This window comes from Vicugna pacos, chromosome 13 (assembly GCF_048564905.1).
Source record: "Vicugna pacos chromosome 13, VicPac4, whole genome shotgun sequence".
Taxonomy (NCBI): Eukaryota; Metazoa; Chordata; class Mammalia; order Artiodactyla; family Camelidae; genus Vicugna; species Vicugna pacos.
The window spans coordinates 16,262,301-16,526,533 of NC_132999.1; the positions used below are offsets into that span (position 1 = coordinate 16,262,301).

At 37.4% G+C, this 264,233-nt stretch overlaps 2 protein-coding genes, 2 long non-coding RNA genes and 1 other non-coding gene across 15 annotated transcripts; all 5 read left to right on the top strand.

Moving 5' to 3' along the window:
• The first annotated feature begins 70,195 nt into the window (after positions 1-70,195).
• On the top strand, positions 70,196-106,632 carry DEPDC1 (DEP domain containing 1). Of its 6 annotated transcripts, XM_072974214.1 has the most exons (14): positions 70,196-70,344; positions 72,126-72,391; positions 75,122-75,278; positions 75,697-75,815; positions 76,239-76,369; positions 77,772-77,819; positions 80,285-80,425; positions 81,778-82,629; positions 83,059-83,231; positions 84,772-84,948; positions 86,080-86,265; positions 95,105-95,133; positions 97,034-97,152; positions 106,545-106,629. In XM_072974214.1, exons 1-14 carry the CDS (start codon positions 70,297-70,299, stop codon positions 106,580-106,582), a joined length of 2,484 nt encoding a protein of 827 aa, XP_072830315.1. In that variant the 5' UTR covers positions 70,196-70,296; the 3' UTR covers positions 106,583-106,629. The 6 variants fall into 6 exon arrangements, with proteins under 6 accessions (XP_072830315.1, XP_072830316.1, XP_072830318.1 ...); XM_072974215.1 differs by lacking the exon at positions 97,034-97,152 and having other exon boundaries at positions 95,034-95,133; positions 106,545-106,632; XM_072974217.1 differs by lacking the exon at positions 106,545-106,629 and having other exon boundaries at positions 95,034-95,133; positions 97,034-97,135.
• Positions 106,545-136,792, top strand: RPE65 (retinoid isomerohydrolase RPE65). 5 transcript variants are annotated; one of them, XR_012079028.1, is made up of 15 exons: positions 106,545-106,642; positions 114,875-114,957; positions 116,684-116,834; positions 118,333-118,440; positions 118,544-118,685; positions 121,927-122,074; positions 123,264-123,345; positions 123,583-123,715; positions 123,827-123,966; positions 124,620-124,749; positions 130,941-131,055; positions 131,153-131,247; positions 131,358-131,469; positions 132,597-132,801; positions 136,502-136,792. XR_012079028.1 is itself a non-coding variant. In XM_006205347.4 (15 exons), exons 2-15 carry the CDS (start codon positions 113,763-113,765, stop codon positions 132,746-132,748), a joined length of 1,602 nt encoding a protein of 533 aa, XP_006205409.1. In that variant the 5' UTR covers positions 110,766-110,781; positions 113,727-113,762; the 3' UTR covers positions 132,749-133,228. The 5 variants fall into 5 exon arrangements, 4 of the variants coding, with proteins under 4 accessions (XP_072830320.1, XP_072830323.1, XP_072830321.1 ...); XM_006205347.4 differs by lacking the exons at positions 106,545-106,642; positions 136,502-136,792 and adding exons at positions 110,766-110,781; positions 113,727-113,773 and having other exon boundaries at positions 132,597-133,228; XM_072974219.1 differs by lacking the exon at positions 136,502-136,792 and having other exon boundaries at positions 132,597-133,228.
• On the top strand, positions 106,674-106,809 carry LOC116282833 (small nucleolar RNA SNORA21). Its single transcript, XR_004192387.1, has one exon. It is a non-coding gene; the product is annotated as a small nucleolar RNA SNORA21 (small nucleolar RNA).
• A 4,293-nt stretch (positions 136,793-141,085) lies between the features above and the next one.
• On the top strand, positions 141,086-236,989 carry LOC140700881 (uncharacterized). Of its 2 annotated transcripts, XR_012079615.1 has the most exons (6): positions 141,086-141,214; positions 141,387-141,509; positions 172,944-173,048; positions 234,437-234,644; positions 236,185-236,406; positions 236,929-236,989. It is a non-coding gene; the product is annotated as an uncharacterized lncRNA (long non-coding RNA). The 2 variants fall into 2 exon arrangements; XR_012079616.1 differs by lacking the exons at positions 234,437-234,644; positions 236,185-236,406; positions 236,929-236,989 and adding an exon at positions 200,162-200,298.
• A 16,931-nt stretch (positions 236,990-253,920) lies between these two features.
• Positions 253,921-263,147, top strand: LOC140700882 (uncharacterized). The gene is made up of 3 exons (XR_012079617.1): positions 253,921-253,995; positions 255,319-255,421; positions 263,072-263,147. It is a non-coding gene; the product is annotated as an uncharacterized lncRNA (long non-coding RNA).
• Positions 263,148-264,233: the final 1,086 nt, after the last annotated feature.

The window sequence follows — 264,233 nt, forward strand, 5'->3', positions numbered from 1 at the left end:
AAAAATAAAATTATCATAAGAGATTACTGTGAATATTTATATCCCAACAAACTGGACAACTTACAAGACATGGATAAATCCTAAAAACACATAACCTACCAAGGTTGAATTACAAAGAAATAGAAAATTTCCACAGGCCAATAATAAGTGTGAGTAAGGAGGCTGAATCAGCAGTTAAAAACCTCTAAATAAATAAAAGCCCAGGACCTGATGGCTTCCCTAGTGTATTTTACCAAACTTTTAAAGAATTAATGTGAATACATCTCAAACTCTTTCAAAAAATTGAAAAGGAGATACTACTCACAAATTCATTTTACAAGGCCAGCATTACCTTGACACCAAAGCCAAATAAAGACATGACAAGAAAAGAAAGCTGCAGGCCGATGTCCATGATGAATAGAGATGTAAAAATTCTCAACAAAATACAAGCAAACTGAATTCAACAACACATTGAAAGGATCATACACCACAATCAAGTGGGATTTATCCCTGGGATTCAAGGAGGGTTCAACATATGCCAATTAATAGATGTGATACACTGTATTAACAGAATAAAGTATAAAAATCATGATCCTCTCAATAGATACCAAAAGCATTTGACAAAATTCAACATCCATTTGTGATATAAACTCTCAAAAACTTGGTATAGAAGGAATGGGCCTATACATAGGAAAGCCCACACTTGACAAGCCCAAAGTTAACACCATACTCAATGGTAAAGAGCTGAAAGCTTTTCCTCTAAGATTAGGAACAAGACAAGAGTCCCCACTCTTACCAGCTAGATTCAACATAATCAAACCAAAGCAATTAGGCAAGAAAAAGAAATTTTAAATTCAAACTAAAAAGGAAGAAATAAAATTGTCTTTCTTTGCAGGTGATATGATCTTAGACATTGGTACTCCATGTCTTCTTCTGCCCTTAGACACTGGTACTCCTGGTTCTCAGGCCTTCAGACTCAGACTGAATTACACCAACAATTTTGCTGGTTTTCCACCTTGCAGACAGCAGACTGTGGGACTTAGACTCCATAATACCAGAAGTCAATTCCTATAATTAATTTACATGTAGGATTTTAACAGTTCATTTCAACTATAAAAGTCTAAGAAGTAGGAATCTATGTCTTGGCTAGGACTTGAGAACTTTGTGTATATGCATAACGTCATGATAATCAGCTGGTCCTTAACGCTGGTCTAGAGGAATAGATGATTCAATTCCCTTAAGACTCTGTGTTAATATCAGATTAAGTGGAAGTTCTCAATACTTGATAAATCATAAAATGTTACAAAATGTTTCTTCCCCTTTCTCCTTCTACCTCATCTCTTTTTTTACTAACATTAATTTATGAAAAAAAATTTTATATTTTCATAAAATATAAAATTCATTTATAACATCTACAATTAAATAGGTTCTATGTTAAGCAGCAGTAATACAGAGATGAAAAATTCAGTCCCCTCCCTTATAGAGTTCGCTATTTAATGGCAGGAGACAAAGAACTGCAGTATAGTGTAAAGAATGGTACCAGTCTAGGGAAGAGAGGGGCAGAAAAAGACAGGAAACTTTCTGAAGGAAATGTGACTTACTTCACTTAGCATAATACCCTCCGAGTCCATCCATGTTGTTGCAAATGGCAACTGAAACTTGAAAGATGAATAGAAGTTTGGAGTGTATGTACATAGAGGGTGGTAGGTTTATGTGGCTGGAGGGAAAAGATCATAAGCATTGTGTACCATCACTGAGAGAAGCACTATCAAAATTGATAATGATCCACTGTGTTCCTATCGCTACTTGCAGGTTTACAAAGCACTTCCTTCTTGTCTATAGACATCAAGAAAAATAGAGGTGGGGGTGACTACAGCTCAGTGGTAGAGTGCATATTTAGCATGCACAAAGTCCTGAGTTCAATCCTCAGCACCTCCATTAAAATAAATAAATAAATACACAAACCTAATCCCCCTCTCCCCCAACAACAACAACAACAACAACAACAACAAAAACAGAAAAGATGTAACAGAATCTCAGTCTCCAAATCCACAACCAGCTCTACCTGCTGGCTTCAGCCACTTCAGCAGTGTTCTTGGAAATAAAGATCATGCAGAAATATGCATCTTAGAAATACAGATCATACAGATCTGACAAATACACAGTGTTTACTAAAAACCAGGGTGATGGCCCCAGATCAAAGGGTATTTTCCTAACCTAGAGAACTGGACTAAGCACAAAAACTGCTTTGGTGTAGACCAGTGGTTTTCACTGTGTGCACTGGGGCCTCAGTGTTTTCAAGAGAAGCCATAGAGTGGGACACTAGGTAAGCAGATGCTGAAGGCTCCACCCCCTTGATATTACTCAACATTTTATTGGTTTATGTATTGGAATTTTGTCCATGACTTTTTTGAAAAGTGTTCTGCTGCTTTGAAAAAAAAATGTATAACCATTGTTCCACTGCCCTCTATATTGATTGCCTCTGTTTTTTTAACTGAATTTTTAAAAATGTTTATTGAGGTATAACTGATGTACAATATTACACAAGTCACAAGAATACAATATAATGATTCACAATTTTTTTAATTTATACTGTATTTATACCCATTATAAAATATTGGCTACATTCCCTGTATTGTACAATATATGCTTGTAGCTTATTTAGTTTATAATAATAGTTTGGACTTCTTAATCTCCTACTCTTGTATTGACCCCACTCCTCACAGGTAACTACTAGTTTGTTCTCTGTATCTGTGAGTGTGTTTCTTTTTTGTTATATTCACTATTTTATTTTATTTTTTCAAATCCATATATGTGACATCATACAGTATTTGTCTGACTTACTTCACTTAGCATAATACCCTCCAAGTCCATCTATGTTGCTGCAAATGGCAAAATTCCATTCTTTTATGGCAGACTAGTATTCCATTGTATATATATATACCACATTTTCTTTAGTCATTCATCTGTTGATAGACACTTAGGTTGCTTCTATATCTTGGTTATTATAAGTAATTCTGCTATAAACATTGGGGTGAATGTATCTTTTCAAATTGGTGTTTTCTTTATATATTTTCTTTTTTTTAGTTGAAGTACCATTAGTTACAATATATCAGTTTCTTGTTTACAGAACAATGTCCCAGTCATGCATATACATACATACATTCATTTTCGTTGTTTTTTTTTTTCAAATTGGTGTTCTCATTTTTTTCAGATATATACCCAGGAATGGAATTGCTGGGTCATATGGTAGTTCTGTTTTCAAATTTTTGAAAAATGACCATACTGTTTTCCACAGTGGCTGCACCAATTTACATTCCCACCAACAGTGTATATGGGTTCCCTTTTCTCCACATTCTCACCAGCATTTGTTATTTGTGTCCTTTTTGATAACAGCCATTTTGACAGATGTGAGGTGACAATCTTATCATGGTTTTGATTTGCATCTCTCTGATGATTAGCAATGTTTAGCATCTTTTCGTGTGCCTGTTGGCCATATGTGTATCTTCTTTGGAAAAATGTCTATTCAGGCCTTCCAATCATTTTTAATAGGGTTTTGGGATTTTTTTTTTTGATATTGAGTTGTATAAGCTATTTATATACTTTGGATATTAATGCATTACTGGTCACATCATTTGCAAATATTTTCTCCCATTCAGTAGGTTCTCTCTTTATCTTGCCAGTGATTTCTTTTGCTCTGCGAAAGCTTTTAAGTCTAATAGGTCCCGTTTGTTTATTTTTGCTTTTATTTCTTTTGCCTTAGGAAACAGATCCAAAAATGTTGCTACAATTTATGTCAAAGAGTGTTCTGCCTGTGTTCTCTTCCAGGAGTTTTATGTTTCAGGACTTACATTTATGTCTTCAATCCATTAAGAGTTTATTTTTGTGTATGGTATGAGGAAATGTTCTAATTTCATTCTTTTACATGTAGCTGTCCAGTTTTCCCAGGATCACTTATTGAAGAGACTATCTTTTCTCTATTGTATATTCCTGCCTCAAAAGATGTTTTCAATTCATACTTGTTCTCTCTTCTTTTTCTCTCCTCTCCTCCTCTTTCTCTCTCCCTCTCTCTCTCCCCCTTCATTTTTCAGCTCATCTTTCTCCTCTGTTGACCTTTTCTCAGGCAAACTCTCTCCATATGTCAACAAATACAGTCCTTAGCATCTGTGATTTTAGAAGCAGAGGGACTTTCTGTTAGTAACTCTATCAGAAACAGATTCCAGTTACCCTTGCCTAAGGCACGTGTCCATCCATGGACCATTTATGGGAGAAGAAGTCTATTGGCCATTCTAGATCCCCTGGACCCACTTTCAACTCCCTCTCCCCACCACCAGCCTTATCCCAAAGAAGACAAAGTCCCTGCCCCTGCAATTATCAACCAGAATTACATGACCTGGTGTTGAGGCAGTTCCTAGAAAGAAGCAAATAAAAATAAGCAACAGATGTAAGAATTAGCATTGTTGAATTGTCTCCCTCCCCTTTTTAATCCTCTTACAGTCCTTTATTTTATCGCAAAATTAAAGCCTGATCTAAGTTACTGCACTTCTCCTCTAGGTGTCTGATATTCTCTCTCCAAAGCTTAAGCAGTAGTTTTTATTCTCATACCTAATTCTGAGCCTTTTATCGGCTGATTGTGTCGTCCCTTTGCCAGGAAGCAAACGACCTGAAGATGCAAAGTGTCCTCGGTCAAATCCTTTTTAAAATTTCTCACTTCATCTTTCAGTTTGCAATAAATCTATTTTTTTTTACTTAATTCAGCCAAGAGAATACATGCCTGACATAGTGTGAACGCTAATATTTCTGTTTCTTGTTTCTGCTAAATTCCACCATTCCTTTACAATTAAACACATTCTAGTTTCCTTGACATACATAACCATAATCATCATTTCCCATTCTGTTAATCCTAGCACTGAAATATGATTGATTGATCAAATGACTGATAGATGATGGATAGATGGATGATAAATGGGAGATGATACATGGACAGATGGACAGATAAATAGTTAAAAAGAACTGAACAGAACTGAAGTAATCCTACCTACCAATAGTTGTCAATTTAAAACTAAACCAGGGGTAAACCTGACCAGGCTCAAAAGCAGCACATTCCCACTCTCTAGAAATAGCCACCAAGATCTACTCCCAGTGCTGGACACTCTGCCTTTAGCTAATAATGTTCTTTGAAGCTCTTTGAGCAGTATTTCCCTGAATGAGAAAATGGAGAAAGGACTCCCTGTTCCTTCCGAAGTGGATTGTGGTTCCTCAGGCGATATTATTGCATAAGTCTCCTGAGTGAGCCAAAATAATCCCTCTTCCTATCAATGTCACGTCTCATTCATTACAGGCACTAATCAAAATCATCTCTCAAATCAGGAGGTTTTTTTTTTTTCTCTCCACATAGAATATTACTCACCAGAAACTGCTCTAAGTTTTAACATCCCTAAATGAACTTGCTTTGCAAAATTCAGTTCCTGATACATATGATAACTTTCTTCTGATAAACCATGCAAATGACAGTCATATATATCTGACAGGCGAGACCAGGCTCAGTCTCGTTATATCCTCCCATAAATACAGAAGGACAAGAGAGGCATCCTTCTTCTCAACCATATCATCTCTCTCCTAAACCACCCCCTCAGTGTCACCATCTCTGCCCTAATTTATTTGACTTTTCAAGAGCCGAGATATACAAACCAATAAGAGATACCATATGGGAATCACAGAAAACAAAGTCCAACAGAAATCCAAAAAGAAAATGATTAAAGTGAACATATCACCCAGAAAAGGGATCCCTTCAGAAAGTACACCAAGGGACATCTGAGGAAGAATATTTGACCCAGTTATGAAAAGGTTTTTTTCAGCAAAATCCACTGAGCAATATAGAGTAATTCCCTTACCCATCTTTGCTTTTCTATATGCACAAACAAAAACCACTCTATTTAAAGCCCAACATATAATAATAATAAATACATCGTATAGAGACCCACAGTAATGAGGTAGAAAGTTTGATTATTTAATTAAAAGAAATTACTTTATGCTTTTTGCTAAATAAAAGAATTATTTTTATCAGTAATATGGTCACCAGCGTTCTTGAAAAAGTGAATTTTGGAGAGATAGAGTGCCATGTTCAAAGAATGAGTAATGCTCAAGAAACAGTACAGAATGGAGATCAAATGGGTATGTTCAATCAGATCTTGTTTCAAATCTCAGCTTCAAGTGCAGAATCCTGGGTAAATTACTTAATCTCTTTGAGCCTCAATTTTCACTCCAGTTAAACATACTTCCCTCTTAAGGTTCTAGGGAGAACAAACTAGAAATCTGACACAGACCACCCAATAGATACTAGATGATAAATGGTAGACCATTATTATTAAGTCTGTTGTGGTTGAAGAACTAGAGAGTGGTAACTCTTTCTTTTCTCCCTAGACCTAGTAAATAATCTCAAGTGTTAGGATGAATCACTAGTGATTACTGTAGAATCCACTATCTAAACAAAAATTCAAGTTTAGCCAGGCAAGAGTTTACTCAAGCCAATTCTACTCTGAATTTTTATGTGATAATATTTCACAGTTGTGCTATAACATAGTTACCCAGGTCCTATCAATTAATAACTCTTCAATTTCTCGGCCTCCAATCTGAAGTATTTCAATAAAATGCATCTTCTTATACCTCTAAGTGTCAGCATTGTCTCTTGTCTAGGTTATAAAATGACAGCAATAAACAGATAATTGTTTTTGAGTCACTCTAGCATTATACCGTCTTAGTATATCAGCACTGAAACCAAAAACATGCTTGATCTTAAAATTTCTTCTCCAGAAAAATAATTAGAGCATCCAATTACTAAGAAATAATCAATGATCTTGCAAAGAAAACACTCAGATATTTTACATCCTTTCATTTTCTGCCTTTCAAGTTAAGAAAACATAAAAATAAAAGGAAATAATAAATCTGTGTGACATAGTACTCACTAAAGATACTGAGAATATGCTCTCAAGTGTAAGGAAGAAAAACTGAATCAGAGCCAGAAGAGTTAAGATTAAATTTCACCTTCACCACTCATCAGCTTCAACCACTTAAAATAAGCTCTCTAAACTTCAGTTTTCTCATCTGTAAAATGAGAATAACAATATATACTTCACAGAGAAATGTAAAAATTAAATTTAAATGCCAGCTCCAATGTTTTCATGTAGTGGGTTCTAAAAAAAAATGAAAAATGTAGAAAATTCCTAAATACTCCTGAACTTACATCTCTTGCCCTAGTCTTAAGAAAGAAAATTAAATCGTTAATCAGGGCATTCCCTAGTAGAGTACTAGTTTTCCAACATTTTCAGCCATTTTTTTAAGCAAAACTTCATGTAGAAGCATGAAATGTTGTATGTTAAAGTATGGTCAGAAGCAGAACTGATTCTTTCAACCACCCACCCATCCATCCATTCATTCACCTTCTAAATATCATTGGTGTCAAGTACTGTGCTAGACATTGGGAATACAAGCAATAAGATACGATTCCTGCTTTCAAGGAAACTGGCATAAAATCATGTCTAACGTCTTCTGGATGAATCTTAGATGCTGGCTGGCTCAAAGTGGAGGATCCTGGACAGATACACAGAAACTAAGGTCAGAAATAGGGGTGTATGAAATGGAGCGTTTGCTGCACATCCAGCATGATATAACCCAAAGTCAGCATCTTAAATGAAACTGCTGAGAAGTAAGGAACAAGTCCGAAACTCAGGTGCACAAGGACAGGTGGAGAACAAGAAGTAATTCCAATAGGAAGCCTGGACACAAGCCAAACAACACAAGGTAAGGAGTCAAAGGCAGACAATGGAGAGATCTCTCATGGGTTATCATTTACTGGAGAGGGGTTATAACTCAGGGGACATGAGTGCTGAAGGGTTGGTAGGAAGAAGTAATAAATGACTTAAAGCTAGTTTGAGGGAGGAGGTTATGGAAATACAGAAAAACACATTCAATAAAATAATATGTGAAATTTTAGAAGCAGTAAAGCACTCCATCCTAGGTGAAACACTACTGATTTACAGTGCATTTAAAGGAAGGAACTGTATGAGTAAAATGGTTCAGATATTATTTTACTCTAGGATTTTGAAAGGGGCTATGGAAAAGAGAGGAAGTACATTCTGAGCAACTATAGAAAAGCCATTCCCAGAGTTTTCGCTATGACTTCTTGGTCTCTTCTGAGATCCAAACAAATAAATCTAACTGTAACCTGAATAGTTAATCTTGGCTGCCCACTTGAACTTTAAACACAGTTGACTAAAACTGATTCTGTTCTATTTCCCTCATTCTATAATCCATATCCTTTTTTATTGGCATCTCCATCTTAGCCACCAAGAAAGAAGACTGGAAATCATCTAAGATACTAACTCTCTCTCTCTAGTACCTCCATATCAATTTAGTTACTAAATATTCTTCATTACACTCTATTTACTTATAAAGGGTTTTTTTTAAAACTGGCCAATAGTGTAGTTCCCTACCTAAAATTCTTGAATGGATCTCAGTAGAAAGTAGAGTAGACTTTCTCAAGGCACACAGAATCAAGAATAGTCCTATGGACAGGGCTTGAGTAGGTGGGGAGGAGTGCCTTAGGAAGAGAAGTTTGAAAAACAGTTTTATCAAAATATCTGTTAATGATCACAAGCAACATTGGCATACTAAAGTCTGAGAAATCTTTCAGTAAAGAAAGTTATTTTAAATCTGTGTGAACAGTGTTCCTTAGTTTTTTTTCTTTGACCACTTAAAATCTCTTAATTTTCCATAGAGTTAGTGTTGTATAAAATATATTTCAGTGAATGTTGGACTATAAAATGAAAATGCCTGTAAAGCCACTCATCAGAGGTTTTCAACTTTATCTGCTACCATGTATTTATCAATTAATCAATTCAGGCAATATTTTTTGAACAGCTACAATGTAAATGTGCTGAAGATACAGTGGTAAGCAAATAGACATGGTTCCTGTCTTCAAGTGTTTACTTTTAGTTTCCAAAAATTAACAAGTTTTTATTTCTCCAAGCCTTTACACATAGTGTGCATATTACCTGGAATGCCCTTTCCCCATCTTCACTTGACAGATTTACTAGTTCTTCAGCTACTTACACCCTAAATTATTAGCTCCTTGATCATAGAGTATCTCATTCATTTTTATTGTTCAGTGCTTAGCACTGTACCTAACACATAGTCCTACTCAATAAACATGTATTAATAAATAAATAAATGACTTAATATATTAAAATTGCTTATTTTAATATCTTGAGAAATTACATTTTAAAATTAAAACATACATTTTTGTAATAGTGACTTCAAGTGTAAAATTATTTATTTATTACTGTAAGGAGATGCTTTTAAGTATTTCTTTTTAAATTTTATCTTCTGACCCCTAATCATAGTTGTTTGGCATAAATTATAGGTACACCTGTCATGTTCATAATTGTACATGGAGTACTAATTTGCAAGAGTTTTAAAAATTTATGTTACATGAAAATTGAAGCAAAATAGCAATTAAAAACTGAAGTTAAATTTTAAATGATCTAATCTTAGAAAAACACAAATATACAGTAAAATTGTTTTGTCTTATCATTAACATATACTAAGTATCACAAATGTTCACCTTTTGGTATTTCATATGCTTAATGAAGCTAATTGGAACCAATATGGTTTGCTGATGGGTTGAGAAGACAGAGATAAATTCTTTTTTTTTGTATTAACAACAGTGACTATGCTAATTTTTACAGACAATATTTGGCCAGAAAGTTACCTAATCTATTACAGTCAACAAGTGGATCATTTTTGGTGAATGGAGCCAAAAGAATAGAGAAAATGTATAGAGACTTATTTATAATATTTATATACCAATGAAGATAAAGAAAAAGACATGGTATAAACGAGGAGAAATAAATTTGAAGATAAGAGGCTAGAGACTGACAAAAGACTAGCAACTGTAGAAGCTATGGATATGTGGGGGTCATTGTAACAGCCTATCTAATTTTGCATATAAATTTTTCCATAATACAGTTTAAAAGGAAGAAGTGAGGGAAGGAAGGAGGGATGTTAGGAAGAAAAGAGGAGAGTAGGGAAGGAAAGAGAAAGGAAGGAGCAAAAACGAGGAACAGTTTAATGAAAAAGGAGAAAAAGAAAACAAACATAAAAGAAGAAAAATATCTTCTAACTAAGCTTACTTCACCTTGGAAACATTTGGCTGGCCCATGATTCAGTACACTTGATCATTTGGGTCCTTTTTAGAACATATTATGGTTAGTATTTACTGAACACTTCTTGTTTGTATGCTGGAGCTTTACATGTATCATCATACTTAGTCTTTGCAAGAACCCCATGAAATTAGTACTATTACTACTCACGTTGATAGATGAGAAACTGAAAGTTGGAGATAAGTGACTTGCCCAAGGTCTTACAGTTGATAAGTGACAGTGTTGAATTTAAAGCCAGAAATGTCTGATTACATGGGCAGAATTATCACATGCTGCTATATGTCATACATGGAGTTTATCTACACACCCAGCTCTGGCTTGAATTTTGATTTAGGTTGATCCAAGGCTGTCATGGTAAAGTGTTGTTAAATAACTCAGGTGTCTGGAGCCAGACTATAAGTTAAAATATACTTCATAAGAGGAGGCATTTTAATTTCAAATTAAAACCCATTTATATAAATTATAATATAAATTTAATGGGCCCAAGAGAATATCTTCAAATGGTATTATATTTAAAACCTTATTGATGCCTGTTGCAGATATTCTAAGAAACAAGTTTGTTTGTTTGTTTTTAAATACATAGCAACTACAAATTTCAGTTCAAAACTGAAATGTGCCAGCAATAGAGTATTACTGCTGTATAACTGGTCTTCAATTATACATTGGGCCCCCATTTTATCATGTGTGGACACCAATTTTCTCAGATAATTTGAGGTCTCCCCACCCTATCCCTAAGGCTGCATCTACATTCACGGCATTTCTGTAGCATGGCAGCATAGGAAGGGATGAGAGAAGAAGTGTGTCATCTTTGAATGCCATCAAAAATGCACAGTGGCATCCCATGAGACATTCCTGCCTAGTCTTCAGTCATCAGCACACTGGATTTGCAGTTCTCCTCATAACAAGCTCACAAAGCTTCTCCAGGTCCTGTTTTCTTTCTCTCAGTGGCTTCCCTGCCCTTCTCCAAAGTTTCTTCACTCCTCTGGAGCATTAAGAAACTCAAAGGGGCCAGCTAAAGCTCTCCTGTTAAACCACCAAACACCTAGTTCAACTACTGTGCCCATATGAGCTACATATGGGCATTATGAGATTTTGTTATCTCCTGGCATTGTACCCAGAGATAATGGCTCTCCTGTCTACCTGTTATACCAGCCCAATCTTAGATCTTAGACCAGGCTCAGCTGAGGAGGGCACAAGGCCACTTCACAGAGACCCACCAACATCTAAGCTCTATTGTGCCACTTAATAGAAGAAAACTTTCCTAGTCTTCAGAGGGAGAAATACTGGTTCTCATTGATAATATATTCTTCCATATGTGCTGGAGCCTAAATTTTAGACAAGTGTTTGATTCACTATTATTTTTACTTTGCTTTGTTTGTCCTTTCCAAAGTAGAGAAAGCAGAATTCCTTAGCCATTTGGGTGGGATAAAGGCCTGTTGAATAAAAAAAAAAACCCATGAGGGAAAAACTTTGATATCTCAAAATATTGCCTGCCACACAAGGAAAAAATATGCTTTGCTTTGTATATAAAATATAAAGTTATCCAAAACTTAAAAGTACATGATATTCTTTAATCTAGGCTCTTTCTGTAGATGATACAAAGGAACTATAGAACAAAACAAACTAGAATTCAATAACATATGCTTAATGATGGAGGCAATATACATGGTGTCATGATATACTAACTCACTCTGCTGCTATTCCTATTGTCCTAGTCAATTATGGGGAAAGTTGCATATGCACACATGCACATTGCATGTATTAAATATTTTAATTATTAAATGTCTGATATGTTCCAAGTACTTTGCAAGGCAATAGCAATATAAAAATAAATAATAAAGAGACTTCTAGCTTCTACTCTGTGATATAGAGAATTGAAGAGAGCATTTCTTCCATCATTATAATAAAAAAAAGTATTAACTTCAAGTCTATCACTTTTTTCTAATCCAAAAGAGAGAAGCTTTCAGAACAAACAACTGACCCAAAATCTGGACATACAGGCACCTATAGGAAGAGAGGAAATGTGAGCAGTCACTTAACTGGGGTAAATGCAACCAGACACCAGTAAAAATAGTTTACCTAGAATAACTGATAAGTAAATGAAAGCTCTGTGTGAAACTAGGGAACAGTGTGAGGCCCACAGAAATGGTAGAAATTAAAGGAGTCGATACTCTCTTCTGGGCTCTTTCTTTATGAATACCATGGAGCATTCACAGAGTAGATCAGAAAGATCCCAAAGAAGTTTTCATTGTGGTTCAGATACCAGGGAGAGCAAAAGCAGTCATGCTGAAGAGGCAAGAACTTCTACACAGACTCCTCTCTCCTATCTCACTTATAGAACAAAAACTTAGTCTTTGAGGAGTAGGACAGCAAACATTGCGAGCCTCGGGACAGTGGTAAAAACTATTGCACCTGGATGGGTCAGAGGGAGAAAAAAATCTGCTGTTAAAGAATGGGCAGTAGAACTGAGAAGTTCACACCTCCAAGAACCAAGGACACATTGCCTGTGTGAGAATGAGAGGCTCAATTCAAATAGAAAATACTTCTTACAGCTAAGCTAACAAGCTTTCAGTAACCACTGAATAATTCTGGGAGAAAGACAGGAGAGAAAGAAGTGTAGGAAAAGAAACCCTTTCTGAGGCACAACATAAAGGGACAATCTACAGCTTAAGGTCTAGCAGATATCACTTCGGTAAGTCCACTCTACATACAAAGAAGTCATTAGAGGATCTGAAGCCCGTTGTGCCATGTAGGTAACCAGACACACCAAACCTCAAACCCAAGCCAATCTCTTATTATATTAACTCAAATTTGAAAACCAAAGGCCTGAGGAAAAAGATGACATGTCCATTTCCAGGCATAAATACTACTTACCTCAATCTCTACTATCAATTACATAAGACGTTTGGATTTTAACCAAAAAAAGAAAAGAAAGAAAAAAGAAAAAAAGAGAGAGAGATACAAAAAGGCAAGAAAAAACACTACCAAAAGACAAAACAATCATCAGTATCAGATCCAGATATAATACAGGTATTGAAATTAGCTAAGATAATGTTAAAGGTTCTAAAGGTTGAGAAAATACAAAATCATATAGGAAATTTCAGAAGAGAGATGAAGGCTACAAGAAAGAATCAAAGGAAATACTTGAAATGAATACAGATGAAGACTATCTTTGATCAGTTTAACAGTTTAACTCAACATAGATGAAGAAAGAATAAGTGAATTTGAAGCTTGGTCAACAGAAGTTAGCCATACTGAAATACAGAGAGAAAAATAAGCATAGGGGGAAAAAATCCAGAGCTGAGCAGCCAAGAGATGCTGAACAATATGAAATAGTCTAACATAAAACTAATTAGAATCCCAGGAGAAGAAAGACTGGAGAGACAGAGTAGGGCAGAAAAAAAAATTGAAGAAATAATGTCCAAGAATTGTCCAAAATTAATGACAGATACCAACCACAGATTCAAGAAGCTCAGAATGCCAAGCAGAATAAAAACCACAACAACAAAAAATAGGTATATCATATTCAAACTGCTGAAAACTAAGACATAGAGAAAATCTTTCTCTGCTAAAGAATTTTAAATGCATTTTCTGTACTTAGGGATATACATTTCTGGGTTGTTTCATTTGAGGAAATTTCATCAGAGAGATTACACACAGAGGAACAAGGCTAAACATAGAAAACTTGGCATCAGAAGCCAAGCGAGCCAGAACACATAAAAAATGACATCATAAGGCTCTGAAAATAAGCTGTCGATACAGAATTCTATATCAAACAAAAAATCTTTTTAAAAAACTGGGGAACTCATCCCCAGAAGACTACTTTACAAGAAATGTTAAAGGAAGTTCTCCAGGCAGAATGATTATGGTATCACACTGAACATGGGATCCATCTAAAGAAAGTAAGTATAGAACACTGATAATACAATAATGGTAAAGTATTTTCTTACTTCTTTTTGCTCTTAAAAATATGTGACTGTTCAAAGCAAAAAATCATTGCAATGTAAAATTTTGTGTTTTTAGCATATGCAAAAGTAAAGTGTATGGAAGGGACACATCAAGTGTTATAATATTATTTGAAAGTAATGTCAAGGGAAAAGATGGCAGGCAGACTGTGACAAATGAATCCATCTATATTACAGATAACTCTTATAACTACAAAGAGAATAGGAAAAAAGATGCTGAACTAAATAACTTTGGGAAACAGCTTTTTTGCAAGATACTGTAAGGGTAAAGGCAAAAGAAAGTAACTACACTCAAACACTATCCTTTCGTGGTAAATTTGTATTTCACAAGGGTGTTACTAGTTCTCAAAGTATTTTATATGTGTACTAGAGTTGAACATATAAGCAAATACATTATATGTAATGGAAGCCACGTTTCTCATTGTGAACTAAAAACACTGAAAATAAGAAATGATAGAAAGTTAAAATTAATGCTGTGGGCAGGACTGAAGTGAGAACTATCAATATGGAATCACAGTTTAAATTACATACACACGTATAGATATATAAATATAGAAATATGCAGATTTTATCACATATTAACCAGTATAAAAGAGTCAACCTGAAAGAGCTTTCAATGACCAAATTTGGAACCATTTGAAAAATACATAATGAGAATATTGGATTATAACTCAATGAATAAAAACTCCATTAGTCCATACTGATGTATAAGTAAATAACTAAATAAATGGTAGATAAAGACCAACTGCTCCTTATAGAACAATACTAATTTTAAAATGTTAGAGGAATGAACGAATAGGAAATCACCATGAGAAAACCATAATATTCGTTTTGTACTCAGGAAAGACCCACTGTTAGCTAAATTAGTGGGCAAAGTTTAAGAGAAACAGGATATCCACATAGTTTTAACATTTCTCCCTCACAATATTTAGAAATTACAAATGGAAAGATAGTAATATTTGAAGAATCCCGACAGACAGCACTTAACAAAGGAAAACATCACAGTTAATACATTTCAACACTGTGAAAGCCCTATTATAATGCACTGAGAACGACATATTACTTCTGTGGTATCCTTCCCATTAATGTATAACCCCAACTTAATCATGAGAAAACATCAGACAAACCCAAATTGATAGACATTCTGCAAAATAACTGGCTACTACCTTTCAAATGTGTCAAGGTCATGAGACAAAGAAAGACTGAAGAACTCTCAATACTGAAGGAATAGGTAAACGTGAAAACTATCTACTGGATTGGACGCTGGATGAAAAAAGGAACATAAGAGAAATGATTGATGAAATCCAAATGAATTACGTACTTAATAATATTTTTACCAAGATTAAATTTTTAGTTTTGATAAATGTTCTATGGTTATATAAGATTTTAATATAAGGGGAAGGTGAGTGAAATTGCAACTCTTCTATAAGTCAAAATATATCTCAAATTTTAAAAGGTGAAAAGATACATTATTTATTAGTCTCATCTCAATGAACTCACAGTCTATCGGGAAAGAAAACACACAAAACAATATCATACTGTAATAGATGTAAATAGAGATACAAGGTGTGATGAAAACCAAGGACTAACTACAGAGCAGATGAAAGACTCTTTAGGAGAAAGCATTGAGCCTCATAAAATGCTGCTGATAGGAAAAGGAAGCTAGAATTTCCATAAAAAAAATTTTTTTTAATGTATGAAAGCTATAAAGTGTCCCAGAAACTACAAATGGCTTGATATAGTTGAAACAAAGGTGAGGTGGTAAAACTAGAAATACAAGTAAACATTAGATCTGAAGGAATGTGATATTCTATTCTAGATAATTATGAGTGACAAAAAGACTTTATCTCAGGACATGACAGAGGCAGTTATGTGTTTCAGAAACATTATTTTGATAGTATTGTGGAGAATAAAATAAAGAATACGAAGGGTTTACTTACTAGCTCGATGTTTATTCTTCCAATTTAACTTTTATCTAGAGTGATATATTAATGCAACCTGTAATACCAATTTCATAGACTCTTAGTAATAGGAATACTTGACACTTTCAAATGCCAATATATTAGTAATCCTCACCCTTCAAATGAAATGACCCAGAAATGCCTACTCTCACTAAGGAAAAAGCATTTAAAATTCAAACACTATGCCTACTTAACACATCAAAAATATTCTTTATACTTCCTTTGAGAACACAAATAATAATTTAGCTAACACTATTATTTGTGTTGGCAATAATATTTATTGAACATCCACTGTGTGCCAAGCACTATTATAGGTGTTGAAGATTTAATATTTAAAAAAAGATACAGACCAAAAAAAAAACATCCCATTCCTTATGGAGTTCATGTTCTAGGAATGAGTAGTGAGACAGAAAAAATGACGAAGTAAATTATATATTTATATTATACTGGAAGATGAGAGCTATAGGGGAAAATAAAGCAGAATAAAGGTGATGAGGAATGCTGGAAAAGGAGGAGGATGTGCAATTTTAAACAGAGTGGTTGGTTAGTTCTTATTTAAAAAGTGATATTTTATGGACAACCCTTGCAAATACCTGAGGGAAGAGCTTTCTTAGTATATGGAAAAGCTATGACAAACGCTCTGAAAAAGAGTGTGCCTAGAATATTCAAGTAAGAGTGAGGAGTTCAATGTGGCTAAGCTGAGGGAGCAATATAATTATGGAGAGGTAGCATGCGGGCAAGGTCTTACAGGGCTTGGCTGGCTATTATAAGAAGTTTGGCTTTTATTCTGAATAAGAGGAGGTCTACTGGAGAATTATGAGCAGAGAAATGACAGTATTTGGCTTATGTTTTAAAAAGAATAACCTTGCTTCCATATTGCAAATAGCCCAAATAGAGGGAGATAGCAAGGACAGAACCATAAAAATCAAACAGGAGGCAATTACAGTAATTTAGGAAAGAGATTATAATGACTTGTGCCACAATGAGAGAACTGGTTAGATTCTGGATATATTTTGAAGATAGAGTCATCAGAATTTCCAGATAAATTGGACATGGAATATGAGAGAAGGCAAAGATGACCCTAAGGTTTTGACCTAAGTAACTAGAAAGACAGAAAGGCAAAGATGACCCTAAGGTTTTGACCTAAGTAACTAGAAAGACAGATGTTAACTAAGATGAAGACAACTGTAGATGGAACACATCTAAAATGGAGATAATAGGTCCCATTTTGAACATGCTGAAATCAAACATAATGACTATTTTTACTATTAGACATCCAAGTATACATCTCATCAGCAACTGGATTTATAATTCTAGGGGTCTGAGATGATGTCTGGTCTAGAAATATGAGCTGGAGAGATATCACTATAGAGTATCTGAACCATGCATCTGAATGTATTCATGGAGGGGAAAAGACTTAAGTGTGGATCAGGTATTGGCACACTTTTCCTAAAAAAGGCCATATAGTAAATAATGTAGGTGTTGAGGGACATTTGGTTTGTCACAACTACTCACCTCTATCTATGCAGCTCAAAAGTAGTCACAGACAAGATATAAACAAAAGAGCATGACTGTGTTCCCCCCAAAAATTGTATTTACCAAAACAGGCACAGGTTGGATTTGGGTCATGAGCCTCAGTTTGCCAATTGCTGACATAGATAAACAAGAAAGAAGGATCAAAGACTGAGCTCTAGGACACAACAACTTTAAAAAGTCAAGGAGGAAGAGAACAAGGATCTGGCACAGGAAACTGAAAAGAAGTAATGAGAAAAGGTAAGCTCAAGACTTGTCAAAATGGGACAACACCGTATTTTTATGTTAACAGGAATGACCCAATAAAGAGGAGGAAATCATTGCTACAGAAGAAGGAGAAGAGGATTACTGAGAACACGTCCTTCTTATTTAAGAAGAAATAATGGAATCTAGCCCACAAATAGAGATGTCATCCTTAAATAAAAGCAAGAAGGTTCATCCATAATAACAGGCAATAGGCAAAGTATATGAGTAAAGAAAAGGCGGCAGGTAGTTGGATATGATAGTGGGAAATTGTGAAAGCCATGCTCTGAAAGTTAACACCTGAGAGTTAAGAATGTTGAAGAAGGTTTGCACATTTGAAAAAAGAGAAGAAGGTATGAGATGGTTAACCAAGGAAGTGGAATAGGTTAATATCCAAAAAGTATCATGCTTGACAGGCAGAATTAAAGGTCAATATAATAAATTTCAAGTGAAAGCAGTCAGCCAGGCTCTTGATTTTATTCTTGTCTTATTCATCTACAAAGGGGCAAACAAAGCTATGTTAAATTTAACCTGTACCCAAGTTTCATAAAAGCATATGGCATAAAGAAGAGCTAATACTTAGCTTTCTCAAACTACTCCAAAAAATTGAAGAGAAAGGAACACTCTCAAATTCTTTCTGTGAGGGTACCATTAACCTGATACCAAAACCAGACAGACATTACCAAAAAAAAAAAAAAAGAAAGAAAGAAAGAAAATTACAGGCCAAAATCTCTAGTAAATATAGAAATCCTCAACAAAATATTAGTACTTTGAATCCAACAATATATGAAGAGAATCATACACCATGATCAAGTGGGGTTTATTCCAGGAAGGCAAAGATGGTTCAATATTGTCAAATCAATCAATGTGATACACCACATTAAAAAAAGGAAAGAAGGACAAAAATCACATGATCATCTCAAAAGACACAGAAATACATCTTACAAAATTTAACATCCACTCATGACAAAAATTCTAATCAAAGTTGGTATAGAGGGAACATACCTCAACATAAATAAAGGCCATTTATGACAAAACCCACAGCTAACATCATACTCAATGTTGAAAAGCTAAAAGATATTCTTCCAATATCAGGAGCATGACAAGGACACCCAGTCTCACCACTTCTATTTAACACAGTATTGGGCATCCTAGCTATACAATTAGCCAAGAAAAAGAAATAAAAAGTATAAGATTGTAAGGGGGAAAGTAAAATTGTCACTATTTGCAGATGATATGATACTATATATTGAAAACCCCGAAGTCTCCACCAAAAAGCTGTAAGGACTAGTAAATGAATTCAGTAAAGTTGCAAGATACTAGATTAACATAAAGAAATCTGTTGCTTTTCTGTATGTTAATAATAAACTATCAGAAAGAGAAATTAAGGAAACAATTATATTTATAATCACATCAAAAAGAATAAAATACCTAGTAATAAACTTAATGAAGAAGATGAAAAATTCATACTCTGAAAACTACAAAATATTGATGAAGGAATTTGAAAATGATACAAATAAATAGAAAGATATATCATGTTCTCGGACTAGAAGAATTAATATTGTTAAAATGCCCATACTACTCAAAGCAACTACAGATTTAATGCAATCCTTATCAAAATATCCAGGACATTTTTCATAGAACTAGAACAAAGAATCCTCAGACTTATATGGAATCACAAAAGACTCAGAATTGTCAAAGCAATCTTGAAAAAAAAAAGAATAAAGCTAGAGACATCATGCTCTCCGACTTCAGGCTATACTACAAAGCTATAGTAATCAAAACAGAATGGTACTGGCACAAACACAGATACATAGATCAATGGAACAAAATAGAGACCCCAGAAATAAACCCACACATATAAGGTCAATTAATTTATAATAAAGGAGGCAACAATATACAATGGAAAAAAGACAGTCTCTTCAATCAGTGGTGCTGGGAAAAGTGGACAGCTACATGTAAAAGAATGAGATTAGAACATTTCCTCATACCATACACAAAAATAAACTCTAAATGGATTAAAGACATAAATGTAAGTCCTGAAACATAAAACTCCTAGAAGAGAACATAGGCAGAACACTCTTTGACATAAACTGTAGCAACATTTTTGGATCTGTTTCTTAAGGCAAAAGAAATAAAAGCAAAAATAAACAAATGGGACCTATTAGACTTAAAAGCTTTTGCAGAGCAAAGGAAACCACTGACAAAATGAAAAGACAACCTACTAAAAGGGAGAAAATATTTGCAAATGATGTGACCAGTAATGCATTAATATCCAAAATATATAAACAGCTTATATAACTCAATACCCAAAAACTAAAAACCCAATTAAAAATGGGTAGAACTAAATAGGCGTTTTTCCAAAGAAGATATACATATGGCCAACAGGCATATCAAAAGATGCTCAACATGGCTAATCATCAGAGAGATGCAAATCAAAACCACAATAAGATATTACCTCACACCTGTTAAAATGGCTACCAAAAAGTCTACAAATAACAAATGTTATTTGTTATTTGTAAATGTTATTTGGCAACAATGTGGAGAAAAGGGAACCCTAGTATACTGTGGTAGGATTGTAAATTGGTGCAGTCACCATGGAAAACAGTATGGAGATTACTAAAAAAACTAAAAGCAGAACTACCATATGACCCAGCAATTCCACTGCTGCACCGATATCCAAAAAAATAAAAATATTAATTCAAAAATATACATGCACCCCAATGTTCATAGCAGCATTATTTACAATAGTCAAGATATGGAAGCAGCCTAAATGCCCATCAACAGATGAATGGATAAAGAAGATGTGGTATGTATATGCAATGGAATATTACTCAACCATAAAAATAACAAAATTCTGCCATTTGCGACAACATGGATGAATCTAGCGGGTATTATGATCATTGAAAAGTCAAAGACAAATATTCTATGTTAGCACTTATATGTAGAATCTAAAATATGAAACAAATGAATATACATAATAAAAAAGAGACTCAGAGATGCAGAGAACAAAAGTGGTTACAAGTGAGGAGAAGGAGGGGGGAGAGGTGAGATATGGGTGTGAGATTAAGAGACACAAACTACTATGCATAAAAGAAATAAGCAGGCAGAAGGGTATAGCTCAGTGGTAGAGTGCACACTCAGCATGTATGAGGCCCTGGGTTCAATCCCTAGTACCTCCATTAAAATAAACAAATAGACCTAATTACCAATCCCCCCAAAAAAAGAAAGGTTAAAGAAAAATATAGCTTTAATGTTCTGAAGTGAAATAAAATGAAATAAACACTTTTTTAAAATTTTTACTAAAAAAGAAATAAGCAACAAGGATATATTGTACAGCACAGGGAAATATAGCCATTATTTCATAATAACTTTAAATGGAGTATAATCTATACATATATTGAATCACTATTTTGTACACCTGAAACTAATATAATAATGTAAATCAACTATACTGCAATTAAAATAGAAAAATGTGTACGGCAGAGTAAGAAAAAGGCAAGAGAAATAACTATGTGCTGGGGAATGACTAATGAATGATGTCATTTCCTTTTTTACTCAGGAAAGACATCATGAAAGGGTGAAGAACAGTGGATTAGGTGATAGGATCAAAGTAGTGAAGGTCCCAGTCGGGCTGAAAGATTGTCAAATTTGGTGAATTAGATGGAATAACCCAGAAAAAGATGAGGTATTTATCAGAGAGTAGGATGCATGAAACTGTGATAATGGGGGTCTACAGTTGCAATCAATGATAAGGTTACTGCCTATTTAGTTAAGTCCCAGACCTTATTTCAGGGCACCTGATACATATCCACCCATTTAAATGACATAAAATACTGATGACCTACTTAATATCAACAAGTGTGATAAACCATTACAACCATAAGTATGTAGTAATTATTGACTTTTATTCTCTGGCAATCCATAGAATTTTCTTCAGAAGCAGATCATCACATTTCCTTCTCTTTTAAACTTGCATAGGTAAGGACACCTTTCTAGGGGATTTCTGCGTAGTTATAAAGAAAACATTAATCACTTTACAGCTTGTGTAGAATTATCTGTCTGATCTTTAAGGCAGATGATGTTATCAAAGTTGATACTTATCATTTACAAACAATGAAGGCAAATTCTGCAGCAACAGTACATTGGCTACATAGTGATTAAATGAATCATCTTCCCTAAAGAAGAAACATGTCATAAAACTTAGAGGAAAATACCAAATTCAGCAAAAATAGCTGAAGAGGTTTAGTATGCATATATAAAATTAATGAGTTAACCCTCTTAGAATGTACTGAAGTTTTTCTCTACACCAACCAAACTTCAGAACAAAGTTTACTTCTCAGTAGTGTCTGGTTGGGGCTCAATAATCATTAACTGAATGTGTAAAAAGAAAGTGAGACTGTTCTCTCTTGGAAACCAGTGACCATATCCAATATTTAGTTTTTTCATTTTCCTTATGCTATAAAATCTGTGAGTCAAGTCTTGCTTTTTCCTTCACCTGGGACTATACTTACACAAGTTACTCCCAACATGCATTAGGTAACAGCCTAGGTTCATAAATACAATACTGACAAAACTGTTCTATTTATAGTCCTTTGGCTTCAAAAAGCATTTCCCCTCTCATTAATTTGTTTCCTTTTGGTCCCAATCCTCACTCTTTATACGATGATGTGTAAAAGGGACAAATCTTCCCCTGCTTTGCTCATGCTCAGAAGGAAGCTGAGAGCCTGGAAAGCTATAGTTCAAATACCAGGATGATGCTAGCCAAGTCCTGGCAAGAGAATGATTGAACATTCTCAGATTAATTTCATGGTTATTTGTCCCATCCCAGAATCACATCAAGCACAGGCCTTCAAGTTGAAATTGTATCACTCTGTCCTTGCTGCCCAGGTAAGGGCAGTGAAAAGTGAGCATATTTCCTATTCTCTAATGATAAATAATGACTTTTCCCTTCACAACCGGGATGTATTTTACAGCATCATCAGAGAAGTCTAATTACCAAACAAAATGATAAGATATATCAGGACACAAGGAGCTTAGATTAAACTCACAAGAAATAGGCATTTGCATCTTAGCCATCCTTCAGTGTCACTGCAGTAATAGAAAAGTGGCAAGCAGAAGGTGCATAATGAGTATTCCATTAAATATCATTTGGGTTGTAAATAACTTAAAATTTTAAACTACCCAGTAAGAGATTGTAATGGAAGGATGCAAACATGTCCAGCTGCTAAAGGAGAACTGACAAGCAGATCTGGAGAGAAAAATAATGGACATTTAGCATGAACTGGGTCAAAACAAAACAAAACAAAACAAAACTGTTGTGGGACCACAGAGGCAGGAAATGAAGCATTCATTTTTAGGAAACTCACAGGACAAATGTGGCTTTTACAAATTTTGATCTCTAATTATCCAAGTGGACTAATATTATGCTTTTGCAGAAGGGTCATTCTCATAATCACATTTTTTTACACCAATAATCCCTTAGTCATAAGTGTGGTTTTCAGATTTAGAGATTTTCCTGGCTGTGAGTTTACTCCTTGTTTTATGTTGCATGACTCATTGAACGGGGTACTGAATCAAGATTTTGACTCTAGATTCTTATTTATTGAGCTTGGCCTAGCCATTCCAGTACCAATAAAAGAGAAACAGCAATAATAGCTTGTTGTGGGCAGTGGTCAAAAAAAAAAAAAGGCTGAAAAAGAAGAAGGTTGAAAACATGGAGTACAGAATGGGATTTTACATTCACTGAGTCACTGAGCCCCTACCCAAAAATCGGGTACCATCTGAGTACTTAGCAGTTACCTATATAGCCTGACTTTATTCGACAACAAACCATCCTGAAATGAGGAAAATGAAGTTTAGAAAAGTTAAGTAACTTGCCAGAAGTCACACAGTAGGAAAGAGGTAGAACCCAAATTTAAATCTATGTAAACTCACAGGCTTTATTATTTTCATTATCTTATATAGTCTTATTTGTCTTTGAAAACCATTACAGATCATAATAAAATTGAAAAAGTTATAGGCAGATTCCAGTTGGATTTTGTATACCCAGTACCTCTGAAAATGCCTGGCAAATAGTATACACTCAATTAATATTTGTTACAGGAAGGAAGGGATGGAGGGAGAGGGATGAAGGGGCAGAGGAAGAGAGTCATCCTGCCACTCAACATTAAACTATTTTAGTAAAATCACAAGTATAAACAGTTAAAGGTAATTTTAAGGGATAACGTAAATATAAATATGAACTGAGCATATAAGCTAAAGATTTTATTTAACTCATCAAATGAGGGAACAAATAAGATGTTATAAATGTTCAAAAGGGAACTGAAAGAACCAGATAGGTAGACCACAAAGAACGCTGAAATGAATTTACCCAACAGATGCAAAACTGGTTAATGCCCACAGAGCAATAATCAACTGCATCTCCAGGGGGACACAATTTTCAATTCTATGGACAAGAATCATTTACTATTTGTATCATGCAACTTTTATAGAGTTGTAAAATAGCTAAAAGACAATGAAAGGCAGAGAAAACTCAGAACGTATATAAGACAGGAGACCCCAAAATCTGTTTTGTCCATTTTAGTCTTTCACGATTTTTCCTGAAAAACTATATATACACACATATATATAGTTATATAGTTATATATACACACAGAGTGAACGAAAAATACTGCAAACCGCATCAGTAAACAAAGAATGCTGAAGCCATCAAGTCATCAGCGGGCTGCTGCCACCCCCCCATTGAAGACAAGCCTGCAGCCCAGCCTCTGCAGCCACTCACAGTGGTGCACTCTGAGTGGACTCAGAATAAGAAAGGGCAGGATACTGGCCCTAGATAGCTAGGTGCTCCTCAGAGGAATGGATTCAGTGAGCCCAAATGTTTGCTTCCTCCCATACATAGAAAAGCGCTAAATTATTTAACTTGAGATGCCTGGTTTTCTTTAGTTAACAAGTAATCTTTTAATGTTCCAACTACCTGGTCTTTGCTGTAAAGCTCCTATATATCCTAGCTTCTCCCCTACCTCTTCAGAGGAGTCCCTCAGAGCGATCTGAGAGGCTATCATCCCTGGCTTGACATCCCCGGGTTCGAGCCCTCAGAAATGTCCGCCAAATAAAACATAACTCTCAACTTTTAGGCTGTGCATTTATTTCAGTCGACAATATGTATACATACATATATATGTATATATCTAGAGAGACAGAGAGATGAAGAGAGAGAGAAGATACAAACGAAATCTCAGTTGTACAAAGTACCTCACAAGTTTGTCTCAATCAAAGGATAATAACATCTTGTTGATCATTACCATTAACTTTTTAGAAATCGTTGGCTATCTGCAAAAAAAAAAAAAGGCTTAAAGATATTGTATAAATTTCTTTGCAAGGATGGAACAGTTTCAATGTACCATAAAATGGAATATTTTCTCTAACAATTTGAACTTACAGAATTCAAGCAGCAAAGAATTCTAATACCAAAGCCAGAACCAGAACTCTTCCAGCTGTCATTGCTGGACAGCCATGGTCTCACTGTCACCTTGTGCTTGCTTTTACCATTACCAAATTGACCTAATAGACAGTTCATGTCTGCCTCCAGGTTTGTTGGTTGGAGCCTGCCATTCTTAACTTGTTTGTTTGTTTGTTTTCCCAGATTGATCTATCTTCTTTTTTTCTTACCATCTCTCTCCCTTTCTTCCTGCAGAGTTTACATGCTATACAGGTCTATATTTCTAAAACCAGAACTCAGTACAAACATATGAATCACACAGAAATGTGTTTTATAAGTGACTTTTCAGGAATGTACATCATCCATAGGTTTAATTATACCTGTGCCATTATCTTAGAACCTTATGTTAATGTCTAAGATTTAGAACAACTGAATTCTTAAAGTTCATTGTCGCTGGCTTACAGGTTGTTTCCATAGAGTTTCCCTTGTAGATGGTGCATTAATCTCCCTGTTCATAAATATTTCCTGTCCATCAGTGAATACTATATACTGTATGTGGTACATTACTTCATTCAAAACTACCCAGCAATTTATTGTCTAAGAATGATTAACAAACATCAGAAAATATCTACCCTGAGTTCAGGAAATATTTGATAGAGTGAGGACCTGGTTAAATATGAAAAGGCATTCACCTACTTTGTGTGAATGCTTGTGGTATGGTTCGTTTAGTCCTCACTCTTACTTGAGATGTCAGAATTGTGTAGCTGGTGGAGTATCTCAGGATGGTGAAAAGAACTTCTGTTCATCTGTAGCTTACTACTTACTTTAGAAACAGGCAAATCATGGCCAGCACATGTCAGCACAAGACTGAAAGTTATATACGAGTGGCAATTTAGGGGCTGTTATAGCAGCTGCCAGAGTGCTGCTCATCTAGGATTTTGCTATGACAGTTTTGAAAAGACACTACCAAACTTCATGCCTGGAACTACATTAGGCTATTGGCAGTGAAGGGATTATTCTGTCCTAGAAAATAATAGGTGCACAATACAAAGATACTTTTCTCTCTATCTCACCACAGTGCTCTCCTCAGCACAACAAAAGACTCCAGCTTTATTGAAGTGTGTCCAGATCTTTGGAAGAAAGATACTTCAAGTGTTTTAACAATGCATAGTAAATGAAAACTATGGCCCTTTGAATAATTGAAAACTTGGATAATAAAGAATAACGGTTACTGTAATATTATTTTGATTATCATACAATTTATATCCAGAATATATACAAAAGGATTTAAGATGCCTCAAAAGTCATTTAGCTAGCATAGGGCTGAATATAAATGTGATATAGTCTTCCTTTGATGAATCTATTTAGAAGAAAGAGTCATAAACTAACTAGATAAAATACTAAGGGAAAGCAGAGAAGGAAGAGAATAATTTTGCTCAGAGATAATCCTGGAGGACTTCACACAATTAATCTGAATCTTGAAGGATGAAGCCAAAGATAAAGAGGAAGAAAGGCTTTTCCAGATGTCTCCAAGTGAAGAGTATATTGAGGGAATTACAAGTAGTTAGTTGAATCAAGAACCAAGGGTATCTGATGGCAGAAGGAAGAGCTGGATTTGGAATGCCCCAAATCCAAAGAGCATTATTATTGAAGGGCATTAAATTCTATCTTACTTATCTTATACCTAAGCTATTAGTAATAGAGAGATACCAAGATTAGAAAACAGGAGAGTATCTAAAAGTCATGGTAAGAAAGATTTCAGGAAGGAAGTGGATAGTGGTACCAAAGGCTACAGAGTGATCATAGGGGGAACTGCTGTATTTTACTGCTCAACATCTAAAGTGCTTTTTTAATTTTGGGGAAAATCCTACTTTATGTGAAGGGTAAAGTGCTATGTCTTCACTAGAGAAGGTGAAGATCAGCCAGGGTATACTGAGACAAATGACCCAGGTTCAGACAACTGGATATTGCATCCAGGACTTTCAGTCTCAAGTGAGGATGTAAATGTATAGTGACAGCTCAGAATTTATACTCAGTGGCTGCAGAAGTGTCCAGTGTTCTCAAGCATTTAAGTGAAGTATGGTGTGGCCATGTTACTCAGTTTCCTTTGTTTCTTGTACAGTACCTAGCCCTCATTCTCTAGCATTCCTGTTGATTGCGTGAGCTACCCAAAATCCTTCTCATGACTTTCTTTTTGGTTTATCTCAGCGTGAGACAATACCTAAGACTGCAAGTAGACTTTGGTTCTGATAACTGGAAAAGCATTCGTTTCCTTACTGGTAGCAGTTTCAGTAGTGTGATGAGGAAGCAGCCGAACTCAACTGGAGTAAGGATTTAATAGTAAGTGAGGGCAATGGATGCCCACATATAGACCACTTTTTCAAGTAAACTGGCACTGAATGAAGAAAGGTAAATAGGAAAAACTGGAATTAAAGAAAGTCCCTTTGCCCCTCTTTTTCCCCCAATATAAAGGATTAAGAGCCTTCATATACTGAATGACACTCTGGTTAGAAAGATACAGATTTTAGAGGAGAGGCAATATTTGATTATGTAAAATCCCAAAGGAAGAGTTGGAGAATTAATGGGTAGAAGGCACTTGAGGAAAAGTTAGTCTTTAAAAAGTGGGAAGGATAGCTGAAGATAAAGAAAATTTAGTAGTTCAGTGAGAAGGACTTTGAGAGTTTTCACACCTGATAGCATCTACTTTATCTGTGAAGAACTGAGATAAAAGAGAAAGTGCATGTATCTCAATTAAGAAAGATGGTAAAAGATTACGATAATTTAAGACCATGAAAAGATAATTACTTACGGAGGGTGTGAAGAAAATGTTTGTTAAATATCACTCAGATTGAAAAATCAACATGTGATACCAATCAAAAACATTTTACAAATGACTCAGCCATATTCTTTACAAAGCCATTTCTTAGGAAAATCTATGACCATAAATATTGAGCCAATCTAGTGAAGATATTTTTGCAGGAAGCTAAGATGGTGCAGTCTAAGTATAGAGACTTCTGGTCATCTAACTTTCTAAAAGATAGAACTTAAAATGAATAGATTAATGAATCATGTATAATGCATCATAATATTTTCTCTTCTCAAAATGTCTTCAATCTCACCACCCAGAAAATTCCTATCCATTCTTCAAAAGTCAGTGCAAGTGTGACCGTCTCCCTGTAGAGCCTTTCTCCATTCATAAGACAATATTCATCCCTTTTTCTCTAGTATCTTTGCGGCACTGTATTCAAGAAATAATTGTAATAATTATCACATGATAGATCATTACTAAGTCTATCTTCCATGACATAGTCTGAACGCCCTGGAGATAGGAATGTTATTTTTTAATGGAACCCCAATATCTACAACAGCACCCAACACATAGTAGGAGCTTGATAGGTGCCATTTGAGTGGGTTAATGGGTAGATGAAATTACATTAAATACCATTTACATTAGTCAGGTGATTAATAGGATCTGACTAGTTCAAGGCTATACCGTATGATAAGAATTTAGAGCCCAGATTCTCTGCACCTTGCAAAAGAAAGATCCATACTGGCCCAGTGGTTTTGTTCTTTGAAGTTTTGAAAGGTGCAATAGAGTATATTCCTTTAGTTCTGATTAAGGATATTAAAATGCTACAGTTTAAGTAAAGAATCTTATAATTGTGACTCTAACATCTTGGACAATAACTTTATATACCATGCAGAAACAGTACATATTCAACTCTTGCTATAATGACTCTTGCCTTATATTGTAAATAGACTTCCATACAATAGCAGATCTGAATTTCAGAATAGGAGGAGCTTGACAGAAACACTCTAATGGGATGAGTTCATGTATGTGTGGTAAGCAGAGGACAAGTTCTAAGAGACTTGCCTGAAGCTGTGCCCACATTCTAAGCATACTGCTTTTATGCAGTTTTGTATGTTTAATGCAGGGTGGTTTAAGGAAGATATTAAAAATTGGGGAGATTATTGCTACATCCCCATCCCAGTGGTAAAAATAAACTGTTACCCTTTGGGGATCATTACTTCTTCCATAATTAAGATCTTGATTATACTGATATGCTAATATACCTAAGTGCATCTCATCTTTATGGACAATTATTTATTTTATCTTAAATCTTTTAGAACAAAAGGAAGAGTATGGAAAAGTATAAAAACATACTGACAAAAATATGCTCTCCCTATGACTGATACACACAACAAAGAGCTGGGTTGGGAATATTTCCATGTGTATCAGTAGCACCTTGTGCTTCTTTATATCCTACTTAATTAGAATTGCCTATTTACTTGTTAGCTTCTCCCACTAGGTTATAAGCATCTTGAGAAAGAAACTATGACTTATTTACCTTCATCTCCTTCATGCCTAATACAATCCTTGACATTTAGTAAGCATTAGATAAATTTTTGAGTGAACACACATATATAAGGTAGATGCCCTTCATCAAGTAAAAAAAGGTCAACATTGATTTTTTTTGAAGAATATGTGCATTATGTGAAATGTACTTGGCCTTAATTTGAAGACTAAACTAATCATTATCTAACCCTGTATTCTCACGTTACTATTCCATTTTTTCACCCTTTACATCTTAATCAGTGTCTGCCATATGTAATCAAAATACAAAGAAATTGAAATGTTTTTTCCTTCCCTCTCTTGATCAAAATGCTACATAGTAATAGAAAAATCATTACAAATAGCATGCATTTGAAAAATATTATGACTCATATTTAATTTCTAGATTTAGAACATCACAATTTATACTTATAAACCCTATGTAGTTGTCATGAATAGGTGGCTTCAGGACCCAAATAATAATTTGAGGTCAAGGTCAGAAACATCACCCTCTGAAATTACAACCAACAAGAATGAACACAAAATGTAAGTGACGAGCCATATGCCAAAGTGGTATATCCCATGAGGTGCTGATTCATCTCTACCTGGCACACAGTGATGCTCAGGGAGCTGATACTATGAAAGCACTAAAATGGTATGGCATGGGCTATGACCACTGTACACGCTATGCCAGGTGAACTTCTCATGGGAACTGTAATAAAGAAGCACTCAGGTTTATATTTCATCTCTTCTGAGATCACTTAGTGTGCTAGGTTTCCAAAGAGCATAATCAGCCCCTGGCTGAACTGATAAGAGGACATTTCAAAAACCTACAAAGCTGAGGAACGCATTCAGGACCCACAGTGACCCACTGCCATCCAGACTCCTGTAAACTCAGTCTAAATCTTTCCACAAACCTATTTCTTACCATCTTACCTTCAGTAGGTTAAAGAGTCACTGGATTTCTGGGTGAAGACAAAAGTGTCCCCTGAGAAAATAGCCAAGGCCCTGCTGAGACATGTGTGAGACACCACCATACACACCACCACCCCACTTGGCAAAGTGACAAAGGAACTGATTTCCTCCACTAGACTTGCTTATTGTAAGATTTAATGTTAATGGAAACTGTACTTCTGAGAACAGGGCAACCAAAAACCTTAACTGAGTATTTCAGTAAATTCATGATAGTCATGGGGAAAAAAAATAATTTCTGACATGTTAAACCCAGATCTCTGAGTACAAAATGTAGCTTGTTACACTTCTTCAATATTTTTTTTGATCTGTGGACAGACTGTGATTGACTACAGTATGCAGCAATCACATTTCATAATTTTATCCTATGACTCATTCTCTCAACAAGATGGTTGCCTCCAGACAAATGAAATGATTTTGAATTCAAACAAACAGAAGCTTCACAGCTTCCAAGCAACACCACAGTATGCTGAGCATAAAGCAAACAAGTTCCTTTTCTAGGAGTCCTCAAACGAATGGAGGTTGCCTTTGAAAGGGCATGCTTAGAGGTACTGGAGAAATTGCATGGCCATCTGTTCCGGACGATGCAGAAGAAATTACTGCATGCAGACAGAGGGTCACACTACACAACTTCTGAGCTGGCTTCTAATCCTAAATCTGCCAAAAAATATTATGTAGATTACAATCAATATAAGTGCCATTTAAAATTTCTCTTCTTCAAGATAAATATCCACATCAACTTAGAAGGAAACCAATTATATTGGTCAACCCAATTAAAAGGGGCAGAAAATTGAAAGTGCCTCAAACAAGATTCCCTTAAGAAGAGAGATGATGAAAATGTTCTTGACATGCAAAGATCTGTTTCCTAAAGAAGAAATGGCAGTTCTCCTCAGGAAACACTGGCATTGATGTTTCCTGCTCTTTAAAAATAACATAAACGTGTAGGAGTCTTTTTTCTTTATGAAACTAATGTTTTATTGTTAGGTCTCCTTGGAGAAATATAATTTTTTACAATTTTAACTGGCATCTGAAATATATTTTTGTGGCTTAACAAGAGAAGCAACACTACCATCATGTGGCAAAAGACATTAAATTTATGTTTTAAAAAAGGAAAAGTTCCAGTCAGAGATGAAATTTAAATCTACAAACAAAAGTTCTAACCAAATGAATATTCATTCTTGTATCATTTGCATAGTATTCCTGTCTTTCATTAAATAATTTGCAACTTATCCAACTTCATGTAATTAAGGCAAAATTTATATGAAAAAGGAAATGTGATTCTCATTTAAGTTAGAATGTTAATAGTGGCTTCCTGTTTCCTGGTGCATTGTCAGTTAAACAAAAGAAAAAATTTGAAAGTCCAGAAGAGCATCACTGATTTTACAGCAACAATGAATGCAGTCATAGATATATAAAGAACTCTAGAAAGATAAGCAAAGAACAAAAGCTAGATTTTTAAATATTACTTTATATTTTAGATATTTTCACATGAATTATCCTAGTTGATCCTAACGACAACCCTCTGATGTCATTAATATCCTCATTTTACCCTTGAGGAAATTAAGATCCAAAAATAATTTACTCCCAATTAGTTCACTCAGCCTGAAGATGAGATCAGCTCACCTGTTACTTTGTCAAGATTCTCATGACAAACTAAGGAAAAACTGGCCCTTTTCTTCTGCAATCCTGCTAATACTTTGCACTAATTTCTTATAGCTCTTACCGTGTTGTATTGTGATCATGTACTTTCTCCCTCAATTGGAAGTCGGAACTTGATGATATTTATTCAGTAAACATTATCAAAACTTTATCCACTCAGAACAAATGCCCTGGAGTGGCATTTCAAATACAGCCTTCTCTGTATCTGTGGTTCTCAAAGCCTGGATCCAGCAGCAGCAGCATCACCTGGGGGAATTGGTTAGCTATGTAAATATTGGCTCCCCATTGGGACCTATTAAGTCAGATAATGTGGGGATGGGGCCAAGCAATCTGTTTTAAAAAGCCCTTAGGTGATTCTGATGCACCTTCAAGCTCGAGAGCCGCTTTCTGCCCAGATCACCAAGATGGTTACAGCTGTGTGCAGCGCGGAGCCACCTGCAGAATGGAGGCTCATTCCACCACCTGCTAGGAGCACAGACAGCTGACCTCTCTCAGCCTAGTCTTCTGAGAGCACCGCCTACAGATTGTGTCCCCTCACCCAAGGTCACACTTGAAATCACCTCTTCCAGAAAGCCTTCCTTAAAAAATACGTTCTTCTCCATGTGGGTTGAGGGTCTGTGCTGTGTGCTCCTCCAGCACTTGCTTACTTCATCACCGCGCTGTGCCTAGCACATAAATGGCACTTGGCAATAAAGAATTACTTAGTGAATGTTACCTGTCATAATATATTTAAGCTGTCTATTGAAGTGTCTGTTAATGATCTTCCTGTCTGGGTTGTAAGATCCTTGAAGGCAGGGACATACTTCATTTATTCGCTAATGTCCAGTTCCTGGCACTATCTGACTGATCAGTGCTGCGTAAATACTTACTTAATAAACTTAATTAATAAACATTCTACTTTCTGTAGATCCAAAGATAAATAAAACATGAACCTATCAATGAGGGGCTTATACTCTAGCTGAAAAAAGAAGTATGTGAATAGGTAGACCATGGTGCCACTTGCTATGTGTTATAAAAGAGCCATGAACACACTGCTTTGCACCAGACATAATCCTATCTCCTTTCCATTTATCTCAACCCTGCTTGTCTTTCACAGCTCAACCAAAGAAAAGTCTCTCCCTGCCCTGAATTCCTACAGTGGGTGCTTTCTGCTTCACACACTTGGCCCAGACAACATGTGTATTGTTTAGCAATGTTTAATGTATATGCCCTGCTTACCAATAGAAAATACAAATTTAGGTCCGGAAAAAAAACTTGTATCTCCAGTGCCTATCCCAACAACTCAACAATTGTCACACAGTTTTCAATTTAGTAAACATTGTTTATGGAGAGAAGGAAGAAGTCACCCTGCCTCGGGTAGGGTTCTCTGTGAAGCATTCTGAACAGAGATTTGCATACAGAAGAACAACTGAGGAGTGTTGGCTCTGAAACACCTATCACAGGGCAATGCTGCTGCAGCACGGGACTCAGCACATCCTAAAAGGTGTTGTGGAGCCAGCACAGCCCATCAGTGTGGCTCCACACTGAAATCTGAGACCTGATGTCCCTCAACTACTGGATGCAGGCTGTCCCCACAAAGGGGCGTAACCTTGGGCAAGCAACTCCTTTCTGCAAAGGGTAATTCCTAGAGAGGGACTGACTGGGAACCATCATCAGACAGTACTCAAAACAGCTGGGGGAAGGAGAGTTTTATCCAGCAGAGATGACCTGGGCAGTGCACCACTGCATCTCTACAGTACTAATCAGCTTTTACTTGTGGAACTAATTACATATGTGGAGAGACATATTCTCTGTTATTTGTACTTTGCTTACACTTGATGTACTGAAGCCGTATCTCCACTAAACAAATTTCGAAAACCAATTTATCTCAATAATTTAAATAGTAACCACATATTTTACTCAATAAATTCCTTTAAGAAATGTAATCTGCTCTTATGGCTGAGTCTCCAATTACTTTCCTTTAAACAACAAACACTCACAGATTCAAAGATCACAAGCTGAGCTTTGCATGGTATGCTTAGCTTGATCTAAAACAACAGAAAAGATATAAATTCTTTATTATCTCATATCTTACATTTATTGCTTTCTTTATACTGAAAGTTTCTTAAGACTTCTGAATTACTGTCATTTCTTCGTAAAAATCCAGGTTGCAGAATCTGGTTGGGACATATGACCTGGGACTATGTATAAATAATTCAATTATGCCACAGGTCATTAGATCGAGGCCATTTCTTATGTGGAGACTTAACTGTCACAAGGTGAATTTTTTAAGTTTCTGTCATTTGGTTTTAATTTTTGAAATTTGATGTGTTTCTCAACATGACGTGTTCTTTTAATTTTGCATAGCTTATAGTTATTAAAGTCACAGTTACTATGCTACTTAGTCTCCTTTTGTTTTATGATCTTTAATTCCTTCAGCCCTATCTTCCAGTCCTCTATAATGGACTCTTTGGGGCCATTATTCAATTTATTTAACTCATCCATTTTATTTTTAATATAAAATATCTAATTCTCCATTTAAAGAAGTTTTTCTGGACTTTTTCAAATATGACTGATAATTTTTATAGTTTCTTATTATTGTAAGTTCAAAAATATTTGTTTTATTTGTATTTGAAGAATATTTGGGAAGATGTATATAAGTCTAGAATCATAATATTCCAGAATTGTATGTTATGGTGAAATCTGTGGCCAGCTTGATATATTTTGTCCTTGAATAACTTAATCTCTTTGCTTGTATGCACAAAATATTTTGTCTTCATATCACTGGCATATATTAAATGTGAAAGAAAATATAAAAGACTTTTTCCTTCATTAAAATTTTGTAAGATAATTGAATATTGTAAGCAAAAATTATATCGACATCTTATAGGGATTATGACCCATGTAGAAGTAAAATATATAACAAAAACCTATGACAAAAAAAGGATAGGAGGGGAAATGGAAATATACTGTTGTAAAAGTTTTTACACTATGAAATGGTCTAATATTAATTAAAGGAGAACTGTGATAAGTTAAAGAAGCATATTTTAAACTCTAGAACAGCTAAAAAAAGTATAGCTAATAAGGTTCTAATGAAGACAAAATGGAATATTTATTAAAATACACAATTAAAGACAGAAAATGAGGGAAAAGGGCAAATAGCAGATACCATAAGAAGGAAATAAAAAGCAGACAGCAGACTTAAATCCAAATATACTAAAAATTACACTAAATACAAAGAGTCTAAAACATGACAATGCATCCCTAGAATGCAGAGATTAACAGAGTGATCCTAATATGGATTTTTCTGCGACAATTTCTCTTGGGATATGGTATGACCTTTTTAAATAATTGATTCAAATCTTTTCATTTTAAAACATTTCTTGAAGTTTATTCTTCAATCTTTTCAGTTCTGTTCTTCAGTCAAAATAATTATGGGTAATTGGAATCTCCTTTGTCTCTCTTTCATGACTATAAGTTTTTCTCCATCCTGTATTATTTTCCTATGGCTGTTGTAATAAATCATCACAAACTTAGTAGTTTAAAACAAAACATACTATTCTCTTACAGTTCAAGAGGTTAGATTTCTGAAGAGGGTTTCACTGAGTCAAAATCAAGGTGTGGGTATGGTTGTGGTCCCACTGGAAGTTTTGGAGACAACTTGTTTTCTTGTCTTTTCCAGCTTCTAGATCTACATTCTTTGCATTCTTTGGGCCATAGCACCTTCTTCTGTCTTGAAAGTCAACAATGTATCTTTAAATCTATCTCTGCCTTGTCATTATATCATCTTCTTTTCTGTCTCTGTAGTCAAATCTCTCTCTGTCTTCTTCTCATAAGGACACTTGTGATTATATTTAGGGACCATCAAGATAATTTCCTCATCTCAAGATCCTTCATCACATTTGCAAAGTCACTTTTGTCATATAGGGAATATTCACAGGTGCCAGGGATTAGGATATGGATATCTTTGGGGCTGTCATTCAATTTACCACAAATCCTTTTAAATTACTTGTTCATTTCCAATTCATTGGTCTTGCTTCTCCCACTTTTACCGTGTTTTCAACAGTTAATATTCTCTTTTGTTATAATTCATATGTGATCTTCATTTCAGGGATCATTTTATATTTCTCATTGATTTCTTCTTAAGATCTGAGTTCATGGATTTTTTAAAATTGTTATATAATATTTGAAACCTTTAAGAAACAAGATGATTATTTTTAAATATGTCTGAAAACTTTTCCTCATCCTATCAAAAGTAGGAGTCTATTTCCATTCCTTTGAAATGTGGGTTACATTTCTTGATTCATTTATACAAACAGAATATGACAGAAAAAATAATATATGGCTTTTGAGGCTAGGTCATAAAAAGGATTGTTGCTTTTGCCTTGTGGTCTTTGAATCACTCAGCATGAGGGAAGCCAAGCACCATGCTGTGAGGATATTCAAGCAGCCTGTGAGGAAGCTCACATGAGGAGAAACTAAGGCCTCCCACCAACAACCAGCACCCATTTTCCAGCCATTTGAGGGTGTTACCTTGAAAGCAGATTTTCTAGCCCCATTTAAGCCTTTCAAAAGCTTCTGCAGAAGCTTAAATAAGCTTCCCACTCCTCTTATTTAAAAGGGATTGCTGATATTTCCCTTTAGGTTGTGATATCAATTTTGGAAAACAGTAACCTGTTGATTTTTTTTTCCTTTTTTTAATTTCCTTGCTCTCCAAAAGCCCAGCTTTTAGACCTGTTATATGAGACATGCACTAAGGAATATGTTAGTTTTTCATATTTTTAAGATTCTTAAAGTTTTATCAAAGTATTAAGGCAAAGCATTAAAAGTAGCAATCCTGAATCACTACATTCCCTAGTTTCCATTTGCCCCATCCATTTACCAACTACTAACCATTTATTCACAGACCTGTGCTTTCTCATTATTTCACTGACTTCTGCTGAAGGCCATTATAAAGAACAGTAAGTGGAGAAACACTGTTGGAATTCTTTTAAAGTTGCTCTCAATTTGATTTTCTATTATGCTACTTATGGCTCTTAACCCCAAAGTCCTTTAATGATAGATTTACCTTAGGATTCAAGGCAGGGAAAGAAATATGGTTTTATGGTGAACCCGTATAAAATTTCTTACTAGTAAATGAGAATTTCCTGGTTCAGAGTTTATAACAATGGGATCAATGTGCATATATTTAGTGTCAATATTACATTTGTTCCAAGGAGAAAGGAAAGCTTAGTGGTAGCTATAATAGGGAAAAAATGATGGAAGAATTGAGTCTTCACAGGAGAAAAAATAATAAAAGATTCCTTCTAACTAAAATTGTTTTCCAAGCAGACCGACCTAAATGTCCATCAACAGATGACTGGATAAAGAACATGTGATGTATATGTGTGTATACACAATGGAATATTATTCAGCTATTAAAAAGAACAAAATAATACCATTTGCAGTAAATGAATCTAGATTATCATATTAAGTGAAGTAAATCAGACAGAGAAAGACAAATATCATATGATATCACTTACATATGAAATTTTTAAAAATAATACAAATCTTATTTACAAAACAAAAATAGGCTCACAGACATAGAAAATAAACTATGGTCACCAAAGGGGAAAGGGCAGGGGAGGGATAAATTGAGAGTTGGGGATTAACAGATACATATTATTATATATATAAAATGGATAAACAACAAGGACCTACTATATAGCACAGGGAACTATGTTCAATTTCTTGTAATCTCATATAATGGAAAAGCAGCTGAAAAAAAAATATATATATACGTATATGTATAACTGCATCACTTTGCTGTATACCTGAAACTAACATTGTAAATCAACTACATTTCAATAAAAAACAAAATTAAAATAATTAATTAATTGATTTGTTTTCCAGAAAAATGTTACTAACAATAATGTATGCCCTTTCTCAACACTTTTTGTTGTAAGGACAATATGAAACTTTAGTTTCAAATCTATGTATCATATTCTTGATCTTCCTACTCACTTTGAGATTCTCAAATAAGAATGCACAACAGTAGTCCTAGCATTTAAGTCTTTAAGTCTTTTCACTTCATGTCTTTTAATCTTGTAGCCTATTTTGGAAGAGAGAGGCTGGAAGGAGAAAAGAAAATAGGTATTACAAAGATGTGCACAAGCCAAACTCAGAAGAACCAGTGTCTTAGGGGTTGATAATACTTCCATGTTACAAACAGCCATTTTATGTTAGTAAACATACAAAAATACCTTTTTACTATTGAACTGTCTTTTAATTTATATTTTTCTACTTTTATATACTTTGTAAGTTCTATAAACATAAACAGTACATATTTTATACATTTTATTTCAGTTCCACTTAGGTAACATTACAAGGCAGATCATTTTTAAGTCTACCTTATGAATCTATGAATATATTTTTCCTTTCCCCTAAAATACTGATTTTGGTCATTGTTTTTCTCTCTTTACCCTGGCTGCTAAAATCTCAAAAGAGCTACGTTTTGTGATCAATTGCTATTCCATCACCAACAGTTCTCTATACAGTTTTCTTCTTACTTCCTTATTTATGTCTTTGTCTTTGGTAAATTGTTTTGACCTCATCATATTTGTTTTGTATAAGATTCCTAAAATGAATTTTACACAAAGTAAAAGTCATCAATAAAGTGTATACTAAAGTCCTAGGCAAAAATGCTAGCCTCTATTTCCGTAACAATACTGTCAAATTTAACTTTCTGAGATGATGGAAATGTTCTATATGGTAGCCACTGTCCAACATGGTAGTCACTAGCTACAAATGGCTACTGAGCACTTGAAGTATGACTGGTGTGACTGAGGAATGAAATTTTTTCTTTCTTCTTTTTTTTTTGTTTTTGTTTTAGGAACTGAGTTTTTAATTGTACATTACTTTTAATTTAAATTTAAATCACCATACATATCCAGTAGCTACAATACTGAACTGCACAGTTATAACTTATATTTATGTATTTCTTCCATAAGATGTAAACTTTATGTGGAATATTATATATTTTACATAATCAAGCACATCAAGGCAACTTCAAAATAGTTTAAATAAATGGACTGAGTGTTTACCACCTCCCACCCAAATTCATATGTTGAAATCCTAGCTACCAATATGATGATGGTATTAGGAAGTGGGACCTTTGACAGAAGATTAGGTAATGACAGTTGAGCACTCATGAATGGGTTTAGTGACCTTATAATAAAAGACCCTAGAAAGCTCTCTTGTCCTTCTGCTATATGAGGACACAGCAAAAAAGAATGTCTATCAATCAAGAAGCAGACTCTTACCAAACACTGAATCTGCCAATTCCTTGATCTTGAATTTTCCAGCTTACAGAACTGTGAGACATTCTTGTTTCAGCCACTCAGTTTATGGTAATCTTTTAATGCAGCCTAAACAGACGAAGACACCCTTGTTTCTGTGAAAGACCACTAAACCATGGAAGATGTTTAAATTATTTCTACACCTAATGCAAATTAATACACCACTATGAGTTCTTCATCTTTAAAGTCCAGATATAATGTGATAGTTCTATATCTCACAAAAGTATGTTTCAAGTTGATACAATATTTTATTACTGTGTTGGAGCTTAGGAGAAGAGAAGTAATGTTCAGATGGTAACATTTTTACTGTGTTATGACCTCTCTTTTATGGTTTGAATAATGAGTTATTTAATTCCCATAATATTAAACAACTAAAATAAAATTTTTGGAGATGGCTAAATTAAATGGTTTAATGGCATAATGTTTAGAGTTAGGCAATTGAATAAAACTGTAGGGAGCATCTGTAATCAAGCTAGATTTAAGTAAAACATCTGATGCATATTTATGGAATAATAGCCTTGATGATAAACTAATTTGAGAAAAGCCAGTCCAACTGTATATTCACTAGAAAGAAGGAAAATACTCTCCCTAAAACATAAAACAACACACAAGAGGCTATGTAGTAAAATATACATTAGATTAAGGGTACATATAATTAATTTCAAAAGCAGTCTTAGCTCCATCAGTAAGCAAGTTCATTTCAGTTCCTTCCTTTGTTTACTAGTGCTTCAGAAAAATAAAGAGGAACAATAGTGCCACATTTTGTCTTGTATATTTCATAAACACGTTGTAATTATAAGTATACTGATATGGATCAGGGAACAAGGTATACCGAACATTTCAGGCAATGCATTATTTCAATTTATTAGGACAAGAACTTCAGAACTTTTCAAAGCATACATATTGCAAAAGAACAGTATGTTATCATTAACAATAGTTATTTCTAAGCAGTCCCAACTTCTTTGTACTTACTGACTTTAACATGTACCTGTAAAATTCTTTTAACACCTTAGTGAATCCCTAAGATGTTTTTAGAATGCAGTTTTTAAAATGTTTACAAATCCATGGTGAAGTGTACAATATTCCTCACTCTGTTCTACAGAAGATTACAATGTGATGTATCACAAAGAAGATGGGCTTTATGTGCCACACAAACCTGAGTTTGAAACTCAATAAATAATTTACCTCTTCACTTCTGTTTTCTCATTTATAGACTGGTATTATAAAACCTACCAGTATAGTTTACAAAATTAATTGGAAAACATACTTATTTAGCATCTGGGATGACATAGATGCTTAAAAATATCTTCTTTATTATTAATTCCAAAGTCATTTATCAACTTGTTCTCCCTTACTTCCATTCTGTGCATGTTTCACCCTCTTTATGTACCACAATCTGATCATATGATTCAATCACAAAAGATTGAAAATTCACAAAAAGTTTGAGGAGAATATTCAGTCACCTTCAAGTTCCTTTTAGGATTATAATCATGGCTTGGAAAACTACAGCTCATGGGCCAAACTCAACCTGCAGTCAGTTCTGTATGGCCCATGAGCTAAGTTACAAAGTAGGAGGAGAAAGAGGACAAGGAGCAAAAGAAAAGGAGGAGGAAGAAGACGAAGAAAATGGGAAGCAGGAGGAGAATATGTGACAGACTATATATGGCCCATAACGCTTAAAATACTTACTCTCTGGCCCTTCAATGAAAAATCTGTCAACTTCTTGACTATATCCCAAAGCTTTTATGATTGAAGGCCTCTTCTTATTGTGTACTATTGTGTAGTTACAGTATAATTAGCTGTAAGAAAATAATAAATAAAAACCTAGACTTGGAAATAATGATTCTTATTAACAATAAAGAAACCAAAGGAAGATTAAAGGTACAACAAATCTGTGATTATTTTTAGATATTAGTAAAAATAATTTAGTTACCTAGAGTCTGAGTTAAAATTAAATTTATTTGAAATGTTGCTTAAATTACTGGAGGGCTTCCAGTTTTGCAACCAAAAAGGCTCAATGTATCATACATTATTTGAAATTACGGTAGTGAGAGTTAAAGATGCTTAATTAAAATGACTGCACTGTAATATTAGTAGCTATTTATTGAGCTGTTATTTCAGAGCTTTGGAGGAAATACAATTTATATTTTAAGCAGGCAATAAAAACTCCAGCATGAAAGTCAAATTTCCATCTACCTTTTCTCCAGCAGAAATTTAACTTTCTTGCCAAACCTAGTTTATTTTCATATATCCAGGCATATGGAAATGAGCAAAAAACTTAGTGAAAGTACGAAAGAATCAAACTGTGGGCAAGAAATTTAATAAAAATTAGAAATGTAACCCATTAATATTAGTGGTCTTCAATATTGAGTCCTGATGTTCACTGTGATAATGTGAGTCCCTGTCCTGACTGACTCATCTCACACAAGTGTGAGTCCTCTTCAGCCCTGTTTGTTCCATATGATTCTGTCAGCATGGCCGAAATGCATCCAAATTGAATCAATCAAGTCTTTCTCCTAAAACTGGGTTTCTTGATTCATTAATCAATCTCTATTAACCCCTTGAGCTCTTGTGGAGCTAAAGAAGGGTCACTTTTCAGTCATATGTAGAGAGAACAACAAAAAAAAACTCTAAACAAGGAAAAAGTCAGAAGATTCACAGAATAAATCCAGGGCAGACCACGTCAGCCTGTATCTAGAAAGAGTCTATGGCCCGATGGCTTGTGTTTCTGTTTCCCATACTTCATAAGGCCCAGAGGACCTAACTCTTCCCCAGTTGTGTGAAATACTATGGATCCATATGTATTACATATAAATTTGCTCTATAACACTAATCCCTAGAGTTTCTAATTAGTAGGCCTATGAATCTGTATATCTAAAATGTTTACAGGTGATTCTGACATACGGAAAGGAAACCACACTTTGAGAATTACCACTTTAAGGTCCTACATACAAAAGTCTTGGGTTGGAGTGATGGGATGGGGTGACTGAGTTATGGGATAGAGTGGCTACATACATAGGTCAGCAAACTGGGGAAAAGAAACTAGGGTCTTCAGTCATAGATGATATCCCTGTGCTATCAAATTGTCCAATCACCCCAGAACCCTTTTACAGACTAGTGTTTCTACCTGCTCTGTGATAACCTTAGACTTAAGGAACTATTAGTAAGTATCTCAAGCCAGGACTTCTAGTGCCACAATATACTTAGCCTAATGGAAGAACCATCACTTCCAAAAACTATGGGTATGAAGTGAAGATGCTAGTTCCTACTATTCCCAACAACCTCTATCATCTGTGACACCTAAACTCAAGGACTCTAACACTGTCTCTCCCATGGTGGAATACTTCCATTGGAATCCTTCTGTTACAAAACAATCAATTTGCATCACATTGATGAGCCTAGGTTTCCAAAAACAAAGGTTCTGTTTGATATACTGTAAAGGCAAGAGGCTAAGTTTCTAGAGGAGGAAGGAAAAGTCTCTGAATGTAGAATGCAGACAGTTAGCTTTAGGCAGGTAGTAGAGGAGAAATATAATAAATTTGTACAGAGAAGCTTCATAAACTACAGGTCTTGAAAGTGTTTCCTCTAAGATCAGGAACAAGACAAGAATTCCCACTCTCACCACTTTAATTCAACGTAGTTTTGGGAGTTCTTGCCACAGCAATCAGAGAAGAAAAAGAAATAAAAGCAATTAAATTGAAAACAAAGAAATAAACTGTTACTATTTGCATAAGACATGATATTATATATAGAAAATCCTAAAAACCACCAAAAAATAGAATTAATAAATTCAGTAAAGTTGCAGGATACAAAATTAAGATAAAAAATCTGTTGCATTTCTATACACAAATTATATATACACACACACACACACACACACACACACATATCAGAGAAATTAAGGAAACAATCCCATTTACCATTGTATCAAAAACAATAAAATACCTAGGAATAAACCTACCAGAGGTAAAGGATCTGTATTTGGAAAAATATAAGACATTGATAAAAGAAACTGAAGATGACACAAACAGATGGAAAGCTATATACCATGTTCACAGATTGAAAGAATTAATATTGTTAAAGTAACCATGCTACCCAAGACAATCTACAGATTCAATGCAATATCTATCAAAATACTAGTGGCATTTTTCACAGAACTGGAACAAATAATTTTAAAATGTGAATGGAAACACAAAAGACCCTGGACAGCCAAAACCATCTTGAGAAAGAAAAACAGAGCAGAAAGTATCATGATTCTTGAATGCAGACTGTACTATAAAACTATAGTAATTAAAACAGCATGGTATTAGTCCAAAACCAGACATATAGATAAGTGGAAGAGCATATAGTGCACAGAAATAAACTCACATGCTTAAGATCAATTACTCTATGACAAGGGAGACAAGAATATACAATGGAGAAAAGATAGTATCTTCAACAAGTGGTGCTGGGAAAACTGGACAGCTACACATAAAATAATGAAATTAGGACATTCTCTAAAACCATATACAAAAATAAACTCAAAATGGATTAAAGACCTAAATATAAGACCAGATATTCTAAAACTCCTAGAGGAAAACAGAGGCAGAATACTCTTTGACATAAATTGCAGAAAAAAATTTTTGGATCCTTCTCCTAAAGTAAAGGAAATAAAAGCACAAGTGAACAAATGGGACCTAATTAAATTTAAAAGTTTTTGCACAGCAAAGGAAGACATCAACAAAATGAAGAGTTAACCTACTAAATGGGAGAAAATATTTGCAAATGATATGTCAGCTGAAAAAAAAAAAAGCACAACCTAAAAGTTGAGAGGTATTTTTTATTTGACAGACTTCCTGATGATTCGAGCCCAGGACACAGCATCTCAAATCGCTCTAAGAGATTTTTTTTCCAAAGTGGCAAGGTAGAAGCCAGGGTATATGAGTTTTTGCAACAAAGATCAGGTAGTCAGAACATCAAAAGATTCCTGTTAAAGAAAAGCTGATATCTCAACTTAAGGAATTTAGCAGTTTTCTATGTATGGGAAGATGCAAAATCTGGGCTCATTGAAATCATTCCTTTGATATGCATCTAGCTATCTAGGGGGCCAGAATCCTGTTCTTTCCCATTTTGAATACCCTCAGGGTGCACCATTGGGGGTGGGGGCAGAGGCTTGGCTGCCTGCTTGTCTCCATCCTGAGTTCCCCCCAGCTTACCATCAGGGGTGGTGATAGTGGTTGATGACTTGATGGCTGCAGCATCCTTTGTTTACTGATATGGTAGGCAATATTTCTGATTCACAGATATGACTAAATAAGGGATTAATTTCCAACATATATAAACAGCTCATACAATTCAACATCAGGAAAAAAAATCCAGACAAACCAAACAATCCAATTTAAAAATGGGCAGAAGAAATGAATAGACATTTTTTCAAAGAGGAAAGGCAGATGGCCAACAGGTACATGAAAAGATGCTCAACATCATTAATTGTCAGGGAAATGCAAATCAAAACCACAATAAGCTATTACCTCACACCTCTCAGAATGACTATTAACAAAAAGAACACAAATAACAAATATTAGCGAGGATGTGGAGAAAAGTGAACCCTTGCATACTGTTGATAGGAATGTAAATTGGTGCAGCCATTGTGGAAAACAGCATGGAAGTTTCCAAAACAGAACTACCATATGACCCAGCAATTCCACTCCTGGGTATATATACTCCGACCCCCCCAAAAAACATTAACTTGAAAAGACACACATACCTCAATATTCATAGCAGCATTATTTACAATTGCCAAGATATGGAAGCAACCTAAGTGTCCATCAACAAATGAACACAGATGTGGTATTTATATACAATGGAATACTACTCAGCCATAAAAAGAACAAAATTTTGCCATTTGCAGCAACATAGATGGACCTGGAGGGCACTATGCTAAGTGAAATAAGTCAGACAGAGAAAGACAAGTACTGTATGATAGCACCTATATGTGGAATCTAAAAAATACAACAAACTAGTGAATATAACAAAAAAGAAGCAGACTCAGACATAGAGAAAACAATGGTTACCAGTGGTGAGGGGAGACACTGCAGGGATGGGGGAGTGGGAGGTACAAACTACTGGGTATAAGATAGGCTACACGGATGTATTGTACAACACGAGGGAAACAGCCAGTATTTTGTAATAAATGTAAGTGGAAAGTAACCTTTAAAAATTGTATTAAATTTTTAAAATAAAATAAATTATTTCCATTTCAAAATGAAAAAAATAAATAAATAAGTAAAGTATAGGGTCTTTCTCTTAGTCTTAAAGAGAAAATCTACCCACAGTTCCTTAAAGTGAGAACTTCAGAATATCAGGTTACCTTCGTATCAAAACCAATTCCTGAAGATGTTCACTCATTCAACAAATACTTGCTGAGCACACACACTTCACACATATATACCTCAGCAGAGGGTCTAGGCTTTAGGGGGCCTTAATCTTATAAAATATGAGAGAAAAGGGGCCCCTTTAGGAAAAATAATATAAAATTATAAATACAAAACCATCTAGGGAAGTACTTATTTGGAATAATAAAATAAATCAAAACAAATTACAAATTTTATTAAGTTGTACTAAAAATTCAGAAAATTGCATATTTCTATCAATTAACTTCTTTTACTAAATTAACTTTCAGCTTCACAATTTGTCATTAATAACAAGGCGTAAAATTTTTGGATTCTTGTCATATTTGAGAAAATCTCTATCAAGGAGATTGTTCTGACTAGGTTTAATGAGTATCCATTTCTCTGCCTACATTTTACTCTTCTGATACTTGGAAGAATTTTCCGCAAATTAGCTTCTGGCTCTGAACATTTCTAAATTTGTTCTCTCCCCACATACTTAAATGTTGAGGCTGAAGGACAAATTCATGTTATAAACAACTGCCTATGATGCACTGTTATATCTCAACCCTGATTAAGTCAACACAGAGGGCTAAAGTAATATTCTGAGAAAAATCTCTGCATCAACATAGCTAGCAATGATTACTTCTATTTGTGTTTTTAACAAAGATATGTAGTGATTTGTTCATATCAAGTCATCAAGCAAATATAAGTCAAGATGGCTAATGGTTTATCTCTCAGGTAAATCTACTTAGAAACCCAGTAACACTCCCAAAATTTGTAAGGAATTATAAAACATGTCATTCAGTACTTTACATCAAATTTTATTAATATTTATATGAAAGACTGAATCTAGATTTAAATTTTATCTTGGATACTTTGCTTGGAAATTAGGTTTCAAAAAGGAAAATTTTAAAGCTAGGAAAATAATCTGGCATTTTAAAGTGAGTATAAAACTCTTACAAAATCACTTAAGTGCAAAGGGGACCATTTCAATGTGATTTGGAAAAGAATGAACAAAAATTAAAATATTTCTTGAATTGTCCTTTTAATAATTCTGAGTAGATGTGAGATCATTTCATAGTCATTATATTACAGCAGAAGTCTCTGTAGAAATACAGTAAAGTTTTAAATTTATTCCCACAGTTCTCATTAAGTAATTATTTAACTAATAAATAGAAAGTGAAACCAATGCATAAATGTATTGCAATCCACACAATAAACATAATGGTATCAAAGGGACCAATTTAGGAACTTTAGGTGTTATAAAGTATTAAGATGACATTAGCAATTTCCCTGGGTGCCTAATTCCAGGATTGTGTCCTCTCTATCTATAGTGTGCCATAGAGTTTAGGATCAGGTTTTCTATTAATTATGTTTGGCTTTTCATTCATTCAACAAATATTTATTAAATCCTATTATTTTGCAGATGCTATGTTAAACACTAGAGATAAAAAATCAGAAGAGGAGAATAAGGGTCCCAGATCTCTGGTACTGACAATTTTTAGTCAAGTATAACAGTGCTCCATATGAGATTTCGTCCTGTTTTCTAGGAATTGCAGCAAAGACTCAAAATTATACACAAAACATGCAAAGTTCCTGCATTCTAAGCTCAGAGATCACTAGCAGTCAGGATGAGACATTTATCTTCAAGGCCTAATAAGAGGCAAGAATCCAAGAATCTTCTCTTCCATACCCAATGCTCATCATCTCCAACAGTCAAAGAGCATAGAAGACTGATGATAGGAAAGTGAACTGCCTTTTCAGAAACAATGTCCAAGATGAAAGTCTATTTTCTTCCTTTCTCAACACAGGTCTATGGGAATGCTTCTCCTTCCAAAATCCACTGGAAATGGAGAGCTTTATGAGAATCACTTACCCAATAGTAGGATTTCTACCACAAAAGGAGAAAAGCATTTTGTCCCCCAGTTGTACACTGGGTAATCAGCAGACTCACTAATCTGCCCCTGGGTCACCATGAGCTGGGGGAAGAGAAAGAAGATGAGGCTAAAAGAGAGAGATGCAGTGAAACTGCACCTACTGTTAGGGTTAAGGCAAGTGAAGATTCCAGAAGGTAGTTGGGTTTGAGCTATCTTGAAAGAAGTTCTCCCAAGGGAACCTCAGCAGTTGTGGGACAAGTCAGGGGCTAGGGGTGCAGGGAGTGGAAAACACCAAGTCAGAGCTGGATCTCCCATACCTGGGAATTAGCATGAAATCTGAACAGGGACCTCCTGTGTACCATGACAGAAATGACCAATGTGAGCCAGATACCTCTCATCAGTTCACAAGTAACTGTTCTTACTCCTAGTTTGTTAAGAGGAGGTTTGCCTTTCTCCTCTCCTTCCTCTCCACCAGAACCTAACAGAGAAGCTAGCTTCTAGAAAGAGGCAGATGGGGAAACTGCTCCAAACTGCTGAAGACACAGATGGTCCTAGCTATGCTTTGAGGAGAAGAGAAAGCTTTGAATAGAGTTTAAAACAGAAGTCTTAAAATATACAAGACTGAATGTTGAATTTTGAAATGAGACTGTTCTAATAACTGAAAAGCACCTGGACTATTAAAAAGTCTATTCACAATTCCATTATGCAAAGTGAAAGGGCTTGCTCTCCCCAGCCTTTGGCCCAAGTCTTGAGCAAAGCTATCAGCAACAAAAACAGGTTTAAGCAGACGTTTTGTTGAAAGCCTGAATCCCCGACAAGATATCTGAACTGAAGGTACAGAGTTGGAACCTCTCAGCACTTTAAAACAATAGCACCAATAAATAATACTAACAAAAATATATTATTAACAATAACATTTATTGCCTTCTTACTACCTGCCAGGCACCATACTGAAAGTTCTACATGAGCTATATAATTTAATCCTTAGGATATCCTAATGTATCTAAGGTACATTTTTGTGCCTATTTTATATAGAAGAAAAATGAAAATTTAGGGGATTTATGGAACTTGCCCCAGTTCCCCAACTGGTAACAACAGAAAACGTATCTAAAGAAAAATAATTCTGACTCCAGCGTCCACTTGCTTAAATGAATTTATTAAACTGCCTTCTAAACATTTTTAACAGTGTGAAAGTAGATGTTATCATTTAGAGACATATGACATAAGAAGGAAAGAGAACTCCGAAATCCTTTAAAAAGCTAGAAAAATGAATAAAAATAAGAGGTTAATTTAGATATTCTGTAAAATGAGGACAGTGAGATAATTACAGAAATATGGAAGTTTTTCTCCCCCTCCCAACCAGTGTTGAAAGCCAATTTTGAATAGAGAGCATGCATTTATAACAGCACTGATTTTGCTGGTGGTTGACATGTCTTCACAGGTAAAATGCTTGTTTTGTTTAAGAAATGACACTTCATCTACCAGTTCCATTATCTATTTCTTGATAGCAGCACAGAATAAAGCATATGATTAATAACTTGTTATATATGTATACCTATATGGAAAAGCTACAACTCATGGATGAGTATATATACCATTTTCTTAGAAGTATATTTCATGGATCACATTCTTTTAACATAATTCATTTCATGGGTTACAGAAAATCCTATATTTCCAGTAAAATGCAAGAAACTGAACTAAGACTGTCAAGGTCCATTTCATAGGTAAACATCCAAAGCTACTGCATTCATGATCCCTCTTGTCTTATATAGTCATACCTCATTTCATTGGCATTGCTCAGGAATGTGGTACATAACATAAATCAATCTTCCAGATAGCTGAAACTTACTGTGGTACAAACTGACTCTATTTTTATGAAACTGATAGAAACCTTCTAAAATATATACTTCCAGTCCTTCTTACAGAAGGCATATTATATAAAATTTATCCTTTTCTTGACGGCCTAGAATTATCCTTATCCACATCAGTGTTTGTGCTGAACTATATATAATATGGCAGTGCCCTGAGGAGCTATCCAAGTAGTTTTCCTTTAGACGAAGACCACTTTGGAGTTGGGATATTTATTTTGAATAAAACAAAGCACAACAAATAACACCATGAGCCCTGGATCCAGTATGGATTAAAATCGTGGGTCTCCCATTTAAGAGTTGGGTTACTCTTTAGGTAAGTTAATAACTACTTCTGAGCCTTAGATTTTGTATTAGCAAAATAGAGGTAAAATAAGAGCTAATGCTGAATTTGTACTAAGTGCTGGCCACTGTGCTATGGTCTTAACTCTACACTGAGAAGCAGTATAGTGCAGGCATTAAAAACACAGATTATAGCTCTGTGACCTTCAGCAAATTACTTAACCTCTCTATGCCTTAGTTTCCTCATTGGTAAAAATGAGACCATAAAAATACCTTCTTTATGGAGTTACTGTGAAAGTTAATGTATTCAAAATACTGAGAGGAATGCCTGGATCCTAGTAAACATTGAGTAAGTGAGGGTGATGATGATGATTGAATCCTCAGAGCAATCCTAAGAGTTACTGAAGTCCTTATTTTGGAGATGAGGAAACAAAGATTTGGAGACTTTTTTTGACTTGACAAAGTCACATCACTAGTAAGGAAGTGCTGGTGCCAGACACAAGGGTGTAACCACTAAACAGCCACCGTGTGCACACGCACCCACCCATGCTGTTCACATCACTGGTGGTGACCTAGGAATTATGCAGGGCACAATCTGCACAGCAACGTGAAGCAGCCTTACCACCAAGGCTAACACTCTATTTCATGCAGCATTTTTTGAAAATCAAATATGAAGGCAGCCAACATAATTTCTTGCACACACCTTTTCAATAAATGATAAGTGCTTGTAACCTCTCCAAGCTTCAGTTTCTTTTAGCTCTTTCAGCTGCATCCAATCTAGTACACTCTGAACCTAAAGAGAAGTGAGATAACTTGTCAATTCAGTATTTAATTCTATGCCACTTGCTGGCCTGAAAAACATACTCTTACTTCCTACTAGGAAAGGTTCATGAACTTTTGGACAGATATTTTCTTCTGGGTGTTGCAAGCAGTTTCTAAAATGGTCCCCAATGATTCTCACCCCTTGCCATTTATGCCTTTGTATAATCTCTTTCCCTTGAGTATAGGCTCAACCTAGAGACTTGCTTCTAACAGAGTAGGATTCCAATTCAAATTGACTCCAATTCAAAAGTGATGAATGTCACTTCTGAGATTAAATTATAAAAACTATGACTCCTATGTTGCTTGCACCCCCTCTCTTGTTCTTTCTTTCGCTTACTCTGATGAAGCCAGTTGGCATGCTATGGGCTGCCCTACAGAGAGGCCCACCCAGCGAGAAACTGATGACGGCCTCCAGACAATTGCAGCAAAGAATTAAAGTCCTCAGTCTAACACTTCACAAGGAACTGAATCCTGCCAACCACCACCTGAGTGTGCCTGGAAACAGACCCACCCTGATAAGCTTCGTGACAACTTCAGCCCAATTTTTATTCCAGCCTTGTTAGGGACCCTGACTGAAAGGACCACTAAGCCAGCTCCTGACCCACAGAAACTTCCAGGTTGTTTTAAGCCATTTAGTTCTGGGATAATTTGTTATATAACAATAGAAAAGTAGTATAAATCCCTGACAAAACTTGCCACATGGTATTGTCATTATCTGACTCCTTTTTTGCCTTTGATTAAATGAACTCTTCAGTACAGATTATAACACAGACACAAATCTGCATCTATGGCCTCCTTCAAGAAAGAACTAACTCACTTTCTTTAAGAAACTTTTTCTAATTCCAACTTCATCACCACTAGAGTTTTTCTGTCCTTCTTGTGTGGTTTATTTTATAACATGCTTATTTAGAGTTATAATAATTTTCACTCAAGTTAAAGGTATAGAAGTAGAAAAAGTTTTACGGTATGTATCAAAGTGAAGTTTCACCTTCCCATTAGTACCAAACCAAACTAAATGAGTGCCCACAAGTAATGCGTTGGCCTCTCCAATAACCTGATTAAATGTTTTACAACTAGGAAATTCCACAACACCATCCCTTACCACCAGCATCAACTGGCCAACACTTTCAGAATCATATTTTTCAGGATGCACAATAGCATATTTTCTAGAAAGTTGGAATTTTCTTATGGGGAACCAAAACGTCCTGGTTTCAGGAAAAATCCCTGCAAGAGACAAAGCTTCATGAGAAGGAAGGAAGGAAGGAAGGAAAGGAAGAAAGAAAAGGAAGAAAGGAAAAAGAGAGAGAGGGAGAAAGAAAGAAAGAAAGAAAGAAAGAAAGAAAGAAAGAAAGAAAGAAAGAAAGAAAGAGAGAGAGAGAGAGAGAGAGAGAGAGAAAGAAAGAAAGAAAGAAAGAAAGAAAGAAAGAAAGAAAGAAAGAAAGAAAGAAAGAAAGAAAGAAAGAAAGAAAGAGGAAGAAAGGAAGAAAGAAAGAAAAAGGAATGGAAAGAAATGTCCCCACTCTGGCCATAAGAAGCCCAGGTCTCTATTCAACTTTACTTAACACCTGATTAGAGCTGGGCCACGGTACAGCCTTCCAAACATACAAGTCTACCCCGCCTGGAACTCCAGGCCACCTGTTAGTACTTCATGCTGGACACTTCTGAATGTCATCCCCAGATACCCAGTGAGGTAAACTTTGCCGGTGAGAGAGCCAACATCAACAAGCATTTTTCATCTGCTGCTGTGGCAGGAGCTCCTGTCACTACCATTTTCTCCAAAACTCTTCTCTCTGTATCTGGGGAGTTCCTCTATATCAGGCACAGGTAAAATGAATTACAAGCATTTCCCAGCTTAAGTAAAACTTAGTTGACTGTGATATGTCATCTCTACTCTTTCTTATGGTTTTAATCTCACTTCATTGTCCCAGATTCACTTTTCCCTGCCTTTTGGTGACTGGTGTAGTGGGGGTAAAGGTGAAGATGAGACGTTGATATATAGCTCACCTTCTCCACGAAGGACCCTAACTCAACAAACAATACAGAGATGCTAAATCACTAGGTTGTTGGTAATGCAGTCCTTCAACCATAATAGCGCTGTATCTTTGAGTTACTTCTCTGGCATGAAGGCCTCTGCCAGTGCTTTCCAAGTCATCAACCTTCCAGTGTAGGCACTCTTATCCCAGGGTACACCAGTCATCTCTCATGATTATTGCAGCTTCTACAGAGTATAATATTCAAGACTCTCAAAAACTGTGTCTTTCACAAGGCACAAAGCTACTCCTAGAGAAAACAGCTCATTCCAACTAAGTTTAAGTCTCTTTCACGTGCACCTACAGCACACTGTGCATGCCCTTATTAAAGTACCTGTCATGGCACTCTATTGAAGTTATTCCAGTTTTCCCACTTGAAGACAAGTACCAGATCTTAGCATTCTTTTTTAGGGCTATACATCTGTCTTTTGAATTGAACTAAGTGAGAGCAATGTTCTGGGAAATTGTAAATCTCTGGGTTATCCTTGCTATATTTCATATGATCAAGATAGAAAATGCTCCTAAAAGCTTTGTAATGAAAATTTTAAGCAATTTTCAAACAGAAAACATGCTCTAGGATACTAAATTTATAAATGTAAAAATCATTTCTTATTCTTTAGTTTTGTCATCATTAAGATTTTCAAAAATGTGTAATTTTCTTAGTATCAGTGTATATTTAGATTCTAATTCTTTGGCTTAACTCAGTGTTGCTTGCAACTACCATAACAAGATTCTCTCACCAAAATAGAAAAATCTAATATTTCCCATTTATAAAACAAGTATGATAGTAGTACAAAATTGAATTATAAAAGATTGTGAGCGCTTGGATAAGCAGTGATTAGGAAGCAGAAATGTATCAGATTTTCTATATTAATTATGATTTAAAAAGATAATAAAGTTTTGAGACTAAGTGAGTAATTGTATAACAGACTAGAAATTGCTTTAAGTGAAAAGCTAGTCATCTCGGTTTTTTTAGTCTATTAATCATAGAGTACTCTTACTTATTGCTTTATATTAATAGAAGGTATCGCAGCAATAAAAACAACATAAATTCAGCTCTGTGTAGTGATTCCCGACAGCCCCTTGATTTCAGAGTAGACAGACCTCCTCAGATTATAATGGTCTAAAAAACTGGCCATGCTTATAGGGACCAAGTGTTATCCAAGTGTATTTCTCCCTCCAACACTGCTCCAAACCACCCACCCAACCACAAATAAACATAAAGAACCTCTAGAGGTACAACTTCTATTTTATTTCACATAAGAGTTAAACCTAGCTCTCTCTGAAGAGACAAAGCTCAGTATTGCAGCATGCCATGTTCCCTGACTCGGCCCACAACATTCACTGAATAGCCATAGAATGTCGGCCAACTCCTTCATTGAGTCTGAAGTCCAAAAAGCATATCCCAACATTCAAGCTCATTGCATCCTTAAGACTGTGTCCATTCAAGCATGGTCTAAGTAACATCGGTTACTCTCCTCTAAGCACTCCTCTTAGTATAAGCCCATCGACTTACACATTTTGTAATAACCAGGTTCTCTACCAGAGTATCTAGGTCCCCATATGTTCTCACTCTCCCAGAAATCTGGAGTTCACCTGCAAATACCCTAGAAATAAATCATCTTGACCTCTCAAGACCCTCTTGTCCATGAGGACAGAAACATTCATTGCCACCATTATCTTCAAGTCATGCTCTTTTTCTCCTGAAAGCTCTAGACTCTACAATCTATTTGCCTTTCATTTTATTCAGTCATCCATCATGTCCAGCCAAACAAGATTATTTGTTTTTCTCTTACATGCTGTAGGAAAATATTGAGAAACTAACTTGAAGGAATAAACTCAGAAATGAAACTTCCAGTGATAACAGAAGAAAAGAAAGCAAAAGATATCTGAGAACAAACTACTAGAAACATTAAATTAGCATATCTTATACTCAAAAGCCATGTGATTTTTCTAGAAAACTGAGGATAAAGTGACTCTAACAAAAATAGCATGGACATTCCACAAGGACATTTCACAATTGAAATTTCTTACCTATTATCATAAGAGATAAAAAAAAATAGAAGAGCTCCAGAAATAAAACTGGAAGACAAGCAAATAGATACATGAATCCACTGTAGATGAGAAAACAGTAAAGAAAAGCTGCTGACAGATTCCAAAAAGAAGCATTATAATAAGTTTGGTTTATGAGGATGTATACATATAGAATTATTTATTAGTAATTGGTAATTATTCATAATAACATTTCTTTATATCAATCACTGTTTTTACTCATTCGTATCTGATCAGGATTGTACATTAATTAGGTTCATGGCATCATATGGAGTAGAGAAAAAGTATATAAACTTTTCTGGGCACTCATTCTTTAGAAGATACAAAAGAACATTGAATTGGAATAATAAAGCATCACTATATGCAGGCTGCAGGTGTCAGGAGATCTTGTGCAGAGTTACTCACAAGTCAGAGCTTCAATCATCTCTTAACTTGGCTGATTTATTCTTGGGCTTGAGTATTATCCTAGGCCTTCTTTGAGGTAGATGTTCCTCTTATGCAGCCCTATAAAATCTTATACTTCTCCTATTGCAATACCTATTAAACTTTATATTATTGGCTTGTATTTCCTGCTAGATTTTAAGTAACTCTGAGTGAAACTATGTTTTATTAACTAATATAGCAATATCTAGCAAAGTCCCAGAACACAGTAGGCAGTCAATAAATATTTACTGAAGCAATGTATGAAAGCTTTGATAGGAATGATTACTTACCAGAGAGTCAAGAATATGTAGTCTAAAAAACAATTTTGTCATTTCCTGACAGGTACTCCTGGAGAATCTTAAGAAAGGGTTAATGTTAACATCAAGGCTATGATTAATGGTGCTAGGAAATGAACACCTATTAGAAGCTTAAGCTTCTAGGAAGTAGGCATCCAATCTGATTATATTCTCACAATGGTGACAGGAGAAGGCAGATAAACTAGACACATTCCTGCCCTAGTCTGATTCTTAGAGTCCAGTAGTTCATCTTACAGTGTTCATGACACCATGTTTCCTATATTTAGAATTCCTTGTAATGACTAAAGTCCAATAAGACAAAAGTCTCTGATGTACAGTTAAGATGGAATAATATTAAATGTTCATGAGCTTTAAAGTACCAACTACAGCACAATTCCCTTACAATTGCTTGTAACTGCAAGTTATATTTTTTGTAAAGGAACAACCCAGAAATACATTAGAGTTTTGATACATATAAACACTTCATCCTCCTCCCATCCTTTATAGTTAACATGTGTTCTGAGTACTGGTTTTCTAGTTACAAATACATTCATTTGATATAACATTAAAGAATGATCCTTACTCCTATGCTCACTTATACAAGAATTTCTTTTATTTTTCAAGTTATAAGGATGACTCTATTATTTTAAGAAAAAGCGAAGCAAGTATAGTAACAAACAAAATGTCATTTATTGCATCTTAAATTTTTAAAGAACAGATCCTATTGAAATGGTTGGGACTATTTGATTGATAGGATATTTTGTACTATGGAGGTTGGTTTTACACAGTTTAACATTTTACTCTTTCTTCAGAAATACTTTCTTCAGAAATTCCATTTTAAATTATTAGAACACATTAAGATCTACAAACAACAATGTGCACTTTAACAGTATTCAGACAGAAGAGACACATAAAACATAATTTTTTAAAAAATCAATAATATATTAAACCTGTAACAAATACTCTGTGGAGTAAACAATAATGTGAAGAATATTATTTCCTTCAAAATAACAAAGGTCAATTAGTTTAATATCTAGAAGACTTTTACAAGAGAGGAATTAAATTTCCCCTAATAAAAGAAAACAGATTATTTCCAAAAAATATTTCATTGAAAATTCCTAAATTGAGAAGCTATGATAACCTCTCATCCATTATTAACCAACCAATTATTTATTAATGATTCACAACAGCACCAAATGCAGCTATAAAACCTGCACAGAATAGGGCAGCTATTTGAGAATTCTAGACTTAAACTGTAGCAAGCAGATTGGGAAAGAAAAAACAGAAATCAAAGTACCACTAAACTGGCAGTGACTTTTAATTTTTATTTTACATTGGCATCCCCTGACCTGGACTCAATTTAGCCTGAAATTCAGAAATAGAATTTGGTCAAGAACAGAGAGAGTGCCAAGAGAATTCCTGCAGTTCTAGCTCACAGAGCAAGAAAGGGATCCCCTAACACCAGAGAGGGAGCAAGAGCTTCATTTCCTTCCTTCCTTCTCCATTCATTCATGCCCCAGCCCCATGCAATCCAATGGTGGCACAGTGACCACACGGTGGCAATGGGAGGTATGGAAACCCAGAACTCTAAGTGAGGGGAACTATCATCTTCTGTAGATAAGCTGTGGTCCAAAGAGGGTAAGGCAACTCCTCCCCACCCACCTCTGTCTTCCTGCTGCTTTGCACCAAATGTGGATAGAGTTGGAGAAGTAAAGACAGACACATTTCTGGCCAGAGGACCAAAAAGGGGAACCCCAGGAAACAGGTAAGCACAGGAAATATTGTAGATTAGGGATTGTGGGAAAGTGACACCATAAATTTTTATGAACTCTGATGCTTAATCCCAGCTGCATATGTGTGTATTTGACCTTAAACGTCACACCAACAACTCTGAGAAATGAATTAGGACTTACACCACTGCCCAGATAGTGGTGCACACACAAAAAGGATCCTTTGCACTATAAAAGTTTTGAAAACAGCACGACATTGAAACCACAACATGCAGAAAGCTGGTTCTAATTTGGAGTCTGCATCCAACTTGGCCAATTATCAGCTAGAACAAAATACCAATATTTTTCATAAGATTTAAACAAGACTCAGAGTCTCATAACATAATATTCAAAATGTCCAGGATATAATGCAAAATTACTTGGTATATGATTAACCAGAAGACTCTCAACTCATACAGCGAAAAAAAAAAATCAAGAAATGCCCATGCTGAAATGGCAGATTTTATAATTATCTGACAAATGCTTAAAGCAGCGATTATAAAAAATATTCCAAAAAGTAAGGTCAAATAATCTTGAAATAAATGGAATGGTAGAAAATCTGGAAATAAAACAGGATTTATAAAGAACTACCACATGGAAATTTTAGAACTAAAACTAAAATAACAAACTTAAAAACTTACTGAATGGGTTCCATAGCAGAAAGGAAATGACAAAGGGGAGATTAGTGAATTTGAAGATAGAACAATAGAGATTATATAATCTGAAAAACAGGCAGGAAAATAATTTAAAAAACTAAATGGATTGCTTCTCAGCCTTTTGGCTAAGATCAAGTATTCTTATCAGTTTGAAAAATTAAATAGAAACTCTCCCAGACTTCAGACAATACTATAGAGCTACCATCATCAAGACAGCATGGTTTTGGTACAAAAACAGACATATAGACCAATGGAACAGAATAGAGAGCCCAGAAATGAACCCACAAACATTTGGTCAACTAATCTTTGACAAAGGAGGCAAGAATACGCAACGGAATAAAGACAGTCTCTTCAGCAAATGGTGTTGGGAAAGCTGGACAGCAGCATGTAAAGCAATGAAGCTAGAGCACTCCCTTACACTATACACAAAAATCAACTCAAAATGGATCAAAGACTTAAACATAAGACAAGATACAATAAACCTCCTAGAAGGAAATACAGGCAAAACAGTATCTGACATACATCTCAGAAATGTTCTCCTAGAGCAGTCTACTCAAGCAATAGAAATAAAAGCAAGAATAAACAAATGGGACCTAATGAAACTTACAAGCTTCTGCACAGCAAAGGAAACCATACGTAAAACAAAACGACAGCCTACAGAATGGGAGAAAATTTTTGCAAGTGAAACTGACAAAGGCTTGATCTCCAAAATATATAAGCAGCTCATACAACTTAATAAGAAACAACCAAACAACCCAATCCAAAAATGGGCAAAAGACGTAAATAAGCAATTCTCCAAGGAAGACATACAAATGATTAATAGGCACATGAAAAAATGCTCAATATCACTAATTATCAGAGAAATGCAAATCAAAACTACAATGAGGTATCACCTCACACCAGTCAGAATGGCCGTCATTCAAAAATCCACAAATGACAAATGCTGGAGAGGCTGTGGAGAAAGGGGAACCCTCCTACACTGCTGGTGGAAGTGCAGCTTGGTGCAGCCACTGTGGAAAACAGTGTGGAGATTCCTCAAAAGACTAGGAATAGACTTACCATATGACCCAGGAATACCGCTCCTGGGCATATATCCAGAAGGAACCCTACTTCAGGATGACACCTGCACCCCAATGTTCATAGCAGCACTATTTCTAATAGCCAAGACATGGAGACAGCCTAAATGTCCATCAACAAATGACTGGATAAAGAAGTGGTATATTTATACAATGGAATACTACTCAGCCATAAAGATCGACAACATAATGCCATTTGCAGCAACATGGATGTTCCTGGAGAATGTCATTCTAAGTGAAGTAAGCCAGAAAGATCACTCATATGTGGAATCTAAAAAAAAAAACACACACACACACAAACAAAGCATAAATACAAAACAGAAATAGACTCACAGACATAGAATACAAACTTGTGGTTGTCAAGGGGGCGGAGGGTGGGAAGGGATAGACTAGGATTTCAAAACTGTAGAATAGATAAACAAGATTATATTATATAGCACAGGAAAATATATACAAGATCTTATGGTAGCTCATGGAGAAAAAAAGGTGACAATGAATATATATATGTTCATGTATAACTGAAAAATTGTGGTCTAAACTGGAATTTGATACAACATTGTAAAATGATTATAAATCAATAAAAAATGTTAAAAAAAGAAAAGAAAAGAAAAGAAAAGAAAAATCAAATAGAAACTCAGGAGCCTGTGATACAAATTACAAAAGGTCTAATATTTGTATCATCTGAGTCCCAGAATCGAGAAAGAGTATGTAATAAAGCATATACATGTATATGTGAATATATATATTTGAAGAAATAATGATTGAAAACTACCCAAATGTGGAGAGAAATGCATAAACCTAAAGTTCAAGAAATTCAGTGAACCCAAACAGCATAAACACAGACAAATTCATACCTAGACGCATCACAATCAAACTCCTGAAAATAATAGACAAAAAAATACCATGAAAGCTACCAGACAAAAATAATGCAATACCTATAGGGAAATATTCATTCAAATGAACAGCTGTCTCTTGGAAGCCAGAAGGAAATGGAACAACATTTACAAAATGCTGAAAGAAAATAATTTTTAACCCAGAATTCCACATCCAGAAAAAAAATATATTTTAGAGATGTATGTAAAATAGAGATTTTCTCAGATAAAGACAAATAAACCAAGAAAATTTCTTGCTAGCATATTTGTTTCAAAAGAATTGTTAAAGGAACTTCTTCAGACAGGAGAGAAATAATACCCAAAAGATGCCTGCCCCACTGAGAATGAAAAACAGGAAACAGAAATGGTAAATATCTGGGTAAATATAATAGACTCTTCTTATTCTCTACAGTTCTTTAAAAATATGTTTGATATCTGAAAGCAAGAACTACAACACTCAATGAGTTTCAAATGTATATAGATATAACAATAAGATAATTACAATATAAGGGGAGATAATAAAAAGTATACAGTGGAAAAGTAACTGGGTACTTATGAAGTATAAACTATAGGAAGACAAAATTAAAGGTAAAGATTCCAATTGCTTGTGACTCTCTACAGGACAGTAATTTCAAAAAGCAAGATTAATCAGGAATAGATTGGGGGATGATGTAATATGAAAACCTCACACAGCATATAGCATCCTCACGATCTGGACCCATGCTGACCTCTCTAGCTTCATCTCACTCTTCATTTCCTTGCTCTATATGCCCTAGTCATATAAAAATTACTTGTAATTCCCCAAATATTGCATACTTACATACCTCTATGACTCTGTATAAGCTACTCCTTCTCATGAGACTTCCTTCTTTCCTTTCTTCAACTAACTCCAATTTATTTGCTAACATTAGCTCAAGTGTTTCCTTCTTGCACAGGCCTTCCCCAAGATAGGTTTCATGGCTTTCCTATGCATTCCACATAGTTTATTATGGTAGTCATGGTACTTAGGGAAAGTATACTATCTGATTATTAAGTTAGGCATTTAATGCCCAATACAAGAATGTCAAACAATAGGAAAAAAATCTCTTACAGATACAAAATAAAAATTTTACATGGAGTAAACATTTATATACTCCTTCACTTCTCCCAGATTGATTTATGTTCTTCTAGTTTTTTTGATATATATGCATGTGTATGTATTTATAATTCCAGAGACAAACTGAGTAACGCTATATGAATTGTTTCACAACTTCCTTTTCACTAATATGCCCTGGAGATCTAGCCCTGTCAGTACACACATATCTACTCCACAGCATGAATATGGCACATTCATATAACCAATTGCCCTTCTGATAAAAATTTAATTTACTTTGAATTTTTACACTGTTTAAAGAATGCTCAAGTGAACATCTTTGTGCATAAAAAATCATGTACATTTGTGAAGCTACATTTTTAAAGTCAAATTTCTAAGTCATAATGCATGCAGTTTCAATTTTGCTTGAATTCTGCTACACTTTGTCCCAAAAATTCATGCCAGTAATTTACTCAACAAATATTTATTGAACACCTACTGTAAGCCAGGCACTATCACAAAAGGCACCAAGAATTTAGCAGCAGACAAAAACATTTGAAATCCCTTCTCTCATGGAGTTCACATTCTAGTGGATTAAAGCATATGATATACAAATAAACACATAGTATGTTGCTGCTGATGAGATATAAGAAAAATAAACCAGGATAAGGGGACAAAGAGGGGTAGGATTTATGATCATTCCAAAATAGCATCCTTTTACCATGCTCTGCCTCACATGCAATATTATCAATCATCTAATGTGCAAAAGCTAAAATATACTTAATTATCAATTCTCTCATTATTAGTGAATGCATATCTTTCATATGTTAACAGACAATGCAACTGAAATTTTACCTGATTATTTCACTCAAGAGATCATAAGCTCCTTGCAACCAGTAACTTTATTTTTTACCCCTGGATCCTAGTCTAGAACCAGGCATAAAGTCAGCTTAATGAATGAAAATGTAAGCAGTAATTTGTATATAAACATATTTGAAATGTATATAATGTTAATCATATGTCATTAAATGCCTATATATATGTTTATTGTCAATTATACACACATTGATCTTAATATTTGGTTTAAAATTGCTAACAAATGCTATTAAATTAGTAATATAACAAAATTACAAAGCAGTAAAAATACTTTGGAAAATAACGAGTCCTTGTAAATACATAACAAGAATAACTGGAAAATAAATGAACAAGGATATAGATCAAGATGATGGAATACAAGGATGTGGAGCTTACTTCCTCCCACAAATACAGCAAAAATATATCTGCATGTGAAACAATTCTCACAGAATACCTACTGAATGCTGGCAGGTCTCATACAATCAAAGTTGCAAGAAAGATCAACACATGATGGGGTAGGATGAAAGAAGAGAAAAGGAATCCAGATGGGACCTGTGCCCCTAGGGGAGCTGTGAAAGAGGAAAGGCTCCCTCACCCTGGGAACCCTCTTGACTGGCTGGGAGATTAGCCAGGACAGACAGGGACGTCAAAGGCTCAGAGTGCAGCAGTCAGCTTGCAGCATGCAGAACAGAAAGAGACCAGCACAGGCGGTCCTGGCCACCTTGCTACACTGCCAATCCAAGGCAAGCATCTGCTGGTGTGGTTAGGTGGGTAGGAGGCTGGGTGCTGAAACTCAGACTTCAGCAAGACTCGGGGAGAGGATTGGGGTTGGCTACGTGGAGGCACTGTAGGTACTGGAGTGTGATCAGGGCTGCAACCTGGGTGTGCTCAGGACAGGTCCAACATAGAAGCCCCATTGTTAGCACATACGCAAAGGGAGGGACAGAGCCCTGCCACAGCAGCCTCATTCTCCACAGGCTCACAGCAGCCACGGTTCTGCCTGTAAGAGCTCTGAGAGCTAGCAAGCTCCAGCAGGTTGACCACACGTGGAGGCGGGGCTGAAATATGAGCCAATACCCAGGGGCCACACAACGTCAGAAGTAGGGCTGAAATATGAGTATGTCCTGGTGGCTTTGTAACTTTAGTGGATTTACACTGCCATCAGCTTTGTAAGCTCAGCGCCTGAGAGACATCCAAGCAGATTACTGGTGTTACCATGGCTGGGATGAATTTTTGAAGCAGGCTCTGCAAAGTTTGCTGCTGAAAGCTTTGCAGGCGAGGCTCGGGTCTGGGTTGATTCTTTAGCTCCCCTCGTAGGTCCAGGTATAGAACTACTGCAGGTCCCGGTACCTGACTTCAGTGGATCTGCGGTGGTGGATTTTTGAGCACAGCACGTGAGGAACATCCAGGCTGACTGCATGCAATTCCCATGGCTGAGGCAGGGCTGAGGGAAATGCCAACAATGGTGTACTCAGTGAGCACGCACATGGGTGATAGGCAAGGCCTCAGCGTGTACTTCCCTGCGGACAACTCCTGCAGAAGAATACTCAGTGGCTCCTCTCCCAGCAGGAACACTCCAGCCCCACTTACCTTACACTACTGCTAAGCATCGGATCTGGGGACTTCTACTCAAACAACTGGGGAGCAAATCCTGCCCCAACAGGGCTGTGACAACCATAGAGCAAAAAAGGAGGCCCCACTCAACATCCAATGCAGGCTCTGGTCACAACGCAAATCTCAGCCCTTGCCAAGGGGATAACACAAACACACAAGGAGAAAAGACATGGCAGGCATTCATACTACAAACAGCCCTTGCACCAAAAATATTTCACTCATGTAGGCGACACAAGGATGCTCCCACATACAAACAGCCCTTCAAGACCATAGTAGATAACTATCTCTTCTAAATACATAGAGTCAGAGAAATAAAGGTAAAATGAAGCAGAGGAACCACTCCTGATTAAAAGAACAAGAGACATCCCCTGAACAAACAATGAAACAGACCTCTCCAGTCTACCAGATCCTGAGTTTAAAAAGGAATTAATAAAAATACTGAAGGAATTTTTTTAAAGGCTATCAATAGAAATGAAGATCACTGTAAAAAGGAATGAGAAAGTGTAAAGAGGAGCCAATCAAAATTAGAAAACTCATTTGCCGAGATGAGAGGTGAACTAAAGGCAATAAATAGCAAACTAAATAATACAGAAGAACAAGAAAGTGATCTGGAAGACAGTAATCTGATTAAACAAAATTCTGATTAGGTAGTATACCTTAAATACACTTATATATTTTTTAATCTCAATTTCAATTTTACACACACAAATATGACACTTAAGATACAGGTTTCACAGAGATTAGTTTAAATTCTAAAATGCAGCATTTCCATTTGAAAGCTATTAGTACTAGTTTTTAAGAAAATGTTCAATTCCTAATCTCTGAAGACTTCTAAAATCTGTTATGGTTTAGAAGAAATCAAGCCTAAATCAGTACACTTAGTGCTGCTAAACAGAAAACTCCAAGGACAGCCCACTGAAGAGCTAATATGCAATTATGTGAAAGCATTCACATAAACCTCAGGAAGAAAGGTGGAAAAGGATTCACACAACCTTTTTACTGTGTTCTCCTCTACATGAATGTGGTGTTTCAGAATCATCGTTCATATTTTTATTATTATGGCTATTGTTAACAATTTGCAAATTCCTGCTTTTCTTTACAGTTTCCATTAATTCTCAGCTAAAAAGCTTTCCCTGTCTCCCCTGAACAGGCTTGCATCCTTCTTTCTCCTATGCTCTGAAACTCTTTGAATACATCTCCATTATCACCATTCAATTCTTGTATTTTAATTGCTTATTTGCATGATCATTTCAGAAGTAGGTTTTTATCTCCTTGAGAAAGACATTCTATCATTCTGCAAAGTAACTCTCATAAAACCGCAGTTATGATGCTGCTCAAGGCTGGGTATCCTAAGCCTTGACTAGGGCTGGAAGATCCACTCTATGGTAGCTCACTCAGTCAGTGCTGGTTGTTAAACCTTCAAAGACTTTGGTTCCCCTCCACAGGGACCTCTCTAAATGATTGCCTGAATGGCCCCAGGATATAGCAGCCAACTTCCCCCAGAGCAAAAGATCCAAGAGATAGCAAGACAGGAGCAGGAATTTCTTTTATGAGCTACTGTCAATATTCACATTGTCATTTCTGCAGTATCCTATTGGTTGCACAGTCCTGCTTGGTTTGTGATGGGGTAACACAAGGACATAAATACCAGGAAGCATTAATCAGTAGGGGCTGTCTTGGAAGCTGGCTAATGCAATCTTGCATAGGAAAAGAAAATCAGATAATTGAATTCTTCAAAGTCTTTTCAACTCCTAATGTTTCTTTCCTGTAAATTATTCTGTCACACACAGACATGACACAGAAAAATATGGGCTACAGCAACCTAACTACAGGTCCCATCATCCTCCTTCTCCTCCCAAGCATCAGTAGACTTGGATAGTGTGTTTGAGACCATGAGCTTTACTAGAAACTTTGGACAAATAAGTTAGGGATTTCCATCTACTGTGTACTAGGCAGGAAATTAAAGGTCTCAGGAAGTAAAACTCCCCAAGAAAGACAAAACATTATAGGTCACAGAAATAGCTGAGTTGTCAAACATATGAGAAGTTCCTCAGGAAGACCAGCACCTAATCGTGAGCAATCCTGATCATCTCCCCAGTGTAGTTATATGGCTTCTGCGCTATCTAGATAGAGCTCCGTAACATACTGGAATGATATAAAATCTTACTAAGGAGTTAAATGGCATCCTCCCTAAGAAATACAAACATCATTATACTCTTGAAAAATTCTGTTTTATTGGAGATCTTTATGAGGCCTTCCCCAGACACACCTCTCCCCACCCCCAACACCCATGTCCTCTGCCTGTCTCCTGTTTATAAAATAGCTGTAGTATCCCAGGAATTCCCTGAGTCACATAAGCCTGGCTCAAGAATTAATGATTGAAAGAATGGAACATGCAGCGACAAAAATATCAGTTGGGACAGGGGAACTCATAACAATTTAAATAGTAAATCAACCATATGTCAGTCACAGAATCTTTAGTTCCTCCCTGAAGGACACAGATAACAGTATCTGAAGCACATTCCTGAGTTGTTTTACAGATACTTAAACCCCAACCAAATGGAAGAAGTTAACTACTTGCTGACCACAAGTACATGGCTCCCAGGACAGCTGGAGCCTGAGGACTGATGATGTTAACCCCTCTGACACCACCCTGTTACCTCATCATCAACTAGAGAACTGAACACAAGCTGATTATGCACCCTGAACTCCCCTCCCTCACTTTGCCTTTATTTTTTAATTATTTCCAATTGTTTTAATTTATTTATTTTTGGTGGGGAAAGTAATTAGGTTTGTTTGTTTGTTTTTAATGGAGGTACTGGTGATTGAACACAGGACCTCCTACATGCTAAGCATGCACTCTACCGCTGAGCTATACTCCCCACACCACCTTACCTTAAACATGCTTCCCTGAAACCATTAGACGGTTTGGGATTTTTGAGCATTATCTGCCCACACTCCTTGTTTGGTGCCTACAATAAATGCTGCACTCTCCTTCACCACAATCCAGTGTCAAGTAGATTGATGTTGCTATGGGCAGGCAAGTTTGGCTTGGTGACATTTACGTGGTGACAAAGACCTAAACAAACTAAAAAAAAATGTATACACACACACACACACACATAGAATCATGTGATCAAATTCTAAAGATGTAAGCTAGTCTCAGAAAGACTAAAATTATACTCTCTAGCTCTCATTTCTGTTTCATTTTTGGCATCAGTGCATCTTACCAGACCAGAAGTCTCCATTCAGTTGTAATTAAAGCCACCATTGGCTCCTGCCTCATATCTTCTCAGTTTAGTCACCAGAAAGAGAAGGCTCTTCCCTCTTGACTCAGTTTGAAAAAAATCTCATAGGACTCTGCTTAACTCAGCTTGGTCATGTACCACCTTACTGAGTTAGGGAAGCAGAATGCTACGACCCAGGTGGACATAGGGCTCATTCCTGAGAGCAAGGAAGATGGAAGAGTCCATTCAGAATGCATGCTATAGTGGGAGAAGTAGTGCTCCACATGACAAAGTATAATATTCCCAAAAGAAATGAGAGTCAACTACCAGACAAAACAATGAATAAATGTCAACTATACTTCCAACAATAAACTATAACACCTGTCTGCATACCTGAGGGACTGGGAAACAAATCACTGAAAGTAAAAAGTAATTTTAAAATATTTGCATGGAGTTATCCAGACTTTACTGAACCTCATCTCAGTGACTGATGGTAAATTTTTTAAAAGTCTCTTATAAGAATATATTAATTAAGGAAAATTGATGCACACAATGAAAAAATCAGCAGTCCAAAGAAGAGGGTCATTTTGAGCACTTTATAGTGAGTTATGATAAGAGAATAAATGAAACTGGATCAGTGAATTTGAAGCTCATTTGGAAGAATTCTCTCAGAACTTAAAAGAAAAAAATAATAAAGTGAAAATTATAGAAGGAAGGACATTAGAAAAAACAAGATCGCTCCAGGAAATAAAACAATCAATAATACTAGTTTCAGAAGCAGGGAGGAAAGCAGGCTGGAACAATGTAAAAGAAACAGAGAAAATTTTCTCAGACCAGACCAAGTATTTGTCAAGATTCATGAAATCAAACTCATAGTAAACACAACATGGTGGAATGGCTAAACTTCAAGAATAAATAAATCTTACAAACATGCAGAAAGATTTTATGAAAAGTTTCCCAGGAAGGAAAGATAATAGGATTTTATCACCCTTACACAAGCTTTCTTTTTAGTGACAAAGAAAAAACTCATCCTTTCACCAAATATTTATTAAATTCCTATCATGTGCTGTTTAGCAGCTGGAGATAGAGCAGTGAACAAACTAGACGTAGTCTCTGACAGGGAACCTACATTCTAGTGGGAAAAAAATTAAACTGCATGGGCAGGGTGGAGAAAGCTTGCCAAGACAGATAATCTCTATCTAGGTAGTAAAAAAAATTTTCATCATATTTTACAAAAAAAAAAGTTTCATCATATTTTATGTTTCATCATGTTTAAGAGGTGTTACATTCATCTCACTTTGTGATATTCATTCTGTCAATCAGAATTAGGTTCAGCTCTAAGAGTAACTTAAGAGGCCCTTAGTTCTTTCACATGTAAGTCCACAGGTAGACAGTCTGGGCATTCTAGCAGCTCAGCTTTATGAAATCTTTAGAGATTCAGGCTCCTCCATCCCTAAGAATGTACCCTGAACCACCCTGCCATCCATGCCCCTGCTCCCCTCCACACACACAAATATCCTACCCCAAAACTGGGGAATTCAAGGAATCTTCATTTTAACAGGTATCCCAGGTAATCCTAATGCAGGTGGTTTATAACCCACCTGAGAAATCCTGATGTAGGAGAAAGAGGAAAACGATGATTAAGTTACTGCTAAAAACTTGATAATGAGAAAAATAAAATTACTTCCAAGAATCAAACTATGAAATCAATGTATGGTTGCTAAGAGCAGGAATATGCAAAGTTACCTTAAAGAAAGCCAAACCACACACATTGGACAAAACCCTGACTTTTAGATATTTTCTTATCTAAAGAAATGTTCATCATGAAGATGGAGTCTTGAAGGTCTTCGCAAGATGTAACACCTACACCTTGTTGCAAGCCTTTTCAGAACTCCTCCAACCATTCTCTTATGAAAAATCTAGATCTACTTTTTATTACCCTTTAAAATGTTTCAAATGACCCTTTATAATTTAAATTAATTTCGTGCCATTAATAGTATCCCCTGTCAAGTTGTCATAGAAACACAGGTAACATTAGGCTGTGACTACTCATACCAAAGGCTGTATAGGAGATAATTTTCAACAAGGGAGCTGCGCAAAAATGCAAAATAAAATTTGGCTTCCACATTCTCATCTCCATTTCATTCTGAAGGGAAATAGGAACCAAAAGAGAAAAGAAAACTCTAGAAAAATGTGTCATAAAACCAGATTAAAAAATGGTTAACACTATTTCGTAACGTCTATCACTGTACTTCCTTTCCTTAACACAAGTGCAACACTGAGCTGATTATTCCTGTCTACCAAGCACTTTCTAAAAATTCCTATCCACTGGTCCCATTCAGAAAATATATGTACCTCAAACGAAATTATCCTAAATTCAACAGGTAAGGTAAACTCTGCACACCACTTTACCACTCATCCCCAGAAAATTTTCTCTTAAACCTCTCCTGTTTTTACTAAGGCCTATCCTTTCAAACTACTGTTTAATTTCCAAATTAATTCTTCCACAGCCTCAAATCTCTCAGGTAACCTTTCAGTCTCTAAACTAAAGGACTCCTAAGCATCAAATTATTTCAGACTGATGATAGAGTGTTTTAATAAATAAATAACAAATAAGTAAAGTATGAAGACTGAGCTCTGCCAACAGGATCTGAGATTTGGGGTAAGTCCTTCAGCGCTGGGAACTTAGATTTTTCTTTAATGCAGATTTCTAAAAATCCCTCAAATGAACAGTTGGGATAACCAGGATTCTAGCTTAACAGGGTAGCAGATTTTCTTAAGGGAAGCAATTTGAAAACTTTTTCATAACCTGGCCCAACCCCTTGCTGTATTTAGGCAAATCTACTTATGCTCCATTTTACTGCCGAATTTGGGGGGGTGGGGTTTAACCCACATTTTAGCACTGGGGAGAATGGAATTATGGCCCCTGCTAAAATATACTAAGGTAAACAAGACTGCAACATATACTCAGGAAGCTTTTTAGAAGCAAAACCAGAGGTTTGCCAGGTGAAACCTCCGCCCCAGGGGTTGTTTTACATGCTAGCCACTGCTGGAGAAGAGGCTTGGGTTTGTTTTTTCTTTTCAAATTTCAAATTCTTATAAGCCAAAGTCTGGGCTCCAAACAATCCAGTAGGACTGAACCGCCTCACCCGTTCTATGTGTGGGAACATGACTCCTCCTCGCCAGCGACCGCAAGAGGGAGAAGCAGCTTCAGGGAAGCCAGGTGGAGCCAGGAGGCAGTCTCACTAGCCGGGGGACGGTGCCAGCCACCGCGGGCCGCGCCACTGCTGGGAGAGTCTGCACCGCGCTCGCGCCCGCCGCGGCGAGGGCCGGGCGGCGTCACGTGACCAGACGGCGCAGCCAATCAGCGCAGCCCTCTGCGGTATTCAAATCCGCCGCGGGGCCGACGGTTGTGTTGAGCTACGCCGCCGCGGCCTCGGACTGACTGTCGCCTTTCGCCGCCATGCCCGGCACCCGGCGCTGACGGGTCTTCTGGCCGGGTGGGAGGAATGGAGAATCGGGGTGTGCCTCCCGGGCCTTATCGGGCCACCAGGCTGGTAAGACAGCGCGGAACGCCGAGACTGGGCAGCCGAGGTGATGGCCGCCACGACTTTTACGTGAGAACGTTCGCAGTTCTCCCTCGGGTGGAGGGACGGGTCCCAGAGCCGCTCGGTTCGCGGAAAAAGAGGGTGAGGGGATTTAACCCGTATCGCCGACCTTTGGGGAACTCGCCTGCCCCCCTCCTTTGAGAGTCTGTCCCCCTCTTTTGCTCCGGGGGCCCGCTTCATAGGCGACTCCTGAAACTTCGTATAATATTCCGAGTTTAGGCTTTCCCTACACCTGCCCGCATCAGGAGTCGAGAAGAATTTTGAATGAGTTCTTGGGCTTTAGGGTCAAACTGGGGGCAAGCCCGACTGTGACAGGGTCGCTTTGCCGGTCCTGTAGAATGTAAGACTGGATGTTCGGACTGAATACCACCAAGTAACAGCTGACTGTTTCATAACTAAACCCAGAATGTCTTAAGTACCCATCAGGAGCCACTCTTGGTGGTCACTTGGGTTGTACTTGTATATGGTGTCTTGTGCATTTGGATTTTCAATTTAAGAGGATACTATGCCACTGGTTATATGATATTAGGAGCATCATTCAGTGAGCCTCAGTTTACACACTAGTAAAACAGGGCTCATAAAACATGCCCAGTCTAAGAGATTTCCCAGGATATATACACTGTGAAAGTGCATAGTAGTCTGTAGAATAGGAATCAATTTATTCTCCAAATTGCAGCTCAATATAAATTTCTTGAATAAATATATCAAATGTGGAAGTGTGGGAAGAAAAGAATACAATTTTCAGCCCTTAAATTTTGCGTTATAATATTGGGGCCACGTAGGTTAGGTAAGTGGTAGCATAGCTAGTAGCAGCATGGCTGGGATTACAAATCAGATTCCCTGACCTCTCATGTAGGATTTTTCCATTAAAAAGTGATATGTTTATTCTGCACCAACACCATCTCCATGTTCCACTCTTTGACCTGCCATGAAACTTAAAGTTTGGGTAATTTGAAGACAGTAAACGGAAAATGTATCTCTTTAAAGTGTAGATATGTCACGGTGTCATAAAACAAACAATAGACTTAGAACTTAATTTACCCCATCTGTTCTATATTCACTAGTGATATATTCCCTTAAGAGAATACCCTTATAGTAAACATGTAAGCTTTTATAATACTAAAGATAATTTACCAATAAAACTACACCTGCCGTGAGTTGTTCAGCCTGCCTAGTTAACTAGTGCAGGTTCTAAAGTCAGTCCAACTTGAGTTTGAATGCCTGGATTTATCACTTAGCTGTGTGTCTTTGGTCAGATTATTAAATTTCTCTGTGCTTCGTATTCTTTATCTGAAAATGGGATAGTAATGTTACCTATTCACAGAATTGGGAGGATTAAATTAAAATAATGTAAAGCGTAGTGTCTGACACAAGTGCAACTAGCATATTATTAATATTGAGATTTTTTTAAAAAGCAAGAATAAATGCCTTCTTTATTGAGGACTAAAGGTAATTTCATTGCCGTTCGCCAATATTCCTAGGTTTCCTAAATAAGCCAACCAGCCACTGAAGTGCTTTTAGTACAAAACTATTAGATAAAAATATTACAACACTAGAATTTATAAAAAGAAATCAGTATGAAATATAAAATTTTCTCTAGCACAAATAAAACAAGTGATTTTTTCATGAATTTTAATTATTTAATAAGATGTGAATGAGAGAATTTGTCTAATTTGCTTCAAATCAGTAAGATTTCCTTTTTTTATATATAATTTTCTTTTCTTTTGCAGTGGAATGAAGTTACCACATCTTTCAGAGCAGGAATGCCTCTAAGAAAACACAGGCAACACTTCAAAAAATATGGCAATTGTTTTACAGCAGGAGAAGCAGTGGACTGGCTTTATGACCTATTAAGAAATAATAGCAATTTTGGTCCTGAAGTTACAAGGCAACAGACTATCCAGCTACTGAGAAAATTCCTTAAGAATCATGTAATTGAAGATATCAAAGGCAAATGGGGATCAGAAAATCTTGATGACAACAGCCAGCTATTCAGGTACTAAACAAAGAAATAACTATAAAACTGAATTACTTAACAATGAAGTTTAACTTCACTTCTATTATACCTTTATTAAAACAGCAGCTTCTTCAGGAAAAATAATATTTTCTATAGAAAACTTAATTGCTCTTAGTCTAATGAAAGCTATTTAGAAGTTAGTTAAAGATAATCGCTGCACAATTCAAACTTTTTAAATGTTAGATTGTATATATAATAAAATAGGGAGTTGGGAGGAAAGAATGAGATATTATTACTTCTGCATATTGTGAAAGCTCTATAACATGTCAAAGACAGATCATTATTAATCTTTAGTGTCATGGATTTAAGAATTACAAGACAAGTTCTCAAAGGTTCTTACCTTAAGGTAACATATAATCTATATAATCTAAGAATACATGTGATGAGATAAGTAATAGCAGACTTTATGTAGTAACTAACAAAAGAAATATACCACATGTTAAAAAGAATATTTATTAAGCATTTATCATGTGCCAGAAGCCCTGCTTTATGTTTTACATGTTTTATTTATTTAATCCCTAGAATAGCTAAGCATGGTAGATGTTAATTCCTTTTTACAGGTGAGGAAGCTGAGACCAGGCTTCAACAAATCTTGTTCCCTCAGTCTGAAATATGTTGTAACTTGAAACACTACACATTTATCAGTCTAGTAAATATAGTTTATGTCAGCTCTGTTGTAGCTGCTTTGGGGCCTTTCTGACTCCCTTAGGCCAGCAAATTGCTTTTTCACTTATGTACCCAAAGTTCTTGGTTATATATCCCTTAAATTAGGTCTTTAGGTTCTAATACCCAAGCTTTTTTACTCTACAAAATTAATACTTTTCAAATGAAATGTCATAGAGATTGATTCCTGCCTTTATATCAAAGATGATTTATGTCATACAAGTAAACTGCAATAACAAATATGTGAATAGCTTATTTTGTGTAACACTGTACAGATCTTTCATCTCTCATCTAGTCATCAGTCACCTTTTGAGTTCCTTTGCTGCCGCTCATCCCTTAGTTCTTACTGTCTTCAAGGCCCTAGGTTTGTCTACACTTCACCTCTGTCCCTGGGCAATCTTGTATCACATCATGTCTTCACTTACTTATGACTTTCAAACCTCTAACTCAAATATCTCTCCTGAGTGTTTAGGCCCACTTTTTGCCTGTTAGACAGGCACTTCAAATATAGCATATGGAAAGTCTCTATCATCTTTTAACCTGAATTTTGACATTTTATATCCATATCTGAATGAATGGCACTATCTTCCCTGTAGTTGTTTTCATTTTTCCCCTTCTTTCCTTTAAATATGATATAGTTATCAAACCCATGTCTATTTACAGGCTCAGTATTCTCTGATCTATCTACTTATCTCTCCACTATGAATATTCTTTTTGTTAGACCATTACTCTCCCTTACCTGGAATTCTATATAACTCTCCATTTCTAGTGTTTTACAGTTGTAACAAAACTATGAAGTGCTTAAAAATAAAGTTTACCAAAAATATGTAAGACGTTACTGGAGAAAATTATAAAATTGTATTGAGACTAATAAGTGGAGAAGGATATTCTGTTAATGAATGAGAAGACTTAGTGTCATAAATAAGTCACTTCCCAAATTGGTGTATAAATTCAGTGCATTTTCATTCAAAACCCTAAATAATTTTTTATAGACTTTAACAGCAGATTCTGAAGTTCATTTGGAAAAGTAAAGGTCCAAGTCAATGGGCTTAATTTAATTTAAATTAAGACAATATTTATATATGGGAACTTGGTATAAGTTATATATAGATTAAATACCTAAATATAAAAATAGAACTTATGAGTGACCATAGGAAGATATTTTTAGGACAGTGGAATAGAAGAAACTTCTGAGAACACTTGAAACTTATGCATTATTTTTTTTATTGACATATAGTTTATTTACAATATTGCGTTAGTTCTGGCATACAACAGAGTGATTTGGTTTTATTTATATATATATTCATTTAAAATTATTTTCCATTACAGGTTATTGCAAGATATTGAATATAGTTCTTTCTGCTATACAGTAAATCCTTGTTGTTATGCATAAATTTAAAGTCTGTTTAAAGGACTATAGAGATACTGTTTATGTATATTTAGTAAAAGTACAAAAATATGAACAATAAGGAAATTAACTATCGGTTAATGATTTCAATTAGGAAGAGAGAAAGAAACTAGAATTAGCAAACAATTTCCTTCATTTAAAAAAAAAGATACTGAAATTTTGTTGATGGTTATATACGTGAATGTTGTTTTATATTGTTTTCTGTACTTTTTTTTAATCTTTGTAATATTTTATATTAAATTGAAGAGTGGAAAACCAAAAGAAGCAACAGAGACCAAGTTCTGGAAACTGCGCAATCACAAGTAAAGGGCAGAAAATACATACAATTTAGTTAGCACATGAAAGAAATTTAGAAAATGAAACACTCTAGAACCAATTTGTAAGTGATACCTCTCCAACAGAATTGATCCTAGCAATAACCCTAAATTATCCAGAAATAAAGTTAAAATATATACAGTATATTGAAAAAGAAGCAGGAAACTATTAAAATTTTTTAAAGGCTTAATAGGAAAATCAATTTATGTAGAATCTTTCATTTCTTGATAATATACATACAGTTTTTTAGGTGATTTTTGAGATAAATGAGCAGTATAAGTTTATGATCTCATATTATTTATTGCATATTATTCTTAAACCAGATTTCCTGCAAATTCTCCACTTAAAACTCTTCCACGAAGACATCCAGAATTGAGAAAAAACAGCATAGAGAACTTTTCCAAAGATAAAGATAGTATTTTTAAATTACGAAACTTATCTCGTAGAACTCCTAAAAAGCATGGATTACATTTCTCTCAGGTAAAACATCATTTCCATTTCTACTAATCACTTGTTTAATTACCATGTTGTTAATAATAGAATCAATAAATGATTCTTAATATTTGAAGCCAATACTAGAAATCTCTTAACCTACATTATGTTCTAAAAATGTATGTGTAGATTTGTTTGGAACTCATAGAAACAATAATAAAAACGGTAGTGAGACATACTTGAAATAGCATTTGTGTAATTTAAGCATGTTTTGTTTTAAGTTAATTTGAGGGTGGTGGGGGCAGCTGAAAAACAAAACTATTACTATAAATTACATTTTTTCAAGTGACACATACCTTCACAAGGGACAGATACTAATTGAATTACTAAATACAGAAAGTGTTATCAGTTCAGTATTTCCTTAATTTGAGCATAGCATATTAAACCAAAGTAATTCTTTTTTCAGGAAAATACAGAGAAAACTAACTGTGAAATAATCAATGAAGATCAAGAAAACTCAGTTGATAATAGAGAAATAAGCCAGAAAGATGTTGAAGAAGTTTGGAGATATGTTATCTTGATCTAGTAAGCTAAAACTAAATTATAACCAATTTACTGAGGTGTTTAAAATGTTAATATTTTCATTAAGATATGTAAGTGAAAACAAACAGATTAATTCTCAAAGCTTAGAATTTAACCTGTACATGTGTTTCTTAAATACTATTGCTATAGTTCTAGTACAACAGAAGTAGAATGTTTTCAGTATGATTTGATTTTAATTTGAATCAGAATTATAGCTATTATTTGGGGTCTATATTGGAATCCTTCTAAGCCTATTAAGATAAATATATTTTAAAGTGAATAATAAGTATAAGTCTTAGAAGTTTGACTTAAGAAAAAAACAAAATATTCTGAAAGCTTTGTTTTCCAGTTGTATTTTTTCATGTTTATATTCTATTCCACTTATTTTATGGAGGAAAAAAAGTTTATATTCTTTCTTCTATTTAGCCTGCAAACCATTTTAGGTGTTCAATCCCTTGAAGAAGTCATAAATCCCCAACAAGTAATTCCTCAATATATAATGTACAACATGACCAATACAAGTAAACATGGAGTAGTTATACTGCAAGACAAATCAGGTTGGTATCAGTAAAAGAAGTTGTAATCATTTTAAACTTGCTTACAAAGATTGCAGCTATTATGAGGATAAAGAGAGACCAAAATGTAGAAAATGAAATCCTTTAATTGAAAGAGTATCAGGGAGACTGTTGTTTTATCAGAGGTGCTTTAGTAATCATGGTGGAATAATTTTTAAATGAATATTACTCATTATTTTAGCTCGTAAGGTGGATTCATGCATGATTTTTGTTAATGGCAGGGTTTGCATACCAAAGGGTATGCAAATATAATTAAAACTATTGATTACCCACAGTTTATTGAGGGCCTACAATGTGCCAGGCGTTGTGCTAAAGATTTAGTGATGAGCAAGAGAGAAATGATCCATGCCTTCCTGGAGCTTACATGAGAAGTTATATTCAGATTTAAATATGTCAAGACGTATATACAAAATCAAAGTAACATGCAGTAAAATAAGGCCAAACTCTCAAGAACAGAACTCTAAGGAGCACTGGCTATTGTGTATATGTTTATATAATGCATTGATTTCACATATAAGATAGGAAAATCAGGGAAATAATTCAAGCTAGTTGCATTAGGAAGCTTATATTACAGGAAATGTATCAAAAAATTTACTCAGTGTTGGCTTTTTTTTTTATACAATCAATTAATATCTATAAAATTAACTGGTGTGCCGTATTTGAGTTTCTTTTTGTGGGCAGAAACTTTGAGGTTTTAATCATTGAAACAAAAAAGTAAATGTCAAAACTTAAGAGCTATGTTGTTCATGTATGTAGGTTTGGACAACGCCATCTTTTATTACCTAAAATAATTTAAGTATATGCTTTCACCCAAATTTTCTATTCTTTATAACCATTAACTTTTCAAATCAAATATATGTGTGGTTTTGTGTTTGTGTCAAAAACTGCTGCATTTATTTAACATATGTTCCTTAGTGGCAATTGAAGGATTTTAAGCAAGCCTCACTGTGAAAGCACCCTGGTATTCAAATACAGCTTGTTTTAAGCATAGGGCTCACTCACATCAGTAATATTCAAATAGCATACCTATAGTCACACCAGAAATGAGGATACAGAAAAGATGGTGGTAGTGAATAAATATGAGTGTTCATTTATTTTTGAATCCCCCCCTACAAATAATTAATCCTTGATTTGGTGTAGCTAATTATTTTATGTATCATGGCAAGAATCAAACTGAGTATCTTTATAACTAACTTTTTAAACTTGTATTTTAAGATACTGTCTTGGCCCTATGTCTTGTTAAACGTAATAATTTTTAATCCTGGTGGTACACATACGTATATATATATACACATGTATGTATAATTATATCATAAGTGAAGTTTTAAATATACAGTCATAAAAATTTTATGATTTACCAAAGAATATTAATTTTTTTGTGTAGATGACCTTCCTCACTGGGTATTATCTGCCATGAAGTGCCTAGCAAATTGTAAGTTAAATGAACTGTATATGTGTGTTTTATATTGATAGTATTTAACAAGAACCAAGGAAATTTTTTAATAATTAATAAAAAACTGATAAAATTAAATTTTATTATTTCTCTTGATGTTTAAATGAAGACCTAGTAGAACAGATTACATTTCTTTGCATGTGGAGTGTGTTACAGAGCCCTTAACTTTTTATATATAGATAGTGATTTTATAATCCAAGCCCATCATTTATGGCTCAGTTCTCATAAATCGTAAAAATCCTAGGCTAGAGGATCTCAAAGGATTTTTAGGTATAATCAACATCAGTTGCCTCAATGAGGCCCAGAGAGATCAAATATCACCTTGTAAGTAGAGCGCCTTGTAAGTGGAAAATTTCAAACAGAAATGAAGTCTCTTAAAACCTACTTGAGGCCCCTTGCCATTGTACACAACTTCAACATTCAGGTGCTTCATGACGTGCTTCTACTTCATAAGATATATTAATGGGATTTTTTATGTTTATGAAAACAAATGATCTGTCACTAATCAGATAATTTTTTAGCATTTCATTCTTCAAGCTTTTTCCATAGTCATCAGTAATAATTAATTTTTGTAATTTAGGACACCAATTCCAATACAAACCCTGATAGCTCTCAAAATCAGTTTTTCAAATGTGCAAAGGTATGTGCTTGTAAATAATCAAAAGTTAAATTGTATTTTAATAATTTTGTTACAAAAGTATTTTTCTAGTTCTTGTAAAGTTAGTATTTTATTAATATTTAGGATAAGTATATATTCCCTTGTTGTCCACTGGGTGTCAATATGACAAAATAACAGAATAGCAATATTTACTATAATGTTAGTTATAGAAAATTTGTATCAAATTGAAGTAAAGATCCTGATTAGAAGCGTAAGATTTTTGAGTTTTTCTTTCTTACCTTCCCTCTACCTAACTGCTCTTCTCTCTCAAAACTGGGCTCATGATTAGCAACTCAGATAGTGTGCTTCCAGGAATTTCTCTGCTGCCCTATGTTTAGGGATTTGTTTTTTTTCTTCCCAGTCCATGTTATGCATAAATGATCCTGAAGATCTAACTTACAGATTCCAATTTTACAGATACGTCTAGCCATAGGCATTGTTAATTAAGACTTTTCTTTAACTCATATTTTATTTAATCCCCCACAGTAATCCTGATGTGTAGTACTCAATGATCAGTATACGATTCCCAATTTTTTTTCTTGAAAAGAAAACTAACTTAGACTGTTTTCTAATACGTAAGGAGCTATGTATTCAAACCAAGAGTCTCTAACTGCAAATTCTATATTAATTCCAGTAAAGTATTTTCTGTCTTAGAAAACTTTTAATGATTATCAAATGTTATTTTGTGCATATTATGAATATTTGTTATATCCTCAGAAAAAAAGTCTTTTTATTTTCTTCCACATAAAACCCTTATTAGCCTTTAAGCTATCATGTGTGTGTGTGTGTGTGTGTGTGTGTGTGTGTGTGTGTGTGTGTGTGTTAATTTGGAAGATCGCATAATGACTCTGAGTGCATATCACGATCACTTAGACTCACCAAAGATTTTTATTCAGTTGATTCAATATGTTAGGAATCTTTTTTTTTAATCATAACTCAGGAGATTCTTGTAGTAAAAATGCCCAGATCAATATTTGGTAACTACTACATTAGTGAACAAGAAGCAAACATATTTAGATCAGTTATTCCTAGCTCCACCTCCATACATTCTGGTCTATATAGAGGAGATTATATGTTTAATAGGTTAACTGAATGATTCTGATTATGTAATCCGTGGACCACACTTTAAATGCTGTTGGGCTTCAAGGTCCTGGGCCTTACTCTTAATTTACACTGCTCTAAGTCCTAATTCTAGCTTTACCTCCAACAGCTCTTTCATCTTGAGCAAGTTACTCTGAGCTTCAGTTTCCTCATCTATAACATGAGATCAAAACTTATTTCTGAGGAAAATACTAGTGATTTGGCATGATTATTTCAATGATGTTAAGCTAATAGAATAGCAGTATAAAGATATTATTTAAACTTATTCATAGTATGCTTCATGTCAGGCAAAATTTAATCATGAAAATATAAATTTACAAAGAACAATTTGGAAGAATTATTTGCACTGTCCAGATATTCTTTGCTTTGTAAAATGAATTGTGGTAAAATCCCATTAAAACTTCCCTGATGCTTTTAAAATGTATTTTGAATTTTACTTTATATACAACTTCTCAGGCATATAAATATTAAAGTGAAACAAAATGTTAATTGCTTACAGAGATTTCTAGTGAAAAGATAATGAGAAGGAATGAGATGTACACAACCCTTTAAATTTTTGAATTGTGATAGAATTTGTTAAACATAGCTCCTTCATGAAAGAAATACAGGTTTTGTGCTTTCTATAAGTATGTTTAAAAATTGTATGTAAGATAATTCTGCCTTTTTTTTTTGGCCTTCTACTTAGGGCCAAGAAGTAATGATATGAATAATCCAACATATGTTGGATTTGAACGAGATGTATTCAGAACAATTGCAGATTATTTCCTGGATCTCCCTGAACCTCTACTTACCTTTGAATATTATGAATTGTTTGTGAACATTTTGGGTATGTATAGATTTTTACTTGTTTAAATTAATTTTATTAGTTTCCAAGTCCTCCGTAATTTAAAAGATCTAAAAGTATAGCTAAATACGAAGGTGGCAGGCTATAAATTATTTTAAAAATCAGGAATATTGTGGTTGCTTTTATGTTGTTTTCCAGTAATTCAAATATGCCATTCCAAAAAATAATAATAATAATAATGCAAATATATCATCCTGACATCGGTTCTCCACTCAAATCGGGTGTCTTACAATTCAGTTCATTTCTGATGCTAATTACCCAAAATTAACCCAGACCCCACAATTTAAGGACCACGTCTTTCAACTCGGATACTAACTACCCAGTGCTAACTTAGATCCCACAGATTAAGGGCTCAGTTCCACAAGACTGCCCTCACTTCAGAAACCAGTTGCCAATGGAGTCCTTAGGTTTACTCACATTTCTGCCTGTCTGACTTCTAAATCAGAGATTCCCACAACCCCCCTCAGGTTTAGTAATTCACTACAGTGACTCCCAGAACTCTAGAAAGTGCCTTACTTAATGATTACCGGTTAATTATAAAGGATGCAAGTCAGAAACAGCCAAACGGAAGAGATATATAGGGCACGGAATGGGGGTAAGGGTTGTACAGAGCTTCTGTGTTCTCCCCAGGAATGTCACGCTGTCCATATATTCACCAATCGGTAAGCTCCCATAGCTGTGTTGTTTCAGAGTTTTAATTGAAGTTTTATTACACAGACATGGTTGATTAACTCATTAGTCGTTGTTTATTAAGTTCATCTCCACTGCCATCACCACTAACCACCCGGTTACCCCTTCCAGAGAGGTCTTAGGTAGGGCAAAAAGTTCCAGCCTTCTAATCAAGGCCTTCCCTAAACTGCTTCATTAACATCAACTCAGACATGCTCAAGTAGGCTCATTATTAATAACAAAAGACTTCTATCACTCTGGAAATTCTAAGGGTTTGAGGAGCTCTATACCAGGTACTGGAGACAAAGAGCATATATATATTTTGTTATACTACTGTTGCCTTATAATTAAAAGCTTTCTAGTATTTTTAGACTGAGGGCAGATTTTTTTAATGTATTTGACTATCCATTTACTTAGATTGTTGACATAAATTTTAAAGTTATTTATATCATAAATTGAAAAAACCTCTAGTCAGTCTTGCACTTTGTAACTGAATGTTGCATGTGTCCTATTTAAGTGACTTCTGAATTAAGCAGCTGCTGTTTGTACTGTACTAACAATATATACTATAGTGATGCTTTTTTTTTAACTTTACTGTTGTTTTTGTTTTATTTTTGTCCACTGTCATACAGTTGCATCTTAATTTTTGTTTCATTTTCTGGTAGTTGTTTGTGGCTACGTCACAGTTTCAGATAGACCCAGTGGGATATATAAAATCCAGGATGATCCACAGTCTTCAAAAATCCTTCACTTAAACAGTCTGAATTCCTTCAAATCAACTGAGTGTCTTCTTCTCAGTCTGCTTCATAAAGACAAAAACAAAGAAGAATCAGATACTACTGAGAGACTGCAGATAAGTGATCAAGGATTTCAAGAAAAATATGCTAAGAAAATGCAGCTAGTTAATTTAAAAAACAGAAGAGCCAGTGCTAATGACATAATGGGAGGAAGCTGTCATAATTTAATGGGCTTAAGTAGTATGCGTGTTCTATCCTCTAACATCAAACCAAGGTGCTATTCGATAGAAGGAATTGTAGATTTACCAGGGAGTTCAAGTAAAGAGGTCTCCAGTGTCTTCCATCAATCTGTTCTGAACATAGAAGGACAAAATAATAAACAATTTTTAGAGTCTAAGACCAAACAGGAATCTCTAATGAATCTTCATTCAGAGGAAAGTATTCAAAAGCCACTCTGTGTTGGTTTTAAGAGAACATCTACTTTGACCGTTCAAGACCAAGAGGAATTATATAATGGGAAATGCAAGTCAAAACAGCTTTGTAGATCTCAGAGTTTGCTTTTAAGAAGTAGTACAAGAAGGAATAGTTATATTAATATGCCAGTGGCCGAAATTATCATGAAACCAAATCTTGGACAAGGCAGCACAAGTGTACAAACAGCTATGGAAGGTGAACTCGGAGAGTCTAGTGCCACAGTCAATAAAAGACTCTGCAAAAGTACAGTAGAACTTTCAGAAAATTCTTTACCTCCAACTTCTTCTGTGTTGACTGGCACACAAAGTAAGGTTGATGCTTTCAATGCATGTGATATTAACTTTTAGTGTTTACTAACCCTGTTTTGCTTACCTGGCTTTTCTTCTCTGAAATTGCTTAGTTTTTTTTCCTCCAAAAGGAAAGTTTCTTATTATAAAAAGTTTGTCATAGCATAACCAAGATTTATTCTACTTACCTAAAGCACTTATTTTCTTTGCCTTCAATTGCACTTATTCTGAGTCACTTTATTTAATAAGTGAAGGATTTTAATGCTCAAATGGATTATGAAGAAAATAATGAGAATCTTACCATGTTTTTGAGGAATGTGGTAATTTCTAGGAATAGTTAAATGAAATATTAAAATATTTTGCCTTCTTTATATAATTGTATATGCTGGTAGTATGAAAGCAACTAGTGTCATTGATGATTTTTTGGGGGGGTAACTTTGCCTTCTAGGTTTGCTGCAACCTCATTTAGAGAGGGTTGCCATCGATGCACTACAGTTATGTTGTTTGTTACTTCCCCCACCAAATCGTAGAAAGCTTCAACTTTTAATGCGCATGATTACCCGAATGAGTCAAAATGTTGATATGCCCCAACTTCATGATGCAATGGGTACAAGATCACTGGTAAGTTGAGTTCTTGAGGAAAGAATAAGCCCTGGTTCATAAACCAAAAAAAAAAAAAAAGAAAGAAAGAAAGAAATCCAAACCTTCTAAGTACTACTTGAGTGATATCACGATCATGAAATCCTGGATTCTTGAGTTTAAAAATCTCTTAATACTTTTAACCTTTCCTAGTAGCAGAATTTTGGTGCATTAATCCTTTGTGCCCAGTCTATTATAGTTCACAGTTTAGTCTTCATTTTGTTTGAGGACTGTGCCTCTTCACTCATCCTATATCAATTCATACTGATTGACTCAGGCCATATTATATTGCCTTATGCCAATTCTGTTTGATAGGGGAAGGAAGAGATGGAGCCACTGTTAAAAGCTTAAGGGCACTATAATTCTGTGAAACAGGATTAATGGGAAATTCATGTATAGTAAATCAAAGTGTTTCAGCAATTGTGGGAGTGGGAAAGTTGTATTTAATGAGTTACGTGAATTAAGATAGGTTGTCATTTGGGCAAGAACTTGGGAGAAGCTACTGTGAAGCAGTCATAGGCTGTATATGAAGATGAGGGTATATACACTGATATGCAGACATTGATTGGAAATGAACTCTTGAAACGATACTTCTAATCTCTAATATCTCCCTCCCTGTTTCTGTCTCTATCTGTGGGTCTCCCTCTTCCTGTTAAGAACTGCCACTTTCTCAGAGCACAGCTTCAGTTTACAAGATGTTCTTATAGCAAGGAATCTGGAGCTAAGTTCCATTCTTTCACTCTTTATGAATAGTTTTATCATGGCAGACCTAATGTAAAGAGGAAGAGTTATTCCTGAGTAATTGTGGCGCCATTAAAAAGCATAGGGAAGTTTGTAAGAGAAGATACTGAGAAAGCTCCTAGCTAGAAAGCTAGGAAATATTTTGGTTTTACACTTTTTGAGTTTGAGGATATAACAGCCAAGTGAAATTTATCCAACAGAATATTGGAAACATGAACCTGGTAGAAAGAAGGGCATAAGGTGTATTTTTTGGAGAGGTGGTAGTTGAAGCTATTAGAATAAATGAGCTCTACAAAACTGAGGAAAAAAGGAGTAAAAAAAACTGAAGCCTGAACATGTAAGAAGATAGGAAAACCTGCATGTAGGAATAAAACCAAAAATCTTTCAATTTAGTAAATATGTTCATCATCTATTATGTGCAAAATATTTAAAATAAAATTTTGATATTATTTTAGAATGAGGTGTGTAGTTGGGGTGTGTGCTTGTATGTGCAAGCATGCATGCGTGTGTCTTATGGACATGAATGAAAGTAAATTAGTTTTGAAACAAAATTTATCACAGGATTTGAAGATCTTTGTGATGGAATTGAAAAATACATATATCTAATTGTTATTAAACTTCATTCCCAATCGATTTCTGCATATAAGTGTCCTCATTTTTAAGCTGAAGTCTGCTTATCACTTTATCTCGATATTTCAGCATGATACTACCTAGGAATGACTGATATTCTAATTTATATAAAACTTCAAATTTTTTAATTCACATCTTTAAATGTTTCTAGATGATACACACTTTTTCTCGGTGTGTGTTATGCTGTTCAGAAGAAGTAGATCTTGATGAGCTTCTTGCTTCAAGATTAGTTTCTTTCTTAATGGATCATCATCAGGAAATTCTTCAAGTACCCTCTTACTTACAGACTGCAGTGGAGAAACATCTTGACTACTTAAGGAAGGGCCATGTATGTATTGTATATCTTACTGTGCATTAATTGGTTGCAAGTGGCAAACTTATCTCAAAGTAGCCTAATCAGAAAGGGAAATTTTATCAGCTCACATAAATAACCTCTAAAAGTCAGGAATGTAGACTGAATTTGGAGACTCAAATAGTAATAGGACTCTGTTTTCATCCCTCCATCTCTTATCTCCATTTGGATCCTATATTTGACAAATGGCTCCTTCATGTGATGGGGAATATGGCTGATTAAAGCTCTTGAGTCCTAGGCTTACATTTATAATGCAAAGGAGAGAAAAGCCATTCTTCCACCTCCAATTTGAAAAGTTCTTGATATGGACTCAGGTTGGCCCAATCTTAACTTAAATGCACATCCTTTGGTTGGTTGAAGGGGAGTCAGTTGAAGAGAGAGGCCATACTGAGTGGGCTACATCGATTAGAGGAGAATCTGTTCTTCAAAAAAGGTAAGGATACTGGAAGTGAATGGGAAGGAACTGTTAGAAGAAGAGAAGGAATCTAAGCAGCCAAAAAACAATAGATGTCTACTATATTCAGTCTTTGACTGTTCAGCACATGTATTCATGTTTCTTCCCATACATACCATTCTCATATTGCCACGACTTACCATAATTATAATTATCCCCACAATTTCTTTCTCTTATCAACAGATGTTATGGTCTCTACTCTTGCTCTTACATCTCAAAAGCAAGGTGAACACTTTAACTTTTCTGTCTCAGAACATCGATGTTTTAAGATGAATTAAAATATCACTTTCATTGTTATTGTTTTATAGTTAAAAGAATTAAAGTTATGGTTAATGGTAATGATGATAACTATTTACTTTTGTATGCTAAACACTTTGTATACATTATCTCATGTACATCCCCATTTTATAGTTGAAGAGACTGACCAAGACAAGTTTAAATAACTTGCTGATGGTTATAAATCTGGTAGGTTGTAGAGCTGGGATTTAGACCCTACTGACTTACTGCTACTTTGCTGCATAATACAGTTTTCTTAAAGTGTTGAATGGTTGGTGGCAAAATAATAGGTACTAAGTCCTATCAAAGAACACTTTACCAAATAGGAACATGATCAGAATTAATAGATTTGACTATTATAATTTTGTTCACTACAGATTAAAAGTCCTGGAGATGGACTGATTGCTCCTTTGCCAACATATTCATACTGTAAGCAAATTAGTACTCAGGAGTTTGATGAACAAAAAGTTTCTACCTCTCAAGCTGCAATTGCAGAACTTTTAGAGAATATTGTTAAAAACAAGAGTTTGCCTCTAAAGGATAAAAGGAGAAAACTAAAACAGGTAAGAGAATGAGCAAGTTCTCAATTGTAAATATTTTCTAATATGCTGTTGCTAATTGTTATTTAGTACCATTTCAAATCTAATTTCTCATTTTAAGATTTTGGATTTTGAATATCATATATGTAGGCTGTGTATGACTACCTGCCTGGTTTTACTCTCTTGAAATTTTAATAATAACAGATACTTTGTATGATTATAGCATGCATTAACCTGGAGAAACAGTTACAAAATTTGGATTGTAATACGTAGCTTTTAGTGACTCATTATTACCATTTAGAATTTTTAGCTCTACAGCAAAACCCTGTAGCCACATGATTCTGGCAAATCCAATTCCATGTCTGAGACAAAGAAATATGAAATATACTCGATCCTTGTGACCCTCATAGGCTTTATCAGTGAAAATGAAGAACATCTGGGATCTAAGAAATATTACAGTGTACCTTTCATATGTGAGAAGGCAGAGGAAGTAGCAAGGATAAAGTGAAAGGATACTCCTCTCTGTGATACATCTTTGAGAAAGGCACTGAATCCTTATAAAATGTTGACCACTGGCTTCAGCTAAGAAAATAATGTTAAATACGCTCTAATTCCTCACCTCATTTTTAAGTTTCAGAAGGAATATCCCTTGATATATCAGAAAAGATTTCCAACCTCTGAGAGTGAAGCAGCACTTTTTGGTGACAAACCTACAATCAAGCAACCAATGCTAATTTTAAGAAAACCAAAGTTTCGTAGTTTAAGATACTAATTGAATTGAAAATTATGTAATACTTGTGAAACTCTGGTAAATCAAGCCATATCTAAGAATCCAGCTACTAAAAAGGAAGTCTATTTATTAACAAGGTTTTTCTAAATAAAACACATTATTGTAAGGAGGTGCCAAAATAGTTTTTATCAATGTGAAACTGCTAAACTTGTGAATCTCAACTGAAAGCAAATAGGAATAGTTTTTAAGCAGATATCTTAACCAGAAATAAGTTTTTTTTTCTATATGACTGTCTGGAAAAGCTATCATTTTCTTTGCTAAAATTTTATTTACTTGAATTTTGAAAATTGACATGTGCTTATCAAGATTAAGCTGCAATTCTGTTTTTAAAAGAAAATAACTTATTGGCACATGTGCTTATGGGTATTAACCTAAAGAACTAGTTGTTTAGGATTACTTTTGTTTCTAAGTTTAAGACTGTGAACAATATTTGAAAAAACTCTCACCTGCTAAATGTTGCACTCTTTTGTATATTCTTTTCCTGCTTTTGATCTATTTATATATGTATGTGTTTTTTAAATATATATATATATATATATTATTGGGTTTTGGTTTGCCTTAAACATTTATCCCAACTGCTTCAGTCTTTCATTCTTTTCAGTGAATATGTTATGCATTCTCATGCTCATGAATCTACTAAAAGATGGAGTTGTGAAAGAAATATAATGCAATCATGTATTCATTCAAAAGATTTATTTAGCAACTACTATGTACCTTTCATTCTTCAAGATATGGAGAAACAATGATGAATAAAATAGAAAATCTCTTCCCTAAAGTATTTATTTTTTCATCAAGGGAGATATACCTGTCAGATACCTACAATAACAGTACACACCCTGAAATCAAGTTATGAGGATTCCTTCAGCTGAAGACTAGCCTTTTTTGATTATGGAACAGTTCTCTAAACTAGTGTTTTTCAAATTGTTGCATGTTAGAATCACCTGAAGAGCTTCAAAATAATACATACTCAGGCCCTACCTTATACCAGTTAAATCAAAACTTTAAGGGCTGGCATATAGGCATCAGTATTTTTTAAACTTTCTAGGTGATTCCAATATTTAGCTGACTTTAAGAATGAGTGCCCTAAATACTGCCTGTAAATAAAATGTCAAGCTGGTGGCATAATGACTTTTTATTTCATTGGAAGAAAATGAAAATATAAATGCCTTTCATTTTTTTTTTTTTACATTTTTTATTGATTCATAATCATTTTACAGTGTTGTGTCAAATTCCAGTGTTCAGCACAATTTTTCAGTCATTCATGGACATATACACACTCATTGTCACATTTTTTTCTCTGTGATTTATCATAACATTTTGTGTATATTTCCCTGTGCTATACAGTGTAATCTTGTTTATCTATTCTACAATTTTGAAATCCCAGTCTATCCCTTCCCACCCTCTACCCCCCCACCCCGGTAACCACAAGTCTGTACTCTCTGTCCATGAGTCTATTTCTGTCCTGTATTTATGCTTTGTTTTTGTTTTTTAGATTCCACATATGAGCGATCTCATATGGTATTTTTCTTTCTCTTTCTGGCTTACTTCACTTAGAATGACATTCTCTAGGAGCATCCATGTTGCTGCAAATGGCGTTATGTTGTCGGTTTTTATGGCTGAGTAGTATTCCATTGTATAAATATACCACATCTTCTTTATCCAGTCACCTGTTGATGGACATTAAGGTTGTTTCCATGTTTTGGCGCCTTTCATCTTAATACAAGGTTCTCCAAGCTTCTGCATGACCAACTTGGTACAAACTTGAAGCAGTTTTTCTTCCCAATTTTACTGAAAATTGTTAAATACCTGTTTCTGCATGTAAAGATATACATAACACATGAGATGTAATACTTATTGTTCAATGACTGTTTTGATTTCTCAGTGTAATGTCATACTATAAAATGACAAGATTCCATTTGAAATTAATACTTTTATTGAAAAAATTTGGACAGAAAATGATAACTATACCTTTTGCCCAGAAACCTTAACTATAAATATCTTGGACTGAATTAGAATTATTTTCAAGGTGTTTGTATACCTAAACTTTTCCTGTTTAAAGGTATGTAATAAAGTGAATTTTATTGCATATTGAGATAAAAATTATTGTGGGTTTTATAACAATTTAATTTTGGTTTTGTATTTATTGATTGATACTAAACATATAGATATTATATAGACATAGTAAACTTTCATCTTCATTAATGTGCATGCAATTGAGATTACGAAATACATGGTTTATCACTTTGATAATGTGGATTCTGAAGCCAGATTTGAATCCTACTGTGCTATTTACTCTGTAACCTCAGACAGGTTATTTGACTTCACTAAGTCTTAGTTTTCTTATCTGTATGATAAAGATTTTAATATTACCTGTCTTAAGAGTGTTGTGAGTTTAGCACAGTATCTAGCATAAAATGAGTACTCTAAATATTAGCAATTATTACTAGAAACACCTAAAATTATAGCATTAAAAGAGATCTTATCAAAAATATAGTCCCCTCAATTGCTTTGGGCAGAAAGGAACCAAAACAAAATTGTGAACAATTGGTGAGTCTTATTAAACTATTTTTTTAGTTATGAAACAAAAGTTTTGATTGTACCTACTGGTTGAAAATATTTGGTTTAGTATAAAAGGAAAATTTGATGAGGAAAGAAAGCATGAATATCTTCAGAGGCAGTATCCTTGAGTATGTGAAAGTATATGGGACTCATTACACAAATAGAGGGCTTAGCCTTTGTGTAGATCATGGACAGATTCCATTCTATCAGAAAAAAAGGCAGTCTTTAATTTCAAGTATTGTTGGGTTCATTTGATGTTGAGGGCTTATAGAAAGTCTCTTCTAATTGTTTTTACTTTCTCAGAAAATCAAAGTCAACACTGAGAGTAAAGTGTGGTGGGGAAGATGTTGCACATTTGAAGAGAGAGGGTGTGAAATAATCTAGCAAACCAATGTAAATGTATAGGAAATTGTAATTCTGGTCTCAGAAGTTATTGCCACCAACTATCCCCAAAAGCTTCTGTTAACTATTGTCATTTAATGGTCCACTCTCCTCATATACTGTCTATTTATCTAGCACTAAGTAGTGGAAAGCACAAGGAATTTGCTATTGACTAGCTTTTTGTCCTTGGAAAACTTAATGATTTCCCTCATCTATAAAATGTGAATAACAATATCTATCTAACGGAGTGGTTATTGTAATCAAGAAAGGCAGTATATTTAAATCTTTAACTTAGCAAACCCAAGTTCAGTTTCTAAGTTCTTTCTTATATTGAGTTTGACAAGATCTCTGCTGGTTAAAACTTCCCTTCCAAATGTCTCTCCTCAAATCTCACAATATATTTTCTATTCTGTGAGTGGTTATGTCTTTTTTTACCTCGTGTTTGGTGGAATTAAAGTTGGTTCCAGAATTTTATATCCTGGCAGTCTGTGTACCTCTCCAACAGATATACCACCCTTTGACTTTGAAGATAAAGAGCACGTATGTATATGTGTATGCGTATGGTGGTATTATTGAAATGAAACATTTGTAGGAGAGAAATGAAGGATGGCTGGTTTTAATATTGAACTCTAAAAGTCGGTTCATTGGAATAAACTTAACAGCTCTAAATACAATAAAGTACAGCAACTAAGAATCCTTTATTAACTCAGAATTAGCTTTGTGTTAACTAAGAATCTTATTTTCTAAGAACTGGGAAAAAATATACAGAATAGCTGTTTTTATCTCTCCTGAAAATTTCTCAGAATGTATACACAATGTATAAGATATTTGAAAATAGTATAGACTTTTGCTCATTATAAAAACAATTTTTGTTTCAAAGCCTAGCCTCGCATACCTTAGTTGGTCTCTGAATTACCCTTCCATAAGCAACTAGAAGACCAAAGTATATGAAATGACTATTTTTAGACATTGGACTACAGGTAATATAAGACTTATTCCTGAGAAAAGGAAGACAAAGGAGGTAAGCCTTATGATTTTCCTCGGGTTACTGCCTGCAGGCAGTTGCCAGGCCACAGTGCAGGGAGAGGGAACCAAAATAAAACCTAGTGTCTCATTGCATTAAGGAGCTAGAGATCAGAGTTCAGGATGACTGAGGGAGCTGCAAAAACAAAACAAGAGATGAAAAAAACCTTCTGAGATCTGCAGAGTGGTCTAGAGGTTCTGTTGAGTATTAATTGGCATGGAGAGTGGTGAAGGAAGTCGGCTGAGTATTGAAAAACAAGACCAAGGAAAGAATAGACTGGAAAGCAGTATACCAAACAATCCTTACACCTCACAGATCTGGGAATAGTTAATGTTCTCATCAGCTAAAATATAGTGAGGACTAATACCCGCGGCATGGGTAGCGTCTTCTGAAGAGCTGTGCTTCAGTAGTGGGCCAAATTAGCCCCAGAAAAAATCTGCTATAGATTAACCCTAATAAATCTTAAAAACAAGCCTCAAAATGTTCACATTGCTCTTCAGGTAACGTCCTGTGTGCCAGAACAACAACAACAACAAAAAAATTTCAGAATTTTGAAGAAATACAACAAAATCCAGTATTCAACAGTGTAAAAATCACAATGTCCAACATTCAAGCAAAAATAACCGGACATGCAAAGAAACAAAAAAAATATTCATAACCGGGGGGAATGCAATCAATAGAAATATACCCAGAAATGGCAGAGATGATGAAATTAACAGACACTTTAACAGAGTTATGTTAAACATAAATATATTCTGGGTTATATGTAAAATGAGGAATATGGTGATAGAAATGGAAAATATAAAAAAAGATTAAAATAGAAATTCTAGAGATTAAAAATACAATACTCAGAATGAAAAATACATGGAATGAAATTAAGAGCAAATTAGACAGCAGAAAAAAAATTGATGAAAACAGCAATATTAACTACCCGAAATAAAGTATAAAGGAAACAAAACTAAAAAAAAAAAAAAAAGAGCAGAATCTCAGTGAGCTGTGTGAAAATAGGAAACTGAGTAACATATGCAATATGAACCTAGCAACAAAAGAAGAAAAAGGGAGGCAGAAAAGCTATTGGCCCAAAATAATGTCTGAATGTTTTCTAAATGTGACAAAGATCAGGAACTCAAACTCTTTAACTCCTACTAAAAGAAACATGAACTTACACCAAGGCACATACAATCAAGTTGCTGAAAACTAATTATAAAGAGGGAAATCTTAAAAGCATTCAGAAAAAACAAAATTTGTACAGAGGAAAAGTAAGAATGATAGACTTCTTTTTAAAAAACTTCCAACCAGAAGACAAGAGAGATTATTTTAGATTTTGGCAGGAACTATCAGTACTCCACCAACCACTAGTGATAGTCCCCACATTAGAAGCCAGCCATTGGTGGTGCAGATCCAAAATTCTATTCTAGTCAGCTTCCTAGGACTAGTCTTAGTTCTGTCTTAGGTTATGTTTGCCATAAAACTGTGACAAATGTTTATGTGTTACTGAGTCGTACACTTGGGAACAACTTGTAAGAAAATGAAATTGAGATGAGGCAAAAGAAAAAGGTGAACTGCAATGCAATCACACACAGGCCTCAGCTGATCCAGAGCAGGGCTCTGGACCTGGGATGGGGCTTCAGAATTATCCCAAATTGGAAGGGGCTGGGCCTTTGTAACCTTCAGATAAACCAGTCATTGAATATGGGTTGATTCAGGAGGAAGTGGAACCTTGAGTGAGGCAATTCCCTTCAGCCAAGCACCGTTCCTAAAGAGGAGTGCAGCCAATATGTCTGACGGCTGGGGAATGAATGAATCAGCACTGAGTGGAGATTGTGGAGAACACCTCACACTCACTGCAAGGGAACCCTAGCATTAAAGCAGACAAACTAAGAAAAGGGTTTGTGTTAATACGAGAGAGGCTATGAGAACTCATGTTTTGGGTTATTTTTTACTTTATTATTTACTGATTTATTAAAAAGTAATGTCTTTATCATAAATGATTTGGAAATGAAAAAGTTTGTCACCTATAACCACATACATCAACCACATACAACCCTATGAAATCGTGGAGTATTCTGTTTCCAAAACTGTCTCTTAACAACTCAGAAGAAAATAGCTCTCTTTTTATCTTCTAAAGCTTATGTAATTGGTTAGGATGAAAGATTAGGAACAATTTTTCTTAAAAGTTCATGACGGTAAAAGTATAGTGAAAAGACCTGCATTCTTGCTCAGTATGTACAATGTCTTAGACTTTAGTTTTTGTGGATTTTCATCAGCTTTCTGATTTATAACTTGGAAATTCTAAAGACAGCATCCATATTTAGATTTTAGAGGTTTTGACCTGTCTCCTTACACTTAAGTGATCTTAGGTGAGCACTTTATGTTCAAGCAAAGAGTCCAAATTTCTTTCTCTCCCTCAGCTTAATATTCACATGTCCCCTCCACTCAGATTTATATTCCACATGTTATTAGGCTGGAGTGCTGTTAAACATTGCATCCCTTGTTCATTAGGCAGAAAATTAAGTTTCAACATCAAATCATAAATTCGAAGGAATTACACAATTTAAAAATCACTCAGCTGTTGGTTGAAATTTAACTTTAGGAGTAAGTGAATATAATTGCTTACTTATTTTTTAAGAAACCTATTAGTAAGTTAGGTTTCAATGATTTGTGGGCAGCAGTGCCATCTGCAGGTCTCCTCTGATGCAGCTCTTTTTAGTCTGGTGTTTTCTTAAAAGACACTTGACCCTTCTGAATATGGTTTATGATGTCTAGTACAAAATGGTATTAATCACAGATTTAAGAAGGGTGCAAGGGTGAACTTATAGGTACAGATCCTCATTAGGGATCTTTTAACCACTCAGGTAATATCAACTCTCATATCCATGTTTCTAATTCAAATGTTAAACAGAATGTGTAGGATCTAGAATATATATGGAATGAATATAGATATTAGAATCATGCAGAACTGGATTCTAATTGTGTCTGTATTGCTTATCAGTTATGTGACATTAAAAAAATTTAACTTCTCTGAGATGCAGTTTTTGTATTTATAAAATGGGGATAATACTTCCTTCATATTATCTTTGAGAACTCAAAACATAAAATATATGAAGTACCTAGCATAGAATGTGCATACATTATGCCCCCAACTGATAATAGTTCCCTTTTTCTTTTCCTTAAAATTAAAACAAAAATCTCAGGACCATTTGTTGTCTTTGTGCCCAGTGCATTTAAGAGTTATAAAATATATCATTACCTTTTTTGGAGAAAATGGGATTTGAAGAACTGTCTTCCTAGGATACTTATTATCCATTTATGTTGTATGCCTTTCCATTTGTATGTCTTTTAAAATGTAAATATATATATATATGTATATATATATATGTAATTAATTGCATAGAATATTTCTGCAAGGTATTTATAAGAAACTGATAAATGGTGATTGCTGAATTTGGGGGATATGGAGGAGTCTTATTTTCTTCATGTTTATATCCTTGGAACTGTTTTAATTTCTGTCATGTACAACATTACTTTTTTCAAAATGAAACACTAATAAATCTAAACATTTGGAAAAGGAAAATATATGAGATTATCCTTATATAAAAAGTGAATGATAATGTCCTCTCCTCACCTCAACCCTCAAAAATCTTTGCTTCTAGATGAAACGAGACAGAAAGAGAAGGCTTAACTGAACAGTTTAGATTTGGGATAAATTTTCTCTGAAATCACAGTATATACTTTCAAAGGAATTTGAATATAATTTTCTTCAAAATTGCTAAGAATAGAATACATTGCCTAAGATCTATGCTCTCAGGAAGCAGAGGCTGATATTCAGCTGCTGGCTCTATGTAGTCAACTATGATTGTCATGGCCATTCATGGGCTTGCCCAGAGTGACACAATATCTGATCATGTGACATGCATGTTTCCAGCTGAGGTTGAACAAGGTGAGGCTCTGCCTTCTTTCAGCTCTCATGCTGTAAACAGTTATCCTTTTCACAGGCTATATAGTGCCATGTTTTTCTCATTTTTGTGTTTTTTGTAGGTGATTTCACTCTTTAAAATCAACCCCAAGCATAGTTTTGAAGTGCTGCCTTTTGTTCCTAACTACAACAGGGTCGTGATGGAGCAAATTCATGTGTTAGGTAAGCTTCTTTCAGGCATAAGTTATAGTGCTGTTGGCTGTAAGTTAAATGCTAATGAATCAACAATACACATTAAATAATGTGTCTTTAAACAGAAACATACATAAGACAAGGTTATAGATTGATCAGTTGATAAAAACATGACCAAAGGCTCAAAGGAACCTAACCTTGTAATCCCCCTAGGAGCAGAGGTTCAGGATTTACTATTTCAGTGTTCATGGTTTATAGAAACATCACTGCAAATAATGAGAGTCAATTGTATTGCCATATGTTTACAAAACAGTGAAGGAGGTATCATCACTGATTTTTATTCCCTATACATTTCTGCATTTTCCAAATTTATACTCATGAACATACACTAATTTTATTACAAGGAATAAAATTTTTCAAAATATAACATTATTAGAGATAGTGTGGTATGAGTAAAACACATTGATTTAGTGGTCAAATGTAGATTTGAGTTACTACTCTGCCATGTAATAGTTAAGTAATTTTGGGAAAGTTGTTTTAATTTTTCACAGCATATTTCCCCATCTATAGAACAAATATAATATTATTAACTTGGGAAGTTACTCTAAGGATTAGAAACAATGTATCTAAATTGTCTAGCTCAATATCTGGTACACAATAGAACTGAAAAAAAGTAACTATTAATACTAACTCTCCTAGGACTAAATCACAGAAGCAAGCCTCAAAGGCTGCAAGTCTTTAGAAAATCATGATTTTCACCCTAGTTGTTATCACCATTCACAAGCACAAATTTCATAGATTCAGTGCCTCAGCTTCTCTATACTAATTTTCAACTATTTTTTGAGTATCCACAATGTACAGGAACTCTTCTAGTGGTAGATACAACAGACAAGGTCTCTGCCTTCTGATGTGTTAAATCTTGTGATTTAGGCTTTTGTAGAAGAACTATAGTGACTGACCCCCACTTATATATCCCACTGAATACCCATATGTCAGGGCTGGATAATTAACCCTAAAATACAGCATATTTTGGAAAGTGCTTCCTTTATGAATCAAGTCCATCAGATATTTGCTTAGGTACAGCCCCAGATTTTTACTCCTAAACTGTTGAATATGTGCAGCATCACAGTGCTTGATTTTCCTTCTAACAATTACTCTCCAAAGCTTGTTCCCTTCTTATGAGAGTTCATAATATATCTCCTTTCTCTCTCTACCAGTCTGGGGAGATTAAAGCAGAACATTTACACTAGGTTAGTTGAGATGATCAGTAGGATCTGACTATTACACAAATTTAGAAAAGTTCTAAAATGGAAGCTCTATTTTAAAAAGCAGTTTTGAGAATAACTGAATCCACATCTCAGTTAAATTTAATAAGGATGATTTAACTTGGGCATAATTCATAAAAAAAGTTATGCTTCTAAAAATAAACTACACAAATGAGAGTTCTAATTGGCTTCCCATACACAGAGGGGTGGCAGTGTATTTCTGTGTCTCTTTTCCCCAGTCATGATCTGTTAGCTGTGTTGTCCTTTTCCTTAGTATAAGGTGCTTGAAATATCATTACCTGTGTTCCCATGTGTTGTCCAAGAAGCTGACAAAATCCCTCTGTGTGTGGCCCAGTGTCCCACTGTGTCCATTACTAGTACAGCTTAGCTGACCTCACCCATGTGCTGCTGCTCTTCTGCATTTTTCTATTTAATCTTGTCTTTGCTTTTATGTTGCATTCAGCTTTTCTCTCCTGCCTGCTGCGATGTCCTCTCTGAATCTTTCCTTCTGCTTCAGCTCTCAGCCTTGTTGGAGAGACTGTTTACCTTTGGGAAATAATTTTATTTTGCCACCAGAAAAACCAACCCCCTCCCCAAGTGCTTCTTTTCTAACACACTCTGGACCTTGAGAACAGGAAACAGTAAGTAGTTTTTCTTCATTCCAGAACATCCTGGGCCATAGCTACACAGCAGGGATCAAAGCAGGCACACATCAAAAGCACCCCAACCGAGAGGAGCAGCCCTGAAGCCGCAGTGCCTCTGGCTCTTGTTATCATCACTGCCTGTGAGTCATATATATCTCATCTCATCTCTGCCCTGTCTGCTATTCCTTTTCTAGGCACAGCAGAGAAAGCTGCTTTTTAACAAACTTTCTTAACTCATGATAAAAACTCCTTCAATTTTTCCCTCCTTCCTTTCTCTCATAATTACTATAGTTAATTTCAGTGATGAAATTATTCATCTGACATTTCTTAAGCCCCCATTGTGTGCCACGTACCATGCTGAGTGATGAAGCTAGAGAAATGAATCATATACTCCCTACTCTCAAGGAGTTTTCAACTAATGGAGCAAGATAACCAACACAAACAGTTCTAATATAGTGTGATCAAGTCCATAGTAGAGGCAGGTAAAGGGTCTTTGGAAAATAAATGGAAGGGGCACCATTTCTTAGGTAAAGTGATGCCGTAGATGAGTATTTTGTCAGACAGAAGGTTCAGGGATGTAGGGACAGGGTATGGGAGGGTTAGGGTAGTGTAGACAGGAACAGATCACGAGGGTGCAAAATAGCAGATGTGTTCTTGAGGGAGGGGTAGTAGAAGCAGATCAGGATTGCTGAGCTGTGTATTTGAGGCCGGGAGTTACTGGAGATACTGCTGGGAAGAACATCGTAAAAATTTATCCGACATGTATTCGAGAAGTTGGACTTTATCTTACAAAGAATTAACTTTACTAAAATGTAACTTCCTTGTGTTAAATTGAATAACAGACCCCCAGATAAAAGTCCTAATGCCATAATCTGTGATTATAATACCTCATATTATAAAAAAAAATACTTTGCAAATGTGATTGAAATAAGAATCTTGAGATAGAGAGATTATCCTGGATTATCTGTGTAGTCCCAATATAATCACAAGAACCCTTGTAAAAGAAAGATAAGATCAAAAACAGAGATGTGAAGATGGAAGCAGAAGACAGAGAAGATGCTGTGCTGCTGTCTTCAAGATACAGGAAAAAGCCACAAGCCAATGAATATTAATGGCATCTAAATGCTGGAAAAATCAAAGAAACAGATTCTCTCCTAGAAACTTAAGAGGGAAAGTGACTCTATGAAACCAGTTTAGACTTCTGACCTTCAGAAACATGAGATAATAAATGTGTGTTGTTTTAGTCACTAACTGTGATAATGAACAGCAGGAAATTAATATACTCCTTGAGAGCAAGGAGTTTGGGGTTTATTGCTGCTCTGTCTTGTATGGTACCAGAATACACCACCAAAAAATATCCTCCTTTGGGATATGGGTTATTTTCAGCTAAAGGCCAGTAGAACCAGAACACCTAGCAAAAGCTTCAAAATTAGGGCACAAAGTTCCCTTTTGTAAAGGAAATTTACATTTATGAGGAAATTTTCCATTTATAAAGATGTCTCCTTTTCCTGTACCAGGAAGAGAACTCTTAACAACACATCAATGGAGAAGGCACCCCCCCCCAAAAAAAAAAAAAGAAAGAAAAGAAACTGGTTAACAAACCTTATTAAGCAACCCTTGTTTATCATACTTTTTCTGGCCACCTTCCCATAACTAACTACTCTCCTCAGAAGCCCTTTACCCCTTTACCTCACCTAAGATGATATAAAAACTCAAGTGCTAACCACGTTCTGGGTTGCTCATCTTTGAGTGCTCTCATGTGTACATGCACAGTGCACATGTTGATAAGCTTCTCTTTGTTTTTCATTTGTTAATCTGTCTTTGGCCAGTCTAATTATCAGGGCCCCAGCTCAGGAACTTAAAATGGCTAGAGGAAGAGAGTTTTTTTTCCTCCCCTGGACTTGTAGCAGTGAGAATGAACTAGCTGAGGTACCCTACTTGCTCTGGAGAATTTAGCTGAAATGCAGGACCTCTGACAAAGCTGGCTGAGGTAAAAGTTCTTACCAAAGGCAGCCTCTCAGATTCCTGTCTGCAGAGTTCAATCATATGAGGGTGGTAAAAGTCCCTTCGTCTTATCTTTTCCAAATTTAGATTAACAGGAGAAAAACATTCGTAGACATTTGTTGTTTGGATTGCAACTTTTGTGAACTTGGTTCTGAGGACTCACTAATTATTGATCTTTTCCCTCCCAGGGACAGCGATTGCTTTCTTGTTTGTCTAATCCTGTATCCTGAGAGTTTCGCTTTTCTCCCATCAGTGCACGCAGGTTGTCAGGCCTGCATGTGCAGGCAACCAGCAGTCAGGGAGATGGGGTGGGGGCCATGAACATGTGGATGACAAGACAGAAATGTAGATTACACCCCATTTGCAGCCAGTGTCTTGCTGACCTTTGCCAAAGAGCTGTTTATTTGTCTAAGTCTTTCTTGCTTTTGGCTACCTTTGAAAGTGAATCTGGATCATGAGAGCTGCTTCTTTTGCACCTTCTTTGGGGAAGAAGGGAAAAAAAACAGAAGCTATTGTTTTTGGTTTTGAATCACAATTGGAATAGTATATCCTTGTTTAAAAAAATAATCTCCAAGACCTAGAACAGTATCTGGAACATGGAAGGTGCTCAGTAAATATTTACAGAGGGGGTGAAATAAAGAGGACTCACAATCAGGTACCCCACAGAGAGAACTGAGGCATTGTGAATTTTCACCCTTGGCTGTATCATTAGTATATAAAATATGCTTTTTTGCTTGACCACCTTACCTTGATCTAATGTGCTTTTCCAACAAAACTCAAGATCATATGCCAAGACATAACTGAAAACATAGGACAAATAGGACTCATCTTTCTGCAGAATCAGTTTGTCATGAAATTTTGGAAGAGAAAAATACATGTTTATATAAACAAGTTATACTATGTACATGAATATTTTAGAAACTTCAAGGAAATTTGGTCCTCCAGGTCAGTAGCCTCTGGTTATACCTAAAACTCCAACAGGGTGAGTTCACTCTCATCCAACATTGAGACTATTTGAGTGGAGAGAATTTAGGAGGTACATGTCTACTGGTAATGATGCATAACACCCTAGTCATGCAGAGCTACTCTCCTAAGCTGTCCATGGTTGCATTCTCTTCTCTCTCATAAAAAGTTTCTGAGCACTTTCCTTTACTTTGCTTCCAAAATCCATATGCATTTGCCCTCATTCTTTTTTATTACTCTATCACTTTGCAAATCTAGCTTTACAGTTACTTATATGACCTTTTACAAATAACTAAACTTCTTTGAGTCTCAGTTTCTTGATCTGTAAACTAAGGAGTTTCTACCAAGAAATCTTTAAAGTCTATGCCAAGTTAAAAGCTCTATGACATGTGGAATCTAAAAAACAAAAACAAACAAACAAACAAAAACAAAGCATAAATACAGGACAGAAATAGACTCATGGACAGAGAATACAGACTTGTGGTTACCGGGGTGGGGGGCGGGGTAGAGGGTGGGAAGGGATAGACTGGGGTTTCAAAATTGTAGAACAGATAAACAAGATTACACTGTATAGCACAGGGAAATATACACAAAATGTTATGATAAATCACAGAGAAAAAAATGTGACAATGAGTGTGTATATGTCCATGAATGAAAAATTGTGCTGAACACTGGAATTTGACACAACACTGTAAAATGATTATGAATCAATAAAAAATGTAAAAAAAACAAACAAACAAAAACAAACAAACAAAAAAAACTCTATGACAATAGGTTATGTAGTATTAGCCAGCTGCTAGTAAGCTTAGAGTAGCAAATAAACAAATATTTGTCACTTGATATCTGTCCCTCATCTTTAATTACAAGCTATCAAGTAGCTATTTTTGCATTAAACAACCACCTTCAAAATCTAAAAACTTCAAATGACAACCATTTATTTAGCTCACAATTCTGTAGTTCAACAATTTTAGCAGGGCTCAGAAGGATAATTTTTCTGATCTTTCCTGCTCTAGAATGACCTCAGCTGAGATGACTTGTCTCCATTTTACTCAGTCTCTCACCTTCCAGCAGGCTAGCCTGGGCTTTTTCCCATGGCAGAGTCGAAGTCCCCAGACACAGAGTAGAATTGCACAATGACTCTAGAGGATTAGACCTGGAACTGATACCCATTCCCTTTACTGTGTCCTGTTGGTCTAAGGAACAGACTAGCCCAGATTCAAGGAGTTGGGAAATAGACCTGCGGGGGGCCACTCATGACCTGAGGACTGCCGAGCACAGAGACTGGGCCTAAACTCCCAAAGTGCAGGGCGTCAGGCTCTGAGGTTGATCTAACAAAGACAATCTCTGTCCCGCCACCCCTTTGAGGAATGCGCCAGGTGTGTTTGGAGCCAGAGGAACATCCTGAGTTACTAATACACAAGTCACACAAGTTAGTGATATTAGTAACAATCACCTGAGTTACCAATACACAAGTCACACAAGTTAGTGATATTAGTAACAATCACCTGAGTTACCTATACACAAGTCACGATGTTAGCCTAGAGGAACAATAACCTTAATTAATGATTTTAGCTCTTGGGGAACGGTTAGTCTTGATTGATGAGAACTATAAACAATAATGATGTACGTAACAATACACAAGTTAATGATTTTAGTACACATTGTTAATATATCATAAAAACAATACCGTTGCCTACGTGCAGGAATGCATGAAGTAATGGGTTAAAATCATATAAATTAACTGCTGGAAATAAACCCGAGGTCCACTCTTGGCTTAGCGTCTTGCGGGCTAGAGTGAGACCCTCTCAACCCCACCTTCTAGTCTTGTCTTTCTTTTCTCAGTCCTGCAGCACAGGTTCCTGGACCTGATCGATTGTCGGCTGGCACCGACATAGACCCCCATCTCTTGATAGGAGAAGTTGCAGAGACACATTGCAGAGGGCATGGAAAAGGGAGAACATAATTTGGGGCCACCATTGTCCTCAGTTCCACCTAGTTCAATGATTCTTTTCTTTCTCACCCCAGCATCATAACTTCTTCTTCTGAAGTGACAATAATAATAATAATTATTCACATTTATTAAGCACTTGTTGCCAGGCACTATTCTGAGCACTTCACACAAGTAATTCATTTTCTCCTCACAAAAACTTGTTGGGGTAGTTATAATTATTATTGATATATTACAATGAGAAAACAGAGGCACAAGGGGGTAAACTAATTTACCAGATCCTTTCCACCAGGAAAAAAAAGTTCTCAGAGGATAAGCCATGTGCTATTGATAAGAATTAAGCCAGAATTGAACAGCTCTCCAGGTCATCTGAGGGATAAACCCATCCCGTAGCCTCCTGTCATGTCAAAAATTACTCCTTTTCCACACGATTCAAAGGCTAAAGCACTCAAGAGAATGAAGTTGTCCCACCATTGTCAAAGAGATACTGTGTATGTATACAGTCTCAGACAATGATTTTAAAAAGGTAAATTTTAAAATCATCTTTAATGAGAAGAATTCTTCTATATAAATTTTCTTCATATCCCTATGGAATCTATTTTGTTTTAATCCCAGCAATCTGTATCAAGTGTCAGTGATGCCAGACACGGGGGATTTCAAGAACCACAGGAACTTTTAATTAAACATAACAAACTAAATTCCAACTAATTAGATAAGTCTGGAGAAATCATCAACTAGGTAATTCTAGAGCATCAGACATTGCCTCAGAGCTGCTAATGTCACTCGACCTCAACTTTTAAGCACACTCTAACCAGTAACACCAAGGTCCAGCTAATCTTTTCCAGTAAATCCAAGTTTGGATTTGGGGGAGGGAGAAAGAGGGCACTCCATGTCACTTCCTTTCCTTTTCACCTCTTCTCTTCCAAGAACCTCTGAGAGGGTACAGTGGTTGGTTGAAGTAGCTTTCACCCATTCCAGAGTAGAGAAATTCATTTAAGGCCCTTCAGAGAAGACATGGTGCCTCTGTTTCTTCTTCTACTCTATTTCAAATGTTAGCTTTACTGATTCTTTCAAATCTATGATCTGCTAGTTACAAGTATCACAGCCATAATAATCTAAGACAGATCTTTGGAATGTAACAGTTAAAATGTCGTTTCAGTGCAGTTGGACTCTCTAAATCCAGTTGTTGAGAGAAATTCCTAATTAAATAAAACATCTCTAATCAATGAAAGCAAAAAGTAATACATTAGGCACTCAAAAATGTGTCCTCATGCAAAAAAATAAATAAAACGGGAATTTGACTCAACAGTAGATAGTTCAGAAAAAATCGAAAGTGTTCATTCAGAAGTATGAACATTATAGATCAAAGTGATTTTTAAGACCAAGATCTTCTGATTGCCTCAACTGCACATAACCTGGGCAGATATGATTAACTTAGCTAAAGAAAGATTATGAGAGATTTATGTGGAAAAAAATTACTAGCAAATCTGATTGGATGTGAATTTCTGCATTTACAATTAATGCCAGGAAAAGACACTGTAGCAGTTTCATGGAATATCTCACCCCTCTAGTGCACATTTTTGTGCCATTATCAGCAGTTGCAAACTAATTGACAAAGCTTGCATGGTAAGCTATTAGAATCTACTAATCTGCTTTTTTTCCCCACTCAGCCTTTTTTTATATATTTATGCAAGATAAGCAGAGTCTGGAAATAAATAATTCAACAAATCTGATTTGGGCATCTTCAGTGGATTCTTTTCTGATATTTCACCTTTTCATAATTATATTTGATGTCTTATCAAATGTTTGGCTGAATTTTTAATTATAAAATATCATTAAAACCCTATAACTTATGCACAATTTTACCATGTTCTCTTTGTGCATTGGCTTTTTTCTTCTTTTCCCCTGTGTACCCTTGTACTGTTCTTCTAATTACATGGAAGGATCTTCTGAGAAGCAAGTTAAGTTTGACAGAGGTTTTCAATCTGATATCTCATTTTACAAACTTGATTGGAATTCAGGGTATTGAAATAGGCTTGAATAGCTTGGCCTGAGCTAAAGCCTTATGTTCGACAGATATTGTGAAAACTAATCTGCTTGCCCATTTTCTACAGTGGCCATTTGATTAGAAAATATCTGCTTTGTTGAAGAAGCAGCTTTAGAAGAAATCCTTTGAGAAATGAAAGTTCTCTTCATAAACCATAATAATAGTATCCTCATCAGATACAGATATTATCTTCAAAAGTGGGGTCATCTATTCCTTTTTTCCAGCTATGTTCCCAGAGTCATTTTGCTGTTAGTGAATTAGCCTTGAGAAGGATGAGATGTTGGTCATTCATCCCTTCATTCATTTCTAGGCATTGTTCTAGATCCTAGAGACACATACAAAAATCCTGCTGCCATGGACATGGGCCACAACGAACTGCTGCTTTTTTTTTTTTTTTTTTTTTTTTTTTTGCGCTTTACATTGAAGATCACAGAGCTGCCTTTGTCATATTGTGAAGTAAGTAGGGTAGTGAGTAGTACTCAAGCGAATACACAATTAGCTTCTTATTTCTTTGAATTTGTGGAATACTACTGCTCATTTGTTTAAATTTGAAGACAAAAAACCTTGAAGTTGTCATAGATTAGTATTAAAAATTTAGAAAACATAAACTGAGCGCTTAACCTATTGTTGTTGTTACAAACCAACCTCAGTTGGGCTTGAGAACAAATGCATTGGCCATTGGAGTGATAGGTGTCAGGGCAGTGGGTAGATGGCCCATTTATTCAAAATAACTCCCTTGACAATCAACCCTAAATGGTGCAACAGAAAATTTGCACCATTCATTTAGTCACTCACTAATACTAATACTAATGTTATACACTCTGCATTGTACTAGATGATGGGGATAAAAGACTGAATAAGGAACCCCACTCCTAATACAGAAAAGCTCACAGACTGGTTAGTGAAAGAGATTAATAAATTGCCAATTATAATGGAACAGGTGCTATAACAGAGGATGTATAAAGCTATGAGGTAACACATATCGTATATTGTATATTTTGGGGATTACATTGTCTATCCTAATTAAATAAAACATCTCAATGAATGCAAAAATAATATATGAAGTACTCAAAAACTTGATCTCACACAAACTGGGATGAAGTTTGATGAAAAAAAGGACTTTGTCTTTTTATTCATGTATTTATGCATGTATATGCATAGTGTATGACTCTATATCTTATAAGTCTTAACAGCAGTCTTTCTTAATTTTCATGCCTCCTGCATTACCCAACTTCCAATATCAACATGTTCTCCCTACTAACTTCAGGCATGAAACACCACAATTTCATTTTCCCATTTCCAAAGATGCACACGAAGCTCCCCTACCCTGTTTTTTATGAAGCTCAGGCAGTTCTCTGGAATTTATTTCAATAAAAAATATTTATCAGTTGATGAGTTTTAGTTTCCAACCAAAATTAATCATAAGGACCAGATTAGCCCTCTTGTCTGAATAATAGTAATAATTATTATTATTATTAATTATTATTATTATTATTTCAGTGTTCAAGATAGTGGATATCATCCAATTAAAAAAGCAATGATCACTAGACAAGGTGAGCCATCCAGATGCACCAACTTAATGCTATGAAAGAATTCTAGGCTGTGATGCCCAGAAAGTGAATCTAGATAGAGCCTGGAAGACTCCAAGTTGAAGAGATGGAGTTGAGAATTGAAGAAAACAAGGTGACTAGAGTTCATAGGAAGGAGTCCTATAGAGGGAGAAATCTACAGAGAGAATTCTGAAGCTCTGCAGAGTATCCCCTTGAGTGTTCAGCTGAAAGACTTATTAGTGCTTCTGTGTGAGATTACCCAAGGCCAAGAGAATCACCTAAATGGATTAGAGGTAATAGTGCTGATCACCCATGCAGAGCTGAGAACAATACCTATACCCACCACCTAGACTAGGAAATCTCATGATTCGTGGAGAATTTGGTAGAGTACTCAGAAGAATCTTAACACAGTATTGGACAGTAAAACTGTATAGCACAGTTTTGGGGAAAACTGGTCTTACACTGAGCACAGCTTCAATCCAACCACTCAAATCTTAAAACACAAAACTCAGAAGACGAAACTGTTTCCAGAAACACTGAGTCCCAGAATAAAGCTCAGTAATATTTAAAGAAATACAAATAAACCTAGCAACCAATGAAGTAAAATTTAAAATGTCTGGCATTCAACCAACAACTACCAGGCATGCAAAGACACAGCTAAATATAACCCAAAATTATGAGAAAAATTCATCAACACTGACCCAGAACTGAGACAATATGTTAAAATTAACAGATAGATATATTAGAACATACAGAAAATTAAGCAGAGATATGGGAGATGTGAAAAGGACCCAAATAGAAATACTGGAGATGAAAATTACAATGTCTGATGTGAAAAATACACTAGATGGGATTAACAAAAGGATTTAATTCAAAAGAAGGCAGAAAAAGAAAAGGGGAAACAAAGAACAGAAGAAATGAACAAAAGACAACAAAATGATAGACTCAAATATAACCACATCAATATTTAAATTAAATGTAAATTGGCCTTTTTTTTTTTGTCCCTTTCCGGTGTTCAAGATGGTCAAAGTGAAGACATGGTGGGTCCCCCAGTGTGAAATTCTGGATAGCCCTTGGTCTTCCAGTTGGAGCCATGATCAGCCTTGCTGGCAATACAGGTGAGACCTTCAGCTACACCCTGCCAAACTCCCCCTTTTAAAAGCGCTCAGTGGGCCTTTTGCTAATGACCCACTGAACCATCAAGAAAGGGCAGAGTGAAAACACTGCTTTGAGGTGAAGTGGCAGCATGTTGTGTTGTTTTGCTTCAGTTGGTGATGAGACAAGGTGGAAAAAAGTGTAAATGGTCTACCAAATACTATGTGATATCACTTATATGTGGATCTAAAAAATGGTATAAATGAACCTACATACAAAACAGAAACACACTTACAGACATAGAAAACAAATTTATGGTGACCAAAGAGGAGAGGGAGAGGAGGGACAAATCAGAGGAGTATGTGCAATTACAGATACAAACTACTGTACATAAAATAGATAAGCAACAAGGATTTACTGTATAGCACAGGGAATTGTACCCAATCCAACAAGCAGAAGTTCATGTTAATAAAACAATACCATTTACAATAGCATGAAATACTTAATAATCACTTAGTAAGTGCTGGACTTTACAACACAATGACAAGTAAACAGGGACTGTTCTCAAGAAACTAAGTGGGGAAACAAACATAAAAACAAATAACACACTAATAAGTAAAGGAATAAAATGTGGAAATTCAGTCAATTATCACTAACAACTTTCTCTTGTTAGGAAACTTGTTCTCCCATTTTCTGAGAATGACCCATAAGCAATCCAGTAATTCCATAAACTGGATCAGCATAACCAGAATTCCTAATGCTATTAGAACAGCTCTTTTTCTTATATTCATGTGCCTGAAGTTAAGAGGATAAGTCTCCCTACTCCACATTTGAGGTTCTTTTGTCTGTTAAACCAGTACTCTGGCCCAGAGATGGGGGAAAATGTCTATTTTAAAAGATTTCATCATTTCATTTTAAAAGATGCCCCCCCTTTTTTTTTTCACATTTGTACCAACTGGCAGAACCTGAGAACTTAAAAGTGTACTGAGGCCTTCAAAAGCTGAGGCACCATAATCCAATGCAGCTGGCCCAGAATCCTCTTTTGTGTGCCTTTTTTTTTCCCCTTGTGAATCAAGAGCTGATTAATTAAAATGAGTATAATCAAGATTTTAAGTAAAATATTTCAAATTCTTTAGAAGAAACAAATCCAAATCCTTAAGCACTATTTTATAAATATAATTTAAAAATTATCTTTGTGTTCAGTTCACTAAGGCAATTCTTCTAGTGGCCTCTGTTAGCTTGGTTGAACAAGCAAGTCTTATTGAGTTCTTATGTTGATGCCCTGAGCTAATGATGCATAAGTAGGCTGCTGCCACACTCTGACTTTTTAAGATATCAGATATCAAAATACACCACACTCAACCAGAGACCACAAACAATTTAAATTATTACTCACACAGGCATATGCAAAGCAAGGTGTGAGTGAGCTGCAGGACCCTCCAGCAAGAGGGCATGATGGCTGAAGGACAGAGCAAGGCAGAGTATGCATGGTCAGGAGGATATATGTATATCCCTCCTTTCCTATGACCTTTTTGAGTGACTCCAGGACAGACTAAGTTCTGGTGGGAGTGGGGAGGAAAGAGGGGCGGGGTGGGTTGCCTTGGATGTGATTTATGGGGATGCAGCAGAAGTGAGAGCAGAGCTTTTGCTAGTCTGTTGGTTCTAACCCTCGGGGAGCAGCTGGGTGGCTGCCAGTTTCCATCCTGACAGGGGTTGAATGATTTAGCCAAATACCATTGTGCCAGAGTGATTTGATTCTATCTCTACAATAAGCAAGAAGTGCACCATCTAAAGTGGAAGACAGACATGCTAACAAAGGAAACAACATAATGTGATATATACAAAAATAGACTTATATGTGAGTTTCAGAAAAATACAAGAGAGCATCCTGTCTGAGGCATCACAGGAAAGCAATGCTGTATCAGGGTTGTGATGGAAACTGGGAATTTACCAGATGGATGTTCCAAGCAAAGGCCCTAGATTGTGTGAAGTAAAGGAAGCATGAAACAATATACAGTTGATGAGAAGCAATGAACAGTTCAGTGCTGCTCAAGCACAAATGGAAGGGGAGAGTGGCAGATACTGACACTGCAAAGCAGGCAGGGGTCAGGTGTGGAGGATCTTATAACTGTGCTAATGTGCTTGGACTTTATCCAGTAGTAATGCAGACCTCTTGAGTATAGAAGGGACATGGTCTGATTTTCCTTTAAGAGTAATTATTCTGACAGTATGATTAGGGAATGGTTGAAGACAGATTAGGGGCAAGTCAGCTGAGAAGCTTCCAGGAGCATCTTTCAACAAGGATCACTACAATACCATTAAGCATATAGTGAAATCAAGAAAAAATTTACCAAAACTTCCGTACGTGGATAAGTAATACTTAATGAGAACACAGACCTTGGAATCAGACTGCTTTGGTTCGAATCCTGCTTGTACTGAGAAAGTTCCTTTGGAGTGAGGAGGATCAGGGGTGCTACAGGAGGGGAGAAGAAGGATGGACCAGTAAGCCCCATGGAGGGACATCTTACAGCACCTCAGATTTCATTGGAAACTCTTGATATACCCATTCCCACTCAGCTATTCCTCCTTCAGTCTTAAGGAGTAGTGTAATACCATTCTGTTTCTTAACCTAAAACCTAGAAATCCTGCTTGATTCTCCCACGTGCCAGTCTGCCAAAATGGCCCCAATTCTTCTTCTTTTTTAATACGTAAGACTTTTGCCATGTGACACTGTGGTTTTCACTAATGACCAGAAAGGCAGAGGTTATTTCACACACCTTGAAGTATGGACTGGACTCATGACTTGGACGGATCTAATGCAAGATGGAGGAAGTGACAGTGTGCTTGTTCTGAGCCTAGGCCTTAAGCAGAATTTCATGTTTCTACTCACTCTCTTTCATCTCTGCTATTACCAGAAGAATATGTCCATGTCACCCTACAGGAGAGGAGACAAACGTAGTAAAACTAGGTTATCCTACTCATCCCAGCTAAGACCTAGATCAGCTGACAGCCAGGCAAAGTCCAGTTATGAGATCAAGTCCAGCCAATATCAGCAGATCTACCTAGCCAACCACCCCAGACTCTTAATGTTGACACTGAAGTTTGATGTTCTATTTTTATCCTGCAATATTAGCAATAAATAAATGATATGCCCTATTACCCCATTTTTTTATATCCCAGATGTATCAATTATATCACATAAGTCCTGTAATTCTACCTATAAAACAGATCACAAATCCATCCACTTTTTTCCATCTGCATTGTTCCACTCTAGTTTAAGATCCATCATCACCTCATCTGAACTACGACTATATCTGCTTCCACTCCAGACACTTACAATCCATTCTTTAACTATCAGAGTGATCTTTTTCCCCCAAAACATAAATCAGATCACCATAGTCATGCCCCTGCTCAAAACCCTTTAATATCTTCTCATTGCTCTCAGAATACAATCCAGAGTCCTCACCATGACCTCCAAGCCCTGCGTGGTCTGTCTAATACCAGAATGAAAAAGTAACTTTTATTACACTCTCAAAAATCGTTTCTTCAAAGAAATGTATAATCAATTCCTATTTAGAAATCTCTGCTTGAAGAAAGTTGTTTTACCCTTTCAATTCATGGAATATTGTTTTAGTAAATGTATCAAAATGAAACAGTTTCTTTGGCAGACACTGAAATTGAACATGAAGATCTGATTTTACCAAATAACAGAAAACTAAGGTGGAGAATATGAAAGAAAAAGTAACAGTACATTGGAGGTCCAATGCTTCACATTGAAATGACAGAAGGATAGAATTAGACCTAAAAAAGAAATCTATGTTTGGGGTTTAGGAGCCAAGAGGTCAAAATGATGCTTTGAAAAGGATATAACCCAGCTGTTTTCTAATTTCACACTGACCAGAAAACAGGGGAAATGAATGACCCCTGAGGTAGGAGGTTATTAGCTGGAAAATTAGACATGAAATCCAACTCCCTGAGAGTGAGTATTGGTATTACTTAATATTTTCACAGAGTACTTTTAGCTAAAAAATACTTTTACCTATTTTCCCTGTTTTACAGCTGAAGAACTTGCGGTCCACTGAAATTCAGTGCATAGTAATTGATTTTCATCCTGACTTTAATCACACTTGCTAATTTGACGACTCACACGATCCATGAATCTGTAAGCCTTCCCTGAATGAATTGCCATTATTTGTATTTTTAAAACAAATAGCCCTCAAGCAATTGGCTTTTAGGATTGAAACTGCCTGAAAAGTAAAGGCTGTCAAAGATGCAAAACAAAATGTGAAAAATAAAATCAATTCCTGTTTTTAATAATGTGGCTACAGTCCCAGAATACCAAAGACAGCACAGAGATACCTAAGAAAGGCGTTTAGTACAGTCAGGGGCACCAGTAAGATTGGTTTTCATCTTCCAGGAAGTGATCTTCAATATAAAACACTGTTCATCAATGTTCTATTACTCAGCTAATGTAGTGTGGTAGTGTAGTGTAGTGTGGTGTTCTGGCACCTGGCTGCCACAAAGCCTTCTCCTTTGACTCCTTGTAATGGGAGGTGAATATGAAGAACGGCGAGGTCCTGGTACTCCTGGAATTTCTGTTCAGTGGACTGCCAGTGTACAACTGTCACAATGTGGATCATGGCTCTACTCAAAGAGAAGAGACTCTTCTGAGAAAATGAAGTCCAGCAGAAATGGTGCAGGAGACAGAAGGTCTATCTAATCTAAATGCCTCCCAAACTGCCTACTCTCATTCTGCTCCCTTCAGCAGGGAGGGAGCACTCTTCCCTTCATTCTTTATCTTTCTCCACACCCTGCCTATCCGCTGGATTCCAGCTCATTCCACTATCCTATGAAGCCTTCAAACTATTACAACCCCCTGTGATCTCTTTCTTTAATAAATAAATCAAAATCAGAATTCATTCTCTCTGCATTGCTGAAATTTCACACACACACTTATACACACACACACAGTGTTCACTATCTCAATGAATTGTTCAAGCCATAAGCCTACTGTCATCTTTTTTCTGCCTTTTATGTCCCCACACATTCAATCAACCACAAAGTTTGATCAGTCCTCCTCTGAAATATCTCTTGAATCTGATTGTTTATATCCAACCCCAACCCATCCTCTTGTATCAACTATCTTCACTTGTTTGGTCTCTTTCTAATTTATCTTGCCCAAAACTCCCATTCTAACATATTATCCACAATGTAATCAAAGTGATCTTAGTAAAAGGCAAGTCAGATAGTGTCACTCATCTGGGTGAAATATTTCAGTGATTCCCTCAGTTCTCATGGGTTTCGGTTTCTTTACATAGTTCACAAGGCCCTGCAAAATCTGGTCTATTATTATCTCTAGCTTCATCTCTTGCCATTTCTCCAAATCATGTTCACTTCCTGAATTTTGTAAATTCCTCCAGGCTGTGTCTGAACGCTGTTCTCCCTGCCCTTTGACTGACTAACATTTACATATTCTTTCTATCTCAGCTCAGACATATCCTCCATATACCAATGTAGATGTTCATTTTATGTGATACCACACTATCCTATATTACCATCATTTTCTAGAGATAGAGCTCTTCTTTGCAAAGAGTGAAAACATCTCTAGTTTATCAAAGCAGCGCACAAATATTCTGAATATTAAGTAGTTAACAGAATCTCTGGGATGACTAAAGAATGAGGTTTGGAGACCACCAGGCCAGTGATAATGCTCCAGACACTACTATAGAATGGCTCCACTGGAGACACTATGATTGCTTTGGATGAATGGAGATACTGATGCTGGGCACTGGATGCTACCACGATGACCTCTGCCCCTGCCTTTGGAGCCCAGGTGGAGCCCAGGTCACATACCTGCATCCTCACTGCAAGGCAGGCTGGGAAACTAGGCTGCTGTCATCTCTCTCTCGGGGAGTATTCAGATTAACAGTTGTAACAGTTATATTATCAGATTAATGTTGAAGATGTTGAGGGTGAGTAGTTACAACCACTTACTAAATTTTATATAATTATTGATACCAATTATTTTTTAATTGAGATGTTGGTTTACAATATTGTTTAAGTCTCAGGTATACAAATAGAGATTCATTGTTTTTGAAGGTTGTACTCCATTTATAGTTATTATAAAATATTGACCATTTTTCTGTGCTGTGCAATATATGCTTATAGCTTATTTATTTTATAAATAATAGTTCATCTCCTACCCCTGTCTTGCCCCTCCTCCCTTAGTGGTTATCACTTATTAAATTTTAAATGGTTTAATGAGTTTCTCAAAAAGTGTTAAAGCTGTCAGCTGGTATAGTATGTATCTTGTCTGTGTGCAGGGATTCCTCTGGATGGTACCATGTCTGTGCTGACAAACAGCTGAAGCTTAGTAAAGGAGTAAGGAAATATGAGTGAAATAGTGTTGTTTGCTCTCTAAGTGCAGTAAGCATACCAATGAACAAGGAAGGTGAGGTGGAGAGCATAGCAACAAGCAGAGATATGAACAGGGTTTCACTGCAGCAAATCAAAAAGACATTGCTGACGTCCTCTGCCTGGTTGGAATCGGGCCCTGAATGGAGTCAGTAAGGTGACCAGAGAGGGTTAGAGTTACCGCAGTTTGCTTCCATAACACTCCATACATCTCCAGCCATAGCACTTACAAAATTCCATTGAGTAGCTTGTTTCTTGTTACTCTTGCACAGTTGCAAGAGATGTGAAATAGATTTTTTTTAAATGAATAAGTGAATGAGGGTGAAGATGAAGACACAGAGGTGGCAGAGCGAAGTGGGCACCAGAGAATGGTGCCAGGTTCCGGTGGGGTGACCCGGATCAGCTCAGGCCTGATGCTAGCCACTCCCACACAGCTCCTTTCTTTCTAATCCACTTCTCATTCTCTTTGGGAAAGATTGAGGTCTCTGGAAAACAGCCAAAAAGCAATTAAGGGAACGGCCAGCCTGAATTAATGCTCAAGCATCAGGAGGATCTGAGCGCTGAAAGCCACTTCTGTTCCCCTCTCTCAGCTGAGGAGGGTGGGAAAGGGTTCCCAAAGCCGTAACTCCTTTTAGGGGGATTTAGAAGGCATATAAAGGCCCCTGGCTGAGGACTCGCTTCCTCATTCTGCAGTTGGTGCCAGAATTCTCAATCCTCCACTGAGAGAAAATGTCCATCCAGTAAGTATCTCTGGGAGATTTTTTTAAAATGCTTTAGTGGGTTAATGGTAAATGGGCTATTTCAAGAGCTCCTGAAGAGGATTGGTGACCTATTTATGGTCTTGGTGGGGGGAGTTTCTTTCTATTTATATATTGAAGCAAATATCCAAAATTCAGGTCTGAATTACACTGGAATTTGGGTGGGTTGGAATGGGACTTGGAAGCAGTAGTGAGCATATGGGTGTCAATGAGGCAGACCTGGGTTCCACTCCTTGCCCAGCCATTTCCTAGCTGTGTGATTTTGGGTAAATTACTTAACTTTTTGAAGTCTAGGCTTTTCCATATATAGAATGAGTAGTACTTATCCCATTGTGGTGTTGAGAAATTTAAGTGAACGAATAGCATGTGAAGTTCTTTTTATGGTATGTGGCAGATAGTAAGTGCTTAATAAAAGATAACTATCATAATTAGGCAGTCTGGTCAGAGCTCTCATTCTAAGAAGTTATAAAATGGAGCCAAAATTAGGAGGCAGGAAATAAGCAAAAATATGAAAACTGAATCTCCTGGTCTGATTATTTTTAAAAAGTACTATAGCTCTTGGAAATTGGTGATGAAATGAGATGATAGAAAGAGGTGATGGTACAATGTGGTTGAATAACAAAGGATGAGGTACTGACCCAAAACGCTGTGGTCTCCCAACTCATAGGAGGGAGAGGAATGAGACTGTTTTGGAGGTGAGCAAATGAACTATGCAGTAAGCTGAGAGTAGGGACAGGGCAGAATTATCTGTGGGAAGGAGACAGGAAGAGAAATGGTAACAGTGGGGTTCATTAACTTGTCTTCAGAAATATGGGAAAATTGTAGAGGGCAAGTCCACTGTGACATTAAAAGGGGAGGTTATTTTCCCTGTAATCAAAGGAGGAGCACTGACCTGGGCCCCCTTGCCAACCTGATAAATTTCCACCCCCTCCCCCAAACACTGCGTGCTCCCAGCCTGGACTAGACTGGCAGTGTGTTCATGCATTAAGCAGAGAGCACCTTTTCTCCTGGAGCTCTGCCTCTGTCTCTGTGGAGTTCCCGAGATTCCACGTGGCCTTCTTCCTCATTATTCCACCATTTTAGAGTCGAGCATCCTGCTGGTGGTTATAAGAAACTGTTCGAAACTGTGGAGGAACTGTCCTCGCCGCTCACAGCTCATGTTACAGGTTGGTCTCACCTACCTTGAAGCCATCCTCTTTTTTGTTGCAATCTCTCTTCTCTGTCTCTTTATTCATTGGCATCTCTCAGCACAGCCTCCACCTGAGGGCTACAGGTAGAAGAACCTGGAGATTTGGGCTTTTTATATCAAGATCCCATTTCCTCTTTTCTTTATTTCTCTAATATAGGAAAATGCTACCTAACTGGAATTCCTGGACAGCTCGAACTATACCTTTGTCATTTTTAAATGACAAATGTCAGTCCTAGCTCAGTGCCTGGCACATAGTAAAAAACGTCCTATAAATGTCTGTTCCATCAGTTTCAGCATAAATGAGGGCCTGGTAACAAGCATCTGGGAATATGACAGTAAAGAGTGGTAGGTTTCATGCTCATTATATTAGAAGTTTTGGTTCTGGAGTTAGGCAGATGTAGGTGCTAACTGCAGCTCTATTAATTTACTATCTGTTGACTCTTTCAACAAATTACTTAAACGTTCTGAGCTTCAATTTGCTTATCTACCATAAGCCAAATTATACCTCATAGGGATGTTGTGAAGATGAAATGAGATAATGTAAATAGAAAGATTTACCCAGTATTTGACACAAAGTGTTCAATAGATGGTTGTTATTGTTGCTACCATTATCATTATCCAAAGTCACCATATAATTCATACAGCATCCTTGTTTGGACATGGTGTTATGGGAAGGACCAAAAGGCCAGGCAGGTCTCCTTCCTCCCAGTTGCCTCTTGTGCAGAATAGGAGGGGTGAGCCAAATGCTCTTTCTCAACTGTATTCTGATGCTAACAATCTAGGTTCTAGCAATCAAATTAATGGTGTGCCTTTTAGTTAAGCCATGCCTCCTTTTCAAGTTTTTATCAGAAATATAAATCCTTATCAAGTAGGCTACTGAAATGAGCTGTTTCAAATAATACATTTGTTTAAAAGGATGCCAAGGATTAAGGAAACACTGCCAAACACTGCATTTTTTGAAGGATAAAAAGGTACAAACCTAACTGCTTAGACTGAAAGGCCTTAAGGCTTTCTTGTATACCCTCATTTTGCGGATGAGGACACTGAGGCCCAGAGATGGCACATGGAAAATTCTGTACCAGAATTCAGGCCTCTGATACCCAGCCCTTTGCACTGTGCTCCAGTAGGTTGACCTTCATCTGGACAATAGCCCATACTCTGAAAGGAATATAGCTTGAGATTTAAAAATAAATGAAGAAACAAACAAACAAACAAAAACCAACAGTGTTCTTCTTGTTCCATTTAAATGGTTTGTTCTGTAGATACATATTTTTAGTATCTTGATCCCTGCTTCTAGTTCATCCCTCCTACCCTTCACTCCATCAAAATATATTAAGAAATTTCAATTTTCTCTTAAAAGTTAGATGGTAAAAAGGCAGATGTATTGGTCTCTGGAGGAATCTGCTAGATGGAAAATCCCATTCCCCTCGGGAGGCTTTTCCCTGTCCTCTTACAACCCTTTATCCAGACCCTGAGGTGTTGCCACATTTCCCACCATTTGGTTTCCTAATGAAAGGAGAGTCAGTCAGCAGGCATTTCCTAAGAGCTACCCTGCATGAGAGCTGGGAATAGAAATCACTGCCAGCTTTATAAAGAATAGGCTGCCCAATTGGGCTGCTAATATAATCACAGCTCTTTACCAGGGGTGAGCCAGCCAAGAGCAGGGGTAAGAAGCAAGGTTCTGTGTCTTGCCTTCATCACAGGCAGGATCCCCCTCTGGCTCACCGGCAGTCTCCTTCGATGTGGGCCAGGACTCTTTGAAGTTGGATCTGAGCCATTTTACCACCTGTTTGATGGGCAAGCCCTCCTGCACAAGTTTGACTTTAAAGAAGGACACGTCACATACCACAGAAGGTAAAGAACACTAGGTCCCACTCCCCCTCCTAGGGGTGGGGCCTAGCCTAGCTCCTCCCTCCATGTGCTTTTCAACCTCCTGAACCCAAGAGGAGACTCTACACTCCCCTCCTCTCAGAATCCTTCTGGGCCAGTGAGCCTGCATGGACGACTTGGAGCTGAATTATGTGATAAAAAAGCTAATAACTAGGACTTTGAGGTCTGACATGCCTGGTTTCAAATCCTATATCCTCTAGACACCATTTGCCTAGGTGAGTGAACTTTGGCAAGATGTTAATCTCTAATTCTTGGTTTTGTCATCTATAAAATGAGATAAATAATAGAATTTCCTTCAGGGTTCATTATAAGGATTAAAAGAGAACATGAGGACACAGTGCCTAGCACATAGGAAGCATTTAGTAATAATAATAGTTATTTTTATTATTATTAGACTATGGCTGTCTTGATTCCTTTCCTTTTTTATAATCAGAAAGGCCAATGGAAAGGAGGGAAAGGTGTCACAAAGAGGGCAAGACCAAATATGTCATCATAATACAAGAAAGAGATGTTTTCTAAAACCAGGGGATTGTTGCTAAAAGGCTTGAACTCCATTAGAAAGCTTCATTAACACTGCAATAAACACTGCAGTTTGTCTTATGCCTTAATATTAGAGCCTGTTACTGGCTTTGTTGATCACCACAGATTTCAGGCATTCTGAAGAAACATCAAAAGGAAAACTAAATGGAGACTTGAAGTAGTCAGGATAAGTTGGACTGTAATAAAAGAGAAACAGATCAAGTCAAGCAAAAATTTCACTATGAAAGCATATTTTGGAAGTCAGACAAAGCCTTTATATGCCTTCTAAAGACTTTGGTACTTTTTCCTCTTCATGAAAGTGCAAAATCAGATTTTAATTGGCTCTCCACGTGAGAAATCCTAGGCAACATACGCCATCTAGTCTGGGATATGGCTCAGGAGGTCTCCCTATGCAAGAGACCGGATTCAAAAATACCTTTCTTTAAAAGTAGCAAAATAAATTTTTAAATGGAAGAAAACTCAGTAGGGACATAAGGGAGATTGAAAGAAATATAACTCAGCACACCATGTTCTGTATTTCCCTGCTCAGTGTAGGTTGATGAGTTTTGGCTATAGGAAATCTGAAGTCAAATCTGGACTACCCATGGGGCTTCACGGTGTGATATGGAAAATGCATGTTTTCCAGCTCTGGCAAACTTGAGTCCTAACCCAGCTCAGCCACAAAAGCCAATTACTTAATTTCTCTGAGCCTTGATTTCCTCATCTGTTACTGTGAATTTTATAAGACATAAATTTAAGGTTATGGCACATTATCTCTTTCTTCCTTGGTCATCCCAAGAAAGTGACCTGATTCTTCATTCTTCATGTTATGGATTTATGATTCCAACTTGATAAGGGCACATGGAATGACCGTTCTAAACTCCACATGTACTGCATTCATTGTCCCTGTCTATGACTCTGTCCCATGTCTAATGTCCTTCAGGTTCATCCGCACTGATGCTTATGTACGAGCAATGACTGAGAAAAGGATCGTCATAACAGAATTTGGCACCTGTGCTTTCCCAGACCCCTGCAAGAATATATTTTCCAGGTTACTGAAACCCAACTGCATGTTATTAAAGACATTTTACATTAGCCCCTTTCCTCTCATGGCTTGAAAGTTACTGGACTGAAAAATCCATTTGCTTCTGCAGGTTTTTTTCTTACTTTCGAGGAGTGGAGGTTACTGACAATGCCCTTGTTAATATCTACCCAGTGGGGGAAGATTACTATGCCTGCACAGAGACCAACTTCATTACAAAGATTAATCCTGAGACCTTGGAGACAATTAAGCAGGTAGGACACAGTGCTCAGAGGATATCGCTTAGGAATTTAGAATTTAGAATTAAGTCAACTGTGCGATTTGGTTAGAAGAATATGAGAGCCAGGTAGATTAGGTTGCAAATCCCTGCTATGTCGTCAGCTCCTAGCTGTGTGACATAGGGCAAACTTTGTTTCTCCATCTGTGAAATTTTAAACGTTTATTATATGGAGTGGAGGAAAACTATATAAAATGCCTGACATATTTATTTGTGACACAAATATTTATTGAGTCTTTTTCACGTACCAGAACTTATGCTAGATGCAAGAGATATGTCAATGAGTAAGTCAACATGGTCCCTGCCTTCATGGTTTTCATTAGCTAGCACGGAACTGGCACGGACTGAGTGCTCAAAAAGTTGTAGCTGTTAATATTGAAAACCCTACTACTCATGGTTCCAGGCAAGTATATTGCACCAATTTGCCCCTACTTATAGACACTTCTTATTAAAATCAAAGCTATATTTTAAAGGAAAAGATGTAGAGAAAAATATAAGCAAATTCAGAAAGTGACAAATTTTGCTGAGAACTTTAGTCTCAATGCAGCATTCAGTAAAATAGATCTATATTATATTATTAAATAAAACTATTTGCAAGGTATTATTCTTATCTTCAGGAAGCTTAATATCTAGATGGAGAAACCAAACAAATACATTACTTAACAAATACAAATACAGGCAAATTCATAAGACACAATGTAATGAAAATCTACAAAAGTACAAAGAACGATTACTACTGGCAGTATTGGGAGATGTGAAGTGGGACAGATCAAGGAAGGTCTAAAAGGCTTGAATTTGAGTTAGAAGTTAAAGGGAAAACACAACTTCATTGAATTTAGAGAAAGAACATTTCAGACAGAAGGAGTACCAGGATCAAATGTATAGAGGTGGAAAAATGGATGATAAAGCGTAATTTATTTGGCTAGGTTTGTAGTATTCCTCAATGAAGGTGCATGCCAAGTCAAGGGGAATAGTGAGACACAGGGCAGGGCGAAACTAAAAGTTTGCATAATGAGCATAAATTTGGAATAAGTTGTTTATCTGGTGGGAAGCCACTGAAAGTTTTTGTTCTGAGTAGGAGTGTAAGTAGAACTGTACTTTAGGATATTTAATCTGGAAGACATATTTAAACTATATTAGAGGACAGAAGAGACAAGGGGTAGCTAGGAGACCAGGTGGAATTGAAGACCAGAACTAGAAATTCAGTGTAGTAAAAATAGAAAGGAAAAGCAGACCCAACATCGAGTCTCAGCATCACAAGCTGATTTATAATTCCCAGCAGACTATTTACTAGCTTAACATACCTTCAGTGGTTCTTTCTTGGTTTTGATGCATGTTTGTAATCACACATGACTGTGTGTGTAGATCATTTAGAGAAGTATTGAAGATGAGTTTCTAAACCATCCATTTCACTTTGATAGTGAATCAGATTGCCATGGTAGTTTAACTAGAAGTGTGAAGTTCATGGTATGGTGCCAGAATAGATTTTATTTGGGGTCGGTTTCCATTGTGAGCACCATTATACCCTGACTTTGTGTAAAAATGTTATTTTAAAATTTTGAGATTTCATTTGTTTACTATTACTGAAATAGCCTCCTAACAAGTGCCTTTGCTTCCAGCCTGGTTCCCTTAAATACAGCTTCCTTAATTCAGTAGAAACAATATTTTTTCCTAAAGTACAGGTATAAATATGTTACTCCATCTAGTGCACCTATAGTTTCCAAGATAAAGTTAAAGCACAGACCTCTGTGGCTGGACTATTTTTATTTCCTTCCACTGTGTGTGCCTTTCACTGCAGCTACTCTGAATGACTGGTGATCCCCAAGCGGTATTCATTGTTTCACAATTCTATGCCTTTGCATTAGGGTCTCCACCCCCTGGAACACACTGCCATCCTTCTCCATCTGGCTAGCTTTTACTTGTCTTTCAAGCATATGTTGGAGTTATCGCCTTTGGGAAGGCCTGCCTAATCTAATCTGGGCTAGATGGCCTTTCTTTACAGATATTGTTTTGCACTGACTGCATTGTATACCAGCTTATTGGTCTAATGCAGTGCTATCAAATCGATATTTCTATAATGATGGAAATATTCTGTATCTGCTTTGTCCAAGTGCTGTTCAGCACTTGAGATGTAGCTAACATGACTGAGGAACTGAACTTGAAGTTCTCTCTAATTATAATTAACTTATATTTAAATTGCTCCATGTGACTACCATATTGGACAGCACAAATCTGGACTAAAGTTCTTGAAAGCCAGGACCATCTCTGTTTTCCCAGTCCCTGGCACAGCACCTGGCAGATAGAAGCTCAAAGAGTACTTGATGAATGATTGAATTAATCAATGTCTTGCCTATTATTTAAATGAGGGTGCTAAAAATTCCCTGTGTTTTAAAACAAATTCTCCTAATCAAATAGAAAGAATTTTGGTTAGACAGATATATACTCCACCAATTATTCATTCAATAAATCTTTATTGAACAGGTTCTAGGTAGAAATTCTAGTGCTCTGCATCCTTAGATGAGTCACTTGACCTCTCTGATACTTCAAGTTCTCCTTGATCCTTAATCTGAGGGGTTTGCACTAGATTTGTGCATTTGAATTTTTATGAGAATCCAGATTGAATTAAAGTACTGAATCTTCTCTTCAAAAGTTTCCATTAATCCCAGGAAGTTTATGGTTACTGTGAAGTCTATTTAAGATAACACTTTCTATACTAGATGAATGCTGAAGTTCCTTTCAGTTCTAAATTCATACTATATATAAGACACTGAATTTGATATTTATCTTGTCCCATATAAAATTGCCATCTTTATAAAATGAAAATTATTGACTATTAGTATACATTCAACGTAATTCAGTAAGGGAAATGTAAAGAAGTCTCAAGATTCAGATTCATCACTTTTTGAAGACAACCTGCATGTACAAAAGGAAAGTAACCAACCAGAGCAGTGTATGGTATACATCCATTGAAGAGTACAGTCAGGGAGAACTTGAAGATTTCAGAGGCATAAGGGTCAGCATAGGGGTCAGAGGCGAGCTCTGCACCAAAGATGGGATTTCAACAAACTTGAAAGTGGGTAGGACCCAGAGAGATGGAAAGAAAAAGAAAGTGCCCTTAGGATGAGGGTGCACATGGAAAGATGAGGTCAGACCTAGGGACCAAGGGTGTGATAACAGTCTTTCTCTTAACATGGATGACATCTGCTCTCTTTCCATAGGTTGATCTTTGCAACTATGTGTCGGTCAATGGAGCCACTGCTCACCCCCACATTGAAAATGATGGAACTGTTTATAACATTGGTAATTGCTTTGGGAAAAATTTTTCAATTGCCTACAATATTGTAAAGATCCCTCCACTACAAGCAGGTCAGTTTACCACTTTGACTCTTCTTAAAACAAGTATCTATAATGTGAGAAAGTTACTAGAAATACAGGATGTCAGATCAGAAATATCCAGATAGCACTATATGGACAGTTAAATTACTCTCAGATTTTAGGACAACTGCCCTCACCTTTAGCCTACCAGGGAACCAATGCCCAAGGGCAACTTAGAAGGAAATGACAACTTGAAAATACAGAAAGCAATTGGCCATGTTCTAGTCTGCAATGTTTCAAAGATGTAGTGTATATGTGGCTTTGATCATATAAGATTTAGATTCAAATCCAGCAAATATTTATTGAGCATTTATCCATATGCCAGGCAAAATTAAGATTTTCAACAAATATATGCGTATGTATAATAGCATATATAAACATATATGAGTGTACTATATTTTGTGTATATCTAATTCCCAAAACTACAAACAAAATCTATTAAAGAATATTAAAACAGAAGCGAGTACTCTAGAATTCTCCATTCATCCTCCATTGATTGCCAGAAATTTGATAATGATCTTGATAATAGCAATATTTGAATATATGTGGATTTTTGTTTAGTATTGCTTAGTATAATTCTCAAAGTATAGTCTCTGGACCAGCAGCATCACCTGGGAACCTGTTAGAAATACAAATCTTGAGCTCCACCTGAGGTCGAATGAATGAATCATTTTGGGGGTGGGCCCACCATCAGCATTTTCAGAAGCTCTTGATGTTGTTTGATGCACACTAAAGTTTGAAGACGCTGCCTTAGTAGTAAATAAACTCTAATGTGCTTAAGAAATATTGTACAGGGCTATTGACATAAACCCACAAACACTATACTTTATAGGGAACTTAAGAGATTGTAAAAGGCATTCTGACCATTCTAAAATTTTGCCTTATTCCCCTGACTTAGAACCCACCTCCAGTTCTAAGACATGACTTCACTGTACTCTGCCCACCACACACTATTGGAGTACACTTTTCCAAATCTGCTGCTATTTGGATTTTCCTGGGTGATTGCAGCTCCACGTGAAATTTCTCTAAGAAATGTCAGTGACTGAGAAAATGGAAATAAACTCTTTAAAAAAAAAATCAAGATCTGAAAGTGTATTTCTTTGCTTGCATAAGCTGTTCTAAATGCTTTGTATTAAAAAAAGAGGCTGTTCCACAGCCTTTTAAAACCACTTTATTTCAGACAAGGAAGATCCAATAAGCAAGTCAGAGATCGTTGTACAATTCCCCTGCAGTGACCGATTCAAGCCATCTTACGTCCATAGGTAACTTGAAGGCCTGCTATGAATCTTCAGGAAAACTCAAGTTTAAAGATCTGCTTTGCCTACCTTGATACCAATCCTGATCATGACACTTTCTTGCAGAAACCTAAATTTAAATGTAATTAATTTCATGTAGGCACTGTTGATTCATATAACTGAGCATACCTCATGTGTACATATTTCTCTGTGGTTTGAGAATCAGCCCTTCTCATTCACAAGTTTATTTCTGTTTCTGAACAGTTTTGGTTTGACTCCCAACTACATTGTTTTTGTGGAGACACCAGTCAAAATTAACCTGTTCAAATTCCTCTCTTCATGGAGTCTTTGGGGAGCCAACTACATGGATTGTTTTGAGTCCAATGAAACCATGGGGGTAAGTCATACATTTTTTTTTTTGGTCAGGTTTCTGGTTCTGAAGATGTGTTTCATCATGCACACTCTTTTCCCTTTTAAATGCATCCAAATATTCTCCTCATTTTTCAAGGTTTGGCTTCATATTGCTGACAAAAAAAGAAAAAAATATCTCAATAATAAGTACAGGACCTCTCCTTTCAACCTCTTCCATCACATCAATACCTATGAAGATAATGAGTTCCTGATTGTGGATCTCTGTTGCTGGAAAGGGTAAGAAAGAACATTGGATAAATGTTACATCTCAAGTTGCTCCTGGAAAACGGGTTTGTTAAGAGATGCTGCCCTCAATACTTAATATGAATTACATCTAAAAAAGCAAGAAGTATGCTTAAGTCGCAAAATATAACTGGAAAAGCAGTAGGGAGTTTAGATAATCAGAAACACTCACAAACTGAACATCAAACCATGGCTAATGATAGAAAACTGATCAAGTCCATGAACCAGACCTGAAAATAAAAGGTCTGTGACTTGATGAATGAATTGAAACTTAACTTCAACTCAAACTTGACAAGATCCCTTGGAGGGACTTGAAGTCCACCCACTCTGGGTTTGGGAAAAAGAGGCATGCTTTCTTCAGAACAGCAAGTCACTAAGAAGACAATATCCCCTAAAGACACAGACAGAATAGTGGTGGGGAATCAGAACAGAAAGTATCAAAGGCAGCTGTTGTATAAACATATCCATGAGGCAGGATTCTTTTCTCTACCCAGCATAGGCAGGAAAAGTGTCTCCAATATACCTCCGTTATTAGTTTCTGGGTTAGCCACTAGAGAACAGGCAAGCACTTGTGCTTTTAAAAGGCATGAATCATGTCTCTAAGAGTATTTGTAATTGTCCTCATGTTTGACCTCTTATTTTTGCAGATTTGAATTTGTTTATAATTACTTATATTTAGCCAATTTACGTGAGAACTGGGAAGAGGTGAAAAAAAATGCCAGAAAAGCTCCCCAACCTGAAGTTAGGAGATACGTACTTCCGTTGAATATTGACAAGGTAACTGCCCTCTACAGAGATTTCAGATATAATCGGAATGTTTAATCTCTCTCAGGAGTTTTTCTCCTGCTGTATGTTTATTCATAAAGTCTTGAAATTTCACAGCTGGAAGGAACTTTAAAAATTAACTAATTCAACTCCCTTCATTTTACAAATGAAGAAACTGCAGCTCAGAAGAGTGACATGACTTAGCAATATCCAACTGTGCAGAGCCAGAATGAAAGCCAGGTTTTGTCTCTAAATCTGCTGTTCTTTTATTTACAAAATCTTTCTAAAATATGCTTTCTCAGATAACACAGACTACTGATTCTTGGGATCCTTATCAATAATATAAATAATTAATTTAAATAGCTTGAAAGTATAGAGAACTGGAGAATCAGAAAGTGCCCTTGTAGGGAAATCAGTCCATTATTCTGGTTTCTACTAAGTCTGAAAATATCACTAGAAGATAAACATTATCAACAGTCTTCTACAATCATCTCTTTATTTCTACTTTTTCTTCCCTCCATTCAGTGAGTGTCTTTTTAGAATACCAGAGTAATATCAGGAGTTTTTAGTGTGATAAAAATGCCAGTCAAAATTTTAAAAATAATAATTTTTATAGTGGATACATGAACATACATTCTTATTTATGTATATATGAGATATATATATATACACACAAAAGTAGTTGAGGCAACTACATGGAATGTAAAACATTGTACCCAAGGCTTAGATTAGATATAGTGGAAAATAAACCCAATTTAGAACTAGACACTACTGCTCTTAAGCAAGCTTGTAAACTCTAGAATGAGAAAGGAGAAGATCGACATGGGGCATTATAATTAGGTAAATGAGCTTCTACAAAGGCAGGGAGGAGTTAAAAAAGCAAAACTTACTATGGAAATGTAAAGTAATTGCTGAGGCTAGTACATTAGGAGCATATGGGGGATGGGCATTGGGCAGAGGGACTGGAAACATAGGTTAGAATGATATTGTATGGGGCTTTATAAGCCTTTGGAGGTTATGTAAATAATAGGGCACCACTGAAGTATTTTAAGTGTGTATAGGGGGTGGGGTATGTGTGATATGATTGGATCTGAATTTCAGAAAGTTCACTCTGGGATCACGGAGGATAATTTGAAAAGTGAGGAGTCTAGAAGTTAGACGCTGTACCAGAGGACTAATGCAATAGGGCAAGTAAAAGAAGATTAATCTGAATTAAGAAAGTAGAAACAGAGGGATAAAGGAAGGCATAAAGTTGAGAAATATTTAGGAGGTAGAATCAGCAGGAGCTGGTGTCTAACTGCATGTGAAGGGGTAATGGAGAGGAAGGATTTCTGAACTACCTCCAGATTTCTGCCTTGAGTGGTTGAGTGGGTGATGGTACAATTAATTGCGTTTGAAACAGGAGTAGAAGGCGTTAGTTTTCAGGAAAAGGAGTAAGATTTATTGTATACATGTTGAGTTTAAGGTACCCACTGGTCATTTCAGCAGAAATGTTCAATAGGCAGCTAGTATACATGGATCTGGAGCTCTAAAGGGAAATTGTGGTGAGCGATCGGTGGTCTGGATATCTTAAACCCCCTTACTTTCCCCTTAGGGAGCATATCTCTGGTGTGTAGTTGAATGCCCATAAAATACCAAATGGATGAGTCAGTTGATTTTAGTAAACTCTTGTTTTACTAGTAATGGTTAAATCACAGTCATCTTTAAATTACAGAAATAAAATAAGATCATTTAATTCACATATCCCTTGCCTCCCTCTCCCCACATTCCAGAAAGGAGAAAAAGGAAGGTTTCTTTTAAAGTATAGTCATCACTGCCTGAAGAAAGACTACCCAGTTATAGAATGCAGAACTTCAGTGATGATGGAGAATGTCGAATGTTACCCTAGACTGTGTCTTCTGTTTCTTCCAATGGTTATTAATTAACCACTATAACATGGCATCATACTAGTTGCTTCAGTGGGTACATCAATAGAATGAAAGTCATTACCTAGTGTGGTAGGGAGAAGGAAGGAGATTCAGTGATGATAACGCATGTCAGCATGAGTACTGTGAGGGGGATATAAATTGCTTTGGCTATTAAGAGAATGGGACAGTCATACTTGTTTGGAGAGATTTATGTAACACAGTCATTTGCAATATTTTGGCAGAAGGAATGGAATTGAAGCAGATCAATGGAAGACAATAGGACTAGTTTAAGGAAAGATAGAGAAGTGGGGAAGGCCAGAAAAACAGAGGAAACTGATTACAATCCAACCGATTAGACTAAGGAATAAATGGGGGGAAAGGCTTTAAAAGAAAATAGGTAGGTAAACTTTAAAGGCTTTCAGACCAAGCTAAGAGGTTTGTACTCTATTTGGCAGGTGATGGGAAGACAGTTAAGGTTTCTGAACAGAAGAAAACCATATTCAGAGCTAGTGGAATGGGTATCAAGTGTACTGACTCTTACAGTTGTCTCTACTACTAAATGTCTGTCTTCTCTGAGCAAGTCACTCAGTGAGCAGGTTACTCTAAAATCCAGTTGCCTGCTCTGAAACCTGAATAAATTGAACTAAATAATAACTAAGGCCATTTACAGCTTTGATTTTCTAAAATAAGGCTGTGTTGTATGTAAGTAGTATTGGAAGCGAGGAAAGGAGGGAGCTAGGGACCTGGGTAGGTAACTATTAAAATCACTCAGGTGAGAGAAAAATGTAGTGGTAGTAGGAACAGAAAGACAAAAAGTTCCTACAGGTGGAATAAACAGATCTTGTATGTTATTTTATGTATATGCAGATATATCAATAGGATAGACTCTCAGAAGTGAGATTGCTGGGTCAGGGGAGAAATGGATCTGTTTAAAAAAATAGTGAGGAGTGAGAGTGAAAAGGGGGAACTAGTTTGTGAAGGAAAGCGAAGATAATGTTACAGATTTCTTACATTAAAAACCTAATTTAATAATAGATAAAATATAAGACAGAACAGGGTAAAATCATTACAGTTACAGTCACATTGGTAACATGTTCGACATCGACATTTGAATGTATTGCATGCATATACAATACATATGTATCCATACACACGGCATCTCACAAAAAGCCATTCCTTTCTTTGCTCCTCGCCTCCTCCCATCCCTTCCCAATCCTGCAAATCGTTCATGATTTCCTCTAACTTCATAGTACGTCACCAGAAAAATTCCCTCTACCCTCTGCTCAGAATGTTCCCTGCACCTTCTTTCTTTTACCAAAATCTGACACTTTCTCAAGGACACTGGTCTCTTTGGCAACAATTTCCAGGCAGTTTCTCCTCCTACAGCCCTTGTACTGCTGGGCCTCGGGGGTGGGGCAGGTATCCTTTTTGTTCCACTTTGTTGCTTCCAGACCATTGTTTCTTCCACCCACCCTTAAAATCTTCCAATTTTAAGTCTCATTTCAGCTAATTATATAGCCAAGTGGTATGTATACATATACACACCCCTCATTACCGTTGTCACCTACTAATCACCCTCCGTCTCCCTTCTGACTCAATACCACACTCCCCTGATCTGCTCCTGACTCTTAGCAATTTCAGTGTATACATCCTAGGTGATTCTTCCAACAGCCTGGTCTCTCAGTTCCTTGACCTTTTCCACTGATTCTGTCTTCCATTCTATCCCAGCCACTCACTCCCCCACCCAGTCACACAACTGACCTTGCTAGTACCCTTGGCTGTGCTTCTACTATAACCTTAGTTTCATACATGACATGTTCTGACTACTACCACTTACCTTTCCAGATCACCTACCCTATTGCAGTTCCCCCCAGGAACCTCCAATCTATTGAACCTACTGCCTTCTCACCACCCCTCACTCTCTTGAAGATTTACCATCCCTCCTGATTCAATTAAAGTTTCATGATCAATCATTGTAATCACCCCCTTGAATAGGTCCTCATTTCTCTTTTGTCTTTCTTTCTTTGTAGAACTCATTTGTCAAAATCACAATCCTAATTAAGTTCAACTCTCCACACACTACATGCTTGTACCTCTAAGGCTGAAATTAAGTGCTAAAAACACACAATTGTGTTAACTGGCCCACTTTTAAATTCATGACCACCAACCTCTTTGCTGCATTTCCCAGCTTCATTTTCCTAATTAAATATTTCACACCCTCTTCTCTTTAAACTTCTAACACCTCCCACCTACACATTTATACTCAGCTGATGGCTCTGCTTCCTATTTCACTGAAACAAATGAAAGAAATCAGAAAAGAATGTAGACTCCTGTGACCACATCTACCCACCCACCAGCATCTGTACTCATACTGAATGACCCATCATCCTATTCATAACTAGTCTTTCCTGTTGTCCCTCACCCACTCAAGGGACAGTTCTCCCCCTCTCTCATATGCAGTTCTCTCCCACTGCCTCATATATTGTCACTCTCCTCCCATTTTCATTAGATCACTCATATCATGCTATTGGTTTACCCTCTTATAAAATCCTTCTCTTGACTCCTCTTGCCCCACCAGCTATTATTCCCTCAGTCCTCTCTTGGAGACCCCTTAATGTTGGAGGGCACCAGAACTCAGCCCTTTGTTCTAGCTTCTATTTGTTCATTCACTCCTTTTGTAAAAACTCTTGCTTTAAAGCAGCCTTCACTTACATTTCCAACTTTCCTCCCAACTCAAGGTTCTTATATGCCACTGTCAATGCCATGTCTGTATTTTGATGTTCAATAGACATCTCAAGCTTATTAAAACAAAACCTAAATTTTTCCTGTTCCTCTACCAAAAAAAATGTACCCCACCTGCAGTAACCCCTGTCTTTGTTGTGACAACTCCAACTTCTAGTTGTTCAGCCCAAACACCTAAGACTCCTCTCCTAATATCTTGCCTCTTCCCCATCCCATATCCTGTCTATCCGGAAATTCTCTTGGCTTTACCTTCCACTTCTCGCCGACTTCAATGCTTCTAGCCTAGTCTGAACCATTGTTTTCTTTTGACTGGACTACGACGAGACCAACTGGTTTCCCTGATTTCATTCTCGCATCTCCCCTACTCCCAGAGATGATCTCAACAAAGCAGTCAGAGTGATTCTTTTAAAAATAGATCATAACATTCCACTCCTCTGCTCAGAACCCTCCAATGGTTTCCCATCTCTCACCCACAGAAAAAAAAAACAAGTCTTCACCATGACCTGTAAGGCTCTCTGCAATCTGTCCTCCTCTCTTGCTCTTCTCCCTGGTGCTCAGTCAGTGCAGCCCACTGGTCTCTTTAATGCTCTTTGGGCACCTTTGGCATACTCCTACCTCAGGCCATTACAGTTTGTTCTCTCTGCTCAAGTGCTCTTCCCCAGATATCTGCATTGCTAGCTTCCTCATCTCCTACAAGTTTTATCCCATATGTCACCTTTTCAATGAGGCCCACCCTGACCACCTACTAAAATGATTACTCACCTATCCTTCACTTCTTAACCCCCCTACTCTGCTTTATTTTTTCTCTCCACATTCATGATGCACCAAACACTTTGTCTATTAATTTTATGTATTGTTTTTCTCCCCAAACTAGAATGTAAACTTCGTGAGGACAGGAACTCTGTTCTCTGAAATATCCCAAATGCCTAGAATAGAGTCTAGCACAAAACAGTACTCAAATATTTGATGCAGGTATTACTAAATGAATATGTTCTTTGAAAGAGCTCATGATATCCATTCCTTTCATAAAATAATCTGAAAAATCACATGGGGGCAGTATGGATGACAAGCGGTCTTATAAAATGTTTGGTCCAGTAGTTTTTTCTTTTTTTTTTTTTTTTGACAATGTAACTTTATGATTTTTTTTCAAATAACATCAAAATGTATCCTAGCTATAAAGGAGATCGACACTGTATGGATCCCTAGAGGCTGAAGTCCTTGTTGTTCTGCAGAAAAATACTGTTTTTCTCCAGAGCCCCATCCTCAGAACCCAAAATTTTCTTTGAGGACAGTCTCATTTCACAGGTGAGAAGACTGAGGGCCCAAGACGTTATATGATTTCCCGGTGATACACAGCCAGCAACTGACATGGACACGGATGGCTTTCCCAGTCATGTTCCTGGGCTCATCCTTCTAGAGTTTTCTGCACTACTTATCCCTACATGTTGACTTAGGAAGTGAAGAACTCAGGAGACAAAACTTGGGAAGACAGAATTTATGGCTGCTTGATTTTTCTTCCCTGCTCACTGAGGTTTCTGTTACCCTCTTTCTTAGGCTGACACAGGCAAGAATTTAGTCACACTCCCCAACACAACTGCCACTGCAATTCTATGCAGTGATGAGACCATCTGGCTGGAACCTGAGGTTCTCTTTTCAGGGCCTCGCCAAGGTGAGATGCTTTAGGAAAAACCTCACGTGACAGAGAACAAAATGTTCCATTCAACGAGATTAACTAAGTTTTCCTAAGCATGTGCTCTGTTTTGTAGCATTTGAATTTCCTCAAATCAATTACCAGAAGTATGGTGGGAAACCTTACACATATGCATATGGACTTGGCTTGAATCACTTTGTTCCAGACAGGGTAATTAATCCATCTTCCTAATATTCAAATAGTACTTTAAGTCATATGCTAGTCAAGTAAAGGATATTGACTGACTGATTGATTGATTGACTTTTCTTTCTTACAAGCAGCTCTGTAAGCTGAATGTCAAAACTAAAGAAACTTGGGTGTGGCAAGAGCCTGATTCATACCCCTCAGAACCTATCTTTGTTTCTCACCCAGATGCCCTGGAAGAAGATGATGGTAATGAAAGTAATAGATGTGTCTGAACACTCTCTTTCTATTGGAGTTCATATAATTAGTTCACTAAAGAGTTATGTTGATTAATCCCTAAAGTTTAGAAATAATGCTTTATACTATTCAGTGGGACAGCACTAAAGAATTTAAACTTATTTGAAAGTAAGTTTTACCTTGTGGCCAAGTTTCATTGATTAATATTGAAAAAATGCTGAAGCACCGTCTGGTGCCATGATGAAACATCGATGTCTGCTATAGATGAGGGAGAAGGGGAGGAAGAAGGAGCAGCATGAATTCTAAGGTTTTGCCTTTCCTGCCCTGGATACAGTTCTGCAAGGGAATAGAGTTCTAAGGAGGGAAATTGAGTATTCTAACAGATCCAAGAGAATGAGAAGGAGGCTTTGTGGTTCTGGCTTTGGTTTTCTCTTTCAGTAAGCTGGGGCTAGAAAAGGATCCAGAGCAACAGCAACTCAGTTATAAAGCATCAGTCTTAGTGAACTATTGATTAGCTGGGACAAGGAGGTGGGTCATACTCTCTGGGAGTGAAATATGCAAAACCACAGAGAAATGAATAAAATAAAGAATGGCAGGCCCATTTTATGCCAGTGATTTTACACTTACAGCCCATCCAGTCAAAACTGCAAGAGTTGTTATTTTGTTTGAAGGAAGTAAGCTAGGTCTTGGCAATTATAGAAATAGTATACCTTACTATTTCCAAAGTATTTTAATATATATTTTCACTTGATTGTCACAAAATTTTTTTGCAGTAGGTAGAGTAAACATTAAATCTTATGATACAGCTAGAAAGATCCAGTCATTCAGTAAGAATTTAATGAATACTTACTATGTTCTAATCATTATCGTAGGCTATTGGGATACAACAGTGGGCAAGACAGATATGGTCACTTCCTTCTTAGAGCTTGCAGTCTAGGGGACATGAAGAGTTTAAAACACCCTTTCAGGGTGGTCACATAGCTAGGTGGTGGAAGAGTCAGAACAAGATATCAAGTCATATGGTTCCCTTTATTTGTCAATGTAACACTTCTTGTATTATTTCAATGACAATCTATTTCTCTGGACTTTTTCTTTCTTTCTTTTTTTTTTTTCTTTATTTATCAACTTCTGCTTAACAGGTGTAGTTCTGAGTGTGGTGGTGAGCCCTGGGGCAGGACAAAAGCCCGCTTATCTCCTGATTCTGAATGCCAAGGACCTGAGTGAAGTTGCCAGGGCTGAAGTGGAGATTAACATCCCTGTCACCTTTCATGGACTATTCAAAAAATCCTGAGCACATTCTAGTGTGATATGTTTCTGGTGACAAAGCCCAGAAAAACAAGTCAGGTCTGCAATCAAATTCTGTTCAGTTTTAGCCTGCTAATATGTAAGGGTTTTAACTTGCAGATGCACACAATTTTATAGTGTTTTACAGAAAGCACAGAGTTGAGTAAGCAATTCCTTAAAAAAAAAAAAGTACATATTTAGATAATCTTACTTCATGAGACAGGCAGATCATAACAAAAAAACTCTATATATTTACAATCAAATAGAAAATGATGTGGATTTATTAAACTTTTTTATTCCTATTATAAAACTCTATTTTAGATACCTATCTGCTCCAGTTATTTTTTAACATTTAAAAGCCAAAGTCCTCTACACCTGATATTTATGTGGCTTTGCTGAGTCAATGCAGTATCTTACGAAAAGGCTTAATTACTAAATGTCAAACCAAATTTTTTTCTCAAGCCAGGGACTATCACCTAAGACTAATCTTGTAGTTCTGTGCATATATATATATATATATATATATATATATATATATATATGCAATTGTTCCAAGATTCTAAAGTTTTATGAACTTTAACATTTCCATTTAATCTAAGCAATTGCTACTGTTTTTTATTTTACAATGAGGAAACCTATCTCTAATCCACTGAGAGCTCTCAACCAACTAACATCTCAGAAATTAAGTTACCTATTAAAAGCTTACATAATATCAAAGCAATTACATATAGTAGTGACTGTAATTTTTTGAAAAATTGAGCATAAAATACTTACAAATATAGTTTCTACTGAAAATCAGATTATTGGATAATAATGTAGGGGGGTTATGCTTTGCTGTTTCTTCTGTTTAATTATATTTAAGAACTGTGTAATCACCTGACTGAAGAGAAAGAGAAAGTGAAAAAAGAAAAAACATTGTCATTAATATTCAGATAATAATATATTTTAAGCACTTTTGTTTTTAAAATTTTTCTCGTCAAGCTACATATTGATATTGCCATAAAATGAAGATTGACAAAAGTTTTTACTCTATATCTTACTCCTGGTATCTATTTTATGCTCAAAAGTATTACATATCATTGTATTTAAGATGCTCAGCATTGTGTTTGACTAAGTAAAAATAGCTTGAAAGAACAGACTGACTAGGGTAGTTGATACATTTGATTTCTTTAGATAAAATGTAAACTCATTTTTTAAAATTATAAATACTCATTAAGACATACTTTTCAAGGAAAATATAAAATAATAGAAAAGTGGAAATTATAAAGTAAAATCATACAGAGCTCATCTAAGCTTAGCTACTGTTCTTTTCCATCATGTTCTCCCCCGTGGATTTTTAACATTATTGTTGTTTCTTTGTGGCTAATTTCTAGATAGAACTAGATATTCTAAAAAGAAAAAAGAAAAATGCCAGAAAATAACATGGAACATGTGACTATAGTTAAACGTCAGTCTGTTGTTTTTTGTCTCTAGACATCGCACATGAACATAATTTCACAAAGAAGGCTATTTATACATTTCTTTTTAAAACGCAGAAAATAAATTACTGAATAATTGCTAAATTTTACACTTATTTAAGTCTTGAAATTTAAGAGAATTCCTAAAACTTTTACTTCCTACACTTGCCAATCACTCCCTGCCTCCTTCCCATTAATTTTTCATAAGCAAGTCTGGCAATTCAGTGTGTCTGGTTCTCCTGCTGTTGCAGGATCCCATTTTGAGCCCTGTGCTCTGTGAAGACCACCACAATGTTAAGAAGGGAGAGAGGCAGATCTGACTAAAATAGCATTCTGTCAACACCATTCCACCAAAATTGGAACTGTCTATATAATCATTGCTATTATTATACCAAGAAAGCTTAGGAGCTGCTTTTCAAGAGCAAAGATGGAATATGAGCTTTAAAAATTTAAATTAGAATAAGAGGGATTTAAGTCAAGCAAGAAGGATTAACTTGGAAATTCAGATTGAAAAAATTAAAGAACTTGGTTTCTAAGAAACAGAGTTATCATTTGGGGGATCTAGAAAATCATGTCCCATCTATAAACAAATAAGTCTACTTTAAGAGAAATTTTCTATTGAATAAAGACAAATAAACCTATTAATAAGTAGTTATTTTTAAAATAAGTTGTTTGGAGTCAACTTTTTTTCCATTTGGGGAAACATGTTCATCATATCTAAGGAGAAAGGATAATAAAACCTTTGACAATTAATTAATAACTAATAACTGACTCACGCAGGCAATCCAGACAGAGTCTCTGTACTATGGTATAAACCAGAAAAGATCAACAGACAGCAAAGGCAGCTCCTTTATGAGAATTCTGTAGCAATATTATTCCATCATTTCACAGTCTGCCTGAAGAATAAAATTCAGTGCTTTCTTCTGTAAACCTGATAAGAATGATCAGTGTTTAGGTTTACAGAGAAAAAAATCCCCTAAGGACTTCCCCAAGGAACACCAGATCTGGTACAGTTCAGTCTCAATGGCAGAACAAGCCCTGAAAGACAGGAAGAAAGAAAACTTACATTCTTTGAGTGCCTTCTACTTTTACAGAAGAGTAGAAGTTACTCATAATACTATACCCGTCTTGATACCATCTCCACCATTTTAGAGATGAAGAAAGAGAGGTCAAAGTTACTTTTCTAATGAGGAGCAAAACTGAAATCTAAACCCATCAGTTCCTCCACTAAAAATTTGATTTCTGATACTTTCTAAAATATTTCTACTGATTTAAAACTTACTTCAAATACAACCATTATCATACTACTTAGTCATCAAGTCTGGGTGCAAATAAAATCTTTGACTGTTCAGTAACTCTTACTATTGATTGGTGGACTAAATGCTCCTTGAATAATGGTGACCAAATATATATTATTCAAGGGATTCCACTAATTGGCCTCTAAAGAACTCTACAATGATTAGATTCAATGATCCTATTTTGCAGTTAAGGAAAGTGAAGCTCGATAAAGTTAAAAAACTTGGTCAACTTTCCACACAGAATGGGGATCTGATTCCAAATGCCATCTATATCTGTTGGGCATTGTGAACTACTACCTTGAGGTAATTCACAATTTCAACATTAGATCATTACATTCTTTTTGATGGCATCCTAAAAGACTAATTTTTCATTGGTTGCTGTGAAAATAAAAGTACTATACAAAAAATTAACGTGGAACACAAAATGATAATGGCTGTGTCCAATCTAATTCCAAAGTTTGAGAAGTCCTGAAGTGTCCAAAATGTACTAGACTATTAGAACAAAGATATATATTTTGTCACTTGGACTTAACTATGTAATAAACAGAAGTGCTATGTATTTCGTTTGTAGTGTCATAAAAAATTACTCAGACACTAAAGGCTTTGTGAACCAAGGAAGTTAGGGAACCTCTGTTCAAGACTCTCATTTTGAACTTAGTAGGTCAAAGCTCTAACGTCATAAGACCTAATCTGGAGGCCTGTGGTTCAAATAATTTCATAAATTCATCTTCAAAACAAATAATTTTATATCAGTTTTTATATTAAAGTTACATTAAACAGCTTTACTTATTTAAGAAAAAGGAAAAAGAAGAAAGATGAAAGAATCATATCCAGTATTTCTGTGATTAGTCTGTGGGCATTTCTTGTTCTAATATATTCATAATATTATACTAGATGTATGATTAAATTTGTTTAAGAAGCTAGCAGCAAAAATGTCAGAACTCACTATTTCTCATCTTTCTTTAACTTGGATTCATCCATATACATATATTCATCTCCTTCCAGAAGGTGAACAAAGGGGTATCTCCCATCTACAAGAGCAACCTTTGCATTGGGCCATAGGAATAAGAATTCAGGATCAGAGGATCTACCAGACTGAAAGAAGAAGCATTGTTAACTGTTAGGGAATTACATGAATGGTGCATTTTTAATGGAATTATTACTGATCAAGTAATCCAATAAGCAAAAAATATACATTATGGCTGAAAGAGAATTGAATATATTTTTAAAAGCCTAGATGTGATGGCTAAGCTGATGTGAAATGTAGAAGAGACCTAAACATTCTTTATAATTGTGGCTGGTTGTGAGTTATTATTTCTATGATGTAATAGGAAATAGTACTAGGCTTGATTTCGAATGGTTCAAGGGAGATGTTAAGTACCCAACATAGTGCTTGGCACATAGTACCTATCCAACAAATGGTAACAAATATTTTTAATTTTGGATTTCAACAAACTCAAGAGCTTTCTTTGCTACATGATTTGTCTTTAACATTAAGGTGTTTTATGATATGGGAGAGAGTATAAAACAAATCTCAATCTTATAAGAGGATAGAACCTTTTTTTAGAGAAGCATATCATGAGATGTATTCCAAAAGCAAACTAGAATTCTGATAAGCATTCAGTGCTTTTTAAATTGAGATGTAAATTGTAATCACCAGGGCAACCACTAAGAAAATAACTTAAAAATATAATATTAAAATATACACTAGAAAATGTTTAACAAAAAAGAACACAACAGTGAAAAAAACAAAAAAGGCAAAAGTTATAAAGAAAAAATAACAAAATGTCACACAAAAGTCATCTCTAATCAGCAACTACTTTAAATATAAATAGATTAAACACTCCAATCATAAGGCAGAGAATAGTAGGGTGTATTATTTTTTAACGATCTAATTACATTGTGTCTACAAGCAACATCCTTTGGATTCAAAGTTACAAATAGGTTTAAAAAAAAAGTATACTATGCAAAAAGTAACCAAAAGAGAACTGGAATGGCCTTACTAATATTGGATGAAATACCTTTAAGATAAAAATTTTTATTAGAGACAAAGACATTTTATAATGATAAAAGGATAAACTCATAACACATAAGGGAATACTCTAAACAGTTCTATTCCAACAAATTAGATAAGCTGGATGGAATGTACAAATTCTTAAAAAGATAATAACAACAAAAACTGACTCAAAACAAATAGAAAATCAAATATACCAATAAGAAGTAAAGGGGTGAATTAGTAATTTCAAAACTTTCTGAAAGAAATATCCAGGCCCAGATGGCTTTACTGGTAAATTGTATCAAATATTTAAATAATAATTTATACTAATTCTTTGAAGACTTTTTTTAAATTTGGACATGGGGGGAGTATTTCCCAACTTATTCTATGAAGCCAATATTATCCTGATAACAATATCAGAGAAAAACATCACAAGAAATGTCACTTACGAATTTACATGAAAAATCCTCAATAAAATACTAACAATCTAAATTCAACAATACATAAAGAGGACTTTACACCATGACCAAGTGGGATTTCTCCTAGGAATTCAAGATTGGCTTAATATTCAAAAATCAATCACCATGTTAATAGAATAGCAGACAAAGCCACATGATCATCTCAGTAGATGCAGACAAAGCATTTGAAAACATTAAATAATCATTCACTTAAAAAAAATAATTTCAAATAGAAGGGAATTTTTTCCCCTGACAAAACATACTTATGAAAAACCCACAGTTAACATACTTTATGATGAAAGATTGAATTTTCTCCCCCAAGATCAGAAATAGAATGTCTGCTCTCCCTACTACTATTTAACATTGTACCAGAGGTTGTAGACACAGTAATTAGGCAAGGAAAAGAAATAAAATGCATATATGATTGGAAAAGAAGAGTAAAACTATTTACAGAGGACATGATTTGCATGTAGAAGATTCTAAGGAATCCACTAAAAAAAAAAAAACCTAGTAGAACTAATAAACAATTTCAGCAAAGTTGCAAGATACAAGACTATACATATTTTTTTTTTAAAATTGACTTTGTGTTGCATACTTTGACCAGCTAAATAATTTAAACCTTCTAGATAGTAGCTACAAATAGTCTTGTTGGTTATCTGAAGGAATGATACTCTGAAATACGGGTGAGAGAAGTCTTTATTCACACAAAGTGTCAGTGCGCTAGAATGTGGAGGAACTGTTTCTCCATATGTGGATGGTGGTAGGAAGACTAGGGCAGGCTCTCCTCTAGCAGGTGGTGAAGAGTTAGTTTTGGAGACAGACTTGGGTTTGAATCCTGGCTCTGCCATTTCTGATCTAATTCTGATGCCCCATTGGTAGAAAGGGGCCAAAGAAAGTACCTGTTTCACATGTTTACTGTGAGGGTGAAATGAGAGAAAGCATGTAAAGTGTTAGGAGCAGTATCTGAAAGTAGAGGAATACCAGATAAATGTTGTTTGTCATAATGAGTGTTTACGGGGGTGTAGTTTTGGGGGGGTTATATCAGATTTTCTTTCAAGCTGCAGAAAGGGTTTTAAAGTCAGATGGATCTGGGCCAGAATCCACATTCTTCCCTATATTACCTTTGTGAACTTTGATAGTTTAATAACTACTTTCTTCTATAAAATGGGAATAACAATAGTAAATACCTTGTTTCCTTCTCTAGAAAGTAAGTACCTTAAAGCAAAAGGCCATGTCTTCTTATTTTTCATGTCATTCTTGACATAATGCTGGACCTAAGTTCTCAATTAACAGTATTTACTCACTGATATACTTACTCAGAGCCTCAAAGAATGCGAGCGCAGGATCTGCATTCAAGGAGCCTTGCATGGCACAGTTTGGGACACATAGTAGATGCTTAGTAAAGAGCTTGCTAAGTTTTAAGATGTAATTAATTGTCATGATATGCATGGTGTATTATACATGGTATATGGCAAGGTAGCTAATGTTCCTGATTTGATAATTTGCTTCTTTGTTTGTTTTTTTAATGAGTAAATCAAAGTTCAGAAAATATTAGTAACTTGCCCAAATGTATTCGTCCAGTAAGTAGAGGAAGAAACATCAGAAATCAAACCTGACTTCAAAATCCATCACTTCCTACTATTCTTCATTGCATCTAAGTTAAGCAAGATAAAAGACAAAAACACAACCCAGTTAAAAGGGTATTTGAGGAAACTGAAATAGGCTTATGTTAACGTCTATATGTACTGCTACGTATTCACTGCTCTTCAAAGTAAATTAGCCAGCAAAGTGTAAAGGAGTAAGTATCAGAAGCCCTGAGTTCTAGCCCTGTTTTGCTTTTCATAAGCTGTGTAATCTGAAGCAAATCACTCACACAAAATGCTCTAAACTGGTTTGTCCCCAGAGTTGCAAAAATTAGATCTCCCTAATCAGCCCTGCAAGATTGTTATAAAATGTGTGAGACGAAACATATATATTTGTGTGTGTATATAAACATCTTTGGTAAATCTAGGAGATGGATTCAAGAGTAAGGCACTGATTCACATAATGTAACTCAGTTTTGAGATCAATTAGCAGTGAAGTTTAAAAAAAATAAGCAAAGCCAAATCACAAAGAAGAAGTCAAGTCACTTTCACTCTTGTTATTGAAAGCAGCTTTCTGTCCTCCACACAGGTTGCTTGGGAAACCCCTGTAAGTGGATTACAAATCCCTTGAATGCCAGCTCTGCTCACGACTAACACACACACACTACACTTCACATTTTTTCCCTAACAGACTTATTTCACAAAATGTGCCTAGGAGTGATCCCAAAGGGGTTTTGAACAGAGAATCAAAAGTTTGAGGGATCCTGCTGGAAAAAGGAAGACGAACCAGGCCATACAGTTATTTCAAGTTCACCCTTTTTTCTGTAATCAAAAGGGAAGGCTGTTTAACTGCAGGAACAGTGGTCACGAGGAAACACCATTCCTAAAACATGACCAACAGAAAAAATTCATTGTGCATCCACAGAACAAAAGGTCCTCCACTAAAGTAGTTGTTTGGAAGCCATCATTGGAAATAAAAGCTCTTCAACATGCCCGGATCACTCACCGTTTGACAAGAGTTTTTGATTCTCAAAAAACTCTGTGAAGTCGGCAAGGCATATATTCTTTGTTTATTCAGTACTTTCACTAAGCTAACATTTACTGAGCAACCACTGTGTTTTCAGTGCTGTCTAGACCAGTGATGGTGGAAATGGTCTATGCTGTATTGTCCGATGCTATAATCACTGCCACAAATGGCTGTGGAGCACTTTAAATGTGGCCAGCATTGTTACCGACCCTCCCGAGTCAGGCCCCAACCAGAGTCCTCCTACCGCATGTCATCTGAGCCCAAGTTCAGTTCAGAAGCAAAAGGTTTTATTCTTTGATCAGAGAATGGAGAGGCGGGAGCTCACGCTCTAGAGTACCTGCTCTCTGCGTCACACGGTGGGCGGGGCTGCTTTACAGGGACCTCCTCAGCCGGGAGGGGGCGGAGTTCTCGCTGGGCGGGCCTCCAGGCCGCAGAGCCAGGAGGCGGGGCTTCCCCACGAGCGGCCGCCGCCGCCATTTTGACTTGCAGTGGCCTGCGCAGTCCACTGGAGTGAGGCTTCAGGCGCGGCCCTTTGGTACCGGGAACGCCGGTCTGAAGGGCGAGGGACAAGGCCTCTCTGCACGCGGCCGTCTATGAGCAAGTGAGACCAGACTGAGCACAAAGGAGAAGAAAACGTCGGACTTTATTACCCAGGTTCTGTTTTTAATTCCTGGGAATTGTTAATGGGCTTTGCGGGCGACAGAGTGACTGAGGAGCTGAATTTTTAATTGTCTTTTTTTAAGCAAAGAAACCCAGTCTCGAAAGTGAATTAGCTGCTTTCACCAGTATCTCCTCTTCCCTTTCTTCTCTCCCCTTTCTTCTCCAGGATCAAAGCAAAGCCCTGAAGTCAGTCTCTCTGCCTGAGCCTTGCCCTGACTTTCGTAAGTGCCCACGTGGATGGCCAGCTTATTCTAACCAGCTGAGAGAACTCCCCCTTCACACTCGCAAGGTGAGTCGGCCTGCCCCCGATGCATGTCTAGTTTCCGTATTCTGGTTACACCTTGACTGGCTTATCTCATCACCTGCCAAGCTCAGTATTTACAATGTGCTGCTCCATACTGTGAAGAAATTTATAATAAACCTAGACAGGTGAGGCACGAATCTCCTGGAGCCAGCAAATCAGATTTCCCTGAAAAAAAGCATCCTAGGATGAGAGAAAGAGAAATACGCTAAACGAAGAAACTATGTAACAGGGTTTTTAAGTATGTTATAGGATTTTAAAGATGAGTGAAGAAAAAAGAAAAAAGGAAAAAGAAGGATTTCTTATTCAGGTCTTTCCTAATTCTTTTAAGGGTACAGAACAGATACACAGTATAAATACACTGAGCATTTATCATCTGCCAGGCTCTATTCTAAGTGCCTTACTATATCATTTAATCCTTCCCCAATACCTGTTTCACAGATGAGAACGCTGGGGCACAAAGAGGTTATGTGACTTGCCTAAGGTCTTACTTCTTGTTAGGAGCAAAGCTGACTTGGTCCCAGACAGTCTGGATTCAGAGTCTTCACTCTCAACCATCAGCTGTGTTGCTCCTCAGTATTGAGCTACTCCTGCCACTCTATTAATTCTACCCCTACCCGTATTTCTACTACCACTACTACTACTACTACTGCTATTACTACTACTACAACCACAATTACTACACAGTTAACACAGTATCTGAGGCCAGGTTGTCCAGGGTTAAAGTCCAGCTTCAACACTCACTAGTACTGACTTTGCAGGTTACTTAACTATTTTGCACCTTGGTCTCATCCATAAAATGAGGGTGATTATGGTCCTACTTCATGACATTATTCTGAATTTTAAATAAAGGAATGTATATATGTATATATAAAACATTTAGAACAGGTCCTGGTACATAATATAAAGCACAACATATGGTAATGTTAACATCTCAGCTTAGTTGGGGCAATTCATACAGTCATCTGAAAGTTTGTTTGCAGTTAATTTTAAGGACATTTGTTTCAATTATTTCTTAGAAAACCTGCTCAGGAAGAACTATTAATTCTTGTTCAGTCTCTGGTGTCACTCCAGAATAACAAAACTAATGAAACATTTAGATAATAAACTGGATTTATTAAACCAGTTGTTCTCACACCTCTCTAGAAACTCAAAATTCATGGTGTGCCCAGCACACTTAAACATACCCAGTAGATATTCATTAAATGTCTGTAATGATGATACATGATCAGTATAATTTGTCTCTTAATTACCATGAAATTTTTTAACTCAAGCACTAAACAATGAGCTTCCCCTGGAGAAAATGAATTTGCCTGATATAAGCAAAGTATTTTTAAAGCAACTAGCACAGCCTTCAGTACAGCCTAATTTTTTTCTTTGAGCTGTTGAAGATTTGGGTACTGAAACAAGTTTTTTACTTGAGAATCCTCTCAGCCACTGGGAATGGGACTAATAATTCACACTATATCACTCCTTCTGATGGAACTTAAAGTTCTGCTTCATCCATAACGCTGCTTAGTTCCCTCAAGTTGTTGATAGAAATAGGATCTAGAAGAACTAAATCTAGGTTGCAGTTGAAAAGATTAGCCTTGGCAAGAAGGAAGAATGCTTTGTCCTCTTGTGGCTTAGCTCTACAAGAAAAATCTGTTTCTGCAAAGTAAGCCTTACCCTACCAGAGGAGCAAAGTCCAATGCAAGTGTTGTTCCCCCATTACTTTGGGTTTTCTGTGTATATGTATATATTTTATTGATGTATACTCAGTTTACAGTGTGTCAATATCTAGTGTACAGCATAATACTTCAGTCAAACATGAACATACATATACTTGTTTTCACATTCTTTTTCACCATAAGTTACTACGAGATATTACTATAAGATAACTATATTCAGTAGTTGCCACTGCTATAGTTTTAAATTTACGTGAGACTTTAATTAATGCTTCTCTCTTCCACTTCTGAGTTCATCTGGCATATAGTAGGTACTGAATGATTATTTTCTGAATAAATTAGTGAATGAATGAACGAATAGTTTAAAAAATGACTGTATGCATTCATTCATGTTCATTCAACAAGTATGTGTTAGTCACTCCAAAGGATACAAGCCTTGGTACAGCATTAAGCTAATGACCAGACCCTTCATTTTCTTGCTTGATCAAATAATAGCAATTCTCTGCCTGCTAGAACTTTTGGCACCTACATAGTCAACAACAATAATAATAGCTATCATTTTTTGTCATATGGCAGACAGTTTACATGAATACTTGGTTAAATTCTTACAATAACCCTATGAAATAAATTTTATCAATGTACTCATTTTATAGATTAAAAAAACCAACCTAGAGAGTAAATAACTTACTAAAGGTCAAGTGGCTATGAGTGGTGAAAAAGGATTCAAGATCAGGATCATTGAATTCCAGAGGTCTTTCTGTTTCCTAAGAAGTTGCCCCTATTTGACAATCCTTTCAGAACTTCTTAATTCAAATATCTCTTTCCTGCAATTACTCCTAAGCCTCCATAGGCTCCTGGGACTAGACAGTGACAGATTCTCAGACCTTTTCTAACATTGTATTTTGCATGGGTATTTAAAATATACTAACAAATATATATATTTGACGATAAAAATCACATTTCCACAGGGGTCATCAAATCCCATGAAGTTGGCATAAACTTGAAAATGCATCAGACTTACAATTCAAAGTAGTCTCTAGTTTATTAATCAAGTACAAAAATTTGTTTATATCATATCTTTATAAAAAGGATATTCATTCCCTATCACTAAGCTTTAACGTCTCTTGCTATATTTTATTAATTCATCTAAATACATGACATAAATGCACCATAATTTTTAGTAGAAATGATTAATCTCTTGTACAAGCAGTCCATTTAGAAACAAATTTACTTTTTTTCCCTTCCCAATTTAACATCCAGATGAGACTCAAAATCTTGAGGGGCTAGTCCACTGAGGTCTTCTGGGTTATATAAAGAATCATCATATTCCACAGGCTCTTCAGGTAGACAGTCATAATTTAACATGAGAAAAATATTTTTAACCTGGTTGTAGACTTCCTCTTCAGTAGATGCAAAATAGTCAACACTACCACTGACTCTAAATGGAAACAAATTAGGATATAAACAAGAAAAATTCAAAGCATAAAATTATAGATAAAAATTTAAGCCCATACATTAGTAAACAATTATATTGTTACATATCCAGTGTATATTTTGTACACAGTTTCCATCAAGAAAAAATCCTACCTGGTCTTGGCATTAGAAATAATGATATTCCTCTTGAACAACTGGACTGTTTTCACCTATGTGACTTATAAAATTGATTGGAATTCCTTTTGCTGCTGGTTGCTAGAAAGATTAGAATCAGTTTATGTCCCAGTGACTAGAACTATTTAAGATGTGGTATGTGATTTTTTTTATAGCCTCATCACTAGTTCTCTTTTATGTCCCTACTCTACCTCTGCCATCTTAATTTTCATTTACTTTTAATTTTAATTACTCTTAGTACTTCAAATAACTTAGTAAATTGCCTTAAAATACTTAAAGTATTAATTTATTTCTTCCTTTCCAATCCTTGTGTTTTTTCTTGCCTTAATACACTGGCCACAACCAGCAGTATAAGGCTGAAGTGATGATAAGGAGCATTGTTGTCTTATTCACAGTCTCAGAGGGGTGGCTTTCAACAGGTTTTTTTTTTTTGTCTGTTTTGTAAATACCTCTTAACAGATTAAGGATGTTTCCTTCTATTTCAGATTATTATGAATGGATATCAACTATTAAAATGATTCTTTGTCTATCAACATATGTTGTGTTAATGTGATAAATAAAATTGATGTTCTAAATTTGCATTATTAGAAATAGACCAAAGTTAGTTTTATTTTATTATTCTTTTTATAAATTCCTGGATTTGGTGTCCCAGTGTTTTATTTAGCGTTTTTGTATCTAGGTTTATGAAAAAAGATTGGCCTGAGATTTCTTTTTTTAAGTTCTCATCAGGTTTAATTATCAAGGTTAGAGAGGCATCACAAAAAAGTTGATAAGTGTTCTTTTTGCCCCTATTTTCTAGAAAAGCTTGTGTAAGATGCATGATTTCTTTCTTTATTTTGAAAAACTCATTGGTAATGCTGTTTGAACTTGATGTTTTCTCTATGGGAAGCTGCTTAACTATACATTAAATTTCTTTAGCAGTTATATGATTCCTCAATTTTGTATTTCTTCTTCTGTCACTTTTGGTAGGTTTTATTTTCCTAGAAATTTGTCCATTTCATTTAAATTTTCAAATATCCTGATATAAATTTGTTCATAATGCACTTTTACGGTTCTTTGTACTGTCCCCTTTTTCATTCCTTCTCACTTTTTATAATTTCTCACTTTTATCTTCATAATGTTCATCTGATACTTAACAGTTTTATTAGTCTTTTCAAAGAGACAATTTCTCATTTTCTTTTATTAAATGCTTGTTTTCTATTTCAATGTTTTCTGCTTTTATTACTTATTTTCTTTCTCCTGCTTATTATGTTTTTAATTTGTTGGGGTTTTTTTTTTTTTAAACATTTTAGGATGACGGAATGACCGCTTAGATCATTGGTCTGTTCTTTGCGTCATTTCAGTCTTTTGGATTTTGTTTGAGAAACTTAGGGTCACATGCCTAAACTAGGGTGAGCCCCTAGTTAGGGTCACTGCATAATGCTCAGCATGAATTGGTCAGAAGAACTGATCCTTCTTTATAATGCTCAAATTATAATTACTGTCTCCATGAAACTAGCCTGCAGTTTACCTGTGGTTTGAATAGTATCTTTTGAGAACATCTAATCTGTTTTCATCTCTTTTCCTACCTAGAATGCAAAATGGCTCCTCTAGCTCTTCAACAGAGATATCTTCTTTTGTAGCAGCTTTTATTAAAGCTGGCCCAGCTAGGAACATAGACCCAATTTTGTTTACAATTATACACTCATCAGATTAGGTTGGAAATGTAGGCAGCTCCTGCTACACAAGGACCACACATCACTGCTACCAAAACTGAATGAGAGAAGCAAACAAAAGATGTTATTTTTCAGGCCTTAAGATTATATTGTTATATTTATATTCTATGCCAATGTCTGAAAAATTCATCTTATGAATCAATAAAATAAAGCTTTTAAGAACATGATAATACCCTATGCTGGTGAGGGTGTAGTGTAATTGGTCCCCTCATGCATTTCTGGTAGAATTGTAAATAAGTATACCTTCAGTAAAATAAATTGATACCATGTATCAGGTGAGAGTATAAATTGGTATAAACCTTCTAGAAACAATTTGTAAAAATGTACCAAAATTTTTAAAATTGATAACCCTTTTATTCAATAATTTCACTGCTAAGTAGTCTAGTCTTTACAAAATGTATCAAATTACTTTATTATAGTGAGATATTAGGAATCACCTAAATTTCTGATAAAGGAAAAATGATTGAGCAAATAACAATACACCTATGAAATTTAATATCATTTAGCCAGTGTTAATGACTATGGAGATAACAGCTACTTAGGAAAGTGCAGATAATACTGAGGTAACTGAGGTAAACCTACAAGTTACAAAGATCACATGCATATCCTAATTATAATTATGTAACATATATATGAAGAGCATTCTAGAAAAGAATGTATCAGAAAAATAATAATTTTTATCAGTATTATAGGGTGATTTTCCTTTTCTTTGAATTTTGATTTTTTTCGAAATCACTATAATAATTTTATAGTGAAAACATACATATGTTTTCAAAGGAAAGACAAATTCAAATATTTAAAATGATTTTTAAGTAGCAGTTTTATAAATAAACCCTAATATGTTACGTAAATAATTTATTAAATATGTATTTTTAAAAATCCTACATAATTAAAAATTGTGCAGTTACCTGTGGGATTTTCATTGAAGGCATTATGCTATGTTCTATGTATCATTCTACCTCCTGCTTTTCATTTGAAAAGATGCCTGCCTGGGATGAGAATCAAACAGATATAAATTAACAAGTTCCATAGAAGGCTTCAATTAAGACTTTAAAAATAAGAATCAGTTTCTATTAAAACATTTATAAGTTAAAATAAACTATTAACCATACATTATACATCTTTATATTTTCTGCTCAGCATTCTAAAACTATAAGCTGTAAAAATTTACTCTAAATTTTAAAATATTAAAATACTTTCAAAATATTATTAACAGTTTTCAGAAAATGGAAACAGCCCTATAAGTGTAAGGAAAATTGACTAAGTACTTGCACTTTTTCCTTTGTTTAAAAATATTTTTAAAAATATGTCTCCTAAAACAAAAGAAATAAAAGCCAAAATAAACAAATGGAACCTAATTAAAGTTGAAACCTTTTGGCACAAGAAAGAAAATTATCGCCAAAAAAAAAAAAGGTCAACCTATGGAATGGGAGATTTGTAGATGATATGACCAATGAGAGGTTAATATCCAACATATATAAATATCTCATACAACTCAACATCAAAAAGAAAAAAAAAAACCCACCTGATTTAAAAAATGGGCAGAAGAATTGAATAGACATTTTCCCAAAAAGGAGACACAAATGGCCAACAGGTACGTGAAAAGATGCTCAACATCACTAATTATTAAGGAAATGCAAATCAAAACCACCATGAGTTATCACCTCACAATTCTCAGGAAGGCAAAAAGAACACAAATAACAAATGTTGGTTAGGATGTAGAGAAAAGGGAACCCTTGTATGCTGTTAGTGGGAATGTAAATTGGTGCAGTCACTGTGGAAAATAGTGACTGTCAAAGAACTAAAAATGGAGCTACCATATGACCTAGCAATTTCACTTCTGGATATTTAAACCCCATTGTGTTTCAAAAACACTAATTTGAAAAGATACATTCACTCCAATGTTCATAGCAGCATTATTTTCAATAACCAAAATATGGAAGCAAACTAAATTTCCATCAACAGATGAATGGATAAGAAAGCGGTGATACACACACACACACATACATACACACACACAATGGAATACTACTCAACCATAAAAAGAATGAAATGTTGCTATTTGCAGCAATGTGGATGGACTTGGAGGGCATTATGCTAAGTGAAGTAAGTCAGACAGAAAAAGACAAATACTGTGTGATATCACAAATACAACAAACTAATGAATATAACCAAAAAAAGCAGGCACACAGATATAGAGAACAAACTGGTGATTATCAGTGGGGCAGAGGGAAAGGGGAGGCACAATATAGGGGTAGGAGGGTAAAAGGTACAGACTATCAGGTATAAAATAAGCTACAAAGATATATTGTACAACACAGGGAATACAGCCAGTATTTTATAAAAACTATAAATGGAGTATAACCTTCAAAAATTGTGAATCACTATATTGCACACCTGTAATTTATATTGTACGGAACAACCATACTTCAATTGTAAAAATCACCAAAAAATAATTTTAGAATTAAAGTGTACAGATATGCATTTTTAAACAACTGTGATGGAAACTCCTAGTAAATTAAGAATCAATGGAAGCATCCTTAATAAAAATCATCTATTCCAAACTAAAAGCATATATTTATTTAACTCTTAAACTACAGAAGCATTTTATTAAAATCAAGACAGAAATACTATTGCCTTTAGTAGGTAATATTGTCTAGCTGTGTTGGGAAATACAATAAAATAGAAAAAAGAAATAAACAGCATCAAATATTACAAAGTAAACAAATCTTAATCTCTATATTCAGGTAACATGATGGTCTACCTAGAATATTCAAGAAAATCAACTGAAAATTTTAGAACAAATACAACAATTTGTGGTACATATTGAGAAAAACATCTTTTTCTTGCACACATGCAAAGTTCATTTTTAAAATCCAATGAAAAATTATCCCATTAAAGCAAATTTTATAAAATAGCTCAGAATAAAGTTAAAAGGAAAAATCCAACACCTCTCTTAAGTCAACTCTAGAATTTTATGAAAGACATAAAATAAGAACTGAGTAATGAGAGAAGTATACTACATCCTGGATAGGAAGACTTGAGAAAGAGATGCCCAAGTTCACCTGGGAGAAGAGATGTCAAAGAATAACCTAAAATTGCAGAAGAGAGTAAAAGGAAGAAGGAGGAGAAGAAGGAAGGAAGGAAAGGAAAGGAAGAAAAGAAGGAGTGAAGGGAGTAAGAGAAGGGAGAGCAAGGCAGGGGAGAGAAGAGGAGGTGGAGAGGAAGAGGAGATGGAGCAGGAAGAAGGGGAAAAGTTCAGGGCGGAGGAAGGTGAAGAAGAAGAGAGCCTGTCCAATCAGGTATCAAAACACAACAAATCCATAGTAATTAAAACAGTGTAGTATTAAATTATTGATAGATGAATCAGAGAAGCTGAATGGATGGTCCAGAAATAGACACGTGCATATAAGATAGGCTAATATAAGATAAAAGTGGTATTTCGAATCAGTGGGACATTTTCCTGTTTTTTTGAGAAAAAAAAGGATATCAGATTTCTACCAGCCATAATTCCCAAAAATGAATTCCAGATGGATTAAAGATCACAAAGAAAAGGAAAACTTATTTGTACAATATTGGAATGGGAGTTTTCCTACATTTGACAAACTCTGTAAGTCAAACAACAACCAAAAAAAAAAGACAAAGATTTGAGTAAATAAAAATAAAATACACTTCCATAGGAGAAAAACACTATATAAGAGTTAAAATACAAACAATAATGTGGTAGAAAATATTATTAGAATATAACAAATCAGCAGTTAATAGCCCAAATACATACATTAAAAAATCACCTATGAATTGATGAATAGCAAACAAAATGAGCTAATAGATAAATGGGCAAAAATATAAACATATTATAGTATTAAAAAAGGAATGTGTCTAATAAACATATGGAGAAAATTTTCAATATCAGTAATAATTTTTAAATTATAATTAATATACTTAATTTACTTTAAAGTTTTACTTAACAGTTTAGAAAATAAAAGAACTAATAATGTCCAGTGTTGGTAAAGATAGGAAGAAGTTGGACTCTTCTTTAGATAGGGGTGTATATTTGTACAATGTTTTGAAGGACAATCTTTCACTATCTAGTAAAATTTATCTTTCCTTTTTGATTATTGACTTTCTATACATGGGAAATCTCGTGTAACCACCACAAAGATTAAGCCATGGTAACTCCTGTCATTGAAGATTAGTTTGGCCTAATCTTGAATTTCATGTAAAGGCAGTCATACAGCTAGTATTCTTTTGTGTCTGGTTTTTTTCAATAGCATGTGTGACATTCATCCACATAGATGAGTATATCAGTGCTTCAAATTCTTTGTCAATTTCCTATTGATAAATATTTAGATTATTTCTCGTTGAGGCCTGTTAGGAATAAAGCCATGAGAACATTGTTACATGTGTCTTTTGGTGGGCATATATACTCATCTCTCTTGGAATTAATGAGGCATAGAATATCTTTAGCTTTAATAGATATTTCCAAACAGTTTTCCAAAGTGCTGTATCAACTCATACTCCCATGAACAAAGTATGGTTCCAGTTGCATCATACACTTCCTAACATTGGTTATTCTTAGTCTTTTTGATTTTAGCCATTGTCATGGGGGTGTATCGTCTTGTATCTTCAAGTATCTTCTTGTGGCTTTACTTTTCATTTCCCAGATGGATAATAATATTAAGCACCTTTTCATATGCATGTTGGTCATTTGAATATCTCCTTTTGTGAAGCACTTTTTTCTTATACAATCTGAAATGTAAATACTCCTTCTAGGAGTTATTCTACAAAAATATTCAACCTATTTCTGCAAGAAATATGTATATTGGAGCATTGCTTATAATAACAAAACACTGAAAACAACCCACATGTTTTGTTTAGGAGATATGAGAAACTAGGCAGCTATCTGTATAATGAAGCAAATCTATGAAAAGCAGGTTGAACACTTTTCTTTCCCTAGGGGATACACAGAGCACAGCCAGAGACTTTTCATACTTTGTTGAGGTCTACACTTTCCTATACATGTATATGACAAGCTCAAAAGAAGACAATAATACCTTTCCTATCAATCTCACTGGTTTTTTTAACAATCTGGCCACTGCGAGACCCTCCACCTTCATTGTCCATCACTTCCCCTTGCTCTCTCTGATCTAGCTACAGTGGACTACTCTTAGATTGTCAGACATAATTCTTTTGTACCTACAGGTCTTTCCACCTACATTTTCATCTACCTGTTAAACTCATTTCTGCTCCCTATACCATGTCCTCATCTCCACCCAGCTAATTCCTATCCACCTTTCAATTTTAGCTAAAGTATCACTTCTTCAGGAAGGATGTCTCTGATTCCTAGACTAAGCTAGATATCCTAGTACATGATCCCACAGCTGACTTAATTGAAATACTTAACATATTTATAATTAGTTAATTAATTTATGTCTTCCCTACCAAAATATGGGCTCCATATGCCAACTTTATTCCTCATTATATCCCCAGCCCCCAGAATAATGCCTACCCTAAATCAGGTACTCAGAGAATATTTGTTGAACTAAATTGAACTGATTGTAAGAATTCCAAATATTACTACATTATCATTAGTTACCACACATGAGCTCAATGATATTACTGAAGAAAAAAGATCCCACAGTTAGAGAAATTAATCCCTTTAGTTAATTTCATAGCTAGGAATTAGCATAGCTGAGAGAGAATATCATCAATATTCCAGAGATCAGAGATTAAAAACCTCCTGTCATGAGTAAAGACCATCAATGTTGTCCAATGATAATAACTGATACAAACTTACAAAGAAATCCAATGACTTAACTCATGATTTTGATTGTCACCTATAGTGGCAAGAATGCTCCTCCATTCTTGATACATAATTGCAAGGTGGTTCTTGATTGCAGTGTCTTGTGCTCAGAGTTGTTCCTTCATCATAGTTGGGTATAGTGATACATCTTTCACTGTTACATCATTTGCTATTAACATACACCAGACCCACATATCTTTCCAATTCCTTTAGGATAATATATAATTAATTGGATCTTAAAACAAGAAAAATGTCTGTGTTTATCCACGAATGCTGTCATCTATTCTTTCCCTCTACATTCACTCTCAAAATAATGTAAAGTTGGCTTGGGCGTTAACACCTGCAGGAAGGCTTCTGAGCTAACAGTGATTTTTTTAGGCAGCCTGAATTCAGTTCTTTCTAGCCCACTCTCAGGGTTTAAGTTAAGCATACCTTTACATTATACTCTTAAAAAAAAGACAGACAATTTGTTGGATGTGTGGTAGATGTGTGGTAAAAATTAGCAAGAAATTCTCCCTAGCCCATTATCCACGCCCTTTTTGCAAAGCAGCTGTGCAATTTCCCCTGTTGAGGTGGAGTATTTCTTGACCCTCTTAACCTTGGCTTAGTCATGTGACTTCCTGTGACCAATAGGATTTTAGTAAACACAATGCAACCAGAGGCCTGAAAAGTGCTTGTGTTTGGGGGCTTGCTCTCTCTCGAGTAAGACTACTCAGACCAAATTGCCAACATACAGAGGAGTAAGCAAATAAATAATTATTGTTTTAAGCCAACCAAACTTGGGATGGTTTGCTGCACAACAAAAGCTAACTGATAAGGATTATGAAATAAGAAGAAACAAACAGACTCAGCTGCATGTAACCCTGTTTTCCACCCCAGTCCTGGCCCTGGGGTGGAATGATCCATAGGTCTGAGGGTATGATTCCCCTCAGAGTAGTGGTACAGTGTTCTTAGAAGCCCAAAGCACAATGGCTTAGTTGTTTGTGTGCATCTTTCCAAGCACAGCAGGAGCAAGAAAAGCAGGGTTGGTTCACAAGCATTAACACCAAGGCAAAGACATTTCTTTGGTGATAACCATCTCTCCAGTGATCTTATATCAGAAGGTGGGGAGAAGGACTATTTTTCATTAACCAATGAAGAGTAACAGAATATGCCACCTCAAAATATGCCATTGTGGCTTATTATTTTGAGCTGTAGTTACTTGCAGAATAACAAATACAGGAAGAGGCTTTCTTTGAACTCCTCCTATCTGCCTAAAGATAGATCCTCCAAAAGGAACAAGGTCCTTATTCAAACGCTCCTCCCAGGGGATCTCATCAACCAGGGAAGATGGACTCTGATCACAGGAGGGAGCCCAGAAGTTGACACCACACCCAGACAAACTTTGTCACAAACTATCATACCTCCTAGTTACTCTTCTGAGGATCCTTTCATCTTTCCTCAGGATTGTTTATTCTCCCCTAGGAGGCCTATATCTCCCTGCCCCTTTCCCTATTAAGACGATACTTAAGTTTGAATTCTAAGCCTCCTCAAGGAGCTACTCATTTTTCCTGGGTGTCTCCCATGTATACATGAGGTAAACATGCTAATAAATTTGTTTGCTTTTTTTTCTTGTTAATTTGTCTTTTATCATAGGAGTCTAAGCCAAGAATTCAGAAAGTTAGAGGGAAAATTATATTTCATCCCTTACTCTGACTAAAGGAACAACATTTGGCAGCATTCAATTAAAATATTCTTCTGATTGGCTTATATTGACTAGAAAAATAAGGCCATCTCTAAATCAGAAATTATTGGAAGGCAAAATACATTTTGTTAGGTATTCAGCAGCATATTTTTGCTTCTGTTTTAAGGAGGAAAAGTCCACACTAATATTAAGTAGGAATATCTATTATACATGCTTTCAATTTTTGTTCCCTGTCCCAGTACTCTTTCTGAGAATGATTCCCTCCAGCACCTGAGCTGGGTGACGCTCCTCCCTGCCCTCATAGCACTCTGCTTCCCATGGTCTTTACCCTTACGACAATGCTTCACTGCCCTGCCCCACCCGTACAAGACACTGCTGTGGATAGGGATAAAAGCCGATTTATTCTTGGTATCAGATTCCTCAGCACTTAGCACAATGCTGTAAGAGGCACACAGTATGTATCTGTTGAATAGAAACGAATCTGAGAATAACAAAACAGCAAAGGCCCAGAGAAACAGCCCGTGTTTCAGATTACTGATTTGCAGATTGCTATTGCTTGGAATTACGGTCATTTTGCAATGAACTCAATGTCACATGGTCAACTAGCTTCAGTTATTTTTAAGACATAGTTTTTAATCCTCCTTGCCTTGCTGCTTAGTCCAAGAATGAGTCTGCGACCCCAAACCCAAGAAACCAGCACAGAGTATCCCCATGGCCAGAGTGATAGGACACAGATGACCTTATCAGAACCGAGTTCAAGACCCTTTTGGAAAAGACTCACCCTCTCTCCCTGGTGTGAACAAAGAGGCATGTAGCCTTTCTTGCTGAGGGCAGCCATCTAGCAACCGTGAAGATAAATGGTCTGAGAATAAAGAAGAAGATGAGGGTCAAGACAATTGCAGAGAAATATAACCAGGTCCTTGATCAAACTGTGTTTGGTATCTATTATTACTCATGGAAATTTTAGTTTTGTTAGCTAAATATTCCCTTTATCATTAAAAGCACATTAGGGTATATTTTCTATTTGTTGCAACCAAAATGATCCTAATGAATACAAACTCTTCAAAATCAAAATATTTGGCTATAGCCTCTCTTCTGAGATATTTTGAGTATCTCACGCTTCACTCCTTCATAAAGTGTCCTCAAACAACTTCAGGAGAGAGTATTATCTTTACCCAGTGACTTGAGAGTGTCTCTTGTTTATGCCCTTTGTTTGTTGTGCATTGTTTTGTAATCTCTACTGTATTGTTATATAGGAAGATCATTCTTCTCTCCTTACTTTGTGTATTGCATTCTCAATAACACTATAAATTCATTGAGCCTGTTGACCATCTTTGTATCTCCTACAACATTTTGCAGTCAGTAGACTTCTGATTACATTCAATTAAAGATTAAACCTATGGTGTTGACGGGGATGTCAAAGCCAACCTATTGAGAATGTGTTTATGACAATATACCTCCAAGCACTTTTAAGTGCTTGAACTAAGAACTTCACCTAATGCCACATTTGACATGAAACACCTTTCCATGTTCTAAAACAGAACAGAGTACTAAAGGTTTACTGAGAACTGAATTTCACAGAACACCATATATGTGTTACTGAACTAGGCAGTTTCTCCTTGCCTCAGAGACATAGCCCTTGTCCACTCTCATAATCTGATGTATCACTACTCATATTTTAGGATTAAGTTTCCCTGAAGGTTAAGGTAGATGCCCTTATTATAAATTATCATTGCATTCTACACATTCCCTTCTTTGAATCTATTATGTTTACCGTTACATAAATATCAATGTTTAAACCCAACTATTCCGCTACACTGTAGCATCCACTAGAAAAAGGGCCAGAGCCATTTTACTTTCTCTGCATTAATATTGACTAGAACACAGCTGGCAGATCCTCTATAAATATCTGTAGAATGAATTAACAGTTTGGGAGACAGTTGCAGGCTAAGTATGGTCCCTCCATCAAGAAACTACCCCCCTGATCTCTGCCATCTTTGGTAACTGGCCAAAATGCAAGGCTCTGTAATCCACCATTCCTTTATATTGCTGTCCTTTCTATGCTATCCTCTGCTTCTTCCTTACCTCCGATTCTTCTTTCCATACCTGTCCTACTTCTCAGTGCTCTACAAAGCTCCTGTTGTTCATTGAAACTATCTTTTTTTTTAATCCCCAACCTAATCATAGACTGGTTCTTCACTTTCTTAGTCTTACCAGAAACCTGAATCCCCCATGGGAACTCGTCTTCTGCTAAGTAGTCTCAAGGCTGCCTATTTTCTGAAACTCCAAGTACCACAGAGTCCAGGTTCTTCCATATTCTGTTGTGCATTGTTACTTTCCCATACTCAGGCTAAATCACTTACCATTTGATTTTTGATATTTTTGATATTTGTTTTGATACCTATACCAGTCTCTACCCTGAATTATTGCTGTCGTCTACAGACATCCTAGCTGCTCTCCTTCCTTCACTGAGCTCTTTGACTGTTAGTCCAGGTTCCCTTTTATTTAACTTCTGTCTCCTTTATGGATAATTTCAAGGTTCACTTATAAAATTAATCCACAAAGCCAAATGGCAATGTTGGGGACCATCTCAACACAAATAATCTTAACTGACCCTCTAGTCAAGTGAACCATCTCTTCACTCATGTATGCAAATGCTACTGGACACCTCCACTTGGATGTCCATATGTTCATTCAACAAGTGTTCATTTAGCTTTAGATGCTGGGGACGGTGCAGTGATAAACAACATATGTAAAGTCCCTGCCCTTGACAAGCTTATGTTCTAGTGGGAGAAACCACTAACCAACAAGAAAGTAAAGGCTTGCTTCTCTTCCCAGTGAAATAAGAATTGGGGTGAGAGTCATCTCACCAGTGAAGATGCTCGCCTTCTAGGCAGTGTCATAGGGTAAGTCATGGCTTGCCAAGGGTGATAGCTCTAGAAAGTTTTCATCATCCAGGGGTAACCTGAGTTGCTCATGCACTAACAGCTTATAATTAGTGCCCTTGTGTCTCAAATGTCCTTTTTCTCTCTTTGTCTGGATGCTGTCAGTAATTCTGAGCTTTAAAAAAAAGGATGCATGAGAACTAGTAAGAAGTTTTTAAATTCCATTGATACATTATACATCAATATATTATACATTAATTCATTCCATTAATTTGTAGGTACAGATGATTTTTTTGGTTGACTGTGGTTTTTCACATTTTTCATTTTAATGGTGGAGTGCTTATATTTCCAGGATTATTTTTCTTTGTACCTCACACTTCAAGGCTCTAGAATACCCCAACTACTTGTAATTCCCTATACAGTGCATAATGTTTCTTTCAAACCTCCAAAGCTTTGTGGATCTTGTTTCCTTTGATTGGACGGCCATTTCCACCCATTCTAAGCCTAAGTAACCCCTGCTGTTTTGGCAAGACTTAGTTCAGCACCATTCTCTCCAGAAATACTTAGGAATCCTTCTTCTGTGCACTCATAAACATTTTCACATTGTATTAAAATTACATGTGTTTCATCTGCAAGACTGCATGCATTCATTCACTCCTTGAAAAAATTTTGTATCTAGTACTGGACGGCCATTTGTTCAACAAATATGTATAAATTGCCTACTACGAACCAGGCACTTGTTCTCAGTGTTCAAAGTACGATAGTGGACGATAAATGGCCTGCCATCGTGAGGGTGGTATTGTTGTGTAACATTCAGATAATGATTAAGTGCTGTGAAGTGGGGTAAGGGCAGGTCAATGATGGGAGTGGGTGGGCTGTAATAGGTAGGGTGGTCAGAAAAGGTCCTTTCGAGAAGATGGCACTTGAGAAGAGATGTCAGTGAAGCAAAAGAAATGTCAGGGAAGAAATCTTACTGGCAGAGAGAAGAGCGCTTTCCCAGTTCCTGAGGCAGGAAGCAATTGCTGTTTTGTAAAGGCAGCAAGAAGAACGCTGTAGGTGAACAGGGGTGAGCAAGGCAGGAAGTGGTAAAGATGAGCCTGCACAGGCAGTAGCCAGACTGTGTTGGACTTCGTAGGAGTTTGTATTTTATTAGCAAGATGGAGACTCACTGGAGGTTTTGCCAAGGATAGTAATTTGATTTCATGTTTTTAAAATATTATTCTGGTAGCCGTGTAGAGAACAGACAAAAGGGGAGCAAACAAAAAAGCTGAGTGACTAGACATGACACCTAGTACTAGGGATGCAATGATGGGCAAGAAAGAGACTTACAAAAATGCACACAGGAGAGTGCACAAGAACAGAGACCCCAGCAGTTCCACGTGGGTTTGGACCTTGGCTCCTCCATCTTATGCTGTGTGACCTTGGGCAATTTATTTAATGTCTCTGTGCTTCAGTTTCTTTGCATATATAAAAATAGGGATAATGATAGTAATAAGTACATATCTCAGGGTTGCTGTAAAGAGTAAATTAGTTAATACATGTTTAGTGCTTCGACCCAGCACCCAGTACAAAAGCCAGATGGCACTGGAACTGACCACTTATAAAAGCTGCAATGAGTGTTAGTGCAAGGGGCTAGGGAAGCTCATAGGGAGAGTTCCCACCTAATCTTGGATAGTCAGCACAGTGATTGGGCACATAGCAGCTGCACAAATAAATATGTATTGTGGTCAAATTATATGGTCTTTCATTTTCAGATAGGTCTTTTGGGTATCCATTTTAATTCCATACAATGCTATTACTGGTGCACAGTCATTAATCTCTGTTTATTTGTTACAGAAGTCATCTTAACTTTTAAGTATTTTCAATTAGTATTTCCTCTTAGGATCTTATTAATTCATTTAAGTCTAGTTATTCTTCTAAGAAAAAAGTTACTCCTTGATAATAGATATTGAGAAATACACAATGGCCCTACAGATTACAGAGTTAGAACCTGCACCAATGGTTATCTAAATGTACCCCCACCTTTGGCCTGAAAGCATCATTGCCTTCTCTAATTTATTAGCAATGAGTCATTACAGCACAAGAGTAGCTTACAGATTACAGATGGGAATAAACTGAACTAAAGAAAATGGCCTTGTAAGAAAATGTAGTGAATGACTCTTGTGTAATTACTAAAGTACTACCACCACTGGAGGGCCCAGTGTTGTTCCTTGAGTGCAGTGTGTTCTTCGGAAGAAAGACCTCTAAGCCTCGTGACTCCCAAGGACAAGCACACAAAGGAGATGAATCACTTTCCAGTTTTCATCAGTGAATCATGGTTGAGATCACCACTACTTAATTTGAGCTTTTCAAATGTATGAGTCACCACACAAGTCTCTGCATTCTAAATTAGAATGAGAACAGATTTCGTGATGTTCAGTCAAGTAGCTCTTAAGGGGTCTTTCTTCCTGGAACCAGGGCAGTTTGCCTGCACTGGAGGAATGGGTGCAGTACATCTTACGTATTCCAAACAGCCAGTGCAGGCCTAAATACACTATCCCAGCAGCTCTCTGGTAAGGGGCTCAAAGGAGTCACCTCCTGAATTTAGAGGAAAGGGAGAAGTCTGCCAAGGGTGTAGGTGGCACATGTAATAGCTCTGCTAGAATCACAGGATCCAGAGACAATCTAAAGCATGGGAATCCTACCAACAAAGTTCAGGTGCTTCCTTCTTTTATTTAAGATGTTAGCACCTACTCACACTCGTCTGCTCTAATCCGAGTCATGCTATCATCCTAGGAGTTCCATAATCACAGGAGTTCCCTGATTACATGGACAATCACATGAATCACAGGAATTCCATAGCCCACTGGGTTCCTCAGCCTCTGACTTCTTTGACCTCCTTAGTGCTAATGACCTTCATCCCATGCCTCCCCTTCCCATCTCTCATCTCACATCACTCACTCCCACATCCATCCTAGGTTGCTGTGCACACTCCTATTCCAGCTCTTAAGGCTTAAATTCAAACACTCCAGTCACCGCAACCTTCCTTCCTTCCATCTCTCTCACTCAGTTACTGCTGTGCTAGTATTTCTTCAACCTCATTATGACTCATTAATTCCTCCCAGTGTCAACTGCTATTGTCTTTACTTCTTTTTCAATAATAATTGCTTCAGCAGTAGTTATAGTAATAATAAGTAATTGCAATTAACAACAGTAACCAACATTTGTTGAGGTCTTAGTTTATCCCAGGAACTGTATAAAGCATATTCATGCCTCACATCATTTAATTCTGAGGAGTACTCTGTGGACTAGATGTTGAGTGCCTTAGTGAAGTCTTCTATTCTAAGCCCTTTTTAGGTCTGGAACTGAATACATATCTATACACTGCTAATCATTACAATGTAACTGCACACAAAAGATGCACAGCCATCATTCTAAACCTAGGACAATGTAGCAGTAAGGTGGCTTAGTAAGGAATTATACCTGGGACCCATGCTCTTTAGATACAGGTAATACAGCTTGCCAAAGGAGGTTTCTTCAACCTTATAAAGTAACTGTACTGGGATTTGGGTGTGACATATTATGAGATATGAGACTTTAAAGCTTCCTGCAGCCTGGCAGGACCTCATTCTACACAGGTGAAGCACCATCACCACCAGTGTAGGCAGCTGTGGAGAACTAAAGAAACTAGAGAAGTTACACTCACCTCACCTATCTTAGGTGAGGTATCTGAGCATCCTTTGCTTAGAATTATCTTTTGCTCTTGTAACGTCAATACATTTATGTGTTAGACTTTGCCAAACCTCCAGCCTGAATGTCTGCAGGATTACTACAGATACATTATTATCCCCATTTTACAGATAAATAGCCTAGATATTATCACTTCAACCGTTCTCTTGTCAATAGTTTCAAGTCCCTTTCCTAATAGTAATTTAATTGTACCTACCTGTCCAGACTTCTATCTAGGCCAGCTATTTCTCCAGACTTGTAGAACAATATAAACAACTTCCTACTTGATGTTTCCCCTTAGTATCCCACACATACCTCCCACTCAGCATATCCAAAACTGAGATCATCTCCTCCCCCAAACTGCTCCTCCTCTGGGTTCCCATCTTTTTGATTGATGCAACCAGTTACACAGCCTCACAAGCCTGAAACCTGGACATTACCTTTTGTTCTTCCCTTTCCTTACAAGCATGTGTTGATCTTATCCCTTTTATCACTCCAGTTGATACAGTCCTCTCCATTCCTACCATCACTCAGTTCAGGTATCTCTAACCTGGAAGAATTTGGTTTGCTGTCCCTGCAGTTTGAGCTTGTTCCCTACAATTCATCTTCACACTACAAACAGATTTTTCTGAAGGGAAAGTTTGATAATATCCCTGCTATGCATAATACGTTTAATGATTTTCCCATTGTCCTCTGGATGAAGTTCAAATTAGCACATAAGATCCTTCATAATTGGCCCATATTTACCATATTTACATCTTTGTCTCCCCCTGGCCACTTGACCCTTGCATTCTAGTTCCAGATACACTCAAGTACTTGTAGATCTATCGAATGCTCTCACATCTTTGGACGTGTTTTATATGTATTTCCTGTGTTCAAAATACTCTTCTCCCCGACCCTCACGCTTTACTCCTGCACACCTGCATATGCATGCACAACACACCTCCAGCTTGGATGTTACTCCGTGCTCCTCATATCTGGAGTCCTCCCTATCACCATCTCCCTCTCAAGTTTGAATTAGGTAATCTTTGTATGAGCTCCTGTAGTACCCAGTTATAGTAGTTAACACACTATATTGGCATCATACAGTTACTTGACTGTTACCTACATCCAACATAAAACCCCTATAGGGCAAGAAATACTTACTCAATCCCCAGGGCTAAACTAGTTCTCAGTAATCATTTGTTGAAACAATTTGATTTGACTAAGATCTCAACTCTTTAAGAGTACATTCTACTCAGGGATACCCCTCACAGAATCTCCCAGAAGCATAAAGCAGTAAGAAGCTTAAACCTAGAGCTACCATTTTTTTATTAAGGGCATTTAAAAAATCTTTAGAATACTATGTATACTATAAAACTCATTTCATCACTGACTTACAAGATTGTTCTATAAACCTCTGGCCAGACTGATTTTATACAGTATAGTAAAAATGTGATCTCTTTCACTTAAGAAGATACACACACACACATAGAATTAAACACACACACCTACATTAGTTTTCTATGCTGTATAACAAATTACCACAACTTGCGGTTGCATATAACACAAATTTATTATCTCACAGTTTCCAGGTGTCAGGTGTCCAATACACTTCAGCTGGGCCCTCTGTTGAGAATCTGAAAAGTTGAATGAAATCAAAATGTCAGCTGAGCTGTGATCAGGAAGTTCTGGGGAAGATTCTGCTTCCAAGCTCATTCAGATTGTTGGCAGAATGCAATTCTTGTGGTTGTAAGACTGACATCTCCATTCTCTTACTGGGGGCTGCTGACCAAGGGTCATCCTCAGCTCCAGAGGTTGCTCACATTCCTCAGCTTGTGGCTTCCTCCATCTCCAAGCCAGAAATGACATGTTGAATTTCCTTCATGCCTTCAATCTCTGATTTCTGCTTTTCCAACCAGAGAAAACTCTCCGGTGTTAAAGAGTTCATGTGATTAGAACAGGTCTACCTGGATATCCTCGCATTCTTAAGGATAGCTGAGTAGTATCCTTAATTACATCTGTAAAATCCCTTTTATTATGTAATATAATATAATCAGAGAGTAACACCAAAGAGCAGAGATCAAGCGGCCATGTTAAAATACTACCAGAATACTTAGAATACTGTCCAAATTTCCGTCTTCTTATAAGGACATCAGTCATTAGTTTAGGGCTCCCTCTAATCCAATATGACCTCATCTTAACGTGCTTATATGTGCTATTTACCCTATTTCCAAATAAGGTTACATTCATAGGTTCCAGGTAGATATGAATTTGAGGGGAAAACTAATCAGCCCATTATATTGTCCTTGCATGAATTTCATAGGGTTTTGCTCCATTAGACTAAAGTAACACCCACCTATCTTTCTAAGATGATTTCTTCTCTATCTTTGGCTTCCTCAGAGATGGATGAGGGATACACCCCTAAGCTTCTGAGGGATCCTTTGGTCTGAGTAATGGGATCTGTGCATCACACTGTTAATCTCTTAGAAGAGCCTTTTGTATGATTGAATACTTTGACCTATTGGTCTTTCTGTTTCAGGAAAGAGCTGGACAGTCACAGAGTCTTTCTTTCCTCTCTGTCATACTTTCAGAAGCCATTTCTGATATTTAGCATCCTTTACCATCTGAAAAAGCTAAAAAGTTTCAAAATCATTTATTCCTAATCTCTTTATGTTTACCAGTTTTTCCCTAAAATTATTTATTTCTCATGTTTTAGTATAAGCAGCAAAGAGAAATAAACCAGCAGCTTTAACACTTTCTTGGAAAACTCCTGAGATGCATATCTAAGTTTTTCATTTACAAATTAGCTTTTGATGTAACTGTAGGTCACAGCTTTTCTAAGGTTTCTGCCAACACACAACAAAGACTCTACTTCCTCCAGTTCCAATAACATGTTTTGTAATTCCTTCTGAGTGCCTCACCAGCATTGTTCTTAAAGCCCACATTTCTAATAGCAGTTTGTTCATGGTGATTTAGGCTTTCTCTATGATAATTTAAGTTTCCTCTCTAATGTTCCCATCTTTCTGAGCTTTCGCCAGCTAAATCTTTAATGTCCATATTTCTGCAAATAGTCTGTTCAAGGTAATTTGGGTTTCTTTTATCATGTTCCTCAGAGTTCTTCCAGACTTCAGTCACTGCCTGATTTCAAAACCACTTCCAAACTTTAGGTATTTATTACTGTGGGGCTGTACCCCACTACTAAGTACCAAAATCCGTGTCAGTCTTCTATTGCTGCACAACGAATTACCACACACTTAGCAGCTGTAAACAAGCCAGAATTATTATAGACATGTCTTGTTTTATTGTGCTTTGCTTTACTGCAGTTCATGGATAGTGTGTTTTTTACAAATTGAAGATTTGTGACAATCATGCATTGAGAGAATCTATTGGCACCATTTTTCTAACAGCATTATTTTAAAATTAAAGTGTACACAATGCTTTAAGACACATGTTAATGGACTACAATGTAGTATAAACATAATTTTTATAGGCATTGGGAAACCAAAAAAAATGTGTGACTTACTTTATTGCAATATTCATTTTATTGCAGTGGTCTGGAGCTAAACCTGTAATATCTCCAAAGTATGTCTGTATCTGATAGTTTCTGTGGGTCAGGAGTCTGGCATATTTTAGCCAACTAGATCCTCTGTTTGGGACCCAAAGGCTGAAATCAAGGCAGTGGCCAAGTTGGGGGTTCTGTATAGGAATTTGCTTTCAAGTTCATTCATGTTACTGGGAGAATCCAGTTCTTTCTGACTGTAAGACTGAAGTCTCCATTCACTTCCTGGCTGTTGTCTGAGAATCACTCTCAACTCCTAGACGTCACTCACAGTCTTCAACTTGTGGTTCCCTCCATCTTTAAGCCAGCAGTGCTATGTCGAATTCTCCTCATACTTTGAATCTCTGGCTTCTGCTTTTCCAGCTAGCCAGAGAAAACTTTGCTTTTAAAGGATTCAGATGATTAGGTTAGACCTACCTGAATAATCTCCTTATTTTAAGGTCAACTGATTAGTAACTTAATTACCTCTGTAAAATCTCTTTTGCCATATAACATAACAATCATAGGCATAACCCCAGAGGGTGGAGATTGTGGGGGTCATCTTAGAATCCCGCCTTTTACACATCCTTACGCTGAAAATAACCTAGAAACATATTTGTAGTGGCAACTCTTGAGTTTTCATTTCTTTCTGCTTTTTCACTTTGTGTAATAAAAGAAGTATGACTTTGCAATAAGGTAAAATACAGAATGATACCATTATTAAGTTAGTTCAAATCACTGTGACCTTACAGAATCTTGGAGCTAATTGCTTGCTCATTTGGAATGACTACAACTGCATGAATCACTGATTTAAAAAGATGGAATGGTCAATTTTTTAAAAAACCAGTTTTGTTAATACCACAAGGTTTTTCTGCAAATTTCTGTGGATTAATTGTTAATGAGAAACTTTGAGAATAAGTAGTTTAAAATAAAGGTGTGCCTAATTTCTTACTTTACCTACTTTTATAGTACATGAAATAAAAATACTGAGGTCCCATTAGCTATAACCAACCAGCTGCTTTCAACTAGCTGGAAGCAGCAGAGTAGGATTGCATAATGCAATTGGCTTTCAGCTTCTCTACTCATACACCAAATGTTTATGAACTCCCTTCCACTATATGCCAAGAACTTGGGTACAGAGATACAGATGGTATCACCATGAGCCCAAGTGAAGAGCTCAAAATCTCTCATTTTTCTCAGCAGGCAAGTTTTCACTTATTTCACTTAAACATGTATACCTTAAATATTAGTTGCCAAATTTTGGAGGGCATTTGAGAGATCCTAAAAATGTTTTCATAATTAAACAAAAATACATCTGCATTCCAATTAATGTTTATTCCTTGCTTCTTAAAAAATAATGTTAAAAAAAAAGAATTTGGCTGAGTCTAATTTTTCTTCAAACATGACCCTTGTTCAGACCTTTTCTTGACTATATTGACAAAGAAGAATGAGGCAAAAGACCGAGGTCACCTATCTTTGATCAAGTACCTTTGAGGTCATGTACCTTTAAGGTCACATCTCTTTGTCAACATTGTTTGTTCTTTGGAAATATATAGTAGTTGGCCCCAAATTCCACTTTCTTTGAAAAGATCTTCTCGGCTTAACTTTAACCTAACACAGCCAAAGCTCCAAATCAACCCAGCAGCAACCCTGGCAGACCTTGAAAAAATGGAACACTAGGCTGTTTATGGCCTGTTTCCACGAGAGCATACTACATTTTATAGGTAAAAAATTATTAGTCATTTAGAAGGTCTGCCCCTTCAGGAGAGAAACATTTTAATACAGCTTGGCATTTTAACAGAACTTCAAACTACTTGGCTAAATGAATTCCTAACCATTATATACAGTTGCTGTTCTTACAACTCCTCATCCTGATCTGTAATTCTTCTGACCAGAATTGAAGCAGGTGGGGAGGACTACAAAGAGAAACCCAAAAGAGTTCAGTGGGTCCTGGAGCCGAGGAGAGGGAAGAAGAAAGAACCCAGTCTGACAGATAGGAGTTCTTTCTCTATTCCTCTTTTCTATTCTGCTCCATTTAATTGTCTTCCACTGTCTTCTTTCCTTTTCTTCATCTGAGAGATCTTCCCTGACACACTAATTCTCAAACACTACCCAAACATCCCCAGCTTCTCATCCTTCTACTAACAGTGGTCCTACAGATGTTCAAAATAGCTGTGCTGTGCTTCCAAGGATAAAAGTTAAAAATCACAGCCTTTAATTAGCTTGCTATTTACCTGTTCATCCATTCATGCAAAAGACATTTTCCAAGTGCCTTCTAGGTGTCAGGCCCAGGGCTAGATGCCAGGAATAAGGAGGGGAGCTAGACCTGGTCTCCACCTTCAAGGAGATGGAGGGGACAGTCATGCACACAAGGGTCTATAATACATGGCATTAAGTTTTTATGCAAGAACATGGAGGAAGAGTGGCCTCATCTTAAATTGGTGCACTAAGGGGAGCTGAATTTTAACACCCCTTTCCCCAGTAAAATCCTATACACTAAGACAAACAAACAAACAAACAAACAAACCAGTCAAACTCAATCAGGTGCAAGACATTAAGAATTTTCCAAGGATACATGGGTACTGGATTGAATTTGGGAAAGAATTACTTTCCAGGGAATAGTCATAGGTGAAATAAGGATATTTCTAGACAGAGGTTTGTATGCCAGGAGATAGGGAGGTCAAATTTGTAAAAGAGGAGCATTGCAGGAGGATTCAGGATACCCTATATAAGTGTTTATCTTGGTAAATTTTTTGTTCAGAAAAGGAAGTATGAAATGAACTTAAGTTCAAAAATACACATCAAGGCATTTTTTTTTAAGCGCTTGTTTTGGCTAAGAACAATGTAGTGTGGCCTCTTTGCAAATCAATAAGTAGAACCATAGAGACAGAATTGGCAAGACTTAAAGGTCACTCACTGCCATCTCCAATCTCCTTGTAAAACATCTGAAAAAACCTGATTTTCCCTTGCAGTGTTGTAAAGACTACCCTTTTTAACAATATCATATGTTCTTTCCATGGAAAGATCTCCCTATTCAATCTTTTTTCATTACTAACAACCAAAGACACATATTTGCAACTTAATTCTAGGCTTGAAGGCCATGAGCTTGAAAGATCACTTTCAACTTTGCAAGTTTCAACCTATAATAAAAAACATTTCTAAAAAGTGGGCTGGAAACAGCACATATCCCACAAAGGGTTTGGCAACCCAGCCGACTGGGAGATGCAGAGATAGGATAAGAGGAAACTTCAGGTTCCTTTGGAGGGTGGCCTCTCTTCTTCTTCTTTCAGTCATTCCTTGTTCATTAATGAAATATTCATTAAGAGCTTTGTCCATGCCGGCCACTGTACATGGTTCTAGGGGTGTAGAGGTGAATCAACAATTCAGCATAGCTGCTCAAGATATTCCTCATCTAAGACTGAAGACAGTGAGATATATAATCATAATACAACATGAAGAAGACAAAGACCAAGATGGGTGCCAGGCTCCACAGAGTACAAAGCAAAGTGTTACATTAAGACTAAGGGGGTCAAGGAAGGCTTCTCAGAAGAGGGGACATCTGAATTGAATCTTAAAGGTGCTAAAGGACTTCCCCAGGTGAAAGAGAGACAGGATGGAAAGGGAAAGTGTGTGCAAAGGTCTGGAGACAGGACACCTCACAAAGCACTGGGAAAAAAGAGTAACTTGGAATCGTTCTCTTCTTTCCCACCATCCTCACATCACTAATGATGATGGTGATGATTTTAACTTTCTCATAACTCATTTCAGGCTGGTGTGAACTCACAGGTCCCACTGGGAGATCTACCAGCCACCATAGAATCACCTCATGTGTGAAGTTATACAGGCTTCTCTGTACTTGAGATTTGCATCTATGATGGCTCTGTAAGCTGGTTGATAGATCCAACACTGGGAAGGACCCACTGACCCTGAGGTTGCCCTTTGGAAAGCTAAAAGGGACAGAGTTCCAGGTATCCTGGAGGTTGTCTGCCTGCTGTGTCCCCCTCCCAGATTCCCAGCAAAGATCAGGGGGCTCCCTGTGGCTGGTAAGGAAGAACCTAGAACCTGGGCCTTGCCTGGAGAAATTCTCATGGCAATAGCAGAAGCACAGGATGGCAAGTTCAACCTTGTAATCACTCTTTGAGCCTCCGCTTTTACCACATCTGTTATTCCCCATTGGCCACAGCAAATCACATAGTCAGGCCCAAGGGTGGGAGTTTAGAAGCGCATTCTGCCAGCTGAGGCCAAAGCAAGTCACAGAATGGCAAGCCCAATGTCGGCCGAGGCGGGGAAGAGCACTCCTCCCGCGAGGCTACTGAGAGGGAGTAAATATTTTGAACAGTAATAAAATTTGCAGCACTTCCTTTTAGAGGGCATCTGAAACTGTGCCTCATCTACAGTGATTTAGTCCCGATAAATTACAGCATTTGGCCTTAGTCAAGTCTTGGATAAATCTTTGAAATCAATAAAACAGTAATTAATTGAAGGGCTATTGTATACATAAGCTTATTCTCTGAGAGGAATAGTCTTGTCCTTTAAGAACAAACAATCTGAATGGGAGGTCAGGAAATAAAATGATATTTTTTTTACTTAAGTTGAGCACCCTTTTCAGTTTTTTTCTGGAAATAGTTGCCTTTTCTATGAAATGTTCATATTAGGCTGTTTGGTCATTGGAGAGATATATTTTTAAAAATCATTAACTAGGAAGTTTGTTTACTGGATATGTTATTAATCATTAACTTTTCTAGGGAGTAAAAATAATGTTTTAATGAATTAAACAGCTTTACTGACATATAATTCGCACATCAGAACATTCACTTCTCCTAAAATTTGCCCATATTAAATGCACAATTCAATGATTTTCCATAAACTTAAATGCACAGAGCCATCACCACACTCCTATTTTAGAACATTCCCATCACTCCCAATAGATCCTTCATGCCTGTTTGCAGCCAAACCACTTTCTTATTTCCAGTCCTAGGCAACCACTAATCTATTTGCTGTCTCTACAGTTTTGCCTTTTCTGGATGTTTCCTATAAATAGAATCATATAACAAGAGTTCTTTTGCATCTTGCTTTTTTCACTTAGCATAATGTTTTGGGGATTCATCCACATTGTAGTAGGCATCAGTAGTTCATACCTTTTTATTGTTGAATAATATTCTATCATATGGACTTTCTGGATATACCACATTTTATTTGTGTATTACAATTATTCTTGCTTTGAATAATATTTTACCTGATATTATTATAGCCACCATATCGTTCTTAAGTTTGCTATTGGCATAACACACACACACAGATACGTAGAAATATATACATACGTTTTTAAAATAAACTATTTTTTAAAGTTTTAGATTTACAGAAAAATTACTAAGATAGTACAGAATTTCCATGTAGCTTACATCCATCTTCCCCGATGATTAACATCATACATTATACATGTATGATACATTTGTTAAAATTAATGAACCAATACGGATACACTATTATTAATTAAAGTCCATTCTCTAATCAGAGTTCCTCAATCTCTCTCCAGTGCCCTTTTCCTGATGCAGGATCCCACCTAGGATGCCGCATTATGTTTACTCATCATGTCACTTAGGCTTCTCTTGACTGTGACAGTTTCTCAGACTTGCCTTGTTGCCTTGTGATGAGCTTGACAATATTTGAAGAATGCTGGTCAGGTATTTTGTGTAATATCCTTCTAATTGGGGTTTGACTTATGTTTTTCTCATGATTAGACTGGGGTGATGGGTTTCAAGGAGGAAAACCACAAAGGTAAAGTGTCATTTTCACCACATTTTGTCAAGGATACCTATACTATCAACACGACTTATGGTTGATGTTGACCTTGATCAGCTGACTGAGGGAATGTTTGTCAGGTTTTTCCACTGTGAAGGTAGTCTTTGTTTCCCCTCCTTTCCATACTGCACTCTTTGGAAAGAAGTCACTATACACAGCCCAAACCTAAGGAGTGAGGAATTCTGCTCCACCTTTTGAAGAAGGAGTCTTTCCATAAATTATTTGAAATTTTTCTACGTGGGATATTTGTCTCTTCTCCACCATTTATTAATTATTCATTCATTTATTTATATCATTATGGGCTCATGGATACTTATTTTCTAATTTGGGTGATAATCCAATAGTAATTTAATCATTTGTTCCTCAAATTGTTCCAAGTTTAGCCACTGGGAGGTCTTTCGTTTGCTTCCTGTGACCCAGACAGATCTCCAACATTGTGGGTGTTGGCTGGTTGGTTTTTTTGAACACTTTCTTACTTTTGGCACTGCAAGATGCTCCAGGCTCCTTTTGTATATTTCCGGTCCCAGTCCTAGAATCAGCCAAACCCTGGTTCCTTTGAAGAATAGTACTAGAAACCAAAATCTGGGCACTAGGTGTGCTCAGTGCTACTGGAGTGTTATTGCTTCTGAGCCCGCTCAGCTGACAGAGCAAGGAAATAATACGTGTCTATACTAAACTGTGTGTATACACATCTCTATATGTAAACATCTGTTTTTAAAATATTTTTAAAAAGCTTTTTTGAAGTATAATTGATATACAATGAGCTGCACATATTTTAAGTATAAATCTGATAAATTAGACATAGGTATGTACCATGAAATCATTACCATAATCAAGGTAATGAACATGGCCATCATCCCCACCAAGTTTCCTTATGCCCCTTAACAATGCCTGACTCCTGCCTCTCCATAACCCTCCTTTCCCTCTACCAATCTACAGGCAACCACTAATCTGCTTTTTTAAAAACATGTTTTTATTGAAGTACAGTCAGTTTACAATGTGTCAATTTCTGATGTATAGCACAGTACTTCAGCCACATAGGAACATACATACATTCATTCTCATATTCTTCTTCACCATAGATTACTGTGAGATATTGAACATGGTTCCCTGTGCTGTACAGTATAAACTTGTTGTTTATCTATTTTATATATATAAGTTAGTATCTACAAATCTCGAACTTCCAATTTATCCCTTCCTATCCCCTCCCCCCCGGTAATCATGTTTGTTTTCTTTGTCTGTGAGTCTGTTTCTGATAAACATCTGTGTTGATTTAAGCTAAAAATGAGTTCATACTGACATCTCAGACTCTAATGCATTACCACTTGAATAATTCTAGCCCCCTCCCTTTGCATATCTATACATTTTCAGTGCAACAATGAGACATCATCTGACATCATCTAACATCTTACTTCCGTAATCTGACATCAATTTATCTAATTAACTTCAATTCCAGAATAGCAGTATCAGAATTGTTAAGTCCATGAGTAATAACTTTATCAACTAATGACAGTGCTTATGGACAGTTTCTTTTATCATTAGTTTTACAAACTCCACTCATTTCCAGAGTTACTTAGGTTAGTGCCTCTTACCCCGACTCCCTCCAGTAAGGTTGTTTCATATGTTTGTAATAAATACAGTTTGGTGGTTTTTTCAAATATTAGATTCCATCCTGAGATTCCTCCGGCCTCCTAAAATGACTTTTTTGCATTACATAATTAAAATTCACTCTTTCTGCTCTAAAGTTCTGACAAATGCATGTCACATAGTCACATTTATATTATCATACAGAATCCTTTTAACATTCTTAAATGCCTGTGCTTCACCTATTGAACCTTCTTCCCACCCCACCACAACCTCCTGCCAAACCCTAGAAATTACTGATATTTTTACTGTCTCTGTAGTTTTGCCTTTTCTAGATTGCAATATACTTAGAAACATAGAGTATGTAGCCTTCTTAACTGGCTTATTTCACTTACCAATATGCGTATGAAATTCATCATGCCTTTTTATGACTTTATATCTTCTTATCATTGAATATAACATTTTGTCCTATGGATGTACCATAGTTTATCTCTTCACTTACTGAAGGACATTTTGATTGCTCCAGATTTCTGTTATTATACATAAAGCTATCATAAACATTCATATGCAGATTTTATGTAGACATAATCTTCAAATCAGTTGGGTAAATATCTAGGAGCACAATATCTGGATCATATGGTAAGACTATGTTTAGTTTTGTAGGAAACTGCCCAACTGTCTTCCATAGTATCTGCGTCATTTTACATTCCCCCCAGTAATGAATGAGAGTTCCTGTTGCATCCTTATCCGCAGCTCTTATTCTCAGTTTTTGGATTTTGGATTCTAATATATGTCTTTTCCATGCTTTTGCTTTCAACTTAAAGCATGAAGGTTTTTTTGGATTTACTTATCTACATATCTCATGTATTTTTTGGTTTGTTTTTCCTGTTCTTCCTTTACTGCCTTTATTGCATTAAATATTTTCTAGTGCACCATTTAAATGCATCTGTAGGATGCTTTTATGAACTGAATGTTTGTCTCCCCTCAAAGTTCATATGTTGAAGCTCTGACCCTCAATATGAAAGAGAATAAGACAGATTGAGACAGGTAATCTCGGTCAGCTTTAATATAAATGGCCAAAGAAAGAGGAGGCTTCATTAAAAGGAAGAGCATTGTTTTTGTTTGTTTTCGGTTTTTATGGAGTAGGAAGCTTGGTAGGAGAAGAAAATAGATGGAAATGAAGTTTCTTAATCCATGTTCTTGGGAAAAGCTTCTTATTTATGATGTCATCTGCTTCCAGGGCTTGGAATTGACGCTAGAAATCCTTGCTTTATGATCATTTGTAAGAATCATCTCCACTTGTCCTGGGAGTGTGGATCTACATGGAATTTGGTGTGGCTCATGTGAATTCAAGAGTATTTTTCTTTTATTCTGATAGCAGTGTAGATGGTTAGCAAAACTTCAAAAGTCCTTCCCAACAAGGTAACAGTGTGTACTTTCTCCTAGAAGTCTTGATACACCCCCGATCTCATGGAGGAATGATGACAAGGCTTGCCAGTTGGTGGAGACCATGGTTTTTCATCTGTTGATGATGTGTTCCAAGTACACCAGGTATTCTTATATGTAGCTAGTCTTAACATCAAATTGTTCTCTTAAGTCCCCAAAACGTTCACTTAATCTGGGAATGGAAGGTTAGAGATGCCAGGAGGCAAAGGGCAATCAAACATTATTTCAAAAAGGGTTAATCCATGTTTCCTGTTTAGAGTATCCAGATTTTAATAAGGACAGTGGGTAATGTTAAATACAGTTTCTTGACAGACTTTTCCTAGAGTCCTTTTTATGTCTTCATGTTCCGTTTGCTTTGATGAATGAGGGTGGTACAGATGTGACATTCTAATGAGTACCCCAAAGTTTTTGCAAGTGGTTTATTTCTGCTGTAAAATGAGTTCCTTAATGTGATTCAATCTATAAAGGAATGCCAAAATGAGAAATAATCTGTAATTAATTTCTTTATTGCTATTGTAAAGTGGAAACATGGCATCAACACATCTAGTGGATAGCATTCAGTCCACGCACTAAACATCAGATAATTACCACACAGCGGGAACAGCCTAAAGCTGGGGACAAATCTTCAAAATCCATTTGGAGTAATGCAGAGGGCATATGGGCCTTGGAAGACCTCTTAACGTGTGTTGGCTTATTCTAAAAATTTGGTGACATTACAAGCAGTGCACTGGGAAATAATTTGGTCTGAAACTGTGAATGCCAGAGCAGAAGCAGTTATCTTTTAGTTCCTTGATGATCCCCATCTGCAAGTATGTCCCATCTGATGGGAGATCCCTGCAACCCAAAAGGTCAGCAGAAAGGGGGCCACATGAAATCTGTTTAGCCCAGTGTAAAAACTGTCTGATAATTGTTTGGCACCCTTTTGTATTCATTTGTCTTTTTTCAGACTGAGAAGCACTTGTCTGATAATCAATAATATCCACCAGGGATAAAGGAAAATTTATAAACTGGGTGGAAAAAGGATGGGGATCTGTTCTGGCTGTGTATTTAGCAGCTTTGTTGGCCCTGTCATTCCCTGGAGATACAGTATCAGTTTCCTTAATACAGGCCAGACAGCAGAAGTGTATAGCGTCTAGTAGGACAGCCATCATAGGCCCACTGGCAGTAAGAGTACCAGCAGGGTTGAGAATCCATGGGATTTCTAGATTGTGCCTACAGCATGGCAGACTTGAAAAGCCTATCTGGAGCCAGAGTAAATTGGAGCGTTTTTCCCTTTTGTTAGTGTGCAGGCTCTGATAAAATTGGTAAGCAGCCCAGGCTGATGTTACAGTGGGCAAAAAGTATGCCCCAAGCATTTCATGTGGAGTAACAGTTATGTTTCCCCAGACATGTCATCTACAAGAGCCATCACAAAATAGAAGTTAAGTCTGGGTTGCCTGGAGGGGGCGGGACCCGAGAGGTCTTTTCATGGCTTTGAGACCATTTCTGTTTGTAGTTGCAAGGCAATCGCGTGCAATGGACTGAGGCTCTCCGTCAGCTGGGAAGGGTGGTAGGATAGCCAGTTTTAAAGTGTTACCATGATGTCAGATGACAGAGAAATTGTTCATAGGTAGTCTGCTGCCTCAAGAGAGATGCTTTGTCTTACGAACTTGTAAGAGAGCACAGGGAATACTTATTCTTACACGAGGCACGTAGGGCAGCAGCTGAGGCTACAACACAGGTGTGGGGCGTGCCCGCTGCCACAGGATCCAACTGACATGAGAAACATGCCTTAGGACCTATGAGAGGTAAAAATTTGTCCTACAGCAATCTCCTTATTTTTCCATGGCAACATGGGTGAAAAGGTTTGTCAAAATTGGGTAAGCCAAGAGCTGGGGGTGTGGACAATGTTAACTTTAAGGCTTCAAGAGAAGTTAATGCCTCTGGGGGCCAGGAAATGGGCTCTGGAGGAGCTAATCTGGAGGAGGGCATATAGGGATTTGGCAAGAGCAGCAAGGTGATAAAGCCATTGGCAGCAATAGCCAGCTGCCCCTAGAAATTTATGCAACTGCGTTTTTTGTTTTGGGGAAAGGAGTGGACAAAATTGACTCAAAGCATTTCGGAGTGAGTTTTTCAGTGCGCTGAGATATCTCATGTCCTAAGTAGGTAACAGTTGTTTGCACCTACTGAAGTTTAGACTGGGAAGCTTTATGGCCTCATTCAGTGAGTGCCTTTAGGAGAATGAGCACCCTGGTCAGTTGGGTTACAGAGTGAAAAGTCATCAACATACTGATCATGAGTGGGGTGTTGGGTAAACGCTATAGAATCTAAGTTGGCTTTAAGGACTTGGGAAAATATTGAGGCTGACTCACACCATCCCTGAGGTATGGGAGTCTGTGTCAATTGTCCTCCTCAAAAAATGCAAATGCAAAAAGAAATCATGGGTCAGAACGCAATGGAACTAAAAAGAAAGCTGAGCAGACATCAGGTACTGTACACCAGGCTGAGGTGAGAATAGTAGCTGAATTAGGAAGTACAGGATAGCAAGGAATTAAAAAGGACTCTGTGGCTCTTAAGATCTTGGGTACAAATTGATAGATTTAATTTCTGTCTGAATCAAATTTCCCTTCTTTCTTTCCTGGCAAGATTGAGGTGTTACAGGATAAGGGAGTAAAGATTAGAACACCTTCCTATAAAAAAGAGCCTATTACAGGTTCAATTCCTCACTCCGCACCCCTTGGGAAGGGCGACTGGGCTACTGATGGGAGAGGTTTGGCCCTTTTCCTAGCTGTATGCAGGCTGTGCACTTAGTAGCAATCCAACCTCAGACTGGTTGGGACAACTATTAAGGTTGCATCATTTTCAGGGGATTTTAAATTGAAATGGGATTTCACTAGGGAAAGTAGATTTGAGGTTTAGTCTGAGGGCAGGGTGTAAAAAACATGCCTTTCTTACTACATTGTATGATGGCATTAAATTTACATAACAAATCTCTAACTAAAAGAGTCACTAATGAAGAGTCAGAAATTAGAAAAGCATGATGGGAGTTGAGAGCCAGAAGATACTGGCTTGGCTTGAAATATGGGTAGTTGAATAGACTGTCCAGAAACTACGACACGTGGAATAGAATCAGAGGTGACAGGTAGTATTAAATCCTCTGAGCAGATGGTAGAGAGACTCACACCAGTGTCAGTTAAGTCCAGTTTCCAATCCTCTATTTTAAATTTGATAGTGGAGTCTGGACTGCAACTGTGGATTGGCTGACCTTGTCAGTTGATGGTGTATTGTTCCAGAGGATGGGGGAAATGAACCTTCTGAGGGTGATGGGGTTATTTGAGCTTTTTTTCCTGCTATGTTCAGGATAATCATTATTCCAGTGTCCTAGTTTTTCACAATATCTGCAAATGTCTGGAGGCAAACAGGGAAAGCTATGTGGTTGGTAAGAAAAATTAATGGACTTTGAGCTACTCTTAGAGTCATCATTTTTGTTTTTTTAAAGATTCAGTATGCACATCAAGGTCTGTTGATTTTAATTTCTTTTATTCTTGTTTTCCTGCAAGCTATTTTCAAAGAACTGTGTAGTTGCTTCTGTAATAATGCTAAGAGACTGACCTGCCCAGACAATGACACCATTTTTTAAAAATTTTTGTTGACGTGTAGCTGATGTACAATGTTAGTTTCAGGTGTACAGCAAAGTGATTCAGTTATACATGTACACACACATATCTTTTTCAGATTCTTTTCCAGTATAGCTTATTACAAGAAATTGAATATAGTTCCTTGTGCTATACAGTAGGTCCTTGTTGTTTATCTATTTTATATATAGCAGCGTGTGTCTGTTGATCCCAAATTCCTAATTTATCCCTTCCACCCCTTTCCCCTTTGGTAATCATAGTTTGCTTTCTGTGTCCATGGGTCTATTTCTGGTTTGCAAATAAAAATTATATCTTCTTTTAGATTCCACATATAAGTGATATCATATGATATTTGTCTTTCTCTGTCTGACTTACATCACTTAATAAGATAATCTCTAGGTCCATCCATGGCATTATTTTATTCTTTTATAGCTGAGTAATATTCTATTACATACATATGTATAAATATATATATATATATATATATATATATACCACATGTTCTCTATCCATTCATCTGTCAATGGACATTTAGGTTGTTTCCATGCCAATGGTACTATTTTGGATTTCTCTCTTTATATCATAAAGAAGATTTCCAACCAAGACAGAAATGAAAAGATTTCTATGTTCTAGGCTTCAGGGTTTACTTCTGTGTGCCTTTGCAAACTCTATATAAAGCATTCCATTAAAGTCTTAGGATGTTCCCCTTCCTGCTAAGCACATAATTCAACCTTAGACCAATCTACCTTAGGGGGAAAGACCTCTGTTATCCCCACATCAGGCTTGGCTCATCCATTTCTGGTTGTTTGCAGGAGGGTCTGGGAGATTCTGGCCACCTGTTTCCTCTGATCCAGTGAGGGGCTTGGGAAGTGATTATTTTTCCCCCACCGAGGCCATTATACTGATGACTACAGTAAAATCATGGGTGGGAAGAATATCCTTTAATAGCAAGTCCAGGTCCCTACAAGTGGGGTTGTGAAAGACCACTAAATCTTTCCAACTGCTCTCTAAATGTGGTAGAACCTTCTGAAAGTGGTGGCAAAAAGGCTTTGGAATCTTAAAGATCTGCTGCTGTCCAGAGAACATTAATTCTTGCTCTGGGGGTCCAGCATGCATCTGCAGGGGACACTGCGTAGGAAGGCCTAGAGCTGACCGCGTTTGCTTACAGAGTCCAGGGAAGCAGTCGTTGTAAAGGACAGCAAAGTGATCCTGGCTCTGAGTTCCCAGAGCCTGTGCCAGATTTATTTCCTGGCTGTCAGCATTTATAAAAGTAACCTGTATATTCCAGGCCTGTAGATCAGGCCAGAGTGCTCTCTGTAAATCTTGCAGGGAAAAGCAAGTTAAAGCAGACAGCTGGATATTTAAGGGATTTGGGGAGAAGTTGGAGGAGTTTTGGGAGTTGAAGGAATTTGCTAAGGATACAGGGCCAAATTTTGAGGAGGGGTGTTTTAGGCAGGGGTCCACAGATCGTATAGATCTTCTGAAGGGTCAGGGATAGGAAGATGGGGATAAAGAGAACGTAGAGAAGGAAGATTTATAGTGGGTGTAGATTTTAACTTTTAAGGGTGATTTCTGTTTTTTAGCCTTTTTAAGGGAGTCTGTAAGTCTAGCCATTACAATCCTTTGTCTTCTTTTTAATTTGATCTTCTCATGGGTACCAGTGAGCATTTATTTAGGATGAGAGCTCTCTAAAATTTTTTCAAATAAAGAAGTGTTTCCAATTCAAAGGATCCATGATCTTGTTATTGAAAAGTAGGATCTTCAAGGGTATATTTATTTCAATAGGAACTCAATCCAATAAACCTCTGGGTCTTTTTATGGAAAGACCCAGAGGTAACTTTCCAAGTATGACACAAGAGGCATCCCCAAAATAGATTTAGAAGATGCAGCCACCGTGATCCAAAAAGTCCACTCCCAGAGGTAGCAAAAACCTATAGCCCTCAGAGTAAGCAGTGTCCCAGGTAGTATTAACCCATCCTCATCACCAGAAATTGAAGGGGAGGCAGAAGCTCTAACTCCACTCTCAGGGTCTCTGGCTGGGCCTGAGAATTAAATTGACATAAGACATGTTAACAGGAGAAAAGTATACAAATGTGTTTAATATTAGTTTTACATGACATGGGAGCTTTCATAAGGAAAAGAATGAAGATCCAAGGGAGTGGCAAAATCTAAATGCTTATATACTGGGTTGAACAAAGAACGCTAATTGTGGAAACATAATTCAGATGAAGAGACCAAGAGAAGTTGAGTTTTTTTTAACAAGGTCTGTTAGTGTAGAAGTCTCCTGACCTTGACTCTTATTTCTGGTGATAAGAACTTTTCTCTCTTGTCACAGGGAGGGCAGTGCTCACATGGGAGTTTAAACTTCTGCTTTCAGGAATAAAAAGAGGAATCAAGTACTTTTCTTTCACCTGCCGTTTTTTAAAGTGCCTTTAACTGAAAATAATCAATATGCCAAGGTGGTATGTCCTGAAATCCCTTCATTTTTCTTCCTGTGTAAGTGCGGTCATACTTTCCTAAGCATCCTTTTTTTTCTCTCTCTCTCTTTTGCATATAATTTTTTTAATTGGAAAATTTTAGATAATATATTGTAGCAACTCTGGATTCTTATCCCTCCAGGGGTAAGAATTGTTGTTGTTGCTGATTTTTTTGTTTCTTTAATGACTTGCCTGGATTAACTCTGTAGAGTCTGTCTTCCTGGCAGAGTGTAGACACTGATGTCTCTGCTCAGGTTTTTGTTGGGGTTTTTTTTTTCTTCTTAATGTATTTGTGTTTTATTTTAAAGCCTGACTCCTTTTGGGGTCAGCATACCTTAATGGTCAGCCAACGATTGACTAGGAGTTGTACATAAACATCTTGAACCAGTAAGGTTTCCATCTTTTGCCAACAGAGCTGTGTGTGTTTAAGGAGTGTAATCGAATTTTGGGTAGTTTACAGTCTGTTCTAGCTTATTCTTGCTACTTACTTGAGGCTTCAGATTCACTGGGGACAGGTAGACAGCCAGAGTCCTATCTGATCTTTCCTCTGCACGTGCACATCCTTGAGCGTGCTTCCACCTGCTTCCACATCACCAGGGCTAAGTGGACGCCTATGAAGCACACGATCAATCTAGATCCCTGGATTTCCCTCATACTTTTCTAACTTACCTGTCAGTCTCTTGCTTGCCCAAGCAGTATTATGACCTCAGGCAGCCTTCTTAAATTGTTTGCTATCCTGGATTGTTTCCTGGATTTTCCTGCTGTCATTTCAACAATGCCCTTGAGATCTGTGCTTCACTCTGAAGCAAATCAGCCCCCTCTAGTAGGGAGGCTGCCGGTCCTCACAGATTTCCCTGCCCTCGTAAAGTTACTGAACTGCAGAGCTGGGGTAGGGAATGGCAGAAGCCCCAGGATAAAATGCCACAGATTCCCACTATTCTTACTGATGCTTAGTTTTTCTTGAATAAATGCTTCTCATGGATGCCTTTGGTCAGTTTCCAAAACCCTGAAGTGGCTGTTTTTAATAGCTTTGTCCGGTTTTACATCTGCTTTATAGGGAAAGGATTTGCCTACCTCCTCACTCAACCTTTCCAGAAGTCCCACCTCACAGTCAAAATTTTTGCTTTGGGCCAGAGGTCATGTAATGTTTCATTATGACATGTGAAAAAAAGAAAAGATATGCAAGACTTATTAACAAATTTGTGAATGAAGAGGTTCACCGTATTTTTTAACAAAAAACTTCAATGTTAAAAACACTGAACTATAGATCCAATGAAATTCTAATTAAAATATCAGTGGGGTTCTTGATGGGACATGTTTAGATAGTGTAGAGATCGACATAGGAATAAGCTAATGATAGAGGTTAGAGAGGCCACAAATTATGTAGGCAAAATTCTAAGAAAGGCTCCCGATGACCTTTGCCCTTCTGTAATAACCTCCCCTTTGATTGAGGTAGATATGGTGAAATGTCCTTCCCATGATTATGTTACATTATATGAAAAACATGAAGATTGTCTAGGCAGGCCTAGTCTAATCAAACGATCCCTTTAAAAGTAAAGAATTTTCTGTGATTTTGGGGAAGAGGAGAAACTTAGAGATTGGAAGCCTGAGGAGAATTTGACGTGGCATTGTCTGCTGGCTTTGAAGATGTGTTGAGTTGCTGAAAGTGGCCCTGGACTGACAGCCGAGGAAATGGGATGTCACTCTTACAAGCCTCCAAAAACTGAATTCTGCCAACGATCTGAATGAGTCTGAAAGCAGATTATTCTCCAAAAGCTCCAGATAAGAGCCCAGCCCAGCCAACACCTTGATTTCAGCTTTGACACTTATGAGAACCCAGCTGAGCCTGCCTAGATTTCTGAACTACAGAACTGTGAGATAATAAATGGGTGTTGTTTTATCCTTAAAATCTTGTAATAATTTGTTATGCGACAATAGAGAACTAATACCCAGTCCTAAATTTATGTAAGTATTTGATATATGACAGCTAGCTTTGTAGACCCTTGGTGAAAGGAGGGTCTATTCAATGAGTAATTCTGGGACAAATGGTCAGACACATAGAATAAAAAAGGGTTGGATCTCTACCTCAAATTATGACAAGCTAGTAGAAACTTTTCAATGTTTTGCAAGAAATTTTTGAAGAACATCATAAACCTGAGGTAAGAAATCCCTTAGTGAAAGATGTAAAATACAGAAAAGGATTGAAAATTCAAGTATGTAAAAAAATTTAAATTCTATTTATCGAAGGTCAACGTTAAACAAAGAAAATGGAAGGAAAGGATAAAAAAAATCTGAAAAGCAGGAGTGTATGGAGTCTTAAAGCATCCCAAGAGAAACGTGTGAAGAAAGGAAGTTGCCATCTGTGTTGAATTCTGAGAGGGGGATTTTGAGGAAGACAGAAAAGTGTGTGCTGGATTTGAAGATACAAGGAACACTGATGACCAGAACAAGAGAGGTCTCAATGGAGTAGGAGGAAACCCAGCGTAGGACACAGACAGCTGTGTCTCTTGTTCATCACCCTTTCAGAAAATGCTGCACCTTCCCAGATGCCTAAAATGCCTTATTACTTGCGTATTTACAGCTCTCCTAAAATAACTGAACATGGCAATGACCAGTTTCTATTTGGCTTTTATTCTGTAACAGAACAAGTAGAATTATGGCCTGTTTCACGATTTACTTAGTTGATTTCATGGGCTTTTGACATTTCTATCGTTTTTCTGACATTTCTCCCTGTCTAGGAAATGAGAAAAAGAGAAACCATAACAAAATTGTAGCAATTCCTACAGTCAAAATAGGTCTTAGTTGTTTCTAGTCAAGTCAAACTTTCTGGAGGATCAAGGGATGGAAGTTTGAGGTGCATTTTGCAGTGCTAAATCTTTCACCGTGTATATATATATATACATACACATATAAATTCTGAAATTAATCTCTCCCTCTTCTTCTCAATGTCCTTTGCAAGAAAGGTTGACTTGAATTGGTCATTTTGACCCCCCTCATTGAATTAAAAATATCAGGGTAACAGGGTGCAGGGGACAGGGGCAGAGGCCCAGACCTGTCCTCCCTAGGGACCGGTTGTATCTCAACTTGTGGAATCTTGAAAATATTCCCTTTCCTCAAAATTATTCTCCTCCAGCAAAAATAGCACCTAAACTATAGAAGTACTGGATGTGCCAAAGGATTTCAAGATTTCACTAATGAAGATTATAATTAAAATATTTAAATGGGTTTTTAATTTTCTTTCTGGGCTATGCTATTTCCTAGTCTTCTCCAGGAGCTGCTATTGTTCAATCCTGACAGAATTCTCTGTTAGAAATTATAGCCTGCTGCCTTTCAGCATCTTCATTAAAATGCAGTGCTGCCAGATATATCTGCATGCATATGAATGAAGCATCTATAGAATAATTAAGTCATGAATAACACATTGCTGAGCATGGCTTTTCCTGAATAGGGAAAGAATGTTATTTATGAACCCAGAGATTTTACATTATATGAAAAAAATTGGCAATAACAAGTATTATTTGAGAACACATTAATTTAAATTATGATTGTCCTGTTATAGACCCCATTTTTAATAAAATGGTGATCTACGTTAGAAAATGGATGTGAATATATTTGCCATTTTTCTTCATTTTGCTCAAAAGGCCACCTGAAAGCTTTTTGGCAATGGAGATTGCATAATTTGAGAATCTTGAGATCTTTTATAAACAAAAGGTCATTAGCATCACAGCAACTTCATCGGCCTGGGTTCAAACTAATAGCGGCATATCAATGGAAAAACATAAATAGTGTTCATAAGCAGTAACTTAGGCTTTTTCAGGCAACATTGTGGAAGCAAAAGCTAAACTCCCCTGAATCCACCCCTCCCCATGCAGTGTATTTGAATCAAGAAGCCGTTCTTTTCCAAAAGCTCCAGCTTAACTCTGACCACATTCTAGAGTTAAACTATGCTGTAGTTTCAGCAATGTTTAATGTTTAGCTCTGGGCTCTCCTGAGACCTTTAGCCACACTGCACTGTGTGCTGAAGTCAGGAGGCACAGGAAGAATAAGTGAGAAGGCATGAGAAAGACTGGAGAGAGAAGAAGGATGCAAGGCTTAAGGGGAAGCTCAGATGTCAGTGGAGCAAACAAGCCTGCCATCTAGTTGGTCCACATGACAGTTAAAGGACCTACCTGCTTCAAATCTGGGGAACCTATTTACTCCTTTCCATCTTCCCTTCCCAGTGCCTCTGACCACTCTCCTTCCTTTGTGGCTGGGTTACAGCAGCTTCCCCTCCAGGGCCCCTGTCCGCAATCCCCATCCGCTTACCCAGTGCCCCTCCCTGCATTTCTATCCTCCACAACCCCACCCATGTACAAGTATCCTCCCTCAACAATCTCTGACTAAGTCATTTCTCTTATAAAAATTCTGCAGTGGTTTCTCATGGGCTCAGGATCAGTTCCAAACCACTCAACATGACATCTTGCAGGACCTGGCCCCAGACCTCCTCTCCAGCTCCTTCCTTAGAGCCTCGCAGCGTCCCCTCCCTCCAGTCTAAATGAATTAATCACCGCTTTTTGAGTTCATCTGTTCCACATCCTCAGGTACATTGTTTCCCTAGCTGACATCTGCTCTTCCTTAAACATTCAGCTCAAAGGCCCTCCAGACCTGCACGCGTCCTCGTGACCATCCGCACTCCCACTGGTTTTGACGTCCCCCATGGCACTCTGAGTGTCACATTTATACCTCATGGAAAACGCTTTCTTACCCTGCACAGCAGTTGTTGATTTGCTTGCCTGTTTCCCCACTAGAATACAGTCTCCTTGAAAGCAGAAAAATGTTTCCTTGGATTTTGTGTTCTTTTCACCGGTCCTGCTCCATAGCAATAAAAGCCCCTTGAGTGAAAGAAGGAGCTACACATAGGATAAGGCAGAATGAGGTAGGGGATCACCTTCTGCCTTATATGGCAGTGAGTAAAAGCATAGGTTCTTGGAGACCAGAGGCTTGGATTTACACTTTGACTCTGCTACTTACTGAGTGGTAATCAATTAACTTATTCCTCTGAGCCTCAGTTTCCTAATCTGTAAAGTAGGTGTGTACATTCATTTTTTTTTTGCGGAGTTATTTTGAAGATTAAATTAGAGAAATTAAGTGTTTAATGGGAGGCCCGGCACATAGTATGCAGTCAGTAATGGTAGCTGTTAGTATCCTTGTTACTATTTTTATTACTATTAAAGCACAGCCAATAAAAACTTAAAAGGCCATTTGGGGTAGAGTGGAGTGTATTTACCTCCATTTTAAAAATTCATTATGTCATTAAAATGGAATACAAGACCCCCAGGTAATCCATATGAGACATCATGACTAAAATAGCGTAAGCAGACTGGCAAAGCAATCTTATTTTGCTACTCTGTTAAGTTCCTCTGTCATGGTGTGCTGGGGAGAAGGATCCCCTACTTTCATTGTAATCATTAAATCACATTCTTTTTTGTTTGCTCCCACATTCACCCAATACAGACCTTTCGAGAGGCACTGCACTTAGCACTGAGTGAGGAATTTAAACAACATAGAATAGTGGAGATAACCTGACCTCCAAACAGAAGGTCTGGCTTCACCATGGTATTGATCAGCATTGTGATCAAGGGCAAGTCATACTTATACTGGGATCTGATACTTCCTCATCTACATGATTAGAAAAGTGGACGATCTGATCTCTAAGATTCCTTACTTTACCAAAAGCATAATTACAAATGGAAGCATGGCCCCTACCCTATAAAAAAGTTGTAATTGTGATGGGACTAAACTATTAAAGTGTAAGTGACCTGAGTTTGCCCATTTTGTCCCCTCTCCCGTCCCTGTCTCACGGTACTGCCAGACTAATAGGTAGATTTCATGTAGTGGAATCTCCAGAATGTGGAAGGCAGAGGAAAAAACAAAAGCTAACTGGGTGGTGATCTGGAGGAGAGCAGAGAGAGCTGCAAACTTCCAGAACAGGTGGGTGGAGAGGAAGGGTGAGGGAGAAAGACGAGTTGAAGGAGGAGGCTGGGAGAGGGTACAAGGATGGAATGGCATAGATGAGAGGTACTGGGCACGTGGGAGGTAGTGGAGGATTTTCATGAGTTGCCATAAAATAGAATCCCCATTCTTGTTTATGTCCTTCAAGAAAAACAAGTAAAACAGAGTCAGAAGGACTGTGCTTCCCTGAAAGTAGCACCTCCTGAAGGACTGGACGAAATGGGTAAAGGGTCAGGGGATTTATATCAGTCCATGAGAAGACAGAGAGAGGTACCAACTAATACACCCACAACTACATGTACTCTGAATACGGTTTTAATTCTCAGGCTAAAGGAGATGAGTGAAATATGATTTGAGGGGCCTTCAGAATACTCAAAAAAAATTAAACTTTTGACATTTTAGAGATGAAGGAAAGGAGAACATGGTGAACTTCATTATTGTCTGATGATAAGCCAGTCAGTCCTGATGAAATCCATTTAAGTGACATAATCAACTAAAGTAAAGACAGTATTCCAATTCTGTGGATGAAAAGTTATTTGACAAATGTGGGAGGATTACTCAAAAAGGTTTCCTTCTTTTCTCTCTTTTTTTAACATATTAATAAAGCAAGTAACATAGTCTATGTTTTTTAAAAGACATACCTTTCTCCTCCATATGGCTAAAATTTTTAAGGAGAACAAATGTCAGTTAGGGAAACAATATGGTGAGGACATGGAACCTGATGAATTCCAGGAACTATAAATCATTTACTTAAGCTAAGTAGGGGAGTAATAAATATAATATAATGAAGATTATCCTGATTGCAGAGTGTAGGATGGTGTTAAAAAAAAGTCTAGTTAGGAAACTGGGACAATAATCCAGATGAGAAACAGTGGGAACTTGAACCCAACAATGTGATTAAGGATGAAGCAGGGGATACAAGACTTGGGTTTGAGTCCCAACATTCTCACTTACTGTACATGTGATCTTGGACAAATCACTTATTTCTCTAAGTCTTAATTTCATAAACTAGAAAATGTGAATAAGAGTACATAGGGTGGTTGGAAGATTTTTAAAAGATAAGTCATGCAAAGCATCCAGCACAGTACCTGGAATGAAAAATACAGACGTGGCAGTAATCAGCAAATATTAAACCATGTTCAACGATGTTAAACAATGAGGTTGCCCAAGTAGCAAGTATGGAATGGAAAAGCAGAGGGCCAGGGTGCCTTGGTTAAGAGGGTGGATTTCTAACCCTCCCACTGTTCCAGAATTCCATTGCTTCTTCATGGAAGATGAAACACATACTGTATAAAATGATGGCACTGCCACTATCAACTAGAGATTTGCCTCTTGGCGGCTTTTCCTATGGCTCATGTTTGGAACTAGCAGCAAGAAACAAGAGGAAGAAAATGTAAGGGAAGGTGGCTGGTCTGCCTTCTTGATAAATTCCGTCCCCCACTTGGCCTGATGAAGCTGTATGATTTTTCTCAGTGCTTCAGATAGGATGGGAAAATGAGGTCTGCTTTTTTTATGCTGTTTTGATTTTGAGGTTTAATTGGTGTTGTTTCTGGGGAATTCATTGCTTTAATTAATGATATGCCCTGAATCTCTTAAGTGAAGAATGCCATTGAAAACATGAATATGCAATGAGTGCAACTTTCTTTATCCCAGCTGAGGAGGGTGGCTGTTACTTGGCTATCACCTCTCAGTACAAGTACAAGGACCTCAGGTACTAAAAGGAGCTGGGCTGCAAGGTTTTATTTGCATGTCTGATTTTTTTTTTCCCAGCTCAAGTGTTCTTTTGTTTTATTTAAAAGCTGGGTCCATTAACAAGGAAATCAGAGAGAAAAAAACAATCAGCTTGCTTTGGTGCCCTCTTAGACCTTCTCTTAACTGCTTATAAATCAATAAGCTGAATTCTAAATCAGAGTTTCTCAATCTCAGCACATTTTGGACCAGGTAATTCTTCATTGTAGGAGGCTATTTTGTGTATAGTAAGATGCTTAGCAGTATCCCTGGTCTTTCCCCACTAGAAGTTAGTATCATCTCCCATTTGTGACAATCAAAAATATCTCCAGGCATTTGCAAATGTCCCCTGCAGTCAAAGTTGCCCTGGGTGGAGAACCACAGGTCTAAATGAAGGACTTACCTTGCAGGAAAGTCAAAGCAAGGTATATTAGTAATAAACATGTGTTCATTGAGGACTTGAAAAATACTGTGCTTAGTGTTATAGAAAACACAAAAATGCTTAAGTATTACGTAATACTGGGAAAGTCCTTGGACCAGCAGTCTAGATCCACATCTGCTGGATTACTAGCCGTATGTCCTTGAGCAATTCATTTATCCTTTCTGAGTTTCCTCATCTTGCTAAGGAACAAGTTTGAGAAATGTAGGGTGAAGAAATATATATGTATTTGCAACTGGATGAATACAAGTTCCTTGTTCTCCCATCTGATCTGTTCAACATTTTTATTAATGGCTTACATGAATGAGGACATAATTGACATGTTGATTAAATGTAAACACAACATGCACTTTGAATGGTCATTAGCTGGATGAGAGCACCAGAATTGAAGATGATATTGAAAAGCTACATCTAAGCAAAAGATATTTGCTTATAGATAATGTAAAGTCATGCATTTGGATCCAGAAACTCACACCACACCACAAATACCAGATTGGGGAAGTCAGTGTGTATGCAGGTGAGCAAGAAGGAGGGTTGTAGAAGATGAGATAAGACACAGAAGAGCTCGAATTATATGGGACCTCGTATCTCATACTAAGAGCACTTTGTCATTTACTTTGAGTGAGATGGAAAGTCATTTGGGGATTTGAAAAAAGGAATAACAGATTGGACCAAATTTTTACTTTTATCAGATTACTTTGCTGCTGCATTGAGTATAAATTAAATGCGGATAAGGACAGAAACAGAGAGACCAATTAGGAGGCTACTGCGGTGAGACAGGAGAGACATTGCAGTGGCTTCGAGAGGTGTAGCAGGAAGGTGTAACAGATTAGATTTGGGATATTGGAAAAAGAGAGAGTTGATAACCACCTTTAAGTCTTTGGTCTAATGAAATGGAAAGATGAAGGACCACGAACTAAGATGCGAAAGGCCAAAGGAGCAGATTTTAGATAGGCAAGTTGAATAATACGTAACATGAAACGAGAATAGCTGTGAAAGGAAAATTTGGCTCATTCTACAATTTTTTTTTCAAATTTGACAATTTAATTATTTTTATTAACTAATGACTTAGGAAAACATTTCATATAAAAATGACTATAAAATTCCTTAAGAGCAAGAAGTGATTATGATTAATTGTCCTTAGAACAATAATTTATGTACAAAAGTGAATTACACCAACCAACTATTTCTGTTATTTTGATGGGACAAAAAGTAGGAATGGAAGGAAGAATAAAGAAGCAGAAGGAACATTTAAGACATTGGTAAATATGTACTTAGGAAAAGTCAAAGCAAATTAAATTTTTTTTACTGCTACGAAACGTTACAATTTTTTTTAACAAAAACCAACATACAGAGTTTACATCTGATTCTGGATAAGAAAGAACTGGCACAAATGAAGTGAGTAACCATGTGAAATAGTGACAATAATACCAACCTTAGCTCATACTCGGTATGAACCAGACACTTGTCAAGGGCTTTGCAATCATTATCTCATTTAATCCTCAAATCAGTCCTATTTTAGAGATGAGCAAATCATAGTTTGTAAGTGATTAAGCTATGCAAAGGCTGCTCTAGGTCCAGATTGACAAAACTGATAACTCTGTGTGAGCTAAGTTAAACTTCCTGCTATTTTACTATTGCTTCAACTAGTAAGCAATGCAAAATATCCACTTAAGAGCAAGATGGGAAGGTGACAACTTTATTTTTCAAGGAAGCATACCTAAAGTAGATTCCTTTCAGTAGCTCATGTGGTGTGGAGATCCTCCAGGTTGGAAGAATCTGCAACACTGTACTTGCCCTTTACTTGTTTTAGCCCAGGAGAGAACCACATCATTTAGCCTCTAGTGCTGAGTCTCCGGATTCATAGTTTCTGATTGAGCCATTGCCATGTAATCTAATTATCTCCATGTATTCGCTCTTGCTTGGCCAATGTATTGTTGATTCTTCAATGTTGTAGGTCTGGCCATGGCCTGCTATAGTTGTGAGCTAGGATTTGAACCCAGGCAGTCTGACTCCTGAGTTTGGTCTTAACACCTGCCCCACACTATGTTGCATATAAAGGCATTCAAGAAGGGACTCAAAACCCATTAGGAATGATGTGGTGGAGAAAATTTAAATCTTAGCAATAGCATGAGCTAGGTGACTAATAAAGCAATTTCAAATCTCTAGAACATAATACTACCTCTCTGACAACCTGTTGGGTTGGTGAACTACAATGAAATGTAGGAAAGAAGAGGAGAAGTATTGTTTTTATTATATATTTCTGCAGAACAGAAATCTAAATTGTAACTACATATTCTATCATTGGGATGTCTTTCGTTTTATACCTTACTCAACTTTCTAGTCTCCAAATAAAGCAAAAGCACATACTGTTTCTACTCCCAAAATACCTTCACTCAGCCTCTTTTCACCTGAGAAACAATTACTTCAAGACTTGAGTGAGACTCCATCTATTCTGTAAAGCCATTCAGCATCCCATGCCTCTATCCAGTCAGCTTTGATGTATTTTTTCTCTCTGCTCCCAGAGACAGCCTCTTGGACCTGCTTTGTAACAGTGCTTATCTGAGTGCCATATATATATTTATTTACTTACGGGTTTCCAACAATATAACCTTCTGTCTTTGGATTGCTCATATTTTTTTCTGAGCTCTCTCCAAGATGCTGATACAAAATGCTGTCACTGACCATTTTGTATTTCATTTGTCTAAGTAGATTTCTGGCTAGCACATGCTGGATAAACTGTAAAGTGAGATGGGGAGTGGGGCAGGCGAGGTCCATATTGGACATCCCTGCAGTAGTCCAAGTGTAAGGTGTAGAGGTTGAGAATGGACAATATGAAGATTAAAGGTAAAATGCAAGAGATGTTGTGAAGAAAGAAGGGTGAGAGATGTAAACATATGACAGTAGATTAAAAAAAGTCTGTTTTTTGTTGAAGTATAGTTGACTTACAATGTTGCATTAGTTTCTGGTGTACAACAAAGTGATTAAGTTTTATATATATATTCTTTTTCAGATTCGTTTTCATTATAGTTTATTATGAGATTGAATATAGTTCCCTGTTTGATACAGTAGGATCTTGTGGTCTGTTTTATATATTATATATGGTAGTTTGTATCTGCTAATCTCAAACTCCTAACTTACCCTTCCCCTGCTCCTTTCCCCTTTGGTAAACATAGGCTTGTTTTCTATGTTTGTGAGTCTGTTTCTGTTTTGTAAATAAGTTCATTTATATCATTTTTTAGATTCCACATATAACATATCATATATTTGTCTTTCTCAGTTTGACTTACTTCACTTAGTATCATAATCTCTAAGTCCATCTATGTTGCTACAAATGGCATTATTTCATTCTTTTTATGGCTGAGTAATATTCCATTATATATATACATATATATACCATATCTTCTTTATCATATATATATATATATATATAAAATATCTTCTTTATCCAAAAATCTTTTTAAGTGAATGGACATTTCTGAAAATATGGCCATCTAAACATTAAGTGAAAGTCCTTCTAGAATATAGCACACCAGAAAATGCTAGGAAAGATTTTTCTTCATGAAATAAAATTTTGAATGTATAACTGAGCTGGTGGGAAGGAATAGAATTATTTAGAGTCGAACGATGCGCAAAAAATTAAGTTAATGCCACAGCCAAACTTTTCCTTGGAGGCACACACTGATTTCTGATAGCCTAAAATCTGAATTTTAATGGACCCCTGGCAGTGAACAGGAGACACAGCAAGAAGCCTAAGCAAAGTGGAGGCTGAATCAAGAGCTCTTTCATTAAGTCAAGACCACCAAGGGCACTACTGTCAATGAATGAACTAGGAACAGCCTCTTCCTTAAGGGAGACACCACCTTTCTCATCCTTAACTTTGTGTGAAAAGAAAAAATATAAAGGAAAAAAACAGAAAATAAATGTTTCCAATGAAATTCCTCACACAAATCTGCATTCTCATGGTTTGAGGGCCAAAAGCCACACTGCCCATGTATTTAAAACCTTCAGCAAAGATATATTTGAGTGAACCTTAGCTGACAGTGTTCCCAGAAACCCAGCAGAAAAATCAACTCTGCTCTAGAGAAATTAATTTTGGGCACAGACTCAGAAAATTCTCAGAGATGTTCTAAGATGTGCAAGTTCACCATCAAAACTTACCAAACTGAGAAGGAAGCAAACCATGATGAGTGAAAGCCAGCAGACAAAACAAACAGCAGATTAAGACAATAAATAACAAATACTGAAATAATCAGACCCCAAATATTAAATAAGTATGTTTTGTCTGTCATAATTTTTTTAAGTATTGCAAGTATCAAAAAGGCACAAGAGACTACTAGAATTGGCCAACCAGATATAAAACAGGGCCATATAAAAATTCTAGAAATGGAAAAAAATTAAGAGTAAAAAGCCACAGATTAGACTCAGCAGTGGAGAGATTTAATAAACTGGAAAATAAAGATTAAAAAATTTTTTTTACAAAAGATCACCCAAGAGAGACAAAAGGAAAATATGAAGTAGGGAATAAAACACATGAAGGAGATGGTGAGAAAGTCTGCCCTACTCAGTCAACTGGTAACAAAACTCTGAAGGGGATATGAGCAGCAGCAACTGCAAAATTCTGGTAGACGTCAAAAGTTGCCCCTGCTATGTGTGTCATTAATATTAAAAGAGCATGGATAATTTCTGAGTCCCAAAGCTAAGAGGAAAGACTGCAAACTTGGGGCAAAATATAGATAGATGAAAGGGAAAATCTGACCACCCTCTCTCCCTTCCCATTCAAATTGATAGTGACACATTAATATAATCCCAGAAGCAGGAAGGAGCTGGGTCTTAAGGGCCACATGCCTAAGAATGAACTTGTAATGGGACCATGGGACAGGGCATAGTAGATTATCCATTGATTGTCAGTCGTTCTCTCTGCTTGTATAACACAATGAGAGTAATCTGGAAAATAATTAATCTCCCCTCCCTCCTCTTCAAAATTAGTCAAAGATCTGTCCCTAAGAGAAGGTCTGAGAAGCCACCTGGTGTACCCTCAGCCTGGATATTCTTCGACAGAAGTAATCACACTGAAGAACAGAAGTGGACAAGCTTTTTCTGTAAAGAACCGGAAAGGAAATATTTGAGACTTGAGGGCCATTTTGGTGGCATCATGACTACTAAACTCTGCCACTATAGTACAAAAGCAGCCACAGACACTGCATAAACAAACAAGCATGGCTGTGTACCAATAAAACTTTCCTTACAAAAGCAGGTGGCCAGCTCTAGTTTGTTAACCCCTGATGTAAAAGATTACTTATCAAGAAATACAAATACTGGCAGCATTCAATAAATGGAACAGTTCTAAAATAATATTTTAATGATCACTCATTTTTAAACTCACACTGTTATGATAATTGAGGGACAATGTGCTGTATGTAGCATTTGGGCATAGTGATAGTTTAAAGGACTGGGAAGTATAACACAGTGAGTCTCAGTGGCCCAATGCAAAAATATACCTGTGGTGAGATGAGGTAGCAGAATAGTAGTTCAGTCAACCACAGACCTGCTAGATAATGTACACATGGTGATACAGGTCATAACAGACAGAATGAAAATGACTCCTTCAGAGGGCACCACATGTGGCAAAAACTTTGTTATTTTGATGCAGTGAAAGTCATTTACTTCTGAGGGAGAGACATTCCAATGTACAGGCTGAAGAAAAATTGAGCATTAAACTACAGCATTAAAAAGCAGATGACATTGAAGGACGTTTACCAAAGTGCCCTCTCCTTTGGATTCTGCCCCTGCTATTAAAAAGGTCATACACATCATTTTATCACATCTCTAGCTACAAATAAACAAGGATTTCCAAGTAAGTCAGAATTTTATATTTTTTTTAAATTATAAAGACAATATAATGCTTTCTTTTGCCATTTTGAACAAAAAGACTATGCCTTGCAAATTCTCATGTTTTTGTCAGAAAAAATGAAAAATGTGCATTATAAAATTTTTACATAATAAAATTATTTTCAATTTTCACCTAAATTTTTAATCAATGCAAAAATAATAGCTAAAGTTACTGATTACTTAATATATCCAGGCACCATTCTAAATATGCTACGTGTATTGTCTTATTTAATCCTTGTAATTCAATAAAGTTGGCACTAAAACTGATTTGCAAGATACCTGTTTAACCTACGATAGCCACTTAAGATATCCATTTTACTTTCCTGCTCTCCCTATATCCACTTCAAAATGTTTTATATTAATAAGCTCAATGAAGACCTTACCATGTGGGACCAAAAAAAAAAAAAAATCTGGGCACACTAAAATGATTCATCTTCCCAGACCTTGTCCCCTTGCTAGGGAAGAAAGATAAAAAAAAAAATTAGTTGAAGAATAGGCAAAGTTCTTTTTTTGAGGGGTGGGGTCAGATTCAAACTCCTGGGGCCTCACTCCCTCACTCCTGGTTTGAGGGACTCCATGAGACAGACAGCTGTGTTATAGTGAGACTACAGTAAGAGGAGACTGGCACCTTGCTTGCCAATTACTCATCTGCTGAGCCCCAGCGCTTGCTATCAGAACTTGAGGAAAGGAGTTTTGGGAAGAAGTATTGAGTATTGGCAAAGCAAGGCAGAAGAGAGCAACTGGATCACAACCCCACCCACAGATCTCAAGACTAGGAAGACAGGGACATCAAAAGATGGATAGGAAGGGAAGGAAGGCATTTGCCAAATGAATCACATTCGTCACAGTTGTAGGTAAGATGGATGTCAGATGGGTGATGCACCAAATACTTCACGGAAACCACAGGTGCCTACACAGCTGCTCAGAGACCAGTCCATCACCGTCCAGATCTGTGGGTCTTCCTCATCAGGAAATTTGGAATGAACTTGATTGAAGGTGGTGATTGACTCAGGAATGTGCAGCCAATTAGCCATCACCAAATCCTAATGGACAAGAAAGGATCTGCTTCCCCAGCACTTTTTCTATATGGCAAAATGAAAGAGAAAAACACTCCATATCCATTTCTTCCATAAGAAGTCTCCTAACCAAATGTGTGCAATATTTCAGATCCTTAGAGGAGCCCCGTGTTAAGCAGGCATGGTCCAGCTCTAGTAGACCTGCATGCTTGGTTATTGGATTAGAGCAGCCAGGGAGAATGTAACTTACTTGTCATGGACACTTCAGAGGATCCCAGAGTTACAGCATCCAGAGGCTGTCAGCTAACTATTCTGTTTGTAGCTTGTTCTCACTTCAAGCGAGATGTGGTCATCACATTCCATTAGCCGCCGTAAGATCCATGAAGTCTATTCTGGGATGATGATGTGGGCGTCACACTTGGACATTAAAGTGGAATTACAAAGATTTTGCTCCAAGCCAAAGTGAATAAGATCAGTCACAACCTCTTCCCATTCAGCAGGTTATAAAAAAGAACTAGGACACCTGGTCCATCTGCTCTAGAGCAAACCTTTTTCACATTCACCTCCTCCTACCTCACTGCCTCCTTTCACCATTCAATTATATGTCTGTCCTCTATACACCCACTCAGGGATCAGGACCACCTTCAGACAAGTGGTAGCACAGGTAATAGCTAAGTATATTTTAGTCACTGCTTTTAATAGTTGACAAAAGGATGTGTGAATTTTTGACTGATATCTGTCTTAGCATCTCATTCTTGTTAAAAGAAAAAAAATGTGGTCAAGAAAGAACAAGCACCCCTATTTTTGGAACAGATCTCAAATCAAGCACACAGTGGTATGAGAGACTTAATAGTATTATTGAACTTAATCAAAGAGATCAGGAGAGGTTTACTTGAGGAAATGACTCATAGTTAAAAATTGGAAAGGGTAGGGAACATTCCAGGCAGAAGAATCAACATGTACAATGGCCCTGAGTGACTGGGGTAGGGGTTTAAGATGAGACTAGACCAGGTGGGTGAGAGTCAGATGTTCTCACGTGAGTTCTCATTATCCTAAGAGTAACAGTAGAGTTTTAATCAGAGGATTGGGATGGGAGGAGGATGATATGCTCAGATTTGTGCTTAAAAAAAAAAAATCCCTCTGGATGAAGAGTGGAGACCAGATTGAGGGATGCATGAGGAGACATTAAAGGACATTTAGGGGTTTTGTTTTGCTTTGTTTTGTTTTAATAGCCCAGGTGAAAGATGAGATTATCTTAGGCAAAGAGAAATAGATTCAAAAAAATATTTAAATGGAAAAATATCCAACTCTCACTGGTAGAACAGACATGTGGCTTGAGAAGGAGAAAGGTGTCAGGATGACGCCTAGGTTTCTAGCTAGCACTGGATGAATGATAATGGCATTCACTAAAATAATGAATACCAAAAGAGAATCAGGTTGAAGGACAAGGCTGCAAGTTCAGTGTTAAACAGTTTACCAATTAGGAATCTTTTAGTCACAAGTAATTACAATGCCCAATTCAATCTAGCTTAAACAAAGAAGAAAAGGTATTGGCTCACCTGATTGTAAAATCTGTTAGAGAATCTAGCTTCACCAGTGGCCTCATTTAGGAATCAGATGGTATCACCAGGATTCATCCCTCAATTCCACTTCCTCCTGACTGGCTACATTCTCAGACTTTGCACAGAGGCTCCTAGACAACTTAAGGCTGACACCATCGCAAGACCAGTGCCGTGTAAGAGGAAATTCTCTTCCCAAAAAGTTGAACAAAAACTCAAAATCAAATCTCTTTATCCTCTGTGGTCTGGATTTGGGCATATGCCCAGCCTTGAACCAATTACTATTGCTTAGGGTGATTAAATATTCTAATTCAATCCTGTAGCCTGAGACTTAAGTCATCTTCAGCAAGAAAATGGAAGAGGGTTACATATCCCAAAACAAAATCAGGTACCATTGCCACAAAAAGCACATGAGGACATGGGGTAGTGAGAACAAAAGATAACTATCTCTTACAGGTGAACAAGATTTCTGAGATCAACAACAGGCAGGGTGTGGTGGGCATTTGAGAAAAATTAAAGCTTCACTGATAAAGAAGGGGTACTTAAAATCAGCTCTGAGCATAGGCAGAGGTCAAGACTATGGGCTTTCAGTTAACAACTGGCTCAGTAGAAGGACACAGATCACACGGGCAAAAGCAACCTAAGGTACATCCAAAAAAATCTATTTTTGGTGAAGATTCTCTGAAAAGTCCATCAGATGTCTGGCTGTAAAATAATCAGAATTGATTTTTTTTTCTCTTTTTGTTTAATGCACATTGTATGATGTGGGTTCAGTCAGTCTTAACTTTTTCCATTAGATAAGTATTTCTCCAGGTATCAGCAGAAATGGACAAAACCCAGAGTACAACTCTCTTTAATTCCTGTTGTATTAGCCAGACGTAGTTCTGCCTGGGAATGCTAAACCACACACACACAAAAACCTTTTAGGGGCTGTCTTGGCAAGGTTGAACTTGAAAAATAGTTTCCACTAGAGGGTGCTAAGCCTCAGAATAAAAATACAAACTAAATACTTTTGATTTTCCCATACTTCCCAATATTCATTGAGCAACTAATAACTGTATTAACCTGGACTTCTCAAAAAGCAGAGCTTGAGGCAAAGCTTACATGCTGATACTTTATTATAGAATGCAATCCCAGGGAGCAAGAGTGAGGGAAAAGGGAAAGCAGGCAGGAAAAGAGTGAGAGTCTATCCAAGAAGTGTATTACTGAGTAGGTCAACCTCTTGCTGTTAAACAAAACTGAATTCTAGATCCTATAGTACCTTCCTCCAAGAGGCCATATAAAAAGTTGCTTCATAGAACAGTCCAGCCAGACTGGCTCAATCTTCCATTGTCTGAGTTTTATCCAGTGGGGTATTAATTCCCTCCTTACATGTGAGTTGCACGTATGTGGACACTGAGCATGTCTTCGAGATCTCATGCCAGTATCTACAGGGCAGAGATGAGGGATATGAAGAGAAGGCAGAAGGCAAAGTGATACCAGGTTGTTCTGAGGAATTGGTCCCAGTTCATGCACAGCTGGTTGCTCAATACCTGGGGCTGGAATGAGTGGCTAAAGACCTCAGAGACAGGTAAGAAGTACACAAAACATGTCTGATTTCATGAACAATTGCTCAAAATAAACAATGCACAAGTGAAAGGGGAAAAAATACCTTGCCAAAGATATAATGCCATGCAAACAGCAGCTGGAGAATGTTTGTCCTATGACACTAAACATTAATTATCACTTCCCATTTAAGAAGACAACTAGTTGTGGGTTTCTTAGGGATTTCCCAGTTGAAAATAATTTCCATTAGACTTGCTAGTCATCTAAGAAATTAGCTTTGTTGTTTATCTTTGAATTAATCTTGTTTTCCTCTGCCAAATGAATGCTACATTATAACTGATTGAATAAGCAGTGCTATTTGTGTTTAAGAATGAAAAGTTTTTAATTGTTTTTCAAGTTGATTTGTTTTGAAATATTTATAACTTTTCCTGTGGCATCTGAAACAGATGGACTAGGAAGAGAAGACATTTAGGCAGACTTTAAACAACTATTGTACAATACTACAAGCTAATTTTCTCTTTGTCTACTTAGCAAATCAAGCAAATATTTTCTAGAGGGCTTTGTCTAATTGCCATAATAATTTGCATCCATTTGTCCCACCTGCTAAATAGTATTTTAGAGCATCATCTGTTATTCTTAACGTTCTTATAAAATATGCCATTTTTTACATTGACTTTTATTTGGAAATAATTTTAAATCTACAAAAAGTTGAAAAAATAAGAATAGTACAAATATACCCTTTATCCAGATCTATCCACTTTCTGACATTTTACTCTATTTGTATGGCTGGCTATCATGGCCCTTTACCATTAAATACTTCAATGTTTATTCCCAAAAGTAAGGATAGTCTCTCAGATAATCAGTTATGTAATCTATTTTCCGTATTCCACTATTATCAGCCAATCTACTAATATCCTTTACAGCATTTTTGCCCTCCAATACAGGATCCAGTCAAGGATTGGAAATGTTTTTAGCTGTCAAATCTCTTCAGACTCCTTTTGTCCAGAATACTTCCACAGTCTGTTTTTTAAGACATTCACATTTTTGAAGAATACAGTCCCACCTCCCTTTTTTAAAAACATAAAATTTATCATTTTATGATTGTCTGATGTTTCCACGTGATTAAATTCTTTCTCAGCCAACAGATGCATAGGCGATGTTACGTCCTTCTCGAGTACCACATTTGGAGCCCATGACTTCTGTCTGTCCTGCTAATTTTGATCACCTGGTCAAGGTGTTGTCTGACTTCCCCACTAACTATTTATTGTTTTTTTTTTATTCCTCCATGGAACTAATAAGCAATCTGTGAGAATATACTAAAAGTCCATACAAATATCCTGCTCCAAAGCAAAATTTCCCTCTAGGTTTATCATGTTTTGATGATGCTCGTCTAATCCAGTCTTCACTATGATGGTTGCAAAACTTATGATTTTTTCCACTCCAGGATAATCAATCCTTGGCATTCTGCTGTAAGCAAGAGTCCTTTCTTCCCTCCCATTTATCTATTATCAGTATGGACTCATGAATTACTGTGCTTTTCAGTGGTTTAGATTTAATTATTGTACTTAATTATTTTGCTACTTAGATTTGACCGGTGAGAGCCCTTCAAAGCTAGCTCCCATATCCTTGTGAAATTTTTTTCCCAACATTTCTTACTATCTGGTGTAACAAGATATTCCAGGTCCAATTCTGGGAATCAGTCATTTTTTCTGAAGAGTCCTACTTCCTTTTAGTGGGGAGTGGTGTTAGAGATCAGGATGCTCACTCCTACTGTGGGGGAGGGCGACCTTTGCTTCTTGGTTCTTTCAGCCAGAGATAGGAGATCTATGCGTACATGTGCATACAAGTGTGCATATATGCATAAAAATATATACAAAAATAAAAATACATAGGCATATAAAGATGCACACACACAGATTTTAAAGAAATCAAGTGTCTGCACTGATGCTTCCAATTCCAATTCATGCCTATGGAGTTTTTTCTTTTCTTTTGTAATCCATATCTGTATGACACTTCTCCACAGAGATTCCTGATTCCTCAAACATACTGTGTATTCATTTGCTCAGTTCTGTGATACATCTAAGGTAGTTTCAGAATTTCCCCAGTACTACTACAATAAACAAAACTACAAAAAAGAGTTAAGGATTTATTTCCAGTCCTCACCTCCCCTACTCCACTGTCCCAACACACACAACCATACACACCCTACCTTGGCCATGACTAAGGGTACGTAGTCAAATACTGTATTCATTAATTAACTTGAATTCCTTCTTTCTCCTCCCTCTCTTTTGCCTTTCCCTTTCCTCTCCTTTCCCTGTCTTATCTCCCTTCTGCAAGATTATAGTCACTTAACATAAAATTAGATTTATTTGTTTTCAATTGCTTTCAGGTTTAGCCCTCCCCCTTCTTGATAATTATTTTTGTTTTTCAAATTTATAGAGTATTAAAATGCTTTCAAAAGTCAACGATACAAAAAGATACTCAGAGAAGGGTCACTCCCATCGGTCCCTATCCCCGACAACCCTATATAGGTAACCAACCAGTTGTTTTCGAATTCATTCCTTCTAATTTTTCTAATAATAATAAGCAGATGTGTGTATGTTTTCCCTTCTGTCTTACCTGAAGAGTGGCACACTCTAAATGCTGTCTTTGTTTAATGTCTTCTGGAAGTCACTCCACATCCGTTCTGAGATGCCATGCTCATTCTTTGTTATAGCTGCACAGTTCTCCATTGCCTGTATGTGCAATAGTCTATCCAACTAACTCCAAAACTTGGACATGTAGGTAGTTTCCAATATTTTGCAACCACAAATAGTGCTGCAGTGAATAACCTCGTGCGTGTTTGGGGATAATTTCTAGAAGTAGGATTGCTGAGTCAAAGGTTAATGAATATGCAGTTTTGTGAAATGTGGCCAGATTCTTCCCCTTATGACTTGTACAATTTTTCATTCCCACAGCAATATATGAGAGTGCCTGTTTCCCATAGCCTTGTCGACAGGGTGAACTTCAAAGCTTTGGAATTTTGGCCAATACAATGGGTGAGAAACAGCATCTCAGTGCAATTTTAATACATATCTCTCTTGTTATGACTGAAGTTGAGCACAATTTTTATCTTTTTTGTGTGAATTATGTTTGCATGTATTTTGCCCTTTTTTTCTATAGGATTTTTGGGGTTTTTTCCCCCTTAATTTTAAAATGTTCTTTGTAAATAGAGATATTAGCCCTTTATCTGTGATATGTTTAAAAATGCCTTATTTCAGTTTATCATTTTTCTTCTAATTTTGCTTATCATACATTTTTTGTCAAGCAAAATTTTTCTTTCTTTTTATTACTTTTTAAATTAAGATAATCAATGTTTTCTTTTACTACGCTGGAGTTTTAGTCATAGTTAGAAAACTTTACACTCAGGTGATAGTAAAGTTCATCTACATTTATTTGTTATCATATATTTTGTTTTTGGTTTCATGTTTAAAGCTCTGATTGATTTGGAATTTATTCTTGTGTACGCTGTGAGAAATAGTTCTAATTTTAACTTTCTTCCAGAGCGATCTAATTGTCCCAATTATGTCTCTTTATTTAAAAGACTATCTTTGCCCCAGTATTTTGAGATACTGCCTTTATCATATTATACATTAGCTATTTCTGAATAGTTGGACCTATGTCTGGACTCTCTATTCTTTTCCATTATCTGTCTATACATATGCCTGTTCTATATTGTTTTAATTATAGAGGCTTTGTTGTATTTTTAATATCTGATAAGGCTAGGCTCTACTCAGAAGTTTCCTTTTTCACTCTTTTCCTAGCTACTCTGTTTATTTTTCCATATTGACTTTAGGACCCACTTGTCCAATCCCATAACAAGCTCATTGGGATTTTTATTGGGATCACATCAATAAGATTGAAGCATCCCTAACAAGAACAAAAAACATCTTTCCATTTGTCATGGACTGAGTTGTGTCCCCCCACAACACACACTTCTAAGCCCTGACTACCCACCCCACCCCACCCACAACTGTATTTGGAGATAGTACCTTTAAGGAAGTAACTGCAGTTGAATGAGATCAAAAGAGTGGAACCCTAATCCAACAGAAATGGTGTCCTTATAAGAAGAGGTAGGGACAGCATGGGTATGTGAACACAAAGAAAGGCCAGGTGAGGAAACGATGAGAACGTGGCCATCCGCAAAATAAGGAGAGAGTCTCAGAGGAATCTAGCTCTACAAACACCTTGATCTTGAACTTTCAGGCTCCCAAACTATGAGAAAATAGATTTCTGTCATTTAAGCCACCTAATCTGTGTTATTTTTCTAGGGCAGCCCTAGCATACTAAGACATTAATTTGAATCTACTTATGTGTCTTTGAATAGTATTTTCTCTCTCTCATCACACAGGTTTTGAAAAATTCCTGTTAAGCATATTCCCATATATTTTAAAAAACAGCCCATTACTTAAAGAGAAATTCTATCTTGTTCTACTTTTAACAAAGAGTGTTTTCTTCCCATTTTATCTTAAATCCTTATAAAAAATTACTTTTCTCTGCATCTTCACAGTCTTCTTAAAAAATCCTTTTCTTCCTGCAAGTACATTCAGATCTCCATCATGAAAATATAAAACCCAAGCAAAGTCAAAATCTTTAGTATGGCATTCCCAAAATTCTGTTGTATAAAATACATCAGTTTCTTAAAAAGTTGATAGCTATTCAGAATTATTTCCACAGGGCAATGCATATCTGCAAACTAAAAGTTCTGAATAGCCAAATAATGGACACTATTAATTTCATCAAATATTTTCCAAGCACATTTGACCATAGAACCATTTTTCTGCAGAACACTTGTTAACATCACACGGAGTAAGTTCTCCTTGGAACATTTCTTCACTCATCATTCATTTCACTCATCTAAGACTACGAGTGATTCCTTATTACTAGATGCAGTGGACTTTCTTCAGGTCTTATTCTCTTTGTCTTATTCCCAGTATTACATATTGTTAACTAAATCTTTGGTTTTAAAATTCTGCTTGCTTGAATTTGGTAACAATGCACACTCCTGGCTCTCTTTCTACCTTGCTGACTTGATCTTCTTTCTGTCTTTTGCTGGAGTGATTTATTTATCTCATTCCAAATTTGGGGTATTTCCTAAATTATTAATTCTTTTTTGTCTTTTGTCTATGCCAGGGGTGAGAGTATTTTTTTTTTAAATATAGATGCCTAAGCCACAGTCCAGAACTACTCAGTCGGAACCATCAAAAATGAAATCTTTTCTTCTCAATATTGCTAATTACCAGAGAAATACAAATCATAACTACAATGAGGTGTCACCTCACACCAGTCAGAATGGCCATCATTAAAAAGTCTATAAATGATAAATTCTGGAGAGGGTATAGAGAAAAAGAAACCCTCCTACACTGCTGGTGGGAATGTATTTTGGTGCAGCCACTATGGAAAACAGTATAGCGATTCCTTAAAAAGCTAAAAATAGAGTTGCCATATGATCCAGCAATCCCACTCCTGGGCATATACCCAGAGAAAACTCTAATTTTAAAAGATACATGAACCTCAGTATTCACAGCAGCATTATTTACAATAACTAAGACATGGTAGCAACCTAAATGTCCATCAACAGATGACTGGTTAAAGACGATGTGGTATATATATGTATATACACACATATATACAATAAAATACTACTCAACCATAAAAAAGAATGAAATAATAATGATACAAATGAACTTATTTACAAAACAAAAAGAGACTCATGGACATAGAAAACAAACTTATGGTTACCAAAGCGGAAAGGGGGATAGGGATAAATTAGGAGTTTGGGATTAGCAGATACAAACCATTATATATAAAATAAATAAACAAGGTCCTACTGTATAGCACAGAGAATTACATTCATTGTCTTGTAATAACCTACAATGAGAATGAATGTGAAAAAGAATATTTATATATATGTATATATATATGTAACTGAATTACTGTGCTATACACCAGAAACTTACACAACACATTGTAAATCAACTATACTTCAATTAAAAAAATGGAATCTTTTCTCTCCCCTTTTTGATTTACACCCTCAAAGACCAGAATTACTCAAATCCCAGGAAACTGTAGTGGATCACAGTTCTGGAGAGGGGAGGAGATTTCAAGAGGTTAAAAGACTCACCTCAGTTATAGGGGGTCAAGTGTAGTCAGTGGCAGTGTCAAAGGGTACCTTGGGGTGGGGGCCCTTAATTTCCTCTGTAATCTCCATCACCACACGCATCACACCTATTTTTTAAAATAATGATTCTGTGCGGGCAAATGATATTTTTGTTGATTTTATAGATACAGTGAATAAAGGCTTTTTTTAAACTCTGCTATTTTTATTACTCTTAACAAACAGGATATCACATGTCCTGGCCCTCTCCCTTCCTAGACATGCATATATTTCAGCACCCCTCCTCATATGACATATCACCCATCCCTTCCTCTCTTTTTGGATTGCCACTTTATAATCCAACCCATTTTCAGCTATCAAAAAAAAAACTTCCTAAGGTATAGCTTCAAACATGCCATGCTCTTGTTCACCAGAACTTTCTATCACTTCCAATTGCTCAAGAAAAACAAACAAGTTCCTCTTCCAAGTCCTTTGCAATAGGTGCCCAAACTAGCTCATATCTCCTAGCTCTCCAAATTACAGCCTATCTTCTGATTCTGGCCAAAATGGATTATTTATTGTTTCCCAAACTATTCCTGTACTTTTTCTCATGCAGTTCACTCTTCCTGGGTGCTTTTTATTATCAGATCACTCTCCTTCTGAAATCCTATCAGTCCTTCAGGCCTCATTTCCAACACTAGTTCTTCCATGATGGCTTTTATTTTTTTCAGTTTATGCTGGTTTTAGTTATGGTCAAAACAATAGTTTTTTTTTCTGTATGTATCATCAAAAACCATTTATGATCTATCTAGTATTTGGAAGAAACTGTGACAGAGACTAAACTTGTATCTACTAATATATTGTGAGGGCTTGATGCTTTGGCCTCGGGAAATCCAACTCATTATTGGATCTTAATCTTGTTACCAAATAGCTGTGTAGGCTTGGACAAATAATATCTCCAGCCTAAGTCTATCATCAATAAAATAGGCATAAAAACATATCTTCATTGGAGAATCGCTGTGAAAAATAGGAATAATCTTGCACATGGTAGCCCATTCTCATTGTTGCTGAACATGCTTAATAAATGTCTTACATGAGTTGGGATTCAAGAGAGTTCGAATTCCAATCCCAACTCTATCAACACCTTGGACATATCACTTCATCACTCTGAGCCTCCTTCCCTCCTATCATTCATAAAGCCGAGTGGGGAAGCCTATGCCCTCTGACTGAGTCAACACAGGTAGGTAGTCCCTAGGTGGCAGTGTCCTGGGTTTAGACCCATACTCTGGGTGGCCACTAGCTGGCAGGATTGCCACATGGTTACTTGGCCACTCCCAATCTCCACCTCCACCTCCACCTCCAGGAAGGACTTGTATTAGGAACTCTGGACCAAAGCAAACAGAACGTTCCTGCCTAGCAGCAGCCAAGACTTCAGAGTCGAGTCTTATCGAGCTGCAAAAGGAGAAGGGAAAGCAAAAATCTCTACCACTCTTGTGCAAAGGAGACACGTTGATTTACCTTGCGCCTGGGAGAGAGACTAGGATTCCAAGGACAACTGACATCTCTCCAGCATGGAGATGCCCCTGTAAAGAGGAAACCACATCTCATGCTTCATGAAATACTTGTGAAAGTTTGGGATTTAGACTTGTAATGTCTAAACGTATGAGCAACTCACTTTAATTTCTTCAATCCTCAGTTTCCTTTGTTGTAAAATGAGTGTAATGCAGGTCTCTGAACCCCTTTTTCTGCCTCCCAGTGCCATATGTAGAGTAGAATCCTGGAAGGAATATGGGTTTGTGGTTACACAGACTTGCTTTAAACTCTCTTCTCTCCATTTAAATGAACATGAGAAACTTGTTTAAGTTTCCTCATCTACAAAATGGAGATATAAAACCTATTTATTTCATAATGAATTTTTGATAAATAAAGTAAGTGAAAGTGGCACACAGAGTTACTCAATAACGTGAATTCCCATCCCTGATTATAAAAATACAAAACAGCATGACTCGACAGTCATTAAAAATTTGTACATGTGCATGAAAAGGACAAGATCAATATGTATCAAACTCTTAGAATTTATCTCCAGTGATGAAAATTCAAGTGATTAATATTTTCTTCTTTTATACCCCTCTGTAGTTTCTAAATTTTCTGAAATAAACCTTTATCGCTGTTATTTTTTTTATTGTAAAATATACATAACATAAAAGAGACCATTTTGACCTTTTAGGTGTATAGTTCTGTGGGATCGTGTACATTCACAATGTTGAGCAGCCACCCACTGCCATCCATCTCCAGACCCCTCGTATCATCCCAAACTGAAACTCTGTGCCCATTAAATCATAACCCCCATTCCTCCCTCCCCCTGCCCTAGTAACCACAATTCTACTTTCTCTCTTTATGAATTTGACTATTCTAGACACCTCATATAAGTGGAATCGTACAATATTTGTCTTTTGGGATCTGGCTTATTTCTTATTCCCTCAGCATAATGTCGTCAATGTTCATCCATGTTGTAGCATAAATCAGAATTTCCTTACTTTTTAAGACTGAGAAATATTCCAGTGTGTGTGTACATACATATATATATATCAATTTTTATTCATTTATCCATCAATGAATATTTGGATTGGTTCCCTTTTTTGGCTATAATGAATAATGTGAACATTAATGTACAAATATCTGTTTGAGTCCCTGTTTTCAATTCTTTTGGGTATATACGCAGAGTGGAATTGCTGGGTTATACTATATTCTACATTTATTGGTGGGGGGGCAACTGCCATGATGTTTCCTATAGCAGCTGCACCATTTTACATTCCAGTTTTTTTTATATATATATAAAATCCATCCTAATGGATGTAAAGTAGTTTCTCATTGTGGTTGTTGCATTTACCTAGTGTGCTGATTTGCATTTCCCTAATGATTAGTGATGCTGATCATCTTTTCATGTTGTTAAGTAACTGAAGAAAAAAAGAATCTTTTCTACTAAACAAATGAATATATTATGGGGCAGAATATAACATTCATACAAATTTTCAAGCTAAAACATGAAACTTCAAAGAAATTTCCCATATGTGGTGGGCAGCTTAGACCTACACTCCTAGGTTCCCCTGGAGTCCTCATTCATTGTCTTCCACCATGGGGATGGCTCAGGGAACTGTTTGAGAAGCCTTCTGGTCCCTGAGTTCCGGAGGAGAAAGGAGTGTAAGAGGCTGAGAAGGCCACATTTAATGAGAGAACGTTTCCGAAGGAAAATTAGCCCAAAATTAAAATGAAATCCATTCAATAAATATTTAAGGCACCTGGAAGCTACCCTGCATGGGACAGTGATCAGGTTACTCCTTGTGAAGTAGTGAGTAAAACAGACATTGAGCGACTGTCACCAGTCTAACAAGTATTACCCGTGTGAAAGTGGAGTACCTCAGGAGAATGTGATTGGAGGATTTAAACTACGGAGCACAGGGAGGCACAGAGCCAGACCCTGAACTGAAGTGTCAGGAACTCCAGGAGAGGTGAGTCAGGAACTAAAAGGAACACATGGAGCATTTGCTCCCAAACATATGTCTATGGGCAAAGTGCTAATTGATGGGCAGTAAAAAGAGAAAAATAAGGATACTCTCATGAGTTTTTAATAAAGCTAAATTTACCCCGTGTGGGAACTATCGTTAGGGATTATGTCCTTTCTGTTATAAAATAAAAATTATTCATAAGCCAAAACATCAGGAGCAAACCCACATCATTTCTTAAATTTTGTTGTGACTTTTAACTAGTCTGTGACATTTCAGGACTCCCCGCACTCCAGGAATTCCTGACTAGGAACAAGAGTGGGGGTCTTCCATGGAGTAGGGAGAGTCAATCAAGATAAGTTAAGACCCACAGAAGAACTGGTCTAGGATGAATCTCATGGACTCCAGGCTCTTCCAGAGAAGTCGCTTGTAGATCCTGGATATATGCTGCACCTTTTCCTACCCCATTCTCCTGAGCCAGGGACAAGGATGTAAAGAGGCAGGAATTTGCTGATGTCTTTTGGACTTGTCTGCCCCAACCCACAGAGAGGGGTTAACATGCTTTTCCTGAAAAGGACCAGACAGTAAATATTTTTGGCTGTGTAGGCCATCTGATCTCTGTCATGACTACTCAGTGCTGGCCTTGTAGCACAAAAGCAGCAGTAGACAATACATAAACTGCCATGACTGTGCCTCATTGAAACTTTATTCACAAAACACAGGCAGAGGGGCAGATCTGGCCCGTGGGTCATAGTTTACCGAGGACTACTCGAAAGAGCAGAGAGGAGAGCCTCATAAATCCCAGATCAGACTCAGCAATAAAAATAGACCTTGGTCATTTTGTAGACATAAAACTTGTGGCATAGAGAGACTCGTGGTTTTGAGTTCAGCATAAGCAGATGTCTGCTGAGCACCAATTTCATCGTCATGGCTAGGATTTTATAGCTAGCTGGTACATGCCAAGCAATATGCTTAGTACATCACACAGATTATTTTACTTAATTCTCGCAACCACACTATAAATAGATACTGCTACCATTCCCACTTTATAGCTGAAGGAATTGAGGACTGAGCAGTGGAGCTGTGGTTCATAAAGCAGGAGACGTGGACTTCTGCTTCCAGCCACGATGGAGTAACAGAGACTAAATTCACATTCCCACTTTAAGCAACTAAGAAGCTGAACAAAGTCTATGAAAAGATAGTTTTCAGACTTTCAGCAACTGGCAGAGCAAGACATTGATTCCTACAAGAAAGGTGGTGAGCCCTACCTGGGATGCCCCACCTCACTGTCTGCAGATAGCTTCCAGGTTATACCAAAGGGAAGAGGAACCAAACAGAACCCAGCCATTTGAGGACACACTGTCTGGAGTCTGGGAGGCTGAAACAGCTAAAATTTCTGGGGCAGAGTACTGGAGAGGAGAGAGCCACACAGAAGGGAGCTCCAGAGACGTGCAGTGCAGAGAGTTCCCCTTGTATCTTTAGCTGAGAGCTAATCAGCATGTGCAAGAAACTAGCAATGCAAGGAGAGAACTGTCAGAAAGGGGCACTCCCAGAGCTCACCCAGGGTTGCGAGTATTTTGCATTCTTGCAACCAGACTAGAAAGATCGCCTGACACGTACCTACTCAAAAGGTATCACCTTAGTTTAGCAGTGGGGCTAAATCAGGCTCACTAAAGGCTGTTCTGGACCTGCCTAAAAAAAAAAATTAAAAGCAAGTCAAAAGAATTAATTTGTTTCCAAGTGACTCAGTTGCATCCCCCAAAACAAGACCTAAAAAATATTTAAAGGATTAGAAAAAAAAATCTGTGCCCAACCACATAAAATTCACAATGTCTGCCACCTACCAGACAAATAAGTATTCAAAGAAGTAGGAAAATACGACTTAAAACTTGAGGGGGGCGGCAGGGGGAATTAGTCAATAGAAGCAGATAGAGAAATGCCGCAAATGATACGATTAATAGACAAGGATGTTTAGATGGTTTCTATAAATACACGCCATATGTTCAAGAAAGCAGAGGAAGGCATAAGCATGGTGAGAACTGAAGAATATGAAAAAGATTCATGTAAAACTTCTAAAGATGGAAAACAAACAGCAGTATTTGAGATGAAAGGTCACACAGCTAGCAAGTGGCCAGCCTGAGACTCCAACCCGGGGCTGAGTCCCAGCCTGGTGCACATTGTCGTGCTGTACCGATTTTGTAGCCGAGAAGACTGAGAGAGGAGGGAAGTCAGCACCCTCTTCTCAGTTATGCCCATTGGTTCACACGTGTAAGCGGCATTTTGAAACTTTCCCTGAATGAGTTTAACTGTCTTCTATTTACACTGCACACAGGGATGGAGGCCCCGTAGGCACTGTCGTGTCTCACCTCTGACAATCCAAGTAGAGAGGAACAACAAAACAGCCATATTTAGGCAAGTGTGACTCTGCCCACACCTGGTGAAGTTGCTTAGTTTTCTTTCCTATTGAGAACGCTCAGACCTCTTTTTTTTTTTAATTGAGAAAAACACATATGTGATAAAAGATCATTAATTGCACCTCAGCTCAGGGACTGTTCAGATGCTACAGGGATCTTCCCTGATCCATCGAAGACTTAAGAGACATCAAAGAAAGAAAGAGCTTGATTCTTAATGAGGAAAAAGCCTGCATATGCCCAGGGTAGGTCAATCTCTGATTCTGGTCCCCACATCCCACCACAGTAGGACTGCAGCTCATCTTTTGGCCTTTTAGGGTATTTATTTCAGTGGCTGCCACATAGAAAGGGCTTACTAAATGGATTTAATGTCCCCAGAGCTTGTTGACCAGTAACTTCTTCGGGAGAAACAAGGAAAGAATATACATAAAATTGGGAGAAGTCTACCATCCAAAGAGCTTTTAATAAACATGGATATTTCAAGGTCTAGTCAAAATAATTGGAATGAAATCTCAGGAAGGGGAAATTAGAATACAGCTTATGAGGGAAAAAGAGCTGTGGCCTAATGAATTTTATTTTAATCTTCCTAAAGAAAGATGACAATGGAAGGAAAGGCCTAGCCTGCGTGGGAACTAGAAAAGGGCAGTGAAAGAACGTAAACCAGCCATGTTGCCTCCATCTCTGCCCAAGAGGGGCGATGCCATGAACTGGATGGTAGTGGCTGTCATTTTCACCCAGGGAATTCTTCCCTCTCTGTTTCTGTGCTTGCCATGCACCTAAGGGTTGTATGTGTTAGGACAATACTGTTGCCTTCTCAACATTTAGTCCTCCTCTCCCTTCTCTCCTCTCCTTTCCTTTTATCTTCCTCCTCCACCCCATCTTGGTCCTATTCCATTCTGAGCCATGTGGTGTGCAGATGTAAAGCCAGTGTATCTGTTATGCTACCATAAGAGAATCCAGCCTTAGAATGAATATGAAATTGTAGAAGGCAGAGACAAGGCACATGAGCATTTGCACACGTACACACGCACGCACACACACAACAAACAACTAAACCCAGAACTTGATTATATAGCTGAGTGCTTAAATCAGTCCAACTCCAGGTTTCATTCTGCTTTGGATTTCCAATTTTCAATTTCCAGTACAGAAACTATCAAATGCCTCCATTCATTTCACCTATTTTGAATTTTAGTTTCTGTTACTTGTAACAAAATGCAACCTAATGAATCAAAATTGATTTACCATAAGCACTTTTCCTACATGAGAGATAATGTTCTAATCAGCCCACTTACAGATTTGGTCCACCTGAAAGATGGCTTTCAAACAAAATTAACAATGTTAGCATTAAGTTTTATGTTCAGGGCTCATATGATTTTATTTAGCATGATTCATTTACTTATTGTGTGGGGTCAGTCTTCTAGCCTTGCTGACTGGATCATTGCTAGCAGTACCAACATTTTCACATTTATGGACCTACAGATCTAAGAGCCAGACCCTGAAATGTGGCCACCATGCTCCAGTGTTGCATCTTGTGTGACCTAGACTATGTGTCTCCTCTGTTCAGCTCACCTCTCTTCTTAACGACATCCACCTCACAAGACTCCCATTACAGTGCTCTTTCCACCATGCCACATGCTCATTAGGCGGTTAATTACGTCATGAGTTTGAAGTAATAAAACAGCATTTCTTACTTTTTCTTAATTCAGATGGACCTTCCCTCCAATTAGTGCAAATTGTTGAGGTTTTATTATATACTTACAAATGTGTTTGTGTTTGTAAAGTTTCATTGATGAATAATGACTGTGCAGCCACCCACGGACCAGATGGAAATGATTGGAGATCATTAAATAAAACATTGTTAGGTCATTTCCATCATGTAATCAGCAACAATGGCTGTGGTTAGGCTAGTTATATAAACAGATGGAGGAGAGGATGACTCACTGAGGACAAGAATTATTGAGGCCTTAGGTATCCCCAACACAGACCTTCCAAAAAATAAGCTTGAGGATTGCTGAACATGGCTTGGGTGGGGCTCTAGGTTGAAGGGATGGTAAACAGCACAAAGTCTTTGCTCTCTGCATATTGACTGTAACTTGAGGTTATAAAAACAGACTCTCCATTGTCCCTCCTCTTCTTCCTCCTTCCCAATTTTCCTTCCTTCATTTTCTTGTTTCCTAAAAAAGGACTGAATGTCAAATATGTGCCACACACTGGGTTGGGTATTAAAAAAAGACATAATCCTAATCACTGCCCCTACTATTTCTTGGTTTTCTGGACTTGGTCAAGTCAGTTAACTTCCAGAAGCTCAATTTCTGCACTCAAAACTGAAGATAAAGTTGCCTCTCATGTCTCTCCTCTAGAGGTTTGCTTTGAAGATCCAATGACATTAGTGAGCTAAAAGGAAGAAAACCCTTGTAAGAAGTGTTATCCTTGTGCTTTGCTTCTAAGAATATTTTCACTAACTGTCGTGAAGTACTTTGAAGTAGAAAGCATATGGCATTTGTTATCAGAACAATCAGGCTTAAGTCCAAGCTCCACCATTTAACAGCTGTGCGACACGAGGCAAATCCCTTCAAGTCTCTGAGCCTCAAGAGATTAATAATAATAATAATAATAATAATAATAATAATAATAATAGTGGTTAGAAATCTGAGTTTTGTTTTTTTGGTGGTGGTGGTATTTGTTGTTGTTGTTACTGTTGCTGTTGTAGCAAGGACCACGTTTAGAAAGGGAGAGAGTTTATTTTCAGGGTTTATAGTGTCTGGAGCAGGAACAAGAGGCCATCAGGACTTTAGACTCTCTGGGGCCCAGGCAAGTCCTTCAGACTTTCTCGCTGCATCTCTGTTTCTCTCCACCTGTCTGGTTTGTACTCACTGCATCATCTGCATGGAATCCTAAAGTGAACCAATGGGAGCAATTCATACAGATTTGTGAGCCCCTCTCACAAGATCATCTCCAGACAAGCCAAGGATGGTACCAGCTTGGGGCCACGCTGGCCCACTCAGTGGCCGCTTCTGCTCAAAGAACAGCCAAGCATCACTCTCACAATTAGGGGACTGCGGATGGGCTGAGGAACATTGCACGTGGCAGGAAACATCACTATTTCAAAATAAGGCAGGAACGTATGCGTACACCGTCCTGGGAAAGAAATAGCAAATAGAAACTGGTCCCTGAGCAGCCCGAGGCTACGTCTAATGGTGTTACACAGGAGGTGCAGTAGCTTAGGGAGGAAGAGGTTAGATTCTAGGCAGAAGACGACTTTTGTCTCTGAAAGTTCCCCTTCAATGCAGCAAATAGAGAAAAAAGAAAGTTAACATCTGTGTAGGGGATGGCGGCATAGAGGAGGCATCCAGAGGGCTGAGAGGAAATGAGGGAAGCAAAGGTGAAATACCTTGCAACTATCCCCACAGTGAAAAGTAAACCAGGCAGCCGGCATTTTGCAGCAGGTTTTCGGGAATCAGTCTCAGCAATATTGACAATAAAATTTGAATACTTAATGTGGATTCTCAGTCATAACATAAGCAATCACTACTCAGTGTCCTAATAAGCACAGAGTAACTTGGGGGGAAAAAGAGTGTAGGGGCACCAGAAGAAAATCGAAGGAAGCCACAAGATGGTAAATCTAAACCATATCAAAATCAAAGGTCTCTCCTCAAAAACACCTATCTGTTATGGGTTGAAGTATCTCCCCAGACACACACAAAAAGTTATTATCCCCAGTACCTCAGTGCTTCACAGACGTAATCAAATTCATATGAGATCATTAGGGTGTCCTTGCATGATCCAATACAACTGGTGTCCTTATTTTTTAAGAAAAGGGAAAATTTGGACATAGAGACGGGTATTCGTAGAAGACAGAAGATGTTAAGACACAGTGAGGATGCGGTCTTCAAGCCAAAGATTGTCAGCAAACCCCCAGAATCTAGGAGAGAGAGACCTGAAACAGATTCTCTCTCCCCGCCCTCAGATGTCTACCCTCAATTTTTGTTGTTTAAGCCACCTAGTTTATGGCACTTTGTTACAGCAGCCCCAGGAAACTAATACACCGTCTAAGGATGTTTACCAATTCCTCAGGGAGAAGGAGAGAAGAAAGTGACAATTATACTGCTTTCGTGAAGTATGTAGCTTCTTACTCTCCAGTGTAGGTTCAGTCCTTGAATAATCTCCCAGCCCTGAGTTGGATGCTCTTTAGGATTTATCGTAAATACCTAAACTTGGTGTATTCCACCTGAGTATTGCAAACAAGAGTCCAATAGCTGCAGTAGTCATAACCAGAATTCCTTCCTAAACCAGAATGACAATTTTTTCCAGTTTTATTGAGAAATACTTGACACGTATCAATATATAAATTTAAGGAATACAGCATGTTGATTTGGTTTACATATACTGTGACATGATTACCACAGTAGGTTCAACTAACATCCATCTTCTCATACAGATGCAATAAAAAGAAAAAAAAAAGAAAACAACAAAAAAGGAAAAATTTTTTTATTTCTGTGATGAGAACTCTTAGGATTCACTCTCTTAATAGCTTTCTTATACTATATTATATACTGCAATGTTAGCTATAGTCATCATGTTGTACGTTACATCCTCAGTACTTATTTATCTTATAGCTGGAAGTTTGTACTTTTTGACACCTTCCTCCAATTCCCCCTCCCCCCACCCTCTGCCTCTGGTATCCACAAACCTGATCCCTTTTTCTATGAGTTTGTGTATGTATGTATGTATGTATGTGTGTGTATATATATATATATATATATATATATACACATATATATATATATATATATGCACACAACCTATAATGAAACCACACAGTGTCTGTTTTTCCCTGTCTGACTTATTTCACTTAGCATAATGCCTTGAAGGTCCAACCACGTTGCTGCAAGTGATAGAATTTCCATATATATATGGGACAATTTCTTTATCCATTCATCTGTCAATGAACACAGGTTGTTTCCATGTCTTGGCTGTTGTAAATAATGCTGCTGTGAACATGGGGGTGCAGATTATCTTTCTGAGTTACTGTCTTTATATCCTTTGGATATAGTCTCAGAATTGTAATTGCTGGATTGTATGGTATTTCTATTTTTAATTTTTTTATTGACATACAGTTGATTTACAATGTTGTGTTAGTTCCAGGTGTACAGCAAAGTGATTCACTTATACACATGTGTATATCTATTCTTTTTCAGATTCTTTTCCATCATAGGTGATTACAAAGTACTGAGTATAGTTTCCTATGCCATACAATAGGTCCTTGTTGTTTATCCATTTTATATATGGTAGTTTGTATCTGTTAAACCCCAAATCCTCATTTTTTTTTTACCATTTCTTTTTCTAATCTTTAATTTTTTGAGGGTCCTCCATACTGTTTTCCATAGTGGCTGTACCAATTTACAGTCCCTCCAGCAGTCACGAGGGTTTCCTCTCTCCACATCCACACTAGCATTTGTTATCTCTTTTCTTTTTGATGATGGCAATGAAGTGGTATCTCATGGTGGTTTTGATTTGCATTTCCCTAATAACTAGTGATGTTGAGCATCTTTTCACATACCTGTTGACCTTTGATATATCTTCTTTGGAAAAATATCTATTCAGGTCCTCTGCCCATTTTTAATTGGATTGTTTAGGGGGCTTTGTTTGTTTTTGTTTTTTTGCTGGTGTGTTGTATTTATATATTTTGGATATTAACCCTTTACCAAATATATGGCTTGCAAATATTCTTTTCCATTCTGTAGATTGTCTTCTCACTTTGTTGATGGTTTCTTTTGCTGTGCAAAAGCTGTAGAATGACTCTTTAATATGGCTTTTGCTTTTTCTATCCACATAAGCTATATGATACTGAAGCATTTAACTGACTGAAATACTATGAAATAACAAGAACGTATATCCTACTGAGAAAAATATTCTCTCTGTTTTATGTCTCTTCCTTCTCAGCAAGGATTGCTACATGAAAAGCCTATAAAACTTCAGGAAAGCCATCTTAGGTACATTGGGCATGAATACTTATTGTTCCATCAGAAAACTGATTGCATATCAGAAACCATGGTAAAAGTTCAATCACACCAGAATTATCCTCACAGTAACCCACAAAACCCCCTTTGGGAATCCATTTCCACTCCACTCATCACCTCTCATATAAATAAGTGCATTATCATCTAGATGAATTAGTGGGAGTCTCTAGGTGATGGAGACAGGTAAGCATTTCTCAATATCCCTACTCCTCTTCTTTAGTAATAAGTCCACAGATTGTTATCTGGAAGCAAAACCATCCAAAGGAAAGACAGCTTTTCAAGCCTCCACATATGTGCTTCTATGTGATTAACTTCTGACCAATGGCATACAAGTAGGAGTGTAGAATGTGGTTTCTGTCTGTAAAAAGGGAAGACAGGTGATCTGTATCTTCCTGTCTCCCTGGTTGGAATGTAGACATGATAGCTGGTCCTTGTAACATGATCTCCAATGTAGCTGGTCCTTGTAACATGATCCCCAAGTCATATATTGATAATGGTGAAACAACACAATAAAGGAAACACCGGCCTGAGTAATGATTACTTTAGGATTTTTGTAAAATGCAGTCAAAATTCATTCTGAATTCTGATTCAATGCCCTTGAAAACAAAGAACAGAAAACATGTCATGGTGGTTCAGAGACTATGGAAACATCTCACATAAGGAGAAATCCAGAGGTCAGGCAGCTGTAGGGCTGGTTAATTCAGCAATTCAAGGTCAAAACACCCACCTTTTTGCATCTTTCTGTTCTGTTTCCCACTGCCTACCCACAAACACCCTATGGTTCAGGCTTGTTGAACTACTGCTGGTTCCCTAAATATACCATGCTCTTTTAAGTTTCCTTTCAATTAGATATGCTGTTGCTTCTCCTTGGAACATTCTTCCTTTCCTTTTAAGCTGGTGTCTTAAAAAGCTCAGGCTGCCATAACAAAATACCATAGACTTGGTGGTTTAAACAACACAAATTCATTTTCTCACAGTTTCTGGATTTCCAAAATCAAAGTTCTGACCTATTCAGTTTCCAGTGAGGGCTCTATTCCTTGCTTGCAGAAGGCTGCCTTCATGTTATGTCTTCACTTGGCTTTTCCTTGGTTTGTTGGGGTGGGAGGGGAGCTAAGGAGGGTGAGAGAGCTAGCTTTTTGGTGTCTCTACTTCTAAGAATACTAATCTTTTCAGATCAGGGCCCCACCCTTGTGACCTCATCTAACCTCAGTTAGTTTGGTAAAAGGCCTATCTCTAATACAGTCACACTGGGGTTAAGGCATCAACCTATGAATTTTGGGTAGGGGAGACAAACATTCAGTCCATAATACCTGGCAAGTTCCTCTTAATCCTCTAAGGTATAATCAAACCTTATCTTTAAAAAGCCTTCCCACACCTCTAGAGTTAATGTGTTTCTTCCTCAGTTTCCATATTCCTATCATACAATGCTAGTCACACTGAACAGTAATTATTAGATGTTTGTCCCTCCTCGTTAGTCCATGAGACTCAAAAGTAGGGACAATAGTTTGTTTGCTTTGTATTCCTAACACCTGGGGCAATGCCTGGCACAAAATTAGTGTTCAACAAATGTTTAAAGAAGGGAGAGAAGGAAGAAACATCACATTTGTTTACAAGAAAATGTAATCTGTGTTCCAAACAACTGAATTACAATGAATGTCAGAATATCCGTCATCCACTGGGTTTGTCTCAATGATACATAAATTCAATGACCAGATTGCTAAACTTGGCGTAGTGGTTAAGTGTCTGAGTCAATGCTATCTTCCAACTTACTGGCCATATCACTTGACTGATTACTTACTGTGGCAGATTTAAAATGATTCTCAGTCCTTTGATGTTTCTTCTATTCCCTTCTCCTTGAATCTTGGCTAGTCTTAGCGTTAGAAGTCACCTTCTGGGAACTCTGAGGTTTTGCCATAAGAAGCCTTCGGCTCAGGTCTATTGAACACTTGCCCTTGGAGGCCTGGGGCACCATGGAAGAAGTCCAGCTACCCTGAGGCCACCGTTCTATGAGGAAACTCAAGCTGGCCATGTGGAGACTCCGCTAGAGAGAGAGATGCCTGACCAGCTTCTAGATATTCAAGTGATCCCAGTTGTGGTTCTAGACATGTTAGAGCAAAGCAGAGCTTGACTGCCATGCCCTGTCCAGAATCATGACCCAAAAAAGCAGGAGATGAGTGTAATCATAGTGTTGGAGCAGGTTTTTAAGTGGTAATAGATGGTGAACTACTTGCCCCACAGGGCCTCAGTGTTCTCGACTGAAGATGGATATATAAACAGATTCTACCTCTTGGCATTGTAAGAGTTAAAGAGTTAGAGCTTGTAACGCACTTAAAACTACCTGGCCCAGAGTAGGTGCTGATAAATATTATACATTATTTTTTATTTTACTTGTATTACTTTATTTTGTTATTTTTGATTTCTGCAGATCAAACCATTTTGTTTTGGTAAAATTAATGATGGATCAGAGCAAATGTACATTGCAATTTTGATGACTCTTTATGACTTTGTAGTTAGTGGGACTTGATTCAGACCCCATAAAGGTAAGGCCATCTCTTGCTAAGAGTTTGCAAGTGTAGAGGGTGAGGAAAGAAGCACCTGCCATGATTACCAACTACTAATCATTTTCCTAAGACGTCATAGCTATGGCCGGGGCAAAGGAAAGAGGCTTTCTGGTAAGCTTCTGAATCCTCTGTTTACACTGCTGGGTTTTTTACCGTCTCCCCCTTGGGAGAATTTGACACTAATGGGCAAAGCTCTTGAGGATAGAAATTGTTGGTCTCTTCTCCCTGTGAGCCTAAAATCCAGCTTGAGAGGAGGAGAAATACAAACATGACACTAATGGACTTCCCTTGTTCTCCGTTCTTCCTATTTCAAGACAGCAGTCCCCGTGGCATCAAAGCTCCTCACTTCAGATCCATTAGTGCTGGGCAAATGAGCCATGTGGTTTCTCCCATCTCCTGCCCAGAAACCACCACACTTACCTCTCTCCTGACCCCTCCCTCTAGTTAACATTGTTTAACAGACTCAAGGACACAGTTGTGGTTCTTTTATTCCTAGAAGAGCAAAATGTTCTAATGCTTCCTGAGCTGGCCACCTGGGTTGGTGACAACTCAAAGCCAAGGCCTGGGCTATTTGATGCTTTCTATTTGGGGATGTTATTGATAGACTGTTGCTGGGGACCTGGGCGGTGACACTCCTGTGTTCCTTCACTGACACACCCTGGCATGGCCCAGTTATCTGCCCTCTTCCAACTTCCCAATGCAGCCCTGGTTTTACTGGCTTTCTCTGGGGCAGCCTCAGGGCCCTGAGCCCAGGTCAGGACATCTTGTGGGAATTAAATGAACTTATTACAACTCCCAGAATAATTCCCTGCAAATAATAAATAACATACGAGTATTTGCTGGTATTAGTGTCATTTTTAAGCTATTTTGATTGCCTTATTTCAAAATAGGCTTTCAACACAATTTAAAATTGGAGGTTCAAACAATACAGTCTCCTCCTTCTCTCTCCTTATTTATTTACAGATTTTTAAAAGTCATTTCATACTGTTCAAATTCCCATTTGTTATGGTGTAGGATGTCAGACTGGGAGCGTACAGGTCTGTCCCTGGCTCAGCCACTGTGTGGCCTGGGGCAAGGCTCACCTGCTCCTCCCTTTTCTCCTCAGCTCCACAGAGAGCAGCTCCCTCAGACCAGGTGACCTGTGGAATGAACTCACCCTCAGGCCAGGAGAACAGTATGCTCCCTTTGATATGGCATCCCTGTATTTCTCCCTCACCCTGGATTCCAGTCAAGGCTGAAGGCAGCCTGTTTTCAAACTGTTTAACTCCCAAGAGAGGAAGAAAGCCTGCTTTCAAACATAGCTCATTTCCTTTCTCCAAGATAAGCACCCCCCCCTAACCGAGACTCCCTGATTATCAAACATGTCAGCAGTATTCTAAGAATCCTGTATAAAATAAGCAAACAAGTCCTCTGGGAAGACCTGCGGGACTACTTTGAATAAAGTGCATGAGCCTTAATGCATAAATGGATACACCCTCATTAAGCTGCAGATGCCTGAAAAGAAGGCGCTGAGGGGTCACCAGGAAACTTAATTCTCTACCCCCTGCAGAATAGTCATCTCCAACATCTTTATATTCTCATGGTGATACCTGTAGAATCAAGATGTTTTTTCTTTCTTTCCTTTAACCTCTCTTTCCAAAGTAGTCTTGAGCCCCTGCTATGCTCAAGATACTGTGCTGACAGTTACATAAGGAAAATTAAGACATGCTTCCTGCTTTCAAAAAACTTACATACCAGAGAGAAATACTAAAATATAAAGAGTTCTATAATACAGTGCCAGGATAAATCTGGCTCCTCTGTTAACACTACAATAGCACTTAGTACTTTCCCTTCACTCACTATGTTAGAAAATACACTTGTGTTTTCTATTAGTATCTGCCCTCCCACAACCCCTCCACAATGTAGGCTGTGATGCCTTGAGCGAATATATACCTGGTACCTTTTATACAATAGACACTGCTTTAAGTGCTATATATATTTTGATAATGCAGGTAGACTTCATTTGTCTGAAAAATCCACTTGTATGGAATCCCTAGTGTCAAATCCAAGTGAACCAGGTACTGGGGTGTATACAAAAGAGGAAGAGGAGAAGGGAGCTAGCAGCACTCAGATGGATCAGACCAAGGAGAAGAACAAGCACTACAAAGCAAGTCTGTGTGTCCCACTGAGAAAGGCTGCTACCCTAAAAGCAAAGGACTATACATTGTCAGGTTTCTGACTTGATCTGTGTTTGTAATTATGAAAACCAAGAAAATTGTCCTACTGTTTCTTAAAGGAAGAGCCCCACCCTGACTGCTATAACAATCCAATTCATTCACCCATGCACAGCAGGCACGTATTTGGTAGACTCTTACCTCATCAATCAAAAGAAAAAAAATGTCTTTCAGAAATAAAAGTGAGTATCCTTTATGCAGCTGTATAATTTAAAGACTACCAGATTTCAAAACTGTTTAATTGTTCTGTGCCTTTTGGAAATAGAACATGTAGACTTTTTATCTTGATGTGTTAAATTCCTGTTGGTAATTTAAAGCGTGAGGTCATACCAATTATGTTTCGACCTCAGCTCTCTTACTGATTGTCTTCAGAGACTTGAACACATAATTTAGCCTCTCTTGGTTTCAGTTTATTTATCTGCAAAATTAGGAGACTGAATTAGATGGTTTTTAAGACTCTTTTGCTCTCCTCTAACATTCTGAGATTTGATGATACATTTTTATATCAGCCTGTTTTTATCTTTGTATAATGTTTTATTGCCATTCAGTGGTGTTAGAAAATACTCATGTTTGACTCCAGTTCAAATTCTTTCCATGAGCATTTACTACAGTAAAAATACTAAATTCACTTAGAAAACAGTTTAGGACCAGTGTTCAACAAAGCAAAGTGGTTCCCAGAGCATCAATAAATAGATGGGATGGGGACATCTGTTGTAGAGATTGCTAATGTTTACAAATACCAGTGTTCTGCTTTTTGTCTGGGCACATGGCTGGACCACATCCTGCAGTTAGTTGAGACCATGTGTCTGCATTTCTGTGAGGGGAATGTGAACCTATGTGGCATGAGCCACTTCTGGACCTGAAATGTAAAAACCTCCTTCATGCATTCCTGGCTCTCCTACCCCATCCACTAGCTAAATAGACTTTGGAAAGTGGAAGGAGAAGCACAAACATGAGACAAAAGCAGCCTGTGTCCTGAATGACCATATATAGCAGAACTCTATTGGATGGTTACATGAAAGAAAAAGAAATGTTTACTGTGTTACACTACTGAATTTTGGGCTCTAGTCTATCCTAACCAATACATCATCCTTTTAGAGTTTTATCCAGGTGAAATTGGATTATAATGAGCATCTGGTTTAACCTTGAAGGGAGGAAGTCTCACAAAATAGTTTGAAGAGTATTTATGGCAAGGAGAGAGAAATATTTTTGCTGGGCATCTTGCGTCTCTCTCCCTTGTTTGTCCTGTGACACTACTGTCTAAATACCTTATCCTAGCATCTCATATGCAAGTCACCCACTGCACTTCCAGCACCTCCCCACAGAACTCCACTTCTGCCGCTCCCCATCCAAGTCCTTTCCCAGTTTTCCTAACGCTCCATTATCTAAATCTCCTCTCTAGTGAATGAAACTTAGCTATTCTTTGTTCATTTTTTCATTTGTTATTTTTATAGCATTACTTCTAAAACATTTTCAGTTTTCTAATCTATCACATTATTGACTACTCTTTCACCCCAGTCAAAACTGAAAGCTGTTTTAGAAAAGAAACCTGTCTGTGGGTTGATCTATTTCTCCTTGTGGTTCCATCGTGTTTTGGCTTCATGTATTTTGAAGCTCTGTCATTAGGTGCATATGTGTTTAAGACTGTTATGTTCTCTTGATGGAATGACCCCTTTATCACTATAAAATGACATTCGTTATTCTTGGTAATATTCTTTGCCCTGAAACTTACTTTGCCTCCCTGCTGCACTGCCTGGAAACTCTTTAAAGGCAGCAGGCTGTGACAGTTGCAGAGCTCACCTCATTTGTTTCCTGTCTCTCAAGAATTACTGTCCCTTGTGGCTTATTGCCCACTGTCTTAAAAACTACTGCTTCATATATTTTAGCCAGTTTTGGGTTGTTTCAGCCAGGAGGGTAAATCTGGCCCCTGTTAAACCAACCTTGCCCGGAAGGGAAAGTCACTAATGCTTTTATACATCATCTCATTTGATCCTCATAGAGCCCTATGTGGTGAAGCTGCTTATCCTTTTTTATGGTTAAATACACATACACACACACACACAAACCTGAGTTGCAGTGAGGTTATATAAATGGTCTAAAATTAACATAGTTAGCAAAACTAACTGAAATATATGAAATAGGTCAAGATCTGGGTGATAGGTGAATGTATTTTTTTTGAAGCTAAAATTAAGCACGTGCCATAAGATTTTTTTTATTATTTGTAAATTTATTTACACAATAAATCTCACAAAGATTTATAAAATAAAAATGCATTTAAGTACATACACTGTAATTTGCCTTACCTGACAATAGCTGCAGTGTATGAAATGAGGTCTGTCTCAGAAAATCTGGGATACAAGTTCAAAATATTTGATAGGAAGAATGATGAACTATTATAGCCAGTGGGATCAGACAAAGAATAAAAGTTAATAGCACTTAATTTCAGGTAGTAATTGGACCTGCCATATTTTAAAAATATTTTTCAAGCCAACAATCCTGAAGCAAATGTCTTTAGTATTCATGGAAGAACTTAAAAGAAATAACTGTAGTGTGTTTTTTAATCCCCTGTCTTCTTTTGCCTGCTGTAATGAAATGGAAGTAAATAATCAGGAATGGTTTGGGAGGGGCCACCCAAAACAGATGATCCAATTTATGTCATAAACATAGTTCTAGGGGTCAAGTGCCTCAATTTAGCAATGTTCTCCAGTGAACTGGGTGGGAACAATGGGAAATCCTAGTTCAAAGGTGCCTTCTTCTTTTAAAGTACCTATCATGGTGTCTGGCATATCAGACGCCCTTGAGCAAATGTTCCATCCTTTCTCTTCAATAAGAATAGATCAGACCAAATACTATCTTTGTCACAAAGGAAGCAGCAACTCAAGGACACCCAGGCAAGGCAGGATGGGGAGGCTTAATTTGTTTTTATCTTGGAGATCCTTCCATGGACACTAATTAATCTCCCCCTCCAACTTGGAGGGTTAGCAAACCTCTTTTAAAATAGTAGCAATATAACACTCCCTAAATGGGATTTTAACTAATGTATAATAATTACTCTTATCATAACAGCATCTCTTTACCACATTCAGAAGGGAACCTCGCCTATCTGCTATAAGTGGTGTTATTAGAGGGAAGAGAATGTTTTTCCTGTCCATTCATGCTCCAGCTGCCATTTAGCTGCATTCTGTGGGGACAATGATCCTCGCCTTTCATGGAGTGCAGATGGAAATGCAGAATTGCAGCATTCAGAGATTCTGCTGTCAGCCACAGAATTCTAGTCAGCCCTGTTTCTTTGAAAATGCACACTGTTTCTGAGCTGTATGAAAACTTTCCTTAAAAAGAAAACTGCTTTCTGAGTCCACTGTGGCCCAGAAAGAGAGGTCAGATATGGGGAGCTGCCACAGCAGACCTGGCCTTTAGATAAAAAGCCTTTTTCATTTGTTGAAATGCAAAGAGAATTTTTGCATGAACCAAAACTTAGTTACACTGCATGAACCAAAATTCAGCTGCACAAAAATCCAAATGGATTGCTCATGTTGCCCTTAAATACAGTAACAGGAAAGCATCTGCTTAGACCCAGCCCCTCTGCAACTTGCTGAAGTAGGAAAACCATGGGCTTTAGCACCATACAGACCTGTATTCAAATCTTAACCTGACTTGTAGGGACACGGCCTCGAAGCAGTGCTATCCAATAGAACTTTCTGCCGTCATAGAAACATTCTGTATCTTTGCTGCCCAATAAAATAGCCATTAGCTATATGTGGCTGTTGAGCACTTGAAATGTGGCTAGTGATCCTGAGAAACTAAATTGTTTAATATTTTTAAAACTTTATTTAAAATAGCCACATGGGGTTAGTGGCTACTCTACTGGACAGCACATCTCTAAGATAAGAACAGATTGTTGGACCTTGCACCTCCTACCATTAGGAAAGAATTACAACTTCCAGTACTAAGTTGGCCTCTTTGGGTTACACTGTACTCAGGAACACTGCTCCATCCTACTTATCAGGTGACTCAGAAGGCTGCCAATTTCACGGAGGACTCGAGGAAGAGAGGAGTTGGCAGCAAGTTGAAGCTGTGACCACCTACCCATTCAGGCTGTACACTAAAGGTAACAGATGAGGATACTGAGTGGAGGACCAGGCAAACCCCAATAGGCAAGTTGCCACGTAGTCTCTTAGAGCTTGCGAGCAAGGCCAGACCTTTTGCAGCAGATTTTCTGTTTGAAAATCAATAGCTGGCATTCTACTGGACCCTGGGAGGGACTGATTACTGATATCAAGGACTATGTGACCAGAGTTGCCCATTATATGCTGGATATTGTGTAATCCACTGTGTTATAAATTCAAGCAGGTGCAACACAATCCGTTATTCTATGGAAATGGTACATTGGAGATTGGGCCCAAGTGATTCAAGAAGGCATAAGTACTTTGCATAACCATCCCAGAATCCCAAGTCATCTACCCCTGTTGTATCAATGCCTCTTTTGAAGCTCAAACCAATAGCTCATAGAGGGATGCCCTTCAATCATCATCAGAAGAAAGAGATTGGGATTGGTTCACAGATTGGGTGGCATAATATGTTGGTGAAATAGACAAGTACGGTTCCACTCAAGGGTATTTCTAGAATACAGTGGTGGAGAGAAATGCTCCAGTGGCCAGATCTGCTGGCAGTACACTTGGTCATTCGGTGCTAATGGAAGGAGATGTAGCCTGAGGTACTTAGACTCCTAGTAAGTGGTTGCAAGAGTTGGCTAGTTATTTGAAGGGCTGAGAACAAATAACACTGGAGGTTTAAGACAAGTAGTGGTGGGGAAGAGGTCCATAAACAAACCTATAAAAATGGGAACAAAGTGTGCAGATCTTATGTCTCACACTAATGCTCATCAAAAAGTATTCCCTGCAGAGGAAGCTTTCAGTAGTTAAGGGACTGAATGACTCTTCCTATAGATACCAGTTTGTCCCCTTCCTTAGCAACTTAAAGCCTCATGAAATGGGCCAATCAAAAGAATGGCCACATGGAGGAATAAAGACACAGAATGCATTTAACAGCATGGACTTCCTCTAATCAAGACTGACATAACTTCCATGTGACCCAGCAACTTTACTCCCAGGTATTTGCCCAAGTATAATAAAAATATAAAACTATTTCTTTAAAAAAAGACTGATATAGCTACTGCCATGGTGAGCATCCAGTTTTCCAGGAGAAGATACCAAATCTAAGCCATCAGTATTGCACCATCCCCTTGAGGCAACCTCGATTTTAGCAGTGGGCCAATTACAATGGGCCACTTCTACCATGAAAAGGTCAGTAATTTGGCCTCATTGAATAGAAATCTGCTAACAATGTTAGTTTTCCTTCTCTTTCACTTTCCTCAGCACCACCATCCAACCACCTCACAGAATGCGTGATCTATCAGCATCATGTTCCATTCAACACTTCCCTGGAGTGAGATCCCTATTTATGCCAAAGGAAGTGCTACAATAGAAGCACAATTACAGGAACCACTTTTCTTCAGTGCACACCCCTCACCAGGAGTAGCTGTCTAATAGAACACTGTAAAGCCTTGTTGAAGGTTCACCTAAGGCACCATCTTGGGATTGATTGCTGTCTTCTAGGATACAGGGTATGTGCTGATAAATGGCAGATACACAGTGATGCTTTACCCTAAATACCAAGAATAAAGGGATCTGGGAAGCACAGGGTCAAAATAGAGGTGGGTTCTTTCACTACAATTTCTAAAACTCACAGAATTTGTTCTTTCTGATATTGGGTTCTGCAAGATAGAGATTGTGTCTCCTGAGGATCAAATAGGTAGACTGAAATGGGAGAATGCTTCCCTCAAATGACACAGAAAAGTTCTTACTGAACTTGAAGGTATGACCTACCTGTTCACTTTGAGCTCCTTACACCAAGGAACATCAGGCAAAGAAAGGTATTAATGTCTTGTCAGGGGTAATTGATCCTCATTATCATGAGAAAAAATCCAGAATTGCTGCTATACAATAGGTATAAAAAGGGATGTGTCAGCAACCCAGGAATTCACTGAGGTATCTGTTGGTGGTTTTATACCTGGCAAATGATCAGTTGTAGCAACCACAGCCTGAAAAGGCCAGGCCACTGTGGATACATACCCTCAGAAATGAGGCCACTTCAGCAGGCAAGCAACTGAAGTGAGGGAATTCTAGAATAGATGGTGAAGAAGGGAGAGTATATTTATTATACCTTGGAATCAGTTGAAGCTGACAGCATGTTGTTCCTACCAGAGAAAGAAAGAAAAAGAAAGAGAGAGGTCTCTGATTTTAGAATGGCAGCCAGATATAACAGGAGCACATGGGTTGAGGTGACTAGTGCAAGGGGGTGGATTGTATCATATACCACTTAGGGTTGCTTCAGATTCTCTTGATCTCAGCCACTTCTGTCATTGCCAGACTTGTCACAGTATTGACAAACTCTGGTTGCACTCTGACTCATTTCATGTGGCCACAACCTAACAGCATCTTACACATGCCTGTACAAAGCACATCTTGGCTCCTGTTCCAGTTGATGCTGAAGGATAAGATGACATGGGACCTGTAAGGTACCACATATGCTGATCCCAGAAATGTAAAAGAATTAATGTCCCAGGGAGCAAGCATTTGACCAATGAGAATTGGGAGCTAATAGATAAGTTCTCCTTCCTTCCTTTCTTCGAAGGACTGACTTGAGCAGCAATTGTTTTTACAGTCTCTTAGAAGAAAGTCACATAAATCAGGTAACAGTGTCACCTGATATCACATATTGCCAGCTTGATAATGCACCTTTTTATTGACTATTCGCCCACTTTCCCTGCCTTGCTCTCATTCTTCCTCAGATTTACTGCCCAGGATTAGGAGAACTCAGGCCAAAGAAGAAAGGAATCACTGAGATTGTCTTTAAAAATTTTTAAATCAAGGTGTATACAAAGAGGGGGGCATGTTTAAACATCTTATGAAGATTAGAGTTAATATGCATCTTTTTACCACTTCAGAAATTCAGCCTCTCACTCTTGCTTACTGGTTGGCTGTCAGTTCCAACTCATCCATCCTTTAGACCTGACCCAAGTCCTTCAGACAGCAGCAACAGCAGACACAGATAGGTACCCAGAAAAAGAGTTGGCCATCAAGAAAAGGAAATTAATACTAAGGCACTGTACCACATGTATTCCACATATTATCTAATCTTTATACATAGATAGCATTATTATCTCTATTTTACAGAGGAAGGAATATATATTCAGACCAATCCCATCCAATTGCCAAGTGGCTAGGACCAAACTCAATTTTTTTCACGAATAAAATTTCCCCACACTAGACTCTTTTATTGAAAACCAGAGTTGTATTTATATGTTCCTGTTTTGTGACCTCATGGACCTAGAGAAAAGAAAAATTGGTATTTGCGCAGCTAAAAAACCAAAACCCTGCAGATCACCTTGGCAAAAGCACAAGTTAAACACAGTTATATGTAAAAGAGAAAAACTGAAAGAGAACAGAGGAAATCAGAATCTCAGTCTGCATTTGTCCAGACCAGAGTTTTATAAGCACTGTGATACAGAACACGCATGAATCAAAAAAACTGCCACTTATTTGTGATCAATATGCCCAATACATTTTGGCTATCACTAAAGATGCTCTATTCGACAACGCCTGTCAGATTAAGCATTGCATTCAGTGGGCTGTGCAACACAGTATAGGGCTGAGCAAAACTTGCTGTGAACCAGAAAGGTTTGTATCACGGATTCAAACAGGTGCTAAGGAAAGAACCATTTACTGGAACACTTGAGAACATTCTCTTCTGTGTATTTAAGAGAGTAGTCAGGATAGTCAGTATTTCTATCAAACAGTAACAGTGGTTCTGTGAGATCAAGGCAATGCTGGGGGAAAAAAATCCTACAATATGAGGCAATTCTATTTCCTGTAGATCAGACTGATCAGTAATGACTGCTGACTTGTTTATTGTTGTCAGATGACAGTCCTTCAAGTTGAGCCACTAAAAATACCTTGAACATGAAAAGTACGAGAACTATTGTTCTAAGAAACCTATTTACTTGACGAGACTTGCCACCCAACCTAAGATAAGAAACAAATGGGAAACCCTGCTGGTTAAAGTGATTTGTTGTGTTAAAATAGCACTTCTCCCCACAAGTACAATCAAAATGAAAATAAGAGCTAGTGAAATAGAGACCCACGTTCATAGAGCTTTCTATCAGAATCAGTGGCATCCCTTTGAGACAGGTGACCCATCTGGACCCAAATGGCCCAGAAACCATGAAGGGGAGAAGACCTCATTCACTGAGAATGTACTTGGGAGGCAGAAGAACTAAAAATGGAATTCTCTGAGCCTTGGGCAGCGATCACAATATACATTAGAAAGGACCAGAAAGAGCTGAGAAAGAAGAAGAAAGCCAGGACTTTGCTTTGGCTTGCCTCTTCTCTCTCCATGTTTCGGCACTTGAAGGAAGCCTGCAAAGTGGAGAGCATTTCTTTAGTGAATGGCAGAGCCCACATCTGCTGAAGAGAGGAAATGAAGGTATCCCCGCAAAGTTCCAGAGTGGCTCTGAGTTGTCCAGCAGTGACTGAGGAAGTGGCTATAGTCTTTCAGGAGAGTCAGCTACAGTTTTCTTTGCCAGATTTAACCACAACAAGGAGAAAAGTTTCACTTGCTAAAATCCCTTCTTTCCCGTTTTATCAAGACTTGATGTCAACAACTCAATGTGCAACACTCTCTTCCACACTTGGCTCCTCATACTGACCTGAAAATAACAACCAACATTTGAAGGTGGCCCATGGTGAAAAGGATGTGAGTGTAAGGGCAACAGGACACTGACTGAAAACCCTAACACCACCCTTTACTGTCTAGATAACAACTCTCTGAGCTTTAGAGTGGTCCCAGTTAAATGGGAAAATGACACCTGCCTTACAAGAGTGTTATGAGAATGATACTGTATATAGGGTCCAGCAGTTAAATTCGATGTCTCCTTTACGCCTCACAACTTTGTATGGGATGCAGTCAGGTACCATCCACATGTAATAGGCTGGAGAAACTGAGTCTGATACTGTACCTAAAAGCTGATGACTGGTAAATGACAGAATTAAGAATTATCTCCACATCTTTTTAAAATCCTGATGTCTTTGCTTCTTTGCTCTGAGTCACAGGTTTTGATTCATTTATTCATTCATTCAACAAACATTTGTTCAGTGCCTAATATATGCCAGATTTAGAAATCAAGGATTGAAAAAGACGACAAATCTCTTTCTTCATAGAATTTATATTCCAGTGTATGGGGACAGATGATAATCAAATATGAAACATGTACAAAGGTGACAATGCTAGAAGGGAATACAGGGGAGTAGAGGGCTGGAGGGCGGAGTGTGTGTGTACGAATTAAAGCAGCTGGCCGGGAAGGTGTTCTGATAAGGTGACCCTGGAGTAGACCTGAAGGAGTGAGCAGTGAGCCATGCAGATATCTGAGGGAAGAATGTTTCAGGCAGAGGGAACCACCAAGTACAAAGGCCCCAAGGTAGGGGCATGCTGCTTTTGTCAAAGGAATAGCAGAGAGATTGTGGCTGGAATGAAGTGAGGGGGGCATGGGGACAGTGGTGGGATACAAAATGAAAGGAGCATGGGGGAGGGGGTATTATGCAGGGCTCTCTAGGTGATGGTTAGCTCTTTGAACTTCACTCTGAGTAAGATGGGAAGCCAGTGAATATGTTGACCAGAGAGAGAACATGATCTTGAGTTTTTACAAAGATCATTCTACTACTGTGTGAAGAGACTGTTGCCTCCCCGGAGTCCAGGGGAAGCCTGAGCCCATTCACTGATTCAGGGGAGGCTGAGGGTGGCTTGCCTCCGATGGTAGCGCTGCAGGCGATGAATGGCGGTCAGGTCCTGGATGTATTTTAAAATATATTCAAAATAATCTGTTTTGATGAATTTGAGTATGAGAGACAGAAAGAGATGTCAAAGATAATGTCAAGGTTTTGCTATTTTTAAAAAAAATTGTTATTTAGTTAGTTTGTGTGTGGGGGGGTAATTAGGTTATTTATTTAACTTTTTTTATGGAGGTACTGGGGACTGAATCCAGGACCTTGTGCATGCTAAGTATGTACTCTGCCACTGAGCTATATCCACCCCCTAAGATTTTGCTATTTTTTGAACACCATAGAAAATCACCAGTGACTGCAAAAGTGTCAGCTTTTATAAGTAACCCTGAATTAGTCATTTCATCTCTTTAGTGTTGGTTTTTTAATTAGCAAACACTTTATGATTGGTCCAGAGGCACTTCAACATCCCCTCCCTCCAGAACCCCTTTCCTCCAGGATCTTCCCATGCCAGCAAATTTAATTTGAGGATGGTGTTTCCTCTTTCCAATTCTAAAAGTTCCTCCACTCCTCTCTCTCCATGCATCATTCTATTTCCCCACTGGTTTCTTCTTCCTCACTTCCCTTTTCCCATTCAGCTTATCTCTTCCTGAGTCATGGGGAGCTGAGGAGACATGGTCACAACATGGATGGGAAGAATTCCTCTTCCTATGGATAAGTGCTGGCCATGTACCCTCAACTTACCAAAGGCTAGATTTGGAACATCCACAGTGGATTGACTATCCTGGGAAGGATGTCCTCAGGAGCCAGTTGCTTCTTCTTGTATTAATGCAGATCCCTTCAAAAGAAAATAAGGGGAACAGAGTATTGGAGAGCTGAAACTTAAATCTGATAAGTTTGGGTCTAGCTAACAAGCTTCGTTTTTTCAGTTTTGTCTGTTGCCTCCTTCAAACCTACTCCCAGTACTCCGAAAGTGTAGACATATGACTGATTTGAAAGCTGAACAAAAAGAAATTCTACTGGACAAATTCCTCATAACTCCTTAGCACTAGACAGCTCATAGAGTCTTCTCCTTTTCACTACTCCATTTAATCCTATGGACAGCCCTACAGGAAAGAAGGGCAGGACAGAAATTATTTTCCCCATTTTACTGGTAACAAAATTGAAATTCAAATAATTATTATTGCCCCCCAAAACAACTGTTAAATGTAGGATTTACACTGAAATCATTAGAATGTAGGTCCTCTGATTTCTAAATGTAATGCTATCTCATAATAATAACTTCTATTTATTGAGCACTGTATACCTAGTGTTCTGTGAGTAGTTTATGTAAATTAGCTTACTCAATGTTTACAAATGCCTATGAAATGCATATATTGCACTAATTTACAAATGAGGAAACTAACACTCAGAAAAGTTAGATAAGTCAATTATACCTCAATAAAGGTGAGATTTGAAAAATAATGAATTTCCTATATTAACTTTAAAAAACAGGTTAAATAAATTGCCCATCTGACACTCATAAGAGATTTAGCCAAGATCAATCTTGTCCAGATGGATATTGTAGACTATCATATAAAGAAATCTGGGGGTTACAAATTGATTCTGACACAGTTAACTACTTTATTCCCACAACACTTGCCTCTCCTAGGTTTTTTTTCCTACAATCGTCACTTACGATTTTCCTCCTAACCCAAGGCCATGGTTTTTGGTTCTCTCTGCTAAATCTTTTTCCTCTCCAATCACCTTAATTTTGGAGTCCCCAAAGCCAAATCTTGGGCTATTTCTTCTTCCTCTCCCTATATGATTTTATCCATCTCCTTGAATTTGAAGACAAACAAATTTCCAAAGAATCTCAAACTTCTGTCTCTGGCTTAGCAGTCTCCTCTGGGCTCCAGACTCTCATCTACATCCAGCTGACTTTTTAGCATACTGCTTGCTTGTCTTGCTGACATCCCAAACTTAACATTTCCAAAATGGAACCTGTGATTCGCTCCTCACCCAGCTCCTAAACGGATCACACTGAAATCTTCTCTTTCTCTGAAACTGACAGAACCACCAGAACACTTGATAAACCCAGAAACCATGATTTTCTCCTTTCTCTCACATCTCACAATCCATCAGCAAGTCCTCTTGGCTCTGCATCCCAAATAAATCCTGAAACTCTCTAGTCCTCTCTGTTCTAAACCACCACCCATGCCACCTCATCGTTGTCCCAGTTCACCCGCTCTTGCCCCTTTCCCGTCTGTCCTCTCCACCATGATTTTTTTGGAAAATGTATACCAGCTCATGTCACTCCCCTACCTCAAAGCCCTTAGTGACGTCCCATAGACTTAGAAAATCTTCAGATACCTCACAGGCTTGTGTGATGCGGTTCCTGCCTTTCTCTCCCCCTCTTTCCTTCGTTATACTACAATCGTGCTGGCTCTCTAGAAGTTCTTAAAACCTTTCCAGCTCTTTCCCACCTCAGCACTCTTGCTGTTGCCTCTCTGGAGAGCTTCTCTCTTGACCTTTGACTTGGCTGGCATTTTGGTCTCATCCTCATTACTGTCTCCCACAAGAAGCCTTCTCTAACTACTCACTGCTGTTAGTCTCTGCCACAGCACCATGCTTGCTTTCCTCGTCACACTTACCACACCCTGAAATATTTATTCATGTATTTATTATTGTCTGACCCTACTTGAAGGCAGAGTTTTGTTTGTCTCGTCATTGTCACGATAGAGTGTCTGTACATATGTGTTCCCAGTACACAAAACTCAGGAAATATTTATTGAGGGAGTGAAAGAATGAATGAATAAAACTCAATTTTAGTTACGCAGACTCCCATTTTCATAAACATAATGCCTTGGTTATGTTTAGTCTCTGTGTTCTGTGCTCTGAAAACTCAAGGAGGCATCCGAGGGATAAAGTAATGTCGAAATGAGCTGTGGTCAGGACCTAACTTCTGTTAAGTAGGAACAAAGAGGACAAACTATACTGACCCAAAGGAATCCAGGCCGTTAGGCCAGCTGCCAGAATTTTTTGGCTTTTTCATTTCCTTAGGTGTATAACAGACTTGAATTTCTGAGGAAGCATCCAAAGTATGACTATATATTACAAAACCCATTTCACTTGGCCCTTAAATATGCGTCATGCTCCATTTTAAAATCAGCCAGACCTCTCATTAGCATTTACAGGGTTGGAGGCTGTATCTAACCCAGGTCAACCTTTGTCACCAAAGGTAGGCAAATGTATAATCATAATAACTATTTGTCTTACATGAAGAGCCCACTTACTGTATGACAAATACTGCCAGGTACCAGGTACTCTGCATGTTATTTCCACTTAATCTTTGCAATAAACCTATGAGGAAAAATTTTTTCCCAACTAATAGATGAAGACTGAGGCTCAGAGAATTTACATTATTTGCTCTTATGTCAGGCTTATAGCTGGTAAGAGGTAAAGCAGAGATTAAATCAAGTTTTCTAATTTCAAAATGAGCATTAGTTAAACTACATTGCCTTTTGAAAAAAAATCACACCAGCTTTTTTTATTAAATTATTTAAATCATTAAGTAAACCGTATTTTCTGATTAACAAATGAAATGTGATTCTCTTTAAGAGGCAATCTGTGTAAGCTCTCTGGCTTTCCACTATTTCTCTAGGGTGAAATCCTATCAGTGATCCTGTCACAGAAAATCATCTTAATTTGCCTTCTTTGAGTAAACAACTGGCTCACAGGTATTAGAGACTTCTCTTACCTGAAGTCTCCTCCAAGAAGAAATGAATCCGCTTCATTGATGATTTGTGGAGCCCTTAGATTTCCTGAAGTTGCTGATAAGATTCCTACAAAGGGAAGAAAATGGCACCATTAGTCCATTGTTTATTTTCTATTTGGGGCTCTAACTTAGACTTTCATTTGAAGTTTGAAAACCACTGCCCTTGAGATAGAGAAAGAAACAAGAAGCAAGGAAGGAAGAGAGGGAGGAAGGGGAGGAAAGTGAAGAGAAGGTAAGGGAAGGAAGAAAGTAAAGAGTCTTCTTTTTCTTAGAATGGCTTCCACAATTAAGTCGTTCTGACACCCTGCCTGTCTGCAAGAGAGGGAGAGATGGGAGACAAGGGTAGACTCTCCCTACCAAGGGAGGTGAAAATAGATGTGTTCCAGCCCAGGAAGAAAAGCCAGGTTGAATGAGAGTATAAACGCCTTCAGCTAGAACATCGAACATCGATGCGCGAGAATAAGAACATTGCTCTAAATAAGGGGAGTCAAAGACTAAATTCTATGACATAGGTAGTCCCCTATTTCTGTAAAGAATTCCTAAGAAACAGTAGGCACTAAAATTACCTGGGTAGAAGTTCACCATGAAGTCATGCAAGCAATATGAGACGTGTTCTATCCACAGAAAGTTAAACGAATTATGAAACTCTATTATTACACTTTAGGTCCAATAGAGCCAGTCATATATGTTCTTAGACTTCTGTAATTTAACACATAGTTGTCCACCTCAAGTTCCATGGATGACTATTTGTTACCCAGTATATCTAATGATGTTTCCTATTCCATTGTGTTTCAGGGAACATCACTTTCAGAATGGAGTACTCCTCTGGTAGACCTGTCACTGCTGGTGTGGTCCGGAAGGTGGGAAGCCCACTGCTCTTCTCCAGCCACACGTTCTCTCTAGGTAAACACCTATCATCTCACGGCTTTAAACAAGATCCACGTGCCACTGCCTCTTAAAGCTTCATCACCAAAACTGATCTTTCACCAAAGCACCCTTACCGGTATGTCTAACTCCCTACCTACCACCTCCAATAAGATGTATTGTAGGTACGGATATCCTAAACTTGAAATACCCAAAACAATATTGCCATTTTCCAAAACATAATCATCCCCCAATTCATCTCAACAAGCGGCTACACCACTCATTGCTAAAAACACACCGCCAAACAACTTTTGGAATCATCCTTGCTTCCTCTCTCTTCTTTACATTCCACATCCAGTGTTGGTTTTACCTCCAAATTCCATATTATTATCCACTCTTCTCGGTGTCTTCTGCTGCCGCTCCACTCCAAGCCACCATGGTTCCTCCTCTAGGTGAAGCGCAGCAGCTTCCTAACTGGTCTCCCAGCTGCGGTTCGCGCCCACCTTCATACAGCCAGCTCTCCAGACAGCAGTCGGAGTCAGTTTTAAAAAATGTAAATAAGATCATGTTACTCTGCTGCCTACAACTTTCCAAAGGTTTCCAATTACACTGAGAATAAAATCCAAATTCCTTGCTTTAATCCAGGACAGAGTTTTCCAGACCGAGCCATCTCTAGGCTGTGAGATCCATACACTGCTTATTCAGGATCAGCATGTTAACGTAAAATAAAATAGAAAATATCAAAGTTTATTGTTTGCAGTAAGGATAAATATTATTTCATGAAACTTCTCTTTCAGGTGTAGGTATATATAAGTGTGTCCAGTGGACTGTTAACATAAAATATATTTCTTACTGTAGGTCACATAAAAGAGTTTGAAAGCCATTGGCCTGCATGGTTTTAAAGATCTGTTTACTCACATCTCCTGCCCAATCTCCAACCCCATCCCCTGCTCGCTCAGAATACCTCAGCCCTTCTAACATCCTTGCTATGCCTTCAGAGAAGGCAGGCTGCTCACCTCTGTCCTTGGCACTTGCCTGAATGTTCTACTTCCAATTATTTGTATGAATAGATCCTTCTTACAATGCAGATCTCAGCTCAAATGTCACCTGCTTAGGAAGCCCTTCCTCTAACTAATCTAAAACAGTCCTTACCAATTCTCTATCATATCACCCTGATTTGTTTCCTTATGTTGCTAACCATGCTTTTGCATATTAATTTGTTTGTACATTGTCTTTTTCAGCGTAATGAAGGGATCTTAATTGTCCTGTTCACCACAGTCCCCCCACACTTATAACAGCACTTCAATAAGTATAAGTTGATGTATGTTGAAAATTTCAGTTTTATGTGTTTTTGTAAGGATAGGGATGCTTATAATGAAATCCTTAAATAACTGTAATAACACTGCTAGGAAAACAAAGACGCTGCTGCTAAAACTGAACAGTGACTGGCAGGCAGTGCCCATGGGAGAGCCCGCAGGTTCATTTGTCAGCTGATGGAGGAAAACCGAAATGTAGTGTCTAAAAGGTAATTTATTGGCATGCAAGGTATGAAAATGTGTGGATTGGTTGACAGTGAGCATTGACTAGTTAGGGATGTTGTCACAGTTTTTGTCTAGTGCCCTGTGGTTCCTGGCAACAAAAACCCTTAAAAACCAGTGTTCATCTTGAATTCTTTCCAGTAGTGGAACCAGAAGTAAAATCTGCATCCAGCACCTTGTGTCCTGCATGAAAGAAGAGGGACCCAGGAAGGCAAGTGAAGAGTGGCAACTGCCAAGAATGACAAGATGGGGGCGGTGTCCGTGAGGAGTGCCCTCAGGGAGCCAGGCCCACAGGTAACTCCAGAGTCTGAGGAAGAGGCCCTCTTTCCCTTCACAGCCCCATCTGGCAAAGTCCCCCAAGAGGTAATTAGGATTATCGCCTCCATCTTTATTTACTTCTTCCCAGGTGCCTGATCATTAAGGGGCTGGTGTGCTAAGCTGAGGAGTTTGAACTTCCTCGTAGATGCTATGGGGATCTTTGAGGAGCTCGAGCAGGGGAGTGGCCAGTTGTGGGGTGTCTCAGAGAGCTCCCCCTGGCTGCCGTATGGAGGGGGTTGAAGGTCTGTGTGCTTGGACACAGGAAGCTCTGTGGCAGGCACACCTGGTGAGAAGCAGTGAGAGTCTAAACAGAGACGAGGACTGTGGGACCCAGAGGCTGTGCGGAGGGAATGTGACTGCCCACTCACTGGGTCCTCCTTCCAGTCTGTGGCCCCAGGCAGGTTAGGAAGGCCTCAGCCTTTTTTTCCCTCCCTATACATGGAGCCTCCTTCAGAGATGGCTGTGAGGATTAGTTAATGCACATAAACTCTGAGTGCCAGGCATGTAGTAAGTGCTCAGTAAACGTTAGTTACTGCTTTTTAGTCAGGCACTGTTATTATTTTTCAGCCCTGGGTGAGGCACTGAAGTAAACAGATACAGACCCAGCAATCAGAACACACGTTGGACAGTCACAAGGGTATGAAAACATCCCCTTGCTGGTCGGGATGGCCTCACAGAGGTGAACCTGGAGCTGAGCAAAACGTAGACAGCATTTTGAGAGGCAGTGGACTTAGACTGAAAACTGCACTTCTGCAGAATGAAAACACAGAATTAAAGCTGGATCAAGGTGCTGGGCAGGGCAGGCCAGGTTAGAATCAGAGCTCTGTTCCCTTGGCCTCTGGCTCCTCCTTTCTGAGACAAGGTTCCCATCTTAAGCCAGTGGGAGAGGCCGCTGCTATCCAGGCCCACAAAAGGTCGGGGGTTGAGGGCCCCTCAGCATAGGTTTTGTCTGCAAACCCAGTTTCCGAGGTGCCTAAAAGTGTACAAATAGTGAAGCCAGGCCCAGCCGAGCCAATTCATCACGTCGCCCAGCTCTGCATGCTGATTATCTGCTCTCCATATCACCTCTCTTCAGGGGGCTCAAAGGAATCAGCAAATCCCCCTGCATCAGAGCCACGAATCCCCAGCACAACCCATTCACACACAGCGGGGTGGCTGGGGATTAATTGGAGGGGAATGTTGTGAATTCCAGAGAGTTCTTTCTCTTTGCCTCACAGCCGGTGGCCGGGGATATTGCTACATGAAAGCTTTCCTGTCAGTATCAATCATCATTGCCTGGGCCGCTACATTCCAGAGAATGAATTGGCCTCATTTGGTAACTCAACTGGAGTGGGGGTGGGGTGAGGGTCATTTCTGACGGGTACACATTTGTGGGCCCCACTTCTTGCTCGTAAGTGGTTTCCAAAGACAAACGGAAACCCGCGGGGCCCAGCTTCCTCTTTCTGGTAGCCTGTTTTAGTGATGCTTGACGTGGAGTGGATCTGGAAGAAGGGTGGGAAAGGGCGGGACCTGGGTTAGGGCCCGGGCAGGAAATTGGTTGGGGAAAAGAAAGCCACTTCTGAGAAGAGCAAGCCAATAACCCCTCAGGGTTTCTCTGATGGCTTTGATGTGAGGCCGACGTTCCCCTCCCATCCCCAGACTTCCCGACGGGAGGCCTGCAGGCTCTCCCCCACTCCACGCTGGATGGCGCCAGGGACTGGATGCCAAGTGAGCCCAAACTCCGCCTCGCTCCGGGGCAGGGGTGCTCCTGCTAGGCAGATAACAAGAAATGCAAGTGTCAAACGTTTGCCTCGAGGAAGTAGTTGCTGGGAGCCCCAGGAAAGAGTAAGAAGGAGCCTCTTCCTGGGACCTCATCTCTTAGTTCTGCAGACTTAAACTTTTCGCTGAGTCTTACCTTTTTTAATGCAAGATTTCCAGACTGCCTTCCCCTCCCCTGCCCCATCTGAGCAGGTCCCTCTGATTCTCCTAGACCCTCCCTCTACCTATTTGTAGAATTTCCTGAAACTCCCACCAAGTCAATAGTTCAGAGAATGTACCCTGGGGAATCAGCGAGTCTGGGCCTCTGCATGCCACAGTGAGAGTTGCCAAAACAGAGGGTCCTGAGGGGCTGAAGTTCCCGTTGGGCTCTCTCAGCTGCTCTGGGGCTGTGTGGAGTGGGGCAAGTCACAAGGCTCCCTCTGTCTCACTTAGTGCATCCATAAGATGGATGATAATAAAATTGCTCTGCCTCCCTCATATTGACACAGGATAAACGGATGTGGGGTGTAAGGAGGGCCATGTCCCAGGTCTCGGTTGAGTCCCTGGGACGTGCCCCGCCTGGTGTGGGTCTTTGGCTTCACCGAGGAAAGAATTCAAGAGCGAGCCGTACTTGAGTGAAGGTAGATTTATTTAGAGAGATACAGACTACAGAATGTAGGCTGTTTCAGAAGGTGAGAGAAAGGCCACTAGGTGTGGGGGTTGCGTGCTCAGGTTAAAGTAAAAGTAGATATACACTCCACAGACAGAGTGCGGGCCGTCTCTGAGGATGAGGGAGCGAGACCAGGCCAGGAGGCGCAGTGTTGCTAGTTTTTATGGGCTCGGTAGTGTCATATGCTGACAAGTGGGAGGACCATTCCAACTACCCTGGGGAAGGGGCTGGGATTCCCGTGAATTGCGCTACCGCCCGCTCTTTGACCTTTTATGGTTAGCCTCAAAGCTGTCATGGCGCCTGTGGGAGTGGCGTTTACCATGTTAATATATTACAGTGAGCATATAAAGTTCAAGGTCTACTGGAAGTCAAGTCTCCCAACGTCTTGGGACTCAAGGCTTACTGAGAGTTGGATGTTCCACCATTCTGGTGTTAACTGCTGTGTCATTCCTTGAATGGCTGTGCCCTGCCCCCTTCCTTTCTGGCTCATTCCCTTCTCAGAGATTTTTACTCCCATAATCTTACGGGGGTGCAGAAAGGCAAGGGTCCATCTTCCAAAACTACTTCCAGGCTGAGTAGGGGCATTGACCCTGCTTATTATGGAGTAAAAATCTCTGAATGCCTAATCTAGGGGCCCCAGGGGCAGAACAGCCTTTTGTTTTTGCATCAGAGGGCGGTGTGGGCTGGAATCCTCACAAAGCCATCATCTGACTTGGGACTGGTATAACCCACTGTTTCCATAGACTTCCGATGAATCTTCTTAAAGATGAAGCACCTTTGTAACAGCAGTTCAACTGTCTATAATGACAGAAGACTTAAAAGTTGTGGTTAAACACCTGTAATTGATAAAGAGACTTGTTTGCAATTACAAAAATTATGACTGATTATATTTAACTTAACATACCAAATAATCCTAGTTAATTTAATATCTAAGATACCTCAGGGTTCCTTTAAAACATCTCAAAGTTAGCTAGAGGTACAAAGAACTTTTAGAATTTGTTAAATATTTATTTACTTAACCAAAGATTTTAAAAGTGAATACAAATCACGTAAAGGCAAAGAATCACACACAATCTGTTATCAAAAGCAGAATTTCAGAGAATAAAACTCCAGTCTTATATTAACCTATTTTTAATAACAAAATTTTTTTTTACCTAATTAAATATAAATCTGTCTTTACTCAACTGTGGCTCCCTCTTGAATTCTTTCCTGCGCAAAGCCAAGGATACACACTTGGCTGGGCGCGTTCCAGGGACTCAACCGAGACCTGGGACATGGCCCTCCTCTCGCCCCACATTGGTTTTTCCTGTATCAGTATGACTGTATACGGATTAATGGAGAGGTGATTAAAAAGCACTCTGGATTTGCAAAGCACTCAAATGTAAGGTGTGATGATTATTAAATTCTCTCAGTGGGGAGGGTATTGAATGTATTAGTGATCTTTATAAAAACTTCATTGGCCATTTACCTACCTCTGTCGGGAAGAGTCCTGGTGAAGTATGCCCTGGGAGGCACAGAGATAAAAAGATAAGCCACACAAAGAAAAAAACAAAACAAAAAGAAAAGAAAAAGTAGGATTATCGTTATAATTTTCAAAAATGAAAAGAGTGATACTCCTGCAGCATTTCAAATTACAGATGCCCAGAAGGTGACTCTCTCATGTGGGTATTATTCTAGGCCAGTAATCTATTTGCTGGGGATTCTTTGGCATGACAACAAATGAGCAGTGTCCTAAAAAGCAGAAGTCTCTGTGTAGTGTTGAGCAAGTCATTTTCTCTCCCCGGGCCTCAGTTTTACCATCTCTAAAATACGTGAGTAGGACAGAACTTCCTTAAAATCTTACCCAACCCTTCTGTTTTATGATTCTGTGAATGCCTTGATTAGGCCTCCTAATTTAGCAACAGGTGGGACTCCAAGGTCATTTCATACTTACTAGAATATTAAAGAGTTTTTACTAATCCTCATCCTGGGATAAAGGACCAAGTGAGCAAACAATCCAAAATCATGCCAGCCACTTAGGGACACTTATTCTACTTAACCATAATGAGAATTTTTCAACATTTGGAAATTAATATGGGAAGAAGCATGACATCATGCCTTAGAACACTCCACTACAATTGGCACAGCATCTCACGGCAATTAGCACCGTTTCCCCCACCCCCAAATGCTTTAATACTAAAAGTGCCTGCTTCACTTAGTAACTCCACTCTAAAAACTGACATCTGAAAAACCACAACCTTCATGTTGCAAGAATCCTAAAGACCACAAGGTCAGCATTCCATTTCACTACCCTAAATCTGCCAAATCTGAATTCTCATCTAGAGTTCCCCACCCTGGGTCTTTATCTACCAGCTGTACTGGTCCGACTAGAGAGATGCATTTCTTTTCTTCGCAGCTGCTGTCAGCTGGCTTGTCTGTCCTCAGTGTGAGACTTCAGGTTCAAGGCTCTGTCTGGGGAGTTCATATACAGCCTTGACTATTATTTTGGTGGATCGTTTTAATTCTCCCCACTTTGATCATGTCAGTTTCCACAACAAACAAGGCTCACCAGAAGCATTCCAGGGCTCACAAAGGCAAACACGCTTGGCTTTGCATCACACACCAGAGGCCAGAATTCTTCTTCGGTTTTTCACTTCAAGGCTATTTTAACCCTTGGTTGCATAAGTTTCCCAGTTAACACGTTTAACCTTTATTCCCTGCAACCAAAGGCGTGTTAGGCTCCTCCAGAGAAATGCAATGATTTCCAGCCTTTAATTAAGTAAGGATCCAAGTGGCAGATGCAGTTCACACACACTGGAGCCAAGCCCTGGCTATGAAGATTCTTTTGCTCCAAATGCTCTGCAGTGCACCAAGAGTAACTTCAGCTAATAAAAATAGCTCTGTCTACTGAGTGCCAGGAGTCATTTCAAACCATTTAAAATATTACCTCATTTAATATTGGCAAAATGTTCAGGTGAAATAAGAATTATGTTGACTTCATAAGTGAAGAAACTGAGGTGATAGAAGCTAAGAAGTCTGTCCAAGATTATACAGCTAGCCAGGTATGGTGCATGGGTTTTAACCTGAATTTGTCTGACTTCAGGGGCAGACGATTAAGTGTTAGGCATTAGCATTCATTACGCTGTAGTAGGAAGAACTCCTGATTGAGAGTAAGGAGGTCAGGGTTTAAGACTGACTATGGTCACCTCAAGCAAGTTAATTTTCTCTAAGCCTTGATTTCCCTACCTGTAAATTGAGGATAAAATGAAATCAGTTTTTTTTCCAAAACTCAGTCATTCACTTCATTGCTCATATTATGCATACTGTTTTTAATAACTATTTTCTTTAAATCAATGCACTTTTAAAAACCAGATGTTTTTAAATTAAACATCATTAAATTAAAAACTGAAATGGCTTGCTCTAAATAGATGGTAGTAATAAAAATAAGATGATGAAGACAATACCATTAAGCTCTAGCTAGATACTGTTGCTTGCCTAAGGCTCTAAGACTTAGGCTAAACTTATGTTAAACTGGAAAATATGCAAGTTAGTTAAAGACGCTGCAAATTAGTTAAGGTATATGAAGGACATACAAACAAAAACAAGCTGAGACTTCCCAAGGTAACCAGGTGGGAAGAGAATCCAACAGGAGACAGCTTTCTCACTCCCTTACTCAACGTTACTTAATGTTTGCCTGTGTACTACCTACAGTTATCTCACCTAAATATTTTTTGCATACAGCTGGTGGTCCCCATCTCATAACTGGCCAGATGATACAGGTTTCTCTTTCAGCATTTCTAGCTCTAAAATACTTTGATGCTAATGAGGAAAGTTAATGTTGCTATTAAATTTGAAACTTATTTGCTAGCATCCAGTGAATATTTCCTGAACTGCAGAGAAGGTAAACTGGGAGACATTGACAATGAACAATCATTGTCAGCAATTTCTTAGAACAGCAAAATAAATAAAGACTCTTCTCTGGGAAGTCTGAGAAGGACCTCAGACCAGCAAACTACGTTGCCCTTTAGCCATGTAATAGTTTTGCATATTTACATGGTGTGCACAGTGAGTTTTCAAAGTGTGATTGAAGATAACCAATACCCATTCAGGTTAAAACTGTTTTCATGATAATACTAAGAGGTTCACGCCTTTTTTACTCAGTTTTCCAGAGGGTACATGAAGTGAGATACTGCAACATATGGAATGAAGAAGTAGATAGGGGAATCCAGCTGCTTTCCATTGACATAAACATTAGGAGACTTTCAAAATGTTAAACAATGTCACTCACTAATTTTTTTTCATTTAGGGAAATATAGTTACTTCTATAAAAACTAAGTTATTTATGTTAACATATAATGAATTTGTTATTTTAAAATAAGTATTTTTAAAATGTCTCAATTTAACTTCTCAGATGATAAGTTTTGGTTGATATAATTGACATAAAAAATCTATTTGGCTCCTCAATAATTCATAAGTGTATAAAAGTGTTACGTAGCCAAAATATTTGAGAATGTGTAAGGCTATTATTATAAACAGCAGGTCTGGAGAATATCACCTGGATTATGGAGAGAAGTCAAAAGTGGTTAATTATAGAACTACCTATAAGAGGGAGAAGCAGGAAAAAAACTAGACAGTTAGCAACAATAAATTATTACAGGGGGCAGGGTATAGCTCAAGTGGTAGAGCACATGCTTAGCATGCACGAGGTCCTGGGTTCAATCCCCAGTACCTCCACCAAAGAGAAATAAGCTTAATTACCTCTCCCTGCAAATAAAATAATTAAATAATACAATAATAAATAAGTAAAATTTTTGAAAGAATGAGTTATTAATACTGTTAGCATTTCTGAAATGGTCATCAACTCAGTGATATCATTTGTGATTGTGACAAGAAAAATTAAGAAGAAATGTAACTAGAAAATGTTTACATTTTACATATTAAAAAACAGAAGCAGATCTCCCAAGGCGATAGAAAATAAAAGCAAAAATAAACAAATGGGACCTAATCAAACTATCAAACTTATAAGCTTTTGCACAGCAAAGGAAACTGTAAACAAAATGAAAAGACAACGTACGAAATGGGAGAAAATATTTCCAAATGATGCAACCAACAAAAGCTTAATTTCCAAAATATACAAATAGCTCATACAACTCAATGATAAAAAATGAACAACCCAACTGAGACAGGAGGGAAGGGGGCAGGGCACAACCACACAAGGAATGACAGCAACCAAAATGGTGGAAAATTCAACTCCCAGTTGGCCTTGAGGATTAAGAGGTTTAACTTCTAGTAGACCTTGAGCTTCATTATGTGCTCACTGTAACAGCGTGATCAAATAACATGCCCACAGGCGCCATGACAGCCCCAAGGCTAACCGCAAAAGGCCAGGGTGGCCCAATTCCTGGTAATCTCAGCCCTTCTCCAGGGCAGTTGGATTGATCCCACCTGTAGGCTTGTGAAGCTACTGAGACCATAAAAAGTGACAACACCACGCCTAGTGGCCCTTTGCGCTCTCTCCCCTTTGGAGACAGCCTGCACTCTGTCTATGGAGCGTGTACCTACTTTTACTTTAACCTGAGCACCCAATTCCCACACCTCTTTCCTTGCCTTTCTCTTGCCTTACATTCTATGCAATATGTCTCTCTCTAAGTAAGTCTACCTTTACTCAACGGTGGCTCGCACTTGAATTCTTTCCTGCGTGAAGCCAAGGACCCACACTTGGCAGGGCACATCCCAGGGGCTCAGCCGAGACCTGGGACTCAGCCCTCCTCACGCCCCACATCCGTTTTCCTGCATCACAATTAAAAATGGGCAGGAGACCTAAATATACATTTCTCCAAAGAAGACATACAGATGGCCAATAGGTGCATGAAAAGATGCTCAACATTGCTAATTATTAGAGAAATGCAAATCAAAACTACAGTGAGGTATCACCTCACACTGGTCTGAATAGCCATCATTAAAAAGTCCACAAACAATAAACGCTAGAGTGGATGTGGAGAAAAGGGAACCCTCTGACATTGTTGGTGGGAATGTAAATTGATGCAGTCCCTGTGGAAAACAGTATGGCGGTTCCTTTAAAAACGAAAAATAAATTACCGTATAATCCAGCAATCCCACTCCTGGGCATATATCCAGAGAAAACTCTATTTTGAAAAGATACATGCAGCCCAGTGTTCATAGCGGCACTATGTACAATAGCCAAGATATGGAAGCAAGGTAAATGTCCATCAACAGGTGATTAGGTAAAGATGTGATGTGTATTATATAATGGTCTATTACTGAGGAAAAAAAAAGAGTGAAATAATGCCTTTTGCGAAAGACAAATACTATATGAAATCATTTATGTCTGGAATCTAAAATGTGGTACAAATGAACTTATTTACAAAACAGAAACAGACTTGCAGACATAGAAAACAAACTTACGGTTTCCATAGGGAAAAGAGAATGGGGGAGGGATAAATTAGGAGTTTAAGATTAGTTCAAAACAAAACAAAACAAAACAAAACAAAACACACATACTACAAGCAGAATACTGAATTCCAAACATTGTGACTGTAGCAATGTAAAACATGTCTGCTTATGCACAGACCTAGAATAGAATGTGGGAAACGGAGACTTTTCTTGGGAAGTCCATGCAGGAAGTTTTTAGTGGTGTCCCCAAATGTCTTACGTAATCACTATAAAGTGGTTGGTAAAGTTCAATTTCTCATGTCGTCAAGAGACTGCTGAAAGCTTGGGACACTACACTCATGGTCTGCTGATCACACATTTGATTAAATCAACAAGTTGGGCCAGTGTAGCTTCGCTCTTTTACCAGCTGAATCCCATGAACTATATGGCCATAAATTGATTGTGACTATCAGTGGAGACCATGGCCAAAAAAATATAATTGTCAATTAGTGTGTTTCACATAGATAAGACCAAAGTGTATTTGCACCTACACTAAATGCCTCACTCTGATTTTGATTCTCGGAGCTCAATTTACAAAGAGAATTAACATTTCTCTTTATTTTAAGTGGTTTCTATGGATACCTTCTATGAAGCATTTCATTCACATCTATCCAATTTAAGCTTCTCATTTTAATTTAAATATATTTTCCATTCCTCCAGAATCTGTATATGATATCCACAGTTCATTTTCTGAAAATCACCTATGAAAAGCATTTATGCATACAAAATTTTAAATTAATATGTTTAAGATTTTAAAAAGAGAAACTCCTATAATACAGAAATTCCTAATCTCAGAGTTGGAAGTCTGTTTTCATTTGCCTCATAATCACTCAAAACCTGACCTGTAATCTAGAGAATTGTGTTTTCTGATTTCAGTTTTTTTGGTCATCATTGGATGCTTTTCCCCTTCTATCTTGATCTTATTTATTGTTATGTTGCAGTTTTCTTACTTAGCTGAGTTGGGATTAAAGCTTTTTAGGTTCTAGTGCGATTAAAATTCAATAGGGTTTCTAATTAGTGTAGAAAAATTGAAGAAAAAAAAGGTTTTAAAAGACTACCAACCTCAGATAACTTACATTGCCAGTATTTGCTAAGCTAATAAGCACTTTTATTTTGTTAATTTTCTTTTTCCATCTCCAGCTACAAATCATTCTTTTTTAAATTTATTTTGCAAACTTTACTCATCTCAGCTTAGAAACCAAGGTCTTCTATATTATGACCCCAGATTTCTGCCAACTCTATCCACCACCCTCCCTGTGCAGACCCACCATGCCACAAATAGGCCTACTGAGTTCTCCAGGGGGTTGGTCCCCGTTCTGACCTCTGGCCTTTGCTCTTACCATTCTCCTTCCTTGTGAAACGCCTCCTTCAGGACCCCGACTGTCTGTTCAGGCCCTGAGACAGATGACCAGCACCATTTCCCTTAGAAAGCCTTTCCTGGTCCTTGCAAACAGAGGTGGTGCTTCTTCTCTTAACACTAAAACGCTCTCATTACTCTACATGGCACCTGTGTTTTTTGACTCATTTGTGTGTTTTCTATATCCTCTACTTCAAAATAAAAACTTCATTAGTATTTTTATTCTACTTTTAATAAGTAATACATACATACAATAACGTACTATTCAGAGAGCACCAAGGCTACTCAAAGAAACACATCTGCTTCTGACCCTCACCCGACTCTCCTCCCCAGAGGTACCCAGTGTTGCTAATTTTTTGAATATCTTCTCAGAGGCTGCGGGGGAGGGAATAGCTCAGTGGTAGGGTGCGTGCCTAGCATGCATGAGGTCCTGGGTTTCAATCCCCATTAAAATCCATTAAAATAAATAAATAAACCTGATTACCTCCCCCAAAAGAATTTAAAAAAACAAAAAAGACAGACTCTTCTCAGGGGCAGTCTGTGCACATGTAAGTGTGTGTGTGCACAAAGGGCAAGGTATTTTCATGTTACTCTGCAGGTTGTGCCTTGTACAAGGGCGCCCAGTGGACAGGACATGGGGCCTAAAATCCAGCCCATGCTTCTCCTGCCGCGCTGTCTGCTCTGTGGCCTTGCTAAGTACATTCTAAAGAAAGAGGGCTTTCTTCAAATTTCTACAGATGCTCCTGAGAGGCTATCAGTGGTCCTACTGTGTATTTTTATTTCATTTTTAATTTTCACTTTATTATGAACTGCCTGTTGTTTTCTTCACTTCGCACTCTTACAAGAAAGGACTTGCATTACAAATTCATTTTTAAACACTGTCATCAGGAAAAAGATTAATTTGCAAAACCTGTTTTCTTTCAAGCCCTGGCCTATTTCTTTAGACTTGCTAATTTACAAGTCATCAGTGAAAATACTAAAGTTGATATTATTGTTTTCAAGTGAAATATCCATGAAAAGGGCTTTTAGAAGTCATGAAAATATCAATTATCCTACTTATAATGCTTATTATTATTTTTTGAAGCACGAATTTTAAGAATGTTTACTAGGTTAGGTTATTTAGAGTTTATTAAATGTTAAAAAAATTTTAAATCTAATAATTATACCTCTTCCTTTTCTCCAAATAAGTCTAAGATAATATGTTTTTAAAAGGTACTGTTATTCAAACCCTGAGGGCTCATTGGGTGTCAGTTGCAAAACATGTCAAAATGCAAGGCTCTTACAGTTTCAGGAAAAATTTATCTTTAATGCTTCTCACTCCAGGGGTCCCCTTTTGATGTGCTGCTGCCCTCATTTTCCAATAGTTAAATCTAAACCTGTGTTTCTTCTTAGAAAATTCATCATTCCACTTTGGAGCCTGAGATTGGCAAGTCAGGACCAAGGCTCCTTCCTAGATGTGAGAACCCAGAAATTAATTCTTATATCCAACTACCTATTTGTATTTTATAAACCTATCTAGATTATAAGCCTTAGATATATTCCTTTCAGAATTTTATTTTAAATGGCCCTGTCACTCTGCTTGGACATGCTATATTTAGGTCAGAATCTCTGGAAGACAAAAAGACATTTCCCCATGGCTTAAAAGATGAGAACATAAATATTTGTAATGCCATAGGCATTTAGTACTTACTCCTATTTTATGACCTTTAAAAAAAAGAAAACTAAGCTTTTAGATTTTTAACATAAAAATCAAGTAGTGTGCCAATCATCATTTGCCAACCCAATATTTGTATCTGTTCCTCACACTCGGTTTACTTCTGACCTCAGGCTTAGGGGAGAGTGACCAAGATGGTGATGATGAATATAATGAACAGAAGGAGAAGCAGCAGCTATGAAATTAATGGTTGACTTTTTCAAGTCTCCAAATGCTGGGGAGTCAGAAATACTGTCAAAACATGCTGCTTCGCTCAAGGTAAGATGTATTCCTGGCATATTTTGTTCGCAAAGCAGTAATAAATATTAAGACATTATCACCTTTCTCTACACTGAAGGGGCCCAGAATACTCTACTGTAGCATAAAAAATTATGTTGAACTGATGGCATTTGGGAAGTCTTTTTTTCCTTAGCCCTCTTATCTGCCTAAGAGCAGAGCCTCCCAAAAGAACTCAAGAGAATTCAGCTGTCATAAATTCCTTTGGAGGGCAACCAGGAAAGTTTGACTCTTATCACTGGCAAATAGAAATCAGCACGACGCCTAAACAGACATTTAAACTCTCATGTCTCCTGTCTGTTCTCCTGAGGGCTTATCTGTCTTTCCCTAAAATCATTTGTTTTCCAATATGTTTCCTTCTTGCCCTCCCCTTCCCCTATTAAAATACTACATAAGCCCCAAATTCTAACCACCTCCTTGAGTCACATTTTTTGTGTGTAAACTTCCACATGCATTGTACTTATGTGAATAAAATATCTATCTTTTCCCTTGCTTATCTGTCTTTTGTCGTTTAATTTGCAGACTCCCAGTTACTTAAGAGGGTAGGTGGAAGAAAAGTTTTCCCTTCCTGACAGGTTGGCAACAAGGATGGGATTGTTGGGACTTGATGGTGTGCTCTGGAAACTGGTTCTGAGACCTCAGGACCTCTGATGAAGCTGGCAAGGGCAAGCTCTCCTTACTGCTCTGTCTCCCGCATTTCTGCTTGGAGTCCAGTTGAAAACGAGTGGTAAGAGGTTCTCTTTGTCTTTTCTTTCTAACTTAACTGGTAGGAGAAAACATTTGGTGGAACTAGTTTTGGGGCATTATGACTCTTGGGCGGCTCTCAGTTTCGACTGCTCTTGGCCATAGATCCTTTCCTTCCCATGGGTAGCGGCCGTGTCCAGTCTGTCTCATTGTGTGTCCTGGGGGCCTGGTTTAGTGAGAGCATTTGCTCTCTGAGTTTCCAGCTGTCGGGGGGTGAGGATTGTTGGACCTGCATGTGCAGGCAGTCAACCATCATGTCGGGGGCCCTGGGAATTTGTAGTCACCTTAACAGAAATACAGGAGCCTAGCATTCCATTTACAGCTGGCATTGTGTTGACCACTGCCGGTTCCCAGGGGGCTTAGCCATCTTTCCTCTTTGCCTTGCTGGTGCTGAGACTGCCTGTGACAATGAGGATCTTTACTTTATCTTTCGTTGTCTTTGGGAATGACATCTTCTGTATCCTTTTGGGGGCGGGCACCGTTTGCATCCAAGTTTAAGCCCTAAAAAGGCTTATTGGTTTTGAGTCACACTTTTCTGTGAACTCTCATACATACCTGAGTGAATGAAAATCTGTCCTTTATCATACGCATCTTTCTTTTCGTCAGTTTGATTCACAGGTCTCCAATTACTGGATGTAAGAGGGTAGAAGAAAAGGTTTTCCCTCCCTGACAGATCATCTCTTCCTAGTGAAATAGTACTCACCCTTTAAGACCCCACTCAAATGCTGCATTTGAGGAAGTGTTCTCTTTTTCTGACTTTACAAGAAATTTCCTTGCACTTCTTTTAGAGCATTTCTGCAGATTTCATAACGTTGTAGGCACTTGTATCACTCTCTCACATTCTAATAGGTGTGTGTTAAAAACGAAGACCAGATCTACCCCATCTATCTTTGGATTCCCAGTGATACTAAGGAATGTATTTTGTGTATGTAATAGATACCAGTAGGAAGGGGAAAAGAAAACATATTTAGTGACCCCAGCATTATGACTCTGAATTATGACCCTCCTCAGAGAGTCAGTTCTTAACTATTAGCCTTGGGCTAATTTCCTTTCCAGTCTCAGCCTCAGCATCCTCATTAGCAAAATGAGGATCATAGCACCTATGTAGAAACATTCATTTTCATGTGAGTGGATGAGCTAACTCATCTAAGCATCCAGCAGAATGTCTAGGACATCAAAGATGCACAAGAAAGTTGGTTCCACTGCTCCCTCGCACCTCCCTGAACAGACAGCCGATCTCTGAGGAATTGCAGCAGTCTACACCTGAGTCTCTCTTTCAAGAGTCTGACCTGGGTGGAGGTGTGTCCCCCACCCAGGTGAAAATGCCCCCAGATAAGTGTTTCTCCTGAAACAGACTAATGCTGGGCAAAATCCCTTCTAGGGCCATATAAAGTCAAAATGCCAGGACTTCTGGCAGCTGCCAGAAGGTTAACCGATCGGTAGTCCAGTGTCTCCTGGGTTAGCTGAGAGGGAGCACTGCATGGTGGTGGCGGTGGGAGGGACGGAGCCGACTTTGATGGAGGAGTGGGGGTGGAAGAGGTGGCCACACAGATGGCTGGGCCAGCCGAGCAAGGGCTGCGGTAATGAGAACAGCGTTCCCATCTCCCTAGGAATATATGTGAAGTTGTGTGATTATGTCCTCTGCGTGAATCTGTGTGTCCATGATATGTGCACAGGAGAATGGCCCAAGAGAAATCCATGCATCCACTCACTCATTCTCTGTTCATTTTAATAAAATTAAAATGAGTTTTTTTTTTTAAGTGTTCCAGGTACTGGGGAAAAAAGCTAAGATATCTTATGCCTGTTAGGAGTCTGACTACAATTTACAGTCTGCTGGAGACAGACAAGTAAATGCTTTACAAGTACTGCTCTGTATAAGTTAGCATGGAGCGCTAAGGCAGCACCCAAGGAAGGAGCGCTGGAGAAAAAGGAAGAGGCACTGAGCCAGGGTTTTCTCCTCCTCTGCAGGCTCTCCGTTTATCTTCACATACTCTCCATCCCATTCTCTCCCCACAGGACTTCCTTTGGAAGTAGAAACTGAGACCTTTTCTTTTTTTCTTTCGACAGTAATGCACAGCATTTCCTCTCTGGTTTAGGGACCACCCTCTCCTCCACCAATTTCAAGTGAGCAAAATAAAAGTGTGACTTTTAGTTATTGTGAGTTGTAGTAGATGGTAAACTCTTTTGAGGCACCAGCACAGGGCCAAGCGCATAGAAAAGGCTCAGTAAATGTTCTCTGGATGGTGAGGGAGCAAGGGAGTGAATGAAACTAGGTCTGACTTGTAACGTGGAGATACCTCCTCCTGACTCTGTGCTGCTGTGAGAGTAGCTTGGTGCTGGGCATGGCCTTTGAGAAGCACTTAAAAACAGTCAGCAGTATTGTTATTATCATTATTAATAGTTACAGTTTAGTGGATTATATCCGAACATTTAAAATGTTTATTTTGCTTTTAAAGTAAAAGAGAGAGAGAGAAACCATTCAGGCCGTAATTACAGCGGTGTGGGGCCCTCCACAGCTCTGTTTTTCAGAGTTCTGCATGGACACCAGATAGCATTCCCTCCTCATAGCCAAATGCCGAGTCCAAGAGTCACCCTCAGTAGAGAGCACGCCATTCTGGGCAGTGACCATTATCTTGCAACCCCCGTTACCTAAACAGATCCTTCCTTTGGCTCCACCTGATGAGTAGATAACCACACCTGAGGACAGTCAGCCTTCTGCCTCTCCTTTAGATTCCAGTCCCTTGGGTCACAGCCTAGTCCCAAGGAACCCAGGCCATGCCAGCTTCCTAGAGCTGCCTCACTCAGGACTCAAGACTTTCACTCCTCTGCCTCCTAGGCATTTGTGACTGCAGAATTCTCCACTGCCAGACACTAGGCCAGTGTGCAAACCACTGTGGTTCCCAGGTCTGATCCTAACCCAGAAGCTCACATCTTCCTTTGCTGAGACCTACACGCTAAAAACAAAAGGACGGAGTCATCTGCAAATGCCATCCTGGGGTTTGTTATTAATAGGGGAAGTGGGTTATTCATTACCATTCATGAGAAACATCTGGAATGCCACCTGAAGCATGGAAACCGATTTAATTCACTTACTCCAGCTACCCAGATATTCACTTTGAACAGCTGACTTCTGGGCCTGTGCTACAGTTCTGGCTCCCAGTTCAAAAACATCTCCCACACCATAGGTGCCCAAGAAACATTGCTTCAATTCGTGGGAAAAATGTAATTTGGGTCTTAACCTGAATGAAGACGTTTAGTTTGTCTGGATAGAGGATTATGCTTCACAGGATGACTGGTCTCTCAGGCATACTCATTCATAAGTCCTCTAAGGAAAGTATACCTGGCAGGCAGTGGGCACCTAAAAAAATTTTGCTTCACCATGGTATGACTGAAGGTACAGAGAGGACAAAAGGGATATGTGTATATGTATTCCTTGTGTAATTGAAATATTTGATACATAAAAAAGGCTAAGGCAAATATGACAAAATGGTAACATAAATTAACTTTTCATGTTGCGGGAATATATATTAGATCTGTTCTTTTCTATCACCTATTTCTATATATTCTTTATTTTTCCAAATCCTCAAAGTTTAAAAAAGTATGTTGCCTGAATTTGGTCACCTAGAGAATGTGGATTTAAAGGACACCAGAACTCGTTCACAAAAGTAGGAGTGGCTTCTGCTGACTCTTTTTATGAGTATAAACTGGGTCCTGTATCCCTCACAACAATCTTAAGTGTCAAGTATTACTCATTTTATAAGTGAAAAGAAAGTCAAAAGGCACAGAGAGGTTAGTTAATTAGCTCAAGGTCACACAGCTATAAATGGTTGAACTGGGCTTCAAAGCAAGCAGCCTGTCTCAGAGCCCTTCTCTTAAACCACTGTCACGATGAACTGGAACCCCTGAAATTGCCATTATAGAATGGAGCACCGAGAATAGTCCTGCCTCCTGTCTTCTTCCTGGAATCAAAAACTGAGCTGGAGAACTTTATGTTCTCCCTAAGGCAGTGTTTCCCACTGTTTTTTTTTTTCCCCCTAATCGCCCACTTGCCAGGAACTTTTAATACCACAGATACACTGTATATCTATTTATGCACTGCGAAAGGCCACAAACCATTGTAGTGTCTGGTTTTTCTCACCCTTTAGGAACCAATTTTCACTTCCTTGGTGATAATATTGTCTGCTGTTAAGGATGCGTATTCTGAGGAAGCCAGTATCAGGGATTCCTATAAGACTTCATATTGCCATTGTTTATCCACATATTACGTATGTTGCGAAACAAAAGCTCCTGTGGAGGCTGACATCACAGGAAATGTAGTAATGGAAGAATTCTGGCTCTTTCTCCCCTGCTCCTGAGGCTGTGCATTTGAGGGGTGGCTGCGGGTGTGTTTTGGGAGAATGGGGAATCAGTAACACCAAAGTCGCTGCCTCCGAGCCGGAGATTCCAGTTGTCCTCATTACACAGAGTCAGTTTTCAATTACGTGTGCTAATGAGGTCCAACAATAGGATGTGTAATTGGAATCCACAAAGAATTCCCAAACCTCATTTAGGAAACTATTTCAAGCTCCGTCTTGAGCCTGTGAACATGTAAGAAGCAGACTGGGATAACTATTGTTTCTATTGTTTTCAGCCTCAGACGGAGTGGGAATCACAATCACGCCACGTTCACCTTATATTCTTTCACTCAAGCCTTCTCTTTACCAGGTAAGCCTTGTGAGTTCCGTTCACTGAGGTGTCTTGCTTAAACCCACGGGGTCCACGCATGGTAGGTATCATCTTTCTGTTTTCAAGAAGAAAACTGACTTGCTCCAAGTGCTGTCAGTAGGAAATGGCAGAATCCAGGTTCCAACTCAGGTATTTCTAATTCCATGCAAGTTCCTTTGTGGCATCATCAAAGCCTTATGCAAAAGCTAGAAAGACCTGGAAAATGTTCAATTCAACTGAATTCAGTGCATTTTGAATTGGTAATCAATGCAAATGTTAATTGTTTGAGCGTTAAAGTTAGACAAACTGGATTTATTTCTTTCTGATCATGTGTCATAAGCAAGTTTCTTAACTACTCTTGTGTTTCAGTCAACATTCTTATCACTAAAGCTGTGTTATAGGAAAGATCAAATGAGACAGTGTTTTCAAGCACCTTGTACATCAGAGCATCAAAACACCCTGTTGCCTGCCCTGTCCATCAGTTTAGTCCTGATATCATTTATTTGGCTTTTGTCCCATGCTTTCCTGCATTGTTACAGGTTGCTTTGCAGTATGTGTCTGGCCTGCTTTGCTGAGTTACAAGAACTTCGGCTGGTCTCACAAAGGTGGTTCTCAAATTTTCATAGTTACATCTTTTCAATGTATGAAATTTTATACATTGCACATTGACACTCCTAAAATGACAGTTCTGAGCTAATTTTAGACCTCCACACATCACCCAGTGAGCAAGTTTGAACTTTCAAATGGAGGTGCCTCCAGGATGGCAACAATTTTTGTCTGTGCTGTTATATGGACAGTTTATTGCATTTGCCCATCTAATTTTACAAAGAGTGGAAAACGGTAACAAAAAAAGTGATAAATAAAATTGTGAGATGATAGAAGGCATCCCCTAAGTGGCAGATTTGTGGCCTCAAATGGATGTTTATTGAACCTCAGCCTGTGTCTTTGTTCAACTGTGAAGGGTGAGAATAAAATGAAAGGTCATCCATGAAACATCAGCGTCTATCTTCTCAGACTGCCTCAAAGGAGAGGAGGGGGAGACAGGGAGACATCTTCAGATTATAAATGGTGAATCTATGTAGAAATCATTGCTATGCTTTGAGTGCCCAGAGGAGTTCAAGGCCAAGAGAAATATTGCCAGAGGTAAAGCTCACACAGATTTCTCACCCAAGGAGAGAAAGCCAGAGTTCAATTCCTTTTGACAAAACTTCAAAAAGATGCTACCATAAAATCATCATAATCTCCCACTTAATCTCCTGCACACTCTCATTTTGCAAATCCTTTTCCGCACAATGAAATGATTTGGTTTTTGTTTACATACAGGATGCCATTTTTAGAAAGTAAGTTCCTTATGGGCAGGAACATGTTTTGTTAACTGAAGGGCTCCAAGCACCCAGATTTGTACCTGGCACAGAGCAATCACTTAGTAAGTATTTATTGAATTAAATTCATAGTAAATTCAAGTTGAAATAAGATATTACTTTATAAAATTGTTTACTATATTCAGTTTTCTGTGTTTAATAATCACATGAGCCTGGTGTAACCCAAGAGTTTAAGAAAACCTAGAATGGAGAATACAATTAGGATTTTTATTATTTTAGTTCTCTTAGGTCCAGAAAAGTTAAGCACCAGGTTAGGTTCTGTCTTGCATTAAGTGTGTGGTAATTGATAAGTCATTAAACTTCCTTGAATCCAAGATAGATAAATAGCGACATATTTATGTAGCAAACCATATTTTTAATCTATATATCTACTGCACAGAATTAGGACAGCTTATAAGAATACATACAATAAATCAAAACAAATTAAATAAACTGAATAAAGAAATACATAAATACATATGAGTTTCAAAGAAATGTAGGCTAAAAGAAGATACAACAAAGAAACAAGCTTCAGTTTTTTTTTAGTTGTAAGTTAAGAAATGACACCAACCTCGCAGGTGGATGTATCAAATGATTTTATGTGATATTATCTTGTTACAGTTAACATATTTTAGACCTTTTAGTTGTAGTAGTTGTAGTCATGGTCTTAAAGATGAGTAGGGTAACTATGTTTCCTACCTATACACATTTGTGGCATTAATCTCCCCTCTGCCCTGTAAGTTTTGTGATAGTTGTGGATTCTTGGTGGGTTTCCGGTGGGTACTACGGAGCATGACTCACAGTGTGTGGTAGATTACATGCAAAGATGACCACCAACAACCCCTCCTATTCCTACATATGTGCTGGGCCTCTCCTCTAGAAGTGGAGTCTGTTATCCTTTCTCTTAAATCTGGGATGACCTTGTGACTTGCTTTGTCCAAAAGAATGGAAGAGAAATAAGTTTGCACCAAGCTCTGTGAAGTGTAGAAACTTGTATTTTCACTCCCTTGGGAGCCCTTCAAGACACCACGTAAAGGAGTCCATCTACTGCTGGACAGAAAGGCCATAGAGAGAGAAGCAGACCCAGCCACCCCTGGCCATTCCGGCCACCCTAGCTGGAGCTCCAGAAATATGAGTGAAGCCATCTGAGATCCTCCAGCCCAGGTGAGCCACCCTGGCCAATTGCATATGGGGCAGAGGTGAGCTGTCTGCCCAAGTCGTGGTCAAATTGGAGAATCGTGGGCAAAAATATGGCTGTTGTTTTAAGCCACTCACTTTTGGGAAGGCTCCTTTTGCAGCAATAGATCAACAGCATGGGTTTCCCTGGGCAGCACCTCAGCCTCGGAAGTGCCCTATTCAGCAGCAGTCTGTTCTGTTTGTTTCACCTTTTCTCTCCTGTCCTGAGCAACTTCCTCTTTATTTCATTAATTACCACTCCACTATCTGATCTGTCCACTGTCCATGGATTTTCAAGGAAGATCAGTGAACTGTTATGAAAAAGGCCTAGACTTTTGGTTGATGCCCTCAGAGAAGACTACCAACGTATGAGCACTAAGTGAAGATAATATTTAAAACTCAGAGTTGTTTGGCAATACAGAAATGAAAATCTGGGCCTTCTATTGTCCAAGTACAAGTAAATGGCTGTCACAGTGGCTTGTTTCTGTAAGACAAGAAGGAAGGACATTGACATTAGTCGGTCCCAGTGGACTCCAATGAGATACTGGTGTTGCACTGAAAATGGAACTGCACTTCCCTTATAAAGTGAAAAAGAAGATTAACGTACACATAAACATGCCCTTTTTATTTCCAATTTTAGTGTATTGTGTAATCAATATTTTAATGACAAGGAAAAGAATAAAATAAGCCACAGTCTTACCACCAAGTGCAGCTATTTTCATTTTGCCAAGTTCCTTTCCAGTCATCTTCCATATGCGTTAACTGTAAGCCCTTATTTTTAGCTGGTTAATTATCCAGCTTCTCTTGCACAGGCATAAAGACTAATAGGAGCCCAAAACAGCGAGAGAGGCAGGAAAGGGAAGCCTGGAGAGAAGGTGTTAATGGTTAATTTATTTCTTCATTTATTCAGTCAATGAACATTATTGCAAGTATTTTAAGTACTTTCCATTTCTTAACATTCTTCAGCTATGTAATTACTTGTTCATTGGTCTTTTGCCCAATTAGACTGTGAGCTATATATGGCCAGATCTATTTTATCTTATTCACAGCTATTTTTCTAGCATTTAATATAATGCCTAGCACTCTGAAGGCATTAAGTAAATATTTGTTGGATTGAAGCACGGGAATTGCAAGTCTAGAGAATACATTTACCAAATCAGGGATGGGAGGAAATAAGTAAGGAGGAATGGTTGTTGTTAAATAGTGGGTGAGAGTCTATATATTAAAAGGAGGACAAGCATGCCCTAATGTACTTTAAAATAAATGTGGTCTATTTGATTAATGCTGTTAGTTAGGATTTGAATCTTCTGCCAAAAAAAAAAAAGAAAGAAAGAAAGAAAAGAAAAGATGAAACCATCTCCGGAGACATTGTGTATTCAGTTCATTTAATATTTATATCAAGCTTCTTAACTCAGCATCCTCGAGGAGACCAAAAATGATCATTGGAATGTGCAGTGATACTCAGGAGGATGGGGTAAGAGCACTCCCCACTCTCCTAGTCCCAGATAAATCAACATAGATTGAGTTAAATTTAGGTACTGTCCTGAAGGGTGGAGGGAGTACTCTAGAATATTCAGGAAGGAAATATCCTTTCTCATCTCTTTCTCCAAAAGACTCTGGCAGAGGTTTAAAAAGTAGGCTTGCTCTTACAAGGAATTAAAAAATACAAGTTAGAGGTCAAAAGGAGACCCCCAAATTCAATGGCTTAAATGAGATAAAATTTTATTGTGCTCTGTCGTAATCGTCTGCAGGTGGGCAGACCAGGCCAGTAGACAGCTTTGCTCAACAAAATTGAGACCTGGATTTTTTCTTCTATCCTGTTGTTCCATCATCCACTACTAAGGCAGTACTTCTCAAATGTTAATGTGCATTCAGACCACCTGAGGATCTTGCTGGGATGCAGATTCTGGTTCAGTGGGCCCAAGGATGGGGCCTGAGGTTATGCATTTCTAAAAAGCATCCAGGTTATGCTGATGCTGCTAGCCCAAAGACCATACTAGGGGCAGCAAGGCCCTGGGACGGCACTGTCATTATCTGTAATGTAGCAATAACACGCACACCTTCTGCTCAAATTCAGAAGTCAAAGACTTAGCAAGATGGCCATGCCTGGCTCCCAGGGGGCTGACAGATGTTCTTAGTCTCTCGCTGGTAGCCATGTTACCAGCAAAGAAGTGTGAACTAGAGGAGGAAAGCACTATTACCATAGGAAAAGAGAGAATGACTACTGGGGAAGTGTTACTAGTCTACGCACAAAAACTAAGGCAGCAGGAACTTATAATTAAAGCAATAGAGATGAAATGAAACACCAAGAAATAGGATGTATGATCTAGATAGTACTCTGAAACCTGTGAAGACAGCTTTAGCAAAAAACCATTGGATCATAAGTCACTGGGCATTGACAGCATTCCATTTTCAGTTTCAACCCCTGGTATGCTTTGCTTGTGTATCCTCTGTGATTGTTCTGACAATATGATAGGTAACTGGGAATGACTCAGAAACTATTTTAGACACTGAGTAGACCCTGACATCTGCCTATGGTTTGCAAAAATAGATGTAAATGAAAATCAAGAACATAGCTAAGATGTCATTAAAGACATTAGACCAAACATTAACATGATCCAAGCAAAAATTAGGAACTTCTGGACATATTTAACATGAATTTTTTATTCCTATGACCATCGGTTTACCTGGGACATATTTTGAAATTTGTTTCTGACAGCATCAGAAACAAAATTCATTGTCTAGCCCTTTGATATGACACATTTTCTCAGAACGTTCAGTTGAGTAATAAATTTTGGAGGCTTCCAACAAAGAAAATGATACAGCCTTTTCGAATGTTCCCACCTCATTTCAACATTTAATTATCTTCTGTCTTATAACAGATCTCTTTTGGATCTAATCTAGCTTGAGTGACCATGTTGGAACTCTTCTGAAACTGAAATGGGCATTGTTAATAATTATGCCAGGACAATAGGTATAAACCAGAACTTTCCTGGGTAATCCAGGGAATATATAACTAAGTTTATGTAATATCTATCATAACTTCTTTATATATATATATGATTAATATACCTTCATTTCTATAAATATATTTTTATATAAAATATTTATATAATTACATTATATATATTATTTCTTAGGTAGGACATTAATTCTATTAGTAAGGTTCTTTAAGATTGCAGTGAATAGTCAGTTGCAGATTATCTTTGGTAATGAGTTTGTTCCAAGTATTTTAGGTAATAAAAATAACATGGAGGTGTGACTGGGGAGCTGTGGAGTCAGCCACTGTTGGCTCTAATCCTATACTTTCAAGAATGAGATGTTCAACACCATTCAGAATATAGTCTGAGTTCCACTCCTCCTCTCTGTGTGTGTTTGTTGGGCACAGATATTGCCAAGTCCCCTCAAAACCCTGGCCTCCTTCACATCAAGCCCATTCAAGTTTGCCTTGTTCAGTCAACAGTACCCAGGGAACAAAGACGGCTTACCTCACTGAAAATGTTATGAATTTTACATGGACTTTTTTAGTGAAAAAAAAAATACACTAGTTGAGGATAATTTGCTCTGAAGACATAGCACGCACATAGAACATTGTGGACATTTCTCTAGTAAAACAAACCTGCGACGTTGTTTTTTTCCACTTAAGCTTTTTGCTTTAGTTGAAGGAAGTATACAACTGATTGGGATACTCAGAAAGGAAATAACATCCTTTCATCTCTCTCCATGTGACTCTGCAGAGGTTAGAAACATAGATTATGGACTGTGGTCCATTATGACCACAAAGCTTATTTGGTCATCTCATGACTCTTATGTAGGATTCTGTTACCAGAAGAAGAGGGGAGAACAAGTGTGATGGGCAGACAAAAATACAAATACTATCATGCTAGACAAGTGATAAAAGTTGATAGAGTGAAACAGAAAGTGTGTGGAACTTACCCCAGTGATAGTGGCAGCCTGAACAGGAGCTGCCCTCCAAGATGAGAGTTTAGGCTGTGTCTGGAGAGGAATGCTATGTGGAAGGTGTGAACTCAGAATCACATTGCCTAGAGAGGGTTTCATAATGAAAGAAAGCATTATGCAGGAAAAGGAGCTAAGGTTATAACCTGGAAAAAAATCAAATGCTGCCTTAAGCCACAGAGACTCAAATGGAGGTAGAAATATGGTAATGCATGCAATAAAGACAGTAAAGTGAGGAATGAGGGGCTGAGGGGTCAAGGTCAGAAATTTCTACATATGACTTCCTGAATTTTGCATGTCTGGTAGAGAATTTTTCTTTGAACTGTGGGTCCTGGCTTGTTTCACCATAGTGAAAAACAATTCTTAAACAAGTTGAAAGGAGCCAAATGAGATAAATTTCTCATTTCAAGGAAGTGCAAGGCATTGAGACAGAAATTTGTCTTCCATAGATATTTCACCACCTGGGCAAGAGGTGTGAAGCCATCAAAGAGGCCACAAGTCCAACTTTGATTACTAAAACAAAAGCCCAACTTGTCAGAAGCAGTTTAAACAAGATAGAAGCATATTTCTCTCTCATAGAACATTTTAACAATAAATGATCATAAGGCAGCTTCCTAGTATGAAAGGTCCACGTTCCTTCTATCTCTGTCATTCCTGATGGTGTTGCCCTCTCCTCAAGGTGGGTGATGGATTACGAACACATCTCCTTAGTCAGCTTTCAGCAAGCAGATAGAGAGGGTTCAAGGGAAAGACATGTTTTTTACTTCTAAAGGAGCAACCCAGAAGTTGCAAACATTACTTCTGCTCGTATCCCATTGACTACAAGGGAGGCTGGGGAATATCTTTTGTAGTTGAGAGTTTTAGTAAAAGATAAAGAGAATGGACACCTAGGGACTACCAGCAACCATGCTATACAATAGAAATAATGATTTAGTCTATCAGTGAATGATTAGGGAGAACCTATAGGCATTATTTAGTCAATTTTTATTATAGGAAACTAATGTTCAGAAAGGTTGAATGATTTACCTAAGGTCACATAGCAAATTATTGAAGGAGCCAGGACACAAATTGGTGTCAGTTGACCTCAGATCGTAGACTGTTACTACCACCCTGTCTTGCCTTTAAAAGTGCCTTGTCACATAAAGTTGTAAAAAGGAAAGTAATAGTATAAGATGTCAGTGAGAGCTTTACCAAGATACGTCAAAAAGCAGAAATACTGACTTTTTTCATTGCACAGTTGGTAGAGCTTACAGAGATTTTCAAGTATTTAGTCATGTTATTTAATGTGAAATAATATGCAATCATAAAAATCGAAATACCACAAAAGTGATTAAAAGTTGAAATCTTCCCAGGATTGACCACTGTCAGCAATTGGTGCAGAGATCTTCTTAGGTAGATTTTCAAAGGTTCTTTTGTCTGCTCCCAAAGTGATGGGGTTCCAAGCAGTATTTTTTAGTAGGATCAAGGGAAAAGGAATAGCAAGTAGCTCAGCAGAGCCATTCCCAGTCACTGCAAACTGGGTGATTCTTAGGTTAGGAAACTTTGGAGACACCTGCGGTCAGGCTGCAGAGAAGTAAAGAGCCAGTATTAGATAAGAAGTGGGACACCTACACTTGTCATGTAGGCAGGACTGGCTTCTTGGCACCAGTTCCTCCCTCCATCTCCATAACCTACCTCCCCCGACCCAGGCTGGTACTCTCTCTATGGACACTGCCTTATTTCCTCCCCAAAGACTGGCTTCCACAGCCATATTCACTTGATGGAAAATATTAAATGTGCGGGCAAGGGGAGAGGAGGAGCATGAGTTTTTGGTATGACTTCCTAATCATTCAGAACTAACAACCCAGAACTGTATTTCCAGTTGAGTGTGTCTGTCCAGGAGATAGTGTGGGCTGAAGGGCAGAAGAGCTGGGTTCAAGATCTTGGGCCACTATTTATGATACATGTGCCTTGTAGTAAGTCACTTAGCTTCCTGAGCCTAAATTTCTTCATGGTTACCAGGGACAGTTACGCTTAAAGTGTTGAGAAAATTAGCGAGATGCTTGTGGAGGAGAGGCTTAAAGCCTGACTGTCAAGGGGTTATACTACCTTTCTTTCTTGATTCAAGTAATTTTTGATGTTAAAAAGAGTACACAAACTCATACACCTTCGAAATTTGTGTTGAAAACCCCACAAATCCTGATTTATAAAAAGATTTTAAGAAACAGGCCATAACAACAAAAATACTAGACCAAAACCTAATATTCATAATCCTCTAGGGACTTAGCCCCAGGCTGTTGATTTGAAGTGCCCTAGATATTTTCAGCATCAATAAAAGGATTCTCCTCAGTGAATAGGCAGTAATTCTATCATATTATTATTTATTTTGTGGGGGAGGTAAGTAGGCTTTTTAAATTTATCTTTAATTTATCTTTAACGGAGGTACTGGGGATTGAACGTCATGCATACTAGGCTCACACTCTACCACTGAGCTATACCCTCCCCTCTTTTAACATTATTCTTGATCTCAGATCTAGATCAGAGGGGCTAGTCCTTTTATTTTTTGTTTTTATTGTGACTTCTATTATTACTTCTGTTTTTAGTTCTAAACTTCATATGAAGATTCTCTGGGCTTCTACAATGTTGGTAAAGAATGAAGTGGATTGAGGAAGCCTAATAGGTAGGGCTAATAGTCAGCAGGTACCTTTAATTCAGCCTAAAGGTGGTGGTCTAAGGCTGGCCTTTGTTCTGATTGATCAATACCTGTACCAGTGCTAACAGAGATCTTCGCATTTAAAAAGTATATGTCAATCTGAAAACCAACTTATTCTTGAGAAGGGTAGAATAAACAAAATATCTTCATTTTGTTTTGACAGAAAGTTTTAAATCAAAGGCAGACGTGGTTTTCAACTCCCTAAACAAATGTCATTTACAGGTTGACTAAATTGCATAGACCTGCCCTTGAGTTTTGGTGCTGTTTTAAGCATAGCGTTGGGTCACTTGTAAAATAAACAAAGGAACCAACCTCCTCCACTGCTCCCTCCCTCCAAAGAAACCCAACAAATGAAACCAGTGATGTCATTAATGCACCAACCCTTGTTGCTCACAGACATAGGCAGAATGTGTGTCTCTTCCCAAGATCCATTTTCAACCAAGTACAAGCAGATGCTAACTCTCAACCTTTGTCATTCCCTTGAAGATATTCCTGAACCTACATTTTCTGTTTAGATTTGAAAAGCTCAAAACAGAGATGATACATATACACATGTCGACCCCAAAGTGTTTGAAGAAAGCAATTTGTGAATCAGTATATCAGTTTTCTTTGTTTTGTTTTGTTTTTGAAACATTTTAACCTAGTGACTAATAAAACTAAGGTTTTCCAGCTTTTCAACCAAAGATTAGAAACCCTGTGTGTTTCCTGGCCTCTCAGAATTTCCCTTCCATTTATCTGACACAAAGAAAAGAGCGCATGGGGAAATCAGTTAATTCAGGAATTACTTCTCTGTCATCTGTACATATAAAAATCAGATAATAGACATATAGAAACCAAAGTAGGAGAAAAACAAGAAATTCAGAGAATTCAATCATTTCTATTATGACTGAATCAGAACAACAAATTATTTAATCCACTACATCTTCCAAGTCTAAGCAAAGCTTATATAAACGAAGAATAAAGTCTGAATTACTCCAAACTATCAGGTTATTCTCCTACTGATACTTTTCTACAATACACTGATATTCACTTGATATATTTTAGATTTGAGG

What these genes read in the sequence shown, in the direction of transcription:
- DEPDC1 (XM_072974214.1), top strand. Translation starts at nt 70,297, where the DNA reads ATGGAGAATCGGGGTGTGCCTCCCGGGCCTTATCGGGCCACCAGGCTG. An exon ending in CATGAAGTGCCTAGCAAATT is followed by an intron (nt 77,820 to 80,284) that starts GTAAGTTAAATG and finishes CCTTCTACTTAG; the next exon opens with GGCCAAGAAGTAATGATATG. An exon ending in TCTTGTTATCATCACTGCCT is followed by an intron (nt 97,153 to 106,544) that starts GTGAGTCATATA and finishes CCGGTGTTCAAG; the next exon opens with ATGGTCAAAGTGAAGACATG.
- RPE65 (XM_072974219.1), top strand. Translation starts at nt 106,545, where the DNA reads ATGGTCAAAGTGAAGACATGGTGGGTCCCCCAGTGTGAAATTCTGGAT. An exon ending in GATCTCTGTTGCTGGAAAGG is followed by an intron (nt 123,967 to 124,619) that starts GTAAGAAAGAAC and finishes TTATTTTTGCAG; the next exon opens with ATTTGAATTTGTTTATAATT. An exon ending in CTTTTCAGGGCCTCGCCAAG is followed by an intron (nt 131,056 to 131,152) that starts GTGAGATGCTTT and finishes TCTGTTTTGTAG; the next exon opens with CATTTGAATTTCCTCAAATC.